Genomic DNA, 288358 nt, shown 5'->3' on the forward strand with positions numbered 1-288358 from the left:
AGACTGTCTTAAGTAAGCTGGCTGCTATTAGAGAGTGGTCCCCTACTTCACCACCTTTCATCCATCTTTTGACACCATCTGGCCTCACTCATTTTTCTGATGGCCATTTCTACTTTTTCCATGCAGAGGGACAAACAAAAGGTCATGCTCTGTGATGCATGATGAAAGTACACAACCACACCCCCTGTGTTATTCCTGATCATTGACTCGAGATAAAAGGGGGTTTCCCCTCCTACTCTGTTCACTTCTGCAGCTGAAAGGCTAAGAGGGGAAGAAATCACCATGGTTTCTCTGATTTCTGATAGAAAACCACAAGATTCAACCTGCCTCACATGACTGCCTCTTCCAAGTCTGTCGTCAACAAACAAGCTCTCCAGTATAAATAGATGTTCCCAGAACCCCAAAACAAGGACTCAGATTTCACGGATTTAGAGCAGGCATTTCTTAAGCAACAATACCCACTCAACAGGATGAAAAAGCAAACTGACAGAGCCAGTCTGGTGCCTAAGAACAACATGTAATAGAACACCACTAATAGTTGCCTCAGCTCCCAGCTGAGATCACTGAAATGCATCCCAAACAACAACACTTGCCTGTCCCAGGCTTTGGCAACCTTAAGCAACTATTGACAGACAACAGACAACACAATAGGGAGACAGAGAGAAGATAAGACTTTGTCACAAGCCTAGATACCAACTGTGCCCCCATACCTACACTGGTAGCACCAAAGGCCCCAACAATGTCAGCCATAGCAACAGGGGCTTATTTGCTTGTCCATTCTCCAATATGATTTATGCAACCTTCTGACAGCAATGCCTGTCTGCATTCTGCGCACAACAAAGAAGACAATTTCTGGAAAAAAGAAAAGAAAGAAAAGAACTAATGGACACAAATCTGACATCAGGAACAGCAAAACAGAAAAAAAAAATTAAGAATGCTTCTGCCTTCCAGAACACTGTGTTATGGATCTCAAAGTGTCAATTGTAGAAAAATGGAAGTATAGAAACAGACTTGAGGAGGAGATTATGAAAATGGATTACAAGTCCCAATGCACCTCTAAGGACGTAAATAGAGGTCAAGGCATCTTAGCACAAACATAAACCATGAACAACTCTTAACATTTCTGGGACTGCTAAACTGATCTCGCATACAGCTGATCACCCTGACAACCTCAAGTAATTGGCAGTTTGATACCCCTGTTTTTGTGTTAAAGATGGATTATCACTTTGCCTATTTTCTGTATCCTTTCCTAGTCAAGCCACCACCACCACAGGGATATGTACAAATACATAGTATATCTATTCCTTGTGTCTGAAGAAGTGGATTTTGACCCACAAAAGCTCACACTGAGATAAATCTGTTACTCTTTAAAGTGATACAATATTTTGACTTTTTCTTCTTCTTTGTCTTCTGCTTTAATTTTGACAACATGCTACAACAGACACAGATACTTCATTTATTAATGAATTTATTCATTTTTATTAATGACTTGAATGAAAATGCTCATCAAATTTGTGGATGACACAAAATACCCCGAAAGACAGAAAAAACATTCCAAATAATCTGGATAGTCAGGAGCACTGGGCCAAAAATAACAGAATGAAATTCAACAGGGATAAGTGCAAATTATTGCACCTTGGAAAAAGAAATCAAATGCACAGTTACAAGATGGGGGATATCTGGCTCAGCAATACCACAAACAAGAAGGATCTTGGAATTGTAATAGATCACAAACTAAATATGAGCCAACAGTGTGATGTGGCTACAAAAAAGACAAATGCTATTTTAGGCTGCATTAATAGAAGTATAGTTTCCAAATCACACAAGGTGCTAGTTCCACTCTGTTCACTGGTTAGGCCTCACCTTGAGTATTGTGTCCATTTCTGGGCACCACACTTGAAGAAGAAGGATGCTTACAAATTGAAAGAAGTTCAGAGGAGGGTGACAAGGATGATCAAGGGGCTGGAAACCAAGCCTTATGAGGAAAGACTGAAAGAACTGGGCGTGTTTAGCCTTGAGAAAAGAAGACAGAGGGGTGATATGATAATACTTTTCAAATACTTGAAAGGTTTTTCATACAGAGGAGAGGCAAGATCTGTTCTTGATCATCCCTGAGTGCAGGACACACAACAATGGGCTCAAGTTACAGGAAGTCAGATTTCAGTTGAACATCAGGAAAAACTTCCTGTTAGAGCAGTATGACAGTGGAACCAAATACCTCGAGCAGTGGTGAGTGCTCCAACACCGGAGGCATTCAAGAGAAACCACCTGACAGATATACCTTGATTTGTATTCCTGTATTGAGCAGGGACTTGATGGCCTTCCATCTTCATTATTCTATGATTCTATGATTTAAGATGTTGCTGTTCTTATATTAACTTACCATACACATCTACAGTGGTTATTCCAATGTTATGATCATAAGGTCACAATAGCAACCTATTGCAACCCACTTAGGTAGGAAAGTTCCTCTGGTCACTGGTAGCCTGGATTTGGCTCATAGGTCAGAAATTCCCCTTGCCCACTTTAATCCACAGGGACCTGCAAACAAAAATGCTATAATTTGAATGATGTGAACAAAAATATGCAGACATTAGTGCATGGAGTCAAAAAAGGAACCTCATCTGGAACTGTGGAAAAATGAATCAGGACATGGTGAAAAAGTCTGACTGATGTACCAGCGTCTATTTAAAAGGAGGGTATGGATGGGACCCTGAACCCCTACATCTCCATTTGAAGGGTAGAAGACTTTGGATGAATGTATTTCTGTATGCACCAAGACACCCCCTGGCAGCTCTTTGGGCCCAACACCTTGTGTAACTTCATATATCTTTATGCTAAAGATGATGAGAGTGGCTCCACTAATGTGCCAAGACAATGTGTAATCAACCCTTGTAGAGGTTCTTGACTAAACACTTCTTGACTAAATGGATTGCAGAGCTCTTAAAACTCTATCTTTAGAATACATAAAACAACTATTTATATCCCTGTACGTCAGTCTTTTATACTCTGAAAATTGGCTGTAAAGTGATAATACTTTATTGTTCTATTTGTATTACATGGTGGATTGCATTTAATTAACTCACTTAAAGAAAAGGAAACAAATCAAAATGGTGTTACACATATACCTTTCAGGAACTATATTAAAAAATCTTGATCTAACCTCAAAAAGCAGATATATATAGCCACGGAATCAGGAATATATGGCCATATTGTTACAAGCGACAAAACTGATTCAGTGTCCTAATAAATGAGCATACGTGCTTGAGTCATGTCCTTCTGCCATCTGTTTTAGAACGCCCCTGTGGGAAGCTGACTTCCTTCCACCTTTGCCAGAAAAGGCATCAAGCACAGGTTTATCTGGCTCTGTGGAGTGGATTATCTTTGCTTTCATCCACTGCCTTGAAGATGAGAAAAGAGCATCCAAAAGATCTCTTGGCTCACACTTCTATACTCTGAATGCCATACACTTGGATGTAGTGTTGTGCTTTTCTAGAAGCGGGCATGCCTTGTAGCCTCTGGGAGCAGCTGCCATCCTCAGAGGTTGCAAAGATCTGGCTGCTCCTGTAACCAAAGAGTTACTAATCAGAGATGGAAATCTTTGGTTTTTGGTTTATGACTTCCATAATATCCCAGCACCATGGTCACTGGCCTTGCTGCCATGCATTCTGGGAGTTGTAGTACTAAAACAAATGATCTAGCACAAATGTTTTAGTCCAAAGCTGAATTATTAATTCAGAAAATATAGTGGCTGTTGCTGCAGTAGAGAATGAGAACAGGACAGGTGTGGGGGGAGCAGCAGCTTTTGTTTCATTAGCAGAGGCCGTTGACGAGGTAAGGATATATTGTTCCTCTCTTCAGCACAAGCACTAACATTAGGTAGAGTGGGGCCAGTACATTAGAAAGTAGATATCAAGGGTCACAGAGTGGACAGAGATGTATGAAGGCCACATGAACCCCTCCACAACTGTTAAACTAATGTACTGCCCTCAAATAGAGCAGAGGGATGCTGTCCTGGAACCTGTGTTGAATTCAAAATGGACGCCTTATCACCCTTTCTATGCAGAATACAGAGAGCAGGTAACTTGTCTTTCATCTCATGTAAGCCACTGTCTAAGGCAGCCACCCCACTCTGCTTAACATTAGGGCCGGCCATTTTCTGGCTTGCCTTGCCATAGAAACAGAGAGGACTCAATGACACTTATTCTCAGTTCCCCAGTTTGGAAACTGTTCTTTACACTACATCACTACAACTGACAACGTTAAGTGAAGGTTCACACACTATAGCCTAAGAGAATATTACAACAGCCATTGGCCAATAACATTGAACATCTTTATTGGGTACACTAAAATCCTGTTTCCTCTATTACTTTTTTTCCAATCTAGGTCAGATTTTGAGAACAGTTGAAGCATAAAATGGAAAATAATGATGAGAAAACTTCTCTTACTTTAAAGATGCCTGAAAGTTAGAGGATTGATACAAATTACCAAAGTTTTCCCCAAACAAACATAACTGCATGCAATCAGTTGTTATTTTCATAAATCGCTGCTGGGCTACCCAGTCCTCAGAGTGCTAAAGAGACTGTAAAAACTGCTGAAAGCAAACTGTACTTTAAGTGGCAAAATCTGAGGCTCCGGCTCTCCCTGTGTCTTTTTCACTTCTTATGTGACTTGCTTGTACTGTTAATATCTTTCAGAACTCACTTGGGTGATATGACCATAAAACTGCATAGAAATAAATGAATTTTGTTTTGTCTTTCACACACCTCATTTTCTTTAATACGTTTCCAGGCTATTCCATTCTATTATGTCCTGTTCTAAGATGGCCTAATGTACCCTCCAGTAACAGAAACCTTATGTAATTGAGGCAGCAAGCTGAACATAGAACATAGCGGGGGGGGGGGTACTTTACAACATATTTAGCCACAAAGAAATTCAGCCAAGTTGTGTTTGTCTCTTTCAAAGTAGTCAGTTTAATCATTGGAGCCATTCTAGTTGAACATTGTCTTAAATAACAGACAACCTCTTGGAGAAGTGGATAGTCAGGAGAAATTAGGACAGCTGAAGAGGTCTTCCATATAAAGAGGCAATACGTCTCTAAATATAAGCTGCTGGAGAGAAACAGTGACCTATCACCTGGCCAGCTGGCCTGGAAACAGAATACAGTGGTGCCTCGCTTAACGAGGATAATCCATTCCAGTGAAATCACTGTAGAGTGAAATCCTTGTTAAGCAAAAAAAAAACCCCAAAAAACAAAAAACCATTGAAACGCATTGGAAACCCGTTCAATGCATTCCAATGGGCCGAAAAACTCACCGTCCATCGAAGATCCTCCATAAAGGATGCCTGTAAAGCGAGGAATCCATCCAAAAACACAGCGGGGAGCCATTTTACACAGCAGGTGGCCATTTTGAAGCTGCCGATCAGCTGTTTTAAAAACGGCGCAATGCGAAGAATCGGTTCCCAAAGCAGGGAACCGATCGTCGCAAAGCAGATTTTTGCCTATTAAAACATTGTTTTGCGATTGCAAAAGCGATCGCAAAACAGTAATCGTATAGCGATTTTGTCATTTAACAAGGCAATTGTTAAGCGAGGAACCACTGTACTGTGCTGGGACCTCTGTACAAGTCTTAGTCATGAAGTATATTAGAAGGCTAAAAGTGGCTGGATTCAGAATAAGTCATGCTTTATTCGAGCCTAATTTAGTTCACTGATTCCACTGAAAGTAAAATGCATCCAAATTAGAAGCAAGCTCAGTGACAAATTAATCCTTGTGCATAATTTTAAACCAAGCCTTCTATATAATGAGCTGCATGGTGCTTTCTGTCAGCTGTGTAGCTCATTGAGTTAATCATCTAGGAGTTCAATTCACCACTATGCCCCTCACGAGAAGAGCCAGTCTCTGTAGTCTTGGGCAAGCAGCACAGTCCCAGGATGACCCCAGAGGAACGTAATGGTAAACCAATGGTGAGTACGCTATATCTAGAAAGCCTTCAAAAGGGTTGTTGTAAGTCATGTTATCCAATTTTAGGCAGGAATGGTCCCCACCAGAAGGCCAAGAAAAAGAGGCCAGTGTGATACAACACAACTTTGTTGACACTCAGAAATACATGCTAGTGGCATTGCTCTAAAAGGGAGCAAAAGCCCTTTACAAAGACAGAAGCCCACTGTTATACCCTGCTTATCGATTTCTCATGGTAAGGTGTTGGGAGGAGCAGGTCAGATGGCACCAGAAGCAAGGCCTGGACAACAGGCCTCAAACAGTTTTTGAGACAATACTGGCCCTTTCTGATAAGAGTTCGTATATTCACCCTTATAAGAGATTGTGTATTCAGCCTTATAAGAGTTTGTGTATTTAGCCTTATAAGAGTTTGTGTATTCTCAAGGCCATTCTTCCATCTCCCCTTACAAGCTATACAACCACAGTAATAAACATTCCCAAGAGACATTACTGCACATAGGCACAAGCAAAAAACAAGATTCACAGTTTCATGGCAAAGCTGCATGGCAAATCATGACGGGACAGCTAATAATTCCTCCCTTTTCTGTTGTTTATGAATGCGATCACTTCTACAGATGTTTTGATGAACACTACATTACATTTTATTTAATAACTACATATTCCAATTCATGAAGGCTAGTATGGGAGGATGGTGATGGTAAATCAAAGAGTACTATGTATGCTGATTAACCATTATTAGGTCTGCAGAGTTTAGGAATACATTGTAGAAGGAGAGGGAAGCAATGAATACAGCAACAAGCAAAAAGCAATGCACAAACTATTAATAGAAAACAAATGAAAAGCTGGCAGAGCCAGCTGAAATTAGGGAGCCATGATCAGGGAACCAGATTAGGGAATCAGTCAGAATTGGGTTGATGGCATGCAATTATATTATTATTCAAAAACACCAGGCACAGTCAATGAAAATTATAGAAACATTGTCTGGTATTATATAACATACACAAGTTTTAACCAAAACTCTAAGTATCTGTTAAATATTGGCACAGTATGTATGCTGTTTATAATACTACCATTTTTGTAGCTTTGATTATGTTATTTCTGAGATCTGCAACTGCTTATAGTACAGCACAATGTGAAATTTCTTTATATTGTTCCTTAAGCCCCAATGACTACGGGGACCACTGAAGTGTGTTTCTTCCAGAGGCAAGAACTTTCGATTGCCAGGTCTCTGTATTTTGTTAGTTTTTCCATTTCTTTCTTTTCAACTCTGGCATCCCTTGGAATTGCAATATCAATGATTCAGACATTTCTTTGTTCTATTACTACTATGACTGGTGTGTTATGTTCAAGTCTATCCAGGCCATGTTAAGATTTGTTTTTCGTCTTTTTCCTGTCTTTAGTATAGTTTTATCAATAATCAGCCAATTTTTCGTGCCTCTTGACTTTTTAAAATGCCCTTTCTGTTCAGCTGGGTGTAGGGACTTTTCAATTAAATAACAATAGCAATAGCAATGACAATAGCAACTACTGCTGCTGCTGCTGCTGCTGCTGCTACTGTTATTATGGTAGTGGTGCTGGTGGTGGCTGTTGTATATTCTAGTCCAGAAAGAATTTCAGTATATTGGGAATAAGGGTTAGGCAAAGTGTTTTCATTTCTTCCTTATGTCAAGGAGAGACTCTTCTAGTTCCTCATCTATGGCCAGCCTATGTTAAAACTTTAAAACCATTCTAAAACCTGCACAGGCTGTGGTTGCCAACTCACAAACACCCTAATGAATAACCATGTTTTGACTTGGAACCAAAATGTTGCCAATGTTGGCAACTATTTTATTTATTAATTTTATTCATTTAAAATATTTTGGCCCTACTTTCCTCCTCCAAGGGACCCAACTGAGTCCCCAAGGGAAGAGCATTCCACAATTGGGGTGCTGTGGCCAAGAAAGCTCTCCTCCATGTTTCCACATAACAAACTGTTCTTAATGGTGGGACATAGAGGAAGGCCTGTTCAGCAGATTTTAGTAATCTGGCAGTTTTATATAAGTTTTATATATATCCAAGTCTCAAGGCATTAGGGCTTTATAAGTTGTCATCAACACATTGAATTCAGACTGGAAACATATTACCAGCCAGTGCAAATTCTTCAGAACTTGGGTCATACAGGTTCTGAAGGATGTTCCTGTTAGCAGTCTAGCTGTTGCATCCCGCACTTGCTGCAGCATCCATATCATCTTCAAGGGTAACCCTATGTAGAGCACACTGCAGAAGTCTCATTGGTAGGTTACCAGGATATAGGCTACTGTGACCAAGTTATCACTGTACAGGAACACATAGCTGGAGGACCAGTCCATGTTGGTCCCAGGCACTCTGAAACACTAAACTCACATGACAAAGGTAAATCCTGGAGTATTCCCAAGCTATACACCTGTTCCTTTAGGGGGAGTGTGGTTCCATCCTACCCAACCCCTGAACCTGGGAACCACTGAACTACAGAGCCTCTCTGTTGTTGGAATTCCAGTTTAGTTTATTGGCCCTCATGCAGCCCATTAAAGCCAAGCACCTGCACAGCCTCAGCTGACCCTGAGGATAAGAAGTGAAGCTGAGTGTCATCAGCATATTGAGTGCACCCAAACCCCAAACTCCTAATAAACTCACCCAGTGGCTTTGTACAGATATTAAACAATGCCGCAGAATGCCTATATTATCTATCCCAGTGCAAGAGTTAAAATATGCCAATAGATGAAATCCCCATCTGTGAATACAAGATTAGATCTTTAGTGCATACAGAAACATAGTATAAATCCTGTTTAAAAAAAAAACAAAAGCAACTGCCTTATCAGCTAAATATTAAACTCCACTGACATGCTGTAACTCATACTCCAGTGTGGAGAACAACAGAATTGAGCACAATGTTTGTGTCAGCGTATTTTTCATCATATGCCGTTTATGGAGTTACCAGCCTGATGGGAAGTGATGGTGAACAATTTCAGTCACTCAATATACAATAAAAATGTTGATAGACTAAGGGAAGCTGTAGTCTTTTTATGGCGGGTTCATATTAAAAGAAGGGCTAGTTTTCATCATATAACCCCTCAAGTTGAACAGAGATCAAAATCTTGCTTTTGTTATAATTAGGGATCTGTCAGAGTTCCCTATATATTAGTCCCCATTATCCAGGATGTCCGTATAAAGTTCTTACTCTTCTTTCTGGGCTACAATGTGCCTTTCAAATTCTTAGGCAATAGCAAAGGCATTGCTTCCCCAAGTACCGAAATGAAGACGCAGACAACATACATTTTGGTATTAAACATGGGCCACACTTTATTAGCCAAATTAGATTTCCTTAAATCGAATAAAACCAAATCCATATTGAGGGGACCTGCGGTAGTGCGGGGAAATAACACCAAATAAATCCTTATATGCCAATGGGCGAGTCCCAGCCCCCAGGTTCCAGCTGTACTACCGACCGGTGGAACCTGGAAGGCTTAATTAAAACACCCCGGACCTCCAGCCATCTCCTTTAATGACTTTTTGGTCCGAAAGTGTTTCAGCGCCTCAGTTGCCTTCAGCCCTGTAATCGCACGATCCGCAGGAACTGTCAGCATTGACGCACTGTTACTTAAATATTACCAAAAGGGAAACACCGTGACGACCAGTTATTCCCGCACTACCCGCCACCACATGAGGACTAGCATCGGCTATGTCCCATGAGCCCACCAAGAAAACCAAATTCCTCCAGCAGGCCCCCTCTCAAATCATCCAGGAAAATGTCCAAACCTGCCTCGGACAGGTGGACCCCATCTTCACGGAAATACTCCAATTTGGATGTTAAGATTCTGTGATGGCCAATCACCGAACCCAATCCGCGCTTGCATACACTTCTGCAAACTTCCTTATTAACCAAACGACGGGCATTATTTACCCTGTCCACATTAATAGCACCACGCCACTTTAAGCGTGGAATGATCGTTGACCAAACGATCCTCATTCTGGGATATAAGGCATGAAGCCTATCCAAATCCCGCAATATGTCCAATATCAGTGCTTTACCAGGCACTTGAGGCAAATCATTGCCCCCCAAATGGACCACCAAGATGTCCGGAGGCGAACCTCCAAAGGCTGTAAGCCGACCAAATTGAATCCATCGCATGCCGCGCACGCCCCTCCATGTAATGGAGGCCTGGGCTCCGAGCCCCAAGTCGCTTCCCCAATGGGAAGCAGCAGCGTGACGGGCCGCCCAATAGATGAAACTATGTCCCACCATCATAACGGTCCATCGCGCCTCCGGCATCTCTCCACCTGAAAGACAAAAACAACCCCTACCTACACGTTAGGTAATTGTCTGATATATTTATTAAAACAGCCCGACGACCAACGACCCAACCGCCTGATTGTTTCAGCATTGTAACCCAGAGCTGCCGCAGTGGAGGCAGCCCCTATTCTAAATGAATGCGTACCAAACCGCATGCCCTGCACCCCCACTCTTTCCAGCGCCATGTCAGTTATTTTCCAAAATTGATATTTTGTCAGTGGTGTGCCATCTGCATGTTGGAAGAAATAACCTCCAGCGGTCCCCCGGATTCCCAGAAACTGACTGACCGCTCGCACTGGGCACAATTTGACTATGCTACATCGTCCCAACTGCACTTGTCCACCCTTCCCATGCTGATCAGTTTTAGATCTCCTGATCCTAAGTATGACCTGATCATTATGAATCTTTACATCTGCCCTCTGTAAAGCCAAACGGGAACCATCCGTTTTACTTAACGCTACCAATTCACTAATCCTGAGTGCTCCAAAAAATGCTACCAACGACGCCGTACGAAAAAGCACATTTTCGTATCCGTCTTTACATATCGTACCCCATAGATCCACTAGATTCATCAATATCCCAGGTGATATAGGGGTCCTGTCATCCCTTGACCGACCCCTCTCCCGAGACCAACCTTCAATCATCTTCCTAATTCTAAAGTCGCCTGACATATCCGCCCATCCATTTGCTTTCGCATAAAATCTTAAGGCTGCTAATTTACCCTGGATAGTACCCGGGGCCAAACCTTTCCTATGCAATTCCACAATAAATTGCTGTATGTGTTCAACCGGTGCCGGCCACCTCAAATCCAAATGTGCCCTGTGTCGAAATTCTGCAAACTCCTTCAATACCCTTCTATATTTTGTTCCCGTCCTCGGGGCCAAAGCCATACCTATCGCACGCGACGCTTCCTCACGCCAATCTGCCAGACCTCTGCCGGAAGCACTTCTGGCAGATCCCTGGCCTCCGGTGCCAATTCCCTGAAACGCCGGATCTGTTGGCGTGAAAGAGCGTCAGCTATCCGATTATCTACGCCAGGCATGTGCCGTGCATGCACCATGACATTAAACCGGAGTGCCTTTAAAGTAAATGCCCGAACCAACTCCATAACCCTCTCTGAGCGTGACGTCAAATTATTGATGATGTGCACCACCGCCTGATTGTCACACCAGAACCGCACCACCGTATTGGCCCATTCATCTGCCCATAACCATAGAGCTCCAACTATTGGAAAAAATTCCAAAAAGGTTAAGTCCTTGGTAATACCTAAGTGATGCCATTCTTCCGGCCACATCCCTGCACACCATCTTCCTTGAAAATATATACCAAATCCTAAACCCCCGGCGGCATCGGAATTTACCTGGACATCCGCCCTAAGGTTAACCTCCGACCTCCAAAAAGAAACCCCATTAAACTGCTCCAAAAACTGTTCCCATACCAGCAGATCCTCCCTCATTCCCTGCGTTAACCGAGTTTTATGAAAAGGCTTCTTCAACCCTGACATGGCACTGGAAAAACGCCTTACAAACGCCCTTCCTGGCGCTACCACCTTACAAGCAAAATTCAAGTGCCCCACCAATTGCTGCAGTTCTCTCAAGGTTACCTTCTTCCTATCCCGAAAACTACAGACCAACTTCCTAATGTTCATCAATTTATCCAGCGGCAATCTGGAAGCCTGCTGAATCGTGTCCAATTCAATACCCAAAAAGGTAAGGGTCGTAGACGGCCCCTCCGTCTTCTCCTCAGCTAATGGCAACCCCAACTCCGCCGCTAACTCCCGAAAGGCCTCCAGAAACCTAAAACATCTACCAGTGTTTGCCTGTCCACAAAACAAAAAATCATCCAGATAATGCGCTGTTAATGCACAGCCCATCCTCTGACGAAGCAGCCATTCCACAAATGTACTAAACTTTTCAAAGGCCGCGCAGGAGATCGAACACCCCATAGGGAGAGCCCTATCCACGTAATACTGGCCTTGAAACTGAAAACCCAGTAAGTTAAAATCATCCGGATGAACAGGTAAAATACGGAAAGCCGATTTTACATCAGCCTTGGCCAACTCTGCATTAATGCCACAAGATCTAACCATTCTCACCGCCTCATCAAATGACGTATATCTAACAGAACACAGCTCCTCCGGTATGGCGTCATTCACAGAATCACCTTCCGGATAAGACAAGTGATGTATCAACCTAAATTCCCCTGGGTGTTTCTTGGGAACGATTCCTAAAGGTGAAACCCTTAGGTCCACTAATGGCGGCCTGGTAAATGGCCCCAGTACCCTACCTTCACTCACCTCCTTGTTAATTTTCTTCAAAACCACCTCCTCCATACCTTTAACTGATTTCAAATTCCTAGCGAAAAATGCTTTTCGAATACCCAACGCTGGTATCCGAAATCCGTGTCTAAACCCCTCTCGCAAATACACTGCATCATCTGACCTGGGATAATGCCATAAGCCCTCTTCTAATCTATCAATTTTGATTGGCGTTGGCCCCCTTTCCAGAAGAGCCGCCACCCCCTTCGGGCTTCCTACTGGCACCACCTTGTTTGCCTTGACGTTGTCCTCCAGCCCTGAAACAATTGGATCTCGGGTGTTTTCCCCCACAGGTAATGCATTCATGCTTGAACCTGCAAGGAGACTTGCTGCATGACCCCCTATTATTAAATTCGTAGCAGGGCAATCGGGGTTGAACCGTCTGCCCCGCCCCCTGGCGGGTACCCGTGTTCCCAGTAAACTTGATGTTCAGGTGTCCACAATCGAACCTGTCGCCCAGGTTTGTTTTAGCTGGCGACATGTGTTGTAGCCAGAGCCCAGGGTGTACCTCATCCCAGCGCAGTTCCGGCCTGATGGCGCTTCTCATCCTGAAGGCTTCATCATACCGCAACCACGCCTGACCCTCAAATTCAGCCTTCGCTCTACGCATTATATCGTAATACTGAAACAGGGCTGAGGCCTTCCAGGGCTGCATCTTTACCAACACCCCTGCATATATGGTGAAACCCGTAACCCAATTGTTCCAATTTCTATCTGGTCTCTTCCTTCTGTGTTTTTCCTTAATTTTCTCATCATCTTTGTCCAGCTCCTTCACCTCATATTCCCTATTCAAGAGGTCATAGAAGTCCAGATAATCGCCTCTCCAAATCCGTTCTTTAATTGCTGGCGTCAGATGATCGCCTAGAGGCGTACTGTAGTCTGTGTAAGGCGTATAGAGAAACGGAGCCGAATTGTAGCCTGTATTAGGCACTGACGGGTGCAGTGTCAAATTTGCCTCTCTACCCTCCAATGTAGTCCCGGCCTTACCTGATGCCGTACCAGGTGTACCCCATCCAAACCACTGCGGGGCCATCTGTGGCCAACACTGCCCAGGCCCCGACATGGGGAGCGGCATCCCCATGTTGTAAGATCCTGTAGGTTGTTGACGCCCCTCAAACCACGGCCAGTACACCCCTTGCCCTGATGTGTTGTGTAGTCCGTCATACTCACCCCTTCTCTCACCCCTTGTCACATCAGCGGCCTCAGGTGTGTACGTAGCTGGGTCCTCATATGGGTCATACCCATAGGACGTTCCTTCCCCAGCTTCCATGTTGCGTGCTGCCTCCGTCTTTCTCCGCTTACGTCCCCTGTTGTCCAAATGCTCCGGTGATGTGCCCTCGTTTCCATCATGGCCACCAATCTCATGACCCTGCTCAGACTCAAGTACAGCAAAACGCCGTGTTAGTTCAGTAGTAAGAGCCTTCAATTCAGCCTTCCGTTTTCCCTTTGATTCCCTAGCCGACCGCCGTGGTGTAACCTCATCACCACCAGGGGCTCGCTTCTCAAATCTCTGAGCTTCCATATGTGCAACCTTAGAATGCAGTTCCCTCAGCATGGCCCAAGATTCATCTTCAGAAGATGACTGCAGGGGCGACTGCGGGCTCCTCACCTGACTCCGCACTGGCGCCTTCCCTTTCTTCCTACCACCTCCTTTCTTGGGCGGCATCCTGAATGTACCTCACTGTTGTAGCTCCTTATTCGTGAACTGTACTTATCTATTGATATATATGCTTGATAATTCTGTTTATCACCTATATATATACGTATTACAAACCCTTACCTAAAGCCAAATGATCAACCGGCCCCTTCCCTGTAGAGGGCCGCAACTCCTAAAACTCGCCCCCCCCTTTTTTTTTTTTAATATATATATATATATATAATTATTTACCTATTTATGCAATTATTTATTCTTTCTTCTTTTTTTTTTTTTTAATTCAAAACCCCCACTGTAAAATGGCCGCCGCCAATAGACCATGCGGCCGGGCAGGAGCTTACAAAATGGCCGTCACCCACACCACTTCACAATCAGTTTCACTTTCCCAGTGGTAAGCCAAAGACCAACCACCCTGGGCTAATGCCCTACACCAAATGGGGCCCCAAACCCCTCCACAGTTAAGGGAGCGCGGCCTCCCCTTTCCCGCTAATGTCCCCCCCCCTTTTTATTATTTATTGTCAATATTCCAATAATAAGTATATGTATATATATCTATTTTTTTTTTTAATATACCAAGGCTTCACGAAGGGGGGGGGGGTGCCAGCCAAACCCAGTGGCTCCCAACGCCCCACTAGGCAGCCCAACCCCACAACCAAGCCAAGCCTCAGTACAAGGGACCACCAGTCCCTACCTTCACCATCCGCGCTGGGCGTTCGCGCCCAACGCGGTCCAACCACCCACACCCCCCCTGTCCCCAGCCCACCACCGCGGAGCCGCGCCTGCCCTTCACCCGATCTCCGCGGCAGCTGGCCAGGGCAAGGAAAATTAATCCCCTAAGAACGAAGGAGAGGGGGGGTGGGGCGAGGAGGAGCGAGGAGGGAAAGGAACAAACGCCACTCAGCTGACGGTCGGAGCCGCGAACGCAGCCCGACCGCCTCACCGCCGCCCGCTCTCCCTCACTCCTGCAGCCTCCTCCTCCTTCCCCACTGAACGCACGATCGGGCTTACAGCCCGCGCAACCAAACCGCGTTCCCGACGCTGCCTCCGAATCTGGCCTGAAGGTAAGAGCCTCGCTCCGCACTCCTTCGTCCTCCGGTGCCAGAAGCGAAAGCCCCTTGCAGCAGGCCGACGCTCCCTTAAATAGCGCCGGCCTGCGTCAGCAAGGTGACGTGGCCCCTGTTGCCTGCGTTTCCGGCACCGGAGGAAGCAAAAACGCTGCGCTTACGAGGGCGTTGCCTCGCCCCTCCAGCGCGCGAACGCTTCTTGCCATTTTATTTTTTTAAAAGAAGAGGAAAGAAAGAAGTATCTTTTGGCAGATTTCAAGTAGGCTGGGAAATTCTAAAGACTATTCATATTAAGGATATAGCAAGTATTTTTGATTGTTATTCCTCAAAGTAAATATTGGATATTTGCTGCTAAAGGTTTGCAATAGTCATTGCAGTACATGGGGAGAAACTGAGATTAATGCAAGATATAAACAGTAAGGGCTGTGTTCTCAAGTATGACTTACTGATATAAGTGAGGCTTCACTAAACACTATTGCCAATAGAATGTAAGAGTGGAGTGGGGAACTGTGGGCTCTGAGGTCCTAATCTGGTTTACCAGGGTGTCAACAGATGGCCGAACTCACTTTCCCACAAATCTCTATCATTTAGTGGTTTCTTGGCATTGGAAGGTTTTTTTCCCCAAAAACTGCCCCTCTTTGGTGTTGATTACTGAGTGCAGGAGTGGTTTAGCTATAAAATGCTGGTGGTTTTGGTCCAACTTGTAGCCTCTGGCCCTCCCATGACTGGAATGTGGTGTCTGTGAACTGCTGTAAAGCTGAAGTCAGGCCTCAGGCTAAAACAGTTTTTTAGCTTTGTCATAAGACAATCACACAGAAAGAAGGAGGAATGGGATAGAAGCCAGTTGGCACTGGGTTGAGGAACTTGTGTGAGTGATGGTTAGCTGGTGTTTTAAAACAAAATAGAGAGAGCTCATAAGACCAATTAGATGTGCTATATTTAAGCCATGCATATGTCATTCAAGAGAACTGTGGATAACTAGGCTGTAGTTAATTGTTCAGGACACATGCCTGCCTACACCTCTTCATACTAGCAATTTCCATGTTAAGAGAAAAGGATCATCAGGAAACAAATGACCCAGTGATTTCAGCTCAGATATGCTGGGAGAACTGTTTTCTACTGTGACCCTGGCTCTAGTGTATCAGAAGACATGTTTCCAGCAGAAGTAGTCCTGATTTTTGTCCTAAATGCGTAGGAATACCCCATAATTTCAGATTATTTGGAGAATCGTATAAACTGTACAAGGCTTCTGCACCCTATTAAAATTAGTCAAGTACAGGCAAATTTAGACTATCTGAAGAGAGGTCAGTATTGGAGTATAAAAGGTTCAGAGTAAAACATTTGTGAAAAGTGCACTAAAACAAAACAAACTTCTGTTCCATGATGGAAAGTTCAATTTCTTTTGCATCCATTTCATCTTTAAGGATAAATTATTTCTGTTGCGTTGACACAGGCCAGAATTATATGCTAAGGAAGATGCATAGTTATTGCTAAAGATTAGTCCTGTATAATACATGATGGTGAACACAATGAATTTTCCCATGCTTCCCAGCTTTGTAGTGCAATGGACATAGGAAAGTTTGAGCACAATGAGATTACGGAACACATACAGTAAACAAAACCCACAATGAAGATTCATGATGTGTTCAGCTTTGCCTGTTGGAGGTACAAGTGACTGAGTAGCATATACCATGATGTTACTTGCATCTGTCAGCCCAGGATTCCTTTTTGTGCACTCCAAAGCAGTGGGCAAGAGTATGTTATCTAATTACTCTTTCAGGCTCAAGAGCCAGAATGGCAGTGGAGATTGAATATTGGATCACCAATTGTAATTGAGATCTTAAAGCAGCCATGCAGCTTACCAGGAACCAATGGACAAGTGCCAATCTAGCTTATTCCCCGCAGTTAATGGAGAATGTCAAGCTCACAATAAATGCACCACTACATGTTGGCTGTCGGAGACTAGCACAAATCTAATGGGATAAAGAGTTGTAATGGAGACTTAGTAGCAGACCTCCAGGGGCTTCTTCACTGTGAAATACAGCAATAGAATCTTACCTTTTGATAGTGTTTCATTGTGGCCAGACTCTGCTTCAACAGGAGGCTTGAGTAAATGTACCGTATGCTAGGTTTTATGGTCTGTGCAGTTTTTAGGAAAACTATCCCACAAACCTGGTTTAGATTAGGCTCATCCTGTGTAAAATTTTATATAGTTCACTGGGCTTGAAAGAGGAAAATCAGAAGTCTTACCTCCTCTCTAAGGCAGAGGAATTAATTTAATATTTGTAAAATTCACACCAAACTCATTAGCTTGCCCTAGTAAAGTCTAAATTGAGCATAACTCTAACCCTGTACCCAGTTATGAAAAAAGCAGTTTCTCCCTTCTGTTTCTAGGTAATCCACACCTGTCTTGTGATGTCATGCCACTTTGGAAGAGGAACACATGGAGTCTCATGGTGTCACAGCAGCATTAGAAACTGGCACATATGGAGAGTGACAGAGCATGGGGCAGCTGTTATGAATAACAATCATGCATTCAGCATCTCTGCTAGTTTAGGCATCAGCTGAAGTGCAACTCAAAGAGCATGTGGGAAATCCCGCTGACAGTTCTTTTGGTCCACATGGAGTTGGGAATTTCCCATTAGTACCTCGCCCTATGATTTGTTCTCCTTACATTTTAATGCGAACTAAATATTCCCTTGAATGTTGGTAATGGAGCTACAGTATCAACTAATGCAGTTATGAACCAATACAATGTCCAATCTCATATATTTTACATTTATTCTTGTTCTTCTTTCCCAGATAGCTTGCAGTAGGGAGGTATTGTGGAACTCCAGGTCCCATCACCATTGGCTATGTTGCTAGGGATAATAGAGGTTGCTGTCCAGTGACATCTGGAGGACTCTGTGTTTTGCATTTCTGCTGTAAAGAAAGATGTTCCACTGTTGGGTCTTTGAAAGCCTGTGAATTACACCTAATTCATGCCTTCTGTAAGAATGAGCTGCTCAACATTATTTTTAAAAGGGTAGAAACGTATATACAGTCATGTGGAAAAATGTACACCTCTTTGAATTCTATGGTTTTATGTATCAGGAAATATTAAAAATCATCTGATCCTTAGCAGGTCTGAGAATTAGGTAAATACAACCTGAGATGAACAACAACACAACAACACATGACATATTACACTGTGTCATGATTTATTTTACAAAGATAAAGCCAAAATGGAGAGGCCATTTGTGAAAAACTAAGTACACCCTTACTGCTTCCATAGGAATTAAGAGGCTAAGTAGCAGTCAGGTACTGCTAACCAAATGCCCTTGAGTAACTGATCATTAGCAAGTGTGACCACCTCTATAAAAGCCAAAGTTTTCGCACTTTGCTGGTCTGGAGTATTCAGGTGTGTGCTAACACAATGCCAAAGAGAAAATACTTCAGCGATGATTGTAGAGAAGCAACTGTTGCTGCCCACCAATGTGGGAAGGGTTAGAATGCCATTTCCAAACAATGTAAAGTCCATCATTGTACAGTGAGGAAAATTATTCGTAAGTGGAAAACATTCAAGACAGTTGTCAGTCTTCCCAGGAGTGGACGTCCAAGCACGTTCACCCCAAAGTCAGACGATGCAGTGCTCAGAGAAATTGCAAAAAAAAAACCAACAACAACCCAAGAGTTACAACTCAGACTCTATAGACCTCAGTTAGCATGAGAAATGTTAAAGTTCATGACAGTACAATTAAAAAAAGACTGGACAAGTATGGTTTGTCTGGAAAGGTTGCCAGAAACCTCTTCTCTCTAAAACGAATATGGCAGCATGGCTTAGGTTTGCAAAGTTGCATGTGGACAAATCACAAGATTTCTGTCCTTTTGATAGATGAGATCAAAGTGGAGATTTGGCCATCATGCACCATGCCACATTTGGCAAAAACTGAACAGCATATCAGCACAAACACCTCACTAGTGACGGGTTGATGATTTGGGCTTGTTTTGCAGCCACAGGACCTGGGCATTTGCAATCATGAGGTTGACCATGAAATCTTCTGTATACCAAGTATTCTAGAGTCAAATGTGAGACCATCTATCCTACAGCTAAAGCTTGGCCAAAATTGGCTCATGCAACAGGACAATGATACCAAGCACACCAGCAAATCTACAACCTAATGGCTGAAAAAGAAAAGAATTAAGATGTTGCAAAGGCCCAATCAAACTTCAGTACACAACCTGACTAAAATTTTGTGGCAGGACCTTAAGAGAGCTGTGCATAAACAAATGCCTGCAAATCTCAGTAAATTGAAGCAATGCTGTAAAGATGAGTGGGCCAAAATCCCTCCACAATGATGTGGGAGACTGATAAAGTCATGCAGAAAAAAATTACTTCAAGTTATTGCTGCTAAAGGTGCTTCTACAAGGTATTGAATCATAAGAAGTACTTAGTTTTTCACACAAAGCTTCTCCATTTTGGCTTTATTTTTGTAAAATAAATCTATTGTTCATCTCAGGTTGCATTTACCTATTTTTGAGACCTGCTAAGGACCAGATGACTTTTATTATGTCCTGATACACAAAGTCATAGAATTCAAACAGGGTGTATTTTCTTTTTCACATGACTGTAGCTGTATACAGGATAAGTCACAGAGTACACTCATTTTAACTTATCTAAGTTTTGACTTATCTATGACTAAATAAAATCCCACTGATTTCAATGTATCTAGTTTCAAACTAGGTATGGATCTGACTGGATCCTAAATAGGCCAAAAGGGGTGCAAAGGAATGAAATAAGCTACAGAACATAATAAATGTGCAGTAGTGGTAATGGTGGTGATAGTTGCTCTTCCAGACACACAGAGACCAGTATATAGCAGACCATTGAGGATGATATTGTAGACATTTTTCATCAAACAAGTCCACCATATATTTTAGCTAAAAACCTAACTTGTGAAAAGTCTGACATCTGGCAAATATCTCCTTTATATCACTGGTAAAGTTAAAATAGGCCAGTTCATTAAGGAAAGGATGTCAGTCTCCCAACCCCCTCACCCAGCATCCCAAGGATGCCCAGAGAAATGCTTTTATTGTCTCAAAACTTTTCAAACACTAGGTGAAACATTAAAACATATGGTGCCTATTCTGAGAGGTCCCTGCACAGTAGACATAATAAAGAAAGAATTTAACCCTAAACTCAGCATTTACAATAATTTGTGAGCCTCAGATAGATGCTTCTTTAGCTAGGATTTTTATAGAAAAGTTAAATACTCCCACTGCCCTCACAAAATGACTTCAATGAATTTCCGGATCTGCTGAGCTGCAATGATATTTCAGAAACAACACAGGAATTGTCAAGAGAAAAATCAACTGTGCATTGGCAAGAAGAATGAGAAAGACCTTGAAATATCTCAAGAAAAGTGTGCTCTGTAATAATGCTTAGTAAGATCTATCTTCGGGGTTTATTATTGTGGTTTAGAATTGTTGAGTCATGTACCCAGAGAAGAAAGGGGGGGAAAGAAGAAGAAAGAAAGCACAGAAAAGTAAAGAAAAGGGGATGATTTGAAATCAGTGGTTAAATCCATACATAGTAATGGGCTTAGAGAATAAGCTAAAATCAGAGAAGCTTGAGTTAATTGTGAGTAATTTTTCATATTGTTTTCAATGGATATGGGAGGAAAGCGATGACAAACATAGACAGCATCTTAAAAAGCGGAGACATCACCTTGCCAACAAAAGTCCGCATAGTCAAAGCTATGGTTTTTCCTGTCGTGATGTATGGAAGTGAGAGCTGGACCATAAAGAAACCTGACCGCCGAAGAATTGATGCTTTTGAACTGTGGTGCTGGAGGAGGCTCTTGAGAGTCCCCTGGGCTGCAAGGAGAACAAACCTATCAATTCTAAAGGAAATCAACTCTGAGTGCTCACTGGAAGGACAGATCCGGAAGCTGAGGCTCCAATACTTTGGCCATCTCATGAGAAGAGAAGACTCCCTGGAAAAGCCCCTGATGTTAGGAAAGTGTGAAGGCAAGAGGAGAAGGGGACGACACAGGATGAGATGGTTGGACAGTGTCACCAAAGCTACCATCATGAATTTGACCCAACTCCGGGAGGCAGTGGAAAACAGGAGGGCCTGGCGTGCTCTGGTCCATGGGGTCACAAAGAGTCGGATATGACTAAATGACTAAACAATAACTCAAAGCTTGATAAAGTCTGGATCCAACCCCCTCCCAATTTCTTTTGAAGTAAAGTTATAACTACAACATACTTAATTTTGGTTTAAGACTGAGTTACATTTAGAGAGCCAGTTCAGTACTTTACAGACCATGCCACATGTCTGGGTGCTCAGATAAGAATCTTTGAACAAAACACACTACAGTCTGAATATTCATTAAAAAGCGGATCAATAAGAGACACAACTTCACTTGTTATTTAAAGACTCCCTTTGTGCAGACCAAGGAACTGGATTCAAGCATCGAACAACCCACTTACTGACTGATGCGTTTGCAACCCCATCCCATTTGTTAGAAAAGCAAACATGGCTACCTCTAAAACAAGAAAGCAGTAAACAGAAACATCTGAAACTCCCTTGCCCGCTCAGCCCAGAATAAAGAGACGAGACATGTGAAACAGGGTTAACTGGGCCACAATTTTATTAACTTTTAACTTTAATTCCCCTTTCACAAGTGGGCATACCATAGTGCAACTTCTGGTCTGTGTCCAAAGACATTCTGGTCAAGACATTCTGGTCAAGACCAAACTTTATTGAATTCCTATTCTTAAAGCATGCTGTCCTACCGTACAGCATACCTTCGGGCATAATGTAACTGGAGTATCCTGCTTCCCCTCTCCTCAGCTAACTTCTGCTAATTCCAACCTTAGAGGAGAGGTGCTTGCTCCCCCCCCCCCCGATTGCCTGCTTTTGAATTCACTTGAACCTCTTCCTTTTGCACTAGCTGCCACGGCAACAGGGCTACAATGTATGCCCCATGCCCCTCACCAAACCGAATATTTCAGCTCTAAATCACTTAGGAAAATGTCCAACCCCATGTCTGACAAGTGAACGCCATCTGGCCTGTACAACTCAGGCCTGGAGACCCTAATGTTTAGAGCACAGGTGGGGAACTGTTTGCTCTACATACTGTATGATGTTGAATTGCAACTCCCATCAGATCTAACCAGCATAGCCAAACACAGGAAAAACAAACATTGTAGTGCAACAATACCTGGAACACAACTTGTATAACTCCATGTGTTTGAGTATCATTGTTTACTAGAATCATCTCTTGCAGTTCACTGTGGGGTGCATCCCAGTCACAGAAACTTGGTGAAAACTCCATTGTCAGCAACCACTTTGCTTGCTTCAAATGAGATTTTCTGTCTCTTCTGCTGTCTCTTTCATGGGCAGCAGCAGATAACTACAAACTCTTTGTTGCTTTTCTGGCTTGTTACGAAAATTTGGGGGCATTTGTTTTTAAGACTGTCTTTAGAGTTAATAAAAGGTCTCAAGGATGGGAGGCTACAAATGCATTGCCTACTTTTGCTGTAATTTGTTGTCTCAGAAACCGTGTTTTCCAGCGTAAGGACGTCTTTTGTTGGAATAAAGCCTGAAGTGCCCTGGGTGTTTGGAAAGAGAAGGGCAACACGTATGTATGTTTGTGGATTCCCACAGAAAGTTCTTTGGTACAAGAAGAAAAGTACTAACCTCCACTATAGGCTGAGTCCAGTCTGCTTGGTGTCACTGACAGTCCATTGCTGGATAAGCCTGGGATGAAAAACTGGTTTAGGTATCTGTCTGTGGAGTCATAGATTGGGAATTCTATTCCCCTCTGTGTCTCCTTGACAGGGGCTGGATTCAACAATCCCTTCCAGCTCTGCAGTTCTCAGAGTATTCTAGGATTACTATAATCAAGCAGTGTCTAGAGGGCCACATGTTGTCCACCTCACCTCCTCCACTATCTCCTCTTCCCCCTCTCTTTCCACTAAGCCACGAGTTCCCAAGTTTTCAGTGTAGCAATACGCAGATCCTACATCATTCTACACCAGCAACAATAAGAGTGGTTGCAAGACCAGATAGAAGATATATATAAATATAAAAATAAATAAATGAATGAATGAATGAATGAATGAATGAATGAATGAATGAATGAATGAATGAATGAATGAATGAATAAATAAATAAATAAATAAATAAGATTCTAGCTCATAAATTCTCCCAGCTTTCAGCACAAAAATGTCATCCCAAACTGCAGTTAGGGAAGATCAACTCATTCAAGGGCAAGAGTCTTTCTCAGTGCGTGCTTTCCCTCAACATCTCGTGTAGACACTCAGTCTTGCTTTCGTTTCATTTTTCTAAATCCCACCTGCATTCTCATCCTCTCTGTGTTATCTACCAGATAGTGAGATTTTATTTTCTTCTCCTCTGAAGGGAGTTCATGAAGACTTTTCCCCACACACTTTAAAAAAAGAGAAACTCTTCATATTCTGCATGCATTTTTAATGCATATATTTTGTATACATTTTTGCATCATCTGAAGTCTATTTGCATTTTTCAAACATGAACTTTAAAAACAAACAAACCCTGTTTGCCTTTTTACCCATGGTTTAGGGAGTATTTTCTCCAAAACATACTGTAATCTTAAAATGTGCATATTTAGAGGCTAATGTCTCACAATGATTCTCATGCAGCACACAATGGATGCTACGAAGTCTGAAAGACCAATAAAATTATTTTCCATTCCTGGTATACGTGGGTGGTCGCAGTGAGGAAGATTTGCTAAGAATGCCAAATACACTAGAGGCAAATGTAGTTCCCATAGTTTACTGCATTCCCGATGCTGCCACAGAATTGATTTTGTCCGCAGAAGAGGAACTACTGTATATGTGCAGAGAAGTATTAACTATCACCGTAGAAATATTCCCACATTTAATTAAGTAAATACCACATTGTCTGAATACATAGTTTAACATTAATGCTATGCATTGCTTTTCTAATTGCTATCACGTGTACTGTTTTATATAAATATCCAATTTCAGTTAATTTTTTATATTTACACTGAATAATTAATAAGTTAGCCCTAAGCCAATAATATGATTATTTCCAGGCAGCTAGTAAATTGGACCCAAATAGAAATACAACTTTGTTTTAGGATTACTGCATATACTTGAGTATAAGCCTAGTTTTTCAGCACTTTTTTGCTGAAAAAACACCCCCCTCAGCTTATACTTGAGTCACTGTCAAAATTCATGTTCTTCCCTGCAGTGCAGGTGTTCTCCGGACTCCCCCACTCATCTACAGGTGCCTGTAGTCTCTGCGGGTGGTCCAGTGACCCAGGTTAAGTACACTGCATTTCCGCTTCCAGAACACTCCCATCCTCCTCCTTCTGTATATTCTACGTACCTACCTTCCTCCTCCCACCTTCCTGATCCATCCTCCGTCTCCCTCCATCTTGTTATGCAGCAGTAGAACAGTAGATAAGTGCAGCATCCAGTATGAGTCCTCCCTACACAGGCAGTGAAGTGTGTCTTGCAGCTCAGAAGGGCAGTATCTTCAAAAACATTTAACCTACTGATGCCTCAATTAATGTAATTTTATTGGTATCTATTTTTATTTTTGAAATTTACTAGTAGCTGCTGCATTTTCCACCCTCAGCTTACACTCCAGTTAATAAGTTTTGCCAGGTTTTTTTGTGGTAAACTTGGGTGCCTCAGCTTATATTTGGGTCGGCTTATACTTGAGTATATACGGTATGCGGTTATCCTTATTTTCAGAGGTTTAAGATTTTTTTTAAGAAAAAAAGATTCACAGGCATAGATTTCATAGTCCCTTTGTGTATATAAAACTATGCTAAATTGGTTGTAATAAATTATGGAAGTGCACCTTGTTGAAGAGAACTGGCATAAACTCATATACCCTTTTTGAAAATGTGGCCTTGTATATTTTTCCTGGTTTCAGACCACTTTTCAAGTACAGGAAACAGGAGTAGGCACCAGATCTTTTTGGCCTCAGTAATAATTTATTATAACCAACTGGAACAGGAAACATACATCTTTGATTTCAGTGCGTAACAACTCAATTGAAAGAATATTTGCCTGGATGCTAGTACAAGCTCAAGATCACCTTGGTTCCTGAGGAAGTGATACGGGCCTCAGCAGCTCTCTTGCTGATTTCCACTCCCAAATGAAAGTGGTTCCCTTCTGTTGCTTCCACAGTGACCTGCTAGGACTGAAGTCTTTTACTTTTGCTTCCAAAAATATTCAATGATGTCAACTATGCTTATCTGATTGCTTATGTGACTATGACAGATTTGTTCAGGATGAAAAGGATGGTGTTGCTGCTGCTGCTGTGGTTATGTGGCAGGACAACAAAACAATGTGAACAGATGTATTTGGGACATTCCTTCATAATTCCCTTTTTAGCCAAAATTCAAAACTAATGTTCATTCTGGCTGTTAAATTGCCATAGATTAACTGAGGAAAGGGATTGTTCTTCCTCCTTAAATGTTTAGCAACCATATCTCTTTCCCTATCCAATAAATCATTTCCCAGAAAGGAAATGTTATGTTTGTTTCCATGTTTACCCTGCAGCTGGTACTATTGGAAAAGAGATAAAACAGGATGATAACTTCAAAATTAGGTAATAAAGGGCATAGCTTTGAAGAGTTCCTTTTGGAATGCACCAGAGAGAACCCTTCACCTGCATGTATGAACTGTAGTCCGAAATAGTAAGGCTTCTGAAGTATGTCAAGGGAGAGTGTCAAGGGCCACTTCTACAGTTATTTATTTATTTATTTATTTATTTATTTATTTATTTATTTATTTATTTATTTATTTATTTATTTATTTGATTTTTACCCTGCTCTTCTAGACAATGTCTACTCGGGATAGCTTACATAGATAAAAACACATCAATATAACATATATAAAATAATAAAGAATACAATTATAGCGATTAATTCCAAATAATTTAGGCCACTCTCACTAAGTAGCAAGTGAGGGTTAGAAAGAAGTGAGCTCAATCATTTTCTGTCAGTTTGTCTAGACTGCAGAGTACTCAGCTCATCTGAAGGGAATAAGAGGCACAGATTTGGCTTTTTACAGGATGCATTTTTATTTAACAATCCTTTCTAGCTTTGGGGGTGCATTCCATTCCAGTAGCAGATCGCTAGTGTCATCTTTTCTATTAATGGAGGGTTAACCAGCTTTTAATAGACATCTTCGTATAAAGTATATGGAGTAAGGTGTTCTCCACTTTACACAAAAAATATTCACATCTGCAATGCAGAATGTAGATAGCTGACATTATACTGACAATTTCCTATCATTAAAAGTGAATGATAAGATAGAGAATGAGAAAAGGGATTATTTTCTTCCCTCATATGCCAGTCATCATTTTACGTCTAGGTGGAGAATGACGCTTGAGAGACTTGACCATGTTTGCACCACATTTATAGAGAACGTCTTAACATATCCACTTGGTGTGCTTTACATGAAGGGAACTCCCCCAAATTAGATGGTTTCTTCTGCATTTAGGTTCTGAAATTAAATTATTGAAATCTAATGCAAAGAGAGGGGCCTCTTTCATTGCTGGGGGTCTATATCTGCTTCATAAACTATAATCTTCCAGAGTATAGACGGTTGTAAACCGTGGCAATCTATGACATTTGCTGACAAGGATAGGTGTACCATGGATAGCATTGTCAGGACAGCAACATTCAACTCCCTGCAATCTCAGGGCAAAAAAAAACATGAAATGGCAATATGTGAATAACAAGGTGGCATGGTTAAATATGGCAATTGAGAACTGGGCATGGGATGGGATATTCTGATGGTCAGCCAGGCAGCAAAATGCACCTAGCAGGTTTGTTGTCATTCCTATACTAGAGTCTGTCATGGCATTACTTACAGCATGTGTGACACATGGAGAGATTTCCAGACCCTATGTTCTTACTGGGGCTTGCAGAAGGATCACCACCAGGTCACTATCATTTTTCCACCTAGGCCCAGCAGCAAGTCAAGTGTTTTTTAAATAACTAAAGAGTCTTGATGTTGACACTACACCCCCTGCCTTTCTCCTCACAGCCTGATGGGCCTAAATGCATGCACCCACTATCTTTCTTCTCAGTCCCATCTTGTCATTCCTGGCTCTTGTCTGGGTTGACTTTGTACAAATGCACCACACATACAGACTTCTTTAGGGAGGTCTTCTGCACACTTGAAATGAATGCAGGTGGGTGCCTGGGCTTTATAACCACTTCTTACACACAAATTATAGTTTCTCTACCAGCAATGCTTAGCCTCAGATTTGTCTCACTGCCTGGAGAAGCAAACATAGCAGAGTCCTGAGACTCTGGCTAGCACTCTGACACCTAGCAACCCCACTGCTTCCTTATCATTTCTTGCAACAGTTCTCTTTTACAGATCCTAGAGCTACAGGTGGGGCTAGACATGTGGAAACAGCCAAGATGTGGCTGCCAACAGTGTCTTTCTCCCCTCATTGAAAATTATTTTTTTCTTTATTGATGTTTCTGTGGTGCAGCTGCTGTTTGCAGTCCAGGCATGACCTCACTTGCTTTCATGCATGTGAAGGGGATAAGTGCCTACATTATTCATAGAAAATCCCAGTTACTCATTAAAAAAAAAAAACAATATTAAGCATCAGTATCAGAATTTTCAAAGAAAGATGTTTTTAAAATAATTAGATGCAGAGTGCAAAATTATATGTCCTTGCACCACTGAGCCAATGGAAACAAGTTCTGCTTTGCTCACTGTAAATTAAACTCTCAAGTGCCTCTCATCTGAGAACACTGTGTGCCACTCAAAACGTATAATGTGCATCTTTAGCTTCAAGTTGTCTTGTGTGGAATCCACAGAACATACTCCAGGTCTCCACAGTGTTGCTTATTTAGAAGTTCTGATTTAAAATGCATTCACAGCAAAGTAGGATATAATGCCAATATATGCAATGAAAAGGAGCATTCTTCGTAATGCCGACACTGTGAAAGGATTGGCTCCATCTGTAACATGAGTGATTACAGTATTCACTTGAAATTCATCACAGTAAGATGACATTGGGGTGCCAAATCTACAATTCAGAGCATAAAAGTCTTCTGAAAGACATAATCAAGTTTTTAGATATGCAGGCACTAAATTAGAAATATTACTCTCTCTCTCTCTCTCTCTCTCTCTCTCTCTCTCTCTCTCTCTCTCTCTCTCTCTGTGAAATACACTGTGTATTTCAGCTGTACTCAGGAAATTATGCAGGAAATCTAATAATACAATTAATATTTACTAGCAGAATCTTAAGAATTATATCCACAGTTATATCCAAGAGATCAAATTGAAATTGTATATTCTGAAATATATTAAAATGTGGAGATTCAAGACATGTATTAAATTATTTGGCTCACACTTCTTGATCTTTGGCCCATTGAATTTATATAGAATATTATAAATCATGCAGCTTTTTAAGACAGTCAAGCATATATACACTGTCCAGCATTTGATCATAGGAGACAGAACTGGAAAGCTTCTTGAGCTGATGGTGGCTGATGATCGTATCTGATAAGGATCATTGTGCTGACCTCACTCCTGGAAATGCCATTTAGGTCTTTAGGATTAGTAAACAATGTATGGGAAGTCTGAGCCACTAGCAGTAGTCGTGAATGTTTTCATGGCCGGGATCTAATAGTTGTTGTGGGTTTTTCAGGCTCTTTGGCCGTGTTCTGAAGGTTGTTCTTCCTTATGTTTCACCAGTCTCTGTGGCCGGCATCTTCAGATGGGTCTGCCATACATCAAAGGGGTCATGAACCGCATGGGGAAACTTTTGAAAAAACACAACCTACAAACAGTATTCAGACCCACCACAAAAATACAACAAATGTTACAGTCAGCAAAGGACAAAAGGGACCCCCTCACCACTGCAGGAGTATACCGGATACCTTGCAGTTGTGGACATGTATATATCGGGACCACAAAATGCTGCATTCACACCAGAATCAAAGAATATGAGAGACACTGCAGATTAAAACAACTAGAAAAATCAGCAGTAGCTGAACATGCCCTAAAACAAGGTGGACATGAAATTCTATTTCAAAATACTGAAGTACTGGACAACACGAGCAATCTGTATGTCAGACTGCACAGGGAAGCCATTGAAATCCATAAACATAAACAAAACTTCAACAGGAAAGAAGAAGGCCTAAAACTAAACACGACCTGGTGCCCCATTCTGAAAAATACAACCTGCAAAAAGGTCAACGAACTCTACACAGCCACAAGGCCCAGGGATCATTGCACAAAAAAACCAGCTAACGACACCCATCAATTACAGTGACAGATAATCACTCCCTCTCCCTACCCTTATCACAACAAAAACATGCTGATCACTCTATCTCCTGAGAAAAGACAAAAGCCATTCCCACAGCTATAAATACTATCCAACAAACACCAACAGAGCATGGACAGAGTTCCTACTCTAGTCCTCTGAAGATGCCAGCCACAGAGACTAGTGAAACGTCAGGAAGAACAACCTTCAGAACATGGCCAAAGAGCCCAAAAAACCCACAACAACCACTAGCAGTAGCTTTGGATGTAACACAATTAGATTCATTGGGGTTTATGGAACAGCTCTGGTTGTGCCTTATTTCAACACATGCCAGTTTTATTGTATATGCAGCATATTTGTTTCAGCAAATATTGTTCTCAAAGAAAGGGCTCCCATCTAATAGGGTAAAGGGCCCCTGATACAAGGCTAACTTTAGAATGGAGAACAGGGCAAAAAGTTAGTCATTTTAGTTGGTTGGTTAGTTTGATCTCTATGTTACTTGCAGAAAAATCCTAGAATGAGTGAGAGCAATACAAAAGCAACCAACAGTAAAATAAACAATGAACAAATTTGTATCAATATCAGCAAATTGTCAATTGAGAGATACATTTTGGTGCCAACTATTTGTTCATTAATGGCATGATAATTAGACAGACTTTAACCTATCACCAAAATGAGGCAAAGGCATTTGGAACTTGGGCACCATCACAGAGAAGCTGTTACTTGTCATCACCTGGAGAGCTTCCTCTAACGATGGGATTCATCTAAATCCAGATTTGAGCACAAGCAGGCTGGGGCAAACAAGGAAGAGGATTCTTTTGTATACAGAAAGCTTTGTTGCATACTTGAAAACAGTGGACATTCCAAGTAAATGTGTTGGATGATGAAAGGAACAGTACAAAGCAAGCATTTACGTAACTTGGCGCTGGAGAGGAGTGGATGTGAAACAATATGTGATTTTAGTACTCATTCTCCCAGCATTATGCACCTGAAAAATACATAGAGATGGGCAACATTTTCCCAATACTGTGATTCCAAAATCACCGTAACAGCTGCATGAGATGAGAAAGCATAAACATTCTATTGCTGGCTAGATTGTGGGAGATATATGTAGTCCAGTAGCTATGGGGGGCACTGAGTTGGGGCAAGCTTGTACCAAGGTATCCTAATTGATATTTTTAGATCAGGCTGATTATAACTTTTACAAAAAATAAATTTGTAGAAAGGAGAACAGATCAGCACTCTCAGAATTTCCTTTCCTTTTCTTACTGTACAAATACCTTATTAGCTATAACTGCTCCTTATTAAACCAACAGATGTTTCAGAGAAACATGTTAGCTATTACAGGAAACAATAAGAGTATAAAAAAAGAATTATGCTAACAATGTAAAATAGATGCTGGCAGACATGAAGGGGAGAATGAGAAAGCAGGGAATACCTGCTCCAATGTTTTACAAAGGAATACACTGGAGTTCCACCTTGGTATTTTAAAAGTCAGTTATTTAATTTGAACATCCTGCATTTAATCTAATTTTGTAATATAATAAAATCTGTTTTGGTATAGTTATGACAGGCATTTTTACCCCTGTAATGTAATTGCTTGCTGCTACCCCACCACTTATTAGCTAGTGTGTCAAAACACATGTTAAAAATCCCACCCCCACATTACACTGGAAAGGCTTTGCCCTATTTAAGATTTATTCAATTACTATAGATGTTTTTCTCCATACCCTAGAAATTACTTGGTATTGATTCTTAACTCCCATGCTCAAGGCATACTGATTCATACCATGGTAGCATGCTTAAACCTTTGTAAATTGCACTATCACTCACATTTTATTCCATTGCTTTTTTCCTCTCCCCCTACAGGTTTCAACAGCCGTGGAAAAACTGTGGGGGAAAAACAGCAAGGAAAAAAAAAAGAATTTACTGATCATTTTACAGCAACACTGCTGAAGTCTAAGAATGTTATGCTCAAATGGCTTGTGCGAGAACCTTTTGTACCATCAGTGCTTATTATGCCTATAATAACCATTGGGAACAGCTCAAAATTGTGCCTGGCGATGGCAAGAACACAAGTCAGTGTCTTTCTGACAAAAGCTGTAAACTAGTCCCTTGTTAATACTGCTAACTTCTTTTCTCATACTGGTTGATTCTGGCCCCAGTGGGCAGCACTGTACTCGTCACTTCTGCTCATATGGCATCCATTTGGCACTTGGGATACTCAGTGGGGGCTGAGCTGCAAGGTTCACACTTGGGAGCCTGAGTTTTTGATTACACATGTAAGCATTCAGAAGCCATTGCCAAATAGGGACAAAAATGTCTGAGCTGTAGTTCTGGTTTTTAATTGAGCTAATGATGCTTTTTTTTGGTCTTTGTACGAATGATGATTATTATATGATTTTATTAGAATTCTATGCCTAGTCCTTCAAGAACCTCCCCTGTTAAATATGATCCTTTTTAAAAATCTGGACATTAAAGCTGTGTAGCAAATAAAACTTCAGAAATCTAGTTTCACAGGAGGTAATTAAAAGTCCTGGCAAAGCTGGAGAAAGCATTCCACAACCAAGATGACCACCACTGAGACGGTGCCCTTTCATATAGCCACCTGCTTCACCTCAGATGGCCACTGACCCTGCTGGCTGAGAGATTCTGTTTCTGGAAAAAAAGGAACTTTTTACTGCTCTGTACACAGGTGTTCTTGGTTTATTCAACAATACTTTGATTTTTTTTCAAATTTTATTTTTTTGAAGTGGCTGACAGACTCCAGAACCTGGCAGACCGTATTTTAACAGAGCTGTATCAAGAATGATTTTTTTTCTTCTCGGAAAAAAAAGACTGCTTATGAAAGCATATACCATGTCTGGGTAGTTATTAAAAACAACATAAGAGCAGCCTTAGGATCTAACCTAATATTAACCACAGTTAGTAATATGCTTGGTTTGTGGAGACAGATTTTGAAACATCAAGAGCCAATAATTAGTTTATTAAAATAAGCTTCAGGGATTGTCGCCCGAGATGCATAAGATGCGTTTGTGGCTTCAGAAGAAGACAAGCCAGCTGATAACATACCTTAGTGTGATTGCAACTGCTCAATTATCTACCTGCATGTGTCATCTTGCTAATTAAGTAGAAATTAATTAACTAACTATCAGATATTGATGTGCAAATTTGCACAAGGAGACAGGCAAGCTCTTGGCCTTCTCTTGCCAATATACAAGCATACAAATACGATTTAAAAAGCAAATAAGGAGTGGGACTGTGTTTGAGAAAAACAACAGTCTTTCTCCTCCATCTCTCTAGCCCATATTTAACAACAAGGGGGGGGGGGGACACTTTAACTGCTATCTACACAGGCAAAATTGCTATTTTTGCTGCCCTCTGTTTGCTCCAGACTCCACCCCCCTCCACTCTCCAGCTATTTGGCAGGCAGAGAAAAACTACTAACCTTCTGTTTTGTGAAAAACCAGGGTTGAGGAAGCAATAAACTCATGTTACAGCACCTGATGAAATTCTGAGAACCCTATTGATACCCTGCACCATCAACAACCACAGTTGTTTCTTCCGCTGCCAGATTTGGAGAAAGGAGACATGAGAGCAAGGGCAGTAAAGAACATTGGGAAACTCTAGCACATGTGATGATGTTCATTTTTTTAAAAAGGTAACGTCTCACTTGTATATTTCTGTGACCATTTAACCAGCCCATCTGAAATCAGTTTCAAGAAAGCAAATGGGAACACTGATCTGTCAAATTAAAAACAAGTCATGTCCCAATCTCCTCATTTACAAGGTGCTAGTTGTTATGCCTTGATATTAGTTATTGTTCTTATTTACAACATCTTGTTAGATGTGAAATTGTATATAAGCTTACATAGGACCATTATGTATGTCTCCACACCATGTTTGTTTCCTTACTTCAATCTTTTAGTGATAAAGTTGGCACTGTGGGTTTTAAATTGTGTTCCTAAGATTTTAATGAATAAATGTCTCTGGTAGAGAAAACTAGGATGACTGATGTTCATGTGGAACCATGCAATGATTAGCTTTCCAAGAACAGGCAAAGACAATCCACTTGCTCAGCCATTCTAATATGAAATGAGAATTTGGCAAGTAAAATGGGTTCTACCCACTGTTCAGAATTGTTATGATGTTTGGATTCAGACTCAGTCATGTGTGATTACTATTGATTTCTGTGAGTCTTGATCCAATCCAGTGAATGCTAAACTGTTCTGCTATTCTTCTGCTTTGTATTCATTTTAATATTGACGTGTCTGCTATTTTGTTGCATTTTTTGATGGTTGGGCTCAAAGATGTTTTAAATGGATTTAATCTGGATATTCTCTTACTGTTTTTCAATGGCTCAGTCTTCAGTTTACTGGTCGGTGGTTCTACCTGTGTTGTAGGAATGCTGCTGATTAAAGCTGATAAATAAAAAAAATAATTTAAATAATTAAAATAAAAGAACAAATTAAAAATACAAAAATGTGGTGGCACCTTAAATTATATTTTAATCTGAGCTTTCATGGAAAAGCCCAGTTCCTCAGGCATAATGAGAGAGAGAGAAAAAAAAACATGGAAAATATTTATACATGACATTAAAATACAGAGATTGTGGTTGGTTGGTTGGTTGGTTGGTTGGTTGGTTGGTTGGTTGGTTGGTTGGTTGGTTGGTTGGTTGGTTGGTTGGTTGGTTGGCTGGCTGGTTGGCTGGTTGGCTGGTTGGCTGGTTGGTTGGTTGATAAGAAAGCCAATGAGTATTTCACAGTGGGATGATAACCTCTTGGACATACAAATATATTCCATTGAAACTTGTGTTGTAAAGGATGCAGGAACTTCTGCTATGAATAACAATGGTGGAATAACATGAATGTTAATTATACTGAGGAGACTGGCCTTTTACAGTTGCTAATGACCTTTTCTTTATAGGAGGTTGTTTGGACCAGAATGTTGTGTAAATTACTCTAGGGAATGGATGATCACAACAGCAACATGGCAATGAGTTGAGACTCTCTGGTTTATCTTTGAAATTCTTTAGGTGGATCTGTTAAAGAGGAAAATATATATGGGAAATACAGTATACAAAACATGAGTCTGTTGAGATGGGTCTCTGGAATGTGTGTGTATTTTATGTCAGCCATCTCTTTCTGGATTCTTGTGCAGTAGTTTTGTTTTTTCAGAAAACATAATTATTCAGTAAGGTTCCCTTGACATTTTTATTAGAGTCGTGTCCGACTCTAGGGGGCGGTGCTCATCCCGTTTTCAAGGCATAGAGCCAGCGCTTTTCCGAAGACAGTTTTTGTTGCCACGTGGCCAGCGTGACTAGGGAACACTGTTTTACCTTCCCACCGAGGTGGTACCTATTTATCTACTCACATTTGCATGCTTTCGAACTGCTAGGTTGGCGAGGAGCTGGGACAAAGTGATGGGAGCTCACTCCGTCACGTGGATTCGATCTTACGACTGCTGGTCTTCTGACCCTGTAGCACAGGCTTCTGCGGTTTAGCCCACAAGAAAACATAGATAACATAGTATTATTATTATTATTATTATTATTATTATTATTATTATTATTATTATTATTATTATTATTATTATTATTATTATTATTATTATTATTATTATTTATTTTATTTATATCCCGCCTATCTAGTCAATAGACCACTCTAGGCGGTTATAGTCCTATGCTCATTTGTCTGAATGCATCCTATTTTATTTGATCCGTTGATCATACTAAATCTTTCTCTCTCTCTCTCTCTCTCTCTCTCTCTCTCTCTGCATCTTATTCAACTCTAGACAAATTTGTTTTTGTGCAAACATACATTAAATATCAGGCCATTTGATTGCACTGTAAGACATGAGGGCAGGAGAGAGGAGAATATAATTGGAGATAGATTTTAGAACAACAATGTATATAATCTAAACCTCTGTATCTTTTTGAATACACTAAGGCATAGCAATTCTGGCCAGTATAACCTTCCGGATACACCCTAAGTATGATGGCTCTCTCTGCCCACCTCCCTTTATGCAGACAATTTTTTAGCATTGCCTAAAATCTTGCTTGGAGACTGAGAACAATCCTCTTACAATTTAGCTACATACTTTCCTTTTTTAGTTGAACACAGAAAAATATGCTTATTTTCTCTTTCTACTAGAAGAAAGCACTGTGAAGTAAGAGCTCACACAACAGCCACCTCCTACAGAAAATCTATGGAAGGATGGGTGAAAGGAAAAGAATGATTGCAAAGAATATAGAACAACATGGCTGCAAATAATGAAGAAGCCGCATGAGTTCTGATTTTGTAAGGAACTCCAGGGAACAAGCACACATACATAAAAAGGTGCCCCTTCAGAATACAGTACAAACTGAATTTCACGCCTGCTAAAAATAGCACTGTATTACAGAGTTTATAAAGGGGGGTTAGGGCAGAGGTAATAACCATTAAAATAGAACCAGGCCAGGAAAAATGACACAAAAGCCTAGATAACAAAAAGATGTGACAGGGAATGCCAATTTTGATCTTTCTTCTTTCTTGCTTTGTTCTTTTTTATTGTACCTGAGGTAAAACATGAACAGAAGGGTCCTTTCCCAGGACTCTCTTGAACCACGTTTCATGAATGCAGGAAAACATTTTCAAAACTTTATTCAAGCATATCTGTGTGTATGTTTGATATATCTCAATGTGAACCTTATCTATCTATCTATCTATCTATCTATCTATCTATCTATCTATCTATCTATCTATCTATCTATCTATCTATCTATCTATCTATCTATCTGTCTATCTGTCTATCTGTCTATCTGTCTGCCTGCCTGCCTGCCTGCCTGCCTGCCTGCCTGCCTGCCTGCCTGCCTAATTGGGTTATGTAGCAGGTGTGAACAAAGAGTGGTTCCTTCAGATTTTTTTGAACTGCAACTCCATTAGCTGATAATGTCTGACAAGAACTGTAGGATTCCACTGTATTTCTCTGTGTCACATAGAAAGGTGGAAGGAAACAGTTTGACGTATTCCTTTGATAGATGATATTTTCTATTAAAGCTATGTTGCCATTACTTAGAAGTTGCAAAGCAATTATCTCAGGCATTTTGTTGCCATTAATGTACTTTGCTGCTTCTGGGGGATTAGAGGATTTCACTGTGCTAGGTCCACATGGTGAAGCATAAATTATGTGCCATATTCCAGGCAGTGTGATCCTGAAATGCTTTTTGGAAGACACCAAAATGATCTGCTTGGACACTGTCATCTTTGGTAGCTTGGTTTCTATAGTCATGCATAAACAGATGACTGAGTTCTACGAATTTCAAGTCACAGTGCTTACTCCAGATAGGTGTTTACTTGGTATCTCACATAACACAGCTCAGTCAGAATGATTGTTCCAGGGAAAGCCATATACACACGCCTCTACATCTGACCTTAGGGTGAAGACGACTGTTACAAACTTAACACCAATATGAGGCCTTTTCATTAGTGAGTCAAGCTTTGGATGAAGATAGTGCTTTAATAATATTAAAATAATTCTCAACCAGTGATGGAATCATCTTCCCTAGTATACTGGTCTGTCCCCTCTAAACTATGAAACCTCAAAATAAGTTGTTAACAGGTTATGTTAGCATTGGTCATCTTACTTGCTTTCTGCTACCACAAATGTTACGACTGGCAGAATTCAGGTTTCCTGAAATCTATATACTGTAGCATTTTTTTAAAAAAAACATCACTGTCTTCCCTGATAGATCCAAGAAATGAAGACTCTGATGCCAACAGCAAACAAAGGAAGCCCTCTGGGGAGAGGCTTTGTGGCAGCGAGAAATATAGAGCCTTGATTATGTAATATGGCATCAGAAAGATCCTCACATACACCTACATCACATATGATTTCAGTTGCATGAACTCTAGTAATTTCTTAAATGTCACCTGTGGTAGACATTCCAACAAGGTGCAGCAGAGGAGATGAGACAGGAAAGCAGAGTCTGTCCACCAGGCCTATTGAAAGGCTACGTGTCTTTTCCTCCTTCTACCTAAAATTGTTTGTAATATTTTCCTGGATTATAGAAAGTGGGAAGGAACATTCTCATTTCTACTGATTCTATGAAAGCTGCTCCTGGAATTTTCTGTCTGGGAAGTAGAATAAAATATTCTGTGGAATAAAATGTTCTGTGGTCTATAAAACAATCAGGAACTTTTAAATTAGGCATCCTTCAGTCTTGAGAAACTATAGCAACGTACTCTGAATGGAGGATTTGGAAGAGCATCTAGTGTGGCTGAGAAGGCCAATATCATTTAAGTAAAGTTGCAATATCATTTAAGTATATGTGATACATATCTTCATTCTTGCCAGATCCCTTGGATATGTAAAGAAAGATCATGTAATTATGATCATCTTATTTTACTGAGTTAAGGAAAAACGTCAAATAGCATGAACCCTTTGGAATACAGTATTTTTTTCTTTTGAACATGGCATCTATGATAACCAAATAGAGCAAGGTAATATGAATACTATTTGAAAAGCATTTGTCTAGGATTATAACATAGTGTGTTTATAAAATGTAACTGTTGCTTTTGAGAGCTGTATTAAGATAGTGTAAATGCTTCACCGTTGACTAATTGACACAAAGAAAGTCCATTGTGAAAGCATGCTCTTTGTTCAGTTCATTCTCTGTGTCAATCTGCAATTAAAAAGGAATTATATCAAAACAGTTATTTAACTAATGTCAGATATACTGTATGTGAGCAACCTCAAAATTCAGCCTCTCAGAGAGAGAGGGGGGAAGGCAAGGGAGGAAAATAGGGCATTAATAGAGCTGTAAAATATACAGAAAAGAGTATGAGCCAGAATGACCACCTTCTCTAGAATGTAGAAAATCATACAGAAGTCTTCCCTGACCTACATTCTGTCAAGGATAATTTCCGGGCCTGAACAGAAAAAAATGTGTGTTAATGAGCAGCCATATTGTACAGATATGTAAGAATGTTGAGACATGCTGACTCATGGATGCTGACTCATGGATGATGTGATTGGTCACATGCAGATGTGTATATGTATATATGTATATGTATATATGTATATGTATACTGTATATGTATATGTATATATGTATATATATGTGAAACTGTACCAAAGATATATTATTGATTTGTGATGAATGCTATCCTGTTATGCTGCCAGACTGAACTGCTGTATATATCCTGTAAATACATGTTGGTGTTGGGAAAAGCTGCCTGTGTGTGCATGAGTTATTTGTACTACCTGGACTGATTAATATTCTGCTGATTCTGCTGAATTTCCACTGATTTTGTGCTAACAAGGGGTTATGGGCCCAGTGACGCACCCTGCGATACCTGCCTTGCGGCAGTGGGTACCAGTGGGTGCCACAGAGGCATATGGAAAAAGTCCAGGAAGGTGAGAGTTCCCAGGAAGGGAAAGAGAATGGAGGACCAAGAGAAAAGGCAGCAACATGCAGTCATTGGGGGCAGCAAGCATGGGAGGTTTTCCCTTAATGAAGCTAAATGGAAAGAATGATCAAACATGGTCGGTTAAAGCTGACATGTTGCTGAGAAGGGAGGACTTGTTGGTGTTGGGAGAAGCTGCCTGTGTGTGCATGAGTTATTTGAACTACCTGGACTGATCAATACTCTGCTGATTCTGCTGAATTGTTTTGAATGGAAGTTCTACACTTATGGAGAGACACAGGCTTGAGGAAGTTGAGATGAGAGGTATAGGCCATGACCTGTTTCATTCTTGCAAGCAAAGATGAGGAATTAAAACTTAACTTCCTTGTCAAAGAGAATCATAAGGAATTTCATGACATTCTTGATACAATTCAGCATTGGTACGTTTAGAAGGAAAGCATAAGTTTGGCACAAAGCTACCAACTATTTGTGCAAAATTATGTAATTTTCCCAGTTACTCGACTGCTGCTTTGTTTAAGAAATTGAAGCCCCAAAGGCACTGCTTGTGTCTTTTTCAACAGTCAGGTCTTCTCCACTTCCTTTGTGTTTGGGTGCTTTGCTTATCAAAAAGAAAGGACAGTGGAGTCATTATGTACAATGGCTGAAATTGTGTTGTACAGTTATGCAAATAGAGTAATCTTTAGATGTGAGTTTCCATTAGTTCAGAAAACTCTGTAGATGTTGTCTGTTGCATATGGAGTAGCATGACGTGGCTTGCAACATATATTGGGAAAAATGTGTAAATATACTGGGTATTATGCCCAACAACAAGGAATTGTGCTATGCAATTGCATAATCATTCATGCGTGCCAGGCACAATCAAACTTCAGGCATCATAGTTCCACCTCAGCGTTAGTGCGACTACTGCACGCACAACCTTAAGTTTACCAGATTTTGTAATTTATGACATTTCACATGCAAAAGAGACACTGTAGGCATAATTGTGCAACAGAATTTCAGCAAATGAACAATTCTCAGTTTTCTAAAGACACAGAAAGGAGATAAAAGCAGGTATTTTCTTAGTTTGCTCTAAGAATTATTTCTGCTACTCTAGATGTAAGGCTAGTTTATCTGTATCTCAGATGGTTTTTTTCATGTTCATAAAAAACCCAGCCACTTAAAAAAAGATATGATATTTAGGCACTCTTCAAATGAATAAATTCAGTCAAACAAAAATGAGCCAATCTTGGCATGTCTTTTGTTACATTTATCAAAGGAACTTGTCTTGCAAAGAGTGTTGGACTGTCATGAGCTGCAATATGTGTCAAGCAATGCTGTATGTGTGAGACTATGAAGATGTTGCTATGTGTTATATGAATATGCAGATTGTGCATGCCATGGGCAGGATTCTCTGGTAAGAGAAGCAACTCTATCACACAAAAAAGATAGAAAAAATAGCCCTGATATTTTCACTCCTCGGTAGAGCTTAGCTTTCATTATTGCTCCATTCCTGTTGATAAGCCTGGCCTGATAGCTGAATTGTCTGAGTACCTATAGTCAGATTTCACCCTGACTGAAAATCAGCGGGTGCTCATAAATGCAAGAAGAATGTGGGGGTGGAAGAAGAGAATTCCTTCCTGGGTTCCTGACACTGGACTGAGAAGAGATGGAAGCAAGCTGAGCTCCAGTAAGAAGAGCTGGAGACACCTGTAGTATTCAAAGAGTGCCAACTCTTTGATAGGCATTTCTTGTACAGCTTTAAAAGTTAATGTGCACAAACAAGAGGAAAACATCCTAAATAAAATGGTAGCTTCTAATAATGCAAAATGCTCTTTTCCCCTTTACCTTCCTATGATACTCAAAGCTGTAAACAGCAACAGGAAAGAAACACACAACACTGAGTCATACGAAACAAAAGGAGGGAAGAAAAGAAGGAAAATATTAGCAAAGTGCTCATTATACATAATGGTTATTGAGGATCACCTCAAACAGATAATTTTGTGATGGATTAACAATACATAGGATCATGAGGGTATCAACCACCTTCTCCCCCCCCCCCAAGGCCTATACAAGCAGCAAGAGAAATCACGCTGAGAGGTGTCAATAAGCAGGCAACCTTCCAGTTTTCCCCTGCCAGCAGATAGGCTCCAGAGGACTACCACCAGCTGGCACAGGCCTGCTGGTTTAAGAACCAGAGTCAGTGAACTGTGAACAGCATCCCACAGTGGACCACCTGGAAATTCTCTAGAAGGCACCCTTTCATGTCTCAGCATATTTTATTTCCCTACAGATTGGAACTTTTCCAAAGAGCTATCTTCCATTTAGAAAATAACAATACTTTGGCTTCTTGTATTGCCTGACGAAAGCAGGAAAGGGGATTCTTTGACATGGTTTTGACTGATTTTTGGATGCTGCTAATGCTTCTAGCATAGATGCTCCTCCTAAAGTTTCCTTCTTAGTGCTTCCACAGAAGGGATCACTTAAACATATTCTATCAGTCTCTAGTCTCTGGGCTTTCCCCCCTCCCTTTCTCATTCTCTCTCTGTATCACCATTACTTTTGGAGGTATTCCCTCTCATTCCAAATATTAAATGCAATTTTATATATTTATTGACACCAGCTATTCACCACCTGCATCCCTATTTGGAGAAAAGAGCTCTTGATATAGTTTTTATGCCCTGATTACATTCACACTAGAATGCTGGAACATTGTGACTTTCCAAGCCACAAAAATCCAGTCCTCTGTCTATTGCTCCAGCTCTTGCCACACCACTGAAAATATATAAATTCAAGAAAACTGATTCCAGGACTAATAGTGTAATCAAGCTAGGACTCAGAAGATCAAAACCTCAGGACTTTATGAGCAACAGGGATTGTCACCTCATCTCCCCCTGTTCCCTCTGAGGTTAGTGACAATCCTTAAAGCAGCTGGGAGAGAAATGAATTTTCCCAAGAACAGTATATTTTTGCAGGCTGTCTCTGTACTAATGAAAAACATTGGAGAAAAAATTTGGTTTTGAATGGGCAATTATAAACCATTAACATTATAGAAGACCTGCTCCTCATTTCTTGAGATGGGCTAATCTAGTTGTCTGACATTTTGGTCTCTTTGTGGTTCATGGGAGATGGCAATAGGAACTGTCATGATGACCTCTACTGCTTTCAAATTTACCACTATCTTATTGTTTGAAACTGTAATATGAAATATAAGACATGAGAGGATAAAGCAAAGCAAAAAAACCCAAAGTGTGCTACTTATATATCACCCCATAGTGCTTAAAGCACTCTCTGACTGGTTTACAAGTTTATCTTGCAGGCTATAAATTGCCCCCCCCCAGCAGGCTGGATACTCATTTTACCAACCTCGGAAGGATAGAAGGCTGAGTCAACTTTGAGCCGGCTACTTGGGATTGAACCCTGGGTTGTGAGTTGTTTTGACTGCAGTACAGCAGTTTAACCACTGTGCCACGAGGTTCACTTTGTATATAAAATATAAATGTCTTCAATCCACTTCTCTTTATTAGAAAAGAGCCATTTTTGTTTGAATATATGAAAAACTTTTGTCTGTGTTTTCAAGTACTCAGCTCACTTATTGAGCAGTAAGTCCTGTTGGATATAGTGCTCTCTCTCTCTCTCTCTCTCTCTCTCTCTCTCTCTCTCTCTCTGTGTGTGTGTGTGTGTGTGTGTGTGTGTGTGTGTGTGTGTGTGTGAGAGAGAGAGAGAGAGAGAGAGAGAGAGAGAGAGAGAGAGGGAGGGAGAGAGAGAGGGAGAGAGAGAGTTCTGGATGACATGAAAAATCTGTCCATGGTGTTTAATCTGTGACATCTCCTTTAGATATACAAATAATCACTTTATAGTGCAGTCACTAAAGACATCTGGGTAGATCTCGGGGATTCCTCTTAAACTACTGCTCCTTTGTAAGGCACGCCCTATGTCCAATGGAATCTCAATAACTATGTAAGTTTAGACCTAAGTAACAGCCAAGTGATTCCACTAAACAAAATTTTGGGAGAGAGTCCCAGGGGCTTCTGTGCTAGCCAGTTTCTAACGTGCAAAGTAGGGCTTAGCTCAGGACTGCCTCCACCCCTGCTTTGAGCCTCTGGCATGATGTGGGTGGCATTTTCACCTTGCAGCTTTCACATCAAGCATGCACAAGACATGCAAAGTTGTTTCTACAACAGCCTGGAGACATCCTGGGCTTTCTGGTTCAGATGGAACTAGGGAGTGTCCTTGATTAGATCAAACTGGGTACTGGACATTACCATAGTTTCTAAACAATTCACCATTTGTTTATTCATCATTAGGTATAACTACCACCTGTCCGTTCAATAATCTACCATTTTGGCAGCACTGGCATCATTACAGTATTCCTTCTGAAAACCAAAATTATATGTTTCCCTATTTATCAGTCTGGCAGTGGAATAGGGTCAACCACGGGGGAAAAATAATTCTGTATATTTGGGGGAAGTCACCATTCAGAAATCAAGTAGTGTTTAAATTAAAATATAAAGAAATAAAATATAAAGAAACAGTGAAAACCAGTGTCCTTGCATAATCCTGAAGCAAAAAGCAGCAAATCTTAAACAAAGGTTACTCCAAAATATCTTTTTTTAACCATCCATGATCTTAGGACAATTGGATGGTATAAAAATGTTATAATACAAATTATAAAGCATAACTTCATCCCAATACAATAGACAATGAAATATCAACTACAGTACTAAAAGACAGGAAACATACCAAGTAACTACTTTTACTTCTAAATGGAATATATTGTATAAGATGAAATGGGAAAAGTTTATTAGGTACCATACCTAGGGACACATTCCCTGAAATCCTTTTAAAGTCATTCTGCTGCAGTGATTTTCTGTAATTAAAGACTTGTTTCTGCCATCCCAGAGCCTATGGTTCTTAATTATAAAAGGGGTTTCTCAGGACCTGTGAGGACAAAAGGATAGGGCAAAGAAATACTGAATTTCCAAAAAAATCATTGGCTGATTATGTCATCAGCCTTATATTGCAGAACTACACAACTTAGTTTTTGGCTATCATTTCCTTTATATCCCACCTTTTCCCCAATGTAGGGCAATTCTTTTCAAATGTTTCATATGAATTTTAATGAGAATACAGACTTGTACAAATTCTAGTACTGTATTCAGCCAACCAACGCAATGCCCCTTTGCCTTCCCACGTGCTGCTGCTAACTGGATACCTGAACTGCAGGTACTCCTGCTGGGGACTGGGGGAATACATTGCAACCACAGCTTGGAAATAATTTGTTACCAGTAATGGCATTACTTGCAAAGTCATTAATTTGGGGGTAACAAGGACCCAGCAGTGTATAATTTTTGTACTTGAGGCATTTGGGGGATTTTTTGTTTTGTTTTGTTTTGTTTTAATTTGGGGTGATTGTAAAAAAACACTAAATTTATTTATTTATTATTTCAACTTATATACCACCCCATAGTGCAATACACTGTCTGCTATTTGAGATTTACAACAACAACAACAACAACAATAATAATGATAATAATAATATACATGACAATAGCATGAAACAAATAATAAGTAGGCAATTACAGGTTGTTGTTTTTGTTATTGTTTTAAGAGCCAATGCTGGTGTGTTAGGTTTCAATGTTTCCAAGCTCTGGCTGAAACATTTTTTATTTTTATTTTTTAAAGAACTCCACTTGCAAAATAGAGAGCAGATGTACCTTTTTCTGGCCAAGACTGTTGTATTTGGTAGCTGGACCTGCCCATATTTTGCCCTTTCCTGTCGAAAGGAGAATCAGATTACTTCTCTTATACCATGGAACTAACCATGGAGAAGTTTCAGATCACAGCTGACATTTGTAGGACAATGGAAGGTTGGACAGAGATTTGCAAAAACTTAGCTGAAAACCATCTCTAATATTCCCAACATGTTTCATTCCCCTGAAAACTTCAGCAGGATCCTCCATGTTAGAGACGATATATGCACAATGTATGTACATTCACGCAGAAAACAACTAATGCTGTACTGAACATTTCTCATATGAAAATTTTGATAACTCTCTTCCAGTTTGATAGAAAATTAATTTCTTTCTGAGATAATTCCAGATGAGGAGAAATTCTTGGGTGAGGTTCAGGATTTTATTGGTTATTGATTGATTTAATGTTCTGTATTTCTCCCAATTCATGATCTGAAATACTTGCCTTACTTATAAGGCAGCAAATGCCCTGTACACTGATACCTATGATGGTTACCTGCTCGCATTTCAGTATCACCACGGAAGGACATTATTATGCCTTTCCTCGAGAGACCAGAGCCCACCCAACCCCAGTCATGAAGTGTGGGCAGCCAGGGATGCTACAGATTGATCAAAAGATGTGTGACAAGTGGTGGTGGTGGGAAGACTAATGCAGCACTCTTGCAATGATAAGCTCAATGATGTCACCAAATAAATTTGCCTTAATGAGGCAAAACATGGGAGTATTTTATTTTTTAAATCAGTAAATAAATACTGGCAGCCTCTTAGACTAACACTGGCAAGGCTGCCAACACTATTGCATTTGTTCCTACATGCAGTGACACTACAAAAAGCGATTTGTGTGCATCTGTGGGGGAAGAACAAAACTGTGCCACAATCATTGCTCATGTTGACACCCAGATCTTTCAAAAATGGTTGGGTAATGCCTCCTTCCCTTGGAGAAATCCTCCCAATTTCTATGCCCATAAACAGTGGAGAATTTTGAGTTTACTTGTGCATAGCTATAACATTTGCACTTCTTGGACTAATATATGGATCGCCATAGAAATGTCCACCAGAGTCCACATTTCAGCGAATGTTCACAGTTGAACAACTCTTAGAGGCTTCAGGCAGTGCATGGGAAGTTGTGATTCTGAAGTAAGGGAAATAATGGTAGTGTTAAACATTTCAATTACCCATTTCCTTTTACATTCTGTCCCTTGATTCTTGTACAACTAGGGAGCCTCAGTCAGAAGAAAAAGCTCACCCTCTCCTGAGGCTGGTATGAATGCTGCTCCTTTATCCAATCATATAAGAATGATGCAAATTGCAAGAGACTGGAAAGGTCACCTCTGCATTGTCTTCTATTTATGTTAGCCCAGTGAGCAGTAAACCTGAGGCAAAGTACACAGAAGCTCATGTTCCTAGCAAAATAGCAAGTAACCTTAGCAAATGAGCCACCAAACAGCCTAATAGACTGTTCTGGAAGTACCTAGTGTTCCACCAGTGTTGCAGATTAATGCCACTGTATTATTTGCAATCAGTTTATCAAATCCCCATTTTCTTTTGAATTATACTGCCACTGCCACTTAAAAAAACTTTAAAAATCTTTTCAGCATTGTGAGTTATGACACACCTTCTGGGGAAAATGTACCCTGGCGATTATGACACTCTTCATAGAATAATGGAGTTGGAAGGGACCTATAAGGACATGAGTCCAACCCCATGCTCAATGCAGGAATCAAAATAAAAAAAAGATCTGAAAGATGGTTGTCCAATTTTCTCTTCATAACAGACCAAAAGATCTCATATTGTAATTCCTAGTCATGGGCCAGAGAGTTAATTTATTGATTTATTTTATTTATTTTTGATATTTCTAAACTTCCCGTCTGACCAGTGGTCACTCAGGTCAGTGTACAACATGAAAACAACTGTAAAATAAAGCACTTTGATTTCAATAACAAATGAAAATTTATTTATATTTAAAATTGGTTACTGGCTGTAGATGTTAACCATACTCTCCAGCAGAGTTATTAGGAATGGCATTATTGGTTTAATTACAAGCAAAATGCCCATGCATTAACTCTGTTCTGTAATAAATCAATATTCTTTTTGGGGGCAAAATGACTTGTTGTTTTAACATATGTAGTGGTATTAACTTGTTTCCTTTCCCCGCTGAACTTAATCTTTAGAATGCAAACTAAAAATAATTTGAAAATGTGATTCTATTATTAATATTTTATATGATGTGTTTCATGTTATGTCACAGAATGCTTTGATGAAATGAATGGATTTTGTTTTGGATATTGGGCATTTGACAGCTTCAACCAGACCTAAAGGGACAGTTTATACTGCATGAAGAAAGGGAAAACCTAGTACTCAGAACAGGAGCTGTCTCCTTATGATTCTGGATTGGAAGCTTTCTATGGAACTGTCTAAAGAGGAGGAGGAGGAGATTCCATTTTGTAGCAAGCTCTACTCCTCCCATGGATTTCATTTTTGATGCTTTGTCTCTGGAGGGCCACAAAGAGTATTGGATACCACAAAGCCCTACAGTAAGTTTCTGTAAGAATGAATTTCTTGGCTTTCATTGATAGCTGGGGTGTAATAGTTTTCTCAATCCTCTGCTCTGGATAACTATCCAAAGTGAAAGTAAAAATATTTGTGATAAAAAATTACCTTAAGACTATAGGTTTGATTACAAAGACTACCTTTAATGCTTCAAAGACACACTGTACTTTTCTGGTGACCTTGGAGTTTATTTTAAGTACAGCTCTTCCTGAAGTTCTCTAGGCTTCTTTCTCCTAAAACCACTGGAGATAGGAATCAGCAGCTTCTTTCCACAAGATTTCCTTCTCTTCCGTCTAGTACAACATTCCTAATGATTACATGGATCCATTTAGATAGAGAGCCACATGTCCAGATTATTAAATCAGTGCTGGCTGGCTGCATTTGTATTTCTTGGAATAAAACAGTGCATGTTCTTCTGAAATTCATTATAGTCTCAGCTACCAAGAGTGGTTTCTGTCAGAAGATTCTTTTAGGCACGAAGTATGCTGGTTCTACATGTTAACACCTGCAAGCAGTAGGCTGTGCCAATTCTTGAGCTGATCTCTATAAATTAATATGGCAGGCAGGAAATTAACAGTTTCAGGTTGGGTGGCACAACCCAAAACACTGAGTTGATGGCATCCTCTCTTAATCTCTCTCTCTCCCTCCTGCACATACACTGACACACCTTGATATCTTGTCTTTCTTTTCAAATTTACAATTATATTGGAAAATAATGATCAAAGTTTCAGAAAGCTTTTAGTGCACTGTCAGTATTGTCGGCTGTTATGGCTATTATAATTATAAATGTTAATAGTTGAAAGTATTGGCCTCGTGTATGATAACTGATGGGCTTACCTGGCACCACAATAAAAGTCTAGCCTGGCATAAGTATTTGTGTCAGGAGACTGGGCAACTGCCCCGAGATGCTAAGTATTAAGGCAGATGACAGTCTAAGAAGATTTGGAGCTGATTTCCAAGAAGACTTTAGATGACTACTATAGTTCTACTATAGCAACAATACTAACTAGTAGTGTTGTATACCACATTTCCATCAGAAGTTACTCAGCTGATAAGGCGGGGCTTCATCGCAGCGAGATTGGTCAGGTTGCAGGAGGCTCCTGAAACTGACCGAGACCACTCAGTTTTGACCCCTCCAAACTTGGGGGGGGGGGAGGACTTTTATTAGGATGAGTGAAAGTCTCAAGCAACAGAATCTGACTGAGAAGGGAGGAAGGCCGGGGGATGCCTCGATTGGCCTCTCTTTGAAGTCTTTTTTTCCTGAAAGCAGAAATTGAGTGGTGCCATCTTTGACACAGAGCTGTGAATGCCCCAAGACAGAGAGAAGGAAAATACAGAAGGATTTTGGAAAAATAATCTTGACCAAACTTGAAGTAAGTGGCTTGTTTTACATATGGAACTGCTAAGGACTGAAACAAAGAAGTGACTGGGTATAATCTGTCAGAGAAAGTGACTAGACCTATATCTGGCCAGACTGGCAAACACTCTCCCCACTTCATCTGAGGCTTGGCTGAGAGAAACAGAAAGAAAGGAGGAGGAAGGGGAAGGGAGAAAAAACAACTTTGCTTCTATTGTGGCAATAAAACCCGCTCCCACAGGACAATATAACTATAAACTACTGCTGGATTTAAATCTGTGAAGGAGCCAAAAACAGGAAAAGCCCCTCTTCCTGTCAACCTTCTGCCCCAAGCTAATAATAGTAATAAACCTTTATTGTCAATGCACAACATGTGTGCAGTGAAATTGAACGAGCCTCCATTGATACAACCACACAAAGCACAGAAACACAGAATATATTCAAACACAGAATACATCTCCAGGCTTATAAACAAATCCCTAACCCCAGGAATACCGGGGCTAGGCACATATTTCCACATGCACATATATACAGTATGTGTATGTATATATGCACACAAACACACACATATATCCACTGGTATGTACATATTGCATGTTGCACTGGCACTGTGAGTCTGTTGTATTAGGTCTAGTCATTGTGTTATGTGGCATTTAGAAGTCTGGCGGTCCATGGATAGAAGCTATTTTTCAGCCTATTTGTCCGGCAGGCTATGCTTCTATATCTCTATTATTGTGAATAACTATTGTGGTCACTACCTGCTGGAAAAAAATCCAGATAATACCTCCAATTATGGGACAACAAGACATCCTCAAGAATATTCAAAACATTATACTGAATGGACTGCACCAGATGAAAACAGAGATGGATTAGCTATTTGAACAAATTAAAGACACGGGAGCACAAATGGAATTTACAGTGCAGATGGAGAAAGATGTGAAACTACAACAGGGAATCAACTTTTAAAAACCACAAACAGAGACAGACAATTTTATTCTTAAAACCCAGAAGGTTCTAGAAGAAAAAGGTGAAAATACAATGCAGTGGAGAGCCAATTTGTTAATCCACCTTATGGAGATGTCAACAGCAGAAGTGCAGCAAATGGTAAAGTTTACTATGAACTTTGAGATGATGGGAGACATGCTGTGGCAGATGAAACAATGAATACCTGGAGGGGATACTCTTCAGAATGGATGTGTGGTCCATAAAATGGAAAATGAAAGACAACATACAAGGGGCACAAAATATTTGTTAGAATATGGAGAGAGAGCAGTGCAGATAAGATACTTTGTGGTGAAAGAATATAAGATAAAATAAACACAAATTAATGATTATAACAGTGATTTAGAGCAATAGAGCAATTTAGAACAATAGATATAAGATGGCAGAATAATATTATACCTATAAAACTAGTAAATGTAAAGATAAAAACAATGAGAAAGTCCAAGAAAATGGAAGATTAGTAATAATAAATATTATGGAAAATTATTATAATGGTTATTTTCCTGTTTGTTGTGGGGTTTTGGGCTCTTTGGCCATGTTCTGAAGGTTGTTCTTCCTAACATTTCACCAGTCTCTGTGGCCGGCATCTTCAGAGGACAGGAGTAGCTCTGAAGATGCCGGCCGCAGAGACTGGTGAAACGTTAGGAAGAGCAACCTTCAGAACACAGCCAAAGAGCCCGAAAAACCCACAACAACCATTAGATCCCAGCCGTGAAAGCCTTCATGAATACATTTTTCCCTCTTTGTATGATTTCCATCTTTAATACAATTGTATAAGCGGGTGTAAGAATACTTTTCACTCTCTGTAATTTTGCCTTTTTTAAACTCTTCCCCTCCCTTACCTGACCCTCTATTTGTATCATAACCCCTATCCCTAAGAATAACATTCCCCTCTTCTTATACGGGAAAAGTAATTTTATCTTGCCTAATACAGTTGCCTCACTGTACCTAATGGTTTTGTTGTTGCTGTTGTTATGGTCAATTGCTCAAATTGTAAAATTATGTTCCTACAAGACAGGCCTATCACAAGAAAATTCTGCATGGAAAAATCCCACAAAGTAGATTCCTTGCATTTACTTATCCAACTTGAAAGAACACAGTGCATCCAACAATATTTAAAATGACAGGGTTCTGGGGAGATTTTGTTTTGTTTTGTTTTAGTTCTTAATTACTGCAATGAGGAACAAGACTCATTCATCCTTTGTTGTCAAGGTTATGAAGTTCATTTTGGGCAGGGTTTTGTGTTTCATTAGAATTGAATCCCTGCAATAATGGGTGGTTCTTTATTACTATGTTATAATGTCTTTAATTATAAATTAGAGAGGTGTTTCACAAGAGCATCCTAATGGCAAGTCCTGCTTCAATTCATTTTAGTATCATAATACCAATAAATGAAAAACTCTATTTACCAGTCAGAAAATATTTTGTGAAGGATGGGTGTTCTACTAATTAATGCTTGAACCCAAATCTTCATTACTGGTACATCATGTCTTCAGCTGTATTGTGTTATCTCACCTATCTGATAATATCATGTTTTTAATCTGAAGTGCATATATTTGTATATGTCATTAATCTCTCTTATAATATTTATTTATTTATTATTTTATTTTATTTTATTTGCAGTCTGCCTTTCTCTCAATGAACAGACACTAGGTAACGAAAAACTTAATAACTTCTATGCTTTGAAAGGCATTGTATTGGATGAATTGTTCACTTTTCAGTCAGTGAGATGTGGTTAACTAAAGCCTTCTATGGGTAAAGCCTGATTCACACAAACTAGCAGCTATGTAGCATCTGGTATAAAACATGCTATTCTGCAAGGCAGTCCATATTATCTTGTCACAGGGATCTATCACTTTCATCACACCATCATATGCCACCAGAAAGAGAGCTTTTCAGAGTAAGAGGGGAGGAAGGCCAATTCATGTGCTCAACAGCTGCATTTGGAGATCTCACATATAAGCAATCTGACCTGAACGGCACATTAAGAAGACCAGCAATATTATGAAAGTGACTTTACATTTTGCCTACATCTGGTCTAGAAAGACAATATTCATTACAATAGAACTTATACAGGGTTGAAGCAGAAGTGAGGGGCACAATGCTTCTCTCTGGTCGTGATTACAAATAGCTTTAAATTCCATCTGTCTCATTTTCTTTTCGATAGGAAATATCAAGAAACTGTTCAGTCATTTGAAGGAAAGAGCTTGAGATTCTTCATTTTGGAAGGATCAAAATAAGGCAAAATGAGGCAGAGATTTTTGAGTATTTAGCCCTTATGTAATCATCCATGTTGATGGTACATAAAAGGAGCATTGTCACCCCTTTCTCCTACCAGGCTCCTCATCATTTACAGCTATGTGGCTAGCATGTAGAACATGGGCCCTTCCACACAACATATGTTGAATTTGCCTCCTGCACATTGATGAAAATTTGATTTGGTTCCCTTTTTTTGTCAAAACTTCCCTAAATTTGGACATGTTTTCATACATTGACAGAAAGGACTTTGATGTAATATTCAAATATGGGAGAAATCAAAACTGACAGATTTATCCATCTCCAGTCCAGAAGACGAAGGATGTTGATGATGGCATCGTAGCTGTACAGAGAGACCAGTTTTACTTTTGGTATGCTCCATACTGCCACTCATTAAATATGTTCCATAGAACTCCTTTGGAGTGAATGAAAATCAGTCTGCTCTTTTCATAGTCCCATCCCACAATCACTGCAATTTCCTGTCCCCCATCCTCAATGCTTCTTGCCATATTAGTGCTGGAGAGTTCCTTCCCCACATTTTAATTCTAAAGAGTGATGGATACTTCTAATTCCGTATACAGACAATGTGATGAAAACCCATCACACTCTATGGGATATACAGGCAGATGTCACCGGGTATGAAAGGCAAGTAAGAAGTTTGCCTCTTCCCTAGAGTAATGAGGGGCTCTGTCATGTTATTCAAAGCATGTAGTGCAGCAAACTATTTCACTTTCTTAATCAGCGCTTAGATAAGTTAGTTTTTGGGGAAGGGCAAGTCCACGAATCCCCCAGTCCAATGCCCACTGGTTATGCTAGCTGGGGATAAGGAAAACCAAAGAAATGCAGTTTTTCAAGATCTGTTTATTTTGGCTTATCAGTAGATTGTACTGACCCTGATTAAATAGAAAAAAATTAAATTATTGTTAAAGAGAAATAGGCTGCTAAAACTCAGCAGATAGCAAATATTGCTTATTAACTTTCCAGCAACAGGAGATGGAAGTCACATGCACTTGATTTTGCTAATACGCATGCATAAGATCTTTTCTCAAAAACAATGGAACTCCCCCAAATGACGGATACTGCAGCCTAGAAATGAACCTGTGCCACCACTTTTTGTTCCAATGAGCTGGGTGTTGGAGGCTTTTTTTGGCAGCTGTCAGAGCAGCTGGACAAATCATGTCTGGAGAGGTAAAATTGGCTTGCCCACCCTCTTAGACATGGCACAAATGACGAAGAAAGAATTAATGGGAGGAGTTCACAGAGTAACCTCTATAGCCATGCTGTCAGTATGCATGATAATTACTGGAGAAGAGAATCAGTTAACAATTTTCTTTGTGAAAAAGAGTCAGGTTTAGGAAGCAACATGATTTTTATGGACTGTCTGTCTAAAAGCTTTTCCCTCCTAGGCGGAAATGGAAGGTACTTCTTGAAAGAATGACCCTTATATCCTTCACCAGCCAGGAGCTACCTGGATGCAACGACAGCTGGAGGCAGCAAAAGGGTCTTCTCCCTATGCCCCAGAAGGAGCCCATAGCTTCCCTAGACTTTTCAATTCATGGAATACATAACAATCAGCAACACCCCTGACATTGATTTATAGAGGAGCAATCTTTCTAAGATATGCCTGATCCAAACACCTTATGCAACACTGGCATTAATTACCATACAAAAAGCTTCCCAGTACTTAAGAAATAGCTTGATAATTGCAATGGTATGGTGTGAATGGGGACATCTGGCAAGCACAGAAAGAGGCAAGATAACATTAGAAAATCATTTTTCCTACAATATTTCAATTAAGTTATTACAAACCCTCTTGTCTGTCTAATTGCTGAGCTGTTTTCTTCTATTTCCTTCTAAACTTCTGCAACCCATAGCTTTCCTTCAGTGCCTGGATTATCTTTCTACCAAATCTACTTGTGATCCTTTTTAATTTGCTTTTATCCAACAGAGATTACTTCTTCCTTCTATTAATTTCTCTTCTCACTCTTCTTATTTTTTGTGTTGTTTAAATATACAGCTCATAAACCTGTATATTCCAACCATTTTAGGTCAGTGCCCAATAACTACATTACTGTAGGTAATTATGAAATAGTTCCAATATTATTCTGATTCAAATCCATGGATATAATTATGAGGTCAATCTAAAATCTACAGAGTCTGGATACCTGATTTAAAAAATATGCTCATTTGGTTCTCAGTGACATTGACTTCCCAGGATATAATGCACAGCCATTTGGTTATGTTATAAATCATGGTGCCATAATTTATTGCAGTATAAATGTAGCCATCAACATCTACATAAAGGCTCCACTGCACAGGATTTATTTCAGCACATGACAGCATGGGCGGGGATGGATCAGGTTATGGTTGGTAAAGTGTATTATTGACCAAAACCAGTGAGGCCCTCTCCTGCATATATTTGCCTCTGTGTAACAGGTTGCTATATGGTGTTCCTCCTAAGGGGATCCTGTGTATTACACTTCACACAGAATCTGGTGATAGTTACCTTCATCAGCACACCGAGAAACAGTTTTCATTGGCCCAATACATTGGTACCAGTCTTCTTACGATAATTGAATCACAGAAGTCATTTTTTGCTGCCACCATTGCATCTGCAATAAGAATAACTTTCCCCTCCACAAATGCAAGACCTTCAAAATATCCTCTTCATAGCAGCCAAGCTAAAAGGGAAACTTCTACTGGCATTGGTGGACATGCAAGGCTTAAGGAAATGTGGCTTGCAGAGAACTGACATCTTTGACCTTTAGCCTTGCTATATCTATGCCATTTCTGTTTCCATTCTCCAAACCTTTTCTCCTCCAATGTGTTCTTATCTTTGCAAATATTCCTGCTACAAACCCCAGGATCTACCATCTCCTGAATTTGTCTTCAGTTAAGCTAGGCACTTAATGAGGCATAAAAGTAAACCTGATATATATGTAAAAGCATGATAGTAAATCTGATGTATGTCTATCTAGATAGATAGACATCAAATTTACTTTGTGTGTTTATGTGTTTTCTGCATAGCAAATCCGTGCTTATATACCTTTATACTTTCAGACTCCATTGCATCTTTTATCTTTGGGAGAAAATAAATGTCCCTGGCGTTTTAAGAATAGTGTACAACTGATAGTGCTGGACTTAACAATATTGGTGAAACCAACCTGCATCTTACCAGGCAGTGGTCTTTTCATTTTTCAGCTTCCCGTCCTTCCTACAGGAATACGGAAAGGGAAGTGCTTGTGTTGGTGTTTTACAAGGACCTCTTTTTGTGCCACCTAGAATGTACATTTTGGGCATATTTTCACCTGTGGAAGTGGGAAGTAAGGTCTCTCAAAGGCTTTTGTGCTTCCTTCAAAGAATGCGAGTTCTGTTCAAAGCACTTTGTTCTAGAATAAGGTGTGAAAAGCAGTAGGGTTGCCCCTTTGATGTCTGTCAGTTAATTAAGCATTATCAAAACATTTTCAGCTATGAAGCCTGGAGTAAAACACGCAAAGGTAGACAAAAGCCTAGCTTTTAAAAGAGCACTCTGCTGCATGTACCAATTTCAGTGTTTAAAATGCCTTCTTGCAGGACAGAAATGAGATCACCTATTGTACCTTTTGAGGCTTAAGACACAGAGACCTGTATCTCATCTTGCCATTTCACAGTAGTAAAGAGGCACGCAGTAATTGGGTCAAGCTGATAGAATTGTGTTACTAATGGCCATTTAGGCTGAGCGGCCAGCAAGGTCATAAAGCTTCTTTCAAGATTTCATTTTGGCAATTATGCCTATTCATTATTATATTGTTATCAGTATTAAAAATCAGCAAGATGGACAAGGTGATGCCATAAAGAGATCACTACACTATCAAGAAAGGCCATTTGGAAAGAAGGATGCCCCAATAGAGCAAGAGATTATTCCTCCTAATTAGTACCAAGGTGGTTATGAATCTTCTCCTCACACATAAAGGGTAAAATACAGATGATCAATCATTTGACTAGTGGACATTTCCCATTATATTCCTCTAACCTCTAGGAAATTCCACTGTCATATTGTCCTGGCACACACTCAGGATTATGGTCTCACTCCCATTCAATCTATCTTCCTCAGTTTACCTAACATAGTCATTTCCCTCCCACTGATTAAAACTAGTTTGAGTGCATTCTTTTTTCAGCTGTGTGTATTTTTTTTATCCATCCACATTTTACAAAGTATGCATTGCTTTCTGTGTATGTTTGTACACTGAAATACCCTATGTGACTTGGAACTGTGTAGATCAGTGGTTCCATATCTTGGGTTCCCAGATGTTCTTGGACTACAACTGCCAGAAATCTTGGCCAGCACAGCTGGCAGTGAAGGCTTCTGGGAGTTTTAGTCCAAGAACGTCTGGGGGCGCAAGGTTGGGAACCACTGCTGTAGACTATATTGACTGCAGACATGGGTGTTGCCATATTCAGGGTGTCCCTTGCTGTGTAAAGTTTGGCATCCTTTTTCCTGATGACAACAGAGGCACAATATTTTGCAGCAATAACAGGACATTTTTGAATCATGGCTACAGAAGCACAATATCCCACATGCATAAACCAGAGGGTTTTTGATTAATTGAATTCATATCTGATATGCAGAATGCTTTCATTAATGGCCCTTCTTTTATATTCACCTATGGGCCTTTCATGTGGCAAATATGTACAGAGGAAAAGGAATTTCACGCAACAAATTCTGTATTTGCATTGGAAAGCTCAATTGCCTGCTGGCTCTGTGCCCTGAAGATAAAGGAGGTTAATTGGCTATTTTATTTGTATCACAGTTCATTTTCATTTTTTTCAGGATTGTAAGGAGATGTATCATGGTTCAAGTTGCTTAAAAGCAATGTTGCACAGATAGGAATGTAGGGGATTAGGCCTTCTTCTGCTTCCATGTGCATTTGAATTACTCTGAGAGCCTGGTAAAAATAATGCAAGAACTAACATAAAACCTCCCATATTTTTCTTTGCTTAGCCTTAGTCAGTTCTTGGAGGCACTGGGTAGCGGCAGAAGATGGCATCTGTTCTATCTAATCCAACATTGCAGGGAAATCCCTTCTGTTCTATTCTGTCTCTGACTGAAGATAGCGGAGGGGTCGACATTATCACTTGGAAGTGTTGTAAACAATGTTCCTGTGTTTCACCCCTCGGTCGCATACAGATGCTAGCTTATTTGTTTGTTTGCATACAGAAAACAGCACAACAACAACAAAGTTGTCCCAATTTAGCTTCCTTTTTATTGGTCCCAGCTAATATCTTACTCAAATAAATAAATAAACAGAAAAAAACCCAGTTTGATAAATCAGAATATGACAATAACTGTCTGGTGTGTAAAGAAGCAGAAGAAAAATGGATCATCTTATCTGTGGGTGCACAAATAATGAGATTAGTTGAAAACGCATAATGAAGTCATAGCAATAGTACATTGGAAAATCTATAAGAAATATAATAAACCAATGACTAAAAACTGATGGGAGCATACAACTGGGGGGAAAATAGTTGAAGATAGAGAAGTCAAATTATTGTGGGGTTTCCAAATTCAAATTAATAAATATCTGGCTCACAACACCCCTGATTTGATCATTATTTAAGGGAAGTAGGTCTGGATAATATGCATGGCAATTCCTGGGTGTGCTAAAATCAAAGAGAAGGAATTTGAAAGGATTGCCAAATACAAATATTTATACTCTAGATGCAAATGAGATCATAAGACGCCACTGGCAGAAGACTGTCTTACTCAGAACAACGCATATTTTAAGGAGTTATCATATTCTTATTTTATCCTAAATCTTTGGGAGTGACCTCATACTCAAGGAACTAAATCGAGTCAATATTTGTTGAGCGTGTATAATGGAAGCAGCAATAACGATGACGGCAATAACAAGATGACTGCATGCCAGTTTTTGGAAATCATGATGCTGAGAAACAGAAGTTACATACTCTGGTTGTTAGCAGGTTGGCCCCAATAGAGTGTGAGTGGAATTCTCAGTGGATTCTGGAAATACAAAACATGCACATAAACCTTTTATGTGGTTAACATGGAAGCAAATAACTGATCATTCTTTTTTGTTAAAAGTTACAGAATGCAGCAGCCTGCCAGATTGTGTCCCAGCCTTGACTTCCACAGAGGGGGGTTGGGGAGGAAACCTTTGCAATGAGTGCATTCCTGACTTTTTTTAAAAAAAAACCACTAGTATTCCAACATACTCAGAGTTAGTTGTAGGGTTAGTGTTATAGTTAGGGTAGGGGTCTCATTGGTTTTTGCATTTCCTGAACTCACTGAGAATTCCACTCATTCTTGAGGCCAACCTGAGAACAACCAGAGGATATTGATTCTGATTCGTGGCATCATGGTTTAGATTTGAAATTTCTCTCCCTCAACCAAGACTTGCCTTGGGAAGCAATCTGACACTTATAGTGTGTGTCTAGGCACACAACCATCACCTTCTCAGATCACTGTGGTACCTTCTGCAACTGGAGTTATTGGTGCATAGATATTGCGTAGGTTATTGGCTTTAGACTGCAGTCACAGGAGCCAAATGTTGCCTTCCTATCCCCCATTGAGTCCATATCACAAATTTGTGATCACATGATGCACAACCATTAATGAATCATTTACCCGGTGAGCATGCTAACTGAAGATCATTTCTCACTCAGCCAGAGGCTTCTACTTTTTTTAATTGCAGATCTTTTCAAAGAAATGTTGCATTGCTGCATGTTTGAACAATTTTATTGTAAGTTTTTTGAACTACTGTCACCATGCATGTCCATTCAAAAAAATTGTTTTTAATTTTTTCCATAATGTTTGTGTCGACTCATTGGTTAACTTCTGTCAAACAGTCTCAGCAAGAAATTCTAGGCACTTATTGAATTGGAAGGAAATGACTTGGTAACTCAAAAACACATTGGGATGCACATCCTGGAATAAATACCATGTGACTACAAAGCACAACAGGAACACAATTAAATGTCACATAACCACAGGAGGATATCTTGCTGGCATGACCACAGCCTTACTTTATGATTTAGCAAATAGAAGTAGCTTTGAGAAAGCACCAGTCAGGACAATGTTCTCTCAAAATTCCTAAGCTCTCAGTTTTCTCACATAAAATGCAATGATTCTAAAGAGCCAGTTTTTAGTTGTTGCCAATTTGTAGCACATAAAGACCTCAAAGGCATTACAACCAACTTGCAGCCAGCTACTACCTCAAGGATGATAAGCCCAGACATGGTTCAAAATGAAGCAATTCCTTTGTGGGCAGATTTTCCTGGAATTAGCAGTAGCCCTAATTACAGCAGACAGTGCATGTATTTTAAGAAAGCTCTGGAATAAGCAAACATTGTTAGCACTTTGTGATCATGCAGGCACATTCTTAACTCTGACTTCACTTTTGCCTCATTAGGCCTGATACTGATACATTTTAAATGACCTACTAATTATAGCAATGGCCTTAAGCAACACTAAAGCCCTGCTTTTATCCCAGTTTCCCACACACACATGCTAAAGAAATGAGCAAATCACGATTTGACTTGCTTCTGTCTTTTGATCTTTTGAACAGGAAGTCACAAATTTCCTACAAAACCCTAATGAATACAAGAGCTGAAATGGTATATGCACTCCTGTCACTTGACTAATGCTGTTGTTTCAGGATTCTTCACGTGGTCATGAATTCTCTGTGAGCAGATTTACACATGCTGAACTCCTGCCTATAAAAACACAAAGTGTATCAGTAATAGAGCATGTAACCGTCTTCAGTTGTAAACTGAGCATGCAGAGACCACAAACATTGAGGGGAGTGCTCTAGCACCACTCCCTCGATTTTCACATTCAATACATAAGAGTAACAATGAAGGAATTCTCTGCTAAGAGAATTTTCCCTTCTTCAGAACTTTTCAATAGAGGGGGACAGGCTACTGGGTTCCATTTAATGTGTGAGGGCTTCATATGCCCAAGTGACTGAATTGGGCTTCTAACTCCTGGGATTGGAGGATTATAGATTCTGGGAGTTATGTTTTGTTTTTTAAATGAAAAAATTTCCAAGTTCTAATCAAGGGCTTCTGGTTATGATAGTCTTTGTGGTATCTGTACTCAGAGGTAAGGCATGCTAGTGTTGAAAACACAAAGATACCTATCTACGGAGTTCTACTTCTGATACTGATCCAGGTTATCATCTCAATAATCATTTAAGGATAAGAATAGGGAAATCAGATGCATTTGCTGCTTCTTGCAATGCAATGGCTTTTTAAAAAAATCTGTAAGTACAGCACAAAGCCCAATTTTAAGAGTTCAGCACTTAACAGCCAAAGACCTAGATGGACAAATATGTCAGTTATGATGTTGACCATATTTAGCTGTTTTAAATCTCCAGTTCTTTTCATCCAAATTATGATGAAATCAATACATTGTGACAAATCAACTGAAGTGAAATTCTCACCTTACTTTCGGATTGAGTATGTTGGTCCAAATGCATGTTGGCCTAAGCTACTAAGGCAATTCTTATATTTTTACACTGGGATGGATGTGGATTTGGATAGTTGCAACTGGCCTAATAAAAATGGATTTTGAGGTCCCAAACAGCACCCCTCAATTATACGGGAGCATATGGATACATGTCTGAGGGAGGCATCCTGGAAAAATTGAACAGAGGAAATAAAACCTTAGCTTAGACATAAATTTGCCATATTTAATGAATCCACTTCTTACAGAGATTTCAGGTAATATTTCATATATGACTTTGTACTGTTAAGAAGGTCTTGGTCAAGGAAGCAAGCAACTGCCATGCCTTTGGTTCAAAGTGAGGACATAATATTACATCAGTTTTATGTGGGCATCTAATAGAAGAGTTCCTAGGACTAATTTGGAAAGTTATTGTGTAACTTTTGGCCAGCTGCACCTAAGCAGAGAACACCTAGCATTTGGTTGTCATGGGCATTGGATCTGGATACCAGAATCCTCTTCTTCAAGTTGTAATCTTACATAGTGGTGAAGAAAAGCTCCTGAGGTCCATGGTTGGTTAATATTATGTGTGTCTAAATCCAGATCACAGAGAGGTTGAGGATCTGATCCTACCATTAGGCAGAAAGAAGCAGCTGCTTCATAGAATCATAGTAAAGTGAAGTTGGAAGGGGCCTACAAGGCCATCAGGTCCAACCCCCTGATCAGTGCAGAAATATAATCAAAGCATATATGTCAGATGATTATCTAGGTTTTTCTTGAATGCCTCCAGTGTAGGAGCACTCACCAACCCCCGAGGTAACTGGTTCCACTGTTGTACTGCTCTAACAGTTAGGACGTTTTTCCTGATATTCAACCAAAATCTGGCTACCTTTAATTTGAGCTCATTGTTGTGTGTCCTGCACTCTGGGATGATTGAGAACAGATCCTGCTTGAAGCTCATAAGCTCCCATAGGAGATGAGGCCATTTCACAGTCCTCTTTACTGTGCAAAACAGCTGGCTATGTTCCAGGCAATGTAGGAGAATATATCTCATTTGGTAGCATGAATCACTCAAAAAATACCTGTCTGTGGTATGCAGCCATCTCATTAGAGTCTGAGACAGCAAAGAAAAAAGAAAAGAAGTGGGGGCAGCAGGGAGGCAGAGATGGAGGAGTGACCTGGAAAGGGAGCAGATCTTTCAGTCTATAGCGAGTCTCAGATTCGATTCATTTAATTGGGCTTGGCCTTTTTAAAGCCCACAAATGATTCTCGTCAAGTTTAAAGGATATATGGATTCTTTCCATTTTTCCTTGTGAAATGTGCTAAAAACTATACCATTTGGGATATCCAGGTTTATTTTCCCATTTCTGCAATTCACACAGTTGGTTGTCAGAGGTCTCACTTCCTTTCATTATTTCGTATTGTAGGAGAGTGATGGGTTTTCCATGCTAATGCCTGAGGGCAGGAATTGCTAGCGGTGTGTACATGTGTGGGACGGGAAAGATTGTGCTAACCTGATTACTTTGAGACCTGAGGGACGTTGACTGAAAGTTCGTGACATGGTGCGACATGGTGAGAGTAGTTACAAATGAATCCTGTTCATCTCATGTTCCTTGCAAACACCATCTCATCCACACACAAAAATCTATTCTGACATGAATTCATCACCCCTCATATAGTTTGTTCCTTTCCTTGACCAACATGGTGAGATGGTTAATTAACCAGTTATATTGCCAGAAGCATGTTCCAAGCTACAGATTGTTTTAACAAGGTAACCAGTTCCTCTCTAAAACTGAATATATTTTCAGTGCCATAGAGTACAGCAGCAAAGAAGGATAAGATAATGAAATAATAAAGGGTCAAATCACCAATTCACCGAGGCCAGTATTCTCCATATGATCTCTCTTAACCAGTTAAGATTGCTGTGATGATAATTAATTGTAAAAAAAAAACCCCACCATGTTCAGACAGAAATTATTAAGCAGACCCATTGAACAATGGTCCATCCAAGATATTTCTTTGTAGACTTGTTCACACATGTATTAATGACTTGCAAGTTGTCAGCTCCAGTACTCCTAGAAAGCTGTCTGCTCTTGTTCCACAACTCCTGGAGGGCCACTCAAGTTGTCATCTGCCAGGCCTCAGGTGGGCACTGAGGCCTGTCTGCCACCTCAGAGTAGGAAAAAAGAGAAGCCTGGTGATGAGAACTACTTTGTGGTGAAGGTGAGAATGGGAGAAGTGGAGGATCCCAAGCCAGTTTTTTTCTGCCAAGAGTGTGTGCAGTTATATTTGTGTGGAGGAACCTTGGATGGGGGTCCTGATGAAGGTCCACTTGCCCCGAGGGAGGGGCCATGGCTGGGATTTGACCAGATTCCATGCCAGCTGCACTGAAGGGTGCCACAACCCACCAGAGTGCCAACTCTGACCCAAAAGAGGCACTAGAGGCACTCGAATGGTAAATCCCATGGGGTAGTAGTGGGTTGTCTTTATAGGCTATGTCTGAGGGATGCAAGTTGGCAGGGATAACTACTGGGGTCCTTTGACTAAACATTTATATCACTTCTACCAAATATATAAAAAATATTTTACTAAGTTTCAAATACAATACAGACATACCGAACAAAAAAGGAAGAGACAAAAATACAAACAAACAAACAAACAAACAAACAAACAAACAAACAAACAAACAAACAAATAAATAAATAAATAAATAAATAAATAAATAAATAAATAAATAAATAAATAAATAAATAAATAAATAAATAAATAAATAAAGGTGGGGGAAAGTTGGAGGAGTGAATGAGAAAGGGGATTCACAAGGTTTGACCTATTTTATGGTTTCTTCACTCTATGACACTTCGAATCTTCTCCTTCATTTCTCAATTCTTCTTGGAATCACTTCTTCCTTGATTGCTATTAATTATTTAAAGTTTGTTACACAGCTAATAAAGAGTCAAAAGAACCAAAATCTAAACTATACATATTGTTATCTAAAATTCTATGATTCTAAATTACACAATATTTCCTTATTTAATATACAATTCCATATGTGTTTACATGTTTTTTTTTAAAAAAAAAAACACGTTGTCTTTTAGAAGCTTTGAGAGTTTTGCCATTTCGGCCATTTCAAGGACTCTGAGTAGCCATTCCTCTACCATTGGTACTTGCTTCACTTTCCAATATTTCAGATAGACAAGTCTTGCTGCCGTTGTCATGTAGCTAATAAATTCTGCTTTGTTGTTTTCTGTTTGTGAGTTATGCTTAGCAGAAATAATTCAGGTTTCCTTTGCAAATTAGATTTCAATATCTTTTGCATTAAGTAAACTTCTAGGATTTTTTTAGATATCTTACACATCCACCACATATGATACTGTGATCCTTCTTTTTCTTGACATTTCCAGCATCTATTATAAACACCTTTATTCATTCTAGCCATTTTTTGTGTGTGTTAAGTACCACCTGCACATTAATTTATAAAAGTTTTCTTTCAAATTGCAACTCATCGTGAATTTCAATCCATATTTCCACATTTCCTCCCCCTGTTCCATTTGAATAGTATAGCCAAAATTGTGTGCCCACTTAACCATATAGTTTTTAACTTGTTCATCCTCTGTATCATATTTCAATAATAATGTATACATTTTAGAAACCAGATGATCCTCCTTATCTTATAATTTGTTTACAAAGACAGACTTTTTTTCTTCAAATTCAAAATTTTTCTAATCTTTCTTAAACCTTGCTGCTAACTGTATGCATGCAAAAACCAAAAAGCATTTCAAATTTAAAAAATCACAAATTCAGCCACAAATAAACAAGGGATGACAAATCAAATGACAAATGATCATCTAATAAGCAACATGCACAATCTCTGTTGAATGCCTGAACCATTTCATAATTGAAATTGATGGTAGATTCGTCTTCAAAAATCAGCTTCTACCTGTTAAAAAAATGCATGGAGCACAAAAGCATTGACCACAACATCACCACTTCCACTAGCTGCATTTACAGTCCTTCATGAATTGGCCAGAATCTTTCAATGGAGAACCTTTGTTTGCTCCCTTAGTTCCTTCAGCTCCCCATCCAAAAACATGAATGTTCAGGGATAGAGCCAGCAGAGATGGTGTCTGCTGACACCTATCTAGACCAAAGGTCTACTCTTGAAATGACTTAAATTAAAAGTGAAAGAAGAAAGTGTCAAAGCAAGACTGCAGTTGAATGTTAAGAAGAAAAAAATCATGACTACAGAAGAACTACACAACTGTAGCCCTAAGAGCGAAAAAACTGAAACAACTCAGAAGAAGACTGAGAGTGGAAGGGCCACAATGAAGGAACTAGAAAAGATAATCAAGTGTAAAGATGTGTCACTGGAGACCAAGACCAAAAACATCCATTCTATTTTATTTTAATTCACTATGTGAAAACTGTCAGTTAAGAAAAGATTAATTTAAAATGTGGTGCTGGAGGAGAACTTTGCATATACCCTAGACTACCAGAAAGAAAAACAAGGAGGGCCTAGACAGAGATGGGTATGAAGGTAAAAATGAACCCAGACATTTCTCAAAAATTGCTAATTGGTTGATTTGGATTGGTTTGGGTTTGTCCAAATTGAGAACCCAAAATTTCTCAAACTAACAAGAATTTGGCAGTTTATGAACCTCCTGCTTCATTGCCCCCACCACAGCCTGCCCCCACACCCTTCCCACTGCCCCATTGCCTTCCTACCTTTTCCTACCATTGTCTCCTATTCGTCCACTGCTGCCACCATCTTGAGAGCCCAGCTGCAGGCCAGTGGCCTTTCTATATGCCCCTGCTTCTCAGCTGGGAGGCAGGGATATGTGCAAAGGCCCCCCAACTGGCTGACAGGCTGGCTAATTAAAAAAAAAAGTTTGTTTGTTTGTTTGTTTGTTTGTTTGATTGTTTGTTTATAGTCAGCTGGAGTGTCAGACAGCCTGGGGCCATCTGTACATGTCCCCACCTACCAGCTGAGAGGTAGGGAAAAGCACAAGCCCACCAGCTCTGTCAGGGCTCTCAAGAGCAGAGGCAGCAGAGGAAGAGGAGGCATCAGCAGCAGGAAAAGGTAGGGAGGCAATGGGGCAGTGGAAAGGGAATGTGGGCAAGCTATGTGGGCAAGGAAACATCTGGGTTGTTTTGGGGTTTTTAGACAGCTACTGGGCTGTCTTTAAAAAAAATTCCCGAATGAATCAAAAACATGATTCATGATTTGTTTAGGAAAAAATCATAAATGTGTGGTTCATGATTTGAAGACTTCCATGAACCACGGACCAAGATAAACCATAATTTTTGAGGTTCATGCCCATCTTTAGTCCAAGATCAAATCAAGCCTCTGGAGCAAAAGTGATGAAACTGCTTTGAGAAGGCAGGATTATCTGGAAAAGACAATAATGCTGGAAAAGGTTGAAGGCATCAGGAAAAAAAGTAAGAACACATATAAGAAGAATTGACTCTTTAAAGGAAGTCACAGGCTTGAGTTTGCAAGAACTGAGCAGGACTATAAGGTACATCCATACTTTAGGAAAAACGCATTTGAAACTATGTGCAGATTTCTTAGAAAGCAAAGAAGCATGGGATTGGATCAGAGTGCTACTAATGCAACAAAAATAAAACAGTATATATCCATACTTTAAGGAAATGCAATATATACATTGCATTTCCCCTATTGGCTAAAATGTGCTTGTAATAAATGTTAACTCATTGAGCAAATACAAACAAGTTCAACCATGCAATTTTTAAAATGTAGAGATGATTTTATGAACACATTTCCAAGGCAAGACATGTTTCCTCCCATTGACAGTCCTGGGAGAGATGAAATGAATATTTTTGTAAGGAAACATAAACCCAACACATTTTTATTTTCAACTTTTACCTCAGCTGATTGAAATCCAAGGGTGTAGGTTCATCCGTTCTGTAGGGGTCAGACAATATGTACAAAATGTACAGAGTTCTGTCATCATCATCCTCTTAGAACTATAGAGCTGAAAAGGACCCTATGGATTATTGAGTCCAGCCCCTATTGGGGAGGCACAGTGGGAAACTGAACTTTCAGCCAGAGACCTGAACCACTGAGCTATCCAGGCATTATCCCAACAAGCTATTCAGTGGGCCGGTTAGCAGCTATGGAAGCTAGCAATATGCTCCCACCATCCACTTCCACGAAGATGGCAATTTGCTTATGTGCTGGTTTGTTTCTCCACACAAAAGAACAGCTTTCTTGCATCACATTGTGTTGTTGCAGTGTCCTCAAAACAAACAAACAAACAAACAAACAAACTCACAATTCTGTGTTGCCATTGTTGTTAACAAAAGCAATGGGCGGGGACAACATTTGGCTCCAGGCTTGCTTTCGGCAAGAATACCAATGTTATCCCATTAAATTTTATAGCTCTCTTATGAGCAAAAATTATGGTGCCATAAAAGAATGGCAAGGTAAACGCATACCTGTTTTTACTGCATAAAATAAAGCACCTGGATTTGTATTTGGGCACCTGCGTTTCCCTCACAAAGCCAAGCCTTTTCAGAATTCTCATTCCTTTGTTGCCATATTGGGGCAGCAAAATTTATTAGATGTAGTATCACCTCACAGACCTTGAATCAAGGAGGAAGTAAAAACCCAGTAAATTGATGGGTGAATATTTCCCCCCCTGAAACACGGGCAAACAAATAAATGCTTATATAAGCAAAGCTCCAGGAAGAGAAACAGAAGTTCTGTTTGTGCAAATCAACTTCAGAGCATTCTCATTTTAAAAGTGGGTCCCCCGCCTTTTTGGCATTTACTAAAAAATCTCCTAGTTCGTGGAGCACAAAAAAGTGGAACATTTCAAGCCTCAAGCAATGCCCTGCTAACCATACTGAAAAAAGGGTTTACAATAAATCTAGAAGTTTTACAGCAAGGCTAGCAAACATCCAGTGCCTCAGCAGGTTACCTATAAGTTTTCATAGGTTTTCTTGGGATCATTTCAAAAGCCCACCTTCAAGCACTGCTGCTAGCGAAAGATACATGTCCCATCTATGCAGAGCTCCAAATATGAACACATGGTTCAAGTACTGGTTTCTGTTGTGCCTTGAGCTGCTTCAGTGCCTTGTGCTCAGTTGTGGGCATGGAGACAACAGCTAGGGATGGGAGGCTCACAGGAATGCACCTGTGATACTGTGTGGCCAGGCAAAACAATGTTCTGTAAGCCATTACTAATAGGAGGGGGCAGTCCAAGCAAAAGTTATTTGCCTCCTGGAATAATGATGCAAGTCCAGAATTATGGATTAAACACAGGCCACACTTTATTGAATAATAAATGTTGCCAATCCTTTGGCAAAGGGGGCCCTGCTGTAGTGTGGGAAAAGGTTTAAATACATAGGTCTTAACGGACCCTTTAACAAAATTAACTGGGCGAGTCCCTGGCCCAAGTCTTCACAGCCATGAAAATCACTAGAAACCCAGCCAGCCCAAATATGACCACCCTCCAGACCTCAAGCCACCGTTTCCTTGTTGACTGTTGGTCTGGGTGTGGCCCCAACACAGCTTTCCCCCCCCCAAGCACTGTAATCACATGATCCACAGTATTGAGAGTTCAGATACCTGAGATAGCTATGACACTCACAAAAAAACACTGTTTGATCTGCACTACCCGCCACAGCATAGGGACTAGTCATGCTAAGTCCCATGCCTGCCATCAAGCTCACCAAGCTCCCAAAGCAAGCTCCCCTTGATGTCTTCAAGGAAGACAACCAAACCTTGTTCGAAAAGATGTATGCCATCTGACCGAAAAAACTCTGGCCTATCCATGCTCATCTTTTGGTGACTGATCACTGATCCAAGGCTGCCACAAACAGCTCTGCAGACTTCCCTGTTAACACTCCATTGGGCAGTGTTTATGGGCAAAAAGTTTCTCGCATCCCTCCATGCCAGCCGAGGGACGATGGCTGACAAGACAACATGCACAGTAGGTTATGTGGCTCTCAACCAAGTGAGGTCACAAATCACATCAATGATCAAAACCTTTCTGCTGTTCCTGGTCAGATCATTACCGCCCAAGGGTACTACCAATACATCTGGGGGATGGTGGCTGAAGGCAGCCACATGGCAAAGCTGGCTCCACAGCATACCACGGTACCCACTCCATTCAATCTGAGCCCGCGCATCAAGTCCAAGAGTACTCCCCCCATAGGGACACAGCAGCACACTTCGCTGCCCAAAAAACATAGCTGTGGCCCACGATCATGACGTGTCTTCTCCACACCATAACCATGGCACCTGCAAGACAAAACAAACCAGGCCCCTGTCTAGACATTAGGGAGTTTCCTGATGTACCTACAATAGGCAGAAGAAGCCCACCATCCTATCTGTTTGATATGCTCTGGACGGTAGCCTAGTGCTGCCTCTATAGATGCTGCACCAAGGAGTGCGTACTGAATCTCAGTCTTTGGACTCCCACCTTGTGCAGTGCTAAATCAGTCAGCTTCCAAAACTGGTACTTCGTTAAAGGAGAACTATTGCCATGTATGAAGAAATACTCTATTCTAGGTCCCCTAAATTTTAAATATTTCTTTATGGCCTCTACTGGGCAAAGTGCTTCTGTGTGACAGCGTGTCAAAGTAATACATGCTCCTTTTCCCCACTGATCGGCCTGGGATCACCTAATGTGAATTTGTACCATCTCATCCACTACCCTAACATCCTGCCACTGTAGAGCTATCCTGGACTTGCCCCCGTTTCCTGAGGTGACCACTCCACTAATACTGACGGTCCCAAAGAATGTTAATAAAGATGCTGCTTGGAAGAAAACTTCTTCATAATCATCCCCACGCAGAGCTTGCCATTGTTTACAAATGCTTTCTAAAAGCTCTGGTGATATGGGTGCTCTTGTGTCTTTAATTCTGTCCCTTTCTTTAGACCAACTTTCAATCATCTTCCTAATGTGGCAATCTGATGAATAGTCCTGATACCCACTAATTTTCGCATAGAAAGCCAACACCAATAACCTACTCTGTATAGATCCTGGTGCCAAACCTTTTCTATTTAAAAACACTATGAACTGCTGAAGATGTTCCAAGGGGGCGGGCCACTGTGGTTCCAAGTTGACTAAGTTCCTAAACTCCTGAGACTCTATACTCACTGCCGAGTACCCTTTCCACGTTCTCAGTGCCAGGTCCAGGCCTATTGCCCTTTCTGCATCGTCATGCCAATTTGCCAGTTGTCTGGGGGAAGAGTTTCTGTGAACTTTTTGGCTCCTGGATCTAACTCTCTGAACCACTCAATCTGTCGGTGTGATAATGCATCAGCTAAGCTATTGTCTATAGCTTAGCCTGCACCAAAATATTAAATTGTAGGGCATGCAATGTGAATGCCCTAAAAAATGCCATGACCCTTTCTAAACGTGATGTGAGGTTGTTTATGATATAAACCACTGCCTGATTATCACACCAGAAACGTACCACAGAGTTAGCCCATTGACCAGATCAAAGCCATAGAGCTCCAACTGCTGGAAAAAATTCCAAGAATGCTAGCAAGGTTATGCTCAAAATCCTACAAGGTAGGCTTCAGCAGTATGTGGACTGAGAACTCCCAGAAGTACAAGCTGGATTTCGAAGGGGCAGAGGAACTAGAGACCAAATTGCTAACATGTGCTGCATTAAGGAAAAAGCCAGAGAGTTCCAGAAAAATTTTGCTTCATTGACTACACAAACTATGGCAAGTTTCTCTCCTGAGAAATCTATATATGGGACAGAAGCAAGAGTTAGAAATGGATATCAAACAACTGATGGGTTCAAAATTGGGAAAGGAGTACAACAATGCTGTATATTGTCTCCCTACTTATTTAACTTATATTCAGACCACATCATGCAAAAGGCAGGGCTGGATGAATCCCAAGCCAGAATTAAGTTGCTGGAAGAAATCTCAACAACCTGCAATATGCAGATGATATCACTGTGACGGCAGAAAGTGAGGAGGAATTAAAGAACCTCTTAATGAGGGTGAAAGAGGAGAGCACAAAAAATGGTCTGAAGCCCAACATAAAAAAAAACTAAGATCATGGCCACTGGTCCCATCACCTCCTGGCAAATAGAAGGGGAAGTTATGGAGGCAGTGGCGGATTTTACCTTCTTGGGCTCCATGATCACTGTAGATGGTGACAACAGCCATGAAATTAAAAGACGCCTGCTTCTTGGGAGGAAAGCAATGACAAGCCTAGACAGCATCTTAAAAAGCAGAGACATCACCTTGCCAATGAAAGTCCACATAGTCAAAGCTATGGTTTTTCCTGTAGTGATGTACAGAAGTGAGAGCTGGACCATAAAGAAAGCTGACGGCTGAAGAACTGATGCTTTTGAATTGTGGTGCTGGATGAGGCTCTTGAGAGTCCCCTGGACTGCAAGGAGAAGAAACCTATCCATTCTAAAGGAAATCAACTCTGAGTGCTCACTGGAAGGACAGATCCTGAAGCTGAGGCTCTAATACTTTGGCCATCTCATGAGAAGAGAAGACTCCCTGAAAAAGACGCTGATATTAGGAAAGTGTGAAGGCAGGAGGAGAAGGGGATGACAGAGGATGAGATGGTTGGTGTTACATAACAGCACTGATGTTACCTGTCTGTCATGGGTTTGGAGGGAAAGTTCCATCCTATGGGGAGTGGAAGGCGGGACATCAGGAGGAGGGGCTGTACTGTATAAATATGTGATGCCTGTGTGGTGAAGAGTAGATGCTGAGACAGACTGTGAGACACTGGGTTGGGACGAAGCAGCAGCTGGGGAAGAAGAAGCTGTTGTGGGAGTCTGGGTGTCTGACAGGGTACTACTGTGTGTCAGAGTACCAGCCTGAAAGGTTCAGGGGTCTGTTGGTTAGCCAGAACTGATGGGTTCAGGGTCTGTGCTTTAAGTTAAAGGTTCTAGGTGAACCAAACTGTATGCTTGTGTGTGTGAGAATAAGCCACGTTACTTTATTTTATTCACCTGATTGTTTTATTTACCCTGTTTGTATTTAAAATAAACCTTATTCTTTTATTGTTTAAAAATCCATCCCTGGTCTGTGTGACTTCTTAAAGGGAATGGTTGGTGGCAGCTTAGTGTAACTGTGTGGCAGATCCCAGTAGGTCTGGGTTTGTCACATTGATTGGTGTCCAGCGTGTGGGATACGACTGGTCCAGTTGTCCAGCGGTCCAGCAAAGCCTTGGCAAGTGTGCCCAGAGCAAGGGGGGTCTAGTCAGGGACAGTCTGAGGCGCGTAGGTAATCTTCTAGGTGTACCTCACGGGGAGGTGCGCTAGTAGAAGAACGTGCCAACTGGGGAGACTTAGATTAAGGTGCTCTGAGGCAGCCTAGTTTTGGCGGGAAAAGCTGAGGCAAATCTGCGTAGCAACAGTGAGCTAGCTTGCCAGCTGAGAGGCCCAGCAGAGGGGGGTAGGCTCTGACTCGATACTGTTGCAACTTTAGTGCTGAAGAACAGCAGCAATCTCTAGGGAGAGCTGGTTCTGAGGAAAAAAGGAAAAAAAAGTGGTCGTTTTATTCTGAGGCTTGACTTTTTAAAGCAGCCTGTTCTGAGGGGGGGGTATGCCCTTGACTCGAAGCCAAGTAGCAGACATGAGTGAAGTGAAAGACCCCCAGATTGACCAAGGTTCTGAGGATGAATTTGGCTCAGTGCAGGGTGACAGCACAGGAGAGCAGGACCCAGAACTCAGGAAAATACTCCTAGCCCAACAGCATGAACTGAGGGTGAGGGAAATGGAGGAAAGATTAGAGAGAGAAAGAAGGGAGGAAAGGGAGAAACAAAGGCAATTTGAATTAGAGCGAGAGAGAGAGAGAATGGAGAGAGAAGAAAGAATGGAGAGAGAGAAGATGGCGTTTGAATTAAGAAAACTGGAACTGATGAACCAGAACAATAATAATAATAGGGATTCTGAGGGAGGCCAACTGTCTAAGGCTGACCTGAAGAAATTCCCTGTGTACCACAAGGGAGATTGTCCTGAGGTGTTCTTTTCCTTAGTGGAAAGAGCGTTTGTGGACTTCTCAGTGAGGGAAACTGAGAAGATGACCATCATGCGATCTTTAATCAGTGGTAGCCTGGCTGAGGTTTATGCCGAGATGCCTGAGGAATTGATGAAAGATTTTGCAGAGTTTAAAAAACTGGTGTTTGCAAGACATGGGATAAATGCAGAGCAGCTGAGACAAAGATTCAGGTCCCTTACCAAGAAGCCAGAACAGACTTTTACCCAAGTGGGGGCCCAATTGGTGAGGCTGCTTGCGAAATGGCTATCGCAGGAGGGAATAGAGACCTATGAACAGCTTAAAGACTTGATAGCCCTGGAACAGTTCTATTCAGTCCTGCAGGGGGAATTGAAATTCCAGGTGAGGGAAAGGAAACCGAAATCTGTGGCAGCAGCCGCAGAGATCGCAGATTTTATCTCCCAAATAAGAAAGCCCTTGGGTGAGGGGAAATCTGTAGGTAAACCCAAAGAAACCTACAGCAAGTACTCTCAGGGACCAGGGAAAAGCCAGCAAGGGGGAGGGGCCCATGGTGAAGGGAAGCCCTCAGACATGAAACCAAGACCTCAGATTTTGGAGGGAAAACCAAAACAAGATGAGAGAGAATCAAAATATACCAGAAAATGCTATTTCTGTCAGGGAAAGGGTCATCTAATCTCAGAGTGTGAGAAATTAAAGCAGCTAAAAGGAATGGTGCCTCAGAATTCTAGTGGGACCAAGCCAAAAGCTGTGTTCTGTGTCCAGAAAGAGCAAAGCTCATTGTCACAGAGGGAGCCTGTTGCCATGACTACTCAGTCTGGAACAGCTACCTCTGCTGATCAGGCTGAGGAAAATGGTCCTCTTATGGAGGTAAAGCGCTGCTTGCTGATAAAAACAGATTCTCAGTTGTTTGAGACAGCAGGGGTGGACGTAGGAGTACTTGACCGTCAGTATAGGGGGCTGCGGGACACTTGTTCCCAGGTAACCCTGTGCCATCCAGATATCATCCCTAGGGAGTTTATAATCCCAAATGAGAGCATGAAGGTGGCAGGGATTGAGGGGCAGATAATCTCTCTGCCAGTAGCAGAGGTACCTGTCAACTTTCAAGGCTGGAGGGGAGATTGGCGGATAGCGATTTCATCGACTCTGCCAGCAGCCGTGCTCGTGGGAAATGACCTGGCTGAACATGTGAAACGGGTGCTAGTGATTACACGCTCACAAGCCACCACAGGGACAGTTCAGGGGGGTAATGATGAGCCAGAGACGGAGGCAGAGGGGAGTTCAGAAGCTGTGGTGGAAACCTTAACCACAGACAGCAGATTTGGACAGGAGCAGAAGGCAGACGCCACTCTCCAAAAGTGTTTTGAACAGGTGACTGACGCGCAACTAACACCTGAAACCCCAGTGAGATTTCTGGAGAAAAAGGGGATTTTATATAGAGAAACCCTGAGAAATATCTCAAAAGGGGGAGATGGGATCAGAAGTCAGCTGGTGGTACCTGAAAAGTATCGCCCCATGATCTTACAGAGAGGTCACTCTGACATGTTTGCTGCACACTTAGGAGTGAACAAAACACAGCAGAGAATCACACAGAATTTCTACTGGCCTGACATAGGGAAGCAGATCAGGGAGTTCTGTAAACAATGTGATGTGTGTCAAAGGCAGGGGAATAACCGCGACAGGACCAAAGCAAAGTTGTGCCCTTTGCCTGTGATTGACACTCCGTTTAAATGCATAGGGGTGGATATTGTGGGACCTTTGCCCAAGGCCACAAAGAGGGGGAACAGGTTCATCCTAACAATTGTGGACCATGCCACAAGGTATCCTGAAGCCATACCCCTGACTAACATTGAAACTAACACAGTGGCCGATGCTTTGGTGGGGTATATGTCCAGGATGGGATTTGCCTCAGAGATAATCACAGATTTGGGCGCATCGTTCACATCAAAGCTCATGAAACGCTTATGGCAGATCTGTGGAATTAAGCACAAGGAAACCACTGCTTATCATCCTGAAAGCAATGGGTTAACTGAGAAGTTCAATGGGACTCTAATGCGCATGATTAGGGCTTACTTGGCAGAGAATCCAAACAATTGGGACCAGAAGCTGCAATCCCTTTTGTTTGCTTATCGATCAGTGCCACAAGCCAGTACCGGGTTTAGTCCATTTGAACTTCTATTTGGGAGACGGGTGAAAGGGCCCCTTGATTTGATCAAACAAAATTGGGAGCAGATCACCCAGGATGACCCACAAGACGTTGTGACTTACATAGACACCTTGATGAATGACCTAAAGCGAAATCTAGAGCTGGCAGCAGAAAATCTGCAAGCGCAGAAGGTCAAACAGAAAACATGGTATGACCGCAAAGCTAGAGAGAGGCACTTTGACCCGGGGGAGGAAGTGCTTTGGCTTAGGCCCTGCAGAGAGAATAAACTGCAGCTCAAATGGGCAGGACCATATAGGGTCATTTCCAAGATGTCAGACCTGAACTACCTAATAGAGCAGGAGGAGAACCAAGCAAGGAGGGTGGTTCATGTGAATGCCCTAAAACCCTACTACAGAGGGGAACAGAGGGTTTTATTCGCGATAAAAGCAGCTGAGAGTGAGGAAGCTGAATTACCCTTCTGGGAGGGTAGAGGGGAAGTAAAATACAACCCAGAGGAGGTAAAGATCAGTCCTGCACTCACCCAAGACCAGCAGCAAGAACTAAAAATGCTGCTTAGTAAATATCAGCAGGTGTTTTCCAACAAGCCGGGGATAGTGAAGGGAGTGATGCATCGGATCCACACAGGGGATGCACCCCCGCAGGCAGTATCCCCATACCGAGTAACGGGACCCTATAGGGACAAGGTGCGGAAGGAGCTGGACGAGATGCTGAGGGAGAACATAATCGTCCCCTCTTCTAGTCCTTGGTCCTCTCCGATAGTCCTTGTGGACAAGCCTGATGGGAGCATTAGGTTTTGTGTTGATTACAGGAAATTAAACCGTGTAACCACTCCTGATGCCTACCCCATGCCCAGGCTAGACAACCTGATTGAAACCATAGGGGGTTGTCGGTTCATCTCATCATTGGACCTGGTAAAGGGATATTGGCAATTAAGAATTGATCCCAGGGATCAAGAAAAAACTGCCTTTTGCAGCCCTTTTGGTCTCTATGAATTTCGAGTCCTGAGCTTTGGTCTCAGAAATGCACCAGCCACATTCCAAAGGCTGATGGACCAGACCTTGGCAGGGCTCAGTGACTTTACAGTGGCCTACATTGATGACATAGGGATCTTCAGTAATACCTGGGAAGATCACCTGATACACCTGGAGTTAGTGCTGCAGAGGTTAAGTGCAGCAGGGCTAACAGTAAAGGCCAGCAAGTGTCAGCTGGGTAGCCCAGAAATAAAATACTTGGGTCACATGGTAGGGGGAGGAATGATAAAACCCCTGGAGGCCAAAATAGAAGCTGTGCGTGATTGGCCTAGACCCAACACCAAGAAAAAGGTCAAATCATTTCTTGGGTTGGTGGGCTACTACAGAAAGTTCATCCCGAGGTTTAGCGAGATTGCGGCTCCGCTGACCGATCTGACGAGGAAGAAGGCTGATGACCGCATCCCGTGGACCAGCGACTGTGAGGCGGCGTTCCAGAGGTTGAAGGAGGCGTTAATCAACTATCCTGTCCTGCGTGCTCCAGACTTCGACCGGGAGTTCATCATCTACACCGATGCGTCTAACAGCGGGGTAGGAGCAGTTCTGTGCCAGGAGGATGAGAATGGTGACCAGCATCCAGTGTCCTACCTGAGTAGGAAACTTCAAAAAGGTGAGAGACATTTGGCAACCGTGGAGAAGGAGTGTTTGGCCATAGTCTACGCGATCCAGAAGGCCAAGCCTTACATCTGGGGAAGACATTTTGTTCTGTGTACTGACCATTCACCATTGCAATGGTTAAAGACAATGAAAACCCACAATAGCAAACTTATGAGGTGGGCTTTGAACTTACAGGACTATGACTTTGAAGTGAAGGTGGTCAGAGGGTCAGTGAACTGTGTTGCTGACGCCTTATCAAGAAGACCTGAAGACTGAAGACGGCGAAAGAACATGGACTATATGTATATAATGAAAACAAAAAGTTAAAATGTACCTGGTGTTAAATTGGTTTGTATTAATAAAGGTAAATTGATGTAATGTATATGGTAAATGTTTAAATGCCTATTTGAAATGTTTAACTTAGAATGTAAGTAAGTATAATATGGTAGGTATAATTGGTGTTGTGTGTTTTATACAGGTTGTTTTTTGGGAAAAAGCACCTTAGCTTTCCCCCTACAAAACAACTTATAAAGAGGGGAGGTGTTACATAACAGCACTGATGTTACCTGTCTGTCATGGGTTTGGAGGGAAAGTTCCATCCTATGGGGAGTGGAAGGCGGGACATCAGGAGGAGGGGCTGTACTGTATAAATATGTGATGCCTGTGTGGTGAAGAGTAGATGCTGAGACAGACTGTGAGACACTGGGTTGGGACGAAGCAGCAGCTGGGGAAGAAGAAGCTGTTGTGGGAGTCTGGGTGTCTGACAGGGTACTACTGTGTGTCAGAGTACCAGCCTGAAAGGTTCAGGGGTCTGTTGGTTAGCCAGAACTGATGGGTTCAGGGTCTGTGCTTTAAGTTAAAGGTTCTAGGTGAACCAAACTGTATGCTTGTGTGTGTGAGAATAAGCCACGTTACTTTATTTTATTCACCTGATTGTTTTATTTACCCTGTTTGTATTTAAAATAAACCTTATTCTTTTATTGTTTAAAAATCCATCCCTGGTCTGTGTGACTTCTTAAAGGGAATGGTTGGTGGCAGCTTAGTGTAACTGTGTGGCAGATCCCAGTAGGTCTGGGTTTGTCACAGTTGGACAGTGTCACTGAAGCTACCAACATGAATTTGACCAAACTCCAGGACGCAGTGGAAGACAGGAGGGCCTGGTGTGCTCTGGTCCATGGGGTCATGAAGAGTTGGACATGACTTAATAGCTAAACCACAAGCAAAAATTAGAACTCTGGTGCATTGGTTTGGGAAATTGTTTTTAAAGGATGAAAATAGAGGAGGAAGTTTCTCTGCTCTGCCTGTTAATGTCACAACCCACCAAATCCATCACAGAGTTGTCTCCTCAGTTCACACTAACCACAGTTCCATTTGAGTGCAGGTTACCTGTCCACACATGCTACACAGTGAACTAATTAGGATCATGCTGAATCATACCAAAAAGAATAGACACACTACTATTGTGCCAAAAAAAGTGTGTGACAGCTCTTAAAGGGGCAGGGTGGATCAATCCAATCCATGCTTGGCCATGGAAACTCACTGGGAGCTGGCAGTGTTAAATTATTCCTTGAATATCTCACATTCTTTGAAAATTCTACTGGGTTGCCATAAATTGGCAGTGATTTGATGATGCCTAAAGAAACCTGATTGAGACTTATTCTCTGAATTCTGATGCCTGAGACTGTCATACACTGGCAATACCTGGAATCTATGTTACTGCTTAAGGGAATAGCAATCCAATAATTTCCAGATGCAAAAGGAAGAGCTCGAGTGCATATTTTGTATGTAAAAGCCACTTTTCCTATAAGGAATTGAATTGCTTGGTGCCCCAAGCAATAAATAGCTGGGGAACTTGAAGAAAAATGACAATTATAATTGCTTTGTGTTTGGGTGAGAAGTAGATAACTGGTTTAAAAAGGTCAAGTTCTGGGGTGTTCCCTCACTTGGCTTCTGTTTGTGAATGCAGTGAGCAGAAAAGAAGGCATCCTGAAGACCATCTTGTCTGGTGACACTGGTATCATCAGGATTCTGATTGACCTTTGCCATACAAAGCCTAGCATCCCTTTTCCTAGTAGCAATGCAGGTAAAATATTTCAAGGTAATGATAGACCACTGCCTGGTATTTTGAATCATGGATACAAAATGAATATCCCTCATTCATAAACCACAGGGGTTTTCTTTTGGGGGGGGCGTGTGTGTGTGTGTGGTGTGTGTGTGTGTGTGTCTAGGACTGAATATGAAACATGGTCTGAGTTTTCTTAATACTGTATACTAAATGGGGACAAAACTGTCTCTCCAGCATAGCTTTTTAGTTACAGAGAATTTATGCATATGTGAGATCAGTGTTTTATACAGTTGCATAAAATATAAAACAGTGATAGCTGTTGCTTTGATTTTGCTTTTATGTATTTTATCTAATGCAGAAACATTGCTTTCTGTTTTATGCAACTGCATAAAAGTAGTTGCATTGAAGCATTAGGTAAGTTGTTTTCATCTTTGTGAACAGACAGCCTGTTCTTTTGTGCTTGCTTTGTGTGTGTACACACATGGATCTCTGTGTATGTTTAGCTTTTGAAAGGAAAAAATAAAGGACACTATAAATATTTGTTGCAAATTGTGCACATCACATTGAGTTGATGACTCTTACCCTTGCACTGGAGAGAAGAATTATTGTAGCTCTTAGGGAACACTTAAAACTATTTCAGTAATAAATAAAATATTAGTTAGATTTCACATCCAATATGGTAAGATAGAAGAGAGGAGTATGTTTGCAATGTTCAGTGGACAGCAAGTTATAACATTCAGATGAAGTGAATAAAAAAAAGTTATTTTACAAGAACAAAGTTGTCTTTGAAACTGTAACTTAACTATACAGATAACTAATTATTGTTGGGGTGTTAAAACGCAAAAAAGAATTATTTGTTTGTTCTTTTTAAAAAGTAACTATTCAAGCACTGGTATAGGGTCTAGTTCAAGTGTAATATTTTCCAGGAATATTCTTGTGGTGATAGAGGGGAAGGGGAATCTAGGCTAGGCTTCAAATTCCATACTTACTCCAAGTTGTTTTTCTCTGGCATTGCCATCATTATGTAACTAGTTTTCCTCCATTAATAACAAATTTCTTTGTCCTCATCCCTCTAGTATGGTGTTTCTGTCAGACGAAGATGCATTTTTCATGCTGAGGAAATCTGGCAGGAAGTTGGGGATTTTCCCTCCATGAACCAACCTGGAACGGGAACAAAACACATCAGTTATTTGGATTTTGCATCATGGAAGATGTTGACAGAAAAGAGAAGATGTCACTCATTAATTCACTGATAATCAATAAAGGATTGCACAAGACATCAAGAATGGTTAGAAGAGAATATTTTGGATTCTATTATTTAAGGATACTGCAATTAAGGATACTGCAATTAAAAACCTACATATGAAATGTAGGGGAATGCAGTGTTAAAATTGCTCCCTTTGTGTTAATTTATTTGGGCTTTTTGCTCTTTAGGATTTCTCTCTCTCTCTCTCTCAGGCACACACACACACACATACACAGAGAGAGAGAGACAGAGAGAGAGAAAGAGAGAGAGAGGTGCTTTAACATTTGAAGTTGCATATATAGAAAGTCTTCAGTACTTTAGGCAAATTGTAAACTGATTGCATACTTTCACATTTATAAACAAATTAGAGGCAGATTGCTAACAAGAAATAACCTATGCAGCATAGTCTTGATTCTAATTTCTCAAGAGTGCTTTGTTTGTGTTTTCCAGATCTGTCATTTGTTTCACTTCAACTGAGTGTACATTTGAGTCTTTAAGTTCATTTCTGGGCTTTTTGTTCTCCTCCAAATAATGGAAGAGGGAATAACTCTTTTTTTTGCTGCTGTCACAGCAGCAAAGCTGCAGCTTATTGTTTGGAGAGGGAAAAATAGCCATCATTTACAGGAACTCTAATAGTGAAAAAGCCTATTAACCACATGCATGGATGTGGTTACATTTATACCCCACAAGAAACACTGATGCTGATTCTTCTTGAAATGGAAGAGGGGATGAAACAAATTAATAAGAAGAATGAATGCTATATTTGGCTTTAGCAGATGTGTGTTAACAATTGCATCATGACAGCAATTAGCTCATCATCTTAACATCTGAAATCTCGCTGTGCTATAGCCCGGATGTCTGTGGGAAAAGATTGCTACCTTTTTCCTGAATGAAGCTCTATACCTTCTTTGGGAATCATGCAGGTTTTCCTGGTGATGAAACTGCTGCTTCTACTACTACTACTACTACTACTACTACTACTACTACTACTACTACTACTACTACTGCTGCTGCTGCTGCTGCTGCTACTACTACTACTACTACTACTACTGTTGTTGTTGCTGCTGCTACTACTGTTGTTTTTGTTGTTGTTGTTGTATATCTGATTTAGTTTATATGCTAATCTTTTCTCCACTCTGAGTTCCAAAGAGATTTACAGTGTAGTTGAAAATGATAGTTAAGAAGCAGTGCATTTTCAATATTCAGCACAATAAAATTGATTATAAAACACCAAGAAGTATATCAAGTAAAAGACTGATACAATAAAATAATAGAAAAATGGAATAGAAAATCCCTATCCTTAGCAGTTAGTCAGTTGCTGAAGGTCTACCTGAATAGGAAAGTCAATGGGAGAAAGACATCAGGGTGGTGGTCAATCTAGCATCACTAAGGAGGGAGTGTCATAGTCTGGAAGAGGCCTTCTCTTCTGACCTAATCAAATGTGCCTCTGGAGAGGAGGGTGATACCTCAAAGCAAAAAGCGTGCTGCTTATATAATGCCCCCATAGCGCTTCAAGCACTGTCTGGGCAGTTTACAAATAATTATGCAGGCTACACATTGCCCCCCCCCAGCAAGCTGGGTACTCATTTTACCGACTTTGGAAGGATAGAAGGCTGAGTCAACCTTGAGCCGGCTACCTGGGATTGAACCCCGGGTTGTGAGCACAGTTTTAGCTGTAGTACAGCAGTTTAACCACTGCACCACGAGGCTCCGACTCTTCGTAGGACGCTAACAAAACCTCAAAGCCCCAGATACTGAGATACTGAGAGGAGGGTCATACCTCAAAGCTCCAGAAAGCTTGTTATGGAAGGATACAATTTTTTCAGATAGCCTGGAATGAAGACACGAAGGCTATTTTAGGTCTTAAATGATGAAAGATACTACTGCTGACTTTCTGTTTAACAAACCACTGGTAAAATCACAGCCTGTGAGACTGGCATTCAAGAATATGTCCAGGACTGGAGAGAGGTCTCTAGTTCCAGCAAAACTACCCTTTTGCCAACACACCTCTTTTGTGTGGATGATCTCAGATTTGCTAAAGCAAGTGGATCTACCAACACAACAGTTTTGCTGTCTGTTTGGGTAATAGAAGAGCCAGAAAGTAGTGGAGAAAGAAATGGGGGAGGAACTAGTAGATTATGTCAGCTCTAAGTCTGACCCAACTCAGATTCACAGGCACTATTATGGGCATAAAGTTAGGTCAGGAAAGTCCTAAGAAATTTCCAACAATCCTAAACTGGGATGGGATTGGATTCAGCACAGCTTCAGTTTCTTTGGTGTCTGTTCAGTCAGCCTTCAGTCACCTTGGCTAGATAGATTCCACTCTAAACTTCACTTAGAAGAAAATAAAAGTTTCAACTTCAATTCATGGAAATGCTTGACTCTGGCAACTGACACCCTTAAAGTCAATCAGGTGCTTTGGGTGTAGACAGAGTTATGTACCTTCCTATCCTCCAGTAAACTGACAAACTCTGCTTGGGCCAATTCATCCACACTGAAAGAACAACCAGATTTGGCCATGGAATGATGTCATCAATTCATTTTTCAGGAATGACAGTACTTGTTACCCTCACTCTAAATATGGAGAAGACTTTGACCTATTTACAACTGGACTCCAGAAAAATCATTCAAAAGAGAAGCATTGTTTTTATCCCTCAGCTGACCACAGGTTATGAAAAGAGTGTATATGAAAAGCTTATAAAGCAATGTAACACTTTCCTACCGTACCAGATTTATAATGAAATAATAATTTTTTGAAGCTACTGTTCATCCTGCATTGGAGCGTATACATACATGTACTATGTTTTTACTCCAAGAGGTATATAGCAGTTTTGAACACCAAATTACACTGGGAGAACAGTTTATGGGTAGAAAAAATAATTAAATAGCCTCTTCCAGGATAACAAAAACAACAACAGAGGCCCTGTCTTTTCTACAAAGTTAAAAATAAACATTGAAATAGGCATTAATTTATCTTCTGAACCATGATGGTTGGAGTTCCTTGGACATTTTCTATGTGATGAAATGCATACACAGAAAGCAACATTGGTTAGCTTATGTGTAAACTACTCTGCTTGATGATTGCATATACATCCATTGTGCTATGTGAATAGGAAGCTTATGTTTTGCAGGGCATGAACATTGGATGTGAACCAAGAAGGACTTTGTTAGAAAGCCAGCAAATTAGACCTGACAGAGGAAGATTAATTGTAATGAATTAAAGCTACAAAATTTGGCTTTTGAGATCTTTTAAGCCTGTTTCATGATCTCTTGTCAAAAGCTGGTTGGTAATGTTTATGTAGTCCAACACATACAAGATTGGGAATGGAAATGGATGTTTGTATTAGAGGTGTGGATCAGTCAGTTTGTGCTGGAATTTGCAAAAGCAAGAATACTTTCTGAAGAAGTCCTAGTCTGAACCAACCAACCAACCAACCAACCAACCAACCAACCAACCAACCAACCAACCAACCAACCAACCAACCAACCAACCAACCAACCAACCAACCAACCAACCAACCAACCAACCAACCAACCAACCAACCAACTTTCCTTCCTTCCTTCCTTCCTTCCTTCCTTCCTTCCTTCCTTCCTTCCTTCCTTCCTTCCTTCCTTCCTTCCTTCCTTCCTTCCTTCCTTCCTTCCTTCCTTCCTTCCTTCCTTCCTTCCTTCCTTCCTTCCTTCCTTCCTTCCTTCCTATGTCAGAGTATAATTGATAAATATATCTGATAAATTTTGCCCAATAATATCAAGAGCTTTTGAAGAAACTAGCACACTGGCATAGGTTTGATTCTTCTTTTCCACATTCACAGAGAACTGTGTGGGTTCAAAATCCCCATTTTCTTAGGTTCACCTTGCTTCTGTCAACTCTAGATTGTAGCCTAGAGCCTTTTCACAATATCCCACATTAATCACCAAGGGTACAGAATGCAACGAGGCATTACATGTTGGAGCTTTGTCTTTTCAGTGGATCCTAATTAGTTTGTTCCCCTTGGCTGGATATTGTCCCATTCTAAGGATTTTTATACAACTGTTACATCAAGAACAAATTAAAGATACTCCTAAGGAATCACTTGGGTGAGCAGGTATGGTGACTAGCTACACTATGGAATACAGGTGGGAACTCCTAGTGCTCCAAATGATGTGAACTGCTAATTGCATCAGCCCTAGTCAGCTCTGTCAATAGTGAAGGATTACCTCAAGTTACTGGCTATGACAGTTTTAGTTCGACTGCATGTAAGGAGCCATGGTCAGGATTGGATGCCCAGTTAAACCAACATTTCTGGCCAAAAGAATGTAGCACATGTAGTTCTTCCACCAGGAATTGCATACAATAAGGAACAAGAATTGACAGAGCAACAGGACGCTGGCTCCACAAGAGCGTCTTGTTAAACTCTTGTTTTAATTACTTTAACAAAGGGAGATCAAACAATTTAGAAGCAGCAGTGTGGAAAGCCTGGCAGACCTTTTGAAAAGATTTCCAGGCCTAAGGAGGCAAATTACTTGACATGAAACAAACTCCTACAGTCTAAGGTCAAAAGACTGACCTAGATTTCCAGAAACTTAAAATTTCCAGCACACTCTGTTTAATCAAAAGCAGAGGTCTGGAAGGGCAGGAGAGGGAAATCAGAAATGTTCTTGTTTCTAGGGGACCAGAAAGCACTAATGTACCAGCAGTGGAGTTAGGTAGGTATTGAGTGGAAAGTTAACAAAACTCCAGCCTTCTCAGAATTGTAATTTAAGTTTTAAACTTTAACATAAAATACAAGACACATGCCTGTGGAAAATGTGTAATAACTCACATAAATTCTATAGCAGATTAATTTCAGTAGACACCTTCACCTGGAACCACCAATGTGTCTGTATATCTCAGAACTGGCAAAATGTATTCATGAGCCTTAAATTACTGTCAAACCAGACTTTCTGCCACAAGGCAAAAGTGTTGCTTTTAACTATGTCGTTGCTGAAATAGAACAGTAACAACAATACTTTATGTTCACCATGTCTATGCAACAAAGTGATGCTGTTCAGAAATCAGTTTAGAGAGAAAATGTTGAAAAAATGACAATTGGTTAATAAAGCTGGACAATAAAGAAAGCTGACAGGAAAAAAACATCGATTCATTTGAAATGTGATGCTGAAGAAGAGATACCCTGGACTGCCAGAGAGATGAACAAATGGGTCCTAGAACAATCAAGCCTGAATGCTCTCTGCAGGCAAAAATGATGAAACTGAGGCTGTCCTACTTTGGGCGCATCATGAGAAGGCAGACTTCTCTGGAACAGACAATAATGCTGAGAAAAGATGAAGGCAGCAGGAAAAGAGTAAAAGATTTAGCTCGCTGCTAAGTCTGCAGACTTTGAGCAAGTGAGCGTTGTTTGCCTCCCACCCCGGAAAAGGCAGAGACATACCAGGGACACGTGATGATTGTGGGGGGGGGAGAGGAACCTATTTAGGTGACTCACGCAGTGCACGTTGTCCTCTTCTTTCTGGGCACCCACCCGCCCTCCCTAAATCTAGTGTGAGTTTTTCTGGTCACCATCTGGGGCCGGATAGAAATTTTTGACCTTCATCCTGATTGGCCTTGGATGGGGGGATTTTTCGCCTATCCCACACTGGAGGAGGGTTGTTGGCTTTCGGTGGAAATTATTTGGTCGCACTGGCGGGTAGTGCAGAAATAACCGGTATTTTGGTGTGTCCCAGTTTGTAAAATCAGGTAAGCCAACAGCGCATCTGACTTTCCGGTATTGCGGATCGTGCGATTACAGTGCCTGTGGGGGAAGGATGTGCTGGGCCACTTCCGGACCAACAGTCATCAGTCAAAGATGTCTTGAAGTCTGGGGGTGTTTATTAGCGGCTAGCCAGGATCCTGTGGTCTCGGGACCGCCGGAGCTTGGGGGCCGGGGATTTGCCCATTTATTGATCAGGGGGTATGGGAATACCCCCAGTTAACCGGTTTCCGCACTACAGCAGGCCCCCATATTCTTTTACTGGCCGAAAGGCAATTTTCCTGAATTCATTATTTAAATAAAGTGTGGCCCGCATTTAATCCAATCTACTGTCTCGTGTCTTTATTCCGGGGTTGGGTTGGCAATTAAAACATGATTTGGTTTTACTCCTTAAAGGAAGCCAGAGGCTTGAGTTTGAAAAAGTTCATCAGGGCTGCTAAGGAAAGGACATTCTGAAGATCACTCATTTATGGGGTTGCTCTAAGTTGGGGGTGACTTGCAACACATAACAGTTACAATAAAAAGGTAATAAATCACCACTGATGTGTGTCCTTAAGTGTTGGTATGAATGAACTCATGTCAAAGGCAGTACAACTAAACTTGATTAATATTAATACAGCATGTTTGCACTAAGAATATTATTTTGAAGCATTTCACCAATCTTCATGTGTACTAGAAAGAATACTTCTGATACACATACATACATACATAAACCTTTATTGGCATTTGATTACAGTAAGAAAAATAGACAATGTAACCAGGGAAGTAAAGAGGGGGAAGATTAAAACTGAAGTTGGGAGGGATGGGGAATTTCTGTCAACTATTCTTATGAGAAACCATAATCCCCATCTCTCCCTTCTGATACACACATAAGTAGTCACAACAAAACCGCTTGTTTTCTAGGTTTAGCCAGTGTGCACAACTGCACATATGTATGGCGGGGGGAGCATACAAAATTAACATTGTAAGAAAAGTATACAAAGTGTGTGTATTAAGGGTAGGCATATATAATAATAAAGGGAGAGTACTTGCAAAAACATACACAGTAGGAAATATATGCACAAATATTGTTGTACTGGGGAAAATGAATAGAAACTGAAAACAGCTTAAAATTCAACAATTTGGCAGAACAGAAATGCATTTATTTGGCAGTCACTCCTAATTCTGAAACAATTATTGGTGTCATCAGATATTTGCACAGAATTTATGACATGCAGAATAAGGTAACGGCAGACAGAAGGCATTTGTGTACATGGATGAATTTCATGAGCAAACTGTGCTTTTTCAGACACAGAGAACATATCTTTTCCCTTGCTACCAAGTATATTTTACCATCATAAAGTTGTAAAGTTAGACTGACTTTATGATGAAATAGAAGTTTTTGATTTGAAGCTTCGGACATTACATTACTTCAGCTGGGCACCGCTGTCTTGACTACTGAGGATTTGTTCTTTCTTTCCTTTGGAAAAACAAAGCAAAAACACTTTTTTCATCAGACTGACACTGTCACAAAAAATGACACACACCTTCTGACTCTGGGATTTTTGCATTGGTGCATTCTGATGTCTATCAGAAGAGATGTGTCAGAATCAAAAACCTTTGGGCTTAGAGGGATGTTGTCAGCCTTAACTTGTCTTCTTTCCATTTCAGCTGTCTTTCCCTCCACCATTAAACATAGAAAATTATCTAAGCATTTGAACATTCTGTAACCCAGTTGGGTTGATTACTTTGAAAGAAAGGGTGAGTTCAAGTGCCGGCAAATGCCCTCATTAGCAAGCACACGGTGTAATCTAAATTTTGCTTTTTTGTCTGATGTCTTAACATTACTTTCCCTGACCTGGTGTACTCCAGAAATATCAGCTTAAAGCTCTCACCACTCCCAATTTGTTGTGTTTTTCATTATTTAATCTTCAGAAATCACATGAATTCATGGGCTCTCACACTTATATGTGAGTTAATTTTCCTGTTGGGCCCAGATTTTTTTCACCTTTTCTCCTTTTCTATATATAAATTCTTTGTGTGTCATGTCTATGATAGAAAAGTTTATGACCCAGGGAAGGATTTTTTTCCCACTCAATTGCCCAGTCATTACTGTAGGGTATATTAATGAGGGGAAAGATTATGATGATTTTGAAAATCACATAGCTACAAGTCAATGCATATTTCAGATTGGGCAACAGTGGCAGATTGGTTTATTCAACATCCAGGTCAACATGAAATAGTGAGAAATTATGAGCATTGCAGTTCAAAAAAAAAAAATGAAGGGCCATGACTGCCTATCCTGGACATAGACAAAAATATATAGAGATATTTTTTAAAGTACGTATATTTTTGTTTCATAACCAAAGACTGACAAAAATGGCCAGCCACTTATGGAGATATATTCTGGTCTGATACTTAGAGTAACAGGAATGAGGAGTATCTGGGAAAAAAGTCAGAATGCTTGATCATATATGTACTGCATTGTTGTTATTTTTCACCATTAAGACAAATGTTAATGCTGAAAAATAATACTTTAAAGGGAGATTACAAAGATTACTATCTGCAGATGTGTTTCAGGCTGCAGCAAAACAACCAGTAGAACTGAATCCAAATCATTAAGCATAATTCAGCACTACAATGCTTGCATAAATATAAGAGCTCTAGTGCAAGAGGCAACACTGAAAACTTGCATAAAAATGCAAACTCTGGACCAAGGATGAGCAACTTTGGCAGGTTTGAGGTCCAGTTTTATGCTTCTGAAATTTTTCTTGGCTAGCAGAAGCTGCCAAAAATGATTTTTAAAAGGAAATGTCCAAAAAAATCTAAAAAATCTTTTTTTGTTTCATTTTTTCATTTGCCTTTGTTGTTAACTACTGCCCTGGGGTCATGAGACTGATTTAAAGGATAGATCAATGGAATTCACTTTCCTCCATCAGAAATGAAACATTTTGGGAGGGGTGAGGAGTTTTATAGGGTCATGAGTCATCACACTAATTTTAAGGGGTTCGACCTAGTCATATAGCCGCCTAGAGTGGTCGAAATGACTAGATAGGCGGGGTATAAATACAATAAATAAATAAAAATAAAATAAACATCAGCAGGCCACTTGTACTGTCAGCATGGCATACCTGATGCTGGAGAATTCTGCATGACAAACTTGATCCCTAAAGCCAAATAATTGTTTCATATAGCAATCTCTAACAAATAACCAAAGGACACAACTCTGATTTCATATCCACTATCAAATCCTCAGGACGTAAAGAATTCCCATTGCAACATTCATTCTCATATCTGCAAAACACATTGATAAGGAAATGTCAAGCCCCATAAAATGCCATCTTGGGTGAAAGTGAAACAAGGTGTTTTTTCCTCTTCTTTTCAAATGGTCTCCATAATTTCTGCCCATTGTCTAGCAGAAGGAAAAGATACCACATACAACAATCACAGAACAAAATGATTGTCTTAAAAGGCATAAATACTCCCTCGAATGCTACTAATTCACAAACATTTATGGAACAAAGCAGTAACATTTGGCCTTCTGCATTATTAGCATTATAGAGGACAGAGGATGAGATGGTTGGACAGTGTCATCAAAGCTACCAGCATGAATTTGAGCCAACTCCGGGAGGCAGTGGAAGACAGGAGGGCCTGGCGTGCTCTGGTCCATGGGGTCACAAAGAGTCGAACACGACTTAATGACTAAACAAAACAAAACAATTATTGGCATTAATTGCTTTAAAGTGTTATTTATGTCAAAGCATTGTTTGGTGAAAACTGCTTTACTTGCTCAAATAATTTACTTGTACTGTTACCTCATCAGAACACCATGAGACACTTCACCCTCTCACATGACATGAAGAGTAACTTTGCTGCTCTTCACCCTCACATGTGAGGGATGAGGCACACAAGAATTTCATCCTAGGGCTCTCCAGCTGTCACTTTCAGTGCCTCAGGCTTTCCATTTTCTGAAAGGACACATAGGCAGAAAGGCGGAGCACCACAAGCAGAACGATAATTAGATGTTGTGCAAAATAACTGACTTCAGAAAAGAAATGGGAAAAGAAGATTACGATCCAAGTGGCTATGTTTTTAGAATCACAAGTTTTAGTAGTCTTCTCCAGTTGTGCTTTAAAGCATGTGGAGCGCACATGGATTGAAGGGAATGCAGTAGGCCTCCATTGTCTCTTCAGTCATGGAAACACAACTGTCTGAAGATGGGGAGGCTGTTGTATCTGAATAGCATCTCCATGTGAGCCAGAATCCCCCTTCTTTTTTCTAGATTTTGGGTAATGTAGGAGGAGCCTCCTTTCTTCAGAGAGCTGAACGTCCATGCTTAATGACATGATTTAGGGGGTGGGGATGGTGCAATTCCCTCAACACCTGTAGATTCATACACTTTATATCTGAACCAAATAGGAATATTGTTTTAAACCTCCGTAATAATATCTAAGGCAACTGAACAGAAATAGTGATTCTTAAATTCTGAGACCCAAATCAGAATGTGGTTACACATCAAAAACACCTGTTTTGTAAATAGGTTCTAGTGTGTTTGAAATCAATTTTGAAAATTCTGACTATATGATGCATAGAGAAGCATGGGTTTATTTTGATGGGTAGTGTTTTTTTATTGTAAACTGAGGGCATTTTAATCAGTTGCCAAGAGATCATTTATTTTAACATGCTTGTGAAATTGATTTTTTTAATTGTTTCAGCATATGTGAACATACTCATTAGAATAAATTGTGTCTGTGGGGGGTTGTCAAGTATAGGATTTCAGGATCATGGATTGCAGGCTGCAAGGTAACCTTGCAGTCTGATCTGAAAAGAGAACCAGTGGGGTGTATTTGGAATATCTTTAAAAATGAGTTCCCCAGCTGCCACAAAATCCCCAGAGCAGCCACACCATCACAGAGGTTTGCAGGAAATTTTAAAAAAAGTATTGATAGAGAAGTTGTTTTTGGCTTCAGAACACTTGTGGAGGCAAAGAGGTGGGGAGAGGGAAGAGATACTTCTCTTCTTGTGCTCACCTGTTTGTCCCTAACTTACTTCAACTCAACACACTTCTGTGGGGGAGTTGCAAGAAATGGAAGGGGAGAGGGAGAGAGAGGTAAAAAATGAAATCTGGAGGTTCCATGAGGCAGGAAGAAACCAACAGCCATGTTTGGTATACAGGAAGGCACACAGAAACATTTTACTGCTGGTTTCCTCATTCTATCTTCTTCTCCACCCCCCCTCTCTCTCTCTCTGTGTGTGTGTGTGTGTGTGTGTGTATCTGCCTGCCTGCTTCTGTGTAGATATGTCAGGCTACAGTGAAAGGTTGCAGTCTGATCTGTTTTTTCTTTCTATCTGTCATACTAGCACTATGCCAGAGTGCAAGAAAGTTATATATGTGCGTGTATCTGTCTGACTGCTTTTGTGTAGATGTGTCAGGATGCAGTGAAAGCTTGCAGTCTGATCTGCTTTTTTCTCTCTATCTGTCATACTAGCACTATATATATTGACTATGCAGACCTTTGTCAGGAAAGGTGACATCTCTGCTTTTTAAGATGCTGTCTAGGTTTGTCATTGCTTTCCTCCCAAGAAGCAGGTGTCTTTTAATTTCATGGCTGCTGTCACCATCTGCAATGATCATGGAGCCCAAGAAGGTAAAATCTGTCACTGCCTCCATAACCTCCCCTTCTATTTTCCAGGAGGTGATGGGACCAGTGGCCATGATCTTAGATTTTTTAATGCTGAGCTTCAGAGCATTTTTGGCACTCTCCTCTTTCACCCTCATTAAGAGGTTCTTTAATTCCTCCTCACTTTCTGCCGTCACAGTGGTATCATCTGCATATCTGAGGTTGTTGATATTTCTTCTGGCAATCTTAATTCTAGCCATAGTTTGTGTAGTCAATGAAGCAAAAGTTTTTCTGGAACTCTCTCTTGGGAGAGCTTGGGATTCATCCAGTCCAGCCTTTCGCATGATGTATTGTGCATATAAATTAAATAAGCAGGGAGACAATATGCAGCCCTGTTGTACTCCTTTCCCAATTTTGAAACAATCAGTTGTTCCATATCCAGTTTTAACTCTTGCTTCTGTCCCACATATAGATTTCTAAGGAGATAGATAAGGTGGTCAGGCACTCCCATTTCTTTAAGAACTTGCCATAGTTTGCTGTGTCCACACAGTCAAAAGCTTTTGCATAGTCAATGAAGCAGAAGTAGATGCTTTTCTGGAACTCTCTGTTTTTCTCCATAATGCAGCACATGTTAGCAATTTGGTCTCTTCGAAATCCAGTTCGTACTTCTGGAGGTTCTCGGTGCACATACTGCTGAAGCCTACCTTGGAGGATTTTGAGCATATCCTTACTAGTGTGTGAAATGAGTGCAATTGTACGGTAGTTGGAACAATCTTTGGCATCGCCCTCTTTGGGATTGGGATGTAGACTGATCTTTTCCAATCCTCTGGCCACTGCTGAGTTTTCAAGACTTGCTGGCATATTGAGTGTAGCACCTTAACAGCACCATATTTTAAGATTTTAAATAGTTCAGCTGGAATGCCATCACCTCCACTAGCCTTGTAGTTAGCCATGCTTTCTAAGGCCCACTTGACTTCACTCTCCAGGATGTCTGGCTCATGGTCAGCAACCACACTATCTGGGCTGCCCAGAACATCCAGATCTTTCTGATATAATTCCTCTGTGTATTCTTGCCACCTCTTCTTGATGTCTTCTGCTCTGTTAGGTCCCTATGATTTTTGTCCTTTATCATGTCCATCTTTGCACAAAATGTTCCTTTAATATCTCCAATTTTCTTGAACAGATATCTGGTTTTTCCCTTTCTATTATTTTCCTCTATTTCTTTGCACTGATCATTTAAGAAGGCCTTCTTGTTTCTCCTTGCTATTCTTTGGAAGTCTGCATTCCATTTTCTGTAACTTTCCCCATCTCCCTAGCATTTGGTTTCCCTTTTCTTCTCTGCTCTATATAAGGCCTCGTTGGACAGCCTCTTTGCTTCCTTGCATTTCCTTTTCTTTGGGATGGTTTTTGTTGCTGCCTCCTGTACAATGTTATGAGCCTCCATCCATAGTTCTTCAGGCACTATGTCCAACAGATGTAGTTCCTTACATCTGTTCTTCACTTTCACCGTGTTTTCATAACAGATTTGGTTTCAGTTATACCTGACTAACCCAGGGGTTTTTCCTACTTTCTTTAATTTAAGTTTCAGTTTTGCTATAAGAAGCTGATGATCAGAGCTACAATCAGTTCCAGGTCTTTTTCTTTTTTTGCTGACTATATGGAGCTTCTGCATCTTTGGATGCAGAGAATATAATCAATCTGATTTCAGTATTGCCCATCTTGTGATGTCCATGTGTAGAGTCACCTTTTGTGTTGTTGGAAAAGAGTGTTCTTGACAAAACTCTATTAGCCTTTGCCCTGTTTTGTTTTAAACTCGAAGGCCAAACTTACCTGTTGTTCCTTTTATTTATTGACTCCCTACTTTAGCATTCCAGTCCCCTATAATGAGAAGAATATCGTTCTTTGATGTCAGTTCTAGAAGTTGTTAAGTCTTCAAAAAATTGGTCAATTTCAGTCTCCTCAGCATCGGTGGTTGGTGCATAAACTCGGATTACTGTGATGTTGAAAGGTGTGCCTTGGATTTGTATTGAAATCATTCTGTCATTTCTCAGATTTTATCCAAGTACAGCTTTTCCAACTCTTTTGCTGACTATGAGGGCGGCACCATTTCTTCTATGGGATTCTTGCCCACAGCAGTAGATATGATAATCATCTGAATTGAATTCACCCATTCCTGTCCATTTTAGTTCACTGATAACCAGGATGTCAATGTTTATTCTTGCCATTTCCTGTTTAACCACATCCAGCTTGCCAAGGTTCATAGATCTTACATTCCAGGTTCCTATGCAGTATTTTTCTATGCAGCATCAGACTTTCCTTTCACTTCCACACATGTCCGCAGCTAAGCGTCCTTTTGGCTTTGGCCCAACCACTTCATTAGCTCTGGAGCTACTTGTCCTTGTCCTCCACTGTTCCTCAGTAGTATGTTGGACACCTTCCGACCTGAGGGATCATCTGCCAGCGTCATATCTTTTAGCCTTTTGTTTCTGTCCATGGAGTTTTCTTGGCAAAGATACTGGAGTGGCTTGCCAGTTCCTGCTCCAGTTGGATTGTGTTTAGTCAGAAGTCTCCACTATGACCTGTCCATCTTGTCCCTGCATGGCATAGCCCATAATTTCTCTGAATTACTCAAGCCCCTTCACCATGACAAGGCAGCAGTCCATGAAGGGGATGTGGCAGTATACCAGTGGCCCAATAACATACAGCCCTGTTTTTGTCTACTTAGTTATTACTGGTTGAAATCCAGTTATTTTGTATAACAAAATACATTACGATTAGCTTGTTCTGGCAATTACAGAGTCACCACTGGGATTCTTGAGCATGTACCAAACCAACAAGTCCATATGCCTCCAAGAATCCCAGCAGTGACTTTTTAATTAGTAGCTAGGAATGAGTGACTCTTACACTTTTTGCTATGCAAAGCAACACAATTTCAATCAGTAAATTACTTAGACCTCTGTGGGGTTTACTTAACTTTCTCTCTAAAAGATATATAGAAGAGCAGATTCCCTTTACCTACCATTACAGCAGGGAAGAATGAAGGTGGAAAACTAAGGACACTGTATCCCATTAATTATCCTTAAAACAGCATGCAGGAATTATCTTTTTGCTTCTACTTGAGTTGCTTCACAGTATTAGTCCTTTAAGCATTTTTCATGTTTTCATTTCAGAATCAGTCAGGCATCAAATGGAGAAAGTTGTTTAACACAAAGGACACTTAGCAGCTTTGATTCTTCAGCTCAAAGGTAGGCTTTGCAGCTAAGCAGAAATCCCAAGCAGGCATGAATCTTTAGTGTCATATAAAAGCCACCAAAATGAAGTAATAAGCCCAGACCAGATCAGACTTAAAAATAATAGTCCAGTAATATTTACGGATACTGTCAGGATCAAACATTGTTCAAAACATGTGGATGAGCATAAGCTGGGATCTGTACTCTCAGAAAGAGAACAAACAGTTTGGATACAGGAAACTCAGTACAGAACATGGATTCTGAGCTTCCAACTTGTAGAACATGGATGGAGGTCAAACAGAAGGTTAATTCCAAACTTGTACAAGGTTAACATTTGGAATTATCTTATGTAACCCAGAAATAGGGACGTGGTGGCACTGCGGGTTAAAGCACAGAAGATTCTGTGCTGCAAGTTCAAAAGACCAGCAATCGTAAAATTGAATCCACACAATGGAGTGAGCTCCGGTCACTTGTCCCAGCTCCTGCCAACCTAACAGTTCAAAAGCATGTAAATGCGAGTAGATAAATAGGTACTACCACGGTGGGAAGGCAACAGTGTTCCGTGGCTAGTCGCACTGGCCACGTGACCACGGAAACTGTCTACGGACAACCACTGGCTCTACGGCTTGGAGATGGGAATGAGCACCAAGCCCTAACGTTGGACATGACTGGACTATATGTCAAGGGGAACCTTTACCTAACCGAAAATCCCCTTCATGGATTGCTGCCTTGTCATGGCGAAGGGGCTTGAGTAATTTGGAGAAATTATGGGCTATGTCGTGCAGGGACAAGATGGACAGGTCATAGTGGAGAGTTCTGAAAAAACATGATCCACCTGGAGCAGGAACTTTCAAGCTACTTCAATATCTTTGCCAAGAAAACTCTATGGACAGAAACAAAAGGCTAAAAGACATGACACTGGAAGATGAACCTCTCAAGTCAGAAGGTGTCCAACATGCTACTGAGGAAGAGCGGAGGACAAGGACAAGTAGCTCCAGAGCTAATGAAGTGGTTGGGCCAAAGCCAAAAGGACGCTCAGCTGCAGATATGTGTGGAAGTGAAAGGAAAGTCCGATGCTGCAAAGAAAAATACTGCATAGGAACCTGGAATGTAAGATCTATGAATCTTGGAAGCTGGATGTGGTCAAACAGGAAATGGCAAGAATAAACATTGACATCCTGGTCATCAGTGAACTAAAATGGCAGGAATGGGTGAATTCAATTCAGATGATTATCATATCTACTACTGTGGGCAAGAATCCCATAGAAGAAATGGAGTAGCCCTCATAGTCAACAGAAGAGTTGGAAAAGCTGTACTTTGATAAAAACTGAAAAATGATAAAATGATTTCAATATGACCTCAAACAGCAAGGCTGACTCTATGCCCTCCACCCGGGATGGTGAGAGACTGTCTCAGTCTCTCGAGACTTGCAAGTGGGAGGTGGAGAAGCCTGGGTACTTAAGGGGCTTCCCCCCTCATGCCGCCCTCTTCTTTTTTAGGCTTTGGAAAAGACAGAGTCCCTGCTGCAGTCCCTCATCTTTTATTGCTGCGTCACTTTGCATCTGAGCTTTGTCAGGGTGGGAGGGTAGCATCGGCTCCCTCCCAGGGTGTAACATGCCTTAATTATTGTTTGATTATCCTTTGTTATTATTAATTCTGTATATTTATATTAAGTTTGCGGCTTAGTTGGTCCTGATGGAGATGCGAGGAAAGAGGTGGTGCTGTTTCGCACCCGCTGCACAGCAGCGTACATTTGTTTTTATAACTCCAATTGTATTAATAGTGAAAGACAAGAGAACAATTAATTTAACGAACATTCAAGTTTGCTAAACTAGAGAGATGTAAATAAGTAAGTCAATAATAATAGTAGCACTCACCCTTTCGGGTGGCGTTACCAGAGGATTGATTGTAGGGGGTGAAATTAATTTAAAGAAGCATATACTTTTTTTGTCTGGTATTATCAGATACTTGTTTAGTTTGTGGATATCTACTTTCTTATTGCTTTTTCTTGTTCTGATGTGCAAGGAATCCATTTTACTGTTAACCGCACACCTTTTTTCCCTGTTTGAATTTTATGGTCGGGCGGGAACCGCACTACAGGCCAGCTTATTTTATGTTTCTAGCATAAAATAAAATAACACAAGGCAAGATCTATTGACAATTAATTACAGTTATTGAGGATTATAACAAAATTAATAAAAATATAATAATAAAAATAAATTTAATAATATATAAACAAAATAAATCATAATAAAATAAAGTGAATAAAATAATTTTTTAAAAAAGAAAAAATTATTTATTTAATTAAGGTATCAAGATGCTAAGGTGCACTGATTAGTTGAATAATTTAAATAAGTTAATTTAATTATCAATTAATTTAAATTATTATTAGTGATTGTATTGAAGGAGATAAAAGATCAAATTAATCTAGCAAGTGGTTATTAATTTAGTAAGCTATTACATTATTGATACTAATAAGCAATTAATAATAGATGTTGCAATTTGATAATTAGAATTATTAATTTTAAATCTCTGGCAGTTGGGTCATTTTAAAAGCTGTGATCCTTTTCGCGGGAACTGCAGCTATTTAGGGCAATTGAACACATTCTAAGAGACATAAACACAGATAGGTGCTAGTTAACATTCAACCGATCTGAGCGCCCCTCTGAGGGTTGGCAAACTAATTAGCATCTAATTAATACCCAATTCAGGCAATAATGGCAGCCAGAAAGGGGCAGGGCACCAGAAACTGGAAGAACCTGGCCAAGAAGAGGCCAGCCACTCCAGTGTCTCCACCACAGTCCTCCTAAATTCTTACCCTCGCTGGCCGGTGTTGCATTAGCAGGCTGTGCATAGGGCCCACCCCAACTAAACCATTGTGGGCTTATTGGGGGCCAAAAACCACCAGGCCATGCCATGGGAGGTGATGTGTAAGGATTGGGTGAGGCCAATGGCTGTTGCGAGCCTCTAGCCCATGGCCAAGTGGCTGATTGACCTCGTGTGTTGTGCATGGCTTCGTACTCACCGTACGCAGCCCCAGATGTTTCTGGAGCCTCCACGGCCCCTAGTGGACTCATAAAGGGTTCATCATAGGGCTCGTGCCCATGAGATGTTTCCTCTGCAGCATCTTGGCAATCGGCTGCCTCCATCCTCTTGCGCTTCTGCCCTCGCGGCCCCAAGGCTGGTGCCATTGATCCTTTGTCCACCGTTTGTCTTTCCACCTCGTGATCCTGCTCAGATTCAAGGGCGTCAACACGCCTCATTAAATCCTGTGTAAGTGCACTTACACAGAGCGACGAGGGGTAACCTTGCAGTCCCTAGGGGCCTGCCTTTCCAACATTTTAGCCTCCAAGATTGCAACTTTGGCCTGTAAATCCCTCAGCACAGTCCATGATTCCTCATCGGAGGATGACTGGGGGGGGGGCAACACCTGAGGAACAACTTGTTTCTTTGCAGGGGCTCTGCCCTTTGTATTCCTGCCTCTTTTTGTTGGAGGCATTTTTAACCACCTAAGGCCCCTGTGTCTTTTATTATATTTCACTGGATGTCAATGCTCTGGTACAGCCCAAAGGCTGACCCACCACAGGGACTCCCTTCCCCAAGGGGAACCTATTGCCTTTACCTGTAATTAGCGTAACTTTAAAATTTATAACTCACCAATCTCAATTGCAATACCAGTAACCTATCTGGCCTTTGATAGGCCTTAATGAAATTTAATTGAAATTAATTGAACCACAAGTAATATTACTCAGTTTACCCTACTATTAACTAATCCCTTAATCCCTTAACAGTGCTCTTTCCCCCCTTGTTAATATACTGCCCCAATATTCAAGTCAAATTACCGTTAATTGTTATTCTCCCCTAATTCGTTCACCCAAATTGTCTAAATCAAAACTATACATATGATTTAAGTGCTACCCCTTTATTATTATTATTATTATTATTATTATTATTATTATTATTATTATTATTATTATTATTATTATTATTATTATTATTATTATTATTATTATTATTATTAAATTGGCTAAGATCCCAACTCAATTAGACCCCAAAATGGCGGGCGGGACCAGCGAAGGCGGGAAAACTGGAAACCAAAATGGCGCCCGCAAGCTAACCCCCTTTGCCCAGTTAAAAAGACAAAGATGTGCTTTCCTTCCAGCAACTTGCACAACATGCATTAAATTCCAGGCCACCGGGCGCCCCGCAACCTCCCTCTCCCCTTGCTAAGAGGTAGACCACCCTCTCTTGTTTTTATTCAACGGGAGAACCGAGTGCTCTAAAAACGGAGGGGGGGTAGGGGGACCGGGGAAGTAAGGGAAGCTGAACTAAGCCCTTGTGCCATGCGGCAGGTGCACTCACCCGCCATTCGCGATCCCACTCGATCTCCCTATTCCTTTGTTAAGAGGTAGACCCCCCTCCCCTGCCTTTACTTGTCTGGAGAACCGAGTGCTCTAAAACAGGTAGCGGGGAAGAAAGCCGAAAATTAGTAGGGGGGAGAACAGAGCTATATTCTAACCGTTTCCCACGCAGGGTGAGCCCTCTTTTACCCAGAGGAATGAGGAACAAGATATAGGAGGAAGGAAAGCAACGGGGCCAAATACGTCACCGCTATGCCCTGCGGCGGGGCGAGCCTGCCCGCCTGTTACTGCCTTACCAGCCCTCCCCCTCGTTTGCTATCTCCAAACGCCCTTAAACTTCTTATTCCCAGTTCCCCACTAGGTAAAGGGCAGTGAAATCAGGGAGGGAGCCAAGGCTACCCTCTCTCAAACTGTAATCAAAAGGGTTTGCTGCCACGAGCGCTCTGTTATGATTCCCTGCTAAACAGCCCTCAAAGCCAAGGAAGAAAAGAACAGGGAGGGAGCTCAGGGCTACCCTCCCTCAAACCACTCCAGAGAGTCATAAGCCAGCCAGCCAAATCCTTCCATCCAGTCTCCTTGCCAAAAGTGAAAGAGGGCAAACTACGGGCCGGCACCTCCATATATTGACGCCGACCCGAGCCCCAAGTCACATGGCCCGGTTGCTTGCTTCTTCCGGGGCCAGAGGAGCAAAAAATGCCATGGAGATCGAGGGCACAAACCGTGCCCCTCCTGCACACGTGAACTTCTCAGCATTATTGTCTCTTCCTGAGAATGCTGTCTTCTCATAATATGCCCATTTTCTTCTAGGGATGTAAAAATGTCTCTGTCTTGATTTTGTTGCATTTCTCTGAATCCCACCTGTATTTTCTTCCTATCTTTTTCCTACTCGGTTGCAAGACTTTAGTTTTAACTCATGCAATGAAATTTGTATGCTTCTTGAATTATCCAGTGCAGGCTCTTATTTACACATTTTGTAAATAAATGGCATTTGGAGCATAGTTTTTTTTATTTTTTTGTTTGATGGTTTGTTTTTGGAGCCCAACTCCCAATGAATTCTCCATGTACAATTGTGGGACTTCATATCCAGAGACACTCTTGCACAGCCCTCACCTGGAACAGACCCTGTCCTCAAGGCGATCTTGGGCCTACTTCCCATACAAAAAAGAAAATTCCCCAGTGTTTTCTGGAAGTGTTAGGTTTCTGTGGGAGGTGTAGTCCTGCTGCCCATTTGGCTGTCTATTAGGCACCTTCCACAAAGAAGTAAACCAAAGAAGACTGGCCTTCCAGGAAGCATTAGAACTGTTTTCTTTTCATACAAAAATAATGTCTGAGGTAGTCTAGAAAACAGGGGCTGTGAGTGAAACATAGACCTGTGTGTCTGAGATTCATCTCTGTGGGCAGGGAGTCCTTGAATTCTCCCTGCAGAATTCTGGGAGCTAGAGTACACAAAACAAAATCAAAACAAAAGGTACACCCCTAGTGTGCATTCTTCTCATTGTTCCCATTTAAACACATGAGTTGTTTTGAGCTTTGAATATGTGCATGTCATTTTATGGGCTCTTTACTTCTCCAAAACACAATGAAAGCTTCAGAAAATGTGTGAGTTCTCAAGGCCACATGACATCTCAGGAGACGTCTTGAGTGGTATGAAAAGGCTACTTCTGCCAAGACCCTTGAATCTATTGAATGTTTTTCCTTCCTCTCTGCTACAATTTTTAAAATGTAAAATTGTAAAAATATTTCCCTTAAAACCAAATCAGTATAGAAAAAGCACCCACCAGTTAAAGTCTGCTTGAGCACACCACTCAGATTGAAAGTGAGCTGCCTGGTCAAATAATTTTTTTTTTCTGAAGAAAGAAAGGGGGGGAACCTAATGGAGATAGTTTGACTTCCCTTGTTTCCATATCATGGGGACAGCCATTCAGATGCACTAAGACTCAAATAAGCCTTATTGGATCAGAATAAAAACCAACAATAGCAAACTTCCTATTTGAAGACATTCTCTTCAAACAGTGGCCAACCAGATGCCCCTGGGAAGTCCACATGCAGGGTGTGAGTGTAATAGCATCTTCCCACAGGTGTATCTTGGCAAGTGATATCATCCCTGAAATCATATCATTTAGCATAATAAGTTGCAACTAGAGTAGGCCCATTATACAAATGAAACTTATAAAAGCATTGACTCACCGAATCCCAACTAATTTAATGGTACTTCTCTAGTTGCACCTTACCATCCTAATTAACAGGAGTTTAGCCACTAGTCCTACTGCTTCTTATCCTGGAGTTTGTACATACCAATCATGACTAGCAGTGCAAGGTGAAAGGATCTGGACTATGGTGATCTTAGTTTTTGTTGCAGCTCAACCATGAAACTTAGTGGGCCAACTACTTTCTCTTGACCTAAGGTACTTCACTAAGCTTTGCGAGGATAAATGCATCAGATAGATGCAAATGCACAACATATTAGTATCCTTGGAAAAAGAATGGGTTAAAATATGAAAAATAAGAGATACTAATCCTAGTATCAAAATGTGCCATTAGAAAGAATTTATAGAACAAGCAGGGTAACAATGGAGGACAAAGGAATTGTGTGTGTGTGTGTGTGTGTACAGTGTCAAATTCTTGCAGGAAAAAATGAAGAAACTTATGAGAAATTCATATCAAATTAAAAATGTCAATCTTTAAGGTCTCGATTACTTACAGTTGCTCCAGTAAGAATATGTAGAGCTCACCACCGTAACCAGCATGACGCCAGCCTAAATGCCCTGCTAAATCTTCCCCACACTAGATGCTTTCTTCAAATAAGTTGAATCTTCATAGGGAAGCATGGTAAAGATGAAGGGTTTTTTGAAGAAATCACTGCTTGCAGGGGTGACTTTAGCAGCAGTTGATACTGGGCGTGGTTGCCTCTGTGTCCAGAATTCTAGTAGGAAGGTTCCATAGGAACACTGGTAAATAATGTCTCCAGTTGCTTCTGTCGAAAACCATAGCATACTTTTACGAATCTTAAACATGATTAGCCATGCAGTTATAATGATGAGAAGGTCAAAGCAAATTTTACCACTACTTTAATAAGAGTACATATAAAAAGAGGAAGAAGTCTCCCTCCTTTGCAACATTTAGTAACAGTTCCTTTACAAGAGCACCAGCTTGTTCCCAGCTGCATGTTGTATTAGGAAATATAGACTTTATTTGTCTTGGCAGATGCATTTAGAAATTGTTTCACAAATGGGAGAATGTAATGAAAACATTGACGGCTAGGGATTCTCTAGTTCTTAAGGGCAGGTCCCTTCCTGCTTCTTTTGTATATGCTGGATATTAGTAGTTAAGTGCCTGTGAAATTGATGTTCTGTTTGGAAGGGAGGATGGCTTCATTTGTGTGCATTACTTTCATGTTTATTCTTCTACATTCTTTGCTCTTCTGCCCAGGGCCTCCTTATTGATTTACTAAGTACAAACTTTATTAGATGAAGAGCCAACAGAAACACCAGAGTACCTTAGAGAAGTTCCATGCGAAGCAGGTAGGATATCCTTCTATGTGAATACAGAAAGGAAGCTGAGAAGCAAAAGCAAATATAGAATAGTTTTGTTTTGTTTCCTTCAAATGGTTATTTGAAGTACAAAGTTTCTTGACTTCCATTTCTTTGTGTCTCTGTAGTTTTTGTGCTTCCTTTTGCCTTTGAGCGAGGAATACAATATCTGTGCTTTTTCCATTCTCCTTCAATCTCGAGTGGTCTATGTCACTTCCATTGACTTAAGGCTGTGTGCGACTCAGCCTTTTCAAGCCTGATGTCCTCCAGAGAGACTGTCTACAACTCCCATCGTTCTCAGCTTCGTTGTGCACAAGTAGTCTTTTGAAATGTGCCACCCTATCTGAGGGAACTTATCGGGTAAATTTCACCAGCTTTGTCCAACGGAAGGATGGATTCTCCAACAATTCCACAGAGATTATCTTCACCATTGCTGGTTGCAGCAAACAGCTTTGTTCTTTTTTCCTTAAAATATTTTAGTTATGTATTTATTTCTATTATTTATATGCTGCTTTTCTTCCCATAGGACACTCAGGGAGGCTTGCAGCAATTAAAACTCTACAATCTGTCAGGTTCTTTACGGATAAGGCAGTGTCCGTTCCTTTGCCCCAGCAGAGGTTTATCCAATTCAGGTACCAGTATGCAGACAAGCAATGAAATGAGAGTCCATTAAGGTAAAAGAAAAAAGTTGTATTGTAGCAGTAGTCATACATACAGAGTTGTCTTTGTGATGAGATGGGTTTTTGAGTTAAAATCTTTTAAGGCATATGGGTTTTGTAATTAAGAAATGAGCCAGAGAGGTTCCATCTTGTTTCTTTGTATAAAGTATCTTTGCTATGCTGACAAGTTGTTTTCTAGGCGAGCAGAGAGAATGTTATTCTGAAAGCCTGAGAAAGGTCTCGGTGTGATTAGATAGATGGGAATTGTTGTGACTCTTTGATAAACCACAGAAAACCCAAATAACATCTGGTGCGTATGGGAAAGAAGTCATGTGATGCAACAGGACTGTTTGCCTAGTAACGAACTCTGATTGGATGACATCGTGGGAAGGTGCAATGAGCCCTTGCTAGTTACTCTTGAAAAAGGAACTTTTTGCCTATGGACATGGTCTTTCCAAGACCGACCTTTCAGTCATTCATGACATACTATTCAGCCATTTGGGACTCACCCTAATGTCTTTCGAGACGGACTGATGGCCTACCTACATGGACTGGTTCCTATGCTTTGCTGGATTACTTTTGGATTTATGGGATTTTTCCTAAGGACTGTGCATGGACTATTTTCTATATACTGTTCTATGGAATATTCTTTATGGACTTCTTTTCTTGGAATACTCCATATGGACTATGCTCTTGTAATTTTGTAAGGACTATGGTATATTTACTGGATTTTTCTTTTCTAAGGACTATGGGACATATAATGGATTTTTACTTTTGTTAAGGGATTTTTATTCTACAGGTTCACTGAGGACTATAGCCTTTTTATAACCTACTTGGATTATTTTGTTTTTACTAATGAATTACTGGAGTGAAACTGTTTTTATTCTTTTTAATGGTTTCTTGTGTTTTTGTAAGGTTTTTGAACTCTTTTATATTTTTCATGTTTTCTTTGCCTCACTACATCTGTGTAACTAAACAGCACAATGCTAGTTTATTTGTTTTGATTTAATTTGGCTTTGATACTTAGTAACATGCTTATTTTTTAATAAAATAAAGATTATACAACTCAATTGGTTTTCTGAACAGTACACTTGTCATAGGGTCATCTGAGAGTGCTGCCTCGGCCTAGCTTACTTAGAGTCCTGTCAGTGGTGCAAGTTAAGTCTAAGGACTACAAAGCCCACTTGACCTTTTCACAATAATATCTGAGAGTACTAGGGTGTTCTTATGTGGGCAGACCTGCAAGAAGGAGTGTTGTATCAAGGCTAGCTGAATTTGGATTCATTCAGCCCATTTTAGCATGTGCAAACTCCTGATTGCTCTCTGTCCAGGCTTACACATGTGTTCTTGGACCCGTGTTTGCTGACATGGTGGCAGCTGCGCGATGGACCACGTGCTGGGTTTTGTAGTACCTCAGGATGACCAATCTTTGTTCTATCTAGCAGCTTGAGTGACTCTGATCCACAAGCTAAGTTTTGATTGCAGTGGGACGCTGAGGCTTCAAGGAGCTAAGTGCTTCCCTGAGGTGAACAGTAGTTTCCTAGGAGACGCTGTTTGCCAGCAATTAGGCTGTGGTGAGAGGTGTTAAATCTTCAGGCTGTGGTAATGTGTGTTAGAATCTGGGGTGCTCTTTTAAGAAAGAGATTCCCAGTGGGACAAGCAAACTGTTAGGAAACAATTGGATTTAATCAGTAGGCATGTGCAGGTTGTTACAACGTTGTAGTGAAGAAATTCCAAGATGCATGTCCTTTATTTTTGGAGTGCTTGCACTCTGTAATAGCACCCAAGTTGAGCAGGTCATTTCACAATCTTAGGATTGCATAAATGACTCTGGCTACCTTGTTCTGGGACTTGCATCCAGTTTTTTTTTTTTTTTTTTTGGCCTAAGTGTACTCCTATAATCTTAGGATTTGCTGGAGCACCTGGCCCTGTTTCTATCCAGCTTAGCTCTGGGTCTCCCACTACGATCTTAGGATCTGTCAGGAGTACCTAACTGCATCTGGCTTGGCCTAGAGTCATGCCCTATGATCTCAGCATCTGTCGGGATGACCTGGCCTTAGAGGTATCTATCTGCACCCAGCTCAGTCATTGATCATCTCTGTAACTTTAGGGTTCACAGAGTGATCACAGTTTTTCTTTTCTCTTCCTTTTGGATTTTTCATTATTTTGGTTTGGCAGCTGTTTGTCCTCTTGCCTATCTTAGGATAGCAGAGTGACAGCAGTTGGTCGAATGTGCAGAGGAGATTTTTAAATTTTTTTTCTTCTTTCTTGGAGTTTTGTTTGTTTTTATTGCTGACCTAGCCAAGGCTAGATTGCCAGCAGAAGATGGGGGAGCAAAAACAGTCAGCAACCGTGGACAGAATCTTGGAAGTGGCTTCGGGATTTTTCGAGCAAGCCAAGCAGAAAATTAGGGAAAGAGATGCCCTTGTAGAACATCTGTACCAGGAAAACATACTTTTAAAACGTTTTTTAAGTACAGAACCTGGCTTGATGCAAAGGTTTTTCCAAGCTCAGCAGGGTTCCTTTGGGGATTACTGCAACGAGACGCTCCAAACAATTGGGAGCGATCCTGAGATGCAAGATGCTTGTGTGGAAAGAGTTAACGAGGCCCAGTGGAATTCTAATGAGCATTCCAGAGGAGACAGCGATTTATCGCCCATCCAAACAAAGGATTCACAGGCCCTGGAGCCGCGCGCAGAGAAAGGAATGCAGGAGAAAGTTCGCCGAGAAGCTGTTTCCTTGGGGGAATTAGCATCGGACGACGCAAGGGAAAACTGCAGTGCTCCAGAGAATTTCAGTGCATTGGGATTCAACTCAGCACCACCCTCAGCTATTTTTCAGAGCACAGGACAGGTGAGAAGCCCTGAAATAATTCGGGATGAGACTATGGGTTTGCCAGAAGAAAGAGAGCAAGGGATTGCAATTACTGTGACTGAGAGGCCTCACATCAGCTTAGATGTAATAGAGACTCAGCTCAATTCTTTGCCAGGACTTGTGTCAGCAGATCTTGATGCATGTCAGATCTCAAACAACCCCCCTTCTCTTAGCCCAGAGGAGACAGCGAAATCAGACACTGGAAGGTTGGCAGGGACCCCGTGTACTTCATGGCAGTTTGGGAGTAACGAGAGTTACCAGGGGGTGGCCTACTCAGCGTACCGGAACAGTTAGCTGAGAAGGCTGGAGGAGTGAAGGTTTTCTCAGAATCATCGCCAAGTGCCATAGGAGGTGATAGTGGAGCGGTTTTGCAGCATGGACTTTCACATTGTTTCAATAGTACAAGTGAATGTGGAGCTAATTCTGTAAGCTTGTTTAAAGCTAGAAAGCTGCATTTGAACCTGTCAGATTGTGAGACTGTTTCTAACACAACCAATGTAGGGGGAAGCGCTAACTTTTTGGGATTACAAAGTACTGATGTTTCTCCAAAGACTGAAATCATATCTGGAAACTTTGGCCCAGTACCACAGTTAATCTTCTCAGAAAGATCTTTAGGAAGAAAGGCAGAGGTTTGGGACCATACTTATTTTCAACAGCTTATTTTCCAAGGAAGTGGTGAGAATGCTGATACTGTTTCTGAGGCTATGCAGAGTACTCCCGAGGGAACTTTGATGCAACAGCGGCCTCTTGTGACCAAACCTGATAGCACAGCTAATTCAGCAATACAGGTATTCAGGGGTGTGGCATTTCTGGACCAAGGCGTGGAAGGCATTGATCAATTTAGACCAGGACAGATATTGGAGTCTGTGTTAGCTAATCACCAAAACGTCTTCTCGACTTCACCAGGAGAAACTAATGTGGTGAAACATTTTATTACAGTCAATGATGGTTTGACTGCTGTTTCTGTTCCTATGGACCTAGAAGGGACTAAGGGCAATTTAGTGTCTGGAACTGTTGAAAGTCTTATTTCACAAGGAGTGATTGAACCATGTAGAACAGCTGTGTTCAATACTATTTCAGTGTGTCAAGACAAACAGGATGGTCTGAAAGTGGAATTAGATTTTAGCCAATTAAATAAGTTCACGGAGACTGAAACAATCTCTACAATCAATGTTGACACGTTATTTGAAATTGTTGCAAACGCTGAATACATTTCTGTGATTGGAATAAAAGGAGGGCTTTATCAGATTTTAATTAAAGAGGAACATCGCCCTTATACATCATTTACTTGCCCTCAGGGAATTTACCAACTCAGAAAACTAGCACCTGGAATGAAAAATACCTATGTTACTTTTCAGAAATTGGTTGATGAATTGTTTGGTGATTTATATTACGTGATTGGCTATGTAGACAACCTTGTAATTTACAGCCCTGATCAAATTCAGGCAGACAAAAATGCTTTGACATTCTTAGAGAAGCAGAGACATCGAAGCCCAAGATTAATGCAGTGGTATTTCAGATTGCAAAAATATAATTTTGATGTTGAACATCTACCTGGAAAGGAAGCCTTGATTGCTCACTGTTTATCTCGAATGTTTAGTGCAGATGCAAGGGGAGAAAATGGCTAGAATTGTTAAAGCTCTGATGTTTAATTTTCTTGGTATTCTGTATGACAATGTTCCCGAAAATACATAGAGTGTTTTATCCATTATTACTTCATATCAGTATATTGGTTTGTCAAGTTATTATGATGTTAACCCTGGTTTCACTATTTTACTGTTGGATGACTAGAGTATTATCTGAGCATATGCAGAGTGATGTATTTGATTAAGTATACTAACATGTTTGTTCTTCTGTTTTTCAGACTAGTAGAAGTGTCTAACGCAAATTTCTCTTATGTATGGTAAATACTGTAATTATAATAGTTCTCATGTATCAATTGTTTTGCTATTTTAGAATCATATTTGAAATGTATTACTTTATGTTCAGGTTAATATCTTTCTCTATTTTGTTAATGCTTAATTATGACATCTCATCTTATTCAGTTATCAAAATTAAAACTTAAATTGTTTGAGAATTTTGTTAATCTTCCGGGGGCTTGTGATGAGATGGGTTTTTGAGTTAAAATCTTTTAAGGCATATGGGTTTTGTAATTAAGAAATGAGCCAGAGAGGTTCCATCTTGTTTCTTTGTATAAAGTATCTTTGCTATGCTGACAAGTTGTTTTCTAGGCGAGCAGAGAGAATGTTATTCTGAAAGCCTGAGAAAGGACTCGGTGTGATTAGATAGATGGGAATTGTTGTGACTCTTTGATAAACCACAGAAAACCCAAATAACATCTGGTGCGTATGGGAAAGAAGTCATGTGATGCAACAGGACTGTTTGCCTAGTAACGAACTCTGATTGGATGACATCGTGGGAAGGTGCAATGAGCCCTTGCTAGTTACTCTTGAAAAAGGAACTTTTTGCCTATGGACATGGTCTTTCCAAGACTGACCTTTCAGTCATTCATGACATACTATTCAGCCATTTGGGACTCACCCTAATGTCTTTCGAGACGGACTGATGGCCTACCTACATGGACTGGTTCCTATGCTTTGCTGGATTACTTTTGGACTTATGGGATTTTTCCTAAGGACTGTGCATGGACTATTTTCTATATACTGTTCTATGGAATATTTTTTATGGACTTCTTTTCTTGGAATACTCCATATGGACTATGCTCTTGTAATTTTGTAAGGACTATGGTATATTTACTGGATTTTTCTTTTCTAAGGACTATGGGACATATAATGGATTTTTACTTTTGTTAAGGGATTTTTATTCTACAGGTTCACTGAGGACTATAGCCTTTTTATAACCTACTTGGATTATTTTGTTTTTACTAATGAATTACTGGAGTGAAACTGTTTTTATTCTTTTTAATGGTTTCTTGTGTTTTTGTAAGGTTTTTGAACTCTTTTATATTTTTCATGTTTTCTTTGCCTCACTACATCTGTGTAACTAAACAGCACAATGCTAGTTTATTTGTTTTGATTTAATTTGGCTTTGATACTTAGTAACATGCTTATTTTTTAATAAAATAAAGATTATACAACTCAATTGGTTTTCTGAACAGTACACTTGTCATAGGGTCATCTGAGAGTGCTGCCTCGGCCTAGCTTACTTAGAGTCCTGTCAGTGGTGCAAGTTAAGTCTAAGGACTACAAAGCCCACTTGACCTTTTCACAATAATATCTGAGAGTACTAGGGTGTTCTTATGTGGGCAGACCTGCGAGAAGGAGTGTTGTATCAAGGCTAGCTGAATTTGGATTCATTCAGCCCATTTTAGCATGTGCAAACTCCTGATTGCTCTCTATCCAGGCTTACACGTGTGTTCTTGGACCCGTGTTTGCTGACAGTCTTTAGTTCAGTCCATTGGTCATACACAATAAAGAATTCAATATCAGTCCATTTACCATAGCATATATCCAGAGTCCATAGCAATATCCAACATAAGCAGGCAATATTTAGTTAGGGATATCTAATGGGCAACAGATCTGGAAGTATATATATTAAATGTGGCTGCTTGTGTACTGGTTGTTGCAAAGCAGCTGAGCCATGGGCTACTCTGTTTCATGGCCCACTTTGAAATGCTGGTATTGACTGTGAGACCTGAGGTGAGGCTATAGAAGTCCTCACTGGAGTGTTGTCCTCAGTTAAGAGAGAGAAGGAAACTCAGGCAGCAGCTACGACTTCTCGTGTTGCATTCAGACACCAGGGGGTAGACACAGGGGATTTGGAACAGGGTATAAAGAAGATGTCTGTAGCTACCCAGACCAAGACAGAAAAGCTGGGAACCCGGGTGGAAGAGCGACCGTTGGTAGAGGCGGGGCATGGAGAGTTGAGGGAGGGAATTAATCTGGATAGAGGATCTCTGGACAGGGAGAAGTGAAAAGGTTAGGGTGCCTCGGGAAGAGGCTGACTACCGAAGAAGAAGAGGTTTGCCCCCCAGATCATCTTACTGGGGTGAAACAGAGACTAGAGAGTGGAGGAGGTGTTTGAGGGAGGAAAAGGAGAAGATAGAGAGAGAAGAGAGGGAAAGGAGAGCATGGCCTCTGGAGGAGGCTCGCCAGAGAAGGTATTCACCTGACCCTGGGGCCCCTATTCCGAGGGAGCCGACCCCTTCGACCTGGGGAGGGGAGACGAGGAGACCTTACTCTTAATTGAAGTGGACACTGAAGCGAAAGGACCGGGTGAAGCTAACCCATTTACCAAGGGACCTTGGTATGACCCAAGTTTCAACCCTCATTTACAAGATGCATGGACACCCTCGTTTGACCCGTTGGAGGCGAGAGAAAAGAACACTGACCAGTTTAATGTTGATACTTCTTTATTTGATGTTCCAACAAACCCTAGTTCTGTTTTTCAAGATCATGTGCCTCCGGTGTTTGTGTCTGGTAAGCCTGAGGTAACCACTAATCCCTCACATTGACTTTTTTTTCAGAACTCAAATTTTCTGTCACCAAGCTGTCTGGAAAAGATCATTTTTGCTTGTATCTTATCTCCTGCATTCTGAGATTCGCACTGAATCCCCAGTTTCTAAGCTCAGCAAAGAAAGAATAGCATGCCCCATTCGACCCCTAGCCTTTCCATTTTTTCATTGTGATTCATTCCGTTTATTGTCATGAGGTGTCATCAGCCAGATAAAGCTGAAAACACTAACAATACTTAAGGTTGCAAAGACAGCTTTAAGGTAAAGGTAAAGGTTCCCCTTGACAATTTCTGTCCAGTCGTGTTCGACTCTAGGGGGTGGTGCTCATCCCCGTTTCCAAGCCATAGAGTCAGCGTTTTGTCTGAAGACAATCTTCCGTGGTCACATGGCCAGTGCGACTTAGACACGGAACGCTGTTACCTTCCCACCGAGGTGGTCCCTATTTATCTGCTTGCATTTGCATGCTTTCGAACCGCTAGGTTGGCGAGAGCTGGGACAAAGCGACAGGCGCTCACTCCATCACGTGGATTCGATCTTACAACTGCTGGTCTTCTGACCCTGCAGCACAGGCTTCTGCGGTTTAGCCCACAGCGCCACCACGTCCCAGACAGCTTTATGGGCCAGTAAATTCCACAGATTTTAATAGGGCTTACTCTGTGGATAGAAATGTGTCACTGAAGTCATCAAAGACCCTTTAGAAAAATGCCTGCAGACTATATCTCTAGTTCTCTCTCCAGTGTTTTGAAAGCTCCTGTACTGAGTTGCATAATATGTATTTTTAATATTTTATGTGCAAACTGTAATTTATGGTTATTTTATGCAAATTGCTTTCTTTTACTCTGAATTAAACACAAAAGGTGATCACAGACAAAGTCCTTTCTTGTGATACTATTCTGAACATAATAGCATAGTAAATCCAAATGTATTGATTACTATTTTAATGCATCTTTTAGATACCTTTCCGGATTAAAATTTTTCTTAGATCAACTCCAATTGCAGTTTTTGCCACTTGATTAATATTGCCCCTGAATGTTTCTCAGTGCCCAGGGCTTACTCTGGTTGACTTGTAACAGACAGGTAGTCTAATGCAATGTTGCCACTTCCATGTAATGGATGTTCCGCACCACATCAATAAGCTTTGTAAATGTAAAAAGGACAAAGGCACAAAGAGATCCCTCTGGTGCTACTAGACCAAAGAAGTTCTGGCACTAAAATGGCAATCAACATCAACACCTGCATGACCCATAGATAAGAGAGCAGCTAACCACTTTAGTGGCAAGCCTACTTCTTGGAGCAAGGGGCACCAGGCATGGAAGTAATCATCAGCTATCAGCTTCCCAATTCATACCACTCACAGGAAATTCAGCCTTTGAGAAATGGCAGTATAGTTGAACATCCTGCTGCATAGTTAGACCAAAAGATGTAACTTTTACAGGTGAATTGCTGTAAGTTAAAAGACCTCCAGAACTGGTGAGTCACATGATTCATTATGCAATGCAGAATACCTATAAAGATCCGTTAACTTACTGTAATTCACCTCTAATGATTGCACATGTGTAATTGTGGAATAGGAATTTGGCCGTACTGGCTCAGAATGTGAAAAACTAAAATTAACACAATGTCTTTTGGCAACCTTAAAGACTAGCATGATTTATTTGGCACCAGCTTTCATAGATCATAGCTTATTTCATCAGATATTGCAGTCCACAAATGCTTATATAAAATATAACGTGTTTTTAAGGGGTGACAAGATTCATTGCTATTTTTGCTGCAACAGAGTAACATAAGTAACTCATTTGAGTCTTTTAAAAATGATTATAATAACATACTAGAAGTATCCATAAGTGAGCATTTGTAGAATGATGCTTTGAAACCCAAATGGAGGGCCATAGGTTCCAAATTTCTGCTATTTCCATATCTCTTCCCTACCTACAACTAAGGAAAAATAATCTAGAATTTAGTCTGAATGAACTAAAATGCCCTGTTCTCGTGTAAATATTTTTCTTCCTCTTTTTTTCTCACATCCTCGCCAGCTTTATCTGCAATAGCTTTTCCTTAGTTTCATATTCACATTTGTACACTGGGTGATGGTGCTACCAGTTTCTGTACTCACTGTAATTCTTAAGTTTCTGTACTCACTGTTCCTAATTACTAAGATAAAAAAAAGCAATGTTGCTAATTTAGGATGTGATCCTCCAAAGCTATCATTGTTATCATGCATCAGTGAAGCCTGGCTATCTGCTATTCTGAAATGTTGATTGTGATGGCCAAAATAAATGTAGCAAATGTGGCAAAACCCAAAAAGGTGTTTCAAGGTCTTATCAAGAACTGTGCAGAAAACCAGCATATGACGACGACGACGACGATGACGACGACGACGACGACGACGACGACTACTACTACTACTACTACTACTACTACTACTACTACTACTACGTCAATTTATTCTGACTCATCAGAAATCAGTACTGATTGTATTTTATTCTCTTCAGTGGAATTTATGAGATGGTAAATTCAAAATATTTGGAAGTCATGACAAATTCTTCATCACCAAGATGCAGAACAAAATCTGGAGCAAGAAATTTTGAACATCAGGACTCAGCCATATCACATTGTCTTGAATCTTCTTCAGTTTTTGCTGGCATATTCTCCACACTCCACTACTATCAAGACTGGGTCAGCCCTGTACTTCCACCTAATCACCTGATAATGCAACACTTGTTGTAGCATTTAATGACTTGTAACTAAAGTATTTGAATGTGCTATGTCAAAAACATTGTCCATACTTTAATCCAGCAAAAAAAAAAAAATGGTTATCTAAGGGAAGCTCCAAGGAAGGAAGCACAAGTTCCCAAAGAGTGGTAAGGAATCCCACAACAAGTATTATTTGCTTCATGTCTAGATGCTTAGAGATGGTCTACTCTGAATTCTCAGTCCAGTTGCATGCACAAATGAGTGCATCAGGGAAAACAACATGCAAATATGCTGTATATAATGGAATATAGCATACCAAATAAACTTATTAGGGAAAAATGTGTCTAGGAACAAGATCTCATGCACGTTTGATTCAATAAAGTGAATTTTACAACACCCATTATACTATGCTGGTTATAGTGGATAGGAGTTGAAGTCCAACACCAATGGGTTCCCTGCTCTTGGAATATAGGCATCACAGACGTGTTCCAGTATAAGGCAGCTCAACTCTACTAGCTTGACAGAATGGGCTACACATGTTGTGTCTCCCAGGAACCTAACTGAAATACTCATGGAATTTAAAAAAAAACATGAACTTATTTTTTATTTTTTTACCACAAACTCCTTTCTGTAGAGGAGGCTGTGGGTACTCAGTATAGTGGAGAGAGTGACAGACTAGAACTCAGAATCTCCAGGTTTGAATTCCCCTACCTGGAGGAGAAATAACACTGGGAGAATCACTCATAATATATCTCACTCACACTGAAAGCTCTGTTAGGATCACTATCAATTGTTGTTGACCAAATTGGTTAGCAGTCCTGAATCCATCCACCACTAATTTGCTCAGTTTCTTAATAAAGGCATATGAGCTAACAATCATCACCTCATCATGTTGTAATGAATTACATAAATTAATTGCACATGGTGTGAAACACCAAGAACTGAGTTTACCTTGGAAACAAGTGTCATTGCAGTCAGTGGGGCTTATTTCCAAGTAAGAAATCATGAAGATAATTTTGTAAGAGTGTTTTTACAATGGCAATATTAAGCTGTTTTCTGACAGGGTGTAAGTTGCAATTAAACCTAATGTTTTTAAATGCACCAAAAAGACTATGCTGTATCACCTCAGAGCTTCAGTGCACTCAGTAACACCATTCACATAAAGGTAAAGGTAAAGGTTCCCCTTGACAATTTTTGTCCAGTTGTGTTTGACTCTAGGGGGCGGTGCTCATTCCCGTTTCCAAGCCATAGAGCCAGCGTTTGTCCAAAGACAATCTTCCGTGGTCACATGGCCAGTGTGACTTAGACACGGAATGCTGTTACCTTCCCACTGAGGTGGTCCCTATTTATCTACTTGCATTTGCATGCTTTCGAACCGCTAGGTTGGTGGGAGCTGGGACAAGTGACGGGCACTCACTCCATCACGTGGATTCAATCTTACGCCTGCTTGGTCTTCTGACCCTGCAGCACAGGTTTCCGCGGTTTAGCCCACAGCACCACCACGTCCCTAACACCATTCACATAACTAAAAGCAAATACACGCCTATAAGAAAGAAACAGAATAGTTAGGATAAATAAACAGAGGACAGGTGCAAGGAGAATCAATTCTCTGCCAGTAGTATAGATTTACTTTTGAACTTGGTGACAGGATTGTATTTCTCTTGGCACTGCACAGAAAACAAGAGGGAAGCTGACTCTGGAATGTGTTTTGATTCCAGGAGTGTGTCTTAACCATGCCAATTAGAGCAAAATAATGTCTGTTTCAGCTTGCATGCTGGCAGGTTCTCCATGAATGCTACATGTTCCAGCCATGGCTCCTTCCTCTTCCAACTCCACTTTTAAACTCTTCCCTCCTGGTGATTTTTCAAGGTGAAGACGGATTGGCCCTGTATCCTGTTTTCACTTGAACATCATTAAGTCAGAGCTCAGTTTTAACTCTTTTTGGTGCCAAACAATGTTACAAAATATTTTCAAAAGCTGATAATAGCAAGTTATCTTTGGCAGAGCCTTTGTAGACTATCATCCTTTTGCTCAGATGCACTTAAGGGCTTGTCTACATGAACTCGATTGGAGCAGGCTGAATTGGATTCAGTAGGGTCATTAACATCAGGCAGAAGTCCTGTATGCCATTTGGTGTGATCTTTGTATCTATATGGCATTTGATCTGCAAACAACCCTATTTGAAAGAAACAATAACAAAAGACCCCTTCCTGCCCTGCCAGTTCCTCTTGTTTCTTGAAGGAATTCTTCAGTTTTTTAAAAAATTTAAACAGTATAGCGCTTCAATCCTTAAGCAGATTCAAACTACTGCTGATATTTCACAACTGTTCAAAATTGCAAAGGTTATAGGTGTGGTTATACCTTATCAGAACTTCTGTTAATCACTTAATGCCGATTTTCAGAACTGTGTCAGTTGCAAAGTTGCTTTCATTCCAGGCTTAATTATTTCACATTTCCATTGGACAGCTCCTGTCCAACCCCATTTTCTTTATATTCTATGATGCATCAAACCTTTCACATTCAATTTGGCAGTCACTATGACTTGTTTGGCACTTCAAAAAACAAACTCCAAAAATGTATGGAAAAACTTTGCACCACGTGAGTTTCCACTTGTAAAAAGATGACTAACTGACAGAAGCAGCAGGAGGGAAAGGGTTCCAAAAATAATAATTTCAAACAAGAAGCGGTAACCTTTTCTGCTTATGGAAACAACTCTTTGGCAGATTGCATTTGGAATATCCCTAAGGTAAAAAAAGGAGGCAGGTTCCAGAATCTGTATTAAACAGTCTAGTAGAGAGTTTCTAAGGAGATATGGTGATGTGTTTGCTGGTAGAAGATTCTGTGACAAGGCCTGATGCAGTCTAATGTTTTAACAGAATGGCTCCCATGTTTCTTTAAGAGAGTCAAGTGGGAAAAGCTAACAGAGCCCAGAATGTCCCACCTGGGATATTGTGTTCTGTTCCTTAAGGATGAACCCTTTGTATCAATCAATCAATCAATCAGACCTTTATTGGCATAGACAAGACAACGTATAAAAGGAAAGTTAAAAGAGGAGTACAGTTTGCTGGTCTTTGTTACACAGGATTGTAACATAGTGTAGAAAGGATGCTACACTCGCAGATACATCCTGTAAAGAGTCACTCAACATAAAATAAACTTTGTCGGCTTCAGAGAGGCCTGATTTGTTTGTTAAAATTGGTTCTAAAAGTTGGATACGAGGGGCAGTATACTTGGGACACCCTAATAGGATATGGGAAATTGAATCGATACAGTTTTGTTTGCATGAACAAAGCCTATCTGCGTGGGGGGTCCTTAAAAATCTGCCCGTCAGGACTGCAGATGGCATCACATTAAACCGGGCCAATGAGAACGCCCTCCAGTGCTGGGGGTTACTTAGTGCAGAGAGGTATGAAGCTATATGTCCGAACCCTTTGTACATCTGGCACCATTCTCCAGAAAGGGAAAACTGTAACAGAATTGCAATGATGATTTCAAATAGGAGAGGCTGAACTGGTCAGGGTATCTGATTAAACTACATTATTCTGGTTTATGAACTATACATTAGCAAGAGCTCTTGTGGTGGAGTGGATAGAGTGTCAGACTTGGATTCAGGAAACCTGGGTTCAAATCCCCACTCAACCATGGAAACTTACTGGTGGGGGGGGGCAAAATTAAACGAGAACTTTTCATGTACCGGCTTAGGGTCACCATAAATCAGAAAATAATGGATAGCATGTAATAACGGCAAAGATGTTAGCAGCCATTTCAACTAAACCTCAGTGTAATGCAGCATATGGCTATTTTAGTGTTTGTCTGAATCTGTATGTTCCAATATGCAAATATTCTTCTTAAAATGTGTGGCCATCACCATATGAGGATTCCTCTTAATTCCCTCAGTTGTTCCTGCAGCATATGAGTAGGTTTAGCAGCTAAGAAGCAGACCTAGTTCTCTACTCTTGAGTTAATGGCTCCATAGTTCTGAACTGGCTGGGAAGGCAATCTTCCGGCTATCCCTGGGGCATCTTTTGCTTCTAGTTCCTGTCTGTGAACTGCAAGTAAGTCTCAGCCCATTATCTTGTTGCATTCATCCTTTTCCCTCCTTCTTGCACTTTTCTTCTGAATAGTGGGAAGACCCAAAGAGACTTTTAAAAAATCTACAATTGTTCATGCATATCTACTTGTATTCTGAAAGCACAGACAAGGTCTTTCTTTAACCACTACTAGCTTTGAATAACTATTCTACACGGAGAATTTCTTTGAACCAAAGGATTTCCCCATCCTGCTTTAAGAAAAAGGCTAAAATATTCATAAGGTTTCCTAGATGTCTTTGTGATCAAGATGTGATCAAAGAGTTCATCAGTTTGTTCACTGAAATGAGATACTCTCTAGGAATTTTTCAGTTTCTTCAATGAAATGAGGGCTTCTCTATTTACTTTCCTCTCATATCTGCTTAAAATTTCAGATGACCTCAGGATCTCCTTGTTTTAACTTAAATATTATATGACATCTCTCCCCCAAAGCTAGAACATTTAAGTAATTATTTTTCCAGGCCAAAATGCACACTTTCATACCTGCTATGGGGGTCTAACCTGCACCTCCAAAATGCATCTTATTTCCCAGCTGCCACCAGGTTGAACGTTCATTATGATTCCAAAGTAGTGATGCAAATCATTACCTGACTTATCTTTTTGTGCCAAATGAGAATGTGCAAAAGTAAAACAAAAATTCTCCTCACTAACGGGGGAGGAAGAGTATTTGCTAGTATTTGCATTGCCTCACAAATTTTACAAAACAGCACAACTGCCTTGTGATCTTTCAGAGATATTCCTGTCTTCTTCTTGTCCATACCTGTGCATTTGTGCATTTCCTAATCCAGAGGGGTGGGTGGGATTCCCATAAATGAAGAAACACAAATGGTGATGGTACAACTGTACCGTTGAGCCATCCTGTAGATCAGAGGGCTTCTGGCTGAGGCAGTGGCAGTCTGCAAAGCTGGGTGTTCTGTCTTATTTTCACCTTTATTCCAGCCACTGGGGAAACACTCACTCTCACAAGTGAGCAGAGTGGTATCCTAAGGCAGCCACTTTGAATGGAATGAGTGAGTTAATTTTAAAAGCCCAGTAAGGACACTTCGCTTTTTTAAATTGGCAGTGAGGGAAACTGGCTCTTTTTTTAAACACCAAATGGATTTTTATTTCATTCCTGCTCTGAGCCCTGTCAAACAAGTGGTTTACTAGTTGTGGAGGAGGGAACTAGTTTATTTATGCTGAAAAAGCAGAGTAGAAACAACTTTCTAGTCATATCTCTATACTTCCCATTTTTTCTCTCTCCCCTTCTTCTTCCCCTTCCTCTTTGATGAGAGTTTTATGTGACTATTTGTTTCTCCTGATTTCCCCACATACTTAAAGGCAGTGTATATTTCTGGTATTTGCATATTTGCGAGACTATGTTTCATAAATTGTATAAAAATCAAACCAATAATTGCTGTCTTGTTTCAGCATATTTGTCTTAGATGTGTTGCTTGCATTTTTTTTGTTAATTATCAGTTCTCTTCGCTTCAGAAAGGGCAAAGACATTTGAGACTTCTATGCAACTTGTACAAACCATGATATGCAGGGATGTTTCATAGCTTCCATTTAAGCACTTCTGCTGAAATACACAAGAACTCTCATGTTGCCCAATAAGAAGAAAGCAAGCATGAATGTGCACAGTTTAACATCCGTAAAAATGAATATTCTCACAGCAGTTGAACAATCTTTGTGGGGCTGCTTTGCCATAAACAGGATACTGGTGAGTTTCTTCAGATCCCTGATTCTGATCGTTTGAAGAAAGAGCCAAATGGCTGAAAGGAAATTGAGGTCTGCTTCAAGGCACTCAGTCTCTGCCCCTAGTTGTACTTCTCATAAACACATTGGCCAAAACCCTCCTTCTTAGCTATACTGGCCAGCACTAATGATGTAACATTTAGAAGCAAATTGCCTCAAGTTAAAAAAGTCACTGATATTAACAGATAGTACCTGTGGTGCACTGGCTTGCGCAACTGAGAATGTCTATGGTAATTTCTTAACATGAGCAATTTGCCTTCAAAAATTAGCTGTTATTATTATGCAAGCATAACTATGAAGGAAGATGTTGGCCATTGGAGAAAAAGATAGGAAATTAAAACATACAATAGGACCCATTTATCTGCTGGATCAATAACTACTGATTCACTTCCTGTGGACTGAAAATGCATATGCAAAATATTAAATATTGGACTTAAAAATACAGAGGCAAACTATCATTTTGCCTGGTTTTGAGGCAGCTTCTCTCCAGAGCGGAATCCATCTTGTAAAGCTCAGAGCTGGATTGGCTTGTGAGGCAGGAGAAGGAGTGCAAGCCTTAAGCCAAACTGCCTCATGGGAGAGATTTCCCACCTCTTGCCACTTTCTGCCTTCAGGTTAGCCCTTTCCTCAAGACTTCTGGGTAAGCAAGGAAATGGATCCTTAACTGTTTTCAAAGAAGAAAAGCCAGCAGAGCCCTTGAATAATGAAATCTATTCATATTATTGGATAATATTATTGTACATGGAATGTCAATTGTTTATTATTGTCCTTGAAATGTCACTGTTTTAAATGCTTAAAAGAAAAAAAGATAATAACCGTTTTTGCTATCATCAGGTTATTAAAATGATATGAAACTAACCTTCATTCTGTTATAGAAGTATGAATATTCTGTTTCCTTTCATTTATAGCAAGATATGCTGTTTCTTTTTCCACAATATGAGGAATATATATAAAAACCCAGTACAGCATGAATAATGCACTTAACTACCTCACTAGTTTTCAAAGTTCCTACCCTTCCCATCTTTGATGCTCTGTTGTTTATGCAACACAGAAGACTCTTAACTTCATTCTCCTCAGGCTGGATGGATTGCCATCCATAGTACAGACATAAGATGGCCACTTATCCATCCATTCCAACGCTGATAATATTTATAGAAGTGTGGATACAATCCACATATGGGTAGAAGCAAATTGTTTGTTATCTGACTTATGCTGACCTTATGAATGAATTATCTCCAAAAGAAGAGTATCATTAACAAACCCTGCTGAGCTCTTGAAAGTCAAGGCCACCTGTATGGAGGCAATGCTTCTCATAGCAAATGATTATTTACATTTAAATTTCACAGGAGGAAAGGCAATTAATTTGCTGTCAAAATCACCTGAATTTTTTTTTCAATTAATTTGCACTCCATCTATAAATCAATCCCAATTTCCAGTTACGGTTCAATTAATTGATGCTTAATCAACTTTTTTATCCATATCCTATATCTTCAAATAGATTTCCCTTTAATTAATTCCCCCATTCCTTACTACTCCCAAATCACTTCTTTTTAAAAAACAACAACAACATTTCATTAGTTTTTCAATCTATCTGTTTTCAATGTATCCGTGAAGGCTTTCATGGCCGGAATCTAATGGCTGTTGTGGGTTGTCCTCTGAAGATGCCGGCCACAGAGACTGGCAAAATGTTAGGAAGAACAACCTTCAGAACATGGCCAAAGAGCCCGAAAACCAACAACAACCACTATCTACATTCAATTTGTGCTTCTTAAACATCGTGTTACATGGGTTGCTTATATTAATACAGTGGTGCCTCGCTTAATGGCAATAATCCGTTCCAGGAAAATCGCCGTTAAGTGAAAACATTGTAAAGCGAAAATAAAAAGCCCATTGAAACGCATTGAAAACCTTTCAGTGCGTTCCAATGGGCTTAAAACTCACCATCCAGTGAAGATCCTCCATACGGCGGCCATTTTCGCTGCCTGTATAGCAAGGAATCCGTCCCTAAACACAGCGGGGAGCCATTTTATTTACCCAGTGGCTGATCAGCTGTTGAAAAATTATTGTTTTCCGAAGAATCAGTTCCCGAAGCAGGGAACCAATCATCGCAAAGCAAAATTCCCCCATTTAGACCATTGTTTTGCAATCGCAATTGCGATCGCAAAAAGATCATCGTAAAGTAGATTCGTCGTAATGCAGGGCAATCGTAAAGCGAGGCACCACTGTATATATATTTGTGTCTTGGTGTCTTCTTAGTTGTCCCTTCAAAATCTATACCTTTTTAAACATTTCAACCACTCGTGTATATTTTACTATACAATATTGGCTATTATCATAATATTGCATTCATAGTATACAATGTTCTCAAAATCCTCTAATAACATATCTAATAAAAATAATTCAGGTTCCAAATCTATATAAATTTGAAGTGATTTAACTGACGAACTTTGTATTTTATTCCGATAATAAATAAATAGGTTCCTAACACATAATAGATGTTATCTAAAGTACTTTATACAGATTTTCTTTATATAATTGTTTATCCATTTCAATCTCCACATTTTCTATCATGTCTATATCAATATTATATCTAAAATATGTTCATTAAGTACTATTTGTTTTTCCTCATCCTTATATCTAGCTTCAATTTACCTCTAGAACCACTGTGTTATGCCTTTACCCTGATTAGTGATGCCTTATTTTAATTCCCTTTCTAATATATAGGATATGCCCCCTTACAATTACAAAAGTTAGGTAGATACATGCTCTCAATGTCACCTTAATATTTATTTCCTTTTCCTTTTTCCAAGTAACTCCTTCTCTTATTTGCCTTTTCCCAATTCTTGTTTCTATTTCTCTAAAAATTCTGCCATCCCTTGTGCCAGCTGAAAACATTTTATACATTGGATCTATTTCCAGTAGATCTTCGAGGATTTTTTAATTAGATCTGCTGGTTCTCTCCCCTTATCTTCCCTTAGCAAACCTAAAACTCTCCTTGGCTCCAGGGGTAGAATTAAATCTCCTAGGTTTTCTCCTCTAATTTCCTCCAGCCCCTTTTTTGATTGGCATACATCATCCATCGCCCTTTCATTTCCTTGTTCAGGATACATACATACTGTAAGAAAAATTCAATTTTAAATGACAGTTCTTCTACTTACATGGAAGTGTTGCCTTTAAACAGCAATCCAGACACGTTTACATGGAAGTAAGTGCATTTAAAAATAATGGGACTTCCTTCTTTGTAGTTGTGTATAATTATCAGATTGCTTTGTCAGATTTAGAATTATCTGATTGCTTTGTCTTTGAAATTCATGTAATTACACATTCTACCTTGAAAGCTCTATTAGGGTTGCTATAAGGGGCTTTCAATGAGTCGTGGAGGATGAGGAACATATTATAACCCATTTAAGGGTTATAACCCACACACTCCTCTCATCTGCTTAAGAGTGTGCTGTACTGATGCATGGTATGTCTTTTGGATATGAAGGCACACCATACAAGTTTCAAGAGAGCAGTTCCAGAGATACAAATTGGTTTTATGTCTGAGCCTTCTGTGTCTCTGAGATGCCAACTTCATTGTGAATTGAAGAATAATAACTGCTTCAGTATAATCTCAGACATTGCAAACAGAGGGGGAAGAGGGAAACAGCTAACAAGTGCTAACAACAATTATCTTCCCACACACTAGATACCACTTCTTGCTCAATTACACAGCACACTTCCAGAAATCTTTCAACACATATGACTTCCTCCATAGAAAAACACAAACACCAAAAGACCTTCCAAAATTGGCATGTTCTGCCAGGTATATATTCTTCAACATGTCACTTATAATCAGGGCTGAAAATTGCTGTGTGCCAGTGTTTTTCAAAAAAGGCTACCACTGCCATCAACCCTGAGAAATACCTTCTCCCTTCCAAGTAGGTTCTCTGTTATTCCTCAGTGGTAATGCTAATCCATTTTTCAGTGTTCAGTGGATCCCTTGCATTTGTTCTGTTTATAGTCCAGGCAGAGACCAAGTCCACCTTAAGATCTATGCTTGAGTATGTGTACACCTAGGGAATGAACGGTAAGCCCTTCCCCCTACATTTAAATGCAAGATTCCAGTTTTGTCTGGAAATCAATTTCTGTAGTTTTTGACATTTTAGCAATTTAGTTTGGGTGGAACAGGAAAAAAACAGTTTAATCAAAACTAACACTGGGTAGAAAAGAAGATGAGCTATAAGTAAGTAGGACTGATCTGATAAAACCTTCTTCTTGCTATTTCACTATTGGACCTGCATCATCATGGTTTGTAGCTGCAGTTGATGACCCCCTCCCATCCTGCCCTGGAGGATCATTTTGATAGTGGCCATTTGATTCAAAGGTCCAACACTAATAATGCTCCTTCCGGTGGCTGACGAAAAATCAGAAAGTCCCTGTATGGTGATGACTTTTTTTGGGATTGAACTAGATACCATTCAGCAATCAAGCAGATTTCCAGAAGTTAAATTAGTGGACCTGCAGAAAAATAAAGTTACCCTGAAGGAGCTACAAGAGGTCGTCGGTCACCTCAACTTTGCTTGCAAAGTAATTGCTCCTGGCAGGACATTCTTGTGAAGGCTATGTGATGCTATGAGTGGGTTGGAGAAACCACATCACAGACGTAGATTTTCATCAGGTTTAAAAGATGACTTGCACACTTGGTTGAAGTTCTAAAATGGTTTTAATAGCATTTCCTTTTGGAGAGATGAAGTGTGCTTAGGAGCGGAGTTCCAGGTCCAATCTGATGCTGCCAGGTCAAGGGGATATGGCATTTTCTTTAGGGGCCGATGGTGTACTGGCCTTTGGCTGATGGCATGGCGTGACTCTGAAGTCACCTGTGATTTAACATTTTTGGAGTTTTTTTCCCATTGTGGGAGCCTTATGGCTTTGGGCAGACATTTGGGCCAATTCTACCATCACATTTTGGTGTGACAATATGGCAGTGGTCCATGTTGTGAACAGTCTTTCATCCCGATAGCAGAGGGTGATGAGATTGGTGAGAGCATTTACCTTGCGTTGTCTGAACTATAACATCGTGTTCCAGGTTTGTCATGTGCCTGGTGTTAACAATGAGCTGGCCGTTGTTCTGTGGGTGAGTTATGCTCAATTAGGGCTGTTTCTGATTACGTGGAGTTAAGGGGGACCTTTAGCAGAGATTTATTTTGCCATAGTCATAGTCATTCTTATTTTTCTTCTTTAATTCTTGCCATCTTGGGACTCTTTGCTTTAAATTAACTGTTAAAATTGTAAATTTATATTACATTTTATATCATGTTGTTTTTAATGTAAAACTGTATATTTTAAATTGTTTTTATCTTCTAAGTTGTGAGCTGCCCAGAGTAGACTATGTCTAGATGGGTGGCATATAAATGCAATAAATAAAAAAATAATAATAGTGATCAATCACCCCTCACAATATACCAATTTTGGACAATCACATCCCGAGGGCTTAACAAGGCAGGTGTTGTGGGATGAAAATTTGGCACACATTCCTTTTGCATAGGGGCAGCTTCTACCAATGCTGCCTTGGGATATGGGGATGAGCCGATAAAGAAGATGGGACGGTGGTCTTCCTACAGGTTCAAGACCTAAGTGCGTTCTGTTCTGCAATAGATGCTGGTGTTTTGTTTTCTCTTTCAGGCTTCCAGTTGACAGAGGCCTGGTTGAGCGTGCTTTTGTATGGCCACAGTTACATATAGTGGGCGAAGAAGTACGCTTTTCAATCCGGTTGGGGCTGTAATTTAGGCCCAGGCGCACAGGCCACGTTGGAATGGAGAGGCCGGAGAGGTATGCTCTGAGGCGAGTTCATGGAACTGGCGTCCCAGGGTTCTCTGAGGGTACCTCCTGATGTGATAGTTGTTCACCTGGGTGGAAATGGCTTGGCTCAAAGAACGGGCAAGTTACTTATTTTGCAGGTGATCAATGATTTCCAAGTTATAAAGGCCAAATTTCCAGCAGTGAAGTTGGTTTGGTCAAATATTATACCAAGGCAGGTATGGTGGGCACATTGTGACCTGAGGTGCATTGACCGGGCACGGCATGGTGTTAACCAAGAGGTGTCCAGAGCTATGTTGTCTGGGTTGGGGTCAGTCTTGAGATACCCCAACAGAAGAGTCCGTCGCCCAGATCTATAAGGAGTGATGGGGTCCACTTATCCGATGCAGGTTTAGACCTTTTCTTACACAATCTACAATGGGCCGAAGTTTTCGGCTGTGTTGGCGGGCTTGGGACATATAAATATCCCCATGCCGTGGCAGGTAGTGTGAGGGGATGAGCTTTTGGGGAGTTCCTGGTAGGTCACATGGTGCAAAACATCACATCCCCTTTTTGGTAGACAAGAGGGCTCCAGAGGGAGCTGGGCTTTTATTAAGGGGATCTCACATGCTGCAGTTCACTTAGGGTCACGAGGCTCAGTGGGCTGTGGCACTAGGAATACCCCTATCAAGGGACACCTGAACATGTGATGGTTAGAACACAGCACAATTCAGAAAGAGGAACTCATCCTGCTTTTGAATCCAGAGGTAAAGACTACACCAGCTTTCCAGATAGATCACACTACGGTATGCCCCCTTGTTGATTGGGGTTTCAGTTTAAATAGTTAATAAAGTTGTGGACCAAATTTAATCCAACAACCTGTGTCATCTCTTTATTTCCAGGCTGGGTGAGCAAGGCAAAACTGGGGACCACATTAGCTTTTGGCAAAATCCAAAGGAAGGAGATTTGGAGAAAGCTTATTTCTTAGTGCTTAAAATATCACAGCCTTTAACTTAAAAAAGAAAAGAAAAGCATGTACAAAAGAGAGTGGGAAATCAACTACCTTTGCCAAGAATGCAATTAGTCTTGTTAGCAAGATTGTCTTTCTTAACTTCTCCTGCCAGCAGAGACCACATTAAGTGGGCAGTGCTTCCAGCTGGCACAAGCTGTCTTTTTGCTAGGAGATGAGAGACAAGAAGAAGAGCTGAAAAAGAGTAAAGGAAAATAAGGTACAGTGCACATAGCAAATCATTGGGTTTGTTAACACATACACATGGGCGAAGCAATTTGCATCTCAAGAACAAGGCATGGGTAGGAAAACTTATTGAATTATAATTATCTCTGTTTCCAGATTCTAATAAGGCAAGCTTGCACCAAAGGAGATTGAATTCTATACAATAGTTTAATTATAACTTGTTTAAATACATTTGTGTGTGTTCCCGTGTTCTCTATAGGTAAGAGGATTTAAAAAGAACCAGTCAGAGCTGATATATGAACTCAAAAGATAGATCTTGACACACATTTGCCACACAGTGTTATCCTAAATATCGCTCATTTGTTAAACAAACTCATAATTTGATAAATGTCAACCCATTATGGCTGTCTTTTGATGATTTTGGAAGGTGGATGAAAAGACTGATGGATCAGTCGTGTTGTCAGTTTGCTGTAGGGGCAGAGGGCTGCTTCTATTCCAATGGCTAGTTTATGAATTGTGATGTAATGGGTAGTGATTCCTGACTACAAGCCCATCTGGTTTTGAATCCGTTTGGGTCAAATCATGCCCTTCTTCTCACTTTCCATAAAAAGTGGCTAAGGTGACTTTATGATGAGCACCGTGCCCTAGAGTTGGACACAACTGGACTAAATGTCAAGTGGAACCTTTACCTAAGGAGACTTTACAAAAATTAAGGGTTCAACTGATTTACCCACCCCACCCCCAATGTCGCTCAAGAAATGTTCAAGTCCCACATGGTTTTGCATATGGAGGGGGGAAAAACATGTCCAGCTGGTGCATTTGCCCCAATCTTCCAAGACCCCACCATTTCCACAGTCTTTCTGTGAGTCCCAAGAGTGGTTCTTGTCGTTCCCTCAGGGAGGTCTAATGACCATCACACTTGGGATTTCCCCATTAGCCCCAAGGGCTGTTTACTTCACCTCCACAGATCCAGCAACATAATGGTTGCCTAAATAGTCTGGGGTCATCACCTCCTTTCCCATGGGGTGCCCTCTGCCTACTAAGCCAAGAGTGCCTGCTCTAGCTGGCAAAGTCTTCACTGTTGCCATTTATGCTGCCAATGCAAGTTCTGTGTGTGAGTTAGCTGAATGATTCCTAGGCAGGGGTGACTTTTGCAGCCTGTGCTAACAGACTCCCATGGCCTCTGGCTGTTTGGATCTCGTTATGGTCAGCCCCTTGGCTAGGGTGTACCGGGGGGAACCTCCCCTGCCTCAGGGCATGGTCCACTTTATTTCCTACCAGCCACACTGCACCCCACTCACTTGAGTCCTTATGTATTCTCTTGGCATTTGCTCCACCTCCTCACCTGATCCCTCCTCATGAATTTTACCTCTGAGAGCTGTTCCTACCCCACACTGCTCTCCTGCCATGGTTCTCTCCTTAACACAGCTTGGGCTGCTCAGGGTCAGCTTGTCCTGTTAGGTGGCTAGGGTCATGGCCTGCTTTTCCCAGGAACAGATTATTGCACATTCAGGTCATTCCCTTTCAGGCACTGCCTCTTGGTGCTATCCAAACAGCTTTCTTAGGCTCCCATCTTGTTGTATGCACGGCATGGAGGTTGGCCTGCATATGGTACTTCCTGTGGCTCTCTCACAATATTGTATGCAGAAACATGTTAATGGTTCAGGATAAGCATTATAAATATCTTATCCAACCAATGTGGAACCTCTAGATACAGTCCCTTCATGATATCTTTGATCAGTAGTTAGAAATAAGAGACTATATAAGGCCACAGAGTTGAGTTCCAGGGATCTGAGTTCTGCTTTGTTTCCTTGAAAAGTTCATGAAAGTTCGTGGTTTGTGATTCATAAATTGCGATGAACCATGAATCATCACAAACTGCTGTTTTCCCAATTCATGCCTATCTCCAAATGTGAGCATGCACAAACATTGTAAATTTACTTCCCGCAATTATTCCATGACTTTTCTTGATGTACATATATAAGTTGGAGAATCATGTACACATATGCAAAATCCATATTCTTTGTTACATGTTTCATCATGTGTGGAGCCCAGATGTCCAAGCTAATGTCAGAACCAGTTTTATTTTGGAAATGTGTTTATGAAGAGACCGCTTGTTGACAAGACACATGAATCACATCTTTGCTAGCTGAATCTCATGTTAATTTTGCATCTTTCAAGTTACGGGAACTACTGTAGGGTGGAAGTTCAATTACTCTTCTGCATGCATAAAGTAGAACAGAGGAGGAATGCTGGTGGTTACAATAAAGCTTTCTCAAAGTCTCCCCCCCCCTCTCAGTTTAAGGAATGTCTATAGCCCATATTAAATTGTGAAGAATATGGCAATTCCTAGTAAAACCTGAGAAGCCAGAGGACTTGCTGAAAATCATATTGAGTATAAGATAGTAGGGCAACAGTATCCATTGCAATTGCCTGAACTAGCAGAAGCAGCATAAATTAAGCATAGGGGGAATACACAATGCACAATAAGATTAATCATATCCATTTCTGTGCCTTTATTGCAGGGTATGGAAGTCAACTCTTCTGATTACAGAACTGAATTTCATTTATCTTGTCCTGTTTAGTGCAGATTTCATACAACTTTGCTGATTTTTTTCCTAATTCCTGGCTTTTTGCCAGTACAGCTGCAGTATTTTTTTTTAAAAAAATCTTAATTATGAGTTGACATATCACTTTCATTTTGGTCTGTGCCAGTTTTGCCTGTCTTCTTTCATAAATCTGTTTTACTGCAATTGTTTCATCAGTCCTTCATTTTAAGCGTTTTTTTTTTAAATGGAAATGTGTGTTTAAATATTTCTTCAGAATTTAACATTTTGTATTTATTTTACTGCAAAACAAATATTTTGTATATATGTTGCTACCTTCTTTCTCAGGAATTGACTCAGAAACTTCAAAGTATAAACTGGAGGCTGAATGCATTCCAATAAATTTATTAGCCTGGAAAATGTTACTGAAGTTGGTTTGTTTAAAAATGCAGACTGAACAAAATCCTGAATCCAAGTATTCCTTCCTCTACTCTGGCTGCAGTGTATTTACTTTAATGTAGAATCAGAAAAATTATGGTCTGTGCTGGTTCAAGATTCTTGGATACCAACTAACAATGACTTTCTGAAGGTTTTTTTTAAAATTAATCACAAACTGTTTTTTTCTTTAATGTTAGTGCCTGGGGGAGGGGAAACTAACCCACCCACCCTCTCTGCCACCTGCCTGCCCTATTCCTACTGCCCCTGTCACTTCTCTATCTTGTGCAGCTGCCACCTCCCCTTCATCCTCTGCCCAACATTCCCTCTAATTTTTTTTCAATAGAGCTGGGCAAAGCCCCCCCCCCCCATGTGCATTGGGTTCTGGCTATGACTGGAAACAAATGGGCAGTCTCCATCTGGCACTATATGGCTGCACAGCTTCGAGGGAACCTTGCCTCTGTCATCTTCATAGACAGCACTCTGGCTTCCCTTCTGGATGCTAAGCCTGCTGTTTCTGTGCATGACATGGCTATCAACTGAGAGAGAGTGGCCTGGCTTCTGTGAGCCAGTCTTGCTATCGCTGTTCATGTGTAGGCTCTGCACATGTGCCACAGTTCCAGTTGATCAGGCAGTACCCAGATTCCTTGAAGGCATCAATGCCACCACCAAAATAATGATGGCAGAGGAGGATGCAGAATCTGGTAGGTGTTTCAGATAGCAGGAAGTGAGGCAGGGGGCAAGCTATGGGGATGGGGGGGAGAGAGAAAATGGGTAAAACCAAACCACCAAACCAAAAATTGCTTGTTTGTTGGTTCAGTTTGTTTTGGTTTGTTGGTTTTGACAAGCTCAAACCGACCTGAACCCATGAACAAGATTTTTTTAACAAACTTCTTTGTTCGGTTTTTATTTTGTGTCCATCTCCAGTGCAAGGGGGCTAGTTAATCATCTTTCAGTCTTGAAAGACTACGGTAACGTGTTCTGTATGGAGGACTTGGAACAGCGTCTAGTGTGGCTGAGGAGGCCGATTCAAGAGTGGCAATCCCTTCCAGACTGAAGACAAATCCAATCTGTCCCCTGTCCAGCTCCCTGATTTTGCTCCTTTTGTGACTTTCTCTTTGCCTCGGCGTGCTGGACAAGGGTCTCTTCAGATTGGGAGAGATCCTGATGCACTACCTGCCTCCAGGCTGAATGCTCAGATGTCAGGGTTTCCCATCTGTTGAGGTCCATTCCTAAGGCCTTCAGATCCCGCTTGCAGATGTCCTTGTATCGCAGCTGTGGTTTCCCTCTGGGGCGATGTCCCTGCACTAATTCTCCATACAGGAGATCCTTTGGAATCCGACCATCAGCCATTCTCACGACATGCCCAAGCCAATGTAGAGGTTGCTGTTTCAGTAATGTATACATGCTAGAAGGGGTAAATGCTATTTAATAGTATAACGTTTACTACTGAGTTTCATAGCATTGCAGATTTAATTTAAGTCTCAATTTTTATATTGATTTAAGGTTTAACTTTTATATGTATTAAAGTGGAAACCACGGTACAAGTTCTTGTTTTGAATACTAAGAAATAAAAACAACATCTCTAAGTGTCGGAAAAGGTAGGGGAATGGTGGTATTAGCAAGCTGTTTAGCCTTAAAAGACTCTTGTTTCCTTGTTTTTCTTGGTGTTTTATGCAGTACTTATAGAAGCAAGTTTTTAAAATTCTAGTGACCAGAAACTAGATGATAAAAAGAAAGTCCCTTACAAATCTTTTGCCAAATTCCACAGGGAAGCATGCTTGCCAAAGGGAAGTCATCTGCAGACATAACCTATGGGGAGAAAAAAATTCTCTCTAGTTAAATTAATGTTACAGGTAAGAAATGATTTATATATGTGGCAAAATTAATCAGTGGCAGTGGAGTTTGCCAAATCTTTTCATATCCAGACATATGGAGAAAACACGAAAGGGCCTTACTTAAAATATAGAACCCTTTAGTGTAAAATTCATTACTGTAATGTATCAAATAAGAGTTTCACCAGTAAAAAAAGGGAGGGAATGTATTTTCAAGAGTGCATTTTTCACATGTATCCAACGATGCACCACTCAAAGAACTTTTTTCGCAATTATTGTAACAATTTTAAAGGTCCTGTTATTAAAGTTGAGTAAGAGTTCAGCAATGATCTTGTGTGACAAGCAAATCAACATTCCACAAGGCAGTTTTAAGAATGGTGGCATCCCAAACTAAAGGAATATAATTTTGAAACCGGGCTTCAGATTAGCATAAAAGTTTGCATACGTGTAGCAGGATGTCTGTTCTTGCTCTGTGCCAAACCTGGGGAAGTTTGGCTAAATGGTTTTCTGAGTTATGTTTTTTTTAAAAAAAACAACAACACAGAACTGATTTACTCCCTCATTCAGAATAGGCAAACCCTAGACTCATGTACAGTGGTGCCTCGACTTATGACCATAATCTGTTCCAGAAGATGGACGTAAATTGAAATGGTCATAAGTTGAAATGGTCATAACCATTTCCCATAGGAATGCATTGAAACCCCATTAATCCGTTCCGGCCAAAGAAAAAAATCACACACAAAAAAAAAATCACTGCAAGACTCATTGGAAACACAATTAATCCCTTCTGGCTGAAGGGGGGAGGAGAAAAGCAATCAAACATGCAAGACCCATTGCAAATGCAGAGAAAACAAATGGAGCAGATTGGAAATGCACAGAGAACAGAAGGGCGTGGTTGGAAATGCAAAGAAAACAAAGGGGAAAGCAAGGGAAGCATACAGGACCCATTGCAAAAGCACAGAAAACAAACTGAGCAGATTGGAAATGCACAGAGAACAGAAGGACAAGGGTCAGAAATGCAAAGGAAACAAAGGAAAAAGCAAGGGAAGCATGCAGGACCCATCAAAAATGGGGGGGGGAATCCAAAAAGCAACCAAACCCCCCAAGACCCATCGGAAATGGGGGGGAAACCCCAAAAAACAAACAAATCCCCAAGACCCTTCACAGCACAGAAACATAACCCCCCAGCCTAAAACCACGCTGCAAAAACACCCAGAACAGTTTTTTAAAAGCAGAAAACAGCACCCTACCTTACCTAACAGGCAGTCCCAAGCTTCCCTGCAAACACACACACGCTCACTGAGAAGCAGAAGCCGGGCAATCCCTCACTCTAACCATTGGTGTGAAAGAGCTACAAAGAAGCAGCCTCTTTTGCCATCTACAGTTAGCAATTTGAATTTCCAGCCTTTTTCCCGTGCCTTTTTCTGTTCGTAAGTGAAAGCTCCGGTCGCAAGTAGAAGCAAATTTTTGTGGCTGGAGCTGGTCGTAACACAAAATGATCATAAGTAGGGATGTTCGTAAGTGGAGGCACCACTGTATATCGAAAATACTCATCTTGATTATCTTGATAAATAATTATTGATCTCACTTGCTTTTCTTTATTTGGAAAGGATCAAGGCTGTAGGGTATGAAATATTGGTCCAACAAATATGCAGAAGCTCAGTCATTTAACTCTGGAAATCCAGACAATACAAAGCGATGGGCTCTGGCTTCGCAGACTCTTCAGCCACCGACATCTTTTGGAAAACATGCCTGCATATTAGTAGAGCTTTTGTGGCTACATCCTGTGATAGTCTCCAGTTGGTAGTTGGGTGCCTCAACCATTACATCTGTCTTATATCTATACTATTGCTAGAGTTTTTTAAAAAAACAAACAAACCTCCAAAGATATTATATGCCATCAAGTCACTTCATGTGTGGTGATGACAACGACAATGACTACTACTACTACTACTACTACTACTACTACTACTACTACTACTACTACTACTACTACTAATAATAATAATAATAATAATAATAATAATAATAATAATAATAATAATAATAATAATAATAATACCAGTAAGATATTTTTATAATTTTGATTGACTGTGTCTCGTATTTTTGAATGATAAAAATAAGAATAAGAATACAATATTATAAGCAGTTGCAGATTCCAGAAATAACAACAAGCTACAGAAATGGCAATATTGGGAACAGCATATATACTATGTAAATATTTAACAAAGATTTAGGTTTTTGGTTGAAACTTGCATTTGTTATTTAATACCAGTCAATGGTTTTATAATTTTGATTGTAGTGAGAATTCAGGCTTAAATGAGCACCCATTTATTTCCCTTTTTAGTGGTCCGTGGTATCTGCAAGCCTCTGCTCCATCATCCTATTTCAAATAACATCATTTTATGTCTGTCTTTTACATAGTACGAACAATTTTGACCTTGGTTTCCAGTAACAATCTAACTCCCGGCCTCCTTTTTTATTTCAAAAGATATAACCTGTATCTGGAGTCATCTTTGGGAGAACCTGCAGACTACATGTCAGTAATTTTTTTTTTTTTTTTTTTTTTGGATCTGTATAGCCTTTTTCCCAAGGAAAGGTTTTGCAGGACAGCAATCTAATTCGCATTATATAGAGTGTGCATGATAACTTTAGTTTACCTGAGAGGTTAAAAGATGTGTATCTTCTCCACTGTATGTGTTGCACTCACACTTTTGCTTCACTATTTTGTTAAGTCCAAAACAACCCTTCCAAATATTTTGGCACAGAGTGACCACAGCCACATCCCAGCTGTCCTTGCTTCTGCCCCTCTTGTGTGATCATATTCTGGATCCTCTAGCACTGGGTAATTTAGCACAAGGGATGCTGTTGGCATTTGTATGTAGTGCATGTATACTTAAACATCCATTTAAAAAACTAGGAAACGCTTCAAACTCCCTTCCCCCAGTTTATGAATATGGGATATTGTGCTTCTGTAGCCATAACTCAAAAGGCCAGAAAAATAATCTGATATTGCTGCTGTTGAAAAGCAGCCTTGACTTTGTGTTTGAGTGAGAAGTGGTGAATTGATGGAAAAAAGGAGTTAAGTTCTGGGATTTTTCGTTGGTTGGTGTCTCTTTGTGGTGGCAGTGAGAACAAGAGGGTATCCTGTAGACCAGTGGTCCCCAACTTTGGGCCTCCTGATGTTCTTGCACTTCAACTCCCACAAATCCTGGCCAGCAGGGGTGGTGGTGAAGGCTTCTGTGTTGGCATGGGTCCAACTCCCAAAGCGGATGTGGCATTTGCATCTCCAGAAGCTTGGAGTCAGATTTGGATAATGAAACTTCCAAGAGCAGTATGTTAGGGGAAACAAGCCTTGGAGCCCAAGATAACAAATCTTGACATTCTGAGAGTTGTAGTCCAAGAATATCTGGAGGCCCAAGGTTGGGGACCACTGCTGTAGACCATCTTGACTGCTGCCATTAGTGTTGTCAATATTCAGACTGCCCTTTGCTATGTAAATCTTGGCATCCTTTTTTCTTTCTGATAATGGGAGCATGATATTGTGCAGCAATATTGGGTCGTTTCCTGGCATTTTGAATTGTGGATGCATAAGCACAATGTCCCACATTCATAAACTTGAGGGTTTTTTAATAATTGAATAATGATCTATGTATTCCAGCCATTTCCCATGCAATTCATTACTTAAGCAATTGCAGCCTTCATGCCTTTGGCTTCATTTACATTACAGCAATTTATCTAGATTTAATAGAGACTCAGAGCTAGTGATCTGACATTATATCAGATCAATATGTGGAAAGCAACACCCCTGAACCTGATGCCCTCATCCAGATGAAGACTGACTGTAATGTTTATTGTGTATGCAATTCTTAATCTTCCTCTGTTTGAACATGGAACCTCACATGTGAATTTCTCCATAGCCTAAGCATTGAAGTACCTTCTGGACAACGTGCACAGTTTCAAGACAGATAAGCATAAATTAGTTTTGTAGGCAGACAGTGTTGTGAGGTAGGTTTGGTGTTGAAATTATATTGTAAATAGCCTGGTTGTTAACCACTCCCCCAAACACAAAGCATTCTTTTGCTGGAGCAGAAGTGTTTCATTTGTTGATATCTGTTGTAAGCAAGACATGTCCCTCCTCCCCTCTCCTTTCCTGGTTCAGTTTTTCCTGGCCAACTATTAATATATGTTTTATTGCAATAATGTAAGCTCAGTCCTTTGTGGACTAATTTTTGTAAGACCTGTAAGAGCCAACTATTGTAGGAAGTGTGAAAGTCAATAGAATATTACATTCGAATTCACACATTTATTTAAGTCTGAAGGGCCAAATGAAGTCAGGACACGTCACAATTCATAAATATTCACTGATATTTTTCAAACATCATTAGTACATCCTATTTTCTTATTGGTACCTAAGGCTTTCCTCCTTCACTCCAATGTTACACTTTAATGAAGAATCCTAATGTATATTGTGTTCCTGTACTGTGAAATAGCCATGAAAACTTAGATTTAAAAGCTGCTAAGTTATTTGTTCTTTCAATTAAAGGCACATCATACAAAATTAATGAATAGATTATACACATCCAAAACACAGTTGCCATTTAATATAAAACAGTATTAAAACAGTATCAGGAAGATGATTTTTATAAAATGTTCTTGTACAATAAGGTAATGCCTGTAACATTTCAGCAAAGGTTTTCTTCAGAAGCCCCAAAATGCATTTTTCTCCTCAGGGATAAGGATAGGCCACATGGGGGAAAAACAAACAAACTTAGTTCTCAAAATTCATGGACATTTGTTTTGGGTTTTCTAGACAGTTCAGATGATCATGTCCTTCCTTCCTTGTTAGAAAATGAGCTCTCTTTATCTTGTATTAGAGAAAGGTTTCCTCCTAAAAGAGAAAAGAAAAAAAACTTTCCTGCATGCCAAGAAATAGCAAATTCAGATACTCACATCCACCAATGTAGTTTGGTTCACCATGGGGAATCAAAGATTTCACTTTAGCCTCTACAGGTCAGGGTTAATGATATGGCTTTAGTACTCAGAAGGAACAGTGATTGACTGGGATGGTGTCATTAACTTGCTTTCACATATGCTTTTTCTTTCTACTGCTTTGAAAACATCTTACATTCTAATCCCTTTCATTGGAGTGACTAAGTTTGTGCCATTTGAGGTCTGATTTTTCTTTGGAGTCAAGTGTAGCAAAGTATCTGCCCTGCAGAGTTTAGTGTAGTAATTTTTTCCCCAAACATGTGGAAAATGTATGTATTGGTTTTCTTCGGATAAATACAGATACCAAAGTTTGCAAGAGAAGTTTTCAGAAGGGAGGAAAGATGAATTTTCAAATGGCATATAATCTTGGATTTATGGGTCATTGAGCCCAGCCCCTGTAAAGGAGCCATAGTGGGGATTTGAACTCTGAACCTCTGGCTCAGCAGCTCCTAAACTACTGAACTATCCAGGAACTGGGGGAGAGCAATCAATATTCCATTTCATAGAGTTCTCACATTGGCAATAAATATGCTTCTTTGTGAAAATATCTTACTTTTGCACAAAGTTACCAATTTTTCACAAAATTCATGAAGTTGCACAAATTGTCCCAATGTATGATGCAGGGCCGGACTGGTCATCTGGAAATTCTGGCAAATGCCAGAAGGGCCGATGGTCAGAAGGCCGGTTTCTGCCTCAGCCAGGGCCGATTTTTGGTCCCAGTCCAGCCCTGCCTCCAGAGAAGATGGAGCGGAGCTCCCCACCAGCCGCTGAGGGGGAGCGGCCGGAGGGCGACGGCGGCAGTGGAGGGGAGCCGGAGCGAGAGGAGGAGGAGGAAGAAGGAGAAGAGGCACCCCCTGACTCGCCCCCTTTCTTCCTTCTCTACCCCGGCCGAGGAGGAAGAGGCGCCGCCGCCGCCGCCGCGACCGGCTGGCCACCCCCGAGCGCCTGGAGCGTTGCTGGCCCGGCCGGCCTGGGCGGGCTCCCTTTGCCCGTCTTGCTCAGTTACATCGAGTCGGAACCGGGACCGCCGCAGACCGGCAGCTCCCGTGAGTCAGCCTGCCCGGGGGTGGGGTGGGGGGCGCCGCCGCTTCCTTTTTTCCCACGCCCGCCCGCCATCCCATCCCTCCCTTCTTCCCTCCCTCAGCCACTGCCCTCCTTTCTCTCCCGCGGACCCCACCCTGACAGGTGGGCAACACGTGCTTCGTACAGATCGGGCGTGTGCGTGTGTGAGTGTGTGTGTGTGAGTGCCCGTGTAAGTGCCCATCCCTCTCGGATTTCCCATTTCTTACACAACCCCGAGATGTGGGTCGCCCTCCCCGCTTCGTCGCTACTTTTAGGGCGTCGCCTTGGGGTGTGTTTTTTGGGGGGGAGGAGAGGAGAGCTCCCTTTTGCTCCCCCCCACCACCTTCCATACCTCAGAAGATAGCCCACCCCCTCCTCTCACTCGTTTTCTTTCCCTTTCTCTCCCCGTTCCTGCCAGCCCCCCTCCCATCTCTATAATCTTATTTTTAAAGCCTATTAGTCGCCTCTATCTGGCTTTTTTTAAAAAAAAGACTCCCGAAGCTGTTGGGATCCATGCAAAGGGAAGATTAAAAATTGGTGGCCAATAGATCTGTCTGCAGCCTTCCCCTTTTGCATCCTTACTCGAAAGTAACTGTAGGACTCGCTATCAAGAAAGGAAAGCTTTTGCAGCTTTCCTTTTTGTGTGTGCATGTGAATTGTCCTTCGCTTCCCTTAATGCGTTTTCCTTCCTTGCCACCTCCCTCCCAGCCTCAAGGAAAATCCTTTCTTCCTGTCCAGAAATGCTAATGGAGTGAGGGAGGATCAGAGGTGGGATTCAGCAGGTTCGCACCTATTCTATAGAACCGGTTCCTAAATGTACTATTGGTTCTTAGAACCGTTTGCTGGCCTGAGATGAATGAAGGAGGAGGGGCCAGGTGACCAGCGACAAGCAGAGGGAGGGGGGCACATTTAGCTGCCTCCCTTCCCGTACCACACTGAGCCATCTGAGGTGGGGTGTGGGTGAGAGAGATAAAGCCCTGGAAAGAGCAGAGGCATCACTGGGGGAAAGGGGGGAGGATGAGTCCTTGACGTCACTGGAGGAAAGCCTATGGCCTTGAGGCGGGGGGGGTGATTGACAAGGCATGAGGGCAGGATACAGAGGGAAAAAGTTTTGGGGTGAGACCACTTCAGTCAAACACCCAACCATCCTTGTTTTACTATGATTTTTTTCAAGTTAAAGGTACCACATAAGACTGTTGCTCTGCCTAGAAACCACATTAGGTATGCAAAGGCGGCCTCCAGGTAACAACAAGCAGGGCTATCAGTCATTTCAGGAGCAGGAAAGGGGAGGGAAGCAATTTTTGCTGGTGAGCTATAGGGTGAAATAGGAGGTAAAGGGGAAGGAGAGATGTGTCAGTTTTCTGTCAAACTTGGTCATAAGCACCCACTGTGAGGTGTGTGTTTGGCACATGGCCACGGTGAGGGTAACAGCAGCGGTATGTCCAAACAGATACACTTATCCAAATGTCTTAATCATGTGAGAAGAAGTAGTGATGATAGGCAGTAGGGAGACCACTGTGGAAGAAACCCTCATCGGATCCCACTGTCCTGGGCATTTATTTATTTATTTATTTATTTATTTATTTATTTATTTATTTATTTATTTATTTATTTATTTATTTATTTATTTGTTTGTTTGTTTGTTTGTTTATTTATTTATTTATCCGTCATTAGGACATAGAACCTGTTGTTAATTTATTTGAATCCCACCACTGGGGAGGATGCTTAGTCCCATCATCCATGATAGTGACAGAATGCTTTGGCTGATTCTATTCAGTGTGCCACTGTTTTAACAATATTAAAAAGAAGTATACAGTACTATCTAGACATAATAGCAAGACTTTTTAAAATACCACCATCGCAATAAACGGAGTTTGGTTGGGAGCGTCATTCTTCATTCCATTCCAAGAACCTCTTGTACTGTAATTGTTGTCACTGATTGCTTTGCGATTATTGGAAGTGTGGAATCGGACAGATGATCAGTTGGAAGAATTGTTGAAGCTTTCCTGTGGAATTGAAGTCTTTTCTCAGGGTGTGTGTGTAAAATCTTTTAATTTACGGATTTATTTTGGCCAAAGGAACTAGGAAAAGGTTTTGATGAAATCAAAGAGAGAGGCCTCTCTCTCATTATGTAAATACCATTTATGTGTCCTGTTGGTAGAGGGTAAGAAAGTGAAAATGTTCTTGGGACAATGAAAGAGGAAGACACATTTTTTGCAGTCTTGGTGACTACATCTTGTCGAGTTTTGACTATGCAAGAATTTGATTTTATGATAATTTTTACTGTTTTAACAGAAAAAAAAGAAACAAATAGTTAGTCCCTGGCTCCCCAAGAGTTTACCTTCAATCATGGCATAACATATTATTTAATTCTTCAGCACCCATCATATAATACAGTATATACCATATGTAGTGCATCATTTTCTCAAATGTGGTTTTGTTTTATGGATTTCTTCAAGCCCTGTTATTGATGACTTTGTCATCAGAGTACACTGTGCCATTCTTTTATAGAGTTCTTAGGTGGAAGTGGTGTTCAGACAATTCTCACGGGTGAAATGCTGTAGACTCGTCCCCTTTAAACACAGTGTTCCATTGTCAGTTCTCATGTCCACAGTGTTAAATGTATTAAGTGAAAGAAGCCGGATCAACTCATAGAAACATGGCGTGTTGATACTGTTACACAAGAAGTATGTGAGGAATAGATTCAGGAAATCAAGAATATTTATTTTATGGATTGCATTTTAAAAATTTATACTCCATGCTTTAGTGGCCCTCTCAACAGTTCCTCTCAGATGGCTTGCAGAATTGAAATATACAAATATTATGTAAAAAAATTAATTAAACACCAACATAGGGCAGGATAAGAAGACAAAATGCATCAGTTCCAAACTTTGAAGTTTGTGCTGTTTAAAAGCCCGAGGAAATAAAAAGTATTCATGAATTGATAAAGTAGCTAAGTTTTTCATCAAGAGGGCATTCTGCAGTTGTGATCAAATGTCAGCATTCTCTGTATAAAAGAAGATAGATGTGTGGCAGAGGATGATTATTTTGGGCTACATGTGTCACCTAGCTTGTATACTTATATATAACTTTCTATTTACACATTCTTAAAAAGTCAAGGAAGTGTCATGCTAACATGTGTCAAACCTTTCTGAATCAGAAAGCAGAAAAGGGAATTGAGGTAGAGAGTTCATTTGCTCTTCAAACTTATATAGGAATAAGAAGTAGTGCTGATACTAGGTGGTTCTTAGGATGCCTCTTTTTCTGCTAGGAGTAGCTTTATAATGTAGATTTATATTATAATACTGAATTGGCCCCACAACCATATTTTCCAGGGTTCCTGGAGAGTATCCATGTGGTCTGGAACCTTTTTTTATTCAAACATGTCATTCACTTCTTCAAGAAAATGATACAGTGGTACCTCAGCTTACAAACTTAATCCATATTGGAATGGTGTTCGCAAGTCGAAAAGTTTGTAGGTCAAGGCACCATTTCCCATAGGAATACATTGAAAACTGATTAATATGTTCCGGGAAAGAAAAAAACAAAACAAGTACACAATGTGATCCTTGATGTAATCACGGAGAGCATAACTCGACGTTTTCTTGCTAGTGAAACACTGTATGTCGACTATGCATGCCTAGACCCTAGGAACTTTTCAAACATAAGAGAACAAGGGCTTCATATATCTGCAATGGAAGATTTAAGTAAAGTCTTGATCAAATTTAATGAGAATGCCACAGCTGAAAATTTGCGGTGTGAATTAACTAGTCTAGCTTTGCATTGGGACAAATTGAAGACATCAGCTCTAGAAGAATACACTGTAAGGGTATCAAGAGAAACGCCCATGGAAGATCTAAGTCAACAATTTGATGAAATGGAGCTGTTAAATAAGCCATGTGCAACATGTAAGAACTGTGCCATTTGTTGCTATCAAATTCTACGGCGTACAATTTATTAACAGATGCCTATAATGTGATAGGTCTAGCCTACAAATTCCTACTGACTCTATCATTTACTCAAGTTGCTTGTGAGAGAAGCTTCTCCACCTTGAGGTTCATCAAGAATCGACTGAGGAATACTGTATCCCAGGACCATTTGGATTCATTCATGTTAATGGTTACAGAAAAAGAAATCCTCATGAGTCTTGATGTGGATGCCATCATCAACAGAGTTGCAGAGAGTAGTGAAGCCCTGCAAAGTCTTCTTATTCCTTGATAACGTATCATTCCTAAGTCTTTCCAGTATTAGTAGGGTTCAAATTTAAAATGTTCAAATCATAAACGAGGTGGAAAGTTCTTGAGCAGAGCCTTTTGTTCCTGGTGGAAGTGTTGATGTAGGAGGATCTGCTACTTATGGCTTGTTCACATTGAACGTTTTGTTGCAGTTATGTTTAATGATCTAATGTTTCAATACATTAAAATAGCTATAAGATCTCACATTGTACTGTTGGTATTTTTTGTTTAGAGAGCACTGGCACTGACAAATTTAAACATTAAATTTTAATTACACTTTTTGTTAAACGTGATGATTTTATAGGTTTAGATTTCCTGATGCTCCTTGTTATTTATACAACCAGGGCAATGATTGGGATAGGGAGAACTCGTAAGCATGTACCAATACCACTATACCAGCAACGACCTTTCAGCACGCCACAATATCGTGAATGGAGCCCACAACAGGTGGGCCTGTGTGCTCTAAATTGCAGGGCCGATTTTTGGTCCCAGTCCGGCCCTGGTATGATGTTTTGTTTGAAAACTTGAAGCAGCAGATGAGTTGTTTGTAACTTCATTAACCATTAGCCAATCCTTCTATGCTTGCTGTCTTTGTGTGCTTTGCTTCTGAAAGGGAAAAGTCCCTAAATACATTTTGCACTAATTACACACTTCATGAAGAAGGGGGGGGGGGAGTCTTGCTCTTACTCATAGCCTTTTAAAATTCCATAGGGTTTTAAAATATCTTATTGGGATGTCTCATCAGGTTGAGATAATCTAAACTGATGAGAAAAAGGCATTTCGTGAGTGTGATTTCTACCACTATGCTGAAGGGCAGGGAATGATGGCCAGGTTAGGTTTTGGATGGCAGAACATTGTGTGATATGCCCTGTGGCTCTCCAATGCTCCTTTAACTAGCCTGTTGCTCTGAAATGCAGTGGAGGGCATTTTTCTGCCAATATTCTGTTGTCTGAACAGAAACACTCTAGTAACCATAATTTGAAAATACAAAATGATTTATCAGGGTTATATAACAAAAAACCAGCACCATCAGGGGTGAACATGAACATATGAACTGGCTCTCAATGGATCTACTTTATGAATGAAATTGAATTTACAACTTGTGCAGCCACCAATTTCAATCAGTTTTAAAGTGGTTAGCCAACTTTTCTCACTAATCAGATCAGTTGAATTTCACAGTGTTAATTTGTAGATAATTAAATTCTGTTGGCCTACCAAGACTGTTTGTTCATTGCTCTGTCACATTGACTTTTTGGATTACAGGAAAACCTTACAGAATAGCTCCAAGCCCAGGACACTTGCCTTAATTTATTACTGACACATGCTTGCTGCATCTCTCTCTCTCTCTTGCAGAATGTCTTAACACAGTGTTCATTTTGCTCTTTTTTCTCTTCTGCCATTGGATGAAGTAGGATTAACACTCCCCCTTCTTAGAATTTGCTACTCAGTTACCAATCTTCTAGTTAGAGGTTCTGATACTGAAATGACTTTTGGGAAGCAGCAGTTTAATCAGGAAAATCATGTAGATCTGCTATCTGTCCCTCAACCATCCCTTCTTTTGCATTCATAGCTTCAGACAGACAGACAGACAGACAGACAGACAGACAGATAGATAGATAGATAGATAGATAGATAGATAGATAGATAGATAGATAGATAGATAGATAGATAGATAGATAGATAGATAGATGTGCACATGCAAATATCCAAAAACATTTTTTGAACAGTGAACCTAGAAACACACAATGGAACTCATGACAATTTTAGTTAAGGGCCAAGGAGAAAAAAAACAAGAGAACCTTCTATATCAGTCTTTCAGAGGGAGTCTGGTTTGAATCAAGAATGTACACATGTGCAATTGTTATCTAGACATTTAAAAACCAGACGTATTGGATAGGTTGTGTGCATCTTTTTGATCAATCAGACAGTTGTTCTGTGCTTGTTGTGTGTGTGAGAGAGATCATATCTTCACAGAGGGAAAATCTGCCAGTGCAACAGAGAGACATTTTGCACAGATGAGAGAAATTTCAGTTTACTAGGGATGTAAAAAATGCTTGCTAAATTCTTTCTTCTTGACAATTATAGGCTGTCTTGACTTGACAAGATACTTTGATGAACATTTTCAAAACCCACAAGATTCCTCTACCTTCTGAATGAGGGAGAAACAGAAACTGAGGGAAATTATATATATCTGTGTCTAACATCTATTTTAGCTGCTTTGTAGAATGAAAAGGAAGGAGGGCATCCTGGGCCTTGCTATGGCAACATTCTGGGAATACTGGCATTCTAAGTGTTAGTTCATGAATTTGATAGAAGAAAGTGGTAGAGTGTTCTAGAATGTACCATTTCAACATTCAGATGGGGAAAGGATTATATGCTTGAGTTATTTTCCCTCAGGCTCACTGGGATACTTAAGAGTTGACTAGTGAAAGGTGATATAAATGGAGGTAGTCTGGTCTAGTATAAAGTGTCTCCCTGTGTTCCAAGCTTCGCTACTGAAGAAGTGGTGTAATAATTTTAGCAGGCTGTCATATTCCTGAAATAACATATGTGAATTTTGTTGAACACTTGAAGCAAATGGAATGAATGTTAAATAGCATCGTCAGAGTCATATTTTCACTTCTAAGTTATGACATGGTTTCAATAGGCTTCATAAGTAATGCTAAGGTTGTCTTCTACTTTGGCAGGCATTCCGTCTGAATGTTGTTAATGAGCTTTAAAAATGGAGAAAACTGTTTTAAAATCAAACATTCATTCTAGCTGATGTAGCTCTTTTGTTTGATTTACAGTCATTAGAAATGTAACAGGGGGAGTGAATAATCCACTTGAGCTCTGCTTGCTAAAATGTCCTTAAAAATAGTGAGAATGAGATGGGGAAAAAATGGGCAAGGGGACAAGTCCTAGGCTTAGCGGTTAGAGAAATAATTTATTCAGAACAAGCTTCTGAGTTCTCCATGAATCTAGAAACATGTGGTGGATTGTATGAGGATTTTAGTCAAAGGCCAAGGAGAGAAAAGAATAAAATCTTCCAAATCAGTCTTCCAGAGGGAGTATGAGTTAAATCAAAGAATGAACAAAGCAGCTTAACATAAGCAGTAGAGAATTCAGAGAGTGATCTGCGAGGCATAGCATGTATTTCCATGTGGTTGATTAATGTATTATATAATGCATGAATTGGGAGAAGCAGTAAACCCTGTAGTAAAAAAGTGCCACCAAGCAAGGATGTGGTGTCCATATTTAAAACTGTATAACTACTTGGTGTCAATATTTCAACAACTACAGAGTAAAAAATCTGGTAGCTTGTCAATGATAAATAGAGTTCACATGTCCCTCTCCTAAATCACAGAGGATCCTGTGCATTATTTATCATCCAGATAAAATGATCATGATTGTTCAGAGAGAAGTCCATCCTGGATGCTCAATGAGTGTATCTCCCCTTACTTGAGGGCCTCTCACATCCTTTCAAATATTTACACATAGAGAGATTATCCAATCAGTTCATTCAGACTCTCTGAACATCATGTTCCACTGCCACAGCAGAAGACACTTCAAAAGGGAGTGAGGAGAATGGAGGATGGAAAGATTCTAGGCATCAGAGACAAATGTTTCAGGGGATATAATTAGTGGGCCTGTTTAAAGATGGCACTGTAAAATGCATGTTGATTCTGCTGCCTTCAGTGAGATTCTTTCCTTCCTACAATGTGAGTTGAAAATCTTATAAGAAATAATTAAAGAAGTAATAGATGGGATTCACTTAAGAAACCATACATATCAAACTGAAAACATATCTTCCATCTCTACTACCCAGACCTTGAAGTGCTGAGCTTGTGTTTGGAATGCAAAGGATTACAATGTGTAAAACTTTAAATATTCAAAGGATATATTCCACTGTAGTAGGTTTTGACTTTATTTTGGAATTTATATCCAGACTTTTATGACACATCTCCACCCCAGTCACCAAGAAGTTGTCCAACAAATTAAACAGAGCAAAAGACTAATCATTGAAAACTTAATAAAAACAGTATATACAATAAAACCACTAAGAAACAATTATAAAGAGCAGGGATATTGACAAGGGACATCAGGGATGTTTGGGCCTGAGGTCCAAATCCAAATCTGAGCCTTCAGGAGTGAGTCCCAAGTTTCAGTCTGAATCTTTGGGGCTGAGTCCCAATTCCCAAGCCTCTAATCTGAGTTGTGAGTTGTTTGCCCTGCCTCTCCAATGCTTGGGACTCAGGACTCAGACCCAAAGACTCAGACTGCATATGCACTACCCACCTAATATGCAAAGAGACAATAAGCCAACTTCCCTTTCTGGAGCTAGCCCCTGCCTCTGCACATGTGCCAGCCTATTAGCTGGGTGGAGGGTGCATAGTGGAGGCAGCAGCCAGCTCTTGGAAGGGAAGCTGGGCCTGCTGCTTCTGAGGATGGTGGTGGCAGGTAGGTCTATCCCTAACAGAGCCTTGAGATATGACTTGGAAAAATAGTTCTGAGTCACAAGTCAAGCCCAAGTCTCTCTCTCTCTTTTTTTAAAGACTCATGTCAAGTCCAGGTCAAGTTGCCACTGCAACTTAAATCAGATTTGACAGCAAGTCATGAGTCCCATCCCTCGTAAAGACAAAACAATTTAAAGGGTAGATTCAATGCTTGACTTAAGTATAAGTCAAAGTGATGTTCTAACTACATTAGAATGTTTTAGGACATTTTGTAAATAGGCCATGTTATAATGGGCACTTTGAGTTGTTTTTCTGCTCACACCTACTGCACTCCTGTCCTAAATTGGTAAGTTAGCATGATGTTATAGAATAATCTTGGTAATAACAATTTAATTCTATTTTGGTCTGTTGCCTTCATTGAAATAACTTGATATACCATCCTGAGATAACTTATCTAGGATACTAACCTGAAATACTATAAGAAGTCTAATGAAATGAACAATGCTTGATATATCACAATTTTCAGTTCCAGGCGTCTTCAACTTTGGTAGGTCTTGTGTTATTGAGATTTTTAAAAGGGAGTATTTGTTAGGAACCTTAACATCTGCAATCTGCATTGATTCAAGGAGAACTGCCTTTTGTGACTATATAATCAGCATGAAAAGAGCTATCTGTTGCATCCCAATCCACTGAAAGCCAGCTGACAGAAGTTGTGGTATGGTTGGTTTGTCAGGAAACCTGCTCATTTTCTGTGTTATTCATCAAACATGCACTACGTTTATCAGATAAGACATACTGTATACATAACACCTCAAAAGTGCTCAGTTCAGCATTCCTTTTAGTCTAGGCTCATCTCTGCATTAGCCTGACACATGATTGTCAAATTCCATTCCATTTCTCAGTCATCAAGTGATATGTCAGCATACATATTGTGCTTTGCCATTTTACTGGTTGAAGAGAGTGTGCCTATGTGTGCATGTGCTTCAATATGAACACAGAATTGTGGCCTGAGCGAGTGTACCAGTTGCCATTTCATTGACTTTTGGTAATTCTAATGCATTCTGCAGTATTCACTCTTAAAAAGCAGGTATGAATAGGGAATTAGCGTTTGAACTTGTAATTTACAATTGTGCTCCAAACATGTACATATATCAGATTTCATATAGATTATCCAGTATTCAACAGAGATATCAAGGAAGCAAGCCAGCAAGCAGAATACCAACAAAAGGCTTCATATAATTTGACATCAGTATAAATGACATCTTGAAACAGGCCACTGATCAGTCACTCCACATTTACTGAATTCTTGTTTGGCAAATTTCATAAGCCTCATTGGTCCAGTTTCATGAGAACTGGAATATATATTCATGTTTCAATAAATTTGTTTGGTTACTTTTTTTTTTCTTTTATGGTTGGCAACCACCTTCCTCACCAAAGTAATGTTATCAGGAAATGTTAGCCTTTATAGCTGATTATAAATTAAAAAAATGTTTTCAATTTTGTAATTGTCCTTAAACTCTTCTGTCCCACAAACATCTTCTGCCATTCCCTCTCACATTTTGGTAGTTTATATTACTGTTTTTTAAAAAAGAATAACTAGTTTTAGTACATTTCCTTTATAATTGCATTTCTGTCACCCATTACAGTAACCTCTCATGAGAACCTAATCACTTTAGAATTGATAAGCTATAGCGGGCTGTTTCGAAAGCATAATTTGAGATTTTGTTTACCTTGAAATTTAATCTGCTCAATCACAGGTATATCTTTACAATTTACCTTTGTATGCAATGGGAAATCAGCTTTATAACTTGGGATAAATTAACAAGCTTAATTAGAACCAAGCAAAATGCTCATTTCCCACACTAGACGGCTTTCCACTGTGTGTGTATGCTTAAGAGTATAATTTCTGCCTTTATGAGGAAAATAACATTTCAATATGTCATGTATTACTATTTTCTTGCAAGCTCCCTTTCACTATTAGATCAGAATATTTTATATGCCTATACACCAACATAGAGTGAGCCCGCCGCTAAGTCCTCGGACTTTGAGCGGGTGGGCGGGGTTTGCCACCCACCCCGGAAGGACACGAGGCATCGCGAGATCGGGCTTGGCCGAGCGGGGAGAGCAGGCTTTAAAAGGGGGCTCTCCACCCGCATCGGCCTCTTTCGTTTCTGGGCAGACCGGGTGTCGCGTCGCTGTGACCAGCGTTGGGAGCTGCGTCACGGCGAGGAAGACGGAGGAGCCGGAGGATCGGGCGTCAGCTAGGAAGAGACGGTGGGGAAAGGGAGCCAGGTGGTTGGGCTTGCTAGCCCACACGGACCTCGTTAGGGCGGAGCGATTCCCGAGGAGCGGGGAGGCGGCGGCGGGGGAACAGTGGGTCCCACGCGCCCGCACACCCCGCTGTAGTTTCCCCTCCCTTCTCCCTACAAGGCCTTCTGCCCTCCGTCCGGCGACGAGCGGCCCGGTATGACGGGGCCGCTGCGCAAGTCGGGCGAGTAGGGCGAGGTTTCGTCCGCGGCCGCATTCCCGGCCTTGAGGTCGAGTGCTGGGGTGCGGGACGGGCAGTGAGCAGGCGCGAGTCGCCGGTGGGGGGTGTGATGGAGGTTGCGGCGGCTGGGCCCGGCACAAGGGGTAAAAGAGTATGGCCCCGGCCCTCCCCCCTCCCGCCCTCCGTGCGTTTTGTCCCCCTCTCTCCCCTTCCGCCCTCCACCCCCCTCTGTGCGGCCTGCCCCGACTTACTGGCTTTGGTGCGGTGGGAGCCGGCCGGCCACGTGCGGCGGCCATTTTGTATATGGCCGCCATTTTGTGTGAGTCGGGGGGGAGATAGGAGGAGGCCCATTTAAATAAAAAAAAAAAGAAATAATAGGAGTTGGAAGACATAAAAGGAAATATATATATTAAAAAAAAAATGGGTGGTACATTATGAGGGGAGACTAAAGAAAGAAGGAGGGCGCTTGCGTGACTACAATAAATAAATAAATAAATTTAAAAAAAAAAAGAAATAGGATTATAATGATGAAGCATGGACATGGGCTTTGGCATAGGCAGGTGGGATTTGTGATGCGATGGTCAGGAGGAGATCAGGAATGGTTATGAATGTGCAAAACAAACATACAAAAAAAAAAAATTTAATTAATTAAAGCCTGCTATTAATAATACTAATAATGATTGGGAATAAGTATAATAATAATAATAATAATGATAATAATAATAATAATAATAAAAAAAGATAAATACAGGAAATAATAATTATGAAACATAAATACAAGAACATATAACAGAATAAATAAATAAATAAATAAATAAATAAATAAATAATAATTTTTTATTAAAAAAAAAAAAAAAAGGGAGAGCGGATTGAGGCTGCTATAAGGGCCGCAGCGGGCATGGGTGCTGGATCAGCACATGCCTGGGCTGGGCGGTTGGGAGCTCTCTAGGGTCGTCTAAGGCAGGAGCGGTGTCATTGGCGGGCGGCAATTGTGTGGTAGCCATGTGGGGTACACAAGCATGTCAATAATCATTCTGATATTGCTTTATTTTAGGACAGCTGACTGCAGCGGTTGCAAGGACGCATCGGGTGCAAGGTTGTATTTTACTGTGGTGTTCTCGGATAGGGTAATTGTAGACTGGGTAGCATCGGAGGCAGGTAGGGGAGGTAATCCCGGGTACAAGGCGAAGCGCTAATTGGGCTGAGGAATAGACCCTAAGGTTCAGACCAGTGGGGTTGACGATGGCGCCTCGTAAAGGACGAGGTACATCAAAGGGCAAGCAGCCCGCTAAGCGACAAGCCGTACCGCAGCTGTCTCCACCTCAGTCGTCTTCAGACGAGGATTCTTGGCCGATATGGCAGGAGTTGCAGGATAAGATGTCGGCAATGGAGGCTCAGAGGTTGGCCGCGCAGCAGGCGTTGCAAAAGGGGGAGCAGCCACGTAGGTCGGCTAGGGAGTCAAGGGGGCTCAAGAAATCCAGGTTGAAGGCGATCGCGCAAGATCTGATGGCTCGCTTTACCGCTTTTGAGTCTGCACAGGTAATGGATAATCGGCAGGATGCCTCCAAGTCGCCAGTCCGTTCCAGATCACGGGGCAGCGACAAGGAGACAGCGACTATTCCCAGGGACAGCAGCGCTTCAGCGGCAAGGCAAGAGGAGCTTGAAGAAGGGGAGATTTTGGCGGACTCCCCATTGGAGCCTTGCGTGGCATCAACTTCGGACGGTGAGTGTATTATTGCACCACAGCTGCAGTCTCCTGGGATGGGCTGGCCGTGGCCGGGCGGTGCCACAGGTACACCACCTGGAAATGCATCACAGACACCGCTAGATAGAGGGTGCCCTAACGCGTATTGGCCCTATATGGGACCACAATGGGGTTCATGGGGGGCACCTTGGGGAGTCACACCTCCGCCACAGCAGCTAGCTAGTTCCGAGGCAGCAGGGGGTTGGCATCCGTCAGTACCTAACACGGGCTACAATTCAGTGCCCGCGACAGCCTTGCCGTACGCAGATTATGCGACGCCCGTGGGAGATCATCTGACGGCGGCCACGAAAGAGAAAATTTGGCGTGGCGAATTCGTGGACTTCTTTGACTTGCTTAATAGGGACTGTGAGAAAAAGGATTGGGACAAGGAGGACGAAAGGGAAAAGGAAAAACGTAGGAGGAAAAAGCCCGATAGGAATTGGACGAACTGGCTGCCAGGATTTGTGATTTATGCTGGGGTATTGATAAAAATGCAACCCTGGAAGGCGCCAGCGCTCTTCCAATATCTTGACACGATGATTAGGGCCTCCACGGATTTTGAAGGGTTGGCATGGCTAAGATATGATGAGGCGTTCCGCATGCGGAGTGCCATTCAGCCCAACCTGAGGTGGGACGAGCCCCATCCACGTTTATGGCTACAGCACATGACGCCAGCTAAATCAAACATGGGGGATAGGTTTGACAGTGGACATTTGAATAGACGGACACGACAGGCGCAGTTTGCCCGCCCTTGGGCGGGTCAGGCGGTTCAACCCCGCTTGTTGTGCTTTCAATACAATGCCAGGGGATCCTGTGCGAGGAAACCCTGCAGATTCAGACATGAGTGCCTCACATGCGGTGGACAACACCCAAGTATCAGTTGTTTTAAAGCGAGGCAGGACAGAGGAGCAGGTGTTGTTAGGAAGCAAGGAGGCGGGGGCGCTCCTGGAAAAGGGGCCCAGCCCAATTAAAGTGGAGATCCTGGAGGCGTGGCTGCAGTGGTATCCTAGGCATGAGGAGGCTACATATCTACTGGAGGGATTTAGAAATGGCTTTCGGATACCGGCAGTGGGAGAGCGTAAAAGTTATTTTGCGCAGAACCTACGATCAATTAAAGGAATGGAGAGTATTGTTAGGAGGAAAATAAGTAGGGAAGTTCAGGAGGGGCGAGTGTTAGGCCCCTTCAAGGAGCCGCCCATTGGGAACCTTAGGGTTTCTCCGTTGGGCATTGTTCCAAAAAAGGCACATGGCGAGTTTCGTTTAATTCACCATCTCTCTTTTCCTGAAGGGGAGTCGGTTAACGATGCCATACCACCGGAATTGTGCACAGTTAGATATACGTCATTTGACGAAGCAGTTAATATGGTTAAAAAATGCGGAGTTGGTGCTGAGCTGGCGAAATGTGACGTAAAATCGGCCTTCCGGATTTTGCCAGTCCACCCAGAGGATTTTTGTTTGTTGGGGTTTCAATTTGAGGAATTATATTACGTAGACAGAGCGTTGCCTATGGGTTGTTCCGTGTCATGCGCGGCTTTTGAGAAGTTTAGCACGTTTTTAGAGTGGAAAGTTAGGCAAGTATCGCGTTGTACGTCGACGGCCCATTATCTCGACGATTTTCTTTTTTGTGGGGAGCGGAATTCAGGCAAGTGCAGGTTTCTATTAGAAACGTTCAAGGATTTAGCACGCGAGGTGTCTTTGCCTTTAGCTGATGAGAAGACTGAGGGGCCAACCACGGTCCTGACTTTCTTAGGCATAGAGATAGATACTGAGCAGCAAACGTCGAGGCTACCAGAGGAGAAGTTGAGAATTTTGAGAGCCAAAATAGGGGCATTGCTTGGGAAGTCAAAGGCGACACTTAAGGAGCTTCAGGAGATAGTCGGGCACCTCAATTTTGCTTGTAGAGTAGTGGCCCCTGGACGGGCCTTTGTTCGGCGTCTTTGTGTGGCCATGACAGGTCTTAAGCGCCCGTTGCACCGGGCACGGATAACTCAAGGTATGAAAGAGGACCTCAGAGTTTGGATGCAGTTCCTGTCAGGATTTAATGGGATTTCTTTTTGGAGGTCGGAGAGGAGTGTTCAGGTTGAGTTTCAGGTGCATTCGGACGCTTCAGGCGCTCACGGTTTTGGCATTTACCATCGAGGAAAGTGGTGTGCGGGCTCTTGGCCAGAGGCCTGGCAGGAAAAAGGCATTACGAGAGATCTCACTTTTTTAGAGTTTTTTCCCATAGTCGGGGCTTTGTGGTTATGGGCTGAAGAGTGGGCTAACTCGGTTGTGCGTTTCTGGTGTGACAATGAGGCGGTGGTGTGTATCATCAATTGCCTCACTTCACAATCAGAGCGCGTCATGAGGCTAGTTAGGGCGTTTACACTAAGGGCGCTCCAGTACAACATATTAGTACATGCTAGGCACATCCCTGGTCTGGACAACAGCATTGCCGATGCTTTATCACGTCGGCAGATGGACCGTTTCCGGCAATTGGCACCGGAGGCCAAGGAGTTGCCGGAGATTCTGCCTCAGGAGGTTTGGCAAATTGGCGTCACGACGCATCTGAGGCGATAGGCTTGGCTTTGGCGGAGAGGACACGGAAGGGTTACGCGGCTGTGAGTAAAGAATTCATAGAATTTAGACACATGGTGAGCTTGGAGCAAGTGTGGCCCCTGCCAGTCGAACACTTGCAGCAATTTATGGTTCATTTGCATAGAAGAGGGCTGATGCCAGGGACCATTCAGGGAAAATTGTCCGCATTGGCCTTTTATTCGAGGGTTCAAGGGTATAGGGATCATTCAAAGGATTATAGGATTAGGAAGATGCTTGAGGGGTGGACAAGGAAGAGAGGGAAGGTGCAGGATTCTAGGTCACCCATTTCTCCGGTGCTACTGCAGCAGTTAAGCGAGCAGTGGGCGAGTTTGTGCAGAGGTGAATACGAGAGGGTTTTGTTTAGGGTGGCATCGTTACTTGCATTTTTTGGTGCGCTTCGAGTTAGCGAGTTAGTGGCAACAGGTAAGGAGGACAAGTCAAGGGTGGCCTTGCAGCTAAGGGATGTCTTTCTAGGTGAGGATAGCCTGGAGGTGTTTATTAGGCGTTCAAAAACCGACCAAATGGGTAAAGGAAGGCGTTTGGTTTTGAGGCGATGCAGCGTAGAAAATCTTTGCCCGGTAAGAGCAGCAAAAGTGTACATGGAACAGCGTGGACAGGAGGAAGGGTACTTCCTTATGCACGCAGATAATTCACCTTTAACGAAGTATCAATTTTGGAGAATGACGGATTTGGCACTGCAAAAGGTGGGAGTGCAGGGATTGCGCTTTGGTACGCATTCCTTTCGGATTGGGGCGGCCTCTACGGCTGCGGCATTAGGTTATAGCCCTGAAGAGATTAAACACCTGGGCCGTTGGTCGTCAAATAGTTACCGGAATTACGTTAGGAGCTTGTCTAATGAATAGGTAGGGTGTGTTTGTATTTTGCAGGTGTTACAGTTCATGGCCGGCGGAAGGACGTTTGGATCATCGGTCATAGTTACATTTATTGGGCAGAGCGTTATGCTGCCGCCTCCCCGTGGGGGAGAGATTTAGGTTTAAGCGCTTGGGCGCAAGTTACTTGGAGAGGAATCCGCGGAATGCGTTGGATACAATTCAACAGGACGACGGCCTTCAGCACTTCACCGCCTGACATATTGGTGGTGCATCTAGGCGGCAATGATTTAGCCAGAGTCGCCGGTAAGGCATTGATATTAGATATTCTGCGGGACCTGAGGTGGATGAAGAGCAAGTATCCGTCACTGCGGATTTTATGGTCTAATATCACTCCTCGGTTGGCCTGGGAAGGCTCAGGGAGGACTGATGCGATAAATAAGGCCCGGCGGGGCGTGAATAAGGAAGTGCGTAGAGGTGTCTGCGGCGGCGGCCTCGGAGCAGTGATACAGCATCAGCGTATCCAGACGTCACGTTTGGAATTATTCCGCAGTGATGGGGTACACCTATCCGACATTGGATTGGAGTTGTTCTTGGAGGATATAAAAGGGGGCCTGCTTCGTGAGCTCCAGGGGCTCTGTGGCGGGCATGCGACATAGCCGTGCTAGTACGCATGCTGTGGCGGGTAGTGCGGAAAGAACCGGTATTTCGGTGTGTCCCAATGGATAAATCAAGTAAGCTAACAGCGCATCTGACCTTCCGGCATTGCGGATCGTGCGATCACGGTGCCTGTGGGGGGAGGATGCGCTGGGCCACTCATAGACCAACAGGCATCGGTTAAAGATGTCTGGAGGTCTGGGGTGTTTATTAGCGGCTAGACAGGATCCGACGGTTATTCGACCGAAGGAGCTTGGCGGCCGGGGACTCGCCCTTCTGATCAGATTGGGGTATGATTATACCCCAGTTTTACGGTTTTCCGCACTACAGCAGGCCCCCATATATCTGGTTGGCCGAAAGGCTGGTTAGTTGAATTACCAAGTTGAATAAAAGTGTGGCCCGCATTAACCCAAACCAATGTCTCGTGTCTTTATTCCGGGATTGGGGTGGCAACATCTTTCTTGGATTTGGTGAGCCAGTTCCTCCATAAGTTCTATTGATTCAAATGGGCCTACTTTAACTGTAACTTACTATGCTAAAATAAGGGTGCAACTAGATGGTCAGATAATTCTGGCTTCCATTTATCATGATCTAGATGATACTGAATAGAGTAAGAATGAAGTGACATATGTCATTTGGGGCGATCCTTCCGTCCACATTCAAGGATCTACCAACTTGCGCCACAAGCAACCCTGTTTAGTAAGGTCAAGGCTTCTTTCCCTCTAAAGGGAAAACATCTCATTTCTTTAGCTTATTAAGTGGCTTCGGCAAAGCATGGAGGAGGGAGCCGCTGAACGATCTTGAGAAATAGGAAGCTTCCCCTTTAAATTTTCCTTGCCAGTCACCTTTAGAGTGGAAGGGAAGTTTCTTTTTGATAGTTGCATACTGACACTACACATTAGCATTAGCAACAATTAAAATGAAATGCAAAACTTCCTTTCCCAAAGAAAAATGACAAGGAAGCTTCTCGTTTCTGCATTAAATGGCATTTATTTTATTTTTAAAAAATATTTTACTCCACGTTTCTCCTTAAAAAGACCCAAGTTGGCTTACATCCTTAAAAGGATAGTATTTTAAAAATTCAAGGAGTAAGTGTAAAGATATTTTAAAAAGAATTACACAGGTATTACAGTATATTTAAAATGGAAAATAAAATCAATACTAAAAATACATTTAAAAGCAACAAAGCACAACAATCCATTTGGGGGGGGGAACACCTTTCAGACTTCCACTCACTAAGGAAAAGTATGTCTGAAGAATGGAGGAGTTGTCTCACCAAATCCCTTACTGTAGTGCATTTTACTAAGCTAAGCAACAGGATTTTGGCCCATGCATTTCACTCTTTTCTTAGAACCAACCAGTTGGCCTGTAATTTTTATGTTCCATCTAGTTGGAACTTACTTATAGAGATGCTAACAGGGCCTACCACATAATATATACTTTCTGAACTTCCCTTCACCAGGATTCCCAGATCAAAAAGAGAGAGTTTCTGCTTCCTGAAAACGTCCTTTTTCATTGCCTCCTTATGGGGGAAACCTTCAAAAGTACTTAAAAATCAATAGAATAACCAAGTGGACAAAGTCTGGATATTAGGAATGCACCCCCTCATTTACTTTGCAGACCAGGCTTGCAAGTTTTATAAAGTTTATTAAAAGAATACATAAAAAGGCAAAGAAGTAAGCCAAAAGGATTACTGCAAGTAAGAGAAAAAGTTTAAAAATCATAAAAATGTGAGTACAGATTGTATCATGGGAAAGGAAATCCTAAAGCTTGTACCATGCCATAACTTAGAGATACGTTTCATCCTTGCTTGAACTCCCTGGACTCCTTCCCTCTGCTTTTCCTCAGAGAGTGACAACCCAAAGAGACCTCAAGGTAAGAGACCAGGGAGAGGCAAAGAACCAGATGCCTCCCAACTCCTATATAGTTAATTACTTACAGTCCCCTTTTGAAATCAGTGGGGAGTATACAATCAAATATAACAAAAGGCAGAATCCTCCTTGATCATGTCCTGAGAGTGAACAGGCTGCCAGGACAGGAACTTTAGGGTTACATAGGATACTTTGAAATCATAAACCATAGGATGAAAAGGAGTAACAGGTCTGCTGAATTAGAGTTCCCGCTGTCCACTTTGTTCCATCTGTTGCAGGGGAATTACAACCCATTTCCCATTTTTAGTTAGTTCAAATAATATCTGAGAGTCCAATTTATCCCTTGACACCCCACAACATTCATCTGAAACAGAAGCAAGACAAATTCTGCTGTCAACACAACCAAAAATGATTATATTGAACCCACAGTGAGTTAAGCCTACTTAGTTCTCCTCAAATCAGTAAGATATAACTTAACTGTTGTACACCGCCTAGAGTGGTCTTAATTGACTAGATACTGTAGGTGGGATTTTAAATAAACAAATAAACAAATAAACAAATAAACAAACAAACAAACAAATAAATAAATAAATAAATAAATAAATAAATAAATAAATAAATAAATAAATCACAATTAATTTTTCTCATAGATTTCAGTGTGATCTAACAATGACTAACACAGTCATGATCCTACACATCATTTTACATCATGTTCTGGAATTCCAGTTGCCAATATTATGCAGCTTGCCAAGTGTTATTTCTGGACAGAGAAATGTAAGGGTAATATTGCCAGATTTATATACAGTAGTGCCTCGCTTAGCGACATTAATCCATGCAGCAAAAAACACTGCTAAGCGATTTCGTCACTAAGTGATTTTAAAAAGCCCATAGAAATTCATTGAAACCCCTTCAATGCGTTCCTATGGGCTCCAAAACTCACCTTAAGCGAAAATCCTCCATTGCGACGGCCATTTTTGGTGCCTCTAAAGCGAGGCAAAACAGTGAGCAGCCATTTTGGAACCGCCGATCAGCTGTGTGAAAATGGGGGCTTTGCAATGATAGCAGGGAAGTGATCATTGCAAAGCCCCCATTTTCGCACAGCTGATCGGTGGGGCTTTGCGATGATTGCGGGGAAGTGGTCATCGCAAAGCCCCCATTTTTGCACAGCTGATTCAGCGTCGCTTTTGCAATTTCTTCGCTATGCGGCGCGATCACTATGCAACGCACCACTATATAGGATTACAGTCAGATATACATCAGATATACATATATTTATGATCATGCATTGATTGAGAGGTTGATAAGTACCAAAGCAGAAATAACCCATGAAATATGATTACCATCAGAAATGACCTCTGCATGATTATTCTTTCTCCTATTATTGACATAGTGAGTAGTGTGTTGGGCATCACATCATTGTGACTATTGGTTTGAAGGGTTGCTGGTGTGAAAACTCTGTGCCAGATTGATGTGACAGCTTGCATTGCATGTAACAACAGTTGTAGGGATAAAGAAAATTTGCAGACACTATTTCCAACAGTTGCTGCTTGATACAAGTAGCATGTGCTCAAATTCTAATATGAATAATTTATTTCTGTGTTGCATATAATGGTTGATGTCAACATTAAGATCAAGATAATGTGAAAGTTTTTACATATAAAGCAGATGATAAAGGAAGCACCACTTTAAATGCAGAATTTAGACACTGAAACTAAGAAAACTCTAAGAGTTTAAGAGGCCATATATTTTGCATAGGAACTTCTCTGACTATAATTTGTGATACATGTTTCTGCTTATCTACTAGGACAGATTTCACTATTCAAAACTGTGAAAATTTAGTTTAGGGAAGAATCTACAGCTCCCAACATTCCTATGTTAGCAGGGAGATTTCTAGAGGTGTGGCTGAAAAAAGAGAGTAAAATTTACAAGTTCTGCATTGTACATAATATAAATTTGCTGGAGCCGCTGCTGAGCCAAAGCTTTGGTGGCATGGCTCACCTTTGCCTCCCTTCCTAGACAATGCGAGACCCTAGGTCTCACAAGAGCAGTTGGGCGAGGGGTGAAATGCTAAGTTATTTAAGGGTCGTTCTCCCCTGTATCCTCCCTCTTACTTTTCTGGCACCCACCCACACGCTCTATATTCTAGAGTATTTTCTGGTTACCTCTGGGGCCGGATAGGAATTTTTGACCTCCATCCTGATTGGCTCTTGGATGTGGGGATTTTTCGCCTATCCCATACTGGAACTGGGTGCTGGCATTTTATGAGGTGGAAGTTCGGTCACACTGGGGGATAGTGTGGATAAAACAGTTTTTATCTGGTGAGTCCCAGTGCTGCGGATTGTGCGATTACAGTGCTTGGGTGGAAAGATGCTCGGGCCACAACCGAAAAAAAATTCAACAAATAAAGATCGCTTGAGGTCAGGAGGTGGTCAAATTGTGGCCGGCTGGGTTCTTGCTGTCTTTAAGACTGTGAGAACATGAGGCCAGGGACTTGCTCAAATGTTGATCAAGGGGTACTTTGAGACCTCTGCGATTTAACCTGATTCCGCACTATGGCAGTCCCCCTTTGCCAAAGGATGGCAACATTGAATTATGATCAATAAAGTGGGGCCCATGATACTTGTCTCGCGTCTTTATTCCGGGGTGGTGAGTTCTTTGTGTTTCATATTCTGGCTGAAATCCTGTCATTTTTCATAATATGTTATGCTAGAGTAGACCCATTGAATCAGTGGGGATTTTGTGAGTTAAGTACTTCATAACTTCTGTTGATTTAAATGAGTTAAGTCTGATAGCAACTTTAGGCTAGTAAACTGCAAATAGAGGAGGCCTATTTGAACCAATCAAACTCATAGCCAAGCTGATTCACCAAATCATCACTGATTCATTTGTCCTATGCTACTTATTTAGCTAAGAGTGTAGTCATACATGCCAAAAGATCCCTGGTTATATTGATTCTGCCATTATTTAAATAATCTTATAAATGTTATAAATTTATGTTCACATGATGCATGGATAACATTGATTCATTTGGCCAGCCAATTGTGGTGTTTTTTTGTTTTTGTTTTTTTTACCTTGCTGGCATGGCCTTTTTTAAATGATCCGATTTCTGTAACACTTCATTACTTATTGTTTCAGCACGTGTGAAAATTGCTGTAAACTTATTTACTTTGCAAACAGTTTTGGAACACCATGGCCACCGCATGTCCATTGCACTTCTACTCCCCCCTTTTTTATTTTTTTAAAAAAGGTTTAGCAATAAATGGCTTACTTTTTCTTTTATATTTTTTCCCTCCACAATAGTTTACCAATGCATCACTTAGCCAATGTCTTCCCTATTGTAAGAGGCATCTCCTAGTATCTCCAGCAGGGACCCAGAAATAGGACAGAAAAATGAACTGATCTATATGAGATGGCACATGTACCCTACAGTACCAGTGCAAATGGCAAGAAATGTACCTGTCAAACTGACACCATGTGAATCGGTATATATATCATGTGGACTACACATAGAAATGTATCAATATAAAAAAGGAGGGAAAAAAGAAATGATTCAAATGAACTGTGTGATTAGGCCCTAACTTTATTTTTAAAGTTTTTAATGTTTCAGTCATCTTAAAAATGCAAAACTGTGAGAGACCCTAGGTAAAGGTAAAGGTAAAGGTTCTCTTTGACATTTTTAGTCCAGTCGTGTCTGACTCTAGGGGGCAGTGCTCATCCCGTTTTCAAGCCGTAGAGCCAGTGCTTGTCCGAAGACAGTTTCTGTTGCCACATGGCCAGCATGACTAGGTATCACTGTTTTACCTTCCCACCGAGATGGTACCTATTTATCTACTCGCATTTGCATGCTTTCAAATGGCTAGGTTGGCGAGGAGCTGGGACAAAGCGACAGGAGCTCACTCCGTCCCGTGGATTCGATCTTACGACTGTTGGTCTTCTGACCCTGCAGCACACAAAGGCTTCTGTTGTTTAGCCCTGTGAGGGACCCTATGGATCATCAGTTCCAGCCTCTGTCAATAAGGCACATTGGGGAATTAAACTCCCAATCTCTGGCTCCGCAAGCAGATACCTAAATCACTGCACTATCCAGCAGTTCATTTAATTGTATTTTAATTATTAATACAGTTTAATTGTTTTTAATGCATATTTTATTGTGTTCTTAATTCATTTACATTTTTGAACACTGTGAGCCACCTTGAGATCCTTGTTGGAAGAACATTGGCCTGTAAATGAGAGAAATCAGATAAATAAATACTACTATAGTGCAACTTACTATGCTAAGCAACAGGATTTCAGCCTCACAAACATTGGGCAGTTTCTCAAATTACACCAGGGTTAGAGAACCAAATTCAACAACACTTGGACAAAGCACATGCTGTCATTTAACACTCAGCACAGCAACAATCCCTCTCTTAAAAAGAAAGAAAACCCTTTGCAAGAATCAAATGTCACAGTAGTCAGTATTCTCATTAAAATGGAAAACCAGAATGAAATTGCTCAATAATGGAAATAAAGAAATCAGCAAGATCGTACATTACTTTGGCTTTAGATACTTTTCCAATTATAGTTTCCTCTCAACTGTTTTAATGGAAAACTAAATCCATGATGGGAACACATTTAAATTCCTGTGAGATTACCTCCTACACACACCATCACATCTTGTTTCAGAAGTTGCTTTCTTTACTATCTATATGTTTGCCCATGCAAAAATGGCAAAATTAAGGCTACAGCTGTTTCCGTGCAATCCTAATTCAAAGATGCACTGATTGTATGAGGTTTACCTTACATCGAGCATGGTGAGATGATAGAAATGTCCTCCTGCCAAATAAAATGCCCTTCTTCCATCCAACTCTCTTTTGCTAGCAGATCCCAGGGATCTGCCAACAGAGCAATTCTGGAGAAACTGCTTTGCTGGCTAAGATCCATTGGCGAAAAGAGTAAAAAAAAGAGTCTGAGAAACAGAAAAGGGTGTAGTGATGAAGGGGCTGCATTATGCCAGAACAGATGTACTTCTAGCATAGGACACAGCCATAATAGCAGTTGAAAATAAGGCAAGGCCGTTAGTCCTAAGTAATTTCCAACATCTTTAGGCTGACCGGGGTTTGGACTAAGCAAAGATTAAGCCTGCCTAATGTTGTTTCAACTGGCCCCTTATCACCTTGACCACTTTCTTACATTGGAGCAAGAGTTAGATCTTCATCTGCAGAACTTCACAAGTGTTGAGCCCAAAGATCACCCTATAATTTTCCAGAAGATAGAGTTCTCTTTTTCCATATATTCCTATGACTCAATTCCAAAGTGAATCTTATCTTAGTCTGAAGAGTAACAGGTGTGATGCAGCCTATGTATCTGTAACTAGAGGAAGGCACTGCAAAGATAACAGGGAAAGGAAACCTCATTGCACCAATATGTCAGATCTTATGTTCCTTGACTTCCTTATGCAGTGTTGATCACTGTTCTGATAAACTAGGAGAGCTTCTTTTGGCTGATAGACTGCCACTCAAGCAAGGAGGAAATACTTCTTCAGACTTCCCCTTGTGATTGTGAATTTTCACATCCATTCTTTTTCTGCTCGGGTCTGACTCTTGAAATGTGAAACAGGGAGTGTCAAGTCTAGGGAATGGCAAACAGAATGGTCATAAATCTGTCCTCCAACAGAGGAAGCTTCTGTTGAGCAGTTGACTAAATGGGATCAACTGAAGTTAACAGGATGACTTCAGAAACTTTGCAACAAGCTGCACATCTGGGGCTGGTACAGTGGCCATATTTTATGAGCACGGAGTCTGAACTATCAACTTCAAGGCACACCTGGACAGGCTCTATGAAAACAAATCCAAACCTTTACTGAACTCATGTTATGATTGATGGGGCAATAAATTTGTCCCAAGCTATGCACACGAGAGAAACTATTTTTAGGACATTCATCCTAGCCTTTCAAAGAAATTTCCCTTAGCAGAAAGATTTTTAGTGTCTAAAGAAGAAACTTCTGCCATCTGTGTTTCGGGATAAGAAAGTGCTGGAAGGGCAAAGAATAAAGAGGTGAGTGAAAGGCAGGCAAGGAAGAATTAGGTACAGTACTTAGTACTATCAAAGGGTTGAAATAAATGAACCAGGAAATATGGGTCTAGGAAGAAATGAAATGTTGAAGAACCAATATCCATTGATATATGAAAAGGGAAGACTTCTCACAAAGCCTTCTTTATCACCAAGAGCTGGTTCTATGAATTTCTAAATCAGTAAAAATGTGGTTTAGAAGCAGATCCATATGCTAAGATATGCCATATATGGGCAGTGATTATAGACTTCCTTTATCCCAGCTATTTTTTTCCAGTGGTTTTGAGTGTAAGAAAGCATATTTCTTTCAATAGGAAAAGAATGAATGTTTTAGCATTCTTAGACAAGACATGTTCTGAATAGTTTACAGAAGCAACAAACCAGTGAGTGAAACGGTGTGAGACAATGTCACTGATTTTTAAATTAAGAAATATGTATATATTAATTCTTAAATTAAAAAAAACAGATTAATAAACTGGGTGCCCACCAAGATTTATTGAGAGATTTACTAGGATTATCAGCACATATCTCAGTGATGGGCTTCTGACTAGTTCTTTATTTTGGCTAGAGGTAAAGGTAAAGTTTCTCTTTGACAATTGTCCAGTTGTGTCTGACTCTACGGGGTGGTGTTCATCCCCGTTTCCAAGCTGTAGAGCCAGTGTTTGTCCATAGATAGTTTCTGTGGTCATGTGGCCAGCGCAACTAGACACGGAATGCTGTTACCTTCCCACCTATTATCTACTTGTATTTACATGCTTTTGAACTGTTAAGTTGGCAGGAGCTTGGACAAGCGACGGGAGCTCACTCCATCACATGGATTCGATCTTACAACTGCTGGTCTTCCGACCTTGCAGCACAGAGGCTTCTGCAGCTAGCCCATGATATTTTTGAGCAAGTGTTACATGTTATGGGCTTATTTGTTTTTAAGTAAGTTGAACCCAAATGTAGTCATATTGAGAGTAAGCCCATTGAAAACAGTGAGACACTTTAATAATGGCAGATGCCAGTCCCATTGATTTCAATCAGTTTGCTGCAAGCCGGACTAAATGGAATTACCCCATTACTTTTTATGATTATTCACAGTGTCTAACTTTATTACTAGAATAAAATACTGTTTCTTTGTCATAAGTTTTATTAACTTCACGTAATGTACTTCTTGCTCTTAATTTGTTTTAAAAGATGCCAACGCATGACAAAATGTGGCATCACATCCCAGAATTATCACTGCATAGGAGTGCAATGATGCTATTGTGTAGGCAGAACAAAACAACATTCTACAAGGCAATTTTTAAAAAATGTGACATCCCAAACAAAAATTTGTAACTTTTAAACCAGGATCAACACCATATTTGGCACAGTGAGAGTGCACAGGCTGATGCTGTCCTGTGCCAAATTTGGTGATGTTTTGTCCAACAGTTTTAAAGTTATAATTTTTGAAGTATAGACATGTTCCCCCGCTAGTAGACACCACCAATAATTTTATCAGAATATATGAACCTGCTTAAATATATTTTCAAGCACCTAAATTTTTTAAATTACCTTCACCCCTTTTTTATTTGCAGCAAATCCATCCATTAATATAGCACATGGAAAAGGATAAATTTAAGGAAACACTTCTAGCCTATCTTATGAAATTAAATAAGCTAATAAATAAACTCTGGCAGTGGAGATCCATGCATGTCCTTAAAGAAAAGAAATTATAACACAATATCTTGAAACTGTATTTCCATTCCTCTAACTACTCTCTGATTTGCATGTAACTAAAAACCATTTCACCTGGTTATAGGGAAACAGAGGGAAAAGTGGTGACAGGCTGGCCACTGTACATGCCAGAGATATCCATGAGTCTCTTAAACAAACTGTCCTGTCACCTAGTGGTTGGAGCAGTATCCTATGATGTGGCTTGTGGGGGGGTAGAAGGGTGCCTGGGGAGAGGGCTTGAGTGGAATCTGAACTGTGAGACATACAACATGACGGAGGGGAGAAAGGAACACTCTTTTCAACAGAGATGACGTCTTGTGTCTGCCACTGATTCACTGGCCGGCCTTTGGCTTGTCATTTGTCTTCTCAGTCTTAGGAGGACAGCTAGATGACTTTCCCCCCAAAATTGTAAATGGGAGATCTCTCCAATTAGCCTACCTCATAGGGTTGTTATGTGGACTTTGTATGCTGACTTCAGCAACTTTCAGGAAAACGAATATGAAATGAAAGAAAAAGTCGATAGATTTCATCCCATGCTTCTCTGATTTTATTTTATCTTATCTCATTTAATACTATTGATGGATCAAGCAAAATGTATTAAATGGGACTGGAACATGCATCTGTATTGTGATGCATGCTGCAGCGGGCAAGGGAGAAAGCAATGCTGTTTGCAGCAGAGGTAATACCACATCTCTGCCACTGATTCAACTATTGGCCTTGTGTGTAGCATTTTTCTTCTTGGTCCTATGAAAACCACGAGCTGACTTGGGTCCCAAAGTTGTGGAGATCTCTCTTATGAAGAGTACTGAATAATCTTCTCCCTACAGTTATAAATGAAAGATCACCCCACATAACCTATTTCACAGGATTGTTGTGAGTACCACAGGTGCTGCCTTCAGTGGTTTGGAAGAGAAGTGTGATATAAAAGGAGCCAAAAAGTAAAAGTTATTTCATTTCATGTCATGTCATGTCATTTCCTCTTAATTTATTGTATTTTATTGCAATGTATTTCATTTGGTGCCATACGTGGATTAAGGGAGGCATGCCAAATGGAGCTTCAGTTACAATTATTGCTAACTCTGAGTCCTCCCTTTTTATAATTATTTCAAAAGGTGAGGGGATGTATTGTAGAAAACATGCACACAATATGTTCATAGAACTTTTGGTCCAATATAGTTTTTCTTCCTCAAGTTGCCTACCCCAAGGAATGTTCTGCAAATTGAAAGATAGTTTTCAAGTCTGCATTCTGCAGAGCAAGCATTGCAACATCAGTTTAGCCAAGAGGTTAAAGGGTGTGTATGTTTCTCTGTTGTATGTGTTGCACGTACTCACACTTTTGCTTCACCATTTTCCCTTAAGTTCCAAAACAGCCTTTCAAAATATTTTGGCACAGCAGGACTGCAGCCACAGCCCAGCTGTTCTTCCTTCTGTTTTCTGCCAGCACCTATAGTACAGATTGTGTGCTCATCTTCTGGAATCCTCTATCACTGGGCAATTCTACATGAAGAAAGTTTCTGTTGTAATTTGTGTATAGCGTGTGTGTGTGTGTGTGTGTATTTTAACTCGTGTTTTAAAAAATTAGGAAATTCAATTCTTCAAAAACCTTTCAGTTTACGAATGTGGGATATTGTCCTTCTACATCCACAATTCAAACATGAGGAAATGACCATGCACAGTATTGTGCTCATGTTCCCAGCAACAAAAAGTATGCCAAGACTTACGTTGCAAAAGGCATACTGAATGTTGACAACACCAAATGGCAGCAGTCTAAATGGTCTACAGGATACCCTCTTATGCTCACTATCATTCACAGTTGTCGAAGAACATCCCTGACAGTTGCTTTGTGTTTGTCTGAGAAGTGGTGAACTGATGAAAAAAGGCGTCAGCTTCTGGGATTTTTCTCTGCTTGGTGTCTCTTTGTGAATGGGAGTGAGCAGAAGAGTGTATCCAGCAGTCCATTTTGACTGCTGATATTGCTGTCGTCAACATTCAGGCTGCCTTTTTCTATGTAAAGTTTGGCATCCTGGCAATGCAGGCACAATATTGTGCAGCAACATCAGATCATTCCTCAGCAAGGATGAAATGCAGAAGCACAATATCCCACATTCACAAACTAGATGTTTTTGAAGAACTGAATCCACAATATATTGATGCACAGTATAATGAACAGTATAAGTCGAAAGCAAGCTTTTTAAAAGAAGTTTAGTGATCCAATAAAGGTATAATCCATCCTTGCTTATACATTGTGTAAGAATCTCATGACTTTGTTGTTGTTGTTTCCTTGAAGAAGAGGGCAGTAACCTACGGAGGAAGTACTGAATAACAAAGCTCAAGATAGACAAGATACAAAGTCTACTTAGCCATTTATCACTCATTCAACCTCAGCTGGTAAGTTTCAGTACAATATTACCTCATTTACTTCAATAATTAGAGTGTGGCAAAGAGAAGGTTGTGATGTTATGGTTCTAGAGAGCTTTGTATCTGGAGTTCTTGGAAGTTTCTCTTGTATTGCATAGTTGCATTTCAGCACATCAACATCTCAAAACACTTTAGAATATCATGTCCTGCTTTGAATTATTTGAGAGTTATATTCAAAATTCTCTTTGGAGTAACTAAAACAGTTTTACTTCTAAACTTTATGAATTATCCTTGCGTTATACTAAAGGTGTTCTATAAAAGTCAAGAATTTATTTTACCCTTGATTGAACAATCAGTACAAGAGAAAATACTTTAGTATACCCACTGAAGTGCAGCAACAACTTTCTTTACAGAATTAAAGGTCTCTCTCTCTTTTTAATTAAAAGACATTTCTTACACATGATTTAGAACAGCTATATGCAAAGGCATGATTTTACACACCATTTCTGTAAAAACCAGAATGTTTTGGAAATGAGAGTTTAGAAACTTCTGGAGATAACAAATGATTGGCAGAGTGCATGTAAAAGCGGGTGCTCAGCCTGAGAGCAAGCATATAGGGGCAAAGATATGTGCAAGGCAGAAGACATTCCCTTGGTGCACAGCTCAGAATTGATTATTTACTCCCCCACAAACAATGAATGCTTGATTAAATTATGGAAACTTTCTATGCCCTGATAATTGCCCTGCTGCCCTCAGTTTTTTTGTGGAGAGTCCCATTCCATTGCTAGCACTGTTGTAAAGTTCAACTGCCAGCCCAAAAAGCTTTGATACATGAAATGGAGAGGGGTGCCATCTTGCCTTCTGTCATGTGCAGCAAGATACCTCGTGGCAGCCCTGTGGGAGAGAACAGATTGCCCCTCACTTCTTTCAAACAACCCACGTAGAAGCACATCCTCATCACAGTGATCTCAGGCGTTAATGGAAGCTGAGTTTTTTGTTTCCTTCTTGAAAAACATTAGTGGACAGAAAGGCTCAGAGGCTGCCCAGAAACTCCCCTAAATCTTGCTGTGAGTGGAAGGAAAGCTGAACATTATCTTCCTCTTTCAAGTGATCGCAAGCAGCAAGGACAACACAGACCTTGTTTTCTTAAGTAGATATCAGAGATGTTGGCAAGCATTTGGGTCTGAGCCCTAAGTCTGAGTCTGAGTCCGAGTCTTTGGTACCAAGTCCCCAGTCCCAGAGGGACGTGGTGGCGCTGTGGGCTAAACCGCAGAAGCCTTTGCTGCAGGGTCAGAAGACCAGCAGTCGTAAGATCGAATCCATGCGACGAAGTGAGCTCCCGTCGCTTGTCCCAGCTCCCGCCAACCTAGCGGTTCGAAAGCATACAAAATGCGAGTAGATCAATAGGGACCACCTCAGTGGGAAGGTAACAGCGTTCCGTGTCTAGTCGCACTGGCCATGTGACCACGGAAGATTGTCTTCAGACAAAACGCTGGCTCTATGGCTTGGAAACGGGGATGAGCACCGCATCCTAGAGTCGAACACGACTGGACAAAAATTGCCAAGGGGAACCTTTACCTTTACTTTTTTTACCGTAGTCCCAAACTCCAAGTCCCAATTAAAAATAAGATTTTCCCCCCAAAAAAGGGAGGCTTGGTTACAAGTCATGAGTCAAGTCTGAGTCATTAAAAAACAGAGTTGAATCTGAGTCAAGTCACTGTTGAGACTTGAGTCCAACTTGACAGCAAGTCCCTCGACTCAAGACCCCATCCCTGGTATATATTAGATTTTTAAATTGTGGCCTTGAAATAAAATAGTACAATGACACACACCAAAGTGCTTCTTTTCTACAGCCCACAATATTGGTAGGCTTCTTGAAGAAAGCCCAGCTTTGGGGAAAAGTAGACAAGTATACACTATTTAATATCATATCGTAACATACTCTGAATAATTTAGAATTATTAAGAGGGCATTTTGTAGGATCTAACCAGCTTCATGGAAATGCATTTTTTCATAATGTAATAAATGAAGTCTCTAAGAGGATAGGTTCCTGCAGTCCAAATTAGAAGTATTACAACTGAATATTTATAGTGAGTAGAGTGAGTTGTTCTTGGCCTTATCTGGCTTACTGGTGATAAATAAGTAATGATTTATGTTAATAACACTCCAGGTTAATCTTGTACAAATGCATTCCAGCAGAAAATATGGTATGTATATGTACGTGCCATCAATCCAGTGAAACACCCTATAAATATTTGGATACAGTTCTTCATTTCTTACTAAAAATTATGTGCATTCATAATATGTCATTAACACCCTTGCCTTGAATAATAACAACAACCATCATCATAAAAAAATGTTGATAACATGCAAACAATTATGTAGATTGGTTTGCTAATTTGGATTTGATTTTACTGAGAGTGCTGCTAAGAGATGAGATTAGACCTTTCCAACCTGCATTTAATTTTTAGTATGTGTCGATATTTGGTGCAGGATTTTTAATTTTAAAAAAATTGTTCTTGAGTTTATTGTTGTTATAAAAATGAACAAATTTCCTCAGATCAATTTTAGGAAAGCTCAGTTTTAGGGAAAAATATTTCAGTTAACTAACAGCAAAATTCCACACTTAATTGTATAAAATGTAATTTCATTGTCTTTCATGGCTCCATTGTGTCTTTCTCCCTAGGAAGTGTGTTTATGATTGTAAAATAAGACAGTGCTTAGAGTAACCCAAGGGCAGAGGCCAATTAAGGTGTTTAAATTCCGATTGATTCCAACAGAACAGTGTGTAGTAAAATGAAGGGAGACCTCCATCATTGTTTGCTTCAAAGCAAACATCTGAACAAACGCTCCAACGTGCTTTAACATTACTGATTCATTTTCTTCCATTTGAATTGTTATGGCTGGTTACACCATGTTACCAATTTATTTTCTCTCTTATTTTCTGAGGCACTGCAGCCTTTTAAATCTAATTTTTTAAAGAAATTAAGCAATACATCAATATGTCGGATAGTGTTTCTTGATGGGTAGAATTTCCTTTGTTGGTCTGGTGCCTCTGGAAGCAGTGAGTTGCAGTGAACTGACCCAGCACCCCAACCCAGGGCTATGTCACTTCCTAGACAGTAAGTGTATTCATGCAACACCTACCAATGTCTTTAAAACTGTTGATATAGGTTTATGAATATATCACCACTCTGGTGGTGGAAAGTTTTTTTAAAAAAAAAATGTTATAGAAGTGCAGCAGTGTGGCAGTAATGGTGGTCATCTTCCCCAATGAATTTGCTTTGCAAAAGTATTGATAGGATTGTACACACATGCCATATCCCTAAGGAATATGTCAAAACACCACCAGAACAAAAGATATCTATCAGCCTCTGGCAAGGGGCAACTGAACTGCAGGTACACTGCTGGCCAGTAAACTGAATCGCAAATGACTGTGCATCATGTGACCGCAAATTCATGCTATGATGTAACTTGGGCATAAGTAGCAAACAATTCCATCATGTGATCAGGCCCTAACTCAGATGTATGTGTGCACCTTGTGTGTTTGCTTTGCAAAACACAGGTTTATCATAATCAGTGTTGGCCATTAAATATGTAGCTCCCCTTAAAGTGCTTAACTCTCAATGAACCGTGTCCATGACTATAACTCCAGTTATATACTCATCATCCTGTCATTTAAGAGACAAGGGGAGAAGGATGGTGGAAAACTTTTTAGGAAACAGTATCTGACAAACAGTCAATAACACCCCAAATTCATGGATTTGTGGAAGGGTGGGAAATGGGTAAGAAATAGTGTGCATGGATCCTAAGGGAAGAGACTGGTAAGAGATTTACTACATACTGAATGTCACCATATTTTCCTAATTGAAGGCTCCACATAGTGCTCCCATCTTAGATTACAGCTCTTTGTTTTCCCCATTTGCAGCTCCCCATGAAGCCAGAAACATAGAAACACTTTAACGTATTCAAGAACTGGTCAAATCAGGCCACCTCTAAAGCAAGGAGGTGGGGGGGGGCAGTCTCAATCTGTCCAGCAAATATTTGGATACATATTAAAGTGGATGGTACTCACCATTCCCAATTTAAAATGACATTGCTATCTATTCTATGTATGGATAAGTCAGTCAGGGTGTTTTTGATAGAGGCACAAACAAAGTGGAACTCTCCTAGGTGAAATGTTTGCCAACTTCATTGCTTTTGCTTTAAGCAAAAAATGGAAATATTGCTTTCTTTCAAAGATATTTGGACATAATTGACAAACCACTTTCATCTCAGCCACTGCTATTTTGTGTATTACTGCTGTTTTCTTTCATTTTCTTTTTTTAAAAAATAAATGTTTGACGTTTGAACCAGACATGGGGAGCCTCTAAACTACAGCCTGGTACTTTCAATCATAACCCCCTCCCTACTGTCATCATCTTCTTTCCTATCAGTATACCTATGATTCTTTAAAAGCATGCTCTTATAACTAGACACTTGTATTTTGAAGGGGGGGAATCAACTATTGAGGTGAACTGTCAACTAAACACAACACCTTTGTTTACTGTCCCTCACAATGTTTTTGATTTTCTTCAAAATCAAAAGGACCATTTTAAGCTCTTTTGAAAAAACAGAGTGCTTATTACAATGTGCAATTTGGTCCATAATATAACTGGATAGCATATAACAATGGTTTCTGGAGCTGGGAGTCACATTGTGCTACTTAACAAAGGAAAGACAGTGGTTATTCACTCCCACCACCTGCTTTTCGGGTATGTCTAATGTTTAATAGCTCAATCAGAATAGCTTCTTGTATGGCACATAAGATTACATTTGATATTCTGTGTGTTCGTTCTTGGATCTACAGCCATTCTGCTTGTTGATATGTATAGCTCCAGACAGCCAACAGCAGGTGTTCAATACAGCATAATGGGTTTTCCATCTGTCCAGGAACTCCTACATTGATGAGAAATAAAATATTCCTGGTCTATGAAAAGTCTATTGGATGATTTCTTTATTATCTCTAACCAGGTGCAAGATAGCTCTACAAAGAAAGATGTAGTTCTTGTGCATTTAAACAATTGTTTTATCAGCCAAAGAAATAACCTTACAGCTCTGCTGGACCAATGGTTCATCCAGTCCATTGGGGAGCAGCCAGATCTGTAGGAAGAACCCAAAAAGAATACTAATATCATGACAGTGACTGCCATAGCCTTACAGCCTTAGACTTCACTAGGAGTGAGAAGATAAAAGAAAAATGACAATGGGGACAGAGAAGACAATTGTTCAGTTCACATTTTAATGTGAATGCAATCTAGATTCTTACTTTTGAACCAATACATGATTCAAAACTCAGTCATCCTTTGATATACAGGTATTTTAATTTTGAAATGGAGTCCTAAAATCAAAAAGGCATAATTAAACATCTTATAAAGGGGTTATATTAAAAGGACTGTGTACAAAGGTGCATACAATCTTTTTAGAAGTTTGCAGTTACCCAAACAAGCAAGTGATCCAATATTTGCAAGCTATGTATTCAATATCCTATTGTTTCTCATAAAATATGAATGAAATAGCTCCTCACACTGCAATGTGAGAAGAAATATAACCTGTGACTGTGGTAACGTGCAGCAATCAACACCTGGTTTTCAGTAATATCACGGTTATTAAGCAGAATTGCTGGCTGGATAGTTCAATTGTTTTTGTTAAAGTTACAATCATAAACATTTCAGTGTGCAGGAAGCAAGCAAGCCAAGAAAAGGTTTATCAGACAAAATGCAACCAATCTTTAGACAACAAAATCATATAAATGAAAAATGCTGAAAGTGAGATCACATCACATTATTCACTCTGAACTCTAATATAGACCTTCTGATTTGTTCAGCAACTTAACTGCAAACCATGGAGCAAATGTGAGCCAGCACTAGGCACTTGAAATCTTACCAAACATCAACAGGAGATCAACAAATGCTTGCTTTTTGATAATCTTAACCGGAACTTTATGATATGGCAATTTGAATTGATGGACATGGGGGAAAAGATTTATCACATCAATAAAGATGATCTATACTAACAAAAAGGTGAAAATCAAAATTAATTGAGATCTTAAGAAAAAGACAAGACAGGGCTGTCCGCTATCTCCATAACTATTTATGCTCTCATTGGAAGTCCTCAATGAGCAAATCAGGACCAATAAGAACATAAGAGGGTTAAAAATAAGGGGAGAAGAATATAAATTACTGTCATTTTCTAATAATTTAGTTCTGATTTTGGAAGAACCCAGTAAATCTATTAATGATATGATGGATATGCTAATAAGTTTTGGGGAAATGGCATGAATGAAAATGAAGTAGTGATAGTTGTAGATTTTTCCATTTTTCTAGTTCCATTTTTATTTGGTTAAGTAGTTTTATATAGTTAGGTAAAGGTAAAGGTTCCCCGTGACAATTTTTGTCCAGTCGTGTCCGACTCTAGGGGGCGGCGCTCATCCCGCTCTTCAAGCCATAGAGCCAGCGTTTGTCCGAAGACAATCCTTCCATGGTCACATGGCCAGTGTGATTTAGACAAGGAACGCTGTTTACCTTCCCACCGAGGTGGTCCCTATTTATCTACTCGCATTTGCATGCTTTCGAGCCGCTAGGGACAGGCGACGGGTGCTCATTCCACCGCGTGGATTTGAACTTACAACTGCTGGTCTTCTGACCCTGCAGCACAGGCTTCTGCGGTTTAGCCCACAGCGCCACCACGTCCCCTTCCTTTATAGTTATGCATCTGGCAGTTAGATCTATTCCGAGGTTTTTAACTTTTTTAACTATTTGTAGTTATGTCTCTGAGAGTTGATTTTTTTTTTGTTTGGCTTTTAAATTTTTTACTATAACTTTAGGTTTTTTGTTTTTTTTTTTTTTTTTTGCTTATCTTCAATCCTACTACTTCTCCAAATTCATCAATTTTCTCTAGTAGTCTCAATGTTGTTTCAAATGGATCTTCCAAAATAAACACCAAGTCATCTGCAAATGCTTATAATTTGTAACTCTCATCCTTTATTTTGGTGCCTTTGATTTCTGGATCATTCCTCACATTCCTATTTAATACTTCCAAAGTTAATATGAATAACAATGGAGAGAGTGGACATATCTGTCTAGTGCCTTTTTATATTGATATTATCCGTCAATTCACCATTTACAATTACTTTAGCTATTTGTTCATTATAGTTTGTCTCAATTACATTTATGAATTTTTTTACCAAAGACCATAGCTTGTATTTGCTGTATCATAAATTGCCAATTCATATTATCAAATGCTTTTGGGGCATCCAGAAAGATTAATACCATTTGTTTCTCGGTGTGCACCTCATAATATTCTAATATGTCTAAGATTATCCTTAGGTTGTACCTTAGTCGTCTTTTTAGCAAAAATCCATTTTGGTCTGCAGTGCAATTTATTTAATTAATGTAATTAATTAAATCAATAGTCAATAGATGAAAATTTTATATTATTTATCTATGTAATAATTTATTTATTAAACTCAAGAAACACCCACCCACTCTAATAAAATTCTATGAATTTATACTAGTTGTCATAACCAGTATCTACTACCTGGCAGAACTAGTTACCTCAGTATAAATCCATTTTTCAATGCCTCATATTTTGTATGCATAAGGTCCCAAAGAAAGCTATCACCCTAGTATGACTAGGAAAGATTTGCAGTCTGTGCAAAGAAAAATGGGCTAGGTGAAATACAGTGGTGCCTCGCACAACGAGTGCCTCACACAACGATAAATTCACACAACGATGGCTTTTCCTGAAAAATTTGCTTCCTCACACAACGATGTTTCCTATGGGGAATTTTCGCACAATGATGTCCCTTTTCGCTCCTGTAAAAGTGCCTTAAACTGTTTGAAAAGTGTTTTAAATGCTTGCTATCATTAGCCCACCTCCTGAAACCTATGCAAACTTAATTTGGTGTTGTTCTGTCCGTCCAATGCATTTCAATGAGAGAAAAAACAAAAAATCACCAAAAATTAAGGACGCCTCAGAACAACACCAAATTAAGTTTGCATAGGTTTCAGGAGGTGGGCTAACGATGCCAAGCATTTAAAACAGGTTTCAAACAGTTTAAGGCACTTTTACAGGAGCGAAATAGGACATCGGAAAGGGCTCTTTGATCTCCGTTTCCCTGCTTTTGAAGCTCTTTCCGATGTCCCTTTTCGCTCCTGTAAAAGTGCCTTAAACTGTTTGAAACCTGTTTCAAATGCTTGGCATTGATAGTCCAGCTTGTGAAACGTATGCAAACTTAATTTGGTGTTCTGAGGCATCCTTAATTTTTGGTGATTTTTTGTTTTCTCCATTGAAAGCAATTGGACGGTCCGTCCAATGGCTTTCAATGGAGAAAACAAAAAATCACCAAAAATTAAGGACGCCTCATAACAACACCAAATTAAGTTTGCATACGTTTCAGGAGATGGGCTAACGATTGCAAGCATTTAAAACACTTTTCAAACAGTTTAAGGCACTTTTGCAGGAGCAAAAAGGGACTTCGCAAACCCATTCAAATGCATTGAGTCGGCTTCAATGCATTTCAATTGGGGAACCGCGTTTCCCTCAACGATGTTTCCTATGGGGATTTTCGCTTAAGGACGACAATCCGTTCCAATTGGAATGGATTAACCGGTTTTCAATGCATTCCTATGGGAAATGGTGTTTCACAGAAGGATGTTTCACAGAACGGGGTGTTTTTTTTGAACCAATTAACATCGTTGTGCGAGGCACCACTGTATATGTTCTGAGTCACTATAAGGTAGCTGTTTATATTATTTAGATAATATCTCATTATATATGTATGGACATATTTATTTACTGGGTGAAAATTTACACAACTTTTTTCTTACTACAGTAGCAGTAGGAGAAGTCAAGATAACTACACATGGAAAGAATAAGGATAAGGCCATGTTGTCCCCAAGATTACACAATGGCATGGGTGGGTGGTATCTTTTATTAGACCACTTTAAAATCATACAGCTTTCAGTGAGAGCGAGTAAGAGAGTGGAGAAGGAGAAAGAGTGTGGTATTTTGGAGATCTGAGGTCATTAGAGTGAAAAGTGAATAAGAACTGTAATAACAAATAGAAAGTTGTAATTGATGATAATAGATGTTACCTATGGTTATATTCAGAGACCTGTAATCAATAAAAATGTTTTATTTAAAAGACAGTGAATTTGGACCTGCATCTTCATCCTTCCATAATTTAGTGATTTAGTGATCAACTGGTGGCAGCAGGGTAAAAAGGAGTGGTAGTTTGTCTTCATGTGCTCTGTGTTTGTGCTATGCCCACTTCATGGCCACTGCACTTTTACTCATCTATTTTTTTAAAAAAGTCATATTGGTAAACTGCTTGTTGTAGGAGCAGCCACAAAAGCAACAGAATACATTGCTCAGAAGGAGACCTTGAGGGCAGGGAAAGAGGGCTTGAGCAGAGAAAGGGCTGTTTCCTGCTTGGGATTGTTTGATGGGGAAATGAAACAGATGTTGGCATTTATCACTATGTGAATAAAGTTTTTTGAATTAAAAAGGGGGAATTGGCATTGGCCCAGAATCATCATGATAAAAGAATTGATTTTAAATACTTGTCCAATGTTGTCTGCTAAAATGGTTCAAATATCTGGAAATGAAACATTTCTTTTCACACCAATGTGAATGTACCCACCAATATATACACCATGTAACCATATTTAAAACTGCATTGATTTTTTAAAAAGAGAGGTGAAAATAAAATTATTCTTTTGGCACATGTGATTGAGCCCTTTGTTTCACTTGTGATTCTTTTCCTGTTTTATCCTGCCCTCCCCACCTCCTCTCCAAACAGATAAAGCATTGAAATAGCTCAAGGGATGCCTAGTTCTCTCTTCTGAGGCTACAGAGTTTTCCTTTCTGCAAACTCTATGAAAGTGTATCTTCTGTTTCTATAGATTAAACTCCTTTTCAGAACTCTACACCAATATAGGCAATTTTCCCCATGTAAACTAAATAATCATTTTATTTCACAATAATCACCTACGTATTTTTGTTTAATGCTTTTAAATTTAAATGCCTTTATGTATTTAATGTGTTAATGTTGTGTTGTTTCAATTTAAATTGTTTTAAATATCTTATGTTTTAAATTGTTTTATATAGCTTTTTGACCTGCCCTGAAAGCCTATGATATAGAGTGATCTAGAAAAGTTTAAATAAATAAATCTCTGAAAAGAGAGGTTTTGTATAGTACTGGATTCTTGTTGCTGCATGAAACTAATTTCTTAATACATTTTATAGTATACAAAGCATATTAACAAGCAGAGGTTAGGTTCAAGAACTAAAAGAGAAGGCCATGGGTGTGGGGAGAAATTCCCGATCAATGATTGTATTATCCGTTTTATTTCTTTGCCTGGAGGGGTTTCACATTCCGGAAGGAACTGAACTTCAGTGAATGTCTGATTTAGAATATCAGCAACTCTGAATTCCAAAGGACACAAAATCAAGCTTTCAATATCAAACCATTTAAGCAAAATATAGCTTCCTTTCTGTCAAGTGCTATGCAGGAATTATCTCCCACCACTCTTGATTTTTGTTTAACTGTACAATCTTTCTTCTCTTAGCGTGGTAATCCATTGTAATGTCACCTAGCATACAATTCCCTTAGCAAACTATATCCCCTAGAACAGAGGTAGATATTTAACCTGCCCATTTACATGGACATGCACATCAGACAAACAATTTATTGATCTACTAATTAACATTAATCAGTGAGTTTCAGAAGCCAAATTGAGATCAGTTCTATATTAGGTACGAAAATGAAGTGTACATAGCAGCATAAGGAAAAATACTTAGCTTTCAACCTTAACTAAAAATGATGAATACTTCCATAGCTTGTTCTTAATATTTACTATTGTTTCTAGAATATACTTTATTCACAACTTATAAAAATGCAAAAGCATAAATAATACAAGACTTTCACAGCTAACATGATTCATTAGATCCTTTTGTCACCTTAATTCATTTATTCCTCTTGCCTTTTTACCTTTCCTTCTCCTTTAACACCTGCTTCTTTGTGTTTCTTACATGCCCATCTAGATGCCATTCTCTTTGTCTAAGCAGTGGGTGGGATTTTGCCTACCATCATTAGTTCCGGTATCCTTAGCATATTTTAGAGTGATACAATAAAATCCTAGATTGAATCCAGAATGAAGCTAGGTCCATTGAAGTCCATGGAAAATAAAATTTAGTCATATTAATTTCCATATTTAATCTATTCTAAATGTGACTTAGTGTGAGCCTCTTCACCAATGCTGAAGAGGCTGAAATTGACCAATTCTATGAAGACTTACAACACCTTCTAGAACTGACACCAAAGAAAGATGTTCTTGTCAGTCTAGGGGACTGGAATGCCAAAGTAGGGAGTCAAGCGATAAAAGGAACAGCAGGTAAGTTTGGCCTTGGAGTTCAAAATGAAGCAGGGCAAAGGCTAATAGTGTATTGCCAAGAGAACAAGCTGTTCATCACAAACACTCTTTTCCAACAACACAAGAGGCGACTCTACACATGGACATCACCAGATGGGCAATACCGAAAACAGATTGATTATATTCTGTGCAGCCAAAGATGGAGAAGCTCCATATAGTCAGCAAAGACATGACCTGGAGCTGATTGTGGCTCTGATCATCAGCTTCTTATAGCAAAATTCAAGCTTAAATTGAAGAAAGTAGAAAAAACCACTGGACTAGTCAGGTACAATCTGAACCAAATCCCTTTTGAATACATGGTGGAAGTGAAGAACAGATTTAAGGAACTAGATTTGGTAGACAGAGTGCTTGAAGAACTATGGATGGGGGTTCATAACATTGTACAGGAGACAGCAAAAAAGAAAAAAATCCCAAAGAAAAGGAAATGCAAGAAAGCAAAGTGGCTGTCCAACGAGGCCGTAAAAATAGCAGAGAAGAGAGGGGAAACAAAATGCAAGGGAGATAGGGGAAATTAGAGAAAATTGAATGCAGATTTCCAAAGAATAGCAAGGAGAGACAATAGGCCTTCTTAAATGAACAGTACAAAAAATAGAGGAAAATAATAGAAAGTGAAAAACCAGAGATCTGTTCTAGAAAATAAGAGATATATTAAAGGAACATTTTGTGCAAAGACGGACATGATGCAGGACAAAAATGGCAGGGACCTCACAGAAGCAGGAGACATCAAGAAGAGGTGGCAAGAATACACAGAGGAATTACACCAGAAAGATCTGGATGTCCCAGATAACTCAGATAGTGTGGTTGCTGACCTTAACCCAGACATCCTGGAGAGTGAAGTCAAGTGGGTCTTAGAAAGCAAGGCTAGCCGCAAGGCCAGTGGAGGTGATAGCATTCCAGTGAAACTATTTAAAATCTTAAAAGATGATGCGGTTAAGGTGAAACACTCAATATGCCAGAAAGTCTGGAAAATTCAGCAGTGGCCAGAGGAATGGAAAAGATCAGGGTACATCCCAATCCCAAAGAAGGGCAGTGCCAAAGAATGCCCCAACTACCGTACAATTGCACTCATTTCACACGCTAGCAAAGTTATGCTCAAAATCTTCCAAGGCAGGCTCCAGCAGTATCTGGACCAAGAAGTCCCAGAAGTACAAGCTGGATTTTGAAGGGCAGAGGAACTAGAGACCAAATTGATAACATGAGCTGGATTATAGAGAAAGGTAGAAAGTTCCAGAAAAATATCTACTTCTGCTTTGTTGACTACGCAAAAGCCTTTGACTGTGTGGACCACAGCAAACTATGGCAAGTTCTTAAAGAAGTGGGACTGCCTGACCACCTTATCTATCACCTGAGAAATCTATATGTGGGACAGGAAGCAACAGTTAGAACTGGATATGGAACAACTGATTGGTTCAAAATTGGAAAAGGAGTATGACAAGGCTGTATATTGTCTCCCTGCTTATTTAACTTATGTGGAGAATACATCATGTGAAAGGCTGGAGTGGAAGAATTCCAAGCCGGAATTAAGATTGTGGGAAGAAATATCAACAAATTTAGATATGCAGATGATACCACTCTGATGGCAAAAAGTGAGGAGGATTTAAAGAACCTCTTAATGAGGGTGAAAGAGGAGAGCACAAAAAATGGTCTGAAGCTCAACATAAAAAATATTAGATCATGGACCCTTGCACTGTCACCTCCTGGCAAGTAGAAGGGGAAGTTACAGAGATTACCTTCTTGGGCTCCAAGATCACTGCAGATGGTGACAGCAACCACGAAATTAAATGACTCCTGCTTCTCGGGAGGAAAGTGATGACAAACCTAGACAGCATCTTAAAAAGCACAGACATCACCTTTCCAACAAAGGTTCACATGATGAAAGCTATGGTTTTTACTATAGTGATGCATGGAAGTGAGAGCTGGACCATAAAGAAGGCTGACCGCTGAAGAATTGATGCTTTTGAATTGTGGTGCTGGAGGCAACTCTTCAGAGTCCCCTGGACTGCAAGGAGAACAAACCTATCCATTGTAAAGGAAATCAACCTTTATTGCTCACTGGAAGGACAGGTCCTGAAGCTGAGGCTCCAGTACTTTGGCCATCTCATGAGAAGAGAAGACTCGCTGGAAAAGACCCTGATGTTGCAAAATGGAAGGAAAGAGGAGAAAGGGATGACAGAGGATGAGATGGTTAGACAGTGTCATCAAAGCTACCAACATGAATTTGACCCAACTCTGGGAGGCAGTGGAGGACAGGAGGGCCTGGAGTGCTCTTGTCCTTGGGGTCATGAATAGTCGGACATGACTGGGCAACTAAAGAACAACAAGTGTGACTGAGACTGGGTCCAATGCATAAATCAAAATGGATTCATGGATTTTTTTTCCTTGTTGCAGAATTATTAAGTCAATACAAAGAAGTTTTATGTATAATTGTAAAAGAATGCATCAGGTACATGAAAAATCACAAAAGTATCAGAAACAGGGATAAAAAACAAAGTGTGCAGCTGTTACTGCCGATTCTACTGATGACCTCCAACAACTTATGAGTTGTTTTAGCAAAGGCCTGGCAAGATTTTGGATTAGCAATCAGTCTGAAGAAAACACAAGTTATGGGCCAGGGCATGGATTCACTGCATTATTACACAAGAATTGGAGGTTGTTCATTGTTTCATGTACCTTGGCTCAACGATTTCTGACACACTCTCCCTAGATCTCAAGCTGGATAAACTTATTGGCAATGCAGCTACCATGTTCTCTAGACTCACAAAGAGAGTATGACTTAACAAAAAGCTGACAGTATGTACCAAGATCTATGTCTATAGAGCTTGTATCCTGAGTACACTCCTATACTGCAGTGAGTCCTGGACCCTTTGTGCATGGCAGTAGAGGAAGTTGAACATGTTCCATATGCATTGTTCCCAACACATTTTTGGCATCACCTGGCAGGACAAAATTACATATAGTGCACTCCTGTAAGAAGATGGAATTGTTAGCATGTATACATTATTTAAACAGCAACGTCTACATTGGCTTGTGCATGTCGTGAGAATGGCTGATGGTCAAATTCCAAAAGATCTCCTGGATGGAGAATTAGTGCAAGGAAAGAACCCCAGAGGGAGACCACAGCTGCGATACAAGGATATCTGCAAGCAGGGTCTGAAGGCCTTAGGAATGGACCTCAACAGATGGGAAACCTTGACATCTGAGTATTCAGCCTGGAGGCAAGTGGTGCAGCATGGTCTCTCCCAATTTGAAGAGACACTTGTTCAGCAGGCCGAGGCAAAGAGGCAGTCCTAAAACCAGCAAAACCAAGGAGCTGGACAAGGGACAGATTGTATTTGTCTTCAGTCTGGAAGGGATTGTCACTCTCAAATTGGCCTTCTCAGCCACACTAGACACTGTTCCAAGACCTTTATTCAGAGCACGTTACCATAATCTCTAGAGACTGAAGGATGCCTACTCAGGTGCCAAGCAATGATGTACAATATCCACCTGTCTCCAGAGTTAGGTCATCATCATTTCATTGATCTTTTACTAATTCTATTATTATTTAATACTGGCAAGAAGGAGGGATGATTTGAAATGCCAACTGAGGACAGTTATAAGAGAAAGAATAGCAGAATTACAGTTGCAAATTTGGAAAACGAAAATAATGATCACAGAAGAATTACATAATTGTAATGTTGACAGTTTTATAAACTGAAATAATTGGACGTTTTCTGTATGTTGGTTGAGTTATTAATCCTAATGGAGACTCTGCTATGAAATCAGAAGAAAACTGAAACTGAAGACTAGCCACAAATAAAATGGACAAGGTTCTTGAAGGATAGTATACAGTATATCATTGCAGACTAAGGTCAAGATAAGAGATGTGACTGCAGACTAAGATCAAGATTACAAAAGGAACCTCTGGGTTATCCCAAATGGGAAAAAAAACACTAAAGAGGCACTTTCTTTCATGACTGGATTTCTGCCTGGCTTTACAATAGAAAGCCTCAGAAATATGAAAGATCCCTGATTCTGAAAGAGAGGCTTGACTGGTCCCATCTTTACTGTCCTTCCGCAAGCAGGCAAAGACCTTTCTCTTCAGGCAAACTTTCCCTGAGTGAATGGCTGCCAAGGTTTTTTTTAAAAAAATGGATTGTTGTACCTTACTGCATTGAATGTATTTTGGTGTTGCTTTTCTTTCTTTCTTTCTTTCTTTCTTTCTTTCTTTCTTTCTTTCTTTCTTTCTTTCTTTCTTTCTTTCTTTCTTTCTTTCTTTCTTTCTTTCTTTCTTTCTTTTGTATTCACCGATCCTTTTAGCATTGTATGCTCATTGTTAGTAACTTAAATACTGTATTTTAATTGTTGTAAGCCGCTTTTGGTCCTTTTTAAGGAGAAAGGTGAGTTAAAATATTTTAAATAAATAACTAAAAAAATCAAAAGTAAGGATTTATTTTGTGTTTCAGATTTATCTGCTTTATTGCCTTCTATTTTATTGATGCTTGGAAGGATTTCCTCAAATTTATTCTATTCTTGCCTATACTTCACCTGATGAACTACTGCACTGCAGTGCTGGACTGAACCTATCAAAGTGGCAGAAGAGACAGATCTCTCCCTAAATACCTGCATTTTGAGGGTTGGGTTTGGGAGGGTTTGATAATCTTGCTTTTAATAAGTGTGTGTGTTTTATTTTGATCATAATGATATATTGCTTTCCCATCTGCAATGTTTTCTGCTGATGAATAGATGAGGATGGTGATGTGATGATAAATGTAAACTTAAAATATTGTTAGTGCCTGCATAGGTCTGCTGATGATTGATTTTTGTACTTTCATATACTTTTGTTGTTGCCAACTTTTGTTATTGAGCGTTCTTTAGGGCTTATTTGGGTTTAGCCCCAGAAACCAGCATGGGAAATCTGAACTAAAATCTCAAAGGATTTGGGTATTTTGAGATTTACTGATAGGGCCTGGACCCAAAAGAATTCAAAAGCAAAAGAAGAGCCGCTGAAACAAGAGAAATACTAAGCTCTTGCCCCTGCACATCCCTAGTCAATCATAATACAGTATTCCCAATTAGTATATGTGGGTGTGAAAGCTCAACAGTGAAAATAGCTAGCAGGAAGAATACTGTTTCATTTGAAACATGGTGTTGGAGGAGAACTTGCAGATATTGCAGATCACAAGAAAGACAAATCAAATTGAAAATCTATGTAGAAGAAAAGCATGACTAACTTGAGGCTTTTGTAATTTGGGCACAGCATGAGAACACAAGAAACATTGGTAACCATAATAATCCTGGGCAGAGTGGAAACCAATTTGAAAAGAGGAAGTGTTAAGGCAATTCAGTTGTAGAGATATTTTCTCTGGCCTTTTCGATGTGGTAGTGTTTCCAGTGCTTAACAGATCCTCTCCTCTTAAGGTTAAAAACACCTGATTTGCTCAATTTTTCTACATGTAGCTTGTTTTTCATTTTTTGACCAGTCAGTTGCCTTCTCAAAATGCCCATATGTCTACATCCATCTTAAAGGTGTGGCCTGATTGTTGGCCCTGCTGGCACAGAGGAAATATGAATCATGTAGAATCCATCTTCACTTTAGGTACTGAACAAGAAGTTAAAACATTGGTGGCTCATGAGCACAGCCGCAGTGTCCATTGCTGCCCCAACCCCGGAATAATGATGTGAGCCAAGATATGGGTTAAAATATGGGCCACTTTATTGATAACATCAAATATGAGATGGCTATCCTTTGAGTAAAAGAGGGGGCCTGCTGTAGTGCGGAAACAGGTGAACTGTAAGGGTATACTGATACCCCTCAATCAAGAAATGGGTGAGTCCCTGGCCCCAAGTTCCAGCTGTCTCCAGACAGCAAGAACCTGGCCAGCCACTAATAAACAGCCCCAGACCTCAAGCCATCTTTCTCTGATAACTGTTGGTCCAGAAGTGGCCCAGCACATCCTTTCACCACAGACACTGTAATTGCACAATCTGCAATTCCGGGAGGTCAGATGCGCTGTTGGCTTACCAGATATTATAATTGGGACACACAAAAATTACCTGTTATTTCCACACTACCTGCCACAGCATAGGGACTAGCCATGCTATGTCCCATACCCACCACAGAGCTTGACAAGCAAGCCCCCTTTGATGACATCAAAACATTTCAAAACTTGTGCCAGTGGGCATCCTTAACTAAGTAGTTCCTCCCGGAGCCTCACCAGGCTAACCGAGGGAAAAATTGTGGATCACACAGATCCGAGGCCGCCGCCGCAGATGCCTCTACTTACCTTATGTTAATGCCCAGCTGGGCCTACTTAACTTCAGCAGTACTCCCATAGCCTTGCCTGGCTAACCAAGGACAAATGAAGATTGTAAGGATCCGAGGCCACCGCCGCAGATGCCTCTACTTACTTAGTGCTAATGCCTGGACGGGTAAATACTATTGATCACACAGATCTGAGGCCGCCACCGCATCCACCTCTACCTACCTTATTTGGATGCCTGGCCGGGCTTTGCTAACTTCAGCAGTCCCCTCAGAGCCTTGCCAGGCTAACTGGGGACAAACTGAGGATGATATGGATCCGAGGCTGCCGCCACAGATGCCTCCATTTACTTCATGTTAATGCCCGGCCGGGCTTTGTTAACTTCAACAGTCCTCCCAATATCCTCATCAGGCTACTGACAAAGGTTGAGGATGACAGATCTGAGGCCGCCATTTACCTTAAGCTAATACCCATCCGAACCTCGTTAACCTCAACAGTCCTCCTATAGCCTCGCCAGGCTAACTAATGATAATTGTGGAATATAAAATCCACCTGCCTTCAACCACCTTACCTTAAAGATCTTATACAACATAAGTCGGACCCCAAACTGTATATTAAAAAGGGGGGGCTTGCATATCTTAGTGCACTAAACCGCCTAACTGAGGCTATACCTGAATGGGAAATTTATATAATCTCACAGTGAGCTCTGGGAAATGTCCCATCACTAGCCACAACTTTAATTCAGCTGGTTCCCTTTTCCAGGGGACTTCCCCCAACTGTTCTGCTTGTTGTTACTTCCTACCTCTTTTTTCTGATGCTGTGCACCAGCTTTGAAACAATTTACATTTGAGTGCTGTCAACTGCAGGTAATGAAATTTACAAGGTCTGCTAGCACAGGATCCCCTGGAATTAAACTGGAAACACAGCAGGTGGGGCTGAACCACCTGCCCCATGCTAGGTTGGGCAAGTTCTGTAGATGTTGCCTTCCTATTTAGGTGACACTAAACCTATTACCTGAGTTAAGTCTGCTAGGAGTCATGTGCTGGAGCCACAGCCCAGGCTGTGGCTCATCCCAGTTCAGGTTCAGCTGTATACCACTCTGCATCCAGAATGCCTGATCATACCACAGCCAAGCCTGTCCCTCAAAATCCATATCAGCCCTATAAACTATATCCAAATATTGCAATAGGGAATACGCTCTCCAGGGTTGAGCTTTAACAACAACGCCCACATATGTCAAAAACCCAGGGAACAATTTTGTCCCAGGTCCTGTCTAGCTTTTTCCTTTTGCGTCTTTTCTTCTCTTCTTTGTCTTCCTTTCCAATATCCTTCTTATCAATTTGTCTATTGAGAAGGTCAAATATGTCTACATATTTGCCTTTCAAATCTCCTTTATGTTGAGCGTTAAATGGTCTCCCAAAGGCATGGAGTAATCTCCATATGGCAACACCACTAGTGGCACTGTATTATACCCTGTGTTAGGGATTGCCTCCATAGCAGAAATCTTCTCCTGAAGGTCCCATCATACTGGCCAGGACTCCTCATCTGAAGAAGACTGTGGAGGGGACACTTGCAGTGCTTGCCTTTTCTTAGCCAGCAGTTTCCCCTTTGTATTGCCACGTCCCTTGCGTGGTGTCATTGTTAACTACCTAAGGGTCTATGACTCTAATAGCTGTGCAGCAAGGTTAAGATAGACAGTCCCTGGCTACACTTAGACCTCCAACCCAATACCTTCTTAATCAGCTGCAGAGATACAGAGAGCTATAAAACCCCAGGTATGTCTACGCAGTCAGTTACCAAAACCACTAAGCTAACCTATAACTACCTACAATCAGGATACCCACAGCACCTGCTGTTATCTTTGTCACCTTTGTTAGATGTAAAATTACTAACCAAAATCAATTTGCAATAATCTAATTTTAAAATTTCAATGTATTAAGGAATAAATTGTAATAAATACCCTATTCCATAAATTTGATATAAATGATTAATTAGCTGTAATTAAATTAATAATCACCTTATAAAATAAGGAATTCAATTATTATGTAATTATAAGTAACTTAATGAAATTTTATCCAAAATTATTCTCGTTATATATGTGTATCTATATAGCTACATACTGCACATATACACCTATGCAATAATAAAATATCTTTTATTATTATATACTATTTATTACAATTAAGATGGTTATTTGAATAACAATAATTATAACATATTAAATTAATAACTTCAAACTATGCTTTAAGATTTAAGCCTAAAATGACACGAAGACAAGATTACCAGTGAGGTAGCCCCAAGCCTAAAGGCTAACACGAGTAAACTAGTGTAGGGGGTGTATGAACACAAGAAAACAAAATAAACTTAAAATAATCGAGACCAAACTAAACACAGTGGGTTAAACAACACCTGATCTGCTGCTTTTCTTTCCTTTATTTTCCCCCTACATCTCTTTCCTTTTATTTATGAACATTTTAATTTCTGCCCCCAATCCATCCAGTGTTGGAAACCTCTTCGCCTTCCCCCGTTATAATGCCTCTAAGCTGTTTAAAAAACAAAATAAGCCTTACGTGTGGCGGCATGGATGCTCAAAGTTGTGCCACCACTGTTTAAAACAAAATCAATCTTATCAACAAAGATGTACTTGACCTAAAATAAGTTTACAATAAATCAAATTAATTAAGCAGCAGTTAAGCAGCAAATAATCAAGTTCAAATCCGGAGAGGGAGCCAAATGCTTCCCTCCCTTCCATCATGAAAGAGCTGACACAGCGAACCAATGAGCCAGACAGAGCAATCCTCTCCTGAAAAAGAAGAGGCAGTGCAAAGCACGAAAGCCCCTTAAATACCAGGGCTTTCCTGCCCTTCGCTTAACTCTCGAGAGACTGTAAAACAGTCTCACTCCATCCTAGGTGAGTAGCAAGTATCAATTGCGCTGGCCCAAGGTGATGCCTGTCCAGCGATCTCTGCATTTTGAAATTTGGGAGTGAGCTGCCTTTCCACTCAGTTTATGAGCTGTTGCTATCTGAAAGGAGATACGTATTCCCTGTGATGAAGCATATTTTGCCCCCAACAATAGGATTCCTTCAGAGGTCCACACTTCAGCAACTAAACTTGCAAAATAAGTGTGATTATCCTCCAGAATGTTGAAATTAAAGAAGCACAGATGATAAAAAGCAGGTTCTACAACAAACAGATGTCTTTCAGCACTTGGAGGAGCATTGCTCCTAACTACATGCTAAACATGCCATCTAGTTTGATCCCAGGGCAGCAGAAGTTCAGGATCATAACTGAATGCATACTTCTGAGATTCTGATGGTACCAAACAGTTCCAATATTCATATATGTTTATCTCCCTCACTGTGGCAAACTATCAGATCTAGCATCTCTGTCAGGCGTCTTATCTTTTGCTCATTCAATTTGTTTGTCTGCTTTTAAAAAAAGAAAAAGAAAAAATCATTCTATTTCATTACTTGACTGTCTTTCCAGAAGAAAATGTATTAAATATCTTTGACTTTTAAAATATACCTTCAGGATATGGTTGTCTCTCCTGCATGAAAGTTGTTTCATTTAAAATTAACCTTTCAGCTCATTTAAGTGGCCTTAGAAGGAAGTGGCAAGGTTCTGGAGAATCTTAGGGCTATACAGACACTCTTATTAAACTGTTAGAAGGAAGCCTTGTTGGTAAGCTTTGATCTCAATGCGAGATAATCATTTCTTTGCTCTTTTGTGAAAAAGAAAATGTTGATCATTGGAACAGCTCAAACATCTGTGCAAAGTTTGTAAGTTTGTGATAAAGTCTAACTTTCTCAGTTTATTTTCTCTATGTATCCTTTTAAGTTTGATCTGCTCAAATCCAGATAAGTGCATATTCAGAGGTAGGTAAATGTTTCTGCATCCCATCATATACAAGAAATCATGCACATCAGCATGTGATGTGTATTTTCCTTCCCCAATCCTATGGTGTATAACTTTATTGTTTTTTAGAAAAGCTAAAACAATTACAAAATCATAGATCTATCACTTAGAACATAATTATCTTGAAGATAATTCCATCCAACCCTTTGCTCAGTCCAAGACCAGTCATAATATAATTATAATGAACATATAACTGCAGAGTTGGAAGGAACTCTATGGATCATTGAGTCCAGCCTCTGGCATGCTCGGTGCCTCTCTTAAATAACTTTTCTGAAATAGACCTATTGCCTTCCAACCCAAAGCATAGAACCACATGCATGCATAGCAAATTGCACATGATTTTCTCATGCAGCATATGCATGTGCAGCCCTCAGTGCATGGATGAATCAGAGCATCTGTGGAATGAGTGGATTACCGTATTTTTGCTCCATAAGACACAACTGACCGTAAGACGCACATTATTTTTAGAGGAGGAAAACAGGGAAAATATATTCTGAACCAAATAGTGTAATAAAATATTTAATAAACTATAGCAGAATAACATTTGAACCATGTAAAGTGAACAGAAGTCAACAGTGGCATTAAGAACCATTACCACTGTCATTAACAAATGGAGAGACTTAAAGCTTTGTGTACTCTAGTTTATGTACCAGAAATTTGTGTACCATAAATTTAATTCAAGTACATATAAACCATTATCAGCCAGTGATAAGACCTATACCACTCTACCTATATTTTACATTTCCTTTCATCCACCTCCTCCCCATGCTTATAGAAATGTCTCAATGACAGATGAGATTGTTATGCAACTCTGCTCAGCTACAGCTGAAGCCTATATTAAATTAGAAATGGTTTGTCTGATTTGGCACTGCATTGAGAGGTCCCTTTTAGTTGTGTGGAGGATAAATAGTGGAATTAAACTATTTAACAACTGGTTTTACTTATTTACTTTAGGTTATGCAAAAGAACAGCAACACAAAGCTTAACTTGATCCCATTCACCAGCAGTAGCACATGCTCAGCATAAGACCAAATCTCCATTTTCTGACATAATTGAACGTTTATAGCATGCAAGGCACAACAGGTTAGGCCACACAAAACCATGAACAATGTTCTTGACGAGCCAAAAAAACCTGAATACAAACTATAGTAGCTGAAATCAGGAAGCAGGTACTGTAATCCAGTTAGAAGTCACGAGGCATAGTTAGTTTCCTTGTTGCAACATCCTTTGGAAATACATTCTCTATTAGATGCCCAGAACTAGTTGAAAAGTTTGCAAGTTGAATCCAAATTTTCCATAGAAATGCACTGAAAATTAATTAATGCATTTTAGGGGGGGAAGGTCAGAAACTTTTAAAAACTTAAAAGAAAGTCACTTACCAGGTACTGTAGACTGAGCCTGGCTCTTCACAGTGCCTTGGTAGACCCCAGAACAGCCAAAAAAGAGCCCCAAACAGCTAAAAGCCAGCCGGCAGCTGGCAGCCATTTTGTGCTCTTCTCCGCTCTTGCTCCTGCTCCTTTCCCCTCCCCTCTCCCCATCAAACAGCTGATCGGCGCTGGTCTGAACGGCTTCCCAGGCAGCTTTTAAAGCAAGTACTGGTATGCACGTTTCTACACAAGCAGGTTTCAACTCAAACAGAGCACCTTTTCACCCAAGCACTAACCCCAAACAAACAGCTCTTAAACTAAATTTTACATTTTAGAACAACAATACCAGGCAATCCCAGGTCTCTCTCCCAGCTCTCTAACTGCTTGGACTAGCAAGGAAGCTGACAAGCAGCCTCTTCACTAACTGAAAGTTTGAATTTCCCCACTTTCCCTGCCTTCCCCGCATATTAGGTATACTAATATCTGTGCACTGGAGGATTGTGGGAGGAACATCCAGCCCCTGATGGGGGTCCTGTGGGTCACCCCAAAACACTGAGTAGCTCTCTTGGCCTCTTTCGGGACTGGGGCTGTGCAGCCCTGTTCTGATCAGGAGGTGCAGCTGGGTGGTCATCATGCCTTTGGTGGACAGGGCACAGAAAGTGGCAGGAGGTTCAGGGGCCATTCCAACTCATACCTGGCAGGGCAGATACCATGATCATCAAAGTGGTTTTCCCAGGGTGAGGCTCATCTATTGCACTTTAGATGTGCTGACCCCTGTGATTTCCCCAAATGTGGGAAAATCTATTGCCTAAGTGGGGGATTGTGTTTGTGGTTTCCCCTGATCTTTCTAGAATCACTCTTTCCCCTTTAGTCCTTGGCTGTTTTCACTGTCTGCTGCCATAGGCCTGTTGGCCTTGCTGGTTTTCCAGGTGGGCTCCAGGAAGCAGATCCTAGAAAGCCAGCTGTGCAGAATGGTGAGGTACGAACAGCAAGCAGTCTCTGGTGCCAGTTCAGAGGCCTCCCAGCATGGCAGTGGGAGGCTTCTGGGTGGTGGTGGTTGAACTCTTTTTTACTGTATTTGCTCCATAAGACGCACATACTTTCTCCCCCACTATTGGGGGGGAGTGCATCTTATGGAGTGAAAAATAGAGTACTTCCGTTCTGTTTCATTGCATTCTTGTTCTGTTTGCTCTGCCCTTATGTTTCATTGTATGTCCATTCCAGTTTAACATTTCTAAAATCAGTTGCAAAGGTAATACATGTTTGCCCATTTCCATTCCATGTGTTTTTCTTCATCTTCTTCCAGGTTACATTGCAGGTTACATTGCAGCACGTAAGCACCATTATTCAATTATAGCACAAGAAAGGAATCTCCCAGGGACTGGATCGTCACATTAAGGTTCCATTTCTGTACCATGAGCTCATCAATGCACCTGTTCACTGGATGATTCACATAAAGGTAATCTGCAAAAAAAAATCATAAAAGACGTGAAATGAAAACTACAGTAACTATGAGGTCTTACACAAGTCTAAGGATTTGCTTAAGGATCTTGTACAGTATTAATAAACCAATTTATTTAAGGTGTTTTATTCAAAGGCAAGTTTTTTTAAATGGATACTATATCCAGGTGTTAAAGGAGCTTGAGACATATGGAGGCAATCTTGTTTTATTAATTTCACAGGTAACAACAAAATGTGTTGTTATTTTGACAGTCTACATAACCGTGATAATTGTCTGACAATTTACTGTTATGAGATTAATGCTTATGCATGTAGTTTGTCCATCCCGCACAGGTTAATATTATCAATTTTAACATATACATTTGTAATTATTATTAATATAATTTATTTTAGTTAGTAAGAAAATATTTATTTATTTATTTATTTATTTATTTATTTATTTGTTTATTTATTTATTTATTTATTTATTTATTTATTTATTTATTTATTGGACTTATATACCGCCCCATAGTGCTACAAGCACTCTCCGGGCGGTTTACAATTTAATTATACAGGCTACACATTGCCCCCCCAGCAAGCTGGGTACTCAGCAAAAAATAGTATTGCAAAAACACTTGTTGAGAAATATTGTGGGTTTTTTTAAATGTTAAGCTTGAAAAAGAATGATATTTGGCATAGACCACATTTGTCACATATAAAGAACAATGCAGTATTCAACAGGTGGTTCAAGTAACATCTATCTCTATCCATGTTGTTATACAGAGAAGGATTTTTAAAAACATCCTGACTGGTATAATTAATTTTCAGAGCATGTCCCTGGCAAGTACAGTTCTTAGATAACTAGGGATGTATTTTTTTAATTGGGAGTGTGTGTGGAACTCATAGTTAACTTTTCCTGAACTGTACAGGTCATTTTAAATTTCTGGAGAAAATAATGGGTGCTTAAGCCCAGCTGACCTCACTCAATTCAGTGATAGGGAAAACATCATCTTTTATTTATGTGCAATGGAAATGTGTGGAATGTTAAAATATAATTCTGTGAAAGTACCGTAATTTTTTTTGAAAACCAGCACCTCAATTCTCAGGGCTTATCCTACTTATTTTTCTGCCTGAGGTGAAGGGCATTATAGTGTCACTTCCCATATTCAGAAGCTGATTGTATTGTTAGTTCAGTACTGGTTAAGTGCCATATCCTGGAGGGCAGCAGATCAGTTTAGGGGAATAGAATAGGCAATATGGCATAGAAAGCTAGAGAGATTCAATTCTTCAAAACAAACAAACAAAAAACAACCTCTGATTTCTGAATGTGGGATAATGTGCTACGGTAAGCTAAAGGTGCTACTGTATCCATGCTTCGAAATGCTAGGAAATGGTCTGCTATTGCTGCACAATATTGTGCCCATGTTGCCAGTAGAAAAAAGGATGCCAAGCTTTGGGAGCAGCTTGAATGCTGACAACACCAATGGCAGCAGTTAAGATGGTCTACAATGGTGATTCCAAACCTTGGGTCCCCAGATGTTTTTGGACTACAACTTCCAGAAATCGTGGCCAGCACAGCTAGTAGTGAAGGCTTCTGAGAGTTTTAAATTCATGACTGCAGCATATATATCCCTTCAGTGTGATCTTTTTTGGCTAAGGTTGTTACCATAAAACTTGTATGCCATAAACTAATCTTGCCTTGGAAGGAAAATATATAGTGTCAGAATATGATTTAACCAGCATTTCTTCTACTCAGTTTCTTAATCTTTGAAACTAATGATTCCTATTTGTGGAAATGTGGACAATTTTACTATGGTCTTAGACTATGACTCTGCTATTACAAGGATATTTGGGTTTTCTATTAGCCCCATCACCTTCACAGGTGCATTTGGGAGAGAGCCTTCTCTATTGCTGCTCCCAGACTCTGGAACTCCCTCCAATGGGAAGCTAGGCTGACTCCATCTTTGCTGTCCTTCTGCAGGCATGCAAAGACCTTTCTCTTCAGGCAGCCTTTTCCATCATGACTGGTGGTCTGAGAGGGGTTTTAAATGGACTGTTGTTCTCTGTGGTTTTACATGTGTTTTAATAATTATCTTAGTTACCATTTTAATATAATATTTGTTTAATATCTGTAGACTTATTGTTTTAATTTTTAAATACTGCTTCAATGATGTAAGCTCCCTTAGTTCCTTTTGGGGAGAAAGGTGGCATAGAAATATTTTTGATTAAAAATGAATAATAAATAAATATAAGTGAAGGAAGTTGACTTCCTTTTGGAGATTGTTTCAAATGTCTCATGCAAGGTTCAAGAAGTTGTCCTCAAAAGACTCTGCTTCAAATACCTAATGATGGGATTTCTGAACCATGGCTTTACACACAGAATATTTGTGTATGCATATGCTATTTAATATCTACATGAAACTGCTGGGAGAGGTTGTCCAGAGTTTTGGGGTTCGGTGTCACCAGTATGCTGATGACACCAAACTCTATCTCCTCTTTCCATCTAAATACAAGGAAGCTGTTTTAGTTCTAAATCAGTGTCCAGTGTCAGTAATAGACTGGATGAGGGTAAATAAACTGAAACCCAATCCAGACAAAACAGAGCTGTTTCTGGTTAGTTGAAAAGCAGATCAAGGAATAGGGTTGTAGCATCTACTGGATGAGGTTACACTCCCTCTGAAAACACAGGTGCACAACTTGGGGGTGCTCCTGGATCCATCCCTGAACCTTGATGCCCAGGTTTCAGAGGTGGCCAGGAGTGCTTCTGCACAGTTAAAACTATGGCTTTGGCATTACAAGGATATTTGTATTTGTATCTTCAGAGGGCTGATCTGGCCACAGTGACACATGCCCTAGTTACATCTCAACTGGATTACTGTAACACGGTCTACGTGGAGCTGCCTTTGTAAAGTGTTTGGAAACTCCATATTGCTGACTGGGGCTCTTTACAGAGATGATGTGACAACAACCCCCCAATCTGTTTCGAAGCACAATTCAAAGATCTGTTCTTAACCTATAAAGCCATAAACTATTCAGGTCCAAACTATTTGAAAGACAGCATCTCCCTCCGTGAACCTGCCCAGGCATTAGGATAATCAGCACAGGCCTTTTTTCTTAGTCCCACCACCCTCATAGGTGTGCTTTGTGGGAACACGGGAGAGGCCCTTCTCTGTTGCTACTCCCAGACTCTGGAACTCCTTCAAGAGTTGCTACCTTTCCTCAAGCAGGCAAATACCTTTCTCTTCAGGCAGGCTTTCCCTTTATAACTGGTGGTCTGAGATGAGTTTTTTAATGGATTGTTGTGCTCTGTTGTTTTAAATGTGTTTTAGTATTGACGTTATTACTGTTTTTAACATAATACTTGTTTAATTCTTTTAAAATATTTGTATATCTACTGTTTTTAGCTTTTAAATAGTCTTTTTAATGATTTAAGCTGCCTTTGGTTCTTTTTAAGGAGAAAGGTGGGATAAATAAACAAACAAATAAAAATTAGAAAGGAATAGTATCACCTATTATATTGAGAAATGTTCACAAAACTGTTGAACATTTCAAATGAAGATCTCAGTCATCAGTTCCCATTCTTCTTTGAGAAAGAATATGAAGATACACTTCTTTAAACTGGCCTTTTAAATTGCTTGATGTTCGTTGAATGTTGTATTGATCTTAATGGGTTGACTTGTTTTTAATGATGTTTTAAAGCCACCTTGAAGGCTATTTCTCATTTGACAGGCAGGGTTAAAAATGTAATAAATTAAAAAAAACAAGTTAATGGTCATTATCCTGTCTTGTGGTAGTGATTTCCAAAAATAAATTCTGTGGTGTGTGAAAAGGCAATTTGCTCTGAAGGACTTAAGACGATTGCCAATCTATTGCACACTTTATGCTGATACACATGTTGGCAGTGCTTTCAAACCCTGAAAACCTTTTCCTGTTGTAATAATCTTTTTTGTTATTCATGCAGAAATGAGAAGGGTATTTTTTTAAATTAGAATGATTAAAAGCCATTCTGATTGACTGGATTTGTTATTAAAACCATTCTGGTTGACTGGATTTGTTGTTCTAAAAGGCAAAATGATAGCTATCCATTTGCATGGCAAAATAAATACAAAAGGCTACTGGTACATAGCCAAGTATGTTTTAGCACTCACGATGCTGAGCAAGCCGTCGCTTTGCAAACCAAATAAGTAGCAAGTATTATCTATCTTGAATTTGGTAAACAAACAGAAACACAGATGAGCAGAAGAGCAATTTGCTCACTGTTCCTTCATGACTATATTACACAGATCACAGATCTCTGTATTTATCCATGTGTATTTTGTACGACCATGATGTTGAGAGTCATAAGGACCTCGACTTTAAAAGCCCCTGCTTTCACCTTAACTTTGCTAATGATTAAAGGTAGCTATGTCATCATTAAAAAAACAAGTACTGTACAGTGGTGCCTAGCAAGACGAAATTAATCCATTCCACAGTTAATGCCGTCCAGCGAAAATTTTGTCTTGCGAAGTGCATTTTCCCATAGGAATGCATTGAAATTTAATTAATGAGTTCCTATGGGGAAAAAAGGCAGAAACAAAAAAAAACTTAAAATGAAGTCACTTACCAGGTACTGTAGACTGAGCCCGGCTCCTCACAGTGCCTTGGTAGCCCCCAAAAAGACAGAAAAAGAGCACCAAACAGCTGAAAGCCCAGACCCAGCAGGGAGGCGGCAGCCATTTTGTGCTCTTATCCGCTTCCCCCCTCCCCGCCTCACAGCTGTTTGGCGCTGGGTTTTAGAGGCTTCCTGGGGTTTGTCCAGCACAAAAAAGGCAGGGGAAAGAGCTGGAAATAAAAATGGTGCCTTCCCCCTGCCCCCGGGGAAGCCTCTGAAAGCGGCCCTTTGTCGCGGGGGATGGACCTGCCCCTGCTGCCCCTCCCCCTCCCCCGCTCCCAGTGCCGCTTTCAGAGGTCCCCTGCCAGTCCTCCCATGGTGCTGGGAAGACTGATGGGGGACCTCAGAAAGTGGCACTGGGTGCGGGGGGGTGGGGTGGGCAGCGGGCCTGCCCCCACCCCCGCACCCCCACAGCAAAGTGCTGCTTTCAGAAGCCTCCCAGGGCTTGCTCAGCAGATAAAAAGACAAGTCATCTTGCAAAGCAGGGCTACAGGAACATTCGTCTTGTGAGGCACCAAAACCCTAGCCAGACCAATTCGTCTAGTGGGTTTTTCATGCCGTGAGGCATTCGTCTTGCGAGGCACCACTGTACTTCTAGTAATGAAAGATCTTGCATCTATTTATCTCTTGTCTTCAACAGGTAGATGGCCTAAGCACACAATGAGGCATATTTTTGCATGTTTCTTCATGTGACCTGGCTTGTATGGAGAGTTCACAGACTGATGAATCTCCCATGTTCAGACCTCTCGCTTCACATGAGCAAAGCAGACACAGCTAGCTCTCTTTCTTAACTCACACATTTCTAACACCTCTTTACTGAATGAATGAATTAATGAGGATTCTCCCCTCCATCCACCCCCACAAGGTATCATGGAATGCATCATTCAAACCTACATGCCTTATGTCCTATCAAGGTAGACACTCTCCAGTCACTCATACGATCTGTTTAATAAATTCCTCCCACACCCCCACTTTCTCCTTTGCTGAGACTGAAACAAAAAATCATCAACTACTTGTGGGCAGTAGCAGTAGGCTGTATGTTGTTGCACAATCCCTATAGGGATTTTTTTAAAATAATTCACAGCATGCTGTTCGCTTTGTACATCCACACACCTAATGTGTTTTATTCCAGAATGTGCAATGCACCTGTACACACAGGAGATGAAAAGAGCAACATTTGCTCATAAGGGCCCCCACCCTTCCCTGTCATCATCCTCTGCCAATTTATCAGCCACAGTCTCTGCCCTTTTTACTCCCCCTATCACCAAGGATGCCCAAGTTGCTCCAAACTACAGTGTGAAGAACAAATGCAGCACTTCATTTTGCAGGATCAAGGGCAGTTTAAAATAAACTGACAAGCCATCTCTTGGTTGGCACCAAGCCTTTTTTCCCCCCCAAAAAAACATTTTTACAATAAACCTACTGCTAAAGTGATTTATTCCTTGCCGTTTACCATGTTACTGCTAAACTTTGCTGGTAGTGGTGAATACACTTGCCATTTTACATCAAAGAGGAACCCTGTCAGCTTCATTCCATTCTGCTGTTATTTCCAATGCTCTGCTTCTTAGAACTAACATGTTTCCAGAGCCCCAATTAAAAGAAAAAAATGTAAGACTTTTGTGCCAATAGCAGGGGTAGGGGGATCTGATATGTCATGCTCTACAGTTCCTTAGTCATCAAGGATAAAAAGTTAAATGCTAAGCCACTTAGTTTCTAATGCTAAACCTGTTGCAAGTTGGTGGCGGAGATTCAAAGTTTTTAAAAAGTATATTGTTATGTATATTTCAGGATAAAAAATATGGGAGGTTTGGTGCTTGTGTATTTCATGTCCCTGGAGACATCATAAACAATGACCTGGAGGCACACCCAGGAAATGTTAATAGAAAGCAGTTCAGTCTACCCAACTACTACAAAGGAAAACAAAACAGAACTACTGTTGAATAAATGAACTGGGAACTCACAGAAATCAATTGGCTGTTAAGCCAAAAGTTTTAGGGATCTTAAAAACAACATGACTGATGCGGAACCTAGAGCTTAAATCAGGACTAACACCAGTCTGGTGGAGCCCTAGTAAGAACAAAGCCCTAATACATTTAATCATATTATAGGAGTTGACAGGTGATTCATTCACATACTATTGCATTCACCTTAAGCACTCCTTTTCTTGCTATGAAAAATGTCAACAATTATACAAATGGTTCTGTAGCAGTAATCTTGTGTAAGCAATATATAATAGAAGAAAATGTAAACTCTCAGAAGAAAAAGCAGTAGAACTATTCACTATACAACAACAATCCGGTAATGTACTTCTTTATACAATTGTGGTGCTTAAGTATACAATAACAAGCCTCTAAATATATAAAGTGCTAATGTAATATGATGCAATTGATAAATAAGGAACTGAGTCAGACCCAACTAAAAGGAATCTGAAATGGCAACATGCTCTCTGACCCACTGACAAGGTTCAGGGAACTTTTCTGCTTTTTTCTCCACTGGATATAGCCAGTGCCCTCAACACAACCTTTGCAGCCTTTAGTGCAGGAAATTTCAGGCCCCATAAATCAATCCTGGCACATCCACTACCATTAAGTTCACTGGGAGCATTGCCTGAGTTAAGGTAATATAAAGGGATAAATTATATCCTTTGCTTTAAGTGATTTCTTAGGTGGGCCAAACACCCTGGAATGAATTTTAAAAAGCAAGGCATAGACTTAAAAGCTAGTTCCCTGAACTTGAAACAAAGCTTCTTCCTTTGCTTCATTAGGTACCAATGGCCCAGCACTGCAGTTCTCACGTTAAGGTCATATTTCTTAACAATTCTCTACAGCTGTCATCCTCTACAATTGGTGTTTCTGTGTTGTTCAGTCTAGAGGCTAAGATGGGGTGGCAGGGGGCGGGGGAGTCTCAATTAACTCAATAGAAATGTAGGCTTGACCCTTCCATAACCAGGCACTCCTAATTAATCTGTTACTAATTTATCTGTCCATATTATCGCAATAGATTAGAGTGGGCCAGAGGAAAAAGAGTAAGGATGGCCAATGGTAACCCCTGCCAGAGGCATCTGCAGGTCATAGCAAAAATAAGAGCCAGATGGTTGAAGAAAATAAGCTTTCTGCAAACACACACCACTGTCCCCAAACTGCACGTGTGCACACACAAGCATCAAGTCACCAGTATTAACTGGCCTCCAATGAAAGGCCTTGCTTTCCTGTCAGTTCAATTTCCTGAAACTGTGTTCAGCATCTCTAAAGCAAACCAGTCGATTTGCCACATGAGGGAAATATTTCAAGGCACTTCCTTCTGATTTCATTTACGATGCACACACAGACACACTTGGCTCTTCTACTCAGGAATTGTTCCATATTTCCACAATGGCTGAAGGGAAGCAGAGAATACATCCTTCACAAACTCACTCATCATGAAACAGGGAAACCCTTTGCACATCTTTAGTGGAATTGTCTATGGCACTTTAACTCGTACACAAAACTACTTTGAAACTGGCTTTTAGGAGGTCCTTGGCAGGTGCATTACTGGCATTGTCAGCTGCTTGGAAAGTCCAGTGTCTGCCTACCTGCAAAGAAGAACTCTGGATAATTAAACAGAAGACATGGAGTCAAAAACAAAATGAGTTTTGAGGGGAAAGCTATCTCATCTAATTAAGAAAAAAAAGTTACACATTTGCCAATACTGCTGACCCTAGACTCAGCTAGCTAATCAAGACAGATGAAAGCAAGCTTCTCACAAAAATGAGAGAAATGGTCAAACCATGATATGATTATTTTTAAATAATCTTCTCCAGAGCTAATGTCAAGTTTTGTGTAACTCAGATGGCCACAAAACACCCCAGCGCAGCCAAAAGCTCAACCGGTAGCCACAAAGTACAGGCATATCATGCAGTGTGCCTTCAACTGCAGTTGAAGCCTCCTTTTTACCAATGCTGTTTCCATTCCATAAACATGTAAATTTGATGCTTTTCTGGCCTGAGATGCTACTGTTGTTGCAGAAGTGTCATGGGAGAGAATGGCTGGTCTGTTCTTAAATGTGAGGGAAGCAGCATTGATTATAGAGCAAGGGTAGGCAACTTATCTTCCTCCAGATATTATTGGACTGAAACTTCCATTAGCTCTAACCAGTATAATTCACAGTTGAAGATCCATGGGGGCTATGCTCTGATTGCATATGGAAGGCCACATACATTTCCCTGCAGTGTACACCATACTAATTACATTTACCAAATGAATCGTTGCCCACCCTACCCTGGAATAAAGATCCGAGACCAGAAATATGGGTTAAACATGGGCCACACTTTATTGAAAACATCATTGTTGCTATCCTTTGGCAAAGGGGGGGGGGTCCTGCCATAGTGTGAAATCAGGTTTAAGCACAGAGGTCTCAATGGACCCCTTAACCAACAAATGGGCGAGTCTCTGGCCCCAAGGTCATAAAGACACCGAGAACCCAGCTGGCCCCAATTTGACAACCCCCGGACCACAAGCCACCTTTTCCTTGTTGACTGTTGGTCTGGGTGTGGCCCCAGAGCATCTTTCCCCCCAAGCACTGTAATCACACGATTCACAGGGCTGAGAGGTCAGATGGGCTATACCTTACCTGCAATTGCAATGGGACTCACCAAAAACCTGTTTTATCTGCACTACCCACCAGTGTGACCAAATTCCACCTCTAAACATGCCAACGCACCTGTTTCAGTGTGAGATAGGTGAAAAATTCCCATGGCCAATCAGGATACAGGACAAAAATTCCTATCTGGCCCCAAAAGGCGACCAGGTAAACTCCTATTAGAATATAGGGCGGGCAGGTGGGTGCCAGCCAAGGAAGAGGGAGGAGAGGGGGGGAATGGCCCTTAAATAGCCCATTGTTTTCCCCTCTCCTCCCGGGATATTCTCGTGAGACTTAGAGTCTCACAATCCTCCAGGGAGGGAGGCAAAGACAAGCCGTGCCTCTGAAGCATGGCCTGGCAGTGAGATGAGCATTTGGTTGCAGCAGGGTAATTAGTTGCAGCAGAAAAATCAGACAAGAAATGGACATATCAAAGACGGGCAGATAAAAAACAGGCAAGGAAAAGGTACAATGTATTTGGAAAATTGCGGTGTGCACATTCAGGATGGGCTGTGTGCAATAGGATATGCAAGCACATGTCCTATCACAGGGTTTGAAAATTTGTCATGACTGATGCTTGCATCAAGACTGTGATGTTTGTGTCCAATCCATTTGACAATGCAGGCCAAATTATCAGAATATCAGCAACCCAGGATTCACATTTGGTTAGGAAGGCAAAGTCAGTCTGCAGGGAAAGGACTAGAAAATGAACTAAGCCTAGTAGCAGTCCAAATTCTTACCCTTTTTCTAAGCCCCATAAAAAATAACTCTGGGGGAGAAGGTGATTAAGAACTCCTCAGACAGAAAAAGAAAATGACAAAGGGGCAATGTTGTTGTATTGTTATTTATATAACAGATACTTTGTTTCCTATGTTGTTGTTTTTAATGTGCAAATTAAATAATTTAATATTTGCTTCCTTCCTCCAAGAAAAATGTCTGCAGTCACTATAGGCTGTGAGTTTCTTTGGCTGTGTACCAGTCGGATTAATTCAGCTAAAGAGACATGGTGCTGGGGGACAGAAGAAGGACCACATCTGATCTAGTCAAGTTTGCAGGCCCTTGTAGCATTCAGCCCTGCCCTCACCTGTCCGTCACAGCTGGGCAGTGGAACATCAGCCAATGAGGGGACGGAAGGTGGTGCAGAAGGGGGAGGAGCTGGAATATATAAATGGGTGTATGATGTGAGAGAGGGAGATTTTGAGAGAGTTAGTGATGAGTGTGTCTATGGGCCTGTGAGCCAAATAGTCAGTAAGGGAAGAGTCTGTGTGTGTCAGTGAGTGAGAGACCTTGATTAACATCTTGTGATTTACCTACTTTATTTTGTTAAACCAATAAACAAGGTTTTTTTTGTTTTGAAACAACGATTGTCTTTATTAAGTATTGGGTAAAATTGGTGGCAGCAACTGAAGAAGAAGAGTGAGCACTCCTGGAGGCCTGAGTTATTATAGGCTCCAGCATGTCCGCTACAGCCCTCTGTCCTTGATATTCCTACATTGCACAAAAGATATAAAGGAGAATTTTGTATCTCTTTCAGATGTCCTACCAAACAGATGATGTCAGCAGCTGCTGGTCCAGTGGGTGTTGTTCTACCTCCATCATTGATTTGTTGTGCTCATGGAAGGAAATTAGACTGTTCATGATACAAACAACAACAGTCCAGTAATGTAGCTATTTATATAACTGTGGTGCTTAAGTATACAGTAACAAGCCTCTCTAAATATACAAAAGGCTAATGTAAAATGATGCAAATGATAAATAAAGAACTGAGATAGACCAAACTGAAAGAAATCTGAAATGCCAGCAAGCATTTGTGTATAATGCTGGACTGCCAGAAAGACAAGCAATGAGATCCTCTATCAAACCAAGTCTAAACTATCACGGGAGGAAAACATGTTGAAACTGAAGCTGTGCTACACTTCAGATAGAACAGTCACAATCCCCTCCACATCAGTTCAAGCAATCACTCCTTCATGAATGCATTTATTTTTAGTAGTGGAGGAAAAACTACAGTTGGGGAGAGGGACTTCAGGCTGATTTGCATTGAAGAACCTCCCTCTTGATGTACCTGGACTGGATGGTACTTTTTTCTAGAGCACTGGAACAGCATTAAAAAAAACCAAGCTATCACATGTTTATGGTCTTTTCATCAGACAAGGTGTTATAGAATTTAGGATGGGCTAGGGAAAGAAGCAGAAATGTCTGAAAATTGTCCCATGACTGGATGTGGAAGTCACAAGGTCCATAGTTAAAGTTCAAGAATGATGATGGGAAATTTGAACAGTCTCCTTAAGGGATGTGTAGCCAATTATATTTCTTTAGACAAAGAGCTTCACTCACTCAGTAAGTTCTCAATTGCCTTCAATCAAAGCAGTCCAGGGTAGAGATGGGCATAAACCAGGAAAATGGTGGTTTGTGATGGCTCATGGTTCATCGCTATTAATGAACCATGAGCCATGAACTTTCACAAACTTCTACACGAAAAGAACTGTTCTGTGGTTTGTGTGATTTGGAAATTCTGGAAGCTTTAGAATGGCCCCCACATGAGGCAGAGATGCCAAACTTCAGATAACTGCCCTTCCCACCTCCTCCAGATTTGACAGTGATTGGATTTGGGACATCCAAGTTATTAGCCCCCAAAGAAAGTGTTATTTAGGCTAAAGAGCACTTTCCCGGGGAGCTGTTTGGGGAGGCTATAAGTCATACATTCCAAATCCAATCTTTTCCAGACTTGGAGAGGTTGGGTAGAAGAGTCAGCCCAAGGGTTAGGCCAAGTGTGGTGAAGATTGGATTTGAGAAATGTGAGTTAGATCCCACATGCAAATCACCAATGCCAATAATAATTCAATGTTTCATTTTGTTTCTGGGCAGGAATGTTTCCCTAAAGTGCCCTGAAATGAACCACAAGACAGCCTTTCATTTTTTATTAATTTGTTTGCTTCCTGGTTCATTTCATATCCATCTCTAGTTCAGGGTATCCACAACCACTCCTCCAGGACCCCATTTCAAATGAATCATTTTTTTTCTTGTCAGTTTTCTTTACTTTTCAGCTTTCACACTCACACATGGTGATCGGAAATACAAGAGTGTGGATGATCTTGGTCTTAGTCTTCAGTCACACATCTGTACATCAACCCTTACAAAATTATTTCATTCCTGCCTTTCTGAGTTTCAGCCTTCTGATTTCTTGGCTGTAATCTTCATTTGGATTTATGATTGAAATATAGAAAAACTGTCTATTTCTTCATTGTCAATGTTAAATTTGTGTAATTTTTCCCCTGTAGCCACGATTTTGGTCTTCTTAATATTCAGCTGCAGTCCTGCTTTGGCACTTTCTTCTTTCACTATCATTAAAGCCTTTTCAAGTAATTGCTCCTTTCTGACAGTAAAATGGTGTCATCTGCATATTTTAACTTATTGATTTCCCCCCCACCAATTATCACTTCTCATGCATCTGACACCACTGCAGCTTGAATAAGGCTCGTGTTTTGTGTGTATTTGAAATCAGCAGTTTTTACAAAGATATGTCCATAGCAAACAGGATTCCAGAATGCAAATGGTATATGCCCTGTGGACAGTCTAACAAGTAGAGATCAGAACAAGCTCACCAAATGCCATATGGGTTTCTTCACAAAATCCTTTATTTTACTGGCCTTGACATTTCCTGCAATGAATGTTGCTTTGAACCTAAGGGGATAATGGAGACTGGCAGCTTTTTCTATTTAGAAAGAATGAGGCCTAGGCTCCATTAAAATGCCACAGCGATACAAGAAAAATTTGCATTTCAGTATAGAAGCAAAACATTTGTGTACATCAAATTCCTGTTTTGTTTTAAACTTTCATATCTGTTATGCTTGCATTAAAGTCTGGACTGTAAACAGCAGAAGAGCTGCAGCCTAACTTTACATAAATGGCACAAAGCTGTCTTTGTTTGTACATAGTTCCCATTAAAACCCCTTTTTCCAAGTCTCAAGTTCTCATTTGCATCAGCAAATGCATCAGGATAGGCAGCTTCAAGAGGACAGAGCTATTCCCCCCCCAGCTAAAATGTGCATATAACAGTTGGCACAACACAACAGTTGGCCAAAACACCTCTCTTGTGAAGTAGTCAATTTAGTAGTTTACCTCCTTACATGGAATGAGGACAGGTTCCTTAACAGTAGCAGCTATCCTGTTGCTTAATCATCTGTACTGCTGAAGTTTGTTTCTAATCAAAAGCATGGCTTTTATCATGTTGTGTGAATGACATTTGGAAAGGAAGACTTTTCTTTGCAAAGAAATAGAGGCAGATGGGCATTGTATGCTGTACATTTAGATCAAAGGATCCCTATTCATGTGAGATGGGCAATGCAGTCATTAGGGGTAGAGGTTAAGGGGACGACTACATCGACAAATAATATAGGAAATGATCTAGGCTGGTCAGATTCACATTATTTTTCCTTGACAACAGTATGCACATGTCAATACAAATCAGCCAGGAGTCCCTCCTCTCATATGTATTTCTCCCCTCTGCTACTGACAATGAATGTATTCATATTGGTTCTGATGGAGTGATTGCTTGAGCTGATATGGAGGGGTTTGTAGCTGTTCTGTTTGAAGACATTCCACCTGGCTTCAGCAACAATGAAATAGGCAGGGCAGTGGGGAAGCTGGCTGATGTTTGAATCCCTAAACCTAGAGCCGAAGTCTGTTTATTTTTATCTTCCCTTCCCATTTCATTTTTTTCCATTTCCCTTTTTAAAAAAAGTTTTGCTGCCTAGCACTAGGGCAACTACATAACCAAAGGAGGGAAAAGAGAAGGGAACTGGCAGAAAGAGAAAGAGAAGAAATTTATTAATGAGCTTTTTGAGGTAGCTCTGCTGTAACTAGGCATCCAGCAAATTTAGATGGCCAGAGCAGAGCTATCTTAACAAGTTACAAAGCCAAATATCAATCTCCTCTCTCTCTCCTAACTCCTGTATGGTTGGCTGAAGCAGATTCACCTGGTGAAAACTGACTTTCTAGATATGACTTCACTAAGGAACTATTCACGGTTTCTATTTCCCCACTGTGTAGTCACACCCTATGGCTCAAGTTACAGCTTGTCTTTAATATAGATCATGCAGATACATCCTGTTGCTTATTGTAGTAAGTTGCACTAAAGTAGGCCCACTGAATCAGTGAGGATTATAAATTCCACTGATTCAAATGGGCCTATCAAGTGTAAATTCCTATATATGCAACAGGATTTCAGCTACTGTGTTTTGCAGAATTATTAATAGTTTTTTGAGAAGCATGCATAGTCTTGCTGGGCAGATGCTTTTTGTATAGTGCAGAGGTGGGCAATTACCGTATTTTTCGCTCCATAAGACGCACCTTTCCATAAGACGCACCAATTTTTTAGGAGAAGAAAACAGGAAAATATAATCTGTTTTCTTCGCTCCATAAGACGCACAGACTTTCCACCCCCCTGTTTTGTGGGAAAAAGTGTGTCTTATGGTGTGAAAAATATGGTAATTTCTATGGGGGGGTACATGAAAAATCTGAACTGTGTTCGGGGGCCGAACCAACTTTACTTAAAAATAAAATGAAACAGTGATGTTATGATTGTTTTTATTTTAACTTGTTAATCTTCACAAATACTAAAGAGTTTTTTTGTGGTATATTAAAGATAAACAACTGATCAACTTTAGACAAAAAGCTATAAATGGTTTTGATGTTCAACTTATTCAGTGAGAGAAATCCAGTCTGTCTTGGGCTTGAAGACTGGACTGGAGCGATGACCGGCCAGCCGGACAGGAGCAGTTTGTGGGCCGTATGTGGCCCTTGGGCCGCACTTTGCCGAGGTCTGATATAGGGGAAGACCATTTTTTTTCAGAAGACATCTATCTTCTAAAACTGTTCCCATTTTTGAGTACCCATTCTGTTTATTCTATGGAATTGTTTTGTTTTTAAATGCTTTAGCCACTGTTACTGATTGACATCTCCATATGCACAGGAAGACCAAATGTGTTTTGTAAATAAAGAAACAGGGAATAAGGTAAGAAGTTCATCCTAATGATGCCATGATCCCAGTCCAAGCTGGTTCACACCACAACTACTTTTAAATTGAGATGGGATAAAAAGAAAAAGAAAAGAATTGGGAGGGGGATAAAAAGAAGAGCATACCTGATTCTGACTTTTCCAAGGTAGCTCTCTTCTTTGAACCTTTAAAAAAGCTCTGCACTCATTTGCAGCAGCCAGAGGCACTCTTTGTCTTGCTTCCAAAATTTCCTTCAAAAATATGATGCCTCACAGTTTCCATGGTCATTTCAAGAAGTGCTGATGAGGTAGAGGTTGCAGAGAGCCTCATGACACTAAGAGCAGAGATGAAGCTTTCTTAAAAATTCAAAAAGCAAGACAACCTACTTAAGCAACTTGTAAATTTGCAGTAAAGTAAGTACAACAAACATCCCTCTCCCAAATTTTCCCAGAAGTCACCCACCTTCCTCAAAATAATGATAATGATAATGATAATGATAATAAAAGGAATACCTTTGAGCAAAACAGAGCTGAAAATACAGGAGGAGGCACATTAGACCCGTCTCTGTGGAAGAAATTTAAAGAGGGAGGTAGTGTGATCCCAGATCTTCAATATTGTATGTAATTTTGCCATCAGGATGAAAAATAGATTTATTTTTATTCTGATAGGCACCAGTTTTAGGGTTAGCCACTAAACTGGACATGATGAGAACTTCACATAAGCAGTAAGCATGTGTTTTATTGGAAATGCTAATTGAGCATCACACCTTCAAATTTCCTTCTGGACATTGTAATCTCCACCCATCCACCCTTTTCCTATATATATATGCAGTCATGCCTTTTACTGCTAAGAATTGCATGATAGAGAAGTAACAGTCCACAGAATCAGAAAAGATCGAAAATAATTATGTTGAAGTCTAGATCTCATGTCTCTAGAGATGATCACTGCAAGACAAAGCACACATCACAGAGATGGTTTGAATGTGCTTCCTCTTGTGTTTGCAGCTCTGTTTTGTACAACACTACAGTGGACCCTCTACTTATGGAATTAATCCATATTGGAACGGTGGCTGCAAGTCGAAAAGTCTGTAGGTCGAATCTCCATTGACCTACAATGCATTGAAAACCGATTAATCCCATAACTGGCAGCTTTTATTCTATTTTTGTTCCATTTTGGTTTTTTTCTGGTCTGTAAGTCGATTCTCCGGCTGCAAGTTGAATCTAAATTTTGCGGCCAGAGAAGTCTGTAACTTGAAAAGTCTGTAAGTCGAGCCGTCTGTAAGTCGAGGGTCCACTGTATTCCTTTCATTATTATTATCATCATTATTTTGAGGAAGGTGAGTGATTGACATTAGGTATGTGTTGCAGGGCAGAGGTGACACAACACGGGGTGGATGGCTTCTTGGAGCAACATGAAGTGGTTTGTTAGGCAATCCTCCCTCAAGCATGAGACAGAAAACAAGTACTTTCCCCCATTCATGTTTTTCCCATTTTTTGCAAAACATGGCAGAAGAAAACTTGTATCTTTTCCTTAAGCGCACACACACAGCAAACCCAAAAGGACAGATTGATTAATTTTCAAAAAAGCCAGGTACCCATCCAATGTGTCTTCTAGTTTATGCAACACTAACAGATAGTGAAACAGATTTTTAAAAAGAGCACAACTGTGGCTTTGTCTTCCTGAATTTAGCAGGCCCTGGAGAGCAACAGGTTGTCTGCACTCTTCTGTTTCCTTGTTAGTGGGGCAACTAGTAGAGGCAGTCGGTGTTCTGTTGTTCTTTAGTCTGTTGGTGAACTCTTAACACAAATGTCTCTAAATATGTCCCTGATGCTTCTGTTGCGTGCATTATATATAGTGAATCTGGCCGAAACGTCCTGCCTTCTGTTTTTAACATCTGCTTAAATCCATTACCTTTCCCAGTATCTGCAGATTTCTGGACCAGACAGGTTTGCATATTTCATACTTGCCTTGAGCCATTTGCAGGATGTACAGAGGGGACTCAGTGTAGGAAGGAAGCAGGCTGGGGGGGGGGGAGGACATGAGTTTCTGTTTGCATAAATTCAAAAGCCCAAAATTGCTTAAAATAGATCTCTGTTCTGTCCATTGCCCTCTGAAAGAAATACACTGAAAAAAGACATTAACAGCCTGATGTTAATTTTGTTCAGAAATATTTCTAGAAAATGTTGCTCGTTTGAAGAAAAAAACATTAAAGGACCATAATGATTATGTTTGCCCAGACCATCTTTTGAAAGTGAAGAGTAGCTTAAAGAACAAGGTGAAAAGACCATTTCTGGTAGTTCCCTCCCTGCATACGGACAACTATTATTTTGGTAAGTAATGTTGCAAATGTATAACTGTATGATTTTAGAAATTATTAAAGACAACTTTAAGAACTAATCCCTAAAAAAAAAGTTTTATGAGACACTAGCTATCTAATTTGGCTGACCCTCCAGGATATTTTCTCCTATTAAAGCCTTTATTAAAAATATGGATTGAATTTTATTTTCTTTTAATTTTGGGGGTGTGTATTCATGCACACTGCCAGGATGAGCATCTTAGTTATTTTGCTTTAAACAATGCACATGAGAGACAACTAGAGACTGCAGATGCCCTTTGGAATAAATTTGGGCAGAACGTCTGCCTGCTTGTTTGCCTTGTTAGCCTGGAAACAGTTGGATGTTGAGCTATTAAGTCACTCCAGTGGGATCATTCTGAATACCAGTGCCAAGAACTATTAGACTTGTCACAAGCTATTTCAGTTTTCTGAGATGAGATGCAGAGTTTGAGGTAATGATTTGAACACGGCAGGAGTGAGTTGGTCTCCTACTATAGTTATACAGACAAAGTCTAAACTCTATTTATTTATTTATTTATTTATTTATTTATTTATTTATTTATTTATTCTCCCCCCCCCACCTTTGTTCTTGAAAAGGACCCGAGGTGGCTTGAAAACAGTGAGTATACAATGGTGGTTACCTTCATTAAAAGACAATATTTAAAACTATGAAAAAAATGAATAAGGAGGTGTCTTACAGCATGAACAGGCATTATTCAGGCAAAGATCAATAAGCATACAAAAAGACACTCTGAGAAATGGAGAACACAAAAATGGAAAACAGATGTAGTACCAAAAATTCAGTCAAAGCAATAATGTATACCAATCTATCTAAAAATCACACACAGGTAGCTGGTTTACTGAAGGAAGGCTTACCTGAAGAGAAAGGTGTTTGCATGCTGTGGAAGGATAGCAAAGATGGGAGTTGCAAAGTCTCGGAGCAGCAACAGAGAAGGCTTTCTCCTTTCTCAGAGGCACTTGTGAAGGTGGCGGGGCCAAAATGGATCTTAATATCTGAGTTGGCTCATAATGAAAGATACATCTTTGAGATAGCTTGCACCCAGGACATTTATGGCTTTATAGGTTAAAACCAGCACTTTAAATTTTTTCTGGCAATTGATTGGTAGCCAGTGGAGCTGCTGTAACGGGGTTATGTGATCCCTGTAACCTGGCTGTTGCATTTTGGATCCATTGAAGTTTTCTGACACTTTCCATTGGCATCTCCACGTAGAGCACATTACAATAATCCATCCAGGATACTTTCTGGGTGTGTAACTAGGGAGTGTGATACACTCCCTAGTTACTACTAGGGAGTGTATCACAGTGGTCAGATCAGAAATGGACATCCTTGGCACACAATTGTGCAAATGCACTTCTGGCCACTGCTGAGATCTGGGCATCCAGGTTCAGGGATGAATCCAGGAGCACCCTCAAGCTATACACCTGTGCTTTTTTCAATGGGAGTACTGTATAATCCCATCCGGTACAGGATGCATCCCTATTCCTTGATCAGCCTCGTGTCAAAAACCTGTTTGTGCAAAATTACATGGTGGATGATGGTGATGTCATCAGCTGATATTTTTAACAGTTAATTAAAACAATTCCAAAACTTTCTATACCCCAATTTTAGGTCCTGAGGCTCCCTAAGGCTCCCTTTGTCATGAAGACTTTTTTCAAAGCCTTGGGAGGAAAGCTTTAAAAGTCAAAACCCACCACCAGATTGCTACTGGTGGGGAAAAGATTTTTAACTTCTAAAGGCTTCCTTCCCTAAGGCAAAAAGGGAACCTTTGGAAGCCTCAGAGGAAAGAGCTCTTCTATGACTTTTAAGCTGAAGTGTCTTGTCAAGTCAAGGTAACCTAACTCAACAAAAGGAGCAAGTCTTCTTTTTGTCTCTAGTTGGCACTGTCTTCAGCTTCCATAAGGGTGCAACAGTTTCTGATCAAACTGGGAGTAGAATCAAGGCCAGTGTTACTACTGTGTCATTCTTCTGTAGTATACAAAAAATATTTGAAAGGTATTCATATCCTAAGTTCCAACATCTACCTCTATTGTCCCCTTCCTTATACTTCTACATGTTGCTATGCTGAGCGGCTCTGTGTTTTGCAACTCCATATGCCCAACCAAAACAATTTCAGATTCTTTTTGCATCCTTTTTCAACCTCCAGTGTTTGGTAACAACTTGTTCAGGGCCATATACAATAGTACAGGTCACCTGGACTGGATGGGAACATCAACACATTGCCATTGCCTTCAATTCTTGTACAGTCTGCACTGAGAGTCATCAGAATTGTTTTTAAACTTTTCTTAATGCTTGAAATCTGTGGCAATGGTCAGCATCACCTAACTGCATAGATATTTTTGCTAGACCATGCAGGGATGGGGGGGGGGGGAAACCAGTTATTGCTGTTGCTTCAATATTAGGAATTAAGTAAAATGCCTTTTAATTAGACTTAATTATTTCTCAGCAACAGTTTGAGGCTGAAAGCCAGTCACTTTTCTTTTGATCAATGAGGGGGGAAATCCAAATAGTTTCATAAACTTTAGAGAATTTAAGGCAGTTTGTTTCACATCTATTAAATGCTATGTATATAAATTACTGGAGGGAATTGTTTTCTTTGTTGAGGGTGAAAAAAAGAGAACAAAGTAGTTCCTTTGGAGACCGAGAAGTGATTGAAAGACTATCCCAAAGCTTTATTCTTTAGAACCTGATTAAGATTTAAACAGAGATGCCAATGGTATGCAGTTGAATTGCAATTAAATTACACAGAATTTATGTTTCAGTGGCAACTTGGTATATGGACCCTCATTTATAAATTGTTGTCTGTGCTCATTAGGCAAACATCAGGCAGTTGATTGCTTCTAATCAAGGAAAAACAACACAGCTTGCTGATTGTTCCTTTCAGTTTCAGGGAAAGTGTGCAAGTATAATTAAACTATTTTCTTTTGTAAGATATCATTTAAAAAGTTCACAGATTTCTCCTGTTCCATAAGAATAGCTCGGACAGCATGCAATGCTTCTGTGGTGGTATCACCCACACAAACTGGGTTCCTCCAAAGCCTAAAGATGCCCAGCCACCCCTCCAGTTGTTACTCTGGGCCCAGGATCAACACGTCAAAGGAGTTCCTTCAGAGCTAACACCGGCCCTGCAAGAAAGTTCAAATTCCATTGCAAAAGGTACCAAAGATGAGAATGTTTACAGAACCACATCAAAGTGGTAATCACTGAACGTAGGACCACCCTATCCCTAACCACACAGTAAAAAGCACACCATGTGGAGAATGTTAATGTTTATTAGAAATAAAAAAAGAAAACCAAAAGAAAAACAATCCTTTTAAAATCTTAAACCAATTCCAATAAATGAGAAGGTTCAAACTGAACTGGTCACCGGTTAATAGAAAATGAAGAGTCTTGTGGATGAAGAGCCTCATGGCGCAGTGGTTAAACCGCTGCACTGCAGCCAAAACTGTGCTCACGACCTGGAGTTCAATCCCAGGTAGCCAGCTCAAGGTTGACTCAGCCTTCTATCCTTCCAAGGTCAGTAAAATGAGCACCCAGCTCACTTGGGGGGGGGGGGAATGTGTAGCCTGCATAATTAACTTGTAAACAGCCCAGAGAGTGCTTGAAGTGCTATGGGGCGGTATATAAGCAGCATGCTTTGCTTTAATAACAAGTAGAGACCACCAACATTAAAAAAAAAAAAATAAGAAAACGAACTTGGCCGTTCAGTTCACTTGAAGGATCTAAGAATAGATATAGCCATGTTTCCGATCTCACAGAGAATGTAAGTCTCTTTAGCATGAAAATATGCTCCAGCTGCATGGTCTCCTCTTCCTCTCGGTCTCAACCATTTTTATACCTTTTTGCCCCTTATTAATATGACAACCCTCAACCACTTCCCGAGGCTTCTCCCTAATCTTCCAGAAGACTGGCCATTTAGCATGCGGTCATTTTTTTCCCCTCAGGAGAATGCAGTTGTGAATTACCCCCAATTTATAGCAGTCATCTCAGATAATTCAAAGGGACCTCTATTGATAATTAGATGTTTTTCTCCTGGAAACTGTAAGACTCCCTCCATCCCATCAGCCTTCCCAGGACCTCCAAAATGGATCTGGCTCTTTAGCAAAAAATTACACCTGAGTGTTGTTAGGAATGTTTACAGATATAAGCATAATTTCTGGGATTGACAGTCTAATTTTAAAAAAAGCTTATTTAGGCTCAGAACACATCCCATAGCCAACCAAGATGAGTAATTTTATCAAGTGCAGATAGGGATTTGATGTAGAGATTTGTGGCGCAAGCATAAGTGAAGAAGGGTAGTTTGTCATGCTTTTAGCTGTAAGATATTGCAATTGAAGGAACCATTTCAAATAAAAAATAACTGATTTTCTAAGAATTGGTTGTTGTAGGTTTTTCAGGCTGTTTGGCTGTGTTCCGGAGGTTTTTCTTCCTAACATTTCACCAGTCTCTGTTCCTGGCATCTTCAGATAATTAATTCCTTTGGAAAAAATCATATCTGATGAGTGATGACGGGTGCAATAAGGGTGATAGATCCATTTTTTGTAACCAGTAGCGATTTAGACTTTACTTTCCAGAATTAAATTCATCTTGGATAGCTGCACAGGTTCAGATTCCAATTATCCAGGAAAACTCTTGTCCATCTCTTATCCAAAGTTACTCTAGGAACTTTGAAGAAGTGAGATGTGATATCCAATGCACAGCTAAGTAGGCATCCTTCAGTCTTGAGAGATTATGGTAAGATGCTCTGAATAGAGGTCTTGGAATAGCATCAAGTGTGGCTCAGAAGGCCAATTCGAGAGTGACAATCCCTTCTCCACTGAAGACAAATACCATCTGTCCCCTGTCCAACCCTGATTTTGCTGGTTTTGGAACTGCCTCTTTGCCTCGGCCTGCTGAACAAGGGCCTTTTCAAATTGGGAGAGTCCATGCTGCACCACTTGCATTCAGGCTGAATGCTCAGATGTCAAAGTTTCACATCTGTTGAGGTCCATTCCTAAGGCCTTCAGATTCTGCTTGCAGATATCCTTGTATCACAGCTGTGGTCTCCCTCTGGGGTGCTTTCCCTGCACTAATTCTCAGCCTCAGCTGTAACTTTAAAACAACAGCCCTAATGCATCTTTTTACATCTAAGAAAGGCATGCCTGGCAAAATCCACCTTGCCAAGAACTTTGGAACTTTAATTTCTTCACACTGGTATGCGCCTGACTAAGTGGTCTTGGTCAATAAAAATTCACATATTGTATGTTTTTTAATGTATTTGTATTCAGCAACTATGTATCCCTGACATTTCTCTACATCATTATATGCGCATTTGGATTTTTGATATTTTTTCTTTATTATGGAGACAAAGACTGTAATAATAGATCACAAGAATTCTCAATAAAAATGCCAAGAATGTAACATGAAATGCTTTCTTTAAATGCAATTTATGACCGCATCTTTCTCCTGTGAACTTTCCCAAACACTAGTTGCTAAATGCAAATTAGGTGTGTTTCCTATTGGCCAGATCTCTCTGCTTTTCCAGGTTTACTGAGACAGGAAGTAACAGAATCAAATTCTGAATGGTAGGGGAAAAGAGCAAACTTAAACAAAAAAACATGAAAAAGGAGAAAATACTCCTTTCTGTGTTTAATTATTTTGTTGATGAGCTACGTCAGTGAAGAATATTAATAATATGAATGGCTTCCTCCACTGCTCTAGCAAATTGTTTAAGGAGAACGTGGAATTTTAGTGCAGTAATTTGTTAATTGGATTGATTGCCCACGATCTCAGGAAGCGGCCTTCACAAATTGCAAATATTGAAAGTGGAGAATACAACACCCATCTCTTGGGGGGTGGGAGACTACAGCAGTCATTTACCACAAAATTTGAATTGAATTGGGCACAGATAAATTCAAATTAAAACCTGGTGATTGTACAACATAAAGCTCAATGAAGGAAAGTCCAAGCAATATGGAATTGCTTCTTTTGAGTGAAGAATCATCTCTTTTTTTGATCAGTCAGCAGAGGTGATTTAAATTAGTTCCCATCAGGCTCACATTGCTTTTGTCTGGTTTCTACACTGTGTGATCATGTGTTTGGATGCAAAGTGGCACTTGGGGAGGTGTCAGTTCCCTCAGCCAAATGCTCCTTAAAAACAAAGTTTCAACTCAGCACTGGAGCACTACTCTTAGGGCACTTAAGAAATCCTTTTTGAAAAGCAGAGACAGAGGTACAACTTGCCAATTTACACCTTGTTAGTACCCTAAGGTACTGCTGTTGGAACTCTATGCAAACCGAGCTTTCTGCCTTTTCTCCTTCTGACTCTTGAAAACTGCCATAGGGACACCAACAGCGATTTCACCTGGGAAAATCTGATTTCCATGAATGAAACTCACAGCGAATCAAACTGTGTTTTCCTTGCTCTGTAGTTACACTCTGAGTTTGTCTCCCATCTGTTCTCATCTAAAGTTACATGTTGCCATGCACGTTTAGGGCTAAATTTAATATTACACAGACTACTGTTTGTGCAATGGGAATTTCTCCTATTTCTTTCCCCCTGCAGTCCGCTAAAAGTTGTTCCAGAACTTCTTGCAATCTTCCTGTGCTGATTTGGAGTCTGTGCAGCAAAAAGCAGGGGAGGAGAAATAGATCAGTCAACAGTCCCCATTCTGTAGATGGAATTCATTCAGTCCTTAGTTATAGAAGAATTTATTCAATCCTTCAGTTTTTATCCTTTATATTGAATCTAGATTGTGTTGGCTGTGCCATCATCCACTTAACCCACATGTCAAGGCATCTGGGCTCAGCCCTCAGCTGCACCCAGTCATGAGCAGAAATGGTCCTATTAGTATCTATGAAATGTTGCAAAAATCATCTTGCCTTATTACACTGATGTGTGTAGCTAATGGTTACTTTTTAACTTGGAGCAATTTGCTTCCAAAGTTATGCCATTTGCATACATACACAATAAAGGTACTGTTATAGAATAAGAATATAAGAACATGATGTGATCAAGGTGATTAGTCCAGGACACCTGAACTCTCTGGCATGTAGATTCAAATATATGTATTTCAGCATAATTTTGAACGATGTCACTTATCTAAAGATGGATAGTAAAAGGTTGAAGAGACATGATACATTACTGGAAAAGCTATTCTGAACTATTTCCAAGAATGAAAATTAAAGCACAGATTTAGGCATAAGAGTCTTTGTTCATGATTTCAGCATACACCTCTCTCCATAACTATCAAACTTTTTTTCTCATTATGGAAAGTAGAAGACTTCTACTTCCTGCCATAGCAGATGTATGAGCTTCAAAGAAGAAGCTGCATGACTTAATATCACAAGTCACTGAACCAACCAATACCTGGAAATTGCCCTCTTTGTACTCCAAACTCTCTCTTCTGTAGCATGCCACTCTCTAAATAAAATTTCATTTTTTATATGCTTATTTAGCTCTTGCAATTTCTGGTATCTGTTAGTTCTGTGAAGCTTGGAATCTCCTGGTTGCCTTTTGTACTCATAAACTGAGAACAAACCAGAAGCCAACAACAATATCTATGTGTTTGGAGAATGTAAGGTTATCAGATGGGCTTCTCAGAGTTCTTACTGGGCTGTCTCACAAAATTGCCTTACTGGACTGCACCAAGCAAAGTCTATCATATGAAGAATACTGTTTTTTTGTATTCGTGAAGGCTTTCATGGCTGGGATATAATGGTTTTTGTGGGTTTTTCGGGCTCTTTGATCATTTTCTGAAGGTTACACAGCCTGCAGAACATGGCCAAAGAGCCCAAAAAACCCACAACAACCAATACTGTTTTCAACAACAACTACAACATACTGACGGTATGAAGATGACATTTTCTTCATTCTCTTTTGTCCTCAGCAGAACATTACTTCTAAAAGTGGGAAAAGACCAAGAGTAGATTGGGTGCAACCAATACTTGGCAAGTCAGCTACATTTTGTGTTCCACCACAGCACACCTGAACTAGAGATATTTTGACTTGGTTTAGCCTCCAGCCCTTTATTTCATTGAAAATGAAATGAAGTTTCTTTATTGTTTATCTCTACCTAACAAAATACTGAGCCTTACTAGACAATATTAGCAGTACAGTTAGTATAATCAATACTAGCATAACCAACACTAAAAGAACAATTCAAAGGTTTAAATGTTGTTTAATGAATAAGGCATTGTTTTCTTCTTAAGCAGTGGCTTGCATACATATGAGAAAGCTAACAAATTCTGACTGACATGGTCTGTCTTTGAAAATCTCTGGGAATTTTTTCTTCCTTCACCTTTCTCTCTCTTGTTCTCTCTCTTTCTCTAGAGAATGCTTTTATTCATTGATATGCCCGTATTTCTCCCCCAAGTATCACTTTGTGAATACAGTAACTGAATAGTTATTAGCAAACTCTGACACGAGGAATAGCTGGATACGTTTCAGTTCTTCACCTTTGCTGTTACAGATATGCAAAACTCTTTGTTTCATTGTCCTGAAGCTTGAAAAGGACACTTTGGGTTTGTCAGCCAAGTATGAGGCCTGAATAGCAGATGGGAATTTTAAAACTTTCTGTCCCAGGTGCACCTCAGCATGTTTAATTTCTGAGTGTTTGTAATAGCCAACAAAAATGTTGTTGATGATTATGATTACAGCAATGATGATTTCAAGAAAAGAATGAATAGCCAGACCAATTACACTTATTTCATGAAAAATGCTGATTGGACTTTTCTGAGATGGAGCAGGAATAAAGAAGAATGTAAACAGAGAGAGAGAGAGAGAGAGAGAGAGAGAGAGAGAGAGAGGAGAGCCAGAAGCAAAGGAAGTTATCCAATAGAGCTAGTTCAAACCAGGAAAATGGCAGTTGATTCTGGTTCATGGTTCATTGACGTCAATGAAGTCAATCATGAACTTTTGATTCAGAAGTGTGGGAGGACAGTTCCTGAAAAGGAACACAATACACCAGTATCACTGCTTAGGAAGCCAATCCTATAACAAATTCAAGTAAACAGTGACTTCTTAATAGAACATGCAACCCTGTCCTAATAATGTTTATCCTAAAATAAGTGCCAGTGTGTTTTGTAGGAATTTCTGCAACATACTTGTGTAAAGATTGTCATCTAAGTATGGATTTGGTGATGCAATCTAAAGCACTGTATTAAGAAGACTATTTTGCAGGTGATTAGTTTAGGAGAAAAAGTAGACAATACAGTTTTTTTGGAATGTTTTCACTATATCTTCTGAAATTTTGCTACCCTGGAGTAATCCAAACTATCAGGAGGTCGTCATATTGCCTATCCCCCAAGGTGAGCATATTTATATAGATGAAAAAAGAGAGAGGATGTAAATGCTGACTCTTGATTTTTTTTATTAAAAGCAAAATCAGGAAGACGTACGAAGAAAGAAAGAATTCCCTATATACCATGGAATGATTGTACAGAAGAGGGTATTTGGGGATTATTTAGGGATGAACACTGAGGAAATATATTTTTGTACCTCAGTAATCCTAGTGAAGATTATACCTGTTTTATTATAAACTGGGGTATAAACTTTGCTGAAAAGATCAAGTAAATGTATGCACAAGTGGCAGAATTAAGTTGATGACAACGGATAATAAAGAAAATGGGTGCTGTGAACAAAATGCCAGTAAAATGTCACACAGTCGCTTCTAAATGTTATGTATCAGAAAGGAACTGAACACTTACTTTTTAATACCTCAGGGTTAGAACTTGTATTATTTCTCTTTGGTAGGTGATGGTGAAAACCACACCTGCTCACACCTGCTTTTCACTCAGGTTTCTATGACTCTTCCTTTCTGGAATCAAAGGTAAACTAACATTGTGAAATAATTAAATATACATTCTTTTAAACAAAAGTTGAAATGCAAGAGGAAATTTTATTTTTAAGCTGTGACACTAGTCCAAGATGTCTCCCTGCCTTAAAAGCTTTACCTTTTTGCTTAGGATCAGTGCAGCAGAGAACCTCAGAATGCCAGGTACTACACTGTCATTTTCCACATTGAACACATGTGCCTAACAGTCAGACTGGAATTTTTTTCAATGTTTACAAATAAATTCTATATCATTTGTCTAGTTATATTTCCTCCATGCTTTGTCAGTTAGATCATATTGCTTTTATGAATATTATGATTTATGATTCTTAAATGTCTATACAGTCTTTCAGTAGAAATTCTTGGGCTAGCTTACATAGAAGGAAAGCACAAAATTCAGTTAACTCTCTTTTCTCAGAATGAGACATAATAGTCTGCCAGAGTAAGATTTTAATGCATGATTCGTAGAGATTGGACACAAGGTTCTGGTTGCAGGAAGGGCGTTATGACACCCTTGAAATGTGGAAGCCTGCTTTGCACTCCCGACTCCGGAGGATGCAAGTCAGCCCCAGCCACGTGATGGAGAAGGTGGGGGCTAGCATTTATTTAAAGGAACACTGGCCCCCAAAGTGTCCTCTTTTGCTTGCTGGCACCCACCTGCCTGCCTTCTTTCTAGTGTGATATTTGGGTCACCTTTTTTGGGGGCCAGATAGGAATTTTTGACCTCTATCCTGATTGGCTATAGGATGGAGGGATTTTTCGCCTATCCCACGCTGGAGAAGGGCTGTTGACATTCGAATGGAGGTTAATTTTGGTCACACTGGCGGTAAGTGCAGGAAAAACTGGTTGTCTCGGTGTGTCCCTTTGATAATTATGCTAAGCCAACAGCGCATCAGACCTACTGGCTCTACGGATCATGTGATTACAGGGCCAGAGGCGGGAAGATGTGCTGGGCCACTTTCGGACCAATAGTCATCAAATATAGATGGCTCGAGGTCTGGGGTGTTTAATAGAGGCCGGCTAGGTTCTTCCTGTCATCAAGACAGCTGGAACCTGGGGCCTGGGACTCGCCCATTGACTGATAAGGGTATCGTGGATGCCATGCAGTTCTTTCTCCGCACTACCGCAGGCCCCCTCAATTTATGAGGAAAATGATATACATAATCAGAATTGATTTAATAAAGTGTGGCCCGTATTTAATCCAGATCACTGTCTTGCGTCTTCGTTTCGGGACCTGGGAGGAAAAATGTAGTTGTTGTTCAATACTGTCATCAGCATGGTTGACAATTATGTCTTTGAATTTAACTTCCCACATACGGACAAAGAAATGAGACAAAAATGTCCCAGCAAGTCTTTACTATTATGATACCATTTTCATCCCAACTAAATACCCTGTGCTATATTTTTGACAAACCATTATACAGCACCACTAGCAATGCTAGCTGAGGCATTCCAGGAGATATATAATTTTAAAAAGTAATTATTCCTTTTCTGGAAAATACACAAATAAGAGTGTGGGCATTTATACACACAAAGAGACACACACACAGAGAACATGAAGCTCCTCAGAAACTGGCTATGACAACATCAGTTCAGTGCCACAAAGAGGGATTCAAACCCGGACCTTTTAAGCACCTAAAGCCCTTCAAGTAGCTGCAGTCTTGCTTTCATTCATATTTAATTTTTTAAAGTCAGTTTTTCTGATCAAAATGCTATCATTCTTTTGGAGAGGGGAGTACGTATTGTTAAAAAGCATAACCAACAAAATTCTTATCCATACTTAAGATTCAGCATACATGATTGAGTGCTGAATGTGCTCAATATGATATGATATGATATGTTATAATATTTTGCAGAGCAGAATAGCCCAATATACTGTAGGAATATGCACTTGTAGTGAAAATCAGTTTGGAAAGTCATTCAGGTTCATGAGGATTAAAAAGATTTTCTGTTCAGATATTTATGGAATGTATTCAGATTGATAATACTATTACAGTCTCTGTCAGAAACCCAGGGCACAATCTAGCACGTTAGTCATGTGTTTGTCCCATCAAAAGCAACAATTCTTTTTCCTGCTTGAATACACAATAATGTTTTTAGCTAATGAGAAATAGCTTTAGTCAACAAGAAAAAAGGACAGAAGAAGACAGATCATGGGAACAGAATGTATTTTTGTATCAATAATCATTTCAAATATTCTGTCAAGTATCAATGTTGAAGGAACAGAAGAAACTTTTGGAGAAGGGAGATGGCTGAATTTAGTCTCTCTCCATTGGCAGCAACCTACCTACCTACCTACCTTACCGCCCGCCCGCCCGCCCGCCCGCCCGCCCGCCCGCTTGATGAGTGTGCAAAAACATTGAAGACTCACTAGCACTGCAGCTTTATGGTGATAAAACAGTTGGAAATACTTCTTTTGTTTTGTGGCCTTGGAATAACAAATGACAAAAAAGAGAAAAAATGCATATAGTGCATAAAATAGAATACATGGAAGTATATTATTATGAAAAACAAACAATTGATTGCTTCAATTTGCAAGTACTTTTATTACCAAAACTATCAAAGTGACTTGGATAGCACCAAAATATTCCTTCCTTCCTTCCTTCCTTCCTTCCTTCCTTCCTTCCTTCCTTCCTTCCTTCCTTCCTTCCTTCCTTTTATTTTATGAGTAGAAGACAATTACAGTTCCCAAATTCTTTTGTTTCTGCAGTTATTCTTAAATGCAGGATCATAAACTGAAAAATACAAATAAAGCAGGTTGCTTTGTTAAGGCACAATTGCCTCCTCTCTAGCTAAAACCCAGTGTTTCCTCTTTTTTTTTTTCTTTTGTATTTTTCTTGCTTGTTTAAACAGTTTGATTAATGCTTTGTCAAGTTTGGGGTCACATTGTTTGCGAATCTTACAATGGGAATCATGAATCATGTTTCCTGATAAAATGCATGCTTCCAAATACTTTCTATTTGGCATGCCTGTTTAAGAACAAGGATGCTAAAACATTTCTCTAAATAGCACATCTCTCCCAGCTTACCTCATTAAATGACCTGTGAAGAAAAGTTACTTTTGTGACATGCAAGATAAGTACCTGAATGCAATGGTGATGAAGGGAAACCTATGTGAAATGATTTGTTTGATACATGCACCAGGAATTGCTAGGAAATACTGCCCTTCTTACCAAGAAAGATTTCAAAAATAAAGATGTTCAATAACATTCACCATTAACGTATTTCTTTGGGTTATTCAAAGCATATATCTGTTTTTCTTAGAATAGTCAACCATGGTTATTCAGTTCGAATGAGATGCCGTTCAATTCAGGGCAGCCCAAATGTTTCTAAATGTTGACAACACCAAGGGTAACAGTCAAGATGCTCTACCCAGGATACTCTCTTGTGCTCACTACCATTCACATGTGTTGACAAACCTCCATGGCAATTGGTTTTTGTTTGGGAGAGAAGTGACTGCTGCCATCAGTTGTTGTCAACATTCAGGCTGCCCGTTGCTATGTAAAGCTTGGCATCCTTTTCTTGATGGCAATGAGGGCACAATATTGTGCAGCACTACAACTTTCTATGCAAGCCTTTGAATTCCTATGCAGAAAGAATCCCACTGAGGTATGAGTCTTACAGCATAAATGGGACCTGTGAAAGCTTCAATGAGCAAAAAAGCAAAGCGTGGTGCTTATATACCACCCCATAGTGCATCAAGCACTCTCTGGGTGGTTTACAAATTAATCATGCAGGCTACACATTGCTCCCCTCCCCCCAGCGAGCTGGGTACTCATTTTACCGACCTCAGAAGGATAGAAGGCTGAGTCAACCTTGAGCCGCTACCTGGGATTGAACCCCAGGTCATGAACAGAGTTTTGACTGAAGTACAGCAGTTTAACCACTGCGCCACGAGGCACCATTTAAGCTAATACTTTTCAGTGTTAAGATGAGCAGACATTTTATAGGCATTTCAGATGTAGCCTCTCCTTTCATTCTGTATTCCCATTATCTTCTGAATAGAATTGTTAAGGCCAATAAATAGTTTACATGGGATTTCCTTTACATACACAATGTATGCTTCATTCCCATAAACACTTTGTCAGCTCTCCACAAAAAATGTAAGAGCATAAAGATAAATACTAGATTGTTTTGACATACAGTCTTCTCTGCCATAATTGCATCTTTTGCACCATATTTTCTCTCTCAGGCATTTCCTCCTTTTCATCTGACTTGAAAACCTTTTAAATCTGTTGTCGTGTACGCTTTGTCATTTAAAAAAATCAGCTTGAACATTTTTAAGAAAATACTTCTCTGAAAGAAAGTAATTTTTGGTTTTTCAGAACAGATACTTAGTTCCATAAAACTGAAAATATAACCTAAACACTCCCAGTGGTTGTTATTCTATAGGATTCTGTATACATTGCCTTAGATTCTGACATTCATAAGTACATACATTTTTGGCTGAATGCATTTGTTATTCAATCTTGCAAAACAAAGCTGATTCTGCTTTTAAATCTGGGGCAAATTTCTCTTTATAGCAAAATACAAGAGCTGCAGAAATATAGCTTTATTGTTTACAGTATATAAATGAAAAAAAAATATGTGTCTCTTTTCCACTTGGAACCAAAGAAAAGTGTTATGCATAACAGATGGTGTGTGTGTGTGTGTGTGTGTGTGTGTGTGTGTGTGTGTGTGTGTGTGTGTGTGTGTGTGTGTGTGTGTGTGTGTGTGTGTGTGTGTGTGTGTGTGTGTGTGTGTGTGTGCATTTGTCATTAACATGCAATTTCTCCAGGCATAAATAGCATACAGATTCCAATCTCAGGAGAAAGTCCCTGAATCAGGTTTGGATAGTTTATTGCCATTACTTGAGCTAATGACAATGAGCAAGTTTCTTGAAAAAAATCTTCTGTAGAAACCCTCTTACAAAACCTCTCTGCATGTGCTAACAGATGCTTGTCATTTTAGAGTACTGATATCAACCATTTAATATGCAGATTCTTTCTTAAAAGTGCTGAGAGATGTCAAATCTCCTCTTACATGATAAACATTAGAAAATAAGAACATAATGCTGTTTAGCAAACTGCCATCACATTAGTGAATCAGAACCTGTCTGATATTATCTTATTTGATTCATTTGTTGGCAGCTGTTTTCTAATGTAGGAAAGACATAGATTAAGCAAGCAAACATTAATTATCTTTAAAAATTGTGGAGCAAAGAGATCAAGTATGATGAAATTGTAGAGCACAGAAACTAGTGGGGAGTGAGTACATTGGTCAATATCTTATTGCTAATTCCATTGAATTAATTACTCAATAGTAAGTCAACACTTATGTAAATCCCACTGGGACATTGTGTCAACTCTGTCTGGGACTGGTAATAGAACACTAGCCACTGATTTTAGGAAATATCCTTTTAAGTTAATATGAACAAGATAACTTACTTCTGGCTTGGGGGGGAGTGTAGCCTCATAATAGGGAAGAGAACTTAAAAATCATTACACAGGGAAACAGTATAAATAAAAGTGATATTTCCAACACTTCATATTCCAGAGAGATTCTGAGCTGGATTTGACACCAAATGCAACACCTGGATCTTATATCACTACATATTTTAATCTACTCTTCCTACAAAAGTACAAGGTTTTGTGCCGCCTCTCATTTCATTCCTCAAACAGAACAAGGTGGCAAGCATTATTTGCTCTCATCAAGATCCCCATAATCTGTGCAAGTTGCTCCTGCACAGAATTAGGGCCTTTTCCATTTGAGAAGTAAAGGAAACAGAGAGAGAGAGAGAGAGAGAGAGAGTGGACACAGAATGATGTGCTGATTGTTTTTGAAAAAGATGTCCACAATTCTTCTGGTGCTTTTAATCCTCAGAAGTCCATGTAAACAAAGTTGGTTTCGTCACAAAATGGACACTTGATACCATCTCCTGGGTTTCATTCACTACGATGTCCACTTCATTACACTCACTATCCCTATACTGTACATGCAAATTGATTTCCCTTGCAAAAAAATCACTAAAGAGCAGACAAATAGATTTAAAAATGAAATTCTGTTTCTGGATCTTTGCAGTGCCTGCATCTTGTCTGTCAAATAGCTATAATCGAAAGTCACAGAATCAGACAAGGCAATGTAAACGTTTGGGCTGTGTGGTTGGACATATGCCATAGCATGAACATGTCTGTGCATGTGTACATAGTAACTGTAGCTCACTTGAAAGATATTTCTTTAGACTGAAACAATGTTGCATCCTCACTGGTTCACCAAAAACTGGGTCTAATTGCTACAATGTTCTAGAAGCCAGCTTCTAGCCGAATGTCGCTGTAAAAGAATAGACACAGAGTTTTCAGTGAATGGAATGCAACCCGGCCAGGGAAACAGTTAAGAATAATTGCTCTTGAAGCCTAAAGCCACCACAGTGAACTGTGAGAAGACGCATTGTCCTTCAGATATATTCAGACTTCAAGATAATGCACTTGGTTGGTGATTCAAGCACAAATATAAAATGCATGAGATACTTGATGGAGCAGTGAGGTAGAAAGGTCTTATCGACAATAGTTTGTGATGGCACTATCACACATGAGCAGGAATTATTTAAGCACAGCTTTCAGCTCATTCAACTCACCTTGCCTGGAAGGCTGTGACTTTGAGATTTCTGGCATACAACTGGCTTTCTGTTCACTCTCAGACAGAATTGGGGGAACAGAAAGGAGAGGACAAAGTACGTTATAGTTTACCAAATGATGTTCACCACATATGATCATGATCAGGACTGGATAATCAGAATTGAAAAGTGGTATGAAATAGTGGGTAAATCATTAGACCTTGTCATAGTTGGGGGAAACTTGGGTTTAAATCCATGGGTCAGTCCTGAAGCGTGTTAGATTAATTTGAGACAATCAACAACCGGTAGGCTATCTTTTAGTCAATATCTCTTCATTCAAGTCTGTTGTTACAGCAGAGGAGAACCATGGGTGAAGGGGCATGAAATGTGACACACAAAACTTACCAATATGCTTTCTTGCAAAAAAGATAACTGAGAGATGACTGCCCTTATCTATTTATTGCATGATGACTACTACAATTAGAGAGTTGCATGTGCCCATGTGCCAGAGTGTAGCTATTGTATGAAGCACTTAACATATCACCAACCTGGAAGGAAGGAAGGAAGGAAGGAAGGAAGGAAGGAAGGAAGGAAGGAAGGAAGGAAGGAAGGAAGGAAGGAAGGAAGGAAGGAAGGAAGGAAGGAAGGAAGGAAGGAAGGAAGGAAGGAAGGAAGGAAGGAAGGAAGGAAGTGTATAAACAAACAAACAAATAATTTTTTAAAACCTCTAACAAAAAGATAATTTGTTTGTGTGTGTGTTTGTTTTTTAAAGAACTGATTAGGGTAGTTTCCTACAGCTGTATGGGCGGGTTATAGATGACCCGTGCTGAAACATTGGCAGAACAAGTTCTGTTTATGCTTGAGATGGGTGCACCACCATGGTCAGCATGAAACCTGCTACTTGATGTCATCTGATCACTCAGTACAATTGTAGAGAGCCTTACTAGTTGCAGCAAGGCATCAGTTGAAGTCTAAGGGAATTGAAATGTTACCTCAGGACTCTAATCAGGGAAACAAAACTCAGGACAAACAGTGCTAAAGAAGGAACAAGTCTGATGTCTTTGTGTGAGTTGTCTTTAATGCAGACATTTGTAAGCACAAGGGGTTTGGGGGCTATATTTGTGCCCCCAATACTCTCTTTAGACCACAGAGTGTGTCAAAACATCTGTTTTTTGTCCATTAAAAATGAGCAGGAAGTTCCTGAAGGCTTTGCTTTGCTACATCTGAGGGTGGGCTAGGGGACTGGAGCAGAAAGTGACTAATTTTTAATTTTTAAAAAATGGGGAGACAGGTCTTGGGGATTGTAACAATGCCCCTGCAGTGGTGCATGCAGTCCGCCCCTGCTTTCAACTTGTGGTACATTTTCCTATATCCTACCTGTTTTTGTGTGAAGCTAAGGCTTCCTGGTTCAGTGTGATGGATATGTCCATTTATCATTTCTACCCATACTTGTGGCTTAAACTCTTTATACATGGTGATAGTAGGAATAGAGGAAAGAGGAGTAGGTGAACAGATCAGGCTTCTCAGTAAATGATGAGAGACAGGAAATAGAGTCTAAGAGGGAAGAACTGTTTCAAAGCATTCTTCTTTTACGTACGTCATCAAGTCAGTTCTGACTTACATTGACCCTTTCCAAGCTTTTCTAGGCAGAGAGTACTCTTAAGTGGTTTAGTTTACCATTCCCTTCTTCTGGGGGCATCCTGGGAATGTGCAGCTTGCCTAAGGATGGCTCTTCTGGGATGCACAATGTGGAACTGAACTCCCTATACAGCCAGCTCGCTTAGATCAGAAAACCTGGACTGGCATATGGATGCATAATCAGCTATAATATATTGAAATAGCTAAATGTGTTCACATACATTTAACATTTGGGCTCTACTTCCCATAATTAATGTCCCCAGTGTCAGGAGTGGTTCCTTCAGAAAGCTGACAGAAGTAGGAACCTGTGATAATTACCTATCAACTCCCAATATAAAATCCCAAATGCCATACTTTCTTAAATGCTGTTTTAACATAAAACCTCAAAAGCCATGTTTTCCTAAGAATCCCTTAGAAGTTTTTTTTAGTAATGAGTTAGTGGCAATTCAGACATCAGTAGCCAGTTGATAAATCACCTCATAATATCTTTTTTGGCTGTTCTCATGTTTTGAGGATTCTAATATTTAAATAGCAAGTGGAGAAATGGTGCAGATTTGCATTTTTCCTGCCATTTGGTAATTTTCTTTCTGGAAACTAATATTTGTAACCATACAATTGCAAAGTCTGACTGAAAGTCTTCTGTTTTCAGCATGAAGTTATTTAATTGTTTCACCATTTCAGCCTAAGTTATCAACTGATCAGGTCTGCACACAAACAATATAGATGGTTAAAAATGCACAAAATACAATTATACATAAAGAAGACACCAAAGCGGAGGAAATATCGAGCTACAGGCCAATATCTCTCTTGAATGTAGACTATAAGATATTTGCAACAATATTAGCAACAAGATTAAAGAGAGTATTGTAGAAGTTATCCATCAAGATCAAGCAGGATTCCTCCTGAAGAGGTATTTAAGATCCAATGTGAGGAACCTCATTAACTTTTTGGAAGATTATGAAGCACACCCAGCTAAACAGAGAGCAATTCTCTTCATTGATGCAGAGAAAGCATTCGATAATGTAAATTGGAACTTCATGATATAATTAGAAGAAATGGGGACAGGTCAGAATTTCACTGAAATAATAAAGATTATTGCAAACAGGCAGCAAAGGTAAGAATCAATGGAGAATGTACACAAGAAATAGAAATACAGAAAGGAACACAATAAGGCTGCCCATTGTCACCATTACTTTTTAAAAATGGTATTTGAAGTACCAATGCATCAGATACGAATAGCAGATAAAATTAAAGGTCTCAAAATATGAGGAGAAATATTCAAGGTTCAGGCCTTTGCAGATGATTTGCTTATAGTAGTTGAAAATCCCAAGGAATCAATAAAAGTTCTACTGGTAGAATTAAAAGAATTTGGTGAAATGGCAGGGTTAAAAATAAACCAAAATAAAACAAAAATTATGACTAAAAACATTCAAAAACAGGAGATCAATTAACTATTACAAATTACAAACTTTCAGGAACGAAGGAAAGTAAAATTCTTGGGCATATTTTTTACGAAGAAAACAAGTATTCTCCTCAAAGATAATTATTTGAAACTGATAGAGGAAATTGAGAAAGACCTTTCTAGATGGACAAATTTACATTTATCAATGATGGGCAGAATTGCTACAATCTAAATGAATATTTTACCAAAACTCATATTCCTTTTTCAAACAATTCTGATTGTTTTTAAACAAACAATATTCAAGGAGCTTGAAAAGTGTATTTCCAAATTTATCTTGCAGGGGAAATAACCCAGAATTAAAAGCAAGCACTTACAAGACCTAAAGACAAGGTTTGCTAAAGATAATCAACAGGGCTTTTACTTAGAAAATACCCCCTTTGACAGAATTCTTCTAGAATAAGTGGGAAAATGTATTATTATATAATTTTCTGTTAGATTTTGAAACACAAGATGAAGTGGTAAAGGCATGTATGATTAAATGGGCACAGAATGTAGGACATAATATTGAACTGGATCAATGATAAAATGTTTGGAAAACAAATATCAAATTAACTAAATCTGTTGTACTTAAAGAGAATATATACAAAATGTTCTACAGATGGTACATGACCCCTACAACACTGGCTAAAATAAGCACCTAGATTTCAAATATATTTGGAAATGTAAACAGAAAGAAGTAACATTTTATCACATGTGGTGGATGTGCAAAGACACCCAAAGATACTGGAGTAAAGTGAATCAGATGCTACAAGAGATATTAGAAACTTCAATACTGTTCTCTGAAGATGCCGGCCACAGAGACTGGTGAAACGTTAGGAAGAACAACCTTCAGAACACAACCAAAGAGCCTGAAAAACCCACAACAACCATTAGATCCCGGCCGTGAAAGCCTTCGCGGTACCAGAACTATTCCTATTAAATATCTTGCCAGATATACTAGACTCTGAAAAATCGTATTTAACTATTTCATGCCAGCTTCGGAGCCCTCCACCTGTACGTTCTCCGACACGCGCCCTCTGACAGAGTCTCTGTCCACTTCACCCCACACATGGCCTGATGTTAGCATCATCAATGGTCCCGCCCAAGAGGAACCCCTACTGCAACTTGAAATAGACATAGACAGCGAGTCAGTGCCTTTTGAGGCCATTCATGGGTTTAATGATCTGTCACGGGAAAATCAATACTCGGTGCTCAGGAAGGTTGAGGCACTAAGGCAGGAATTGAAGACCCTAGTAGATCCCTTCGAACCCAATAGCTCCTCTGGAGATCCTCCATCCTTTCGAGGGACAAACACTCCGATTCCACCGCTTTCTACTGGGGCCACCACCTGGCCAAAAGCCTACAAGGGTAGATCCCCCTCACTTGAAGGAAGCTTCCAGACTGAACCGCCCCCATCCACCTCTACACGGGCAGAACGTACATTGTCAATTGCCCCTTCGCCTACCGGAGCTCAACACAAGAGAGCAGCCCAGAGCCTCTGTGTGGGTCAGCCTAGTCTCGAAGGAAGGGTCAACAGCAATACACTTCAACCCACCAATTTCCTCCAAACGCCCAACGTCCAAGAGCCCAGCCAGATTAAAGCTCCTTCAACTTCACTTCCAACTCAGCGTCTTCAATCTAAATTAGTTTTGGTGACTGCGGACATTCACATCTCAGAGAACTCCAGTGTTTGTCCTTCAGCCTCGCCGGTTCTGCCAGAACCCTCGGCTAGTCCGGTTGCGGACATCCGAGCCGTGGTCGACTCCTATGCTGTAAGCTCACCTCCGGACTCAATGCCACCCGTCATATTGTCGCCTTCAAACTAACATTCGGTCAACCCACTCCCCACTGCTCCATTGGCTAACCTAAGTCTGATCTCCTGGAACGTGGCGGGCTGGCACGGCAAAAAGCAGGATCCTGATTTTTGTGATCTTCTTCGAGGCTTCAGCACCATACTGCTACAAGAAACGTGGACGGCTCACCCTATATCCCTAGCCGGATATGCTTCATATTCCCTACCAGCTCAAAGGCTCACGACAAAGGGACGGCCATCCGGGGGCTTAGCAATACTAGTAGTCGACACAATAGCTTCTAACGCCATTCTTTCCGTCGACGGCATTTGCAAAATCCAGGCCATAAAATTGGAAACCAGGAACCACGAGCTTCTAGTAGCCAACGTTTACATGCCTCCAGCACCCTCCAAGTCTCACAGGCTCAACCAATGGGAATCCCTGAGCTCTGCTCTTGATAACCTTGAGCTCCGGTTCCCTGGGACCCCGCTGCTGCTGGCAGGCGACTTCAACGCCAGGGTAGGTCAGGGTGAGACCATCTTCAATCGCGTGTCGGAGACATTTAGCGACACTTCCCCCCTGTATCCCCACGTTTCAGGGAGGCTATCCAAAGACCATCAAATCAACGATGCCGGGACCTACCTGGCACAACTGTGCCTGCTCAGAGGCTTAATATGGCTAAACGGTCTTACTGAGGCAGACATTGAGGGTGAATTCACGTTTATATCCCCCCGTGGTTCCAGTACAATAGATTACATCCTGATCCCCATCCCCTTGTTACCATACGTGGCCGATTTCCGGGTGGGCGAGCCTCTAGCCAGTGACCATCTTCCTCTATCCTGCAGCCTTGCCCCCTACATAGACCCGATACCCCCGATGAACCAGGCTCCTCCGGAGCACTCATCGACCCTGCTCAGAATTCACTGGAACCTCAGAGCCAAACAACTCTTTGAAAAAATAACCAAGCCAGACATATCTCCGTATAGTTCTCTCAACTGGCTATCGTCATCGAAGCCTGAGGACTACATCCAAGGTTTTGAGAACCTAACAGATACCATAACAGCTAACCTGGGGCGACCCTTCCCTCAATCCCTGTCAAAACAGGCCTCAACACCCTGTTACAGGCTAGACAAGGTCTCCATTGCCCTGAAGCAGCTCCTGAGAAAGATCTACAACAACTACAGATCCTCCAAGGCTCCCAAGCCCCCTTCCCTTTACTTCGAGCTGAAAACCCTCCTCAGTTCAGCCATTAAGAATCTTCATCACCACTCGGCAATGGCCCGATGGTCCCAACTAGCCGAGGCGCTCCATTCAGGTAACAACAAAAAATTTTGGGAAGTGGTTTCCGGTTCCTTCATCTTCAAGCAGACATCACCTGATCTCCCTTACATCCCAGCTGAGACGTGGGAACATCATTTCCTGGCCACCTTTCACGACAGCTGTAAGCCAACAACTTCATCAGCTGCGCCTCCACCCCGAGACCTCCCAGAGTGGGCCCCAATTACAACCAGTCAAACAACAAAACTCATAGGCCAACTCAGAAATGGTAAGGCCCCTGGCCCCGATGCCCTTCCTCCGGAACTGATAAAGGCATATACGGACTGGTGGGCCCCGGTACTTGCTGTCCTATTCACCGCTATTAACGAATCTGGCATGATGCCCAAGTCATGGACACAGGCAATAATAATTCCGATCCTAAAGAAGGGAGACAAGAAAACTCCAGCTAATTACAGACCCATAAGCCTCCTTGACATTATAGGGAAGATGTACGCCAGTCACCTACTTTACAAACTGCAAGACTGGCTTCGTGATCAAGACAACATGGGCCTAGAGCAAGCGGGCTTCAGGGAGGGAAAGTCAACACTAGACCACTGCCTGATCCTATCCCACATGATTTCTAAATACGCCTCGCGGCCAAACACTCGCCTTTATGCAGCCTTTCTAGATCTTAAAGGGGCCTTCGATTCGATCGACAGAGATATTTTATGGCTCAAGCTTGCCAGGTTGGGTATCGACAGAAGGCTACTTTTTCTAATCCAAAAACTGCACGCGGGTTCCACTTGCCGCATTAAAATCTCGTCGAAGGGGGCCCTCTCCAACCCAATTCCTGCTAATAGAGGAGTGAAGCAAGGTTGCGTCCTGGCTCCAACCCTGTTCAACCTGTTTATCAACGATCTCGCCCCTCTCTTACGCACTGTCAACGGTCACAGTCCCAAAATTGGCCACCTCTCGATACCAATCCTTTTGTACGTGGACGACATGGTTCTCCTCTCACGCTCAAGAGTGGGCTTAAAGAGACTAATTACTTGCTGCCTTGAATACCTGTCACACAACAACCTTCAACTCAACTTTGAGAAAACCAAAATTGTGGTCTTTGGCAAAGCGTGGAAACCCTTCGTATGGTCATTCCATGGGAATTCCATTCAGCAGGTCAGAGAGTCTAAGTATCTGGGCATTACTTTCCATCACCGACACTCCTGGTTAACTCACCAACGGGCAGCAATCAAGACAGCCAAACTCTCGGCCCAAGCCATCCTACGATTTCACCACACTTGGGGCCATGGCTTTATTCCCGCTGCTTTACAGATCTTTAACGCGAAATCAGTCGCTCAGCTACTATACGGCATCCCTATTTGGTTGTCCTCACTACACAGCTCTGTGGAGAGAGTACAATCTGTATTTTTATACAAAATCCTTGGCCTCCCTCACTGTGTTCCATACGCAGCTCTGTGTCTTGAAGGTGGCCAATACAGAATTGAGACTAGGGCCTGGCTCAGATTTCTCAAATACTGGGTCAAAATTTGTTTTTTCTCTCCCAAGGACACCCTATTGCAAGCGTTGCTAGCCGATAGCCTGCTTCCCAATGGCTTGGCCCTATTCACAAAGAAAGTTAAGACTCTAGGGCTATCTCCTGACCTTCTGGGCCTTATACCCCCCTCCAAGGTGTTTCCAACCATCAAAAACAGGATCCTGGACATTGAAGGGCAAACTTTGTTTAGTGCGGCACAAAAAGTCTGCTCTCCACTCCGTCTTCACCTCTCACTCACTCTCGGACGCAGCCCAAGCTACTTATATTTCCTTGAACAGCCACTAGAGCGTTGGGCATTTACTCTCGCCAGATGCAACATAGTTCCATCAAATCTAGTGCAGGGCAGATACTTGGGCCTTCCTACAGACCTGAGAACCTGTCCATGTGGCCAGGGAAAAACTGAATCTCTGCATCATATGCTATTTCATTGCATTTTGTACATGGATATCCGCCTGCTCCACCAGTCGGTCTTTCCCCCCTCCTATACACGATGGGATGACCTAAAGAAAACCCAATACCTTTTAAATGGTACTAACAAGGAAGTCACTGTATCAACTGCTCGATTTGTTCACGCCATTATTCAGAGACGTCGCAACATGCCCTCTCTAAAATGAGGGGCTTAACGTTGTTATTTTCCTCACCCCACTCGCATGCAACGAACCCTGTATGCGTATTTTATGTATTTATTTTGCGGCTTCTTCTGCTGTATGCCAATAAAGGTTTATTATTATTATTATTACAACAGCAGCAAGAATAGTTTTTGCGAAACACTGGAAAGAACCTAGAACACCGCAGATAGATGAACTGATAGATAAAATCCTTGAAACCGCACAAATGGACATACTGTACTATCAGATTGGCTAGATGCAAAAAAGAAAAAAGACCATTGGAAAATTTGTTCACGATTATATACATGGTTACAAGTGGACTGATACATAGTTATCTGTATGGCTGCAGAAGAGACAGAATAAATGATGGATAAAGACTATCAGCTACATAAACAATAATCAGAATAACAATATATTTGTCTGAATTTGATCTTTCCCTCTTGCTCACTGTTTATATTTCTTTATGATATGTGGAACTATTACTTGAAGAGAATGTATAGAATTACTATGAAAAAGACTGATTTGTAATGTATCTGTTCAAATCCACCCCCTCTGAGGGTACCCCTATCCCAGCTGCCCCTTACCTTACCCTACCATTATAAGGATAATAAAAAAATAAAAATTAATAATAGTAATAAAAAAGAAATGCATGAAAAGAGTATGTTATGAATATGAAGAGAATATGGAAAAGTGGAGCTCTGTGGCAGGAAGGAAGAGAGGAAGTGAGATTAATTTAGAAACATGGAGAAATTAGATACTACCTGCAAACCCATGACTGGTTTCATGTAAAATGGCTGGTTGGTGTTCCTATAGCTTCTCATTCCGACATCATTTGCCTTCCTTTGTATATCTGACAGTTGTGGGTGAAACTATATAGTGTTTATCCAAATTTGCTGAACAAATTTGGATAACATGTTTTGCCTTTTAGGAACATTTAAATCTGAATCCATATCCTTTGACATGTTCTGTTTTGATGAATTTCACCGTAGAGCCCAAGACTCCAGCTTGCATGAGGAAGGAATATCCTGCCAACTAGAACTGTGTTACAGTAATGGTGAGAGAACATTTGGGGGGGGGGCAGAAAACACACAATAAATTAAATTTACCAAATACTTTACATAAATTGAATAGAATTCCAAATTCCTTTTCAGTGAGGATAGGATTTGGTGTGAGGAGATTTACGGTAGGACTGGGGAAATAGATAGGGATAGGGAAAAGGTAAAACTTAAGAGAGTGAGAGAGTACATTTACATCCACTTATACAATTATACTAAAATAAGATTTAAAAAGAAAATAAAAGCTTAATAAGTTTTACCAGAATTGCTTTGGTTACTAATCTCTCCAATCCCTAATTAGACCTTCACATTCTTATTTTATCTATGCTAGTTATAACTGATTTTAATACTCATGCCTGTCTAGAAGAATAGGGAATATGAGCCATCGTAAGTTAATTGAGCTTGTTTTTTTTTAAATTGTTTTTATTAATTTTCAGAGGGGATAGGGGTTAAGGTACACATACGGTGACCAGGCAGAAGGAGGGGAAAGGGAAGGAAAGATCATTTTCTGTTCCAAGGCCTACCAGGAAAGAGGGCTGCAAGCTATGGGAAGTGGATCTCCTGCATTCTGCAGAATGCTTGACAATGTTCTGACTATGAGCAAAGAGAACCAAATCAGAACCGACATCCTCATCTTTTCCACCTGCTGTGAATCTTTCTTCTATGGCAATCTTCCTCACTTTGGAACTCTAATGTGGGAGGGAACCAAAGGAGGGTGAAGAAGATGACTTGGCTATACTGGATCTGAAGAGCTCTCTGCCATGGACTGTGCATCTGTCAGGGAAAGGAATTTAGATGTGGTGCAATATATCTCCTTTTCCTCCCATCGCTGACAGTGGGAAAAAGTTTTTTATTTACTGGAGTAAACAATCACTGAGGTGGGGTAAAAAGGAAACTGGCAACAGACTCAGCTTAGACCATCACTTGCACCCCTGGTGGCCAAGAGTTTGTCAGGGCTTTGGATATGCTGGATCCACAAAGGTCTTTGTTCTTCAGGACTACAACAGTATGAACATATACTTTGGACATTAGTATTACTTTACTGCTGTACCTGAGGCCTCTGTGTTCCCACATTTAATAAGCCAGAATTTTTCAAAAGTAAAATAAATGGGTTACAATCACATGAATTGTGTCATAAGCTTAAATCTAAATGCTAGTCCTAAATGGAATACAAAAATCAGTGTTCAGTAGCGGAAATCTTGGTTTGACCATAGAAACCCACAGAAAGGCAACTCATTCTTAAATATCTCGTATGCCCTTGGAACCCCTCCTGCTGTCACCATACGTTGCAACTGACTTGACGGCACTTATATAACTAGAACATACTGTACTCACTATATGTTTGAAAGTACAGCTTGGAAATAGTTTACATTTTTCATTTGAAACAACTGACCACTTTCCAGCAAGCAGAAGAACAAGGTTATTATATGATAATGCTGCTTTAAAAAATTCATTCATGTCTGCCAGTTTAGCATGGAAGTAAATTAAGGGCCTTTTGTTTCTGTTCATGGGTTTTCCTGAGGCTCCAATACTTTGGCCATCTCATGAGAAGAGAAGACTCCCTGGAAAAGACCCTGATGTTGGGGAAGTGTGAAGGCAAGAGGAGAAGGGTACGTCAGAGGACGAGATGGTTGGACAATGTCATCAAAGCTACCACATGAATTTGACCCAATTCCGGGAGGCAGTTGAAGACAGGAGGGCCTGGCGTGCTCTGGTCCATGGGGTCATGAAAAGTCGGACATGACTTAACAACTAAACAACAACAAACTAAGGGCTGAATTAAAAACATGATGTAATGAGCATAATTATTTATGTTGCAATTTGAAAACATGAAAATAGTGTTTTTAGGTCTTACAGCACACCCTACTGGTGATCATAAGATTATTACAACATTCTAATCTTGCAATGGTCTAATGTCCTAGATTCATTATGCCATACAGGTTTGTTGATCTAAGACAATGATTCCCAACCTTGGGTAACCCAAACATTCTTGGATGCAACTCCCAGAAATCCCAGCCAGCAAAGCTGGTTGTGAAGGCTTCTGGGAACTGCAGTCCAAAAACCCCTGGGTTACCCAAGGTTGGGAATCACTGGACTAGGAACTTATAGATTGTTATAGTTCCAGATCCTGCAAAAATTGATAGTCATGACAATGATGCAAATGTAATAATAGCAGCTAGTCAGATATTGAGTTGCAGACACCTAGAACCATAAAGACAGTGGGCATAATATAATTTTTACTGAAAAACATTTGTTGGACATCTAGGCTACCTAGAACATACAGATTCTGGTCAAGAGAATTTTTGTATTTGAGGAGAAGTGAAAACAATTTAAAGAGTTATAAATATAGAGAGATAACACATACATACAGGTATACAGGCAAGCATTCTTCACATCATCACAACTACAGCCACTTTGGACACCAGACATCAAATAACAACCATCCACTTTGATTTCTCTCTGCAAATGCAAACTGGTTGAAGACTGGTTTGGATGGGTGAATCCTTAGAGTAAGTTTTCTCTGTGTGTTCTTAACATGATTAGAGGCTAAGTAATGCATTTTAATGCCTATATTTTTACTTTTTACAACTTTAATGTGTTAAGTAACATGATCTCTATCTTTTGTTTGCCAATGTGCCTTTTTATAATATACTTATACTTTAATACTCCGATTAATGTTGATATGATTGTCAGTTATTGTTTTGTTTGATTCTGGATTAAAGTTTTTATTGATAGCTGTGTTGAACACAAGCTTCTGATTTTTCCTTGAAGATCTGTGATGTTCTGTAGGACTCCTAGAGAAGTCACACATTAGTTTATCTAACCTGATGATTCTGTTGGCCTGATGTTCTACATCACCAATCATCCTTCAGTGAATTATCTCATTTGCATTTCTTATAAATGTAATTAGGTACAATTTCCATAGAAGACACATCTAGCTCAAATGGCACCATTCCATGTCAGTTGTCCTCTTCTTCCTTTCTTTTCCTTCTGTGACAATCTGTTGCACTCTCCTTCTGTGGAACAGAAGCCAAGATGCCTTGGGGCCTTTTGGCAAGAAAGGCAGGATAGAAACATTTTAAATAAATAAAATTAAATAAAATGAATATGGCTTAGGTCCCATGTTTATGTAACATGGAAGGAGAACATGACAGAGAATGATGGCCTCTCACAATCTGACAATTAAACAGCTGGGGATCTGTTTAGGTTAAAAGTCCAAAAGGTTTGGGTTTAATTTGGCATCTTTCTTATTTACAGGACCTGGTATGTGATATCTGACAGTTAGCAAACCTTCTTTTTCACATAGTGAAGGAGGGATATGTCTGCAAGCCCTTCATTACTTACTTATCTTTGGCACACATCTAATGTTACAACATGAGAAGTCAGGAAAGATTTCCTGGCACCACAACAAAGCAGCTTTGCCATTCCTGCTTTGTCCTTTAAAAGCTGCAGTTACAATAAAATGCTTAACACTTTTTTGTCATGTAGCAGGTTGCAAATTGTTATGGTTATTGAAGGTTGGGGGAGGTGGATTGGCTTCCCATATATTTGCATCAGCTGCAAATTCTGTATTTTTGTTTTTTTAAAATAAATATCTGATAAACAGCTAGTCTGAGAATTTTAATAATGTCTCCAAGGAAGGAAGGAAGGAAGGAAGGAAGGAAGGAAGGAAGGAAGGAAGGAAGGAAGGAAGGAAGGAAGGAAGGAAGGAAGGAAGGAAGGAAGGAAGGAAGGAAGGAAGGAAGGAAGGAAACCAATAATAAGACAGGGACATGCACAAGGTCCTGTCTTTTATCAATTCAAACATGCACACATTCAGACAATTCACCAAATGGAACTGAAGCTTATTTATTGAGTTTTAATTTTACTTTTCCCCCTGACATACCATGAATCCCCTTATTAGGAGAAAGGTAGGTAGGTAGGTAGATAGGTAGGTAGATAGGTAGGCAGGCAGGCAGGCAGGCAGGCAGGCAGGCAGGCAGGCAGGCAGGCAGGCAGGCAGATAGATAGATAGATAGATAGATAGATAGATAGATAGATAGATAGATAGATAGATAGATAGATAGATAGATAGATAGATAGATAGATAGATAGATAGATAGATAGATAGATAGATAGATAGATAGATAATGGCTGAACAGAGCATTAGACACAGAAGCCAGTTTCAAGGGTTCTCTAACAAATTTAGGACTCTTTCTCCAGCACTATCCCTGAATGGGTTTGGAATAAGCCCAAACATTCTATTTTTCTTAATTACAAGTCTCAAAATACTATTACAGGATCCCACATACTCCATTCACACATACAAGGCAGCATTTGGTACTGCAGTCATCCTATCACAAAAATGCACGTGTGATCATCATAGTCCTCTTATATTACTTAGAAAGGATCCAAAGATAGTAATTAGAGATGTGGACGACTCACCATTTTGGTGAGTTGTCCTGTTTTGTGAGTCGCAGTGTTGACGACTCATGACGCATGAAGTTGCCCCCATGAAGCAAGAAATAATGAATATATTTTTTTTATTCGTGGAGGGTTATTTAAAAAACACCCACCCCCACCACACTGACATCACTACTACCCGACGGACATCCCCCACCACCACACTGCTGCCGCTGCTGCTTCCAGGCCTTAAGGGAATCCAGGCTGGCCTTTGCAAAGATGGCAGCTGCAGCTTCCCTACCCTAAATGAAGCCGCAGCCACCATCTTTGCAAAGGGCAGCTAGTTTCCCTTTTTACACGCTGTGGCTACGGAGGCCTGATGGAGACCTCAGCGGCAGCGGTGACAATTACTGTATGGGGGTGACAGCGGGGGCAGAAGAAAGTTTGCAGATTGTTCTAACTGTGCACAGTGGTCATAATCCAGATCAGTCTAGCACACATCCTTTGAGGTAAGAAAAAACATTAATGCTGTGCTGAATATCCTCTGCTCAATATAGTGATTGGTAGAGCTCTGAAAATGACATTTGTTTTTGGCTTCAGCCTCCTTAACAGCAACAATTGCTTTTTGACTGGAACCTTGTTCTGTCACATAGCTTTGTTTTTGGGTTCCCAAAGTACAGAGGTTTGTGTTGTGTTTTTCCTTTTTCCTCTTTTTTTTAAACTTGTCAGCTGAACTTCAACTGTATCCTGCTGTCAGTTTTCAAGCAAAGAACTTTCCATTCTCTTTGATGGGTGCTCTGCTGAAGAAAAAAAAATCAAACAAACATGAGGCTTAATAAGGTTTCTCTGATTCCTACGGCTACAACATGCCAAAAAATATGTAGCAGCTTCAGATTTAAGCTAGATTACTCCTTTTCTGTTCCAAAGAGTAATACGCTAGTGGGGAAGCTTTCAATTATTTTGGACATTTTGTTTTCAAACTAAATTCTGATTAACATCAAAAGAAGCATTTCCAGCATTATTTCTGAAGTTAATTTCATTTTATAAAATGGTTTCTTTCCCCCTTTCTGAGAATAGTCCAACGTGCATGCTTCCACAGGGTCATGACTTTATAATTACTGCTCAAGCAGAACATATTTTCTTAAAGTATGCTAATGATGGGTTCCCTTAAGGGACACATTTGAAAGGGTTCTGCAGTTAATTTTCCCTGACATATCTTAGATCTTAGATTTGCTACAGTTTGAAAGCTAGTAAAGCACAACCTAACGTGTCCTAATTTGTCCCAGTGATTAAGCTAGTTTTCCATATTTTCCTGACTAATCCTCAGCTTTCTCTGTAAATTAAACCCCAGTGCCTTCGTCCTTCAAGTTATCAGCCATCTCACAGCTCCTTCTGTCTCTTGAGAAAGACCCTTTGCTAAACCTTACCTTGATTTAGGAAGAACAAACTTTGTAACATGTCAAGGAAGTGTATTTACATGGAAACATCATTTCTATGAAAATGTCCATGCAGGGAGAAAAGTCTCATTACAGAAATGAGAATGTTTGGAGGAAATACATAAGTAATTCAACAAGAATGAAACTGGCAGATTTTCATATTTGTGCCATCTATGTTAGAGAAGTAGCTGCTTTCACCATTGGACAGAAGAACTTTGGTGAAAAGCTAGATTTTACTCGTCTCAGAGCACATTAAACAGAAAAGGAATCACTTCTGTCATCACCCTCCTGAGAATATCAAAATCCAAACACACTGCATAAGGGAAGGAACCTGTCTGAAAGACAAGCTAAGGATGCTCAGAGAGAGAAACTTAACTCCAGGAGGCCTCTTAAGGGTAGTGGCACCAACCAATTTAAGGACACCATAACTTCAGATTTAATCCACTCCTTCAAGCAGAGGACTCTCCAATTGGGGTTCAAAACAGCTGCACCCACAGACAAAGAATATTTTATCCACCAACCTACCCAGTGTGGATCCGGATTTGGCTGTAGGTTACCCAATACCAGTAATTATAAGAAATAGGAGCTTGAATCCAAAATTTAAAAAGAAGAAAAGAGATGGAATGAAGAGATTCTAGGTGGGCTAACACCAATGGACTTTCTAAACAGTCCTTCGGTCAAGAAATTGATTATTACCACAAGGACTGACATGGTGACAGGAGCTATTTTTGAAGGTGAAGAACTCATTGGGCCTAAAGCGTGGAGGTGTTGGAGAGAAACCCTATGGTGCCATGCATACTATGTCCAATGTTTCAGGAAATGAAGTTAGCATGCAAACTCATTTTAATTTAATTAGGTCATCTTCTCCCTTTCAGTTAGAGCCATCGTTATCCCGCGGCTTGGGTAGTGACTCTCCACCTCCTCAGCTATCCAACATGGAAGACCCTATGTTTTGGCATAAGAGTCCCACAATTAAATTTTTGTCTTGGAATACTGCGTGCTGGCAGACGAAGACCTCGGATCCTGCCTTCATTGAATATATCAGTAACTTTAATATTATTCTACTACAAGAAACGTGATCTTTAAATGAGCCAATGTTAACTGGTTATGTGGCATATTCTATTAATGCCTTGCCCAGCAATAGAGGAGGTTGACCCAAGGGTGTTATGGTCACTTTCTTATCCACAAAGTTACAGGTAACAGTAGTGGCATGGGATTTTTCCAACGGGATATCATTTGCCTTGACAATGAAGATTGCTACGTGTTTGTTACTACTTATCAATATTTATATTCCTCCGCAACAATCTCGTATGATGACAGATGACTTGTGGGTTAACCCAGAGTACTATATTGATCATTTAGCACAATTGTATCCTGATGCTTCTGTAATAATCACTGGGGATTGCAATGCCAGGATAGGTACAAATGATGAGACTCTTTCTGCACGGTTCAATGTGACCTTCCCAGAACCTATTCTTCATCCAAATTTTAACCACAGGCAATTTAAAGACTGTGGCTGTAATTATGCCGGTCTACATTTAATGTATAGGATTAATAATTCTGGACTATACCTTTCAAACGGGTGCATAACTGGAGATAGACCTGGTGAATTTACCTTTATCTCTTCTAGGGGCATACATGATTTTAATGTAGCATATTGTGCAGAAAGTGACCATCTACCTTTGGTTTTAAAGATCTATTTTAATAATTATAATGTGTTTGCGGACCTTGCTCCTATAACACCCATTGCAGCAGATACAAGAGGGGCCCACATTAAGTGGTCAGAAGAACTGGATGAATCTATGAGACAGCTGCTGTTTTCAGAGCCTTATTTATATTTTAGTAATTTACTTACTTCTCTTAGTTCAGTGGAACCAGTCTTAGAGGCCTATAAACACATGGTACAATCTTTGCAAAGTCATCTAACATGTAAAAAGCCATGCAAATCGACTACTGGTCTTCTCCATACAAAGCCCTGGTTTGATTTGGAGTGCAAAACAGCTAAACATGAGATACTGGTCACCTATAGGGCCTACAGAGAACAGAACCTGGCTAGAATTGCAACAGATTGGTTTACGCTTAAGAAGAAGTATAAGGCTCTGGTTAAAAGTAAAAAGCTTCAAGCACAGAAGGAAACCTGGCAATGTTTGATAACTGCTTCCAACTTGAAGGATTCAGCCTCCTTCTGGAAGATAGTAACAAAGGGAACACGAACTTATACTCCCAAACAAGATTTCTATATATTGCCTAGTATATAGGAGGAACATTTTTTAAGTATTTACACAGTCCACTCAGCTAGTACTTTAACTTCTCAGAATGATCCTGATCATATACCTGAATGACCCCCAGTTGCTCCAAGGGGAATCTTAATGCTAACTAAGCAACTTAAACCAGGCAAAGCTCCTGGAATTGATTATATTCCACCTGACTTTATAATGTCCAATTCTGACTGGTGGGCTCCAGTACTAGCCTCTATTCACCTGGATTGATAAAATGGCATGTTTTCCTGAGGATTGGGGCCTAGCCATTGTAGTCCCAATTTACAAAAGAGGAAATAGAAGGGATCCTGCTAACTATCATCCAATATGTCTATTAAACACTATTAGTAAACTATATGCAAGACATTTATTGGGCAAATTACAAGATTGGCTACTTGAGGAGAATATACTTGCAGAGGAACAAGCCAGATTTGGCTGGAAAGATCCACCATAGACCAGGGTCTTATCTTACACCACCTGGCATCTAAATACTCTGCCCCTAAAGGTGGTGCTCTATATGCAGCCTTCATAGATTTCAAATCTGCTTTTGACCTCATACCAAGGGAATGCCTTTGGTCTAAATTTGAGTCCACAAGTATTGATAAACGGCTTCTCCTACTGATGTGGCAACTTCATGAAAATACACATTTGTGGGTTCTTTGTAACTCCACAGGGATGTTATCCAACAAGTCCCTGTACTTAATGGAGTGAGACAAGGATGCTTACTAGCCCCCACCTTGTTCAATTTCTAAATCAATGGCTTAGTTGGAAATTTAAGTAACCCCAATTTTCATCAATCCAAACTTGCCTCTCACCCAGTTTCAATCTTACTCTATGCTGACGATGGTGTTTTATTGTCAACAACGTGCATAGGATTTAGAAGACTTCTGAGATCCTTATCCTCCTACTGTAATAAAGAACAACTAATAATTAACTATGCTAAAACCAAGATTATGGTTGTTAGTAGAAGGAGAAAAAAGTATAAATGGTTTCTAAATGGACACCCTGTAGAGCAAGTAGCATGCTACAAATACCTTGGCATAGTTTTTCATTCTTCAGGATCCTGGCTTACTCGTGTAAATCACGCAGCCATGAGTGCCCAGAAAAATACTGGGGCACTAACAAGATTTTTCCATACAGATGGGGGTAAACATGTACCATTGGCAATACAAGTTTTTAAGAATCCCCAAGCCAACATTATCATAAGCCATGTTGACTGGGAGTTACACTCCAAAAATGGAACTTTTCCAAACTCTGTTTTTCCTACCCTTGTCTAACTCTGAAAGTTAAGCTGATCCTACATTTCTCAAAGTCCAAACTCAGTTGCACACCAGTTTTTGTTTGTTTGTTTGTTTTTGTAATGATTTGGGAAGATTTTGCTTGTTCTTTCATTTCAGTCTCTATGAGTCATAATATGAAAGTGAATATGCCATTTGAAGCTGAAATCCCATTGCTGTTACAGAGCTATAATTACTTCATACCTTTGAGATTGAGCAATATTTGACAATAGAGCCCAACTTTACTTCCTAAAGACCAATCACAAAAAATAAAAAAAAATAAAAATCTGATTTGCAAACTGCAGAAGGCATGTAAAGCTCCTGCTTTTTCAGTCAGATGCTTTTACTGCTTAATTCTGCCTTGTAGTGATGTGCTACTTCTAATGTATAGCTTGACCTTATGTCACACACTCATTTAATTAGCTTGCAGACATTTTAGAAAATTATTGGACATACCAATATGCAATATACTCCAGCTTAAGAGCTCTCTTTCTGAGATATTGATTCCTACATAGAGGGCTAATAAAAATAAATACAGAAGGTCCCTGTATCCACAGATTGGTTGCAAGCCCCCGCAGATGCATGAAAAACATGTATTACAGTGAATGTTCTTTCAATAGTGAATACTGTACATAGCATTGTCTCTGACTTCCTCTAGTGGCCAGTTTTGATAATTTCTTCAACAAAATTATGTTCCTAGAATTTTTCTTTTAATAATTTTATTATTTTTTAGACCATAGATAAGTTAAACAGCAGATACAGATCCACGATACGGAGTCCTATAGTTCTTGCATGTGTAGTGTGCAATTTTTTTCATCAATTACTTGTCACTGTTCTGCATTGCATATACAAAGGCAGTTAGCTCATAGTTCTATTTGATGCTATTCTGCTGGCATTAGAAAACATGGAGTATGCTTTTTCCCCTCAATAAATGCAATTTTTTTTCATGCAGACTGCACACAGAGGTATTCACTATATTCTTCCAAAGGTGAAAGCCCTGTTGTGAATGATGAATGAGGCCATGTTTGATGGGTGATCTCTCGCTTGCGTAACTGCAATTTGGGGATCTCTAGAGCACTCTAGAGCATCTTAAAAAGCAGAGACATAATCTTGCCAACAAAAGTCCAAATAGTCAAAGCTACGGTTTTTCCTGTCGTGATGTATGGTAGTGAGAGCTGGACCATAAAGAAAGCTGACCGCCGAAGAACTGATGCCTTTGAGTTGTGGTGCTGGAGGAGACTCTTGAGAATCCCCTGGACTGCAAGGAGAACAAACCTATCAATTCTAAAGGAAATCAACCCTGAGTGCTCACTGGAAGGACAGATCCTGAAGCTGAGGCTCCAGTACTTTGGCCATCTCATGAGAAGAGACGACTCCCTGGAAAAGACCTTGATGTTAGGAAAGTGTGAGGGCAAGAGGAGAAGGGGATGACAGAGGATGAGATGGCTGGACAGTGTCTGCGAAGCAACCAACATGAAATTGGCACAACTACGGGAAGCAGCGGAAGATAGGAGGGCCTGGCGTGCGCTGGTCCATGGGGTCACGAAGAGTTGGACATGACTAAACAACTAAACAACAACGATGAGAGCACTTACAGAACACTCTCCCTACAATTGCTAATAAGATCACAGGGTGACACTTGAAGTCTCACAGAATTGCAATGTTACTCAGGGTCTCCAGGAAACAAAACTCTGGGTGAATGATTCTGTAGAAGGAGTCAGGGTGTTCTTTTATTTTTTCCAAGTGTCTATTCCCAGCAAAAGGAGCACAGGGCATGGAAAAGCTCTTGCATGTTAATTGCTTAGTGGGACCCAGTGGAAATGGTTGGGGTGCTGTCTGAGTCAAACTGCTCATGCAACAGATGTAGCACAAGCAGTTTCATTGTGCAGTGCTTGCAAAAGAGTGTTTCCAAGAGTTCCTTGTGCAAACATGAACTAGCAGTCCAACTTGGCTGATGGGCTTTAAAATCCCATGTTTTTCTCCTGACTGTGGATAGCTATATTGCATGCTTGACTGAATCTTACCTGGATTCTGGGACCATTTCCTCAGATTCCCTTCATTATAATTTTCACAATCAGCCATACCTGAAGAAGTTCTGCTTCCTCCTTGTTCATGTGACATCCCAAGAGGCCTTCCCAGGTTCAGATTTGGGCTCTGAAATTGAAGGGAAGGGGATGTGGTTCCTCTGGCACACCAAGATATCTGGCAGAAAAGGTGAAAAACCGCTGCCATACAAGCTCAAGTTAGAGCATCAGAATGTTCATATACGCAAAAGAAAAGCATGCTGCTCTGCCCACCCGGTCATTTCTTCTGCCTTCTGTGTCTTCATGTGATTGTGATTTTCCAGCATTGGAAATCTAAAGGCTCTCCTCACCAGATAATTTTCCTTATGTGAGCAACTGCAAACCCACAGCTAGTACATCTCCCTCCTCAGTTATTAGTATATTTGGATTCTGAGGGCTTCCATGGGGGGAAAGTGGCATTCCAAATTCAGTGCTCTTGTTTTTGCTATTGCCTTCTTTCCATTTCTTCTTCTTCTTCTTCTTCTTCTTCTTCTTCTTCTTCTTCTTCTTCTTCTTCTTCTTCTTCTTCTTCTTCTTCTTCTTCTTCTTCTTCTTCAAAAGAAACCCAGTTCCCTTCCTGTAGCTGTAGAACACAGTTAATCTACTGTCATTATACTTAAACTCATTCAAGCTGAACTAGCAACAAGAGACTGCCTGTTTACTGATTTTACTTCACTCCTTACCATTTCCCTCCACTGATTTAAACTTTTCTGTTTGCATGGATCAATGGCTGTAAAACACTAGCCATAATCAAAAGCCTTATTCTTTCAGTCAATGAAAGCAATGAGATAAATTTCACTACCCTACAGGGGGAAAAAGGGGGGGAGGAGACCCAATTACATAATAAGAGTAGGAGACAGCCCAATTGTTTGGTAAAACACAGAAAGCCCCAATCATGCTAACCATCTCTTCTTGTTTGACATCTAGAAGTCTGCATTGTGCGTTGGAGACTACTTCCTTCAAACTGCTTGAAGTAAAGGCATTTGCCATTTTGATGCTTCTATAGCCTCACACAAAGCCCCTTCTGTTATTCAGCACCCGGAGGATTGTAAACTCATCTTACTGTAGCAAGTCTTTGCTAGAGGATCAGTGTTGAGTCTCTTGTTTTGCCAAACAATTCCTATTCCATGATCAAAGCTGGGAAGAGATGTGGCATTCAAAATCAAGTTCATGTTCTTTCTTTTCTACATAGTATGAAGACAGGGCCGGGGGAAAGAGAGTACAAATATCATTTATCCCAATGGGAGAAAAGCTCTGGTTTTCTCATAAAGAACACAGTAAATGAAATGTTATGAACATTGCTGTTTAGCGAGGCCTCAGCAAGTTCAAAATACTACATCTGTCCCTAGGAAAGCCATTGTTGACAGTAAGGAAGCAAAGTGACTTGAATTGGGAACAGTGAGACAACAGTAACAACAACAAAGATGGGCCATGGTGGAAGGACCAACTCCATTACGCTTGGATAAATCTGTCAGCTTTTGCTCTCTTCTATGTCCATCGTCTGCCTCCTCAAGTTATTTTCTTAGAAAGAAATGTACAGATCTTGGAAAGCTCTTCTCAAAAATGAATGGAATGGAATTCTTAGCGATTTGTGCCAGTGAAACTGAATATGTCCAACTATTCCGATGATGGAGAAGTCCTTCTGGCCCTATAGCCATTAAGGATGAGGAACCTGTCAGAAGCAAGTGTTACCAACTCTCAGTGCCATACAGATTGCTTAAGAAGGGTTGAACTAGATTAAATATAAAATGTTCTATCTTCTGTAACACAATCCTTCAAAGCTGTGGTGTTGGCACAACCGTGGTAAGCCTCCTTGGATCCTTTTTAAGGAGAAAGTTGGCTTAAAATATTTTCACTCAGTCTGTAAATGGAGCCTGTTGTTGTAAGATTATTCTGGCAAAGCACTGAGGTGGGACTGGTTTGCTGTGCCCTGGAAAGAGGTAGGTCCATGTGATATTGGTGCTGCTACATCCTCCGTATTTGATACAGCTGAACGACAAAACCTAGACATATTACTTCGAGACCTGTTTGTTTGATAAGGCCAAGTACATGTTGCATCAGAAGACTATTCCCTAGAACAGTGGTCCCCAACCTTGGACCTCCAGATGTTCTTGGACTTCAACTCCCAGAAATCCTGGCCAGCAGAGGTGGTGGTGAAGGCTTCTGGGAGTTGTAGTCCAAGAACATCTGGAGGCCCAAGGTTGGGGACCACTGCCCTAGAATTCAGTGAGCCAGCTTAGGAAAGTGAAAAAAAATATATGTTTAAACAGATTTATCTTACAGACTCTGAAAAGTTCTTTACAGCGCAATCCTATGTGTGCTTAATTTTAAGTATATCCAAATGTGTCCAGTGGGACTTGTTCTCTAATAAGTGTGTTTACCATTTCAGCATTAGCTGTGAAACAGTTACATGAGCCTTAATAAAATAATGAATCATAGTGAACTGTTGAGGTTTCCTCCTTATCACCTGTAGTGGTTCCTTCCCTCTCATCAAATACTCCAACAGATCTTTAATTACATTGATAACCTTTCTCTAAAAGGCTGTTTGGGTACAGTAACATATGAAAATAATTCTTTTACTGACATAGCATTTTCAGCATTCTCCCTTCCTATTTACTTGTTCTTTTCCTTTTAATGAGCACCAGTTGCTAGAAAGGAAGAATGTTTAAGGATCAGCCTGACCAGGGTGGTTTAAGGAAGCAGTCCGTGGTAATTATTTCCAGGTGCTTGACTGCTGCTTTATATTTCCATGCAGTGTAATAAGAGGGATACCTGATGAAGAGTGTGCATAGTTTTGTAAAGGTGTAGATAGTCAGCACTTGCTGGAATGAACAGAAGGGAGATATTTCACACTTCCAGATTTGTATGGGGAAATCAACATCAGCAAATGCAAGCACTGGCCAGAATCCTATTGCTTAGCTTTGTCAATCACATTAGAGCAAGTCAAAGTTAGATTAGGCCCATCGGAATCACTGGGACATGGAGATGGCTCACCTAATCCCCATTGATTCAATGGGCCTACTCTGGTGAGATTCATTATAGTAAGCAACATAATTTTGGCCATCGTATTTTGAAAATTTAACAAGTATTTAATGCTGTTATTTATTACTTTTCCTGCTGCTTCATTTTAGAGGTAAGAGGTGAACTTTTAAGAATATATATATTGTTGAGGTTGCCTACATTTGGTGGTGTCTGGGAGCCTTCAATAGACACAGTACCACAAAAAGAAGGAGTAGTTCACAAGAAAAAACTCAGGATGGGAAAAAAACTCATAATTCCGTTATTTAGATTATGTGAGGCACCAAGTTCATAAAGGTAATTTGGTCACAGATGTGTGGTTTGTTTGTTTTTTCTGCTTGCAAACTTCCACTGATAAATGTTATCTCACCCACAACACAATCCTAAGCACATTAATTCAGAAATTTCTGGGATGGCAGCTTAATTCTTGCAGGTGGTTTTTTTTTTACTCCTTTATTAAATTGGGCTACCACTGGTGAAGTTTTAAAATAAGACCCAATTAATAAAGGAGAACAGAAATTGCTGCCTTCTCTCTTTGTTTAGATTTTCCAACATGCAATTTTAACTCCTTAAGGCTTATGTTGAAGCTTCCCACATGTTTAACATGGCTTAACTATTTCTCAGACCACCAGTGAGGCTTTGACTCAAAGCAGTTAAATTTCAAGGACTTGAAGAAAAGGATTTCATCCAAACCAGATCTTTTCAGCCTCCAGCTAAAAGTATTTGGTATTCAAGGCATAGAATGTTAAATGGAAGTTTATAGGAGAATTGCTGACAGACCCTTAACAAGAATAGGTCAATTAATTCTTGCTTCCTTTAAGGGAAAGGGAGAGGGATCATTTTTGAAAGTCAGCACTTCTGTAGTATCACCCAGGTCTCACCTTAAGAAAAGTTTTGTGCAGAATATCCAAAATCTACACTAATGGACTTCGTATTTGCACATTTTGCTGATCAAGATGATCATCTACATATTCAGATAATTCTGTATGAATGTGTTAGAGCATCTGAAATAAGGATCCCAGGCTCCGGCTTTTGTAGTCTCCTGGGCATACAGACTGGGTTTTCACAGTCTCCTTGGCATAAAGACTGAGCTGTGGGAATAAACTGAATAAAGCTCAGATAAAAGTGATGCTCAATGAGTAATCTAGTGAGGAATCACAGTGGGGATTCCAATGAGCAGCAATCTGCCTCTGCAGTCAGGTCATGTCTCATACGTTGCACAACAAGATGTTGGCCATGATCATAGACATTGGATGAGAAAGTTATGTGCCCTCTCATTGATTGTGTATATTAAGGTGTATATTTCCTTAAAGACATGGGACTTGAACCAATAGTCAATCTAAATTAAAGGAGACCCACAGAACGAATGCAACAAGCCACAAACTCTACCATTGAGGTACAGCCTCTCAGTTTCTCCTGGCCCATATGGGGATCTTACATTCCCGGTGGCTTTACTGTTCACTTCAATGGAAAGATAAATCTCTGTAGAGGTAGAGAGGTGTCCATTCAGGTCATGTGGGGGATTGCTGAATGCACATACCACTCCTCTTTCTGACCGACTATTGTAATGAAGGTGGAGCTTTCTCTGTGAAATACCTTCAGGCCCAGAAAGTACTTAGGACACTCCACACAGCTAGCCTGGCTACTGGATTCTCATGCATGCAGTATATCTTCTGTTGTAAACAAGCCTTTCTTGAGCAACACAGTTATCCTGAATTTTGAATACTTCATTACCCCAGATCATTGGCTAGGGATGGAAAGAATACTGTCTGAATTCCTGAGCAAGCTGAATTTAGACTGCCTTGACTCACTTCAAAGAGGAATTTAATAGCTTCATGTGTGTGTACACTTCCAACTGAGTGAAACAAGGAGCACACCTTAGCCCCATTAAGTTCTGTGTAATTCATACAAAATACATCTGAGCAGAACTAATGCCCTTTCCCCTTGGGAAGCAAAGCATGCAAACACGCATCAAGCACAGAATGTCAGGCTGACAAGAAAGTTGCGAACATTCCACCTAATGTTTTATATTCTTAAATGTGCACAAATCAAAGCTGCAGCAGCTCCTAGTGTTACTCAAATTGTGCACAGCTTGCAACAAGTGCACACTTTTGCACAAAATATAGGGAGGTTTGTGCAAAGCACTGTCCACCCCATTGCAAGAATATTGTTGAGAGGACCTACAGATGTCTTGCTTTTCTGATTGGCAAAGAAGAGAACTGTTCATCATCACCTCTGAAAATGAAGTCAGTGGAAATTCATAATCCTATCTTTGGCCATTTTCCATCAAACCCCCCCCCCATGCAAGAATGAGAGGACAAATAACTGTTGTGGGTGTGTGATTTATATGATCCTCATTTATGTGATCCTCAACACTTTCTAGGTTCAGGTGAGCTCTTTAGTGAAGCAGCTATTCCATCTAAGTGTTTCAATATATCTCAAACTCAGATAGTCCTTGTTTGAAGGAAAACTACTTCAGAAATGGGAGAGGAGATAGGATACCATTTTTGTGTACTCCCAAGGCAAAATTTTCCCCAAAGAAGTAACTAGTTGATAAAATGTTGGCTTGCAATTTCCTAGGTAAGTATTCTTCTCCACTACTTCTGCCTTGAAAAGTTTGAGACCCTTTGGAAAACCAATCTGCAATAAATGTGTATGTAGGAGCTACTTGCTATCTTGTCCTCAGAAACAATTACCTATGGAAAAAGAAATTTGTGAGAGGAGAAAGTGGCCTTCCTTGTATGATTTATGATTTCGTATGCTATCCTAAATAGCTAAATAATAATGAAATATAAGTTAAAGTGAATGGTAAATTATAGCAATTTCACTTCCTTTTTTCAAATTACACGTTGCCTAAGACAACTCCGGTTGACATTTAATTGGCACACACCACTAAAATAGTTTTGTTTTTCTTCACAAAAATGGCTTAAGCTACTTAGCAGGGAGGGAATAACATTTGCAAAGCTATTAAATTGATTTAATTATTTATTTTACACTAAATGTAATGAATGAAGTGTGTTCCCCTGCTGCTTGGACATTGCAGATAAACTTCTGAACTAGCTTTTGTGAGAACTAAAATGCCATAGAATTCACCTTTCAGACATAGATCAGGACCATCTACCAACCAGCCTTCTATCAGTGCATCTACTCTAGGCCTGTGTTTCTCACCTTTTGGTGTCTTATGCCTCATCAGTCACTCTTATTTTTCCTGATAAGAATATTTTTACAGCTAAGTTTGGGATGTGTGTCTGTGTGAGATGGAGAGGGAGAGGGAGAGGGAGAGAAAATACTAACATTTTTCCTAAATTTGTTAGTAACAGCCAACAGGATCCAGAGAGATAATCTCTGGCAGAGAGGCCCAGTAGGAGATGGCACATCACACTTAACAGGAGGACCAAGGAATGATTCTTAAACCCCCATGTCCCATCTGGACTGCTTCTATCTTTCAGTAGTGGTCAGGGTTCTGACTAGGGTTAGATGACAGAGACTTTGCCCCAGGACTCCAACATTTAGAAGATACTGAAAACTAGAATTGAGTCTACTGATTTATGTCCTAATAATAAATAGCATGAACCCCCCCTATTTATCCTTTTTTTGGTAAGCATAAACTTCCTCTTTATTGGGGGTGGGTGGGACGTATCATATTCTTCTCCTTTTTCTAAGGAATCTTGTGACTATGCCTTGAAGTGGAAAGAATGACAATGGGTGCCAAAATGACTAGTTATGGCTTTGCAGTAGCTTGGGAACCATGGCTTTAGATCTCCCTGTGCCAAGGTCAGAATATCCATATTCAGTCTGACTCCTACAGAGTCTAGAGCACCACTTTGAGGGTCAGTGCAAAACAATCTTATTAGTGTGCTTATCCATGCACTTGTGTTAATAACTTGCTATCTAGAATGCAGGAAAAACAGCTACAGGTGATCAAATGAATGACAACTCAGAACTCAAATAAGCCTGACCTAGGGCTCCATCTTGTTCTCCACATGGTTTCACATCTAAATCAGTCAGGGGCAATTTCTGTAGATCTGGGGGCCATAATTCCCAGAATCTGTAAAGGACTTCACTCCTACTGGTGCTAAGGCCCTTTAAAAGCAATACTTTCTCTGTGAACTTGGTGCACACTTCTCACACACCATACTTACAAAGAAAATTTTACATTTTGGGGATACTTCTAGAAAGAATACTCTTTGACTAGAATAGAGCTTTTGAAGAAAACATGCCACTTTTACACAGCTGCAACTATCAAATTTTGGTGGCAAAACTGACAATGATAGCAGTGTCAATGATAGCAGAGGCCATTCCTCTGTGAAGCCCATGGAAGGTAGCAAAAGAGAACAGCAGGGACGTGGCCCACAGTCTATTCCTGATCTAAAAAATATTTTGGAGAAATAATTCTGAGATTTGAAAATGAAGTCCATCACATCAAACTGTTGTTTCTACCTGCTAATCCTAGAGACACTGGAATTCCTGAACGAGTGCCTGGAGACAGTGTTGAGATGATTAAAAATAGCATACTGAAGCTTAATTGCAATGTGATAGGAGCGCTATAGGTTGGAAAACATGCTAGTATGAATATATCCAGTTTGGGATGACATTGCGATCGCTTTGAAACAATAAATACAAGATACTACTACAGTGGTGCCCCGCATAGCGATGATAATCCGTTCTGGAAAAATCGTTGCTATATGGATTCGTCGCTATGCGGAACAAAAAAGCCCATAGGAATGCATTAAAACACATTTAATGTGTTCCTATGGGCAAAAAATTCACCGTTCTGTGAAAATCCTTCATACGGCCGCCATTTTCGCTGCCCGGTAAGCGAGGAATGGGTGCGAAAACACTGTGGGTGGCCATTTTTTCTACCCAGTGGCCATTTTGAAACCCCCGATCAGCTGTTAGGGAAACATCGCTATGCAAAAATTAGTAAGCGAAACAGCTTACCAATCATCGCAAAGCGATGTTTTACCATTTAAAACATCGCAATGCGATCGCAAAAAAAATTGCTATGCGGATTCGTCGTTAAACGGGGCGCCCGTTATGCGGGGCACCACTGTAGTAGCTAGAAGTAACTTTTATCAAATTAGACTGGATCATCAGCTATAACACTATATGGATAGAGCAGACCTTGTCACAGTTTGAGATAGGAGAGTTACATCCAGATTAGAATACTACAGTAACCTCTATGTAGGGTGCCATAAAAAAATGGATCAGAAATTTCTCCTGGTAGGGAAAAGAGTGAGTAGAATGCTTGGCAGTAGGGGTAGGCTTTCAGAATGTCTGATGTCAACATTGTAACTGTTACATTAGCACCCTACTCATTTCTAAACAATTTGAATCAAATTTGAATCAAAGTTCTAAACAATTTGAATCGATGAATTCCAAGTCATTTATGACTTTGATAGTACAAGTCATAAATCAATTAGAATGAGCCTACTGCACCCAGACGAGCTTGTCCAGATCTCAGGGTCAGCTTCAAAGATCTGCTTGTAGATCAGCTGCTAAAGTCCATCAGAATGGGACCACTTGAAGACAGGGCCTTTTCAGTTTTTTATCCCAAATACAGGTAACCTCTTGGTTGTTCTGGTTTTTTTGGGCTCTTTGGCCGTGTTCTGAAGGTTGTTCTTCCTAACGTTTCACCAGTCTCTGTGGCCGGCATCTTCAGAGGAGCTGTCCTCTGAAGATGCCGGCCACAGAGACTGGCGAAACATTAGGAAGAACAACCTTCAGAACACGGCCAAAGAGCCGGAAAAATCCAGAACAACCATTAGATCCTGGCCGTGAAAGCCTTTGCGAATAAACAGGTAACCTCTCTTTATTAACTTTTAAATTTACTTCTATGAAGCTTTTGTTTTAATCTGTGTTGTATTTATATAACAAATATGTAGAAGTTGGAACAATAAACATAATCACAGATTCTCTGTCAGCAACATGTTGGGTAGAACCTGTGCCCCTGGTGCCAAAGCCCTGAACTGAACATGCCAGGCTTGAACGACTATATTAAATTGTAAACAATGAAGCACCATTGCCCTAACTAGTGTCATAACTCAATGGGACCTGGATGTCAGTGAGTTAACTATGTGCACCACTGCCTGCTTATCAGACCAGAAGGTAACCATTGAGATAGCCCACTGCTCTCCCCACAACCACAAGGGCCCAGCTGTTGGAAATAACTCAAGAAACATAAGATCCCTTGTAATACCTAATTTAGGCCATTCCTCTGGCCATGTACAGTGGTGCCTCGCTTAACGGCAATAATCTGTTCCAGGAAAATCACTGTTAAGTGAAAACATCATAAAGCGAAAATAAAAAGCCCATTGAAACACATTGAAAACCTTTCAATGCGTTCCAATGGGCTACCTCACCATCCAACGAAGATCCTCCATACGGCGGCCATTTTCACTGCCTGAATAGTGAGGAATCCATCCCTAAACACAGTGGGGAGCCATTTTAGTTACCTGGTGGCCATTCTGAAACCGCTGATCAGCTGTTTAAAAATCATTGTTTTGCGAATAATCGGTTCCCAAAGCAGGGAACCGATCATCGCAAAGCGAAATTCCCCCATTTAGACTATTGTTTTGCGATTGCAATTACGATCACAAAAAGATTGTCGTAAAGCAGATTTGTCATAATGTGGGGCAATTGTAAAGCGAGGCACTACTGTACCTGACATGCACAGCATTGACCTCTAAGCTTTTGGCTTTTGACGCTTCTGCCCAGGCTCGGAACTAATATCAACGTGGGCTCAGTATTAACAATCAAGAACTGTGAGTCTCTCCCCATGAATAAGAACTATAAATTAGCCCCACCACTGAGTCCAACGATAAGGCTACAGGGTGGAAGTCTGCAATTTTTGAGCACATGTGGGGGGTAACTACTGTGTTATTCTGTCATTAGTATTTTGATATATTTTTTATTTTATTTTATTATTTTTGATTATTTTATTTCATTTTACTTTAATTATTACTAAGTTTGATTTTGTTGTTATATGTTTCTTTAATGGTGTATTTAGTTAGTTTTTGTATTGATTCTGTTAAATTGTATTAAGTTATTAGTTCTCTCTTTCCCTTTTTTTTATTTTTCCTTTCATCATGGAATGGAGGGCCTGCCTTCCCAGCGAGGGGCCACAAAACATCTCTGTGATTACGGGTAGAGAGCGATATGGCTTTGGCTCCGTCCCTACTCGTGTTAGAAGAACTATGAACAGATGTTTAAAGGCTATTCCTTGTTCTGAGACGGAGACCAACCCCCAGTATCGAGGTAGCCAGACCAGCCAGCCCTCTACTCTACGCCTGGTGTTGTTGAATGACAGGTCTGTATCTAATAAAACCCAACTAATTTACAATCTTATTCTAGAGGAAGATGCAGACCTGGCTTGCATAACCGAAACATGGATTGGCGGAGAGGGGGGTCCCCCCCTAGCTCTCATTTGCCCGCCCGGTTATGCTGTCCAACACCAGGGCAGACTAGAGGGACGGGGGGGAGTAGCTATCATTTACAAGTCTACCCTAGAGGTAGTTAGGCGCTCCTTGGTGGTAAAGCCGGGTCTTGAGGCCCTCCACATGTGGATTGGGGCTAGGGACGGTATTGGGATCTTGCTGGGTTACTGTGCTCCCCGCGACCCAGCCATTTTCCTTCCGGAGCTGGTGGACTTTGTCTCCGCGGCATTGCTGGGTTCCCCGAGGCTACTGGTCCTGGGGGACTTCAACATGCATGCAGGGGCAGAGGCTTCCGGACCAGCTCTTGAGTTCTTGGAGACCATGGCCTTCTTGAACATGTCCCAGCATGTCAATGGCCCTACACACGTGGGTGGCCACACATTAGACCTGGGTTTTTTCCACCAACGGGAGTGAGAGTGGTCCGATGGTGACTGACCTTGAGTCGGTTCCCTTGTCATGGTCGGATCACCACCTAATAAAATGTATCATCAAGATGGCTCTCCCCCCTCGCAGGGAGCAGGGACCTATTGTCATGGTCCGCCCTCGAAGGCTACTGGATCCGATTGGATTCCAGGATGCCATGAGAGGAGTCACGGCTGACCTGGCTGGCGCTCCTGTCGAGGCACTGGTTGACGGCTGGTTCACCGCCGCGGCTAGTGCCGTAGACACGATCGCGCCTAAACGCCCTCTCCGCCGCAGAGATCGCCCGGCGCCCTGGTTTAACCAGGATCTCCAGGCGTCGAAGCGGGTCAGGAGACGGCTAGAGCGCAAATGGAGAAAGGACCCGACGGTTTTCAATCGTATAGCTGTTAAGGTCGCTACTAACCTTTACCAGTCTAAGGTAAAGGCTGCCAGTCGAACTTACCTCGCTGACCGGATAAGCGAGGCGTCTAACCAGCAGGTTATTCCGTATAGTACGTGACCTATCCGGAATTGGCCCGGGTGATAGGCCTCCCCCTAGTTTTACACTGGACCAATTTGCAGCATTTTTAAAATCTAAAGTGGAGGCCATCCGCCGGGACCTCGCTCCTTTTTTGAATACAGTGAGTCGAGCTGAGATGTCCAGCGCTCCGTCTTGCCCGGTGACTTTTGATATCTTTCAGCCCATCTCGCCCGACACTGTGGCCAGGACGCTTGATCGCTGTCGTGCCACCACCTCCTCCTTGGACCCTTGCCCGGCCTGGCTAATCAAATCAGCCAGGCCTTCAACAACGGAATGGGCTACTGTAATAATTAATCGGTCTTTCCTTGAGGGCAGATTTCCCTCTGCCCTCAAGGAAACACTCATTAGGCCCATCAGAAAGAAACCTAGTTTGGCGGCGGACGAAATTGGCAATTACAGGCCCGTCACCAATGTTTCTTTCTTAAGCAAGGTAGTCGAGAGGGTGGTGGCCGATCAGCTTCAGGCGTTCCTGGATGAAACAGATGCCCTGGATCCATTCCAGTCAGGCTTCAGGCTGCGCCATGGAACAGAAACGGCATTGGTCGCCCTGTGTGATGACCTATTGAGGGAGGCCGACAGGGGCAAAATGTCTCTGCTGGTCCTCCTCGATATCTCAGCGGCCTTCGATACCATTGACCACGGTATCCTCCTGGGGAGGCTCACCAAGTTGGGAATAGGTGGCCAGGCTCTTGCCTGCATTGGCTGCCCATCCGATTCCGCATCGACTTCAAAGTGTTGATGCTTACTTATAAAGCCCTAAACGGTTTAGGACCTCGATACTTGGTGGAACGCCTTCTCCCACCAAGATCTACCCGTGTCACTCGTGTGAGCCAGGAGGTGAGGCTGAGGAGCCTAACGCCGAGAGGCCTGGAAGGAAAAGACCAGAAATCGGGCCTTCTCGGCGGTGGCTCCTCGTCTCTGGAACAATTTACCTCCTGAGATTCGCGCGGCTCCCTCACTGGGCATTTTTAAGAAACAACTAAAAACACTGATGTATAAGCAGGCCTTCCCAACAGAAAATTCCTGACGATCTTTCCTTTCCTATATCTCTCTTTCATTTCTATCTTAGTTTTGGTGCAATGTTCTTAAAACTTATATTGTTCTTTTTTATTGTAAGCCGCCTAGAGTGGGCTAATACGTCCAGATAGGCGGGATAGAAATAAAATAAATAAAATAATAATAAATAATAAATAAAAAAAGATACCATAACCCAGGGATCCAGCTGCATCTGTTTGTACTTTAAAATCTGCCCCTAGCTGCAGGTGGTCCCTCCAAAAGGAAGTACCATTGAAACCCTGGCGGAAATGTAGCCATACCTTCAAATCCTCCCTCATGCCCTGAGTTAGTCATCTTTTGTGATGCAGCTTTTTGTCCCTTCATCGCCTCACATAATCTCCTGAGGAAAGCTCTCCCTGGAGCCACCACTTTGCAAGCAAAGTTTAGGTGTCCTACTACTTGCTGTAGCTCCCTCAGGGTATCCTTTCTTCATGCTAGCATTCCCTGCAACCGTACCTGTAGATCTGTCAACTTTTCCTCTGGTAAACGGCTGGCTTGATTAACAGTATCCAACTCAATGCCCAAAAATACCAGTCTCTGGCTAGGACCTTCCATCTTTTCCTCCGCTAAGGGGACACCTAGCTCCCTGGCCAGCTCCTGAAATGCTCCCATCAACTCCTGAAATTGAGGGGTCTCTTGTGTGCCACAAAATGAACTACTCTGAGTACTTCAAAATGAATTACTCTGGCTCCTCTAACTTTATGCCTAAGTGCCCATTCACAAAATGTGCTAAATTGTTCAAAGACTGAACAGGAAATGGAGCATCCCATTGGGAGCGCTCTATCTATAAAGTAACTTCCCTCAAGAAATAATTTTTAAATCCAACCGCAGTGGGCTGAGCCGATGACCAGCCCAGAAATAGGTCCTCTTTGGTGCCAGCAGCCATGCAGTCAAAAACAAAACCACTGTGGCCCGCTGCACAGCCTTCCATCCTCCTGAACTTCTCTGTGACGAAGAGGGCAAGGCCAGGTCTAGCAGCCCCTTTTAAGGCTTCTGCTCTCACCCTCAGCAGCCCTCGTGATGCCTCTTCCCTGCTGAGCGGGCAAAAGAGCCCCACTTCAGCAGCTGTGCGCCTTGCAAAGAGGCAGTTAACCAAGGCATTTGTAAACGGAGATACTACTGTATCAATATTGTTTGTGTCATCACCTTCTGATTCTGTTCAAGTGTACAAAACAAATGAAAATAAATAGTGAGGAAGGTGGTCTGTTAGCCACAATGACTCTGTTGTCCCTCTCCATGTGTGGAGAGCAGCCTTCAGAAGAGGTGATCTGTGTGAATTTTGTCCATGAACACCAGAATCCTGACATAAAACCATGCATCTCTTATGGGCATACACAGCCCATGCCACTCCTGAACATTTTTAATAAATGTAATGCCACCAATTGTGACTGACAAAATAAACTATGGAATGTATGGAATTCTCTGTTGCTGTTTCCAAACTCTGGAACTCCCTCCCACAGGAGGCCAGGTTGGGTCCCATTTTTGTTGTCCTTCTGCAAGCAGGTATAGACCTCTCTATTCAATTAGGTTTTCCTGTATAAGGTGGTTACACTGCTTAAAAACCCTCTATTTAATTTGAGTTTCGTCTCTTTTGAGTCACTGTAAAAATGAGAGAATACACAATGCGGATTAATTTGATGGGGAATCTTGCTTTTTGGAGAGGCTGGGAGTTTTTTGTTTTTGTATTTTACTCCTTCACCAGAAGTCCATTTATTTTAATGTGGATGTGGAATTGGCTCTTTTAAATTTATTTTCTCTATGTGACTGTCTCTATGTGCTCAAATCAGCCTCTTGCCCCTGCTGTTGCTGTGTTAAAAGTGGTGTGAGTGGAAGAGAAGCCCAGCTACCAGGCAGCCTGCAAGAGCCCCCTGCCACTCACTCACGTGCTTGCCCAAATCTTCTATTCCCAGGGTGGGGGTGGGGGATGGATAAGGCAGGATCATACCAAGGAGGTATCTCTTCACCAAGCCTGTGTAGAAACCCCAGAACTGGTGGCTAAAAGACAGGCAGGCAAAAAAAATGCTGCCATCTCTCTTTCGACCCCTCCAGCCAATCAGTTTCAGCTCATATCTCCTCCACCCCAGCTGTGCGTGCATGGATTTTGTATGTGTGTTTGTGGTGTGTGTCAGCCACCTGTCAACCCTGTGCTCTCCTGTGCTCACAAGGAGCTGAAGTGCACGTGAAGGCTTTTCTAGTGCTGGCTTGCTTCACTGTTTCCTATTGCAGTTCCCTCCTCCAGGCACAAACACATATTCACATACACACATGCATGCCTGCATCTCTGAATTCTAACCTTGAGTTGGAGAGAAGGCACACAGATCTGGCAGGGCTGTTCCTTCAAAAATACTGGATTAAACATTTGTTTTAAGGGAATATGTGACTACGGGTTGGTTCTGCCAGGGGCAGTTCCATTGACAGAGCGGGAAAAAGGACAGGAGGCTTGTTCTTCTTTTCGAACAGAATCAGTTTTATTTGTAAACAATCTCAACTCGGCTGGCTCAAACAGATCCATTAAATTCAACTCGGGTAAGAACTTATAACTTTGAACTCTTGTGATTGTTTCTTTATCTTTCCTTCTTATAGGGGGGCTGGACCAAATTGCTCCCTGTCGGTCATAGGGCGGATCGGAGTGGTCCGCACCGCACAAACTGTCCCACGACATGGGTGTCGCACCCAGTCCCCCTCCCGCTGGTTCTGAAGCAAAGAGGGACTGGATCGGATCACCCGCCTCCACCCACGCTGATTGCATGGGTACACCACCACAGTCCATTCCAAGGGGTCTACCTCCTGACCGCGTACGACGAACTCTGGAGATCCCGGCAACAATCCTCCATCCACCTGCAGACTCGGAAATTCTTTGAGCAGTTTCAGAAAGCTTTCATGTCCCATGCTCCATTCCGTCTGGGCTGATCTATCTTTCTTATCGGCTGGTTCACTCTTCACCACTCTGAAACTTTCCGCATTTTCACCCTCTTTTATATCCTTCCATACAATTAAATCAAGCTCCTCCCCTCTCTCTTCAGCCAAACACACTTCTCTATGCTCCTGCACTTCCCAGTCATCTTGTTCCACCTCTACTAGTATCCCCTCCACACATCCTGTGCCTCCTTCTGCTCCTTTGACAGAGGAGGACGGCTCACTCCCTTTCTCTCCTTCACAGAATGCAAACTGGAATTCAAACACCATGTGACACTACGTGACTCCGAGTCGATTTAAATTTACACTGGCACATATTCTGCACTGTTGCTTTAATGTAAACAGGCCCTTTATTACTGGCTGCCTGAGTGGGGTTCTTAAATATATTATTGTGCCTTTCTTCCTTCTATGTAGTTTGATGCTGCTCCTATTTATCATCTTTTAGTGTGATAGTTGTTTGATCCTTTTTAGCATTTGTATACTTTTTGTTTTTAGCTTAAAATGTTCTATCTGAATGATATAAGCCATATCGGGACCTTCTTAAGGAGAAAGGTGGGGTAGAAATATTTTAAATAAATAAATGTCACTGATATAAAGAATACATAAACAAAGGGTTGTTCTAGAGACAGAAGGAAGATCTTGCAGAAGTAGATTCTTTAGACTACAAATCCCAGAATGCTGCCACAATCCTGCAGTCAACGTGGCCTAAAGACATGCTGTCTGGAGGATTATGAAAGCTGTGGTCCAGAAACAAAATTTGTCCAAGCTCTGCATCTCTGCAAGCGGAATTCTCCTCCACACAAGATCAGATGGGAAGCTTCTAATGCTGATCAATATGAATGCCCTGTTTTATTTCCAATTAGATCTCTAATCACTGATTCATACATTCACTCTTCTAGATTTCAGTTTACTGCCTTTAATTAAACAAATTAAAATGACTCCCTCGCTTCCCCCCCAGCTATTCTTGCATTTTCCCAAATAGTTTTACACTTGTTCAGCAAATAATTTACATTAGCACCCTAACTACTCTGCCACCAGCAGGCATTGTATTAAAGTTATCTAACCTCAGGTAAAGCATTATTAAAACCACTATCAAGCAGTTCTTCAGTATTCAGCTTTGGATTCCAGGGAGAATTCCTCTTCCAGTTCATTAGGTGTCATATTTCATTAGCAGAACTGTAAATGCAAGAAGGATTTCATTTCCGAAATATGAGTACATGAAGACAAATATTTGTTTTGTATGAAGAGTTGGCACAGGATTGATTCACTTAGTGAAACTGAATCTCTAATGATGGAATCCCTCCGTTTCTATGAAAGGAGAAAATTTTGCTAACTGCAAGATATGGGCTGCAAAATGAGGTTGTGTGACTTTCTGGAGATTGGGAAGGCAGCTGTGAAGGCAGCTGGAGACTTTGTATCTTGCCTGCCACTGAATATTATAAGCATCTGTTCTGCCATAGGCAACTATCTTTCTGACTCAAGAAGCCCAAGAGAAATATTAACTAACTCCACTTTTCTTAAAATAGAGCAGGGAATCATTCCTTATTTGAAAACTTTTAATTTCATGGCTTTTAAAATGAGGCAAGAGACAAAAGCAGTAGAGACCAACTAAATTAGAGCTCCTCCAGATGGGGCCAATTTGTATTGCTTCTTATCAATATTCTCCCTGTCCCCAAGGATCCAATTGCCTTCAATGTGTGACATCTAGCAGGAGCCACATCCTTATGAAGATCCCACAAGGCCAAGGAAAGAAGGTGAGAAAAGTTTCTCTTACATTGTTGTCTCCCCCCTTTTTACAGCCTAGAGTGGCACCATAGTGTTATCCCCATGCTTTTTGGAAAAAGGGAGGAAGCTAAGGAGAAGGGTAGCATTGCGATCTACAAAAACACACAAGCACGCACACAAAACTCTTAAAGGTTAAGCCCCAGCCAGCTAGTTCTAAGTAAAAAAGACCCACTAAATCAATGGAATTTTCATAAGCATTTACCTACTGTTATGAATGACTGTGTGTGTTTGTGGGTTCCAGAAAGACCAGCACCGCAGGCTTGAAAATAAGATGGAGAACTGTAAGGAGAGATGGCATAGTGTCCCTGATACAGATCTGCAGAGGGTTGCAAGACATAAAAGTTTCTATATCAGCAAGGAGCTGCATCTGGAAGAGGAGGTGCTAAATTTGGACTTGTTTCCAGACAAGAAAAGGGGGAGCAGGTTGGCTCAAATCAAGTCTGTGGTGGATGGAACAAACTATACACATCAAAGGAAACATTCCTGCATGGCAACAGACTGTATCTGTCCTGGGAATCAGGGCTTGTCCCCTGCTTGCCTATTCCCACCCAGGTTCAAGCCTATAGGCACAGCCTACAATGAAGACGCCTATAAAACAGATGACCCAGGAAGAGATGGAGGATTTTGACCAATGCTGCAAACCTCCACAACCTTTGCTGAGAGACTGATCACCTGTCAGGGAAGGGCCTTTGGATAAGTGAGTATCTGTGTGGATGGGAAGAATGAAAGAGAGGCCTCTTGATATCTTTTGTCTTATGTCTTATCAGTAAATGTTACATTAATAGTGCTTAACCCCCCCCCAAAAAAGATTGTGTATGGTCTTCTTCTCAGTACTCTGGCTGGGCACTCTCTCCTCTCCCCAGGATATGAAGAACAGTAGCTCTTTGGGGTAACACTACAATTCACCTGTTGATTCAGTGGGCCTATTTTAAATGAGACTAACAATATCAGCCATACAGGTTGTTGAGAAAATAAGATGGAGAGCTCTCTGCTTCTCCAAGGGAAGATTAAAAAATATACAGATGTTCAGATAATCTTCCTCCTTTGCTTTCTGATTCTAGTAGGAGAAGAGGAATTATATTGTTACTTCTAACATTTAATGTGGGTGATTTACAGATAATTCCGTTACGTACATTTTTGGATTAGTATGTATTCAAGTTTTCAACACAAGCATCACATGTATTTAGATTTCCATGTTTCTAATTCTCTGGAAAAATTGATAGTTTCAGTAGACAGCCTTTTAAATTCTTATTTCTTTTCCAGCATAAAAGGAAATAAGTGCTTATATAATAGTATGCAGTTAAGTCAGCTTAGAACACTTTTTGAAAAGAATACAACAGCTTTAGTCAACACCTTTTTATTTTTATGTTAATAATTCTTCTATCCATGGATGCTGCATAGCAACATGTATTTCAAAGATATTTTTAGGAAATGGGTCCCCCTTTATTACATTGTGTTAATTATTTCAGCCTTATAACTAACTGTACAAACATGGAAGATCACAAAAAGGAGTCTTCAGTATCCCAAATCTGTGTTTAAAATCTTCATGTAAATGTAAAGTTGCCAAAATATTTATGTGATTATTGAATATTTTGAACATTAATATTTCTTCTTATACTATTAATTAGGAAACACAGGAAGTGATGTCTTAAATATCTGGGCTGAGCTGAAAGGAGAATATTCTTTCACCAAAACTTTCCATAGTGACATAAGGTCTTTCAACCATTATTCAGAAGTTGCTCTAATGGTGAAAACTTAGAGTAAAAGAGAACAAGAGCAGAACCTCCAGGTGCCCTTAGATAGGAACATTGACTCCCACATGTTTTGAATATAAATCCTTCTTCAGAGACATTCTTAGACACAATCAACTTTAGTTTTCAATGTCTAACACTACCGGCCTCCAATAGACACACTTCCATCTGCATGTAGGCTTTCCTTCTTTTTGTATTTTCCTCCCTTCTTTTCTTTTCTTTCTTTCTTTTTTTTTCTTTCTTTCTTTTATTGGATTTGTACCCCGCCCCCCTAGACAAAGTCTACTTGGGGCAGCATTACATACATAAAAGCATAGCAAACAGCATCCTAAAAACATCTAAAACATCAAATTTTTAACAATTATATAAATCCTTGCCAAGATGGAGTGATTCAAAGAAAAAAAGTAAAGGTCAGTTTAATTGACTGGAGGAGAAGGCCTGCCTGAAAAGCCAGGTTTTTAAATGCTTTTGAAAATGCCCAGCGAGGGAGCCAGACGAATTTCTGTTGGGAGGCTGTTCCAGAACTAAGGGGCCACTGCCAAAAAGGCCCGGTTTCTTGTTCTTTCTTTACGGGCCTCTCTCAGTGTTAGGCCCCTCAGCCGTCCCTGCTGGCTATGTTGGGTGATTCGGGTAGAACTAGGTGGGAGAAGATGCTCTGCCAGGTATCGAGGTCCCAAACCGTTTAGGGCGTTATACATCATCATCAGTATTTTGAAGTCAATGCGGAAACAAATGGGCAGCCAATGCAGAGCAGCCAAAGTGGGGGAGATATGCTGATATTTCCTCATCCCACTAAGGAGCCTGGCTGCCCCATTCTGAATCATTTGAAGTTTCCACATCAACCTCAAAGGCAGCCCCACGTAGAGTGCATTACAATGGTCTAATCTCAAGATTACAAGCGCGTGGACGAGAGTGGTGAGGGCCCCCCCATCAAGATATGGTCGCAGCTGGGCAATCCGCCATAGATGGATTTCCATGATAAGTGCGGGGTCCAGATGTATCCCAAGCTGTGAACTTTGCTCTTTGCGGCAAGGGTCGTCCCCCCAAAAGAGAGGGAATCACCCATACTGCTAATGGAGGAACTACCCACCCTCAAGACCTCCGTCTTGTCCGGGTTCAGCCTCAACCCATTCAGCCACATCCATTGCAGTACGGTCTCCAGGCAGCGCTGGAGGGACAGAATGGCATCCACTGAAGTAGGTGAAAAGGAGATGTAAAGCTGTGTGCCATCAGTGTACTGGTGGCACGAAGCCCCACACCGCCTGATGACCCTGCCCAGTGGCCTCATATAGATTTAAACAGCATTGGGGAGATGATCGACCCCTTCAGAAACCCATAGTTGAGACTCCAAGGGGCTGAAACACTCTCCCCAAGCTGCACTCACTGGGGACAGTCCTCCAAGAAGGATTAGAGGCAGGCAAGCACCAGGCCACCAATTCCTAACTCAGAGAGCCTCCCCAGGAGGATACCGTCGTCGACAGTATCAAAGGTGGCTGAGATATTGAGGAGGACCAACAAGGACATATTGCCCCCGTCAGCCTCCCTCAGCAGGTCATCCAGCAGTGCGAGCAGTGCTGTCTCTGTGCCATAGCGCGGCCTGAAGCCCGACTGAATGGATCCAGGGCATTTGTTTCTTCCAGAAGCGTCTGAAGTTGGTCTGCCATCACCCTCTCCACCACTTTGCTCAAGAAAGAAATGAAGCGTGGGGGCTCGCAGCTCCCACACTCCCAGCGCGCTGCTCCTGGCATGCTGCTCCCGGTGCGCTGCTCCTGGCATGCTGCTCCCGGCGCGCTGCTCTCAGCTCTCAGCTCCCGGCACGCTGATCTCAACTCTCGGCTCCCAGAACGCTGCTCTTGAGCTCCAGCTGACTGCCTCAGACTGCCGCTGCTCGAACTTCTGTGCCGGCTCCCAGCGTGTTTTTCTCCACCCCATCAACATTGGTCTCGCCCGTTCTTCCTCGCTACCCACTTTCCCCACAGTACACTCCAGTCAACCTCCAGGACTCATACAGCCAGAACAAACAGCCAAGAACGAGCAGGTAGGTTGGGAAGAATCAGCGAGACAGACTGGTATTTTTAAACGAAATGGTGAGAGACGAAAAAAGGAAAGAAAAAAGAAGCAGACTGGAGCAGCGGAAAAATAGCAATTCCAGCCCGCTACCGATCCACCATCTTGGCTAAGGTAAGGGCTGCCAAACGATCATACTTCACTGACCAGATAAGTGAAGCTTCCAATCAGCAGCCGGAACTTTTCTGTTCGGCCTGCTGATTGGAAATTATATCCGCCTTACCTTTTCCATTTCAAGTTAAGGTTACTCATTCCAGACTGTATTTTCCTCACTGGGAACACTCATGGTGTCTGTGGCAGGGATTACCTCAAATTGTGGAAGTGAGGTATCCATGGGTCACTTACAGTTCTCACTCTGAGGCCCTGATCATATGAGGGAAATGTTCCCTATTTATACCCCTGTTAGATAGTTGCGTACATTTCTGGTCACACAACTCATGGCTATTATTGAATAAAATCTCTGGCCAGCGGTATAACTGCAGTTTATTTTTTTCCTAACTGGGAGGCCTTTATTATTAATTTGTTCTGATGATATAGCAGAACATTTCTTACAAGTATTGCACGTGTGAATGTCAATTCCACTGGGGAAAACAGAGAAGGGAGAGTGGCCAGGAGCAAGGGGCCACCTTGGAGAAGCATGTTCGCCCTGTGGGGCTCAATGCAGGGGCAGGTATGCCTGCTCTTTGCCAGTGGAGAGGAGAGAGGAAAATGGAGACGGGAGAGTGGCACTGGGATAAAGAAGTAAGGGGCTGCACTTCCCCAGGAGACAAGACAAAAAATAAATCAGTTCCATGGTGTAGCCAGCTATAATGTTTCAAATTGGAAAAAAAATAATTGGCAATGTAAAAACATATTGAAATGTTCACCCTGGTATATATACCACCTGACCACGATTCAGTACAAAAAAGGTATGAAAAGTATCATTATAACAGGGAAACGTTTCCCTGGTGTGATCACAGCCTAAGTTCATTTCAGGTTGTTGCCACATAGTCACATGTGATTTGCAGTTTGGCACAGAAATGTTCACAATGGGATTCTCAGTGGGATGAGATAGCAATTACCAGGAAGCACAAGGTTCTGGTTAGAGTTGGGGCTTTGCATTTGTAGATGATTATGAAGCCTACCCAATTACCTCCTATCCCCAGAACCCACTGGCCCACTTACAGCATGGCGCACATGGCCAGCATCATTGCCAGCATGCTAATCGCAGCAGCAACCCGGCTTCTGCAGCCCAACTCCCTGCTCGCCCCACACTCTGTGGATTAGTGGGGAGACTCATCCTCCCACCCCCTTGCCCTCCCCCTTGCTGGAGAGGCCAGGTGGCCAGGGAGACAGAGCAGGTAATTGGGTTGGCCACCTGTGCCAGCAAGCTTCATATTCATCTATGAACATGAACCCCCCATCTCTAATTCTGGTTTTATAATTGTTATTTAAAATGAAACTGAATCATCAGCAAACTGCAAAACCAATGACGGAATAGAATGTATGCATCAGGACTTTCTGAAAAATTGGTAGTACATTTTTCTCCGGTTTCTCAAGTGAGTATTGTACTTTCCCTTACATAAGGAATTGTGGTACATTCAGGGCACCAGTGAGGTCTTTCTAACCCTATCTGCCTAATGGCACTTGTGAACTGACATTAAGAGTTTGCTTTTTGAGTTGTATCTCAGCTTGTAGGTCCTTTCCTTAGCTCTACAGAAATCAACAGGACTGAAAGGAGAGTAAAAAAGGATGATTCAGTCAATAGCTGGTCAGTGTCAGTTTCACAAGCATTCAGTCATAAATCCATTCCATCTGATTTTTTGTATCTGTCTGATATTTTTTTTAAAAAAAGAGGAATACATAAAAGCCACTTATTTTCACATGCCAGTTTCATAATATACATATTTTACACTTAATCTTACCTAATATGAATATTACATATGCAGTTTTTGAGCTGAGAATCGGATCACAAAAATTAGAGAAGCTTATAATCCAAGGTATAACTATATTTAAAACCATAATAATCTATGATGCTAGTTTGCTTAAAAATACAGATGAAAGAGAATTTTTTCTCCAGTGTAAGTGGAACTATAACAGCACTTCTTCACTAGCCTATCCCTGACATTGTCTAAATTCTTTTTCTTGCTGTGATTCTAAAATAATATTTTGAAAGTAAGGAGGTATATGACAGACAGACAGACAGACAGACAGACAGACAGACAGATAGATACATAGATAGACAGATACATAGATAGACAGATACATAGATAGATACATAGATAGATAATTGTGATACTACCTGTATTGAGTGTTCTTTTTTTGTAACAGCCATTCAGTTTACCGAGGTGGATGAAAAAACAGAGCCACAACATTGCCATTCATATTGCATCTAAATCTTGTCCAGTCTGCTTTTATTGAAAAGTGGTATTGAGTCATAATAAATGCCTTAAGGGAATCCAGGCTGCCCTTTGCAAAGATGGCAGCTGCATCTTCCCTACCCTAAATGAAGCCACAGACACCATCTTTGCAAAGGGCAGCCAGTATCCCTTTTTTCATGCTGTGGCTGGGAGGCCAGAAGGAGGCATTCGCAGCAGCCATTAAGGTAAAGGGGTGTTGGTGGGGTGGGCTGGGGGCTAAGGTAGGGGGAGGAAGGGGTGGGGTAGGCTGTGGGGTTGAGTAGCTGGTGGGTTGGCTGCCTTTCGGCCACCAATCAGTTGGTCAGCAGCTGGTAGGCACAATGGTGGTGTTTTTGGTGGGGTTTTTTGGTAATAGGAAGGGGGTGCGGCAGGTTTTTTTAATGATAGAAACTTCGTGCTTCGTAAGTCATCAACTTTTGATGACTCATGAAGCCGGACCACTTGTCAAAATGGTGAGTCAACCTCATCTCTATTCATAACATTAAACCAAAAGAGTAGAAGAGTTATTATTAATGCTTAAGTCTTCAAAACAAAAACAAAAACCCAGTTCCAGTTTATGAATGTGGGATGTTGTGTTTCTGTATCCATGCCAGGTGGCTTAGTCTTAAGCAAGCTGCGCAGTCCCAGGATGCACCTAGAAGAAGGGAATGGTAAATCACTTATATGCATTTTCTGCCTAGAAAACCCTGACATTGACATCATAGCATGCAATTATTAATTATTATACATGACTCAAAATGCCGGGAACTGAGAGGAGGTGGAAGTGAGGCACAAAAAAGGTGAGGTGGAAGGGAGATGAAGAAGAGGTGAGGCAGAGGAAGGCAGGGCAGGGCAAGGCAGAAGTGAGGTCAGGCCAAGGGTGGTAAGGAGAGGTAAAGCAGAGGGGAGGCAAGGTGAAGATGAAATAGGGTGAGGTGAGGCAGAGGTGAGGCAAGTCAGAGGTGAAGTGGGGTGAGGTGTAGGCATAGTGGAGGGGGTGGAGGGGAGTTAAGTTGGATGTGAGGTAAATTGGCTCTAAGATGAGGTGAGGCATTGGTGAAGTGAGGTGTGTTGAGGTATGAACAAGGTGAGGCAGAGGGAAAGTGAGGAGAAGCAAAGTGTGGCAGAGGCAAGTTTTATTTTTTAAAAATTCATACCTAAAAAAACTCTTTGCCCAAACACCCCCAAATTTGGCGCAGTGCAAGAGAAAGCTGCCTGCTATATCCATGCAAAGCTTGGTGCTGATCTTAAGCTCAGTTTCAACGTTACCCATTTTTGTTTGGGATCCATCATTTTTAGTTGCCTTGTAGAATGGTGATTTGCTGTGCCAGCACAATAACATCACTACACTGCATAATTTCACTAAACCCTATTGTTAATCCCACCTAGAGGAGCTAGACTAATTGGTGGCTCAGTAAGGCTTACATAATTGTTGACTTTAGCATGTGATCATTCAACCAATTGAATCAAAGCTGTTATTATCACATTAAACACTTTGAAACAGGTTTTCTCATATTAGGTGAAGCTAAACCTTGGGATAAAGGCAAATTCAATATGGACAAGGATTTTCAAGTGGCAGAAAGTTTCCTTGGTCTGATCTTATAAAGCAAAAACTAAACTTCATTTTCCATTTACCTTTAGCACATATTTATGCCAGTGGAAAGATATCACCAAAGTTAAGAGGGTCATGGAGCCTTGATGTATTTCAGGAAAGGCTGTCCAATGCCACTGTGACTTTATGACATAGCAGAATTCACACTTCACACAGCAAATGGGAACAAACACCCCATGGTACAATTGCAATTCAATTTCTCACAGGAGGGATATGAATGTCTGATTTTCTGAAACTGCCAATGAAAGGGAGATGTTATAAAGACTAGCTTCCTTAAAGCAGTATGGATTTAACAAAAGAAACAGACAAAACGATAATACAACATTAAAAAAAAAATCACCATCTTTGGGAAATGAGGCAATGGATTTCACCTCAATCATAAAGTTCTTGACATAGCCTCCTACAGAGAAAACACGAAGCAGCTATATTTGTTTGAAGAGACAGAATATCCAGAGAGGAGTATAATAGATCTGTCTGAAGCCCAAGTTGAAAGAGTCCAGCCCTACTTATCTGGTCACTTTTAAGTTAGACTAATATGATATGTAACATACAGTGCTGCCTATGAAAACAGTGCTGCATTCAATATATGGTTTGTATTGATTGCCATTCCTTTTGGATGATTACACTTAAGTGGCATTATTCAACAAAGATCAAGGTTTAAATCAGCAAGAAGCAGGAGACAACAATGGGCAAAATGGGAGCACAACAGATGCAGGCAAATAGAAAGGTAAAAAACAACTGAAATCTGCCTGAGACCCGGCTGGAGATTTTTTGTCTTTTACTATGCCAGCGGCCAAATCCTTAAGACACACTACCATAAGGAAGATTCAAATGTTCATTTGGATTCAAGATGAGAAATCTTGGATTCAACAGGAAAAATCTTCTATCTGGAAGAGGGAATAAGATTGATTTATCACACTGTGGGGCTTTTGCTCTTGCTTTATTTTTTCTGAATGTCCTCCAAATCAGTGGTTCTTAACCTTGGGTTACTCAGGTGTTTTTGGACTGCAACTCCCAGAAACCCCATCCAACACAGGTGATGGTGAAGGCTTCTGGGAGTTACAGTCCAAAAACACCTGAGTAACCCAAGGTTAAGAACCACTGCTCCAAATAATCTTTTAAAAAGTATTTCAGTTCAAAAAATAAATTCAGTTCAAAATACTAATTGAAAAATATTACTGGCCAATATTCCTTCACAAAATTGGTGTATGCATACAGGAAATTAAGCACCATGTACTTTTATTCAATGTGCTGACAAATTTCAGGTGTCTAGATAGTCAAATGGGACTTTTGAACAACAGAGAAAATCAGCAAGCAAGACCCCCCCCCCCGTGCTCACCTGATGCAGGGGGATTTCAAATTTTTATGTTTTGTATAAATAAAGTATGACATAATTAAGGGCATGAACATTATAACTCTGGAAATGTGAGATGTGATTGTAACATTGAGGTTTGATCAGCAATGAACTGCCACTTGGGTTACTTCAGGCCAGGTAGAAGGTGGAGACCGTGATGTACTGAATGTCCATCATAGGTCACTAATACAGCAATTAACACAAGTCCTGTACAAGCTCATAAAACTTCCTAGCTATTCAGAGGCCAATGTTAAACAAATGGAATCAAACTACTAAAGCAAATCCTGGGGGGGGGCATGGGACAGCATTGAATCTGTTACAGTTGGGGGTAAAAGTAGAGAGAAATGTACCTATTCTTAATCAGCCAGTTTTTCACTCATGTACTAAAGTTGATGAGATTTTTCCATTAACCTGCTGCTGAGGCAGTTTGAGAGTTAGGAAGAAAAAATTAAACAATGATAAGCATATACAAACATTCCATGCATATAAAAGGGCTGGTGTAATTTAAGCATGATGCTGGCTAGCACAGAGCCAGCTAAGCCAACTGAGCAACAATGGAGCTGAGCCAAGCCAAAAATGGGAAAAGTAATGTTAATGACAGTAACAGCACAGAGGCAACACACAGAAATCATAGATATTCCTGCATAAATTTGAACTGGCAGATGCACTAAGAAAATATACTGCTTTTTATTTGTGTGTTCAAATATGCTAAAGGGTAAGAAATGTATTCGAAGGGACGTGGTGGCGCTGCAGACTAAATTGCAGAAGCCTGTGCTGCAGGGTCAGAAGACCAGCAGTCGTAAGATCGAATCCACACGATGGAGTGAGCTCCCCTTGCTTTGTCCCAGCTCCCTCCAACCTAGCGGTTCGAAAGCATGCAAATGCAAGTAGATAAATAGGGACCACCTCGGTGGGAAGGTAACAGCGTTCCGTGTCTAAGTCGCTCTGGCCATGTGACTACGGAAGATTGTCTTCGGACAAACGCTGGCTCTATGGCTTGGAAACGGGGATGAGCTCAGCCCCCTAGAGTCAAACACGACTGGACAAATATTGTCAAGGGGAAACTTTGCCTTTGCTAAGAAATGTATTCATGCTTTTATTGATTTTTAATTTTTTGCAATATGTGCTTTTAAGGCTATATGCTCCCATATTTTTAAACTGAAATAAGATTTAAGTTCTTGTCTATGGTTTTTAAAACTAAAAGCTTATGGATGAAATATATTTTTCTGACTTATATACTTGCCTACTACTTAGGTTCAGTTTTCACATACTTTACATTTTTGAAGTTGTAGCCATGCTAGTCATTTAAGCATTTGTATCTACAACTTTGTTCATAGATTTAAAAATAATCTTTCAAGTAACATGCTTTGACTTCTCAAAAGTTACATATTTTCAATAACCCTGAAATAGTAGTGTGCTTATGGAACTTAGAAGCAATGTGAATGAATAAAGCTTGTAGAAATAGACAAGCTTGAGGTACTTGGACTCATTTTTCTCTGTTTTACCATGAGTAAAAGCAGTGATTTATTCTCATCCTCTGAAAAGAGAAAGAGCACTTTGAAAGTATTTCTGGTGAACCATGCAAGTAAATGATTTGATACCCAGATGAATTTGGATATGGTTGGCAATCCAGTTCATACTTGTATTAACCCATTCAGGGATAAATGTTGTGATGGACCACCACAGATTCAAAACACCAAGGGGTGTTATAAAATGTTATAGTGCTCTCACAGCTTTGTTTGAATGTCATACTTTTGACCTTGACACAGGTTCAGCTATTGCACTGTTGTCTTACCAATTGCTGTCTCAATCCTTGCCTGACATAAGTGAGTCAAATTAATGTTATTTAACATTTATACAGACCTGTTATGGTGTATTTATTAGGAAGTTGAAGCTGAGCTGTTACCATCATGATTATTATATCCAACACTATTTCTGTAAGGACTATTTCTCTGTGAAATCTGAATTAAAAGTTATCAAGTGGATAATAGACTGTTGTTTGAATACATTGGTGGTCAAAATGAGGAGCAATAAGGTGAATTTTTATATGATAGAGGCTCAGTCTTGATGAGTAGTTCTCAGGTCCAGGAATTAGGGAGATATCTGTTCTCAGCATGACTCCACTCTCCCTGAAGGAACAGATATGGAAATATGTAATCTTGTGTGCCCCTAAATACATCATTTGGAGACCCAGGTAAATTCTTTCAGCACAGAGTGTTTCCTACCAACTGTGTTTTGTAGAGCAATTGCACACATTCATATTAAGCAGGCATAGCTCAACAACTGTGATCCATGCACTAGTATCATAAAGATTAAACTACTCTAATGTTCTTTGTATGACACTGCCACTGAGCTCAAAACTGGAGCTAAATCAGAATGTCTTGCCAAACACATATATCATCAGTGCTAAGACACTCACACTGGCTGGCAGTCTGCTTTCAAGTCAGTTTGAAGATCTTGTGCACGTAGAGAGCTCTAAATATCTTAAGGACACGTTTCCCAGAAGTTTGCCCTCCCTGGAAAGACATTTTAGACCACTACAATTTTCAGATGGGGGCTTGTTGTTTGTTGTCTGTACCTCATTCTTCTATTGTACTGCATATTTATTATGGTGCCCAGCTTTCTAGAATTTTCTGCTCTCTCCAGTATATATCAAGAGTCATGATCTTTCAATGTTTATGAATACTCATTGTAACATGGCTGAGCCACTCTGAGGTCACCTTCTACTCCGGCCTCTCAGAATGCCCACCATGCCACTAAACACTCTTGCTGCCACCAACCTTTCCTTTATATAAAAAGGACAAGGGTTTCTTTCAAAAATAAAACTTGGTTTATTGATTACAAAAAAAAGGTAAATCACAGGAAGATAATCACTTTGTAAATCACTTTCTTATTTTAAATCAACCACATAGACATTCCCTCACTGACACTCAGGCACGCAGGCCTCTTTCTCTCTCACATCAGATCTCTCCAGATCTCACTCTCTCACTCAATCAATCTCCCCACACACACCTTCACTCCCCCCCTTTTTATACCAGCTCCTCCCCTTCAGTTCCACCCTCCATCACACCATTGGCTGATGATTCACTGCCCAGCTTTGACGGACAGGTGAGGTCATGGCTACCCGTTACACTCATTTACTCATGTTTTCCCCAATCATTAAACTACTCATTAAATGAAGTTGTTTTAAGCCTCTTCCTGCAGTGCTTTGTTTAGCTCTGATATTTTTCTATTAGGTTTATTTCTTTTATTATACTTTACTGTAAATGGCTTCAGAATTTTTCAGTAGAAAATGTTCTGTCAAAATTTTAAACTAAAGAAATTTCTAAATCAATGTTTATTCCCCTTTAAGCCTGCCTTCATCTTTCCCTCTGTTTCTGTTACTTTCCCCATTTTCTTTTAGACTATAAGCCTATTCTGTAGAGACCTTTGTAAAATACTATGCACATTAAAGAAATAAGAAAACAGCAAGAAAATGTCCCTATGATTTCAGTGAGTCAACTAAAATTAGATTTAGTCCATTATGGCTGTTGTTTTGAATGCCGTTGTAAAGTTTGCTGCCATCATATGATGCACATATATATGTTTCTATAGTGACTAAGATATATTTAGGATAGCATATGGGTCATTACCTTTTTAAATTTCTGCCACATCTTCTTTCTGCTCATTTTTGTGCTACTGCTTTGGATGCTGCCCCCTCCACATTCTCAATTTCTTAACCATATCCACTTTGTATCAAGGATGATGTGTAGTTTTTAACTTTGTGCAGGTCACAAAGGAGATGTCATCATGGTTGCAGTTCTCTAGCACCATGTGTGAACATTGAAGTCTAAGAGTATATGGAAGCTCTCACACAGAACATACATAGGGCGACTTTACATGAGTGGTGACTTATATGCATGACCAGGTGTGGCCAATATACCGTATTTTTCACACCATAAGACACACTTTTTCCCCACAAAACAGGGGGGTGGAAAGTCTGTGTGTCTTATGGAGCGAAGAAAACAGATTATATTTTCCTGTTTTCTTCTCCTAAAAAATTGGTGTGTCTTATGGAAAGGTGCGTCTTATGGAGCGAAAAATACGGTAATTTCATATCTCCTTCATCACACTGATTTTCATTGGAGCCATCTGTATCTGGAAGTCCTCAGGTATTGAATATTCACCTGTTGAGATATTAACACCTGTCTTTTAATTTCTTTGTCATAAAATGTATTTCTATGAGACCTGAAAGAAACACATCTAGGAATGTCTGAATAATCCAGTGTATCAGATTTTTCTTTTTAATTATTTATTATTTGTGGATTTCCCTAGTCTGTGCCACCTGGAAACAGATGTCAGTACAGTGTATGCAGTGTTTGAAATCTGTATCATACAATTGTTTTAAAAAACATTTATGGTGAGCTGAGCATATTTGACAAACATGCAGAGAAAAATGTACTTAATTAACAAATGGGTGAAAAGAAATGGTGCACACAGTTTGGAAAAAACGGGCAAAAATAGGCACATTAAACAAAATGAAAAACTCAGAGCCAATTATTTTCCACCAAAAATTTTAAAAATGCAGACACCTTCTACAGAGGGGCAACAAAGGAGGTCAGATGGATATTATGGAAACAGACTTTTGCCACCCCATCCGGAATAATGACATGAGACAAGATAGTTGGGTTAGACCAGGGCCACATTTTATTGAACTACATCTTGAACTCTAACAAAGAAGAGGGGGATGTGGTAGTGTGGAAAGGAATAACTGGGTCTCCTGGGACCCTTTGCCAATACGGGAAGTCCTCTGTCCCGAGCCTGCACAGTCACTAAGACAGCGCAACCCCAGCCAGCTTGGCACTGACCTCACCCAGGCCTCAAGCCCCCACACATTTAGTGGCCCTTGGTCCGTGCGAGGCCCCAGTGCACCCTCCTTCCCCACATGCTGTAATCTCATGATCTGCAGCGCTGGGAGGTCCGGTGAGCTATAACCTTCCTGTGCTCTTACTAGGACTCACCAATCCAGCTTCCTTCCGCACTACCCGCCAGCGTGACCAAACCTAACAACACCCATAAAACGGCCTCACCTCGATCAGTGTGGGATAGGTGAAAAATCCCCGTGACTACCATCCAATCAAGTAGCAGGTCAAAAATTCCTATCTAGCCTCAAATGATGACCAGAAAACTCACACTGAAGACAGGGTGGGCGGGTAGGTCAAAAGCCTCAAAAGAGGCCAAATTGGGGGCGGGACTTTCCTTTAAACCAACTTGCTCCCACCCCTGCCCTCCCAGAGTGCTCACACGGACCAGCTGTCTCGTGCTATTCTGGAGGATGTGGCAAAGAGCTCCGCATGACAAAGGAAGCCTCGCTGATGGAGCTGCCATTAGCTGCATCCATCACTGAGTGTAATTAGAAACAGGATCTCTAGAGCTGATACTAAATCAGGATTGGACAACTTGGTCCTCCAGAAAAATTTGGAATAGAGCTCCTGTAATTCTTCACCATTGACTACATCAGCTTGGACTGGTGGAAGGAATAGACCAAAATACATTTGAAAGTTGATAATTATCCATCATCCAATGAATAGGGAATTAAATAAACATCAGTGACACAAGAGACTATTCATCATGAAGTATATTTATCTTGCAAATGTTAACCTTCCGCATCAAGCTGTGATGAACCATGTACAGCAGATGAATCCTGACTAGCTGGGTCACAATATAACTTTTGCCATACCACTGCAGTGTGACAAGCCATTGAATAAAGGTCACAAATGTCTATTATAATGAGCACAATTCACTTAGCTTTCTTCATACTGCAAAAGCTATGCTTGTTTTAATTTTTAAGCCACTTTTCTAATACAATACTACACAGGCATTATTCATCATGAAAGCAGAGCCTACTGTTTGACAAAATGGACAAGATTTCCAACCACCTTGACAAAAGGTTGCAGTGATTGTCACCATGTCTTAGTCCTCGTATTTTCTTTCAAGTCCATTTTATTCCAAGTTACAAAGAAACTACTGGCAGGCGAGAAAGAGTGGGCTGGAAGAAGGTCAAGTGTTGATTCAACTATACAAAAGCACTCCAGGGAATTTTTAAAGTTTTTCATGTAGCCAAATTCTCACTAGGCTTTTTGGAAAACAGATGGGAAAACTGCATGAAACAGAACTTGCAGGTGAGCAAGTATGGGAGATTTTAACCATCCTTTCTTCTGATCCTCCTTTGTCAACGCCTCCCACAGCTGTATTCTCATTATTCCATCCAGAGTGAAGACTTCATCTCCACTTCTGTCTTTCTTTTTACAAAGATACCTGCATATTTCACCTAAATATGAGGATAGTTCTGAATATCAACAGCATTTCCAAATCAGACCATCAACCATTTTTTTTCCTTCCCAGCAGTTCTGTGGTCACAGATGTAACCCAAAACCACAACTTGGCTGTTAAAGCATGATTTGAATGTTTGCAATTCTCTTCCTTCCACTGTTTCATCATCCCACTACATCTTAAAATGCTGATTACACAGACCTTGTGCTTTTGAATCAAGCCAACCTTCCATCTTTTTGAATCACACACTGGTCCACATACACCTTTGCACAATCTTATCTGGTGAAGATCTAAAGACCTCAAAGATTTGCACATTTTTAAGATCCTAAAGTATTACTTTAATAGAGCCTTCAGGATTTTCTTGTAGTTCTTTCTTTGTTCATGACAGGAGCAATCCAGTGATGCTGCTGGAGTGAAAGACTTAAAGGACGGCATGATTTCATTGCCCGGGGGATACCTGAATATGTTCACAGTCCTCACATACTTCATAGAGATTCTTTCCATGTCCCTCCTTTTTTGTGGCTAAAATGACTATTTTGCTTTTTGTTTGCCAAGGTATCATGTATTTCTACCCTGTACTTTGTCTGGAATGACACACACAGTAAAATAAAGAGACACTGAAATTGTGGTTGAATATATAGACCCAACAGACTGGATTGAGATTACTTCTAATTGCCTATCCACATTCTGTATTGTCAGCTCCACAGAACTTTCAGTCTCCTACAGTCACATGAAAAAGAAAATACAACCTCTTTGAAATCTATGGTGTTACGAATCAGGACAGTGTAATATGTCATGAGCTGTCGTTCATCTGAGGTTGTGTTTAGCTAATTTTCAGACCTGCTCAGGGCCAGATGATTTTTATTATGTCTTGAAACATAAAACCACAACATTCAAAGAGGGTGTACTTTCTTTTTCAAATGGCTGAACAGGAAATGCTGTCCTTTCCCAGTGTGTCTCATCCCCACTGCTGACTAGGAATGTCCCTAGGCATTCATTTCCATTTTTCACCAATATCACAGTGTTCTAATACCATCCCATTATGTCAGAATAACATTATTTTGTTAGCTAATTGATACATTTCCCATGTCTTTCTGTTTCTCACACTTAACTGCTCTTTTCTGCCCCCTATTTATTTTTTCTGATAAACAGCCTAATAATAAAATAAAACCTGAGAGGAAAAAAATAATTTTATTTTGCATGCATACCTCACCACCTAGCTAGTAGTCAGTATTTCATCTCAGGGTTCTGCAGTGCTTTGTTATCAGTCATTTTTGCCTCCTCAAATATATCTTGTTTGTCTATCCTGCTTTTAATGCTAAATGCATGCATTGTTCCCTCGGCACAGTTCTGAAAGCCTATAATGGGTTCTTATTATACAGATTACTTTAACCATAATAGCTAATAATTCCTTTTCACTCCTGTAAAGTCTCCCAGTGGCCTTAAACCCTGTCCTGCTTTGGCAAACACATTATTTCTTTGTCATTAGAGTCTATTTTAAGCAACCTTTGGAAGAGAAACCTGTTTCTTCACATTTTTAATTCTCTGTCACCAATTGTAGCTAGACCACAAAATTGTAATCCTATTTCATTTGCTCAGGTGCAGGTTGCCATGCGTAATTATGTTAATACTCTATTTGCCCCCTCAGGGATATAGAGTTATACTTTATCATTTTCTGGAAGAAGAATAAGCAGCCCTCTGTCACTTTTCCATATACTTCAAATAAGAAAGTCATTTTGAATTATAAGTCAGGTGCCTTTCTTGTGTTCCATCTGTACCATACTTGTCACAGTATTTCAAAATTCAAGAGGGGTTAGAAAGATTTTGATCTTCAGAGGACAGTTAGCATATACAGTGGTGCCTCGCATAGCGATCGCTCTGTTTTATGACAAAATTGCTTTGTGATGGACTTTTTGCCATCGCAGGAGTGATCATTTTGCGATGGCCCCTATGGGAAAAATTCGCTTTGCAATGATCGCGGGGAAGTGCTTCCCCGCGATCATCCCAAAGCCCCCGCCGATCAGCTGTGCGAAAATGGGGACTTTGCGATGATCACTTCCCAGCGACCATCACAAAGTCCCCATTTTCGCACAGCTGATTGGTAAACAAAATGGCCGCCTGCTGTTTTGCCTCACTTTAGAGGCACTGAAAATGGCCGCCCCTATGGAGGATTTTCGCATAAGGTGAGTTTTTAAGCCCATAGGAACGCATTAAATGTGTTTAATGCATTTCTATGGGCTTTTTAAAATCACTTAGCGATGAAATCGCATAGTAGTGATTTTTGCTGCACAGATTAACATTGCTAAGTGAGGCACCACTGTATGTTAGCACTATGAAGGGCAGAAGCTACAGCAGGTGCCTTCCATCTGATGATTTACTCCTACCATGCCCAAAATGGGTAGCATTATATCACAATTGCAGAATCATTGGCTCTTTGTATGTTCAAGTGTTTTACTGCCCAAAGCCCCCAACAGAAACAGTTTGTACAGTTATGCATCAGGTCCAGACACTGCATAATTCTGGTGCTTGGCCCAAAGTATTACGTGCCTTGCTGTTATATGAACCTCTGGTCACAGAATGACGCAATGGAGAGTTACCCAAACTTCTGGCTATGCTAATCTACAATGTGGAAGTTCGTGTCAGAAGGCTCCACTTTGTTACTTGAACAAGTCCTCCAGTTCTAAAATTTCTTAGTTTTTGCTACATTTCTCACTACCTGCTCCACTTCTTATGTATCAAATACAGTGCATACAACCTATATATTGAGGGTTGTTATATATTTGACTATATTGTATTAGCCAGTGTATAAGAAGACTTTTTTGGCCCCAAAAACATGCCTCCAAGTGGGGGGGGGGTCATCTTATACGCCGTGTGTACTTCAGTTGGGCCAAGAAGGAGCTGCCGCCGCCACTGAGTGAGTGATGCGGGGCCGCACCGGCAGGGGAGGCAGGCAGGCGGGCAGGCAGGTGGTCGGTCCAGACAGAGGGAGGGAAGCAGAGCTGGCCATGCCTGAATGTCCAAAGCCACCAGCGGGCTGCCTGCTGCCCTGCACCACTGAGCCAGCTGCCTGCTCACCTGCCCGCTGCTGGATAGCCGCTTCCCCTCTTCCTCCTCCTCTGCCGCCTGCCCGGCCGCTTCCCCTCTTCCTTGCCCTCCTCGCAGCTGAGCCAGCTGCCCGCTTGACTGTGCACAGCCGGAGAGCTGCTTCCCCTTCCCCTCCTCCTTCTCCTCCTCTTCCTCCGCTGCTGCCGCCCACCTGGCCACTTCGCCTCCTTGCCCTCCTCGTCACTGGCCATGAACTTCCAGGGCAGGCCCGGGCAGAGCCCTGGGCAGCCGGCACCGCAGCAGAGCCGTCCACTCTATATTTTGAGAGGAAATGTTGGGGGGGTGTCATCTCATATGCCCAGTCGTCTTGTACACCGGCAAATACGGTACCTCTCTTTTAGTAGCAACGCCATGGAAATGTTGCTTTTTGGAACTATTTTTTGGGGTTCCCAGAATGGAGAAAAAAACCACAGCTTTCATTTCTGCCATCCTTCAGCTGTGAAGCTCACCAGGTGACTGTTGGCCACAATCCTATAGCCATCTATCTAGGGTAAATCCCATTGATTTCATTGAAGTTTACTTTTAAGGGTATATACATACACTGAATTGCTATAAACTCTCTCTCTCTCTCTCTCTCTCTCCCCTTGAATCTAGTTTATAGAGTTTATAGAGTTATTGTTATGAGATGAGAGGAAGAGTTAGGTATACCCATCTGAGCTTCTTGATGGAAAAGCTGCATTTAAAGAATAAAACAAAATGAAGAAATATTCCATCAGTCTGTAAAATTTTGCTGTTATTCCAGGCACACACATCCATGAACCTTTTTCAAACTCAAATTCTTTAGATCACGTCCTTATACTCTCCAGACTCCTACTCTTCTCCTCATATTTTGCCTGCAAAAGGTAAAGGTAAAGGTTCCCCTTGACAATTTTTGTCCAGTCATGTTCAACTCTAGGGGACAGTGCTCATCCCCGTTTCCAAGCCATAGAGCCAGCGTTTGTCCGAAGACAATCTTCCGTGGTCACATGGCCAGTGCGACTTAGACATGGAACATTGTTACCTTCCCACCAAGGTGGTCCCTATTTATCTACTCGCATTTTTACATGCTTTTGAACTGCTAGGTTGGCAGGAGCTGGAACAAGCGACGGGAGCTCACTCCGTCGCGTGGATTCGATCTTACGACTGCTTGCTCTTCTGACCCTGTAGCACATAGGCTTTTGCGGTTTAGCCCACAGCACCACCACATCCCTTATTTTGCCTGCTAACAAAGCTTTAATAAGCCAATTGCATTCTACTTCATGCTACTCATCCAGTAGCTCGACACCTGATGTTATAGTTCCATGCAGGGTCAAGATGTGCCACTTTTTAAAATGCAGAATCCGAACAGTAATCATCTAGCTGTAGGTCTCTCTATCGAGCGAGTCTGCTAATAGGAATTGCTGTGATGCTTTGTAATAATTTGGATGCTTTCTTGCAGGAAATGGACTGTGATAATAAGCATTGCTTCACATAAGCAATGACAAAGCAGGTTTTTACTTTCCATTCTTATTCTTATTCTTATTTTGCCAGTCTCTACTTCATTGTGTGGTTTGTTGCAAAGTCAGATTTGCTGCAAATAAATGTCTCGCCAAAGTGGACTTTTGCATTCTTGACCTGCCTTTTATATTAATACAAGCATTTTCCCCCTCCTTCCTATTATCTTCGCAACATTGATCAACCCACTCACAATGAGTTAACTGACTTCACTCTGCCATCAACTTCCCCACTCTTAGTTTGCCTTAGGCACCATGTCTGCAAATAATTACAACTGAACTGTATTTTAACACAGTTTGATCAGTCATAACAGGCACCGCCAAACAACTTCACATACCAGAATTTGAGTGAACAGAAAGGAATGTAGGCTCAAACATTTTTTTAGCTGTCTTTTAAAACTCAACATTTCATCTCGTAATAGTTTACATATATTTACAGGTTTCTATTTTTGAAAGCAGATGAAAGCTGACAGCAAAATCTCCCATTCCAATCCTGACAAGATTTGGTTTCAGGCACACACTGCATATTGCAAATCCTTCTTCACAGTTCACAGAATGAGATAGTAAAACTGTACTATTTCAGAAGGCCTGTGGGATGTCGTGTTTTTAGTACTTCTCACAGAATTAAGAATACATTTTAGAGATAAAGGACTAATATAGTCTCATTAGTGAGGTGCTATTTTCATTCATATAGCTTTTTACTAGGTACCTGCACAGATCCCCGATTTGGTAGAAACCAATTTGGAGTTGATCTCCATTCCCTATTGGAACAAGGATCCTTATTTAGTGTGGAACAAGATATGCTTTTCCAACATAACAGTGCCCTAGATTCAAATCAATGTGTTAATTTCTTGTTCCACCCTGGAATTTAATTTGCCCATTCTGTTTTGATCAGGACTTCATACAAGTCTGAACCAGGCCAGTATGGTTAGCAATTTGAGATTTAGCCAAGCCAGTGTGCATACCTACTTTTTACATGTGGAATATCTCAAAATATTATATCTGACACAAAGTATTCCACCACTTCAAGTTACAGCTGTAGATCCCTTTCTTACATTACTTCATTGTGGTTCTTACATTACTTTGTGTTGTTTTATTGTGATAATTTTTTACCTACTTCACTATGCTTCTGGGTCCTTCTCACAGCTAGGGTTACCAGGTTAGGTGACAGGATGGATGTGGGGTAGGAAAAGGTTGGAAAAGGTTCCCAAATTGGTTCTGGGCTGGCTGATAGTGCAAAACGCATGGGGGAATTTGGGTAAATGGAACAAGCATGCATGTGGCAAATGACTAAACAGGCACCATGGCACCCCAGAGACAGTTAAAAAAATTCTCAGCAGATGAGAAGCTTTCTTTGGCTCAGAGGGTCACAAGGTTGGTGTCTAATGCCACGGTAATCATCAAGTATATGGTGCCCCAGCAGCATGAATGGAGACTAATATAATAGGCACTTAAATATACCCTGTACAGGGGATGACAGCTATAACCTTTTAAAAAATGTCACATTGCAATTTCCTACAGTACATATCACAATGTTCATTGCATTCATGTTTCTCTGTGTATTTATCTTGTTCTGACAAGAAGTAAAGCAAAGATATGGTGAGGTGTGCAAATGCCATTATATTTGGGACATGTCTTTTTGCAGTTGCCCTTTTTACTGATTCATAAAAATGTGTTTTCAAGATGCTTAAGCAAGTCATTAAAAAGGTGTTATGAAAAAGTCTGCACACTAATAATAACAACATCTAACCAATGCTGGTACATCTAATGAGTTAGTGAGAATGAAATGCTGGGCTCTTGTTCTGATTCTGTACACTTCTCAACTGGAACTGCACAGACAAAACAGTGACCATATAAAGAGCTCCTGACACTGGATATGGGCTAGAATTTCATTTCAGCTTCTTCTGGTTCAGAATTCACCAACAATGGCAAAATTAAAGGTGGAAAAAAAGTAGCAACAGCATATTGAATGAATGAATGAATGAATGAATGAATGAATGAATGAATGAATGAATAAATGAATGAATGAATGAATGAATGAATGAATGAATGAATGAATGAATGAATTTATTACGGTCAGGTGACCAGCTCGTAAAACATATTATATGGCTAAAATATACAAAATGCAATTTAATATACAAGCAGTTCATAAACATATTAATTGTCTAAAACATACAAAATGCAATGTAATAAGTGTACAACAGATAATTGTGTACTCATAATATGTAGGGAGAATCAGATACAGCATTTTTATAGCTATCCTTTGAACCATTGGATTGTCTAGGGCAAACTGGTTTGGACAGGGACTTTGGGGTATAGGGTCCTTCCCACATATTTGTAAACATTTGTAAACATTTCATCCCCACTTCAGTTGGGATCACAAAATTTCTCTATGCTCAACAATAAACCACCCTCATGCTAATACCAGTCAACCTGTGACCTCCAGAGACTATAGGGGAGTACTGTGCTATTGCTGTTGCACAAAATTTTTCTGCAGAGCAGGTAATAAGGGAGTCTTGATCAGAAAGAAGTAGCTTGATGTAAAATTCATCAGGTCTCCTTGGATTTCTGAGAATAATTGGGCTCAAGAGTTTGGTGTATAAATCTCTATTAAAAAAGACAGTACAGTAAAACATGGCCTACAGTTTCTACTTGGCTATCATTACATGGACACAGGCAATCCGAGATAAGTACCGTATTTTTTGCTCCATAAGGTGCACTTCCCCCCCAAAAAATGTAGGGAGGAAAGTCTGTGTGTCTTATGGACCGAAGGCAGCAATTTCATCACCGCTGGCCCCGTGGGGGGGAGCATCGCAAGGGTCTGGGTAAGCCTTCCAGGACCCTTGCGAGGCTCCCCCACCCCCCACGGGGCCACCACCAGCGAAATCACCAGCTTCCAGGTGGGGGAACGTTGCAAGGGTCCTGGAAGCTCACTCAGACCCTTGTGATGCTCCTCCCACCCCCGCACAGGACCAGCGCCAGCGTAATATGCAGCTTCTGGGAGTGTTTGGAAGCTTGGGGAGCCTCCAGACACTCCCAGAAGTTGGTGATTTTACCCCCCCTGGCCCCGTGGGGGGTGGGGGGAGCATGGCAAGGGTCTGAGGGAGCCTCCCAGGACCCTTGCCCCGCTCCTCCCACCCCCGCATGGGGCCAGCACCGGCAAAATCACCAGGTTCTGGGAGTGTTTGGAGGGTTGGAGAGCCTCCAAACACTCCCAGAAGCTGGTGATTTTACCCCCCCCGGCCCCTTGGGGGGTGTGGGGGAAGCATGGCAAGGGTCTGAGGGAGCCTTCCAGGACCCTTGCCATGCTCCCCCCTGCACAGGGCCAGCGCCAGCAAAATCACCAGTTTCTAGGAGTCTTTTGAGGCTTGGGAAGCCTCTGAAGAGTCCCAGAAGGTGGCAATTTTGCCCCCTCTGACCCCCGAGGGGGGCAGGGTGAGTCCTGGAATACACCCTAGGACCCTTTGGAGGCTCACCCTGCCCCGCCCCGCCCCCCCGCTGGGCCAGAGAGGGGGAAATCACCAGCTTCTGGGACTCTTCTGAAGCTTGCCAAGCCTCAAGTCCCAGAAGCTGGCGATTTCGCCCCCTCTGACCCCGGGGGGGGCAGGGCAAGCCTCCAAAGGGTCCTAGGGTTTGTTCCATAAGATGGACCTCTCCATAAGGCTCACCAATTTTTAGGAGAAGAAAACAAATTATTTTTTTCCTGTTTTCTTCTCCTAAAAATTTGGTGCGTCTTGTGGAAACGTGCGTCTTATGGAGCAAAAAATACGGTATATGCTGAAATCTTCCCTTCATGAACTTAGAGGGTAAAACATTAAGTCTCACTAACGTGAAGGCTCTTTTGGTCTTTATTGTCATTGTGCTAGTCAAATACGAAGATATTGTAAAGACATTATTAGTAACAACATTTGTTGGTTTAGATCTTCTTGAAGTTCCATGTCCCAGGTTCTTTGTTTGAGTACTGCTTTAGCACCGACATGCCCCATTGCCAACAGAATGTTGCTGAATAAACCAATTTGCCTTATTTCTTTTGTGAGTTTGAATTTCCAGTCTCATTGAAAGGAGTCAAAAAGTGACATCTGTGCCAAGCCTTCAGAACAGAAAATAAGCTTTAGCCAGTAATTAAACATAAAGACTTTGGTGTATGCTCTTATGGTGATTAGGCCTGTCTTCAGATGAAGGGCTACATTAGGTGTACAGGGAGGTACTGTCAGAATAGATCTCAAAAATTTGATTTGAACTACCTCAAGAGGACATAGGTCAGATAAGGCAAACAACTGGCACCCGTAGAGCATTTGAGCAAAAACTTTAGCCTTAAAAACCTGAATAGCTGAGGGGATATGGTGATCCTCTTTGGTGTGAAAAAATCTTGTTAATGCTGCTGCACTTTTATGAGCATTCAGTGATGCATGCTTTATGTGGGGTCCAGGAGCCTGAGGCGTGAAAGATTATGCCCAATTATTTGTAGCTGGAAACCTGCTCTATGGGATGACCATTAATAATCCAATTGTGCTTCACTCTTCTTCTACTGATCACAAGAACTTTGGCCTTCTGATAATTATTCACTAACTGCTCTCGATTACAGTAGGAAGAAAGCCCCCTCAAGAGTCTTCTCAGTCCCACACATGTGAGAGTGGAACCGCATTGTCTGCATAAAGTGGCATTGATACATTATGTGAGTGCAGCTTGGGGTATGAAATTCAGGCTTAGATAACTCTTCAACTATGTTATTAATATAGAAGATAAACAAGGTGGGAGCCAGTATACATCCCTGTTTGACCCCATTGAAAACTGGGATTGGACTGGATAGAACTCACGATGGATTATGGAGGGCTCTCAGGTAGGTATTTTCATATAGTCACCTCATTAGCAGAAGAAGCCATCTATCTATATTCATAGATTCAAATTTGGCCCAAAGTTTATTTCTTGGGATAAGATGGAAGGCAGACGTAAAATTAATAAAGGTTGCATACAAGGCGTCTCCTTGGGGGGAGGACTATTTATGAGCTAGATGTTGTAGGGTAAAGCCCTGATCAAGGTGGACTTTCCTGGCCTAAATCCTGCCTGCACATCAATCAATATATTTTCAGCTTGAAGCCTATCCAAAAGCCTCCCCAGTAGGTATCTTGCATATAACTTACTGATATTTACTAAGTAGGCTTATCGGATATTTATTTCTAATCTCCATCAAAACAATTTAGCATCCAGCAACACAATTTGGCTATAGGACAAAGCAATGTTAAGAGAATACAATGGGGATTTGATTGTTTTCCAGTGTTCCAATCAGAACTTTCACTACCTGGAAGAACAAGTAATATGTAAATTAGCAAAAACTAAGCAACACATCTTAAGAGTACATCCCCATGATCTGATGTTTGTTAATTTATTCTTTATTCTTATTCTTATTCTAAAATACCAGACACAGCCAATCAAAATTATAAAAACATTGACTAGTGATAGAAGTTTTAACTAAAGAATTCAGTATCTGTTAAATTTGGTGCATTACAAATCCTGTTCCTAATATATATGTCTTTAATAGTACTAATGGTGTTATTTCTGAGATCTACAACTGCTTATAATACTGTGTGAAATTTCTTGATATTTATGTTAGAAACAGCTATGATGTCACCTGTCCTTCAAGGTTTAGGCTGGAGTGTTAACATCCAATGGTGGTCGGAAGGCGGGACATCAGGGGGAGGAGCTGGGATATATAGGGGTGTGAATGTGCGTGAGGGGCAGTTCAGGATCTGTGAGTGTTGAGATGAGATAGTGATCAGATTGTGTGGAGATATGAGTCTGTGTGAGCTAGAGCCTTTCTTTATGTGATTACCTAATTTATTTGTTATACCAATCTTAATGTACCAATCAATAAACTTTAGTTATTTTGTTTGAAATCCATTCCGGCCTGAAGATACTTATTGCAGGGAATGGTTGGTGGCAGACTACCAGAAGAGTAACAGTGGAGTGACATAGCGACCTTCCTTTGTGAGGTAGAAGGAGGCCGTTACAAAATTTTTGGTGGCAGCGGTGGGATACGAAGAGATCCAGTGAAGCCTTGGCTGAATCACACCCAGAGCAAGGGTATTTTAGTCAGGGACGTCCGAGTGGACGCGTGGGTGACCTTCTAGGACTTGTCTCAAGGGGAGAAAGTCTAGTAGAGGGGCGCTGAAACTCAGACTGGGGACTAAGATAGGGAAGCTCTGAGGTGACCATCTTTGTGGGAAGAGTGACCCAAAAGGCAGAGGCTGTGGTGGGCCTGTCCTGTCCTGAGTTTAGTGGAACTCTGAGGGGACAGAGCGGAAGCCAAAAGACAGCAACGCTGAGGGAACTCTCCATTTAGACAGCAGAGCCTGAGGAGAGGCAGAGCTGTGTGAATTAAGATTGGTACCAGAGACAGAGTAAAGAGAATACACTCTGTTTAGTAAGAGGCCTAGCGAAAGGGGCAGGAGCCCAGTTACTGTTTCTATCTGTCAGTGCTGGAAAGGACAGCGACAGTATATCTCACAGACTCAGAGTAGAGAAAAAAAATAGTGTTCTTTTAAACTGAGGCTTGAAAGTAGAAAACAACCTTTTGGGTGAAAGATTATGCCCTTGACAAGGAGAAAAATGACTGAACAAAGCCAGTTTGAGGAGGCAGTTGTCTCTGAGGAACAGTTTAGTGAGGAGGATGGAAGAATTCTCTCAGTTCAGGAGAAAGGGGCTTCAAGTGAAGAATTAGGAGACCTCAGAAGAA

General features: G+C 40.8%; 1 protein-coding gene and 1 pseudogene across 1 annotated transcript; both read left to right on the plus strand.

The window, feature by feature from the left end:
• The first annotated feature begins 70932 nt into the window (after positions 1-70932).
• LOC144588455 (uncharacterized) lies at positions 70933-77111 on the plus strand. Its single transcript, XM_078391389.1, has 2 exons — positions 70933-76131; positions 76314-77111. The coding sequence occupies exons 1-2, from the start codon at positions 71916-71918 to the stop codon at positions 76319-76321; spliced, it is 4224 nt and encodes a 1407-aa protein (XP_078247515.1). The 5' UTR covers positions 70933-71915; the 3' UTR covers positions 76322-77111.
• Positions 77112-188885: 111774 nt separating this feature from the next.
• Positions 188886-189040, plus strand: LOC140706136 (U1 spliceosomal RNA; annotated as a pseudogene).
• The last annotated feature ends 99318 nt before the right edge of the window (positions 189041-288358 follow it).

Source organism: Pogona vitticeps, chromosome 3 (genome assembly GCF_051106095.1).
Source record: "Pogona vitticeps strain Pit_001003342236 chromosome 3, PviZW2.1, whole genome shotgun sequence".
NCBI classification, from domain to species: Eukaryota; Metazoa; Chordata; class Lepidosauria; order Squamata; family Agamidae; genus Pogona; species Pogona vitticeps.

Excerpts from the sequence above, each read along its gene's own strand:
- LOC144588455 (XM_078391389.1), top strand. The coding sequence starts at position 71,916 with ATGCCCTTGACTCGAAGCCAAGTAGCAGACATGAGTGAAGTGAAAGAC.